The 219280-nt window shown below is 44.5% G+C and overlaps 7 protein-coding genes across 20 annotated transcripts; 4 read left to right on the top strand and 3 right to left on the bottom strand.

Annotated features, from left to right (window-relative positions):
* Nucleotides 1–12059: 12059 nt before the first annotated feature.
* Nucleotides 12060–66870, bottom strand: ELAPOR1 (endosome-lysosome associated apoptosis and autophagy regulator 1). Of its 3 annotated transcripts, none has more exons than XM_079980269.1 (23): nt 66790–66870; nt 39325–39445; nt 38049–38241; nt 31188–31335; nt 30168–30248; nt 29906–30011; nt 29618–29767; nt 27250–27338; nt 26140–26317; nt 25136–25264; nt 24696–24786; nt 24079–24184; nt 23085–23222; nt 22598–22855; nt 21643–21816; nt 20711–20891; nt 19632–19728; nt 18630–18731; nt 17077–17203; nt 16296–16474; nt 14744–14909; nt 14036–14116; nt 12060–12335 (listed from the first exon to the last, which is right to left on the bottom strand). In XM_079980269.1, exons 3-23 carry the CDS (start codon nt 38207–38209, stop codon nt 12267–12269), a joined length of 2811 nt encoding a protein of 936 aa, XP_079836395.1. In that variant the 5' UTR covers nt 38210–38241; nt 39325–39445; nt 66790–66870; the 3' UTR covers nt 12060–12266. The 3 variants fall into 3 exon arrangements, with proteins under 3 accessions (XP_079836395.1, XP_079836393.1, XP_079836394.1); XM_079980267.1 differs by lacking the exon at nt 66790–66870 and adding an exon at nt 61758–62080; XM_079980268.1 differs by lacking the exons at nt 14036–14116; nt 66790–66870 and adding an exon at nt 61758–62079.
* Nucleotides 64684–71349, top strand: CFAP276 (cilia and flagella associated protein 276). Of its 2 annotated transcripts, none has more exons than XM_079980568.1 (5): nt 64684–65000; nt 69143–69259; nt 69471–69586; nt 70135–70268; nt 71156–71349. In XM_079980568.1, the coding sequence occupies exons 1-5, from the start codon at nt 64920–64922 to the stop codon at nt 71224–71226; spliced, it is 519 nt and encodes a 172-aa protein (XP_079836694.1). In that variant the 5' UTR covers nt 64684–64919; the 3' UTR covers nt 71227–71349. The 2 variants fall into 2 exon arrangements, with proteins under 2 accessions (XP_079836694.1, XP_079836695.1); XM_079980569.1 differs by lacking the exon at nt 64684–65000 and adding an exon at nt 67353–67486.
* Nucleotides 71350–75114: 3765 nt separating this feature from the next.
* Nucleotides 75115–77788, bottom strand: TMEM167B (transmembrane protein 167B). Its single transcript, XM_079980578.1, has 3 exons — nt 77654–77788; nt 77279–77410; nt 75115–76499 (listed from the first exon to the last, which is right to left on the bottom strand). Exons 1-3 carry the CDS (start codon nt 77661–77663, stop codon nt 76417–76419), a joined length of 225 nt encoding a protein of 74 aa, XP_079836704.1. The 5' UTR covers nt 77664–77788; the 3' UTR covers nt 75115–76416.
* LOC307218312 (protein FAM107B-like) lies at nt 76506–90543 on the top strand (the record flags this gene model as incomplete). 4 transcript variants are annotated; one of them, XM_079980565.1, is made up of 6 exons in its annotated part: nt 77822–78223; nt 80410–80568; nt 84048–84084; nt 85779–85926; nt 87564–87708; nt 88922–90543. In XM_079980565.1, the coding sequence occupies 5 exons, from the start codon at nt 80545–80547 to the stop codon at nt 89036–89038; spliced, it is 471 nt and encodes a 156-aa protein (XP_079836691.1). In that variant the 3' UTR covers nt 89039–90543. The 4 variants fall into 4 exon arrangements, with proteins under 4 accessions (XP_079836689.1, XP_079836688.1, XP_079836691.1 ...); XM_079980563.1 differs by lacking the exons at nt 77822–78223; nt 80410–80568 and adding an exon at nt 76506–77110; XM_079980562.1 differs by lacking the exons at nt 77822–78223; nt 80410–80568 and adding an exon at nt 77662–77808.
* Nucleotides 90544–90558: 15 nt separating this feature from the next.
* GPR25 (G protein-coupled receptor 25) lies at nt 90559–94143 on the top strand. The gene has a single exon (XM_079980495.1). The coding sequence runs from the start codon at nt 92441–92443 to the stop codon at nt 93560–93562; it is 1122 nt and encodes a 373-aa protein (XP_079836621.1). The 5' UTR covers nt 90559–92440; the 3' UTR covers nt 93563–94143.
* A 21071-nt stretch (nt 94144–115214) lies between these two features.
* Nucleotides 115215–148548, top strand: INAVA (innate immunity activator). Of its 4 annotated transcripts, XM_079980361.1 has the most exons (11): nt 115215–115339; nt 120977–121141; nt 131604–131716; nt 133856–133980; nt 135553–135675; nt 137893–138121; nt 140193–140246; nt 141194–141428; nt 141961–142134; nt 142914–143631; nt 146822–148548. In XM_079980361.1, exons 3-11 carry the CDS (start codon nt 131662–131664, stop codon nt 146912–146914), a joined length of 1806 nt encoding a protein of 601 aa, XP_079836487.1. In that variant the 5' UTR covers nt 115215–115339; nt 120977–121141; nt 131604–131661; the 3' UTR covers nt 146915–148548. The 4 variants fall into 4 exon arrangements, with proteins under 4 accessions (XP_079836487.1, XP_079836489.1, XP_079836488.1 ...); XM_079980363.1 differs by lacking the exon at nt 115215–115339 and having other exon boundaries at nt 120873–121141; nt 141964–142134; XM_079980362.1 differs by lacking the exon at nt 115215–115339 and having other exon boundaries at nt 120876–121141; nt 131601–131716.
* Nucleotides 148549–148556: 8 nt separating this feature from the next.
* On the bottom strand, nt 148557–216322 carry KIF21B (kinesin family member 21B). Of its 5 annotated transcripts, none has more exons than XR_013839870.1 (36): nt 215958–216322; nt 190326–190548; nt 184711–184893; nt 183702–183851; nt 179870–180004; nt 179611–179778; nt 178532–178647; nt 177639–177834; nt 176663–176852; nt 176288–176351; nt 174522–174743; nt 173950–174034; nt 172687–172801; nt 172143–172331; nt 171589–171788; nt 171292–171399; nt 170717–170785; nt 169340–169569; nt 168821–168968; nt 168504–168698; nt 167423–167524; nt 166981–167146; nt 166728–166788; nt 166326–166383; nt 165167–165372; nt 164159–164233; nt 163638–163751; nt 162342–162380; nt 159078–159214; nt 158096–158276; nt 156842–157006; nt 156479–156596; nt 155724–155894; nt 153945–154144; nt 153029–153243; nt 148557–152152 (listed from the first exon to the last, which is right to left on the bottom strand). XR_013839870.1 is itself a non-coding variant. In XM_079980228.1 (35 exons), exons 1-35 carry the CDS (start codon nt 215999–216001, stop codon nt 152098–152100), a joined length of 4881 nt encoding a protein of 1626 aa, XP_079836354.1. In that variant the 5' UTR covers nt 216002–216321; the 3' UTR covers nt 148557–152097. The 5 variants fall into 5 exon arrangements, 2 of the variants coding, with proteins under 2 accessions (XP_079836354.1, XP_079836355.1); XR_013839871.1 differs by having other exon boundaries at nt 172143–172334; nt 215958–216321; XR_013839872.1 differs by lacking the exon at nt 162342–162380 and having other exon boundaries at nt 172143–172334; nt 215958–216321.
* Between the last annotated feature and the right edge of the window lie 2958 nt (nt 216323–219280).

The raw sequence follows: 219280 nt of genomic DNA, 5'->3' as shown, positions 1-219280 counted from the left end.
TTCGAGGTTTTTAAGCAGATGTTGAGTGGCCATTTGTCAGGAATGATTCTGCATTGGAGGGGATTCGACTAGATAACCCTTAGGATCACTTTCAATTCTGCAATTCTATGAAATAAATAATAATCTGATCCTATGCTTTCCAACAGGGACGCAGGTGGCGCTGTGGGTTAAAGCCTCAGCGCCTAGGACTTGCCGATCGAAAGGTCGGCGGTTCGAATCCCTGCGGCGGGGTGCGCTCCCGCTGCTCGGTCCCAGCGCCTGCCAACCTAGCAGTTCGAAAGCACCTCCGGGTGCAAGTAGATAAATAGGGACCGCTTACCAGCGGGAAGGTAAACGGCGTTTCCGTGTGCGGCTCTGGCTCGCCAGAGCAGCGATGTCACGCTGGCCACGTGACCCGGAAGTGTCTCCGGACAGTGCTGGCCCCTGGCCTCTTAAGTGAGATGGGCGCACAACCCCAGAGTCTGTCAAGACTGGCCCGTACGGGCAGGGGTACCTTTACCTTTATGCTTTCCAACACATAGCTGGCCTGGATGGACAACAATTGTTTTAATAATACTTGCACTCCCTGTTTCAGGGAGAGCATTACTAGGTTTACTGCAATCTCATGGAGCTCAGTGATCCCGCCCTTCCTTCCAAAAGGACCCAAAGTCATCAGGTTGTCACCTCCCCATTTAGGACATGTCTCAAGATGCTGCAAATGCCGACTTCCGGTCGGCGCCAGCGCTTAATGGCGGTCCGAGCCTCGAGCTCCGAGGCAGGACTGCTCCGTTAGTTCGGGTCTCACCCGCTACGGCAAGCGGGGGACCCCTAAAATCACAGGCGCGGAGCCTGTGAACAAAAGATTCGGTGGGCACCCTTTGCGCCCCCCGGTACTGTGAGGGAGCCTTTTTAAAGGCTTCTGAGCGGCATCGGGGTAAGCGCGGTGCTGAGAGTCGTCACCCAGCTAGCGGAGTGAAGCCGCGTCGCCATGAGCGGAGAGCGCCGATTCCTTCCTGCAATTGGAATTTGACTACAACACCCGTGAGTAAGATTGAAAAAGTAACGGGACATTAAAAAAAAAATTTGGCTGAAAACGGGAAAGGCAAAAATTAAGGAAGTCTGCCTCCCCGGAACTGCAGAAGAGATAAAGCAACGAAAATCAAGCTGCACTTAAAGGGAATCTTTCTAATTTTTTTAAGCTGTCAAACTGACATCGGACTTAAAACCTCCCCCCAGATTGGCAGGAGAAGGGGGGAAGGGATTGGAACGTTGTTAACCTGCTGGAAAATTAATGGAAAATTAAGACCTTCCATTGCCAAATCCCCCGGGGTCGGGCTGCCCAAACAAGACACCGGGACGTGGACTGTCAAACTTTGAGAAGTGGGGACTTGTTTGTAACAAAGTTACCGGACCTTAGACGTACTTTGTTGCATTTTGGCCACATAGAAAATAGAGACATTACAATTTGGATATTGGAAACTTCTGGCTACTGTTATACTTCCTTGCCTCTTTGTTTTCTTCTATCTTTGCCATTTGGATACAATTGAATGCTCCCTCTAGAGGGTTCTATGTGAAACTGTTGCACTTGGAAAAGTAACAGTGGGATTTTCCACTTGGGAATCAACTCTGTGAAAACGACCTTGAGGATATGAGTGCCCCTACAGAAGAGATAGTAACAAGGCAGAAAGCAAAACAATCTCACAAGAAAAGGGCCTCTATATCAGGAACTGCAGCTGTGCAGGAAAAAACACCAGCTTCTATGGATCCTATGACTCAGGCACTACTTAAAATAAATCAATCCCTGGAAGCATTGACAAAGCTATCGACAGAGAATTCTAAAAAATTAACAGAGTTGACAACAAGGTTGGATGTGAATACAGCTAGTGTTACATCGAACACAGATTCTATAAATAGATTAATTCAGGAAAGTTCAGAAACACGAAAGATTGCAGAAAGTGCAAAAACAACGGCTGAAGAGACAAGGGAAAAATTTGGGCCTATTATTAAAAAAGTGAATGAGCATGATGCAGCCCTCTCCTTACTGGAACTTCAACGTAAAGAGAAGAATTTAAAATTTAGATTGGTGCCTGAAGGGGAAGGGGACAACCTTGTGAAATTTCTTACAGAGAACATCATAACTTTTTGGCAGGAGGAATGGGAGGAAGATGAGGAACTTGAGATAATATCAGCCTTTCGACTGGGTAGAAGGCAGGATAAAAAACCAAGGGACTGTCTAATTACATTGAGATCAAAAGAAGAAAGAGATAGAATATTGAATTTGCATTATCAAAAGGCATTGGTGATCCAAAATTGTCAGATACAGATTTTCAAGGACATTCCTAAATACATTTTAGAGGTGAGAACATATTACAAAAGCTTAGTAGACCTGCTGAAGAAAAACACTATACCATTCAGATGGGAGTTTCCACAAGGATTGTCCTTTAACTTCAAAGGAAGGAAGATTAAAATAAAAACAATTCAGGACAAAGAACAATTTCTGGAGAAGTACCTGGAGGATCTGCAGAAAGGAACCGTGGAGGAGAGGGAACCACCTGATATAGCAAATTTGTCATTTGGACTTTCACTACCACCATCGGAGGAAGAGCAGAAGCTTGGAGCAGTTGGAGGAACAGCTACCTAAATACAAAATGTCTCTGCAACTCCTTAGTTGGAACTGTAACGGTCTGAACCTTCCTCGGAAAAGACGACAGGTTTTTCACATTTTGAAGAAAGAACAATTAGACATAATATGTTTGCAAGAAACCCATATTGCCAGGATACATAGGAAATTACTGATAAATAAGAGACTTGGTCAAGAATTTATCTCATCAGACAAAGTAAAGAAAAGAGGTGTGGTGATCTATGCAAAGGAAAAGTTGGCTCCAAAATTGATATTTAAAGATGAACAAGGAAGATACCTGGCAATTGAAATACAAATTCAAGGAGAAAAGATATTAATTGTGGGAGTTTATGCCCCAAATGAAGGGAAGGCCGAATTCTTTAGGAAGTTGCATGAGACATTAGTTGACTTTTTAGACTATAAAATCCTAATGATGGGAGATATGAATGGAGTTGTCTCAACAAACATGGATAAAGCACAGAGACAAGTGATTTCAAAAGAAGGGAGACTACCAAAGATCTTTTTCGAAATGACTGAAACAATGGACTTGATTGACATTTGGAGAATAAAGAATCCTCTAGAGAGAGAGGGAACCTTCTTCTCTGAAGCAAAAATGACATGGACAAGAATAGACCAAATCTGGATTTCTAGTAGTCTGGCGCCAAGAACAAAAAAAGTAGAAATATGTCCAAAAACGTGCTCCGACCATAATGCGGTGAAGATGGAGATGAAACTAACAACAACTGGATCCTTTAGATGGAGAATGAATGACACCCTATTTAAGGATGAAGAGATCCATAAGAAGGCCCTTAAAACATTAAAAGATTACTTTGAGATCAACAGGAAAACAGATGTGGAAAAAAGAATAATTTGGGACGCAAGTAAAGCCGTGATGCGAGGTTTCCTAATTCAACAAAATTCTATTAAGAGGAAGCAACAAAATGAGAAGAAGGAAAAATTTTTAGAAAAAATAAAAGAAGGAGAGAAGAAGTTGAGGTCTAAACCAAAATCCCATGAGATTTTGAGAGAAATAAAGTTCTATCAGATGCAGTACATGGAGCTTATGAACCAACAAATAGAGTGGAAGATAAGGCAAATGAGACAAAGAACTTTTGAATCAGCGGATAAATGTGGGAAACTTCTGTCATGGCAATTGAAAAAAAGGCAGAAAATGAACACTGTAACAAGTTTAGAAATGGATGGAAAAATTATCCATAAACCCAATGAGATCAACAATTGTTTTCAAAGCTTTTTTAAGAAATTGTATGCACAAGGGCCAATCAACGAGCAAGAAATAGAAGAATTCATCAGAAAATACGGTTTACCAAAAATCTCAGAACAAAGTAAAAGGATCTTAAATGAGGAAATAACAGAACAAGAAATAGAGGGTGCCATTCAAAATATGAAATTGGGAAAATCACCAGGACCAGATGGCCTGACGGCCAAATACTACAAAATGTTGAAAGAATGGCTGACACAACCATTGAAGGAAGTTTGCAATGAAATTTTGAAGGGGAAAAAGGCACCTGAATCGTGGAAAGAGGCTTTTATCTCACTTATACCGAAAACAGAGACTGAGAAGAACCAGGTTAAAAACTACCGCCCTATATCTTTACTCAATGTGGATTACAAAATTTTTGCAGACATTTTGGCAAAAAGATTGAAAAGAGTTTTAGCAGAAGAGATTCATAAGGACCAAACAGGCTTTCTCCCAGGTAGACATATGTCAGACAATGTGAGAAACATTATAGATATTTTGGAGCTGCTGGATGTTGACATTAATAGGAAAGCAGTTTTGATTTTTGTGGATGCGGAGAAAGCCTTTGACAACATTTGTTGGACTTTTATGAAAAAGAATCTCCAAGGGATGGGGGTAGGCCAAGGTTTTGAAAACGGTATAGGTGCAATATATTCTCAACAAAAGGCCAAATTAATTGTAAATAATGTGGTAACAGAAGAAATACCTATAGAAAAAGGTACACGACAGGGTTGCCCAATATCCCCTTTGCTTTTTATATCAGTCCTGGAGGTATTGTTAAACATGATTAGAAAGGACCAGTTGGTTAAAGGAGTTCAGGTCGGAGTTAGACATTATAAATTAAGAGCATTTGCAGATGATCTAGTATTGACTTTGCAACAGCCAGATAATAGTACTAAAAGAGTATTAGAATTAATTGATATATTTGGTCGAGTAGCAGGTTTTAAATTGAATAGACAAAAAACGAAAGTGTTGGAAAAAAATTTAACAATGGAAGAAAGAGAGAGTTTTCAGAATGAAACAGGCTTGGAGATAACAAAAAGGGTAAAATACCTGGGGGTAAACTTAACATCCAAGAATGTGAACTTATTTAAGGACAATTATGAAAAATGTTGGTCAGAAGTTAAAAAAGATCTGGAAATATGGTCAAGGCTGAAACTTTCCTTGCTAGGCCGAATCGCTACTATTAAGATGAATGTACTGCCTAGAATGTTGTTTTTATTCCAGACGTTGCAGATTGTGGACAAGATGGAATGCTTCAAGAAGTGGCAGAAAGATATATCAAAATTTGTCTGGCAGGGCAAAAAGCCCAGAATTAAATTTAAGATTTTAACTGACGCAAAGGATAGAGGGGGGTTTGCCCTGCCGGACTTAAGACTTTATTATGAATCAGCAGCTTTCTGCTGGTTGAAACACTGGCTACTTCTTGAGAACACTGACATTTTGGATCTGGAAGGGTACGATAATAGTTTTGGTTGGCATGCATACTTATGGTACGACAAGGTAAAGGTGTATAAAAGCTTTAAAAACCATATTGTAAGGAAAGCATTGTATAACGTTTGGATTAGATACAAAGATTTGTTGGAAAGTAAAACCCCTAGGTGGGTGGCACCAATGGAAGCTAGGGAAGTAAAAAAGCTTAATATGGATTCTAAATGGCCAAAATATCATGAGATTTTAGAATACGATGGTGAAAGGGTGAAACTTCAGAGTTATGAGAAACTAAAGCCTAAGGTCCGAGATTGGTTGCATTACCATCAAATAAATGAGACGTTTAAACAGGACAGGAAAATAGGATTTCAGAAAGAGAAGTCAAAATTAGAAACAGAATTGTTGGAACCCAATACTAAGAACTTATCAAAAATGTATAACTTGCTGCTAAAATGGAATACACAGGATGAAACGGTGAAATCAGCTATGATTAAATGGGCACAAGATATCGGTCATGATATTATGTTTGCTGACTGGGAACAGTTATGGACCACCGGTATTAAATTTACTGCATGTAATGCATTAAGAGAAAATATTATGAAAATGATCTACCGGTGGTACATGACCCCAGTCAAGCTTGCAAAAATTTATCATTTGCCTAATAATAAGTGTTGGAAATGTAATGAGACTGAAGGCACTTTCTACCACCTTTGGTGGACCTGCCCAAAGGTTAAAGCTTTCTGGGAAATGATCTATAATGAAATTAAGAAGGTCCTTAAGTGGACTTTTCCTAAGAAACCAGAGGCTTTCCTCTTGGGCATGGTGGGCCAAGCGGTGTCAAGGAAGGATAGGACTTTCTTTATGTATGCCACTACAGCAGCAAGAATTCTACTGGCAAAGTATTGGAAGACGCAAGAACTACCTACTCTGGAAGAATGGCAAACAAAGGTGATTGACTTTATGGGACTGGCCGAGATGACGGGCAGAATCCGGGACCAGGGGAAAGAGACAATGGAAGAGGACTGGAAGAACTTCAAAATATATCTTAAAAATAATTGCAAAATTGAGGAATGTTAGGATGTCAGGGGGTAAGAAGTAAAGAATTGCAGCAGTAAACAAAAAAACTTAAGAAACTTTTACGAAAGGGAACTAAGACAATGGACTTAAGGGTTGCTAAAGAATTATTAAACAAGGATGCAGGGATGGGGAGGTATGGGGAAGTCAAAGAAAGAAGGGTAAGAACCGATGAGTATGATGTGATACTGTTTTATATTGTTCTTTATTATATGTGTGGAAATTAATAAAAATTATTATAAAAAAAAAAAAACAAGATGCTGCAAATGCCTTGCAACTGTTTTGAATCTGTACAACTTGCAGCTTTGGTTGTTGCTAAAGCAAGAAGTGCTACATGTGTTTAATTTTTTTAAAAGGTTAAATGGTAGCATGCACAACATCCACAATCACAACAGCATTGAAAAAGCAGCCTTTTATGAAGCCTAATGGTTCAGGCAAACATTAATAAAAAAGAACAGTTCTAGCATTTAAGCTAATTGCTCTTGACCCTTTTTTTTATCTAGAGGACCTGACTATTTTATTGGATGTGCACAATAAAACAATTCTTTTCCATATCTCAAACCATTAGCTGTTACAAGGTCTTGTTTCCACTTGTATAAATAGAAGACCTTCCTTTAAAGCTATTTCCAAGAATGATGTTGATTATACCATATATAATAAACCAGTGGGTTAAATGTTAGTTGCCATATTTATACACCACTAGCAGAAGGGATGTAGCTCACTGGTGGAACATATGCTTGGCATGTAAACGGGGAGAGATCTCAATCCCTGGTATCTTCAGTAGGGCTGCAGAAGACTTTCTTTGGGCAGTGCTTGAGCCCACTGCCAATCCATGTAGACAGTACTGAACTCAGTTGAACACTGGCCTGACTGGGTACAATACAGCTTCTCATGTTTCTAATAAAACCAAGTTGCAAGTTCAGAGTGGGTTTCAATGAGAAGAGGCCTGTTGGCTGCTTTTGTGTGTTCTGCCAGAGTGCTCATTACCATGACCAAATTCATAATAGTATAAAAGGAGAATATTTCAAGACCCTTCAGCTTTAAGGTGCATACTAATACACAGCACACTTGTAAAAGCAATGGTTAAGCAAATTCATGCCCCATGCTTTTTTGTGTTTGTTTGTTTCACTTAAATGTTTCTTATTCTGTGAGACCAACAGAACTAACAATACAGAGAAAGGAGGCATTTAAGGACTGGCAGTATAGATGCTTTGGGTGTTATGGTGGGACCATAACACAGCGGCAGAGCATGTCGTTTATAAGAATAGTGTCCCAGCTTCAAACCACAGTACAGTATTTTCCATTAAACACAATCTCACATAGATGGGCCAGAAAAAAATTAAGATTCCACAACATGCTGCCAGTTAGCACAGCCAGAGATACTCAATAGTAGACCCATTTAAATCAATAGCAGACCCATTAATATTGAGCTAGATGGTTAATTCATCTTGATGTAAAGCAGATCCTATTTAATTTTTATGCTGTTTAATTGTTATAAATGATGCAAAAGTGAGAGTTCTGCACCTTTACTTCATCTCCCTTATATCACTCCAAGCAAGAGAGAGATCAGACGAGTTCAGAAGTGTTATTGTTTTTAACCCCAAAAATGTACATGCAATTCTTGCCTCTAGAAACTATTAAATTCTATTAAAATCATATATAAAAGGAACCCAGCCCATTTTGCATACAGAGCAAGTTAACCTGCAGTTTATCGTCACAAAGCTGAAAAAACACAGTTATATAAATATAATCCAATCAATTCTGTAACATACAGAGTTGCAAAAAATCATTGTCATCCATGTAAGAAAGGTATCATATTGTAGTCCCTGAATAGCACTTATAACCTAGTCCACACAAACAATGAAAGTCCTTGAAGATTGCTGCTAGGACAACAACATATCTGGTATGTCAATCAAATCTTACAGATATTGGTTTAATCCATAAATAGTTTCAAGCATATACAAAATATAGCAAAGACAAAAAGCCAGAATAATAAATCACAACTTCATACAAAAACAGAAGCAGTGATTCTATGAAATCGTCAAAAGTACCCTTCTGATTTCACTTGATGCTCTGAATTAAATTTAAGAGCAAGTCCAGAGAATTAGAGAAGGGCCACTGCTGTAAACTCATATAAATGGCACAGGTCAGAAAGTCTGGATACTTCCTACCCTCAATAATAAGTATAGGAGTTAAACAAATAAAAACAAGCATTACTCTTGGATTAGCCCCCTTTGGGGAGCAAGTAATACAATCTGGGGTGAGAATGGCACTGAATCTTTTAAAGGTGTTGCTGCTAAAACTCCACATCCTCGCTGCACCTCCTGCTTACTGTTCAACCATGAATTTATTCAAAAGTTGGGGTACAAAATACCCACTGCCTGACCATAAGATTATCTTCTCCACTCCCCGTTTCATCAGCCCCAGTGGTATGAAGTGGTTGAATGTGTTTGTCTAGGTGATGTTGCAGGACAGAACCAAGGAAAAGTTGCAAATGTGTTATTCTGGATGCCCAGTTGCTCTCCATGTCCCACCTCCACTGTCAGATGCTGCATGTTGCTGGGAAACAACTGTTGTTGCTGTGCTTAGGTGCTGCTTGCAGGCTTCCTGGAAGCCTATGGTTTGGCCATGACGAGAACATGAAGCTGGAGGAGATGGGCCTTTGGCTTGACCCAGCAGGACTGCTCTTATGTTTGCATGCCCAACCAAGTGAATTGTTGCCTTTACCACTCCGACAAAACATCTAATTTTCCAAACCAAAGATTTTGTGGGGGGGGTTTGCACCACTTACATTCTTAATAAAATGTTTCCTGATCTTTAAGGTCTACTTTGCACCCTATCTAGATTGTGGCTGGTGCAAGTGCCCCTCCCCCTTCTCTCTCTCTCTCCCCCCCTCCTTACACTACTGAACAAATGACAGACATACAAACATTAAGTCTATGTATTAACAAAGCCGCAGAATCACCCCAAAGGATTTGTTGCTGCTTTTGTTTCTTCTCTTTAGCATAAACAGCAGAGGGTGAAAATAAGCTTTTTCAGCTTGATGTGAGATGCTTAGGTAAGCTGACCTCTGCAATAGACTCTGGACTTGGTTTACACATCTCTTTATGGTATTCTTTCTGCCTAGTGCTAGCTCTGTGCTTCTGGTTCTGTTTGGTTCTGTTTGCATAAGAACTTATTTTGGAAACAGCCCTGAGTTTCTCTTAACCTTTCTTCCTAATTGTCGTAAGCAATGGGGAAGCTATCCATCAACACCTTCTTCACCACTGGCAATTTATCAACAGCTTATTACCCTAGCTCCTCTCCCCTCTCCTGGGTCTTGACAACAGGGTGCCACTTTCCACAGTAGTAGTTTAACTATTCCTGGCTGTCCCTGAATATATCTTTCTTGTGTAAAACGATGGAACCAGAGCCCAGAGATTTTTCAGATGTGTCAATATATTAAAAAGGGCCAGTTTCTCTTTCGTATCTCTTGAGGTCAGTTTTCTCATCCTCTGATGAGCATCTCAGGCTTCCTTAGGCCATAGCTTTGGAGTACTTTCCAGGTAAAATAAATCTATTTTCCTTCTGATTGAAAACAGGTAGCAGTGGCATTTAGCACTAGGAAAAGCTAACTGCTGGATTGGTTTCATAGTCACAGGATTCACTGGTGAAGAAATAAATTTACTCCTCTTCCAAGGAATAGCCTGAAATCTGATCGTGAAAAGCTACATGGACATATATCAAAGTTTATGGTACGGTGACATTTCACTGTTGATGTAAGCAGCATTATGCTAAGGGGAAAAACATCCACAAGCCTCCGCAGGGTAACTCACCAAGTAAAATGCAGCCCATCCACCATATATGGCAGCTCCTCAATTATTCCATTTCCCATAACCTAGAATACTGTCCACCGCCATCTTTAATTTCTTCTCCTGAAGGAACAGCAACAGAATTACAAATCCCAATAAACTAAAGTCAACCTAAGCCAAGGTTAGCCCTCCTTACCTGCAGTTGTACGAATTCCTCCCAGCTGCTCTAAAGGTAAGTTGTTGTTGTTGTTGAACACTTGTACAATATAGATAGAAAAGTAGAGTGTGTGGAAATTGAGAAAGTTACTGAAAGCAGAATTAAGAGTAATGTCATTGGAATTAAAACTGAATGGCTGAAAGGAGGAGCTGGGTTTCTGTATTTTTCTTCATTGAAGTGCTTTATACTAAAGGCTATTTTAACCTGCCAAAACAAACAGAGAGATGAAATCAGTCAACGTTGGCTTGGCAGTTGTCAGTAATGTTGACTGAATTCAGGAGCAGCCATTTGTAATGTATCCAGTGGCTGTGTTTGGATATAACACTGGCTATTAAAACCAAAACCTAATTATTTCTTCACTATTTGCCAAATAAAAAATCTGCATGCCTAGGCCTGCACAAAATTACATGAGGAAGAATTGTCAAAAAACAGCAACAGAGGGCTGTGCAGGAGTAGGAAGGGATATTTCTGGATAAAGATCAGGCAAGGAAATTGCATAAAATGATAAAACATGTTACCTATTTCCCCAGTGAAAGTTGAGGAGCTGGATTTGCTTTAAGCTGAATTCTGTAATTCATGGTCGAGAGCTTTTTTTCTAAAAGCTTTTCCACTCATCCTTGGGCCTGACAGGGAAATGATTGACTGTAATTCTCCGGCCTCTATTTGCCATGGCATACTTGATAATCACAGCCACAGATCTAGCACCTGTAATTCATATAACTTGAAAAGAAGTAAGTATTAATTCTTTTGGTGTTCATGCAGGATAATTGTGCTGGAAGATCCGCCTGATTCTTGATATTGTGTAAAGTATTATACTTTTGCTTCTCCAAAGGAAAGTGTTCTAATGGGGCATGGACAATAGGCACACATTTTCCTGGATGGTAATTCTGAAGTCACATAAAAAATAACACCCCCTGCCCCAATATCCTAGGATCAGAGTTTTCAAGTATTGGAGAAAGTCAGCACAGGGATAAATGATTCCCTTATTGTTTTAAAACTAAAGGTCAACAAACAAGATGCAAGACTGCACAGCATTTCTCCATAAGTCATCGCTATACAAACAGACGAGGAAAATCCAGCTACTCTGAGCCATAATCCTTTCAATGTTTAAGTCATACCCTTTCTAAATGATTGAAGTATACTCCTTCCAGACTGGACCACATGCAGATTATACTATCTAAAGGGAGCCTTTAATGGAATTGTCACTTGCAAAGTCATTGCAGACTGCTCTGGCGTAAGAAACAGTCAACCTATAAAAGTGAGACTGGTGGGCGGAGTGCAGAACTTTGCAATTTGAGCCCAATGCATTGTATCTCTTCTGAAGGGTTCTTAATGAGGCAGGCAAGCCTCACTACTGTTTGACAAAATACCGCTGCTGCTTTAGTACACAGAGAAAGTATTTTGAAAGTCAAGTTGGTGTTAAAATGTAACGAACATTTACAGAGCAGCTGTGTGCATATATACTTCCCCCAGGTAAGGATTGCAGCCTTAAGAGCCTGTCTCAATGGGCTGACTTAATTAATGGCAATGATATCTTGAGCTGTTTTACACATTTCTGGTGTCAGGGGAGAGAGGAAATGCAGCTATTGTCACTAGCATAGAACAACTTTTGTTGAAAGGTAAAACCCAAAAGCATTACAGAAGAGTGGGTAGGGAGCGCAGGAAAACATACAAATATATATCTACATATAATTTTAAAAGCACAGTTGTATTTGGCATGGTTTTCTTTCGGGAGGGAATGTTAAAATTTTCGGTTTTAAAAAAGTACAGTAAGAAGCTGAAGTTAAAAGTGTATCCAATAAGGCCACATGGCAAGTTCATCAAAGTGCAGGGATTAACCAAGGAGAACTCCCAAAGCATCCTGCAGGAAAGGCATGGGAGATGGGCAATCCATTCCTAAAGATCCATGTCAGTGGTGCCAGAGGAGGTCTTCAGTGGGACCGAGTCAAAGCCATCAGATGTTCTCTAAAGACAACATAAAACAAAGTGTGAGTGGGACTATATAAAATGTCATTTGCAACTCTCAAAGCCCCCACCTTTTGTTTGAAGTAAACCAGATTACCGTATTTTTCGCTCTATAAGACGCACCAGACCACAAGACGCACCTAGTTTTTGGAGGAGGAAAACAAAAAAAATATTCTGACTCTCAGAAGCCAGAACAGCAAGAGGGATCGCTGCGCAGTGAAAGCAGCAACCCCTCTTGCTGTTCTGGCTTCTGGGATAGCCTGCATTCGCTCCATAAGACGCACACAAATTTCCCCTTACTTTTTAGGAGGGAAAAAGTGAGTCTTATAGAGCAAAAAATACGGTATGTCATATCCCAGTAACTAACACGGAAAGAACACAGAGTGCAATCCTGCACCCTATGCTCATGAAAGGGCAGTAGGGTGCAAGGGCAACTCCCACAAAACTCTTATGATACCCAGCTGCCTCCATGCATGGTCTTCTGACCCTGTCAGAATGGCTATTGTAGGAGTGTTACGGGAAACACAGTGCTACCTAAGTGCTATATGGAACCACAGTTTAGTTCTACTTCCAGCCGACTGCAAAAAGCAACGTCTCTGGAGTACTTAAGGACCTTAGCATGGAAGCAACCTGTGCTGGATAGCAGTGCATTCAGAAGAGACAGTTGGTGGAGAGGTGAGGGTTGTCACTGAGCCTTGTGGGAGCCACTCAGCAACCAGTACCCAGAGAGGACTGAATTCAGAAGGATCCACCCTGTGGATAGGGTGCTGGACATGGTTCAAACTCCACTTCTGCAATAACCTCACCAGCAGCTTTGTGCAAAATAATTATTTCAGCCTCCATCTGCAAAATGGGGATAACAGTGATCGCAGCAGTTGCATCAGGCTGGTTGTGAGGATAAGGAACTATTATGTTGCAAATAGAAATATATGCTAACAGCTAAATATTCATAACCTCTTGATTAAAGACCCTAATTCAAGCAAAGCAAGCCCATACACATGAGAATTCGCCAACATTTTAACAGAATGTATTTACTGGGTGGGGGCGGGAATAACTTTTGGGTCCCAAGCAGAAAGGCCCAGTTTGCTTGTAATTTGCAGGGGAGTGGAGAAAACCCACCCACATTCTGTGTACAGTGTTCAGTTCCCATAATTTATTCCAGACATGGCATTTGAATCCCACAGGCCCAGATTTCCATGGCTCTGCCTTGGTTCTCCCCAGCTCCATCAAGTCAGAGCAGCCCTGACTCTGGCTCTCAAAAGATGAAACTGAGCAAAATATGACACAGAGCCAGTCATACATGATTCTGGACAGCACAACGAGTAGCAGCTACTTGTTCCAGAGACAAGTCAGGGCTCAAGGACCTTTCTGGGTAAGTTTAGCATCCTATACTTGCAGCCTGAATTAACACCCATTGGTGTGTCTCCAGCACACATTGGGCCTCCTTGCCTTCCTCCTCCAAAATAAAGGTTGTGGCACCGTCTCCCTTTGGGAAAGGAGAGGCTGCAGTTGTAGAAAGCTGGCAGCGTGGCTTGGATTTCCCAAGAATACCATACCATGCTGGGTCCCAGTCAGATATCACAAGGCCATATTGTCATCCCATCCAATGCCATTTGGTTACTATACACCCTCAGTCAGCTGGCTTGTTTTTAGACACAGGGGACACAAGACAATACCATCTACATTTGGTCTCTATCTACCTGGAAGACTCCTCCTCTTAGCTTATTGAGAACAGCCCTACACACAGACTCCTGCCATGCCTGACTGTACCTAAGAGAAGCCTACAGGAAAACAAATAGCCACATTAGGGGGGGGAGGGATAAAATGAAAAATAAAAGCAGCGCACCATTAACCAGAACATCAGTCAGTAGAATAGGAAACACAGCAGCATGTGAATATAGACTCTGAGGCTGGAGAAAGCTCACAGATCTAGGATGAGGACTTTACTGTAATAATGACTTTTGATTGGTCCCTAGCCTGTAGCATCCTGGAAGGTTAGCTGTGTTTGATGTATTTGTTTGGAGAGAAAATGTCCTTTTCCTTTTGCTACTCTGTCAAGATTTTTAACAGGATAGAGGAGGAGAATGAAGCTTTAATCACTCTTCTCCCTCCCCTCCCCCCAAACCCCTACTACAGCCTGGGTCTTGCAAAGTCAGCAGCCCATGCTAGAAATCATTACTTCAAAAATAAAAGGATAGTGACTACTAGAGAAAGGCACACACACACCTCAGGGATACTGTACATATTAAGTGAATTGGGAAGCTGTCTATTCAGATGTGGCCCCACAAGTTCAACATGACATGTTAGACATCTGTCAGGTTAGATAAACACTGGAGCCAAGCCCAAGGCCTCTGTTGCTTCATGCTGGCGCATTACATGTGCAGGCTGGGCCTCACAAAGCACCTTACCTTTGTGGTGAAAGCCCTTATTTTGCCAAAGAGAGAATTCTTGCTTGTGAATATCAGGTCATCCTCTGCATCTTCCCCCTCCATAATGGCACAACTGTCAGCAGCTGGCAGCTCACTGTCCTTGGCACTGGAATTCATCACCAGCTTGGAATATTTATACTCCAACCTTCAAAGATATAAGACAGACATAGAGAAAGCCAGATGGATGATGGATGAATAGAGTTTGAGTCCCAAAAATGGGACACTTGCGGGGTGGGGGGTCACTTTAAAATCTGGAGATGCTAAGCCCTGCTTCAAGCCACGTGAAAGCTGACTGTTACAGGTAGAAAAAGAAATGTTTTGTACACCCCAACAAGCATGCGCAGTCATACACATTCACAATCCAAAGGATTTATTAGCTTAATCCTATGCATGCACTGCAAAGGTGGGATATTTTCCCTCCTGGAGAAAATTCAAAAGGAGCTTGAATTTCAGTTTCTCCAAAGAGGAAACAATTCTGTTTCCCTTCTTCTCAGAATATTCAGCTGCTGATCTTTGCCAGCGAGCATTTCAGAGCCCCATCTGCTGCTTGGAAGTGGAGACCTCTTTCCTGGGTGCAGATAAGCAAGCAGCGAAGGCTTCTAATTCAAGTGGTGGTGGGACTGGTATCCTCTCTGCCGGCAGATACTTCCATATGTAAGCATCCAAAGGGGACACTTATCATAGCATAAATCCACTGGCAGTAGGTACATTCAAGCAACAGTAGACCTGATCCCCTATAGTTGTTGAGAAACTGATGGGTAAGAAACACTCTTCATTGAAGAGGTTTCATCACAACTACAGCTGGAATTGGATCACTGCTCAGCAAACTCCACTCAATATTTGCTGGTAATGCCACCAGCTTTTTCTAGTGCATGTGCTGGGAAACTAATTCACAGGATCCATCTGCAAATTTTGTAGCAATATGGTCAAGGGGTGACTCATAAAGGGCTGTGGCTTGTGAAAAGTCATAGGCAGTCCTAGCCAGTCAGCAACCCTGTAACTACACAATGCTAACCTGATGCCCTATGTCTCATATTGCCCACCAGTAAAGAGGTTTTTTTTTGGGGGGGGGGTTCTTCCCCTATATATCACTGCCCGTATGAAGATGTCTCATTTCACAAGCTGCACCCCTTTCACAAGGTGCTACTGAACAGGGCTATGGATGCACTGTTTGTGAGTGTGTTAAAAGTTGCATGCACTTAACGCTTCTGGAAAATAAAAACTGGTTTGTTTTTGGTGGGTCTTTCTTGCTTTTTAGGCATGGAAGGATAGGCAGGGTTGAGAATGGGATGATAAGAAGGCAAACTGGGGAAGGCGAGAATGCCATCACTGACATGTAACAATGTATAAAAAATTGACATATTACTGAAGAGCTTGCTACTTTGAACACAGACTCACCTATTTGCTTCTGCTGTGCTGTTCAAGGTTGCCATCTGATTTAAAGGGCAACCTTGAAAAAGGTCTTGGGCAGCTATGAAGCAAGCAAGCAAGCAAGCGAGCATAATGGGCAGGAACAGAAGCAGCTACTCACTTCTGGTTTTTCTTCCAGAAGTAGCAAGTCATTGCAGTCAGCAGGATAGCAGCACAAGTCCCCGCCGAGATGCCCACTTTGAGCCAGAAGTCCATGGCTTTGCAAATGCTGACTTTTTGATCTGGGAGTGAAATGCCTCCCGAACACAGCTTGGGCTCCCTCCATACATACGTGGTTCTCTGTGGAAGAAAAAGCAGGCATGGCCTTCTTTTAATCACATGCAGTCGCAGCTCATGTTGCATTTTTGTACTCTTTTTGATGCTGATGGTCTTACTGTACATTTCTGTTTTACCCTGTAGCACTTAGGAGAGATTTTACGCTAAGCTATATAGAAATGGTTTTCAGGGAAATAAACTGAAACCAATATAGAAATGTAGTGTTGATGCCACCTTATAGATTTGAAGCAACCATAATAGCTGTACCACCACCACCACCACTCTAGAGGGATCTTGAAGGGACATAATCCTCTTAACAAAAATAAATCGGTACATCATTGCTGAACCTGCTGCTGAAGCGGTTTATTGTGGTGAAATCAGTGGAACTGACTTCAGGTAAGCATGTTTAAGATCAGACAAGTATGGTTTTGTGACAACTCCAGGGGGAAAAATAGTGGATTTCAATTTGGTGTCTCTGCCTGTCCTAACCGGCATGTTCACTAAATGATCATTGGGCTGCCGTAGCTGTCGATGACTTGTTTTAATGTTCATATAATAGTCACAAAAATGGGCAGGTCTCAGGCCCTGAAGATAAGAACTCAAAAGAAGCCATTCTGCGTCCCTACCTGAATCCCTCCAACACAGGCACTGATGATAGCATGGTAGTCATCTGCAGAACAGAGGGGGCAGGCTTCAACAGTCTCCCACAGGAAATGGAAAGTGCATCCGTCACAGGTTCCTTCAGGGCACTTGCTGTTTGAAAAATTATAAAGTGCCATCTGAAATGGAGTCTATTCAGTGGCTCACCTCATGACCTAGCTGTTGTGGGTGTCAAGACCTGCCCTTGTCCCAGACCTGCCATGAAAGAGTCTGTCACCAGTGACTCCAGGGAACCAAAGCCATGCCTCATGTATGTAGCGCATGAACTCTGCTGCATGGAACACTTGTTCTTGCTGTAAATGCTATTTCTTTCATCGATGTCAATAGGTCTTAGGCATTTCCTGTATCTGAGTTACACAGACCCCTTGGAGACCTGTGACATTCATGAAAGAATTTAAACCCTGCAAGGTTGAGATAGGCTCCATTGTTAGACCACTTCACCACCATTCTACTTTGACTATACCCAGTAGACCTCTGCATTTTAAAGAGGTAAAGAAGTTGTGTTGGTATGTGAAGGAATGGATATGGCAAAGCTTATGCTGATAGGTTAGGTCTGTAAATGTAAATGAGACTGAGCTGGGTTCCAGAAGCGTGTCACAGTGATAAACGTCATATAAAGTTGGTGGCATATGAATGCAACTTGGTGTCTTTATGCTTTTTGCCAAAAAAATAGCTATACTTCCCAAACCAGACTGGGACTATAGTGCAGCACAATAAAATAGTTTTAGTATTCCTCCCCATATCATTTTCCCCATGAAAATAACTCCACAGCAGGAAAATCATATACACATTTCTATCATTCCCCCTGCATCAGCAACAGTAGCCTTTTATTGGGGGGGGGTGTGGAGTGCCATTGGGGAAATGGTGCAGAGTGGAAAGAGTCAATGTTAACACAACTTCATCTTGTGCTATAGGCCTGACCCAGACTGGAGTGTTATAGCTAATATTGGGCGGGGGGGGGGGAGCTTTAAGCAGTGGAGATGCTTTTATGCATCTTTTAGTTTTGCCTTTAGAAGGGTTGTGAACACAGGAAGCTACCCTATGCCATGTCTGACCTCCAACTACTCAGTATTGTTTACGTTGTCTGGAAGAGGCTTTCCAGGATTTCAGATGGGACATTCTCAGCCCTATCAGGAGATGCCAGGGAATGAACTAGAGACCTTCGGCATGCAAAGCAGATGCTCTACCACTGAGCTACAGTCTTTGCTAAATCATTATTCCTTAGTTCTCATTTAAAAAAGCAGCTATTAAAATGCATAAACAAGATGAGCAGCCAGCTTGAAACATAGGAGCGGACAAAACTGAAATATAAATTACAACTGGAATTGGAAGCAAGTACACCCAATACAAAAGTAAGTGCTGTTCTCAGTGCGACTATTTTTTACAGCATCGAAAGCATTTATTTAAATTTTTTTCTCCACCAGTTTTTCCAGTTTTTGCCCCACTGTAGAGTTTGGAGCAGAATGTAGTTTTAACAGGGCGCACCTGCTATTGAGACTGACTAAACCTTTGAACTTACCTCGGCACAGAGAGCACTCCAGAGTGGGGTTTTAGAGGATCACATCTCACTCTAATGGCAGTAGCTCTCCCAGCACTACAAGTCTGAGTCACATCACTGGATCTGCAACATATATGCATGTTATGAAATCCCTGCTAAAGCTGACGGCCCTGTCACTTACAAGGCTTCACGGTACTAGCATTTCTCACTAATACAGTTGTCACTCGGGGGCAACACAATGCTGTATCTCCCTTGTTTCTAGCATGTTTTCATAACTTTTAAAAAGTGGGAAATGCTTAAGACACATGTACTGTATCATTTTTCTTTTTCATACAAAGGACTGTTGCACAGCAGTACAAATGGCACTAAAAAAGGAAATCTGGCCCAAGGAAAAGGGAGGACAAATCACAAGGATATATTTTCCCAGGGTGTGGGAATACTAAAGATTTATTGAAAAGTTCCTTCAAATTAAGCATAGGAATGTACTGAAAAGTAGCATCCAAAAAATGATCCAACTTCTTTCTCACACATTCAAGTCCCACCTGCCAGAGGCTAGAGGAGAGCTGAGAAGAAGGCGGGGAGAAAGGATGCCAAACTGGTTCTGCAGAATCAAAGCCACTCCTGCTGGTAACAGCAGTAATACTGTGGTTGGTTCACGTGCAAATCATCACTGTGTACCTCATGAGCAAGCAAGAAGCAGCGGAACCCAAGACCTTCCAGAGAATGATTTGACACAAGAGCCCTCTCTCCTCCTCCTGTGGTTTCTAGAAACTGGTATTCAGAAGCACTACTATCTCTGATTGTGGAGGCAGAGCACAGCCATCACAACTAGTAGCCATTGATAGCTTTATCCCTTCATGAATTTGTTCAATCCTCTTTGGAAGGTTCCAGAATGCCAAAGCCCCCAAATTCCCTGTGATGCTGAAATACTAAAAATGTTCCAAGACGTAGGAATAACCCAGGGTTTTCCACAGAAGACTGCTAAAACTGCCTTCATCTATGTTTGGCAGTCTTGTAGCTTACCTGTAAAAAAATATCACATCCGGTAAGCCCACATTCTCTGCAGGGAAATAGTCAGGAAAAGAAGTGATGTTGTCCAGAGTGGTCTCCCTTGTTACTCCTACAAGTTAGAAGCCAACCAGTGAGAAGGACAGTGCACTGAGAAGACAGTGGACGTTCCCAGGACCACCCCTCTCCCAAAACTGACTGTGCTAAAGAGCTTCACAGAGGAGAATCCCATTTCAATTCTCTCTTCACTGCTTCCAGAAAACAGGCTTGTCTTGTTCATTGCTTTCCTCACAAATGCTGATCAGGGTCAGAGAAACAAGTGAGGCCTGTTGTGCCTTAGGTTAGGCTCTGTTAGTGTGTGTGTGAGTGACCCAGGTTTAGCTACTGGATTGCCAGGTCTTGGAAAAAATAAAAATAAAATGACAATATATAAAATAAAAGTAGATTGCCAATTCCTGGAAATAGAATATACTTTATTTTATGGGCCTGGAGGTGGTGCCACTGATTTGAGGTAGTACAGAACCCAGTGCAAAAAAAAAAAAAAAAGTATTTCTCTAGCTATATACTTTTTTTAAAAAAAAGAAGCAGCAAAAATTGGGAAATTGCTATGACTTTCCCTCTTTTGCTTTCCTGGGACCTGGACAGAAAGCAAAAAACACAGCTGAGGAGTGGAGAACTAAAGTTTAGTGGCACTGAGTAGTGTAGGGTTTTCATCAAAGTTGACTTTGTTTTAGATGAAGGAGCCACACTGAACTCACTACTTTTCCATTCAGTTGTTTGACAGTGGAATGGACTCCCTTGGAACATGATGGACTCTCCTTCATTGGAGGTTTTTAAACACATGTTGGATGGCCATCTGCCAGGGATTCCTTATCTGTAATTCCTGCTTTGCAGGGAGTTGAGCTAGACAACCCTTTGGGTACCTTCCAGCTCTATGATTCTATGACTTATCTAGAAGGCATATGTCCTGACAGCATAATCAGGGATGTTCCTGTCACCTGAATCAGCACATGCAACTTCCCCAAAAGCCTCTATCAAACAGCAACCAGAGTCCTCTGTTCAAAGCACAGACTTATGCTCCCTGCAATTCTCACCTACAAAGCGGTCTGCCAGGCTCACGGGTTGGGAAGACACCACTGATTTGTAAGCCATCACATCAGAGGGGACAATGATGGACTGGCATACATAGGAGGAAGTTGATTTGGAGAACTCTGTCTCTTTGCCCAGGATGTGCATGTCTGTGACGTTATCCGTGCAGGTTGCCATTTTCCTTCCCTTCAGAGAATTTCAAGGGGGGTGGGGAGAGAGAGAGAGAGAGAGAGAGAGGGAGAGAGAGAGAGAGAGAGTTAGTTGGCTGGATCCTTGTCTTTATAAAACCTGAAGTTCTTTTTAAAGGAACCATAGTAAGAGGACTCAGATGAACCCACCCTACTGCACTGAAAGCACGAGGAGGGTTTCAAAGCCTAGCACCAGCGCCTCTGATCACCGCATTTTCCATTACCCATGCATGTTGGAAGGGCGTCTATTTGTGTATCAGTGTATGTGCGTAGAGCTCCCACATATAACAGGGGTGAGGAGTCTGGGATAAACGGACCCTGCTTTGCATGGAGAAGCTCTATGTATACACAAAGAGCCTATTCCAAAGAGTTCTGTATGCATGGGTAGGGTGTGTGGTCACCAGCTGTCATTGGTGGCGGGGATAAATCAATGATACTGTGACACACACACTTTCAGTGCACAGGGATCCTTTCACAGGAGAGAAGGGCAGTTGCATCACGATAGTAAAACATTTCCCTTAAGTTACAGGTAAGAGACTTCAAGAATTTGAGCTGTTTTGTTGCAGTGGTTCAGCTAGAGTAGCCAGGAGGATGGGATTCTGCTAAGGAAACGTTCTGCGGCTCCGGGGTGAGCATGGGTGCCTAGAAACTCTCTTCACATAAGGGTGATTTGTACCATATAAGCCACTCTCACATGTTGGGGCCCTGCATAGAGGATGGGCTTCTCAGAAGCCTCGCCACGTACTTACATGATTCCCACAGAGGCTGATGTTGAAGTGGTGAAAATACTTTAGCCCTTTGGTGGTAAAACTGGGCCCCACCAAAAAGGATGTGCTATTAGACAGTGCTGAGAAGTCATACTCCAGAGTCCTGCCGTCCGCGATGACTGAGAGGTGACAGTCACTGTAACAAAGAGAATGGATCTGGGGAGCAGAACATTTTTTTACAGTCAATTTATTTCCTCATAGAGGAGCTCAGAAATTGTCAGTGTCTCCAGCACCATGTAAAACCCAAGTTTACTCTGAGATGAAGGAACCCAAATGGGGCTGATTATTCTCAATCTGGCCAGGTTTATAGTGCTCCAGAATCCCACAAGCTTCTGTTCACAGGAATCTCACTTGCCAATTTCCTCCAGGGAACCATGTGGATAATTACACAAAACAGAGTATGTGGAGATGAACCGCTTAGCTGTTCTAGTGCCATTTCCATTTTAGCAGGAAATAACTTAATATTTCTGAGGAAAGACAAGCTTGGGGTTTTTTTAAAGCAAAACTCTGGGATGATTTGGTAAGGGAAGAATCCCTTTCAGTCTACAGGTTCCACATTTTCAATAAGAAAAATGCAAAAGTTTGTTATGACAAAGTTTTCAGTTATATATCTTCTTTTTTAAGGATCTGGCCTCATGCATATCATGTCAACGGGCAGGCTTTGCTAACTGGGTGGGATCTTGCCTGCCACTTCAAGTGGAACCTTCTCCGGCCAACAGATCTGCAATTTCTTGTGCATGCAGATTCTGTCTGTAATTTTGGATGAGGGGCGGTATACTAGTACTAATATATTGATACTGCCCTACTGCTGCTTATAATGGAAAGCCCTCTGCCAACTAAATGATTTATAAACTTAATGGGGTGCTTTTATTTAGCTAACAGTGTAGATCATTGCAAATTGGCCAGAAACGATAGGCAGAAAGGAGGACAATATTACCGGGTTGTTTTTTGTGCCGGGACCACAAGGGATGCAGGCCTGGCTGCCATAGGGCTGGTGAGCTTTCAGGTACGTGTTTGCTGCACACGGGTAGCAGCCCCCAGAGCTTCTGTCGATGTAGTGGCCGTGTGGGCAGGAAGTACAGGACGAGCCCGAAGATTCCAGAGCGCACACCCGGCAGTATGACGCTACGCCTTCGATGACGTTGGTCACATTGATAGAGTACAGCTTGGCAACATCGCTGGTGTATTTTCTTCCCTAGAACGAAACACAGAAAGTGTCCATAGGGCCTTGGAGAGGTAGAAGCGTTTGATAAAGGGAAGGTGGGATGCTGCAAATGAGGATAGTGTGCCTATTCCTTGCTAGGACATCTTTGATTAGCAAGACACAGGGGTATCTCTGATTCCTGGCAAGGAACTCCCCATCAAAAGGATAACTGAGGAACTGGCTGTGAACAGAAGGTTCCCCAGGAAGTGATAGTCCCTACCGGTTCATGATATGCTGTTCTTTGGAAGGCCCACGTGAAGCTCATGGTGGCGTTCTTTTCAATGATGTAGGTGTAGGATTGCTTTCCTTTCGAGCCAATCCAGGTTTCCACAGGTGTGTTGGTTCTGGAATTGACACCCTACCAGAGATAAAGCAGGGGCCTAGTGAGTAAAGAGCAAGCAACACTTTCTACCTAAATAATTCTTTATTATTACAGATACAGATATTTCTGTAACTTGAGTATAAGCAGGGGAATCATGCCAGGCAGATTATGAGAGACTGGGAATAGCCAACTGAAAAGGAGGGGAGGGGAGGCATTAGTGGGAAGGAAGCAGTTAAGAGGAAAGACAACACTGAAATTGGGGGAGAGAGGCTACAGTGACTAGGAGAGATTTTCCTTTGCGCACATTGTAGCCCAAGAGAAGCTGGTGTGGGCTGCAGGTCATAAAGCACAGGAAATTCAGAGCATCATTTGCAAAACCCAATAATACTCATTTATTTTAACATTTTCACAAGTCTTTTTCATTTTGCTCCGTGCATGATGAGTGACCTTGCTACCTGTCCAAAGTGTATCTCTGAACAAAATATGTCTAGAATAGTTTTCCAGTTCTTACACTGTTTTTATTAATAATATTAACGTTATCAACAATGCTGATTTTTTAACATACCAACAGGTGGTATACCTATATTTATTTTTCTCGCCGCCATGGTGGCATTTTGACACAGAGTCCTCACAGAGCTGTAACTACAGGATGCAGGTGGGCTATTGTACCTTTGAAAATATCCCCATAGGAACATATAGATTTCAGTGAAAGTTTCCAGAATTGGGAAACAGCCAAGAGATTTGCCTCTTTTTCTAAAGGCATCAGCTACAGAGGAAGAAGGGGCATGTGCCTTCTACAGCCTGTTGTGCCTTGGGAGCACAAAACCCCAAGGCAAACCAAGCAAGAGAAAGTTTATCTACTTTGGAGAGAGAAGAAACTGGATCAACTTACCACCATGAAATAAAGCTCACAACTCATACTGCAGATCGTTTCAAAGACGAATGTGATTCTTGCAATCTCTTTACTTTCGGAGTCCTCCATCACCGATTGTGGGGAACTGCAAGAGAGCAAGCAAAACTCAGGGGGTATCTATTTGCTCAAGGTCTTGGTGAAAACACAGCAAGGACGGGAGATGGGAGTAGGAATGTCTGGAAACAGTCCACCTCAATTAGCAAGGCTTACTTCAGCAAGCCATGAATCTGAAAGTTTCCCTCAGCTTATGCTCTTGTTTAGAACACATTTGAAGAATCTGAGGATGGCCAGTCCAATAAAATCAGCACTCTAGTCACAGGCATACATTGAAAGCATGGCTGTTTCCAGGACATGGCAAAAATCAGGCAGCTGCTGAGAGCTCATATATGTTTCAAGGATTTGTTAAACTGAAAAGCCAAGTCAATCCCTCATTCATTATTTCTGTTATTGTTCACCAATGGTGAGTTAAGGATTGTGGAAGAAGTAATGCAAGCAGCACACTCTTAAAGGGGAGAAGGTCCCACTGCTTGGACTCAGTGCTCCTACTGCATTTTGGATGCATGGGCTTGCCATCGCCAGCTCAGCTACACACTCACCTGAACCCAGGAATCACCAGTGTCAGTATCATGAAGTCATTGTCAGAGGCTCCTGCTGCTGTGTAGATGTAGTCACCAGCTACTTCCCACCCTGAAACAGCAAACAGAACACCATCTCCATTCAGTGAAAGGGCACTACTTCAGTTGGATATCATTAAATACACAGCTCTATAAACGCTTACATACTTCTTAGAGACACGGGAAGTCCAGTTGCCTGAGGCCAGAACTAGACAATTTAGCATGATGGCCGCTGAAAGCAGGCAGCCCCGTGTCTCCCCTCTCTTTGATCTGGCAACATCTGACAGTACAAGTGGAATGAGAGTCACTGTGCTGTGAACTTTCCCACTGCTTGCAGGGGCAAGAGACCTCACAATATGACAGTGCCCACCCATGCAAGAACTGCCCCAACACCTCGGGTTAATATGTGCCCATGAAGATACCTGCCATTCCCTTATATTCAAAACTGGTTCCACTGAGGACCGTTGTCTCCATGTTTGCTGGCAGTGTGTTCCACCATTTGTATTCAAAGCCTAGAGCTGGTTCAGTCCCAACGGTGCAGTTGATGCAACCTGAGAACAGAAGGAAGCAACATTACAATGCTGGAACTTGGGAGGAGGAATGAACTCCCATGTGGAAGGCCATCACTAGGTGGCTGGTGGGCGCTAGCAGCCCTTTCTGATACAAAGAATGAGAATAACCTATATAGAGGCAGGCTTGGCAGCAACATGCTTCAGAGGTGTGCACATGTACATGCCTACTGAATATATACTGCACACATTTTTCAGGTGGAAAAATCCCCTTGGGCAGAGCTTTCCCACTTGATACTAAAGTGGCAAAATGGCCCGGTGTGGTCTAGCCACTATTTTGCGGTATCTTGAAATATGCTAGAAAAAAAGTGTTTTCCAGGACTTCTACTGCTACCACAGGATAATATTACCTTGCAGGCCTTTACCAGGAGAGTCATTGCATATTGATTCTTCCATTTGCAAAAGTGGTTGGGTAAGCAAACCCTAAGAATAGGCTGGTAACCGCCTCTGCAAATTACCAATGAATTTCCTGATAGAAGGGGAGTGCCATATCATGCATTTTTGTTGTTGCTGTTTTTAATCAAGTAAGTGACAAAGAGGAGCTTTCTGTGTAAGGACAAAGCAGCCAGTTCCATGAGCTGTATCCTACCTCACAACTCTGTTGCCATTGGCAAGAATGTGGAATTAGCAGCAACAACAAAGAATAGGAAAATGAAGAGCTCACACAAAGACTGGGCTCCGTTTTATGCCACCTCTGAATGCAGTAAGCATAAATAACATCAGCTCCAAATCAATAACTTCAGGTTCCCTGTATGCATCCCCACTGACACTGCACAGGTATTCATTGAAACATTTTAAAGAAAGTAATTCATGTGACAATTTGGCCAGCCAAGAAGGAAAGAACAGAACAGCATTACCAGACCCATTTGAATATGATCCGTATGGGCAGGGCTCGCAGGAACTGGTGTTTGTCTTGAAAAAACCAGGATTGCAAGGTGGGCATGTAGTTTTTATGCCAGAAGCAGGCAATTCTACAGAACCGGGGAGCTCCTCGCTGCAGATCTTTGGTTCAGCCCACTTATACATTAACTGAGTCTGTTGATATAAGAAAGAGATAGGAGTAAACATTTCTACACTTTAATCCGCAAAAAGCTGTGCAATGCCTAGATATCTCTTTACATGAACAACAATTACACAGGCTCTCTGCCCATCTGCAAAAAGCATTATGAGGATATTCCAGGAAAGAAGCCCTGACATATTAGCTCCTCCTCTTCTTACTCCCAGGTGTTCTGAGTTCCCTCCCCAAGTTTAGTAATATACTGTCAGTATGAAATGGTCCACATGGGGGTGCTCTTTGCACACAGCAGTGATAAGAAGAGCCTTGCTTGAACTGACCCAACTACCCCAACATTCTGCTTTCACAGTGACCAGGTGCCAGTGCCGGAGTGGTACATTTTGCCCCAGAGGGCAGGAGACCCCCAAGTCTGTCACTGCAAGCAATCCTGCACAGGCTTCCTTCTCTGAAACAGGACACAAGGGGAGAAAGTGTTTCTCCCCTTTGTGTCCCATTTAGGCTTCCTTCTCTTGGTGGTGGCGGCATTATGATGGGAAGAAGAAGTTTCTCCCCTTCGTCCCTACACACCACCACCAAGAGAAGGAAGCCTGCAGGTTCATGCCACATCCCGCTGTAGCCACTTCCCTCTTCCTGAGGTAGACAAGGAGGTGAGGCCTTTCCAAGGCCACACACCTCTTCTAATAAGGAGAAACCAGCAGCAGTGGGTTCTGCTTATTAAAAGAGGTGGGTAGGCTTAGCCAGCCATGCCATCTTCAGGGCTTGACTCCTTTATATTCCTGCATGCTCAGTGACTCCTTATGTCCCTGCTTATTAAAGCATGTACAATGCTTGGCAGTACGGTCTTTTCCGTTAAAGGTAAGCTCTATAGCCGTGTACGTCAAAAAGCTAAACAAGAAATTTTCACTATTTAAATGCCACCATCACAAACAAGGAAATCCAGAAGGTGAATTACCTCTCCATTGGTATCACAGGCTGTATGAGTATAAAAATAATCCTTATCTGTGCAAGCTGGGCGTGGCTTGCATGATGCTGAACCTGGTTCTTCATTGAAAAGAGGAAACAATGGTTAAAACCATGTGAGCATGAAAGAATCAATCTAGCAACAATTCAGCAGGAACTTCAGAAAGGTGCCATGCCCATCTCACACACATGCCCATATTTTATCTCTGTGTAGCAGGTACTAATCACGGCTCCCATAAATCTATTCAGTGTATTTAACCAGAGCAATGAGAAGGGCAGTCTGTGCATGTGTGCAGATGAACAGGTCGTTTCAGGCTTCAGTTCCAACATTTGTTCTCCTAGAAATTGTTAGAAGTCATTTGCCTCGTATTTGCTTAAGACAATTGAATCTGATGGGAACAAAGAACACATTTTTGTTCTTAAAGGAGCAGGCAGTTCCCAGCCTTTTTAGGGTAAGAAAAAGTGGCAGCAATTGATGAGAAAATTGCAGGGATTTTGCCCTGAAGATGGAGCATTTTGTCATTAAGTTGAATACTCTCTTCCCCATGGAGGAAAGGGGAAACCCAAGGTGCATTGTTTCCCCCTATAGTTTCCAGCAGTCTGGTAAAATGCTTCAAGCATAAGGTTTTGAAGCTGATCAAGTCAAAGTCTTCCTGCACGACAGCAACCAATCAAAATGCCGCAGTCTGATGTGACAACTGCTGCCACTTCTTATAGGGGAACAGACAACACTGATACTGCACTCGCCAGATATGATGCAAGCCTGAGATAGCTAAGTTGGTAGAACATGAGACTCTTAATCTCAAGAGTCATGGGTTCAAGCCCCATGATGGGCAAAAGATTGCTGCATTGCAGGGGGTTAGACTAAATGACGCTAGTGGTCCCTTCAAACGCTACAATTCTGTGATTCTAAGCAACCACAAAGAGGAATGAAACTGCTATGAGCCTGTAATTTGAAAGTAACTTTCCAAGTCTTTCTGCAAGGCAGAGTTCCACAGAACTGAGCAAATTATGCTCAAAGCATGAAGGCCCTAACAAAACCCCTCATTATGCAGAGAGCAATACATGAGAACGATGCCCCAAATCCAGCTGTGTAAAATTCCTCCAAAAACACAGAACTACGGATCAAAAATCTGCTTGAGACTTAGACCTACTTTCCATGGAGAGGATAAAAATGTGCCTACATTTAATGGGCTAGATCTTTCCAAACTTTCGTTTGGAGAATTCTCTGAAAAAGCTCAAGATTTCCCCAGTAATTTTCCAAAGCTCATATAGATCCAGCCTGGGCTAATTTCTCCACCGTTGCGAGTAATCTTGCTTGCCAGTCCCCACCCCCCCACCCCGCAACTTTCTCAAACTTATCAAATGCCCAGGGAAGAAGGAAAATGGCACCCAAGTGGGCATGGAAAAGCTGGGGGGGGGGTTCCCTATGCTTCCAGCTTGCAATAATAAATGCTTCTAAGCATGCCAACACCCTCCAATGATGAAGGGAATTTAAATAACTGCACTTTTAAATGCCTCGCTATCAATAAGGTAGGAGGAAGTTAAAACAATATGGCTTGGTGCTTGTGTTAATGGAAACTGCTTAGAAATAGCTTTTGGCAAGGATAGCTAATGGGCTGTCTCCCAGGAGCTCCCATTATCTTTGACCCACTGTCTATGCTGGTTTGGGCTGATTGAGGCTCATCTGGGTGGGCACTACACTGGCTACCCCAGGCTTCTGGTTTCATCTTCACTTACTGTTCTCCCTCCTATCCCCCTCAGTTTCACATGCTTGTGAATGTTACTGGGAGAAAGAAAATGGTGTGTGTGTGTGTGTGTGAGAGAGAGAGAGAGAGAGAGAGAGAGAGAGATCAGAGGGTTGATGCCAAATCATTACAAGCCAAAGCAAAATCAGTACCCAACACTGCAGACTTAGCCTCTTACAGAAACAGGGGAAAGAACATGGCTACATTAATTACATTTTTGAAGAGGAGAAAGGAGAGCAATTAGTTTTTCTTCGTCGGAGCAGGTGCAGTGGGTTCTAAGTTGGCAGGAAGGTTTAGGTAGCATATTCAACTGAACTTGGAAGCTGGGCAAACAGCTAGGGATATGGGATACTTTTGCTAAGTAAAGCTATGGGAATAGACCATAGCTCAGTGGTACTGCCCCTGCCTTGCATACAAAAGGTCCCAAGTTCAATCCCCAGCATCCCCAGGTAGGGCTAGGAGAGACTCCTGCCTGAAACCCTGGAGAGCCACTGCCAGTCAGTGTAGACAATATTGAGCAAGATGGACTCCATATAAAAGCAGCTTCCTATACTCCAAAGTCATAAATCAGCCTCCTTCATAAGTTTTCTAATAATTAGCTAAGGTGCTTACCTGAGTACATTGCTGGCTCGCACTGGTGGCAGGAAGTAGCTGTTTTGCTGGAGTAGGAGTTTGCTGGGCATGGCTGGCAGAAGGAAGAACCTAATTTGGCTGTGTAGGTGCCTGCCTTGCAGGGAAAGCATTCAGAAGTGAAGGCTACTCCTAGGGAAGAGGGAGGAGGAAAGGGGTGAGGTTGGATAGCAGTGCAAGAGAGGGAAAAAACCTTTTAGCCACTGCTGGGCACAACAACAGCTTGCATAGTGGCATCATACCCGAGACATGCACCAACCAAACACAAACCTGTAATCTCAATGTTCCTCACCAACACAGGCTTGGGAGTTTTGGACCACACAGAGAAGGCTGTCGTTCTCCAAAACAGAACATTGTTGCCCTGACTCAGCTCCACCTGCAAATGTTCAAAGCACAGACAGTTCAAGTCCCAGCTGATACTGAAAGGCTGTACCATTTGGGACTTCAGTACTGAGTCCCAGAATCACACACAGGTCTCCTTCTCCAAGCCCCTGCTGGCCATAAGCACAGTTAAGGAGCTCTGTGCACTTACAGTGTGCGTCTCCCACCCTTTCTCTGTGGTTCTCATCCATCGTGACTCCTCTACAGTTGGCTGGCACTGGTCATTCTGAATCTGCAACAAATGAGAACCTGGGATGAGGATGCATGGGGTAAATAAGTTGATGTGTAGCAGTCAGCTTAAGATATCACAGTAAAATTAACATTTTTGCTGCTGGAGGGCAAAACTCTTTTGTAGGACCAAGTTCTAATGCTGTAGAGAGAATGTATGCATAGCTTTAAAGGCTGGAAAGATAGGCTGCTGTAGGTTTTTCTGGGCTCCTACAAAGTACAAGATGGAGAAAGTACCCTAACTAATCCTCCAGCAGCAAACCTAGAGCACATTGTTCAGAGATTTTTAAGAAGTTAAATGGTTTTGTGTCCATTTTGGCACTCAAGGCAACCATTCCTGTATCTACCCACTTTCTTAAAGCAATGTAGAGGAAGAGCCACTTCTATGAAAGACATTGTGATAAAATGCACCTCAATACACTTCAGAGTTGTTAAGTTATCTGAAGTACACTTTAAAGAACACAGTGGTATATGTTAATGGCCCTGGAGATGGTATAAACGTTGGGAAAGTCTTCTTGGCTACTGTATTGTAGTGAATAGGTTGGAGAGGAGATGCCAAAGTAATAATGCTGTTGGTTTTAAATGAGCATCATTATCTTTGAAGTGCTAAAGAAGGGAAACCACTGTATCTTGAAAGGACTGCAAAAACAACTGCTGCCAAAATTCATTTGTCACCAGATGAAGTCCAAGAAGGAACAGTTCAGTGGGAGGCTAAATGAACTGCCAGCAACACAAAAATGAACCTCCTTCCATGTTTTCTGGTTTAAATAGCAGGAATCCTTGACCTTGACTGCAACAAGATGCAACATTCATTTTTCAGATAGGCCCAGAAAGTGAAAACTGGTGCAGAGGTGGTCATATAGGTAAAGACAGTGCCCAGAAGAAATCCTCCCTCACTTTGCATGCAATATTAGCAAGATGGATTGAGTTATAGGAAACATACAAAGAACTCAAAGACGATGCTGCTGTCTTGGTAGATATACTCAAAGGAGACGGTGCCAGATTGCTTCAGATTAACAGCATACACCAGAGTGGCTGTGCACTCATCTGTGTTGGAGGCAATGTAATCTCCCTTAAGACTCCACGTTGACCTGGAACAAAACAAAGAGAAAAGCCCAGCCGTTAAGGGAGTGCTACTGTACAGTTCCAGAGAACAGACACTCCCTAAACATTACAAGAGAGTTACATTAACAGGAGAGATGGGTAAGAAAGCTAAAAGCACAAATGCCAGATGTTATGTCTCCACTGAAATATGGGTGTAATATTTATGAAGGATTCGTTCCACCATTGTAGCTAATATACAAAATTGCCCAGAAACTGCATGATCTCCAGATAAGTCTGTGCCATGTTTGATTTTATCTGGAGATCAACAACACTTAAGCAGGCTGCACTTAGTTGAGCCGTGTTGGCATTTTATACTGACGTATTCAAGTCTACTCCACAATGGTCAGTATATTCCCTGTATATCACACTCTCATTATATGCTAGGCCACAGCATGAGGCTGCAGAATGATAGATGCAATTACAAGGGGACAAAGCACAGGTTCTGTTTTGTGCAATCATTTCTAAAGCAACTGAAGAAGAAAAAAGAAATGCACCCACCCTTATTTTACATCTGTTGTAATGTAAGGCAAAGGTGAAATAGGAATGCGGGGGTCTTAACTAAAATGGAGACCCTTTGCCAATCTGGTTGAAATTTGGCAGGTCTTATAACCTTGGGGGGGATAGCTGAATGTCCCTGTCATGCCATTCAAACAGAAAACCCAAAATTTACAAGCTGGAGATGTGCGGTTTATTCTCTCATTAAAGGGAGTGGGAAAATGAAAAGGCAGCAAGCAGAGGTAAGAACCAAAGTGGACGGGTGTTAACCCAAAACTTCCATCTATATCTTTCACATGCTCCAAGACAGGGGCAGATTGATGCATCTCTTGTGCCTCTTAGCCCAGTCCTAGTTCTCTTCCCTACCCTGTTTCTCTGCCTACTATGGAGTAAAATCAGAATCATAGCAAGAAGGGGAAAGGACGGGCAAAGCAGTCGGTGGAGGAACATGCAGGGTCTCAAACTTTAGAGGGGCAGACAGGATCTCAAGGTTGATGATACTGCCCTAAGGGAAACTTGGTTTAATTTCACACATCATCAGTTTACTTAATTCAGAAAGAAATAAAAGAAATTGTGGTGATTATCATCATGCTTGCTTCTAATGACAAACAGTGTCACTTTGGGTGATAAAACTGGATGGAGGTGGAAGCAGGAAAACATGGCCAAGGGTAGCGATGCTCATTTGCCCTGCGCTGATGTGCAGACAGTAATGGGGTGAAGGTGGCTGTAAAGACTCCCAGAAATGAAAGGTAAGAGGCGCCTTTAGCTTCTCTGACAAATGACAAGCATGAAGGAGGGGCAGAGGAGAGAAAACCATGGTGGGTGGTGGTGGTGAGAGGGAAAAGAACTATAAGTCTCTTTCTCTCTGTGTGTGTATTTGTGAGGTCCTCACTGTCATCTAGTTACACATGCCTCTCTTACCATCTGTTCTTCTTCAACCCCGTTCTCCCCCCCCCCCTCATATTATACCTGCCTGTTTTCTTCCAGACTTAAGACAACCCTCCATCCCCCCAAAATTACACTTCCTGATCAATCAGATGTGTTCCACAGCCTGTGAAGCCCATTCCTTCCCCTCAGCTCATCATTTTCAGTCTGAAAAAATATGCAAGGATCTTATTCACTTTGCAGCAGAAGAGAGATAAAAGCTAAAAATACATACTATAAACTGCATACTTTGGGATTTCATACACATTTATGAAAACAAAAAGGCCACTTGCTCCTGTTCTTTTCAGCAAGAGGAACTCAGAACCTTTCACATGCATCGTTGCCACCACTCCATGAAAGGTATCCTGGATCTAAGGCAAACTGGAGGAACCAGACAGACCTTTACTTAATGAGACGAACCAGCAATGGTAATAATCTGCCCCTCTGCTTCTACAACTGTGCTTAGAAGTTTGATGAATAATTTAAGTGATATGAGAAGTAGGTTACATTTGCAAGTTGCACAAACACTTTTCAGCACCATGGTGTTGAGCTTTTTAGCAAAAAACACTCTTTAAAGGACGTCTTCTGCCTGACGAGTCTCAGCTAGCTTATCTTCAGCATCAAAATGATTAAAGCACCAGGCAGGACCTTAAGGGATAGCTGGGTAAAATGGGGGTGGACAGCCATGTATGCCAACCTAAGCTCCTTGGGAAAAGGGTGGGGTGCAGATGCAATTAAGTAGAAAGAATTTTGGTGAGTGTAGATTTGAAGCTTTACATTCCAGCTGAAAAGCAAGTAAGGCAAAACAGCCCTCTTAAGCTTCATGTTCTGAAAGGAACAACCCAAACTCCAGGATAGTGACAAGGAATTTGAGAGGTATTATTGTTAGAGGAATATTGCATTTGAGGAGATGTGTTTCTGCAGGGAGGACACAAACACTGCTGGAGAAACTTCATTTAAGGTGGTCATGTAAGGAAAAGGAAAATCTGTACAGATTCACCAGACCTTAACAACCCTGATTCATGATTTATATGCTTAATTCCTTGATCGAATGCTTGTCTAAAGTTGATCTGTAAGTTTTTAGCATCTTAGTTCACTCTTGATTCATCCAAATAAGTTGTCTGTAGCCTCGTCCTCCAAAGCCACCTCCCATTCCTCCTGCATCCCTCACCTCCAGCAGACAATGACCCACCAACAGTGCAGTGTCCCCAAGACGAAGCCTGCTGTCACTGCTGATCACCCCTTTCCACTCCCTGCTGCTGCCCTCCAAAGACAAATCCTTAGCATTGCAGAGGGTACTGCCCCCATGATTCACCCCAACATTCCCTGGATTGGGCCTGCCCCCTCCCAAGCTGCTAGGAGTTTCATTGTTCTCTCACTCCCATATGAGGGTCATCCTCTCCTCAGTCTCCTATGGTCCAGGTCCATAGGTGGCATAAGTGCTGGTCTGGGTCTGTTGGGTGGTTGAGACAGTGGCATCTCAGGATCTTGTGCAGACCTACCCTGTTGAATGGCAGCCACAGCGCCCAGCAAGGCAGCAAGGGGGAGGCCAACCACCATGTCCATGAGGGCTACTGGGCCTCAGAGGCGCAGCATGCATGTGAGCAGAAGACAGCTCAAGTGCTGTCCATGGTGCTGATCTTTGTGCCTAGCAACTTTCTCGTGACATACTCACTGAAACCAGAGTGCAGAAAGGATGCAACTCAACCACAAAGAGAATGCACACCCACCTCTGGGATACATTGGGGAGAGGCTGAGCTGGTTGGACAGCCTCCATAGCCACAGCCACAGCCACAGCCACACCTTCCTCCACTGGTGCTGGCACTGCACCACCACCTCCCCTGCAAGATCCCTGGGAATCGAGGCCACTGATACATTACCGACATCACTCTGGCTGTTGTCCATGTCTTTGATGGGGTATGGGCAAGGATCTTCTTACCTGCCCCCAAGGCTTTGTTCAAAGCCTCCATTAATATCGCACCAGAGCAGATTAGTTCCCAGGCTCATTTCCTGATGGCACCAAAGGTGTCATTCCATTGCTTGCAGGTGGAACCTGTCATGCAATGGTGGAGGCAGAGGGAGCCAATCCTCTCAAATGCACTTACGTGCCACTTTCTCTGTAACTCCAGATAGGCAAAATTATAGGGCACACTGTACCACCCATGTGGTGATCAAATGGGTGTTCAAAAAGCTGAAGATGAGACACTGGTGCTTCCATGACTTGATCCCATAAGAAAGTCACCAAAGCAGTGCAACCCATCACAAGCTGCCCATGGTAGAAGATGTTGCTGGGCAGAAACCCCTGGCAGGGTATGGAATGGGAGGATGATGGAGGCTGCACAGGCAAGTGATTTTTCAGCCCAGAACATTAGCAAATCCTGCGGAATTCTGCAGCCTTCTGAATGCACCCCCAGCTATCAATCACTGTGGCTTTCCACCACTTCTCCTTTCTTCCTGTGGCTGGGCCCCTCCCAGCAGCTCTTCCTCCCCTCCTCCAGCTACTTGCTCCCACCACAGTTCCACATCTTCCATCCCTTTATTAGCTCCTCTGCCTGCCCCATCAGCTGCTGTTTCCTAATGCTTGGTGCCCCTCTGGCACCCACCAGAACACTTACTCCCCTGGATGTGAGCCCACTCATTACCCCCACTAACATAGAGGTTTGCTCCCTGCAGTTTGCTGTGTTGGTTTTCCTCCTTCCCATTACCTCTGGATTTGGTTTCTCTCCTAGCACTATTGAGCTTGGGTCCCTGCCTTCACCCCAGGTTGGTGTTTTTCCCCTCCCTTTCCACCACACCTCCTGTCTCCATTGCTGAGGGTAATCCTGCCCCCCATTTTGGGGTTCTCCACAAGGTTAGCTGCTGGTGGGTGCATTTTCACCTGCCCAGCAATCTGTGGGTGGGCAGATGTATTTCTGCTGGTGTGGAGTCCCCCCCCACAAGCAATATAGGCAGTTTTTCACTGGGGGAGGCCTACTTATGTCTCATCCAAACCTTTCCCAGACAGGGAGATATATAGTGGTCTGGACTGCTTGAGCAGAGATCTCAGAGCAGAAGGTAAAACAAGGCATGTCAAGAGAAATTAAAATAACTGACAACAAATCTTCTCTATACTGTATACTATTTGACTAATAGTATTCTTCATAATTAAAAAGATGCAAACTAGAAGTGACAGATGAAATTGGGGAAAAAATAATGTGCTCATTAAAATTGAATGGAGATTCATATTAAAAAACCTGCAGTAGAAGTTATTTTTCCATCTTCTTTTACTGCTAAGAAGGAAAAACTGAAATTTCAAAGATGGCCTTTAAATGAAAGAAATAATACACAGCTCCCCTGGCACACATTTGCCTTTACATAAAGGCATCTAATGTTAAAATTATTCCTTTTCCTTTAGCACTTTGTACCCATTTTGCAAAATATTGATTTCCTACCCCCTATAGTTTTGTCACTTCCAAGGGGGAGAAATTAGAATAGAAAATAAAGCTATTAAATACTGGTTTGAACTGATTTTACAAACTAACCACATTACAATACTTTAGGAAATTACTGAAAAATAATATGCTGGTACATTTCTGCAGTGAAGTCTGTTTAATTTTAAATGTTTTTAAAAACCCAATACTGCTGTGCACTATTCCTGGGGCTATAATTCATAAAGCAATAAAAATGTCAGAATCTAGTAATGTACTTTTTTATTTAGAAATTAAGTGGCTGTCTGTTTTGTAAGCAAACAAATCCCTGGACTTAAAAATGAGAAAGTCACAATATCTGTTCCCTAGGTAAAAATTAGCAGGTCAAAATAACCCAGTGGGAGCAATGACAGAATCTGCTATTGCAATTAAAACTTAATCAACTGTCTGTATCTTACCACTGTGTAACCATACCAGTCAGGAACCTGGGCTTTCCTTTTAAAAACCAAACCAAAGTGAGAGTCTAGTCTATATGGCTGCAAAATGAGTGAAATCTCAGGTGCAAAGGGGAAACAGAATTTCAGCTGGCAGGAAATGGGGATTCAATGCATTATATATCCTCTTTGTCTCTTATGATTAGGGGAAGCAAACTGAATTATGCACAGTAAGTAAATATATGCAAAATGTATTTAATTTACTTAACCCTGGTGAAGAATTCTGGTCACATTGGGAGAATTTACACACTCTCACTCACACACAGAGTGCCAAATGTCAGAAATGCTAGGGTGTTGGTGCACATGAACTTACCATTTCATCTATATACCAGGGCTGGCCCACCTATGGGGTAAGGTGAGGAAGCCACCTCAGGCAGCAAGATCCACAAATGCAGCAAATCCGGCCTCAAAAAAATGCATTGTCCATTGCTGCTGCCATGGGGGCAGCAACAGCTATGACAGGCTACTTGGATGCTGGATCTGCATCCTCCTCCTCCTCCTCCTCCTCCTCCTCCGCACCACCATGCTGCCTCCACTGCATGCTCTCAGCAAATAGGAGGTGCTGTTGGTGCCCTCCCACCCCTGGGAAGAAAATGGCAGGGACTGCCCTTTGGGGTCTCCTGGCTCTGTACTGGCCCAATGTGATTCAGAGTGGGCCTCTTTCCTCGTGCAAACCCCTCCCCCTCCCCTGCTGTAGATAATCACTCACCCCCTTGTTCCCTGGCATGGGGGAGCACCATTTTGTGGTTCACCTCCGATGCCAAAACGCCTTGGGCCAGGCCTACTATAGACACAGTGCAACAACTGATCAAACTTAGGGAAGAGAGTATTTCCCTTTTCCATCTCATCCCATCGCTATTCTCTGGGGTTGCTCTGTTCCACATCCTGCTTTGCCTGCCTTTTGGTTTGGCTTGGAGAATTCTAAAGTTAGTTTTTTACTTGGCACATTGCTCAATTTGCAGTTCATGGCTCTTCGTCCCCCCCCCCCCACTTAAAGTGACTAATGCACACCAGCACATATACATATTGATTAAATCATAGTTTAAAATTGAACCTTGATGCAATCCCATCAGGATTCCTTTTTTGCACAGAGATTTAATCCATATGCATACATGCTGATGTGAATCACCTAGCTGTGAGGAGGGAGGGGAAGCTACAATTGAGAATGGCATCAACTGAGCACGTGCAGCAGTCTGGAAATCAAAGGCAGGAGACTAGCAAGATACTGCTCCAAAAACAAGACTGGGTAATTCAGACCCTCAGGATCTGTGGAGAAATTCACAAGCACCCCCACTTAAACAACGTGTTTAGCTTTTAGAATCAGCAGTCTATGTGATAATGATGTGCTCTAGCAGAAATGAAAGCAACAAGCTCACTCACATGCTGCAGTTTCCCAAGGACTCTGAGTAGCTGTAATCAATTTCAAGGTTGGTTGCTTTGTTGTCAAAACCATGGGGCAGCTCATCCCACTCGTCGAACCTGATGCCAGTGCCCAGAGAATATGTGCCCTCTGCACACGGCATGCATGACTGGTTCTTCATGTCCAAGAATTCGCCAGCTTTGCAGGAAAATGCTGAAATGCAGAAGAGAAAAACTGATCAGGGGAAAAGGACAAATGAAAACCAAACAGAGACTTCCTTGAGTGATTCCTAGGATTTATATAACATGCTGCCCCAATGCATTTGCCCTGGCCAGACTGAACTCTAGGAATCTGTGGGTTGCCACTTAATAAGAATCACAACTTGGGAGAGTCCTACTGTGCTCATGTCCTTCTTCTGTTTCCCATACGCATCCAGTTCACCACTGGTGTAGCTTCTTATACAATTTCAAACCACAGTTCCCTACAACATCCAGACTCCAAGAATTGTGGTTTGCTTAAAATTCATTGAATGAGAACAAACCAAGATGTAACTATGGTTCCTAATCCTGGTTTGCTCATTAACTAGTCATAGGATCTGGCCCCTGTGGGAATCTGTGGGGCTTTGGATCCAACAGACTCACAGCCTCTGGTGCCCTGCAATGTCCCATTTCAAGGCTTTCTGTGGTTTACTGCCAATGGGAAAACCCACCAGCAGAAGCTTCCCACTTGTCAGAGAGAAGCTCAGGACCTCTGGCATAGCAGAGCACCATCAGCAATGGAGAGGCAATACTGCACCATCCTCCCACTCCCCCAGCCATTAACATTGGGGGGGGGGGTCCAAATTTGTATCTAAGTGCATCATTACACAATTTCAGCAACATGTCAATTTCAAGTCACGTATGCCAATGCTAACTTTGTGTGTGGGAAGTTAACATACACAAAATACAGGCAACTCTCCACCTGTGTGGGGGTTGCGTTCCAGGTCATTGCACATGTCAGCAGTCGCAAGTAAGCCCGTTCCATCCCCTCCTGGGGCCAAAAGCAACACAGGCATTGGTGGTTGCACGGCAATCAGATGCACGAAAAATGGTCACCGCCTGCATTCAAGGATATTCTAAGCATGAAATTGGTATTTCTCTCTTCTGAATGTTCAACTATTAACAGGGGTAGACCTCATTTTAACACACTGCACGATGTGACATCTCGTGCCCCACGGCTCAACGTGGCTCTGGAGCCTCCAGTTGGCTGGAATAAACCATGTAAAGGGAAGGTGTGGTGACAGCAGTCATAGCTTACAGCATTTTGTGCCTTTGATGGGGTCTGGCAAGCCGGTGCAGAGTCCTGGGTTGTGCGGCACAGCTACTCTCCATCTGGAGCCTTGGCTGTTACATGCTGTGTATTCATAATGGTATTCAGACTGAAAGAGAAAGTGCAGGGGTGAAATAACACCATGTGCATTTAGCACCAATGATAGATGCTTTCCCACTTATTATAGAAGATTGGCTCTCCACAGGACATCAGGTTATTATGCTCAGAGCTGCAGAATTTTGCACAATAGGAACATGTAAACTAGATTTGGTGGCCCCAACATTAAGGTAGTACACTAAACGTGCCATGGGCTGGTCTATCCTATAGACACATGCAATTCTATTCTCTAGAGCAGCTACTTTTAATTTATACAACTGAGAGAATAAACTGGACTTTTATAATCCTATGCATATGCCTACAAATTCCAGAATCAAGGCAGTTTTGAATAACTGTTCTGTTGATAACAAGCCAGACCTTAAAGCAGATGAGATTCCATTTACTACGCACAAGCCCATTTCCAGAGAAGGTGTTTATGCCACTAGAAAGAAACTGTGCTGGTACTGTAGTTGTGCGGAGTATGAACAAATGTTATCCAAATCCATAGTAGAGCCAGGGTACATGAGAGCTCCAGTTACCTTACTACGTGCAGCAAAATCCCATTTCCCCAACTCCTGGCACAGGTCTACATGTTAGGAGAAAAAACACAGGATTCACAACCCCATGTTTTCTTTAGAAGGGAAATGCTAGCTGGGTGGCATTTTCAAGCGAGAGAAAATAGGGAGTGCTCTTCCTATACCTATTGATTTGGCTTTGCAAAACATGAGATCACACACAAAGCCTGGTGCAGGGAAGGCATCCTTCGCTCCCTGCATCATTTCTGAGTTATGCAGAGCAAGGTGGTAGAATCCAGGGGCAGGGATTGTTGTGGTTGCTGTTGTAGTTGTGGTTGTTGTTGATTTTATGAAGCATATTTATTCACAACTGCTCTAAATTCTCAGGGCTCCTCTAGATTCTAAATATTTAGCAAACAAAACTATGTTTATCCTAGCATTATTAGGGATTAGTGTAACAAAACTGGTTGTTCATTAAACAGGTTCCTGGAGAAACCCGGATATAAAGTGTTGCCTAAAAGGCAAAACAATATTTCTTTAGTTCTCTAAACAGATGGAGTACTGGAGTATTTGACCAGAGCCAGAGAGAACGGTTCTGGAAATGAGCCAAGTCCACCAATTCTCCTATGAGTCACCTGACCAAGTAATGCGCTCTCTGTTTCTTTGCGATGGAGGCATACGGGGCTGTTCTACATATTTATTCTGAGGCTGATCTACAGGTATATATTTATTTTGGCATTTCCTACTTGCTATGATGTAGCCATTCTCATTTGAGTAGAAAATGCAAAGGTCATATGTTTAATCTGTTTAATGGACTCTGTGTTCATTCTATACGTTTCATATGTATTCAGTTCTGCTGTTAGCCACTAATATTAACTAACTTAATAAAGATTAATCAATCCTACTGGGCAACTGCTCTTCTTCCTCTCTTAACAGCGACTCTCCTTTTTGTGTCCGGCTTCAAACTGTAAATATACCTAATTTTCATTTATAAAAAGAAAAAGTTATTCCTTCGGAGGTAGTAAGATGCATTAAAATGTGTGGTATGTAGTACACAGCCTTAGCCTTGGTTTTCTGTTTGGTGCCAGGTGAGGACCTTTTTATTTGCCTAGGTCTTTTGGCTTGTTTGCGTTTCATCATGCTGGAATGTTGCCTTCTTTATTGGCAACATATTGTATACAGTTTGATATTCACAGAATGGTAGACTTGTAGAGATGGAAGGGACCCTGAGGGTCACCTTGTCCAACCCCCTGTGATGCAGGAATCTTTTGCCCAATGTGGGGCTCGAACCCACAACTCTGAGGTTAAGTCGCATGCTCTACTGGCTGAGTTATCACATTGTCATTGTATATTATTAATTTAATTCTTATGAGCTGCTCTGAGAGCCTTGGCCGAAGAGCAGCCAACATGCAAACAAATCAAATAAATCAAAAATCCTTCCCATAAAAACAATCTCGACTTTTGCTTGGGACAAAAATACAGCAACTACCTTGTTTAGGATCTATCTTGCTTCAGAATCTAGATGCCGTAAGAGAGAAGCTTGTTCTGTTCCCCGACAAGAACAAAGGCCTGCTTGCAAATGCATTGGTAACTTTCTTAGGAACAAATGTAATTAATATCATACATTTGCTTAATAGCAAATGCAATCTCCAGCTAAGTCCCCGAGTGGCTAGGTTAACATGCTTTTTATATGTTTTTCTTATAAAAACTCTTTATAATGTGTTCTATTGTCCCTGAAAGGGCTGGCCGAAGACATTTTGCTGCCTGGGATAAAGGCACTCTGGTGCTGTCCATTCGATGTAGAGAAGCCAACTGGACCGGCTGTTGAATTTTATTTCAACACTAGCAAAGATGGCGCACTCCACCACATCCCATGGGGCATGCAGGGTAGACCATGTGGTGCACACCTACCTCTATCATCCAGCTTCTCGCTGCCACACCACCACCCACACAGCATGTGCTACCTGAGGCGGCTGCCTCACTCTGCCTAACGTCAGATTCTGGTCCCCAACTAACTTCCTTGTGATCTAATGCTACTCATTTCATTTGCAGCTGCATTCTTCTAAAATCTATAGAGAGCTATCAAATCTCATTCTGGCTTGGAATTGCATTATTCGGATACAGTAATATTTATGAGCCAATGTAGTGTAGTCAAGAGAGCATTGCACTAAGACCAGGGAGACTGGGGTTCAAATACACCCCCCCCCCTCCCAGGTATGAAGCTCACTGGGTGCTGACCTTGGGGCCAGTCGCTGCCTAACCCACCTCACAGTGTTGTTGTGAGGATAAAATGAGGGAGGAGAACTATGTACAGCACCTTCAACTCCTTGGACTGTTGGGATATAAATGTAAAAAAATAATGAATAATAGGAGGGAAGACCCTTCAAAATATTAAAGTATCTTAGAACGTAGAGGACTGGAATCAGAGAATCAGGCGTGCACTCCCAATTCCCAGTTCATCCCAGAATTCCAGCATTTAATGTGGGGAAGGGAGGCTTCTTTGAAAGGGAAAAAATGCACTACACCATCCCCATACCATTCAGGGTCAGAGTTGGCTGTGCCATTTTGTGGACAAAGGTGCTTTGGTGTTAAGCATAATTCCACGCAGCGATTAGATCCAGGTTGGCAGTTTGCTCACGCATCACCTGACATGTAGATTAATCTCTTTTCTGTTTGTAATACATGAAGTAGCCCTACGTGAAACAGCGGCAACAAAAAGGCAGCTTTTTGTAAAAGTTTCCCAGATGTTAATTTTATCAGGATTGATGAAAGCCGGTTTTTTGTTTTCTGTGGACACCTCCTGCCCTGCCCTTCACTTATCTTTGACTGTGTTCCACACATCCATATGGAGGAACAGCTGCTGCATGGGTAAAGTGTTCCCTGCTAATCACCTTGAAAACCCGACACCTTCCTCTGTGCAGAGGCCAGGGAGGGATGTTTATGAAGAAGTTAAGCTAATGCTCAAGGCAAATGCAGCCGGCTGGAAGTTAGCCTAAAAGCCTGGCAAAAATCACCTTTTGTGTTAAGCTGCAAGTTGAGCACCTTATCTTCCCACTCCCCCCCCCCTTAAATAGTAAGGAAATGAATAGATTATAATCTGTTTAGAAATAAGGTTCTAAGATTTCCTCATTATTTCTTTAAAAAAAACAAACACCTAATTACTTCTAACACCCAAATCTATATGCCTGAGAAAAAGCTCTGCATTTGGACAAAGACATGTAGGGCAGCTGCATAAGAGCAATGATGTTGCTGAGAAACCCCCGCTTTTGTTCTTACAGCCTGTGTAGTGTCAAACTGCAGTCCTCTGCAGACCTTCAAAGTGCCTGCATAGTGACAAACAGGATTACCACCATCCCCTTCATGGGGCACCTGCTGGTTCCACCTGCCATCCACATGTTTGACTTAAGGCAGTGTGTGCAAAAAAGCTTGCTTGCAATGAACTTAATATGCACAGACCTCTGCACAATCTGTACATGCAAACCCAGCGCTCCCAAACTAAGAGGCTCCTATGAAAACCAAGAAGTGGTACGAGAATCAAATCTTTTAAAGATCTGATGAAGCAACCGACAGAAAGAAAGAATCTGAAGCAAATAATGGGGCCTCTGTTTGACATAAGCATAAATTAATCAGAAAGGGAGCTGTCAAATGAGGCAAAAGCACACACAAGTCAGGCAAAAGGATGCAAGATTTCTCAAAGAAGCTAACTTTAAAGGGCTGTGAGAGAGACAATAAAACAGCAGGAGAAATTCAGAGCTGATAAAGACAAGTGTGGAAGTATATCAAAAGAAAAGCTCAAAAATGGTAAGCAAACATAAATAATGAATTGCAATTTAATTAGGATGCAATCCCATACTGAAGATTTGACAGCTTTCGACTTTGGCAGAAGCCTCCACCTCTCTTCCCAGAACCTTATCTGGTACAGTATCTCACCTTGGAGCTTCAGGCCCAAATGCCAAGTTACCTTCTGCTCCCACAACTGGAGATGCAAGGACACAGCACCCCACACAGGTAAGCAAGTTAAAGAAAAACCCTTGCTGTAATGTATAACCGTTGCAGCTGCCTCCCATGTCTCCCCCACGCCTTTCATAGTACATAAATACTGTGTCTTGTTTGAACCGTCTTGCCCCAGAACTCTTGCCCTCCCCAAGATCAGTGCTCTCTACATAGAGGAGGTACTCATCCTCACACCCAGGTGAACTCTTCACTGGCAAAGGCCAGGCACTCCTTTCCAACTCTGTTGGCAAGGCTATAAACAAGCATGAGAGGGTTTTGCTCTTCTTTTATACAGAGTAAAAAGGGGGAAAAATAAGTAAATCAAAGGATTTTGCTGAACTTGTTCAAGGAAAAAGTTTAGTTCTTCAGCACCTTCATTTATAGTTCAAACATGATATATTTTTCCTTCTGCTTAACTTAAATTCAGAAGGCTTATTTAGCTTTGTTGCAGAACAAGCTTTGGAGTTTTGTGACATGTTAAACAATGTTTTGGCACTGTATTAGCATTTTCTTAAACTAATAAGAGACAAAGGGCTCATGAAAATATAGAGCCTTTCTCAAACACCATTTAAATTAAATCTAGCTAGTGTATAAAAAGTGATTTTGTTCCTAGGCTGATGAACAGCAAGTGGTTCAAAATAGCAATTGAAAACAAGCCAAGCCTTTGAAGTTTCACAGCACTTGAATATCAGGGAAGGGAAAAGGTAAGACAAGAGTTATTATATTAAGACTGTTTGACAGGGAAGGTTTTTGAAATCCCTTGATCTTTCTCAGCACATCCAGTTTTTACAGAAAGGTGCAGCCACACACATTTTCTTCTAGAACAGTATCACTTGATCACAGGAGAACAGGAGAAAATGCTACGGGTTTTGTGCTTTTAAAAAGCACCCAGTATTTTCCTCAACCAAATACAAATATGTGCACCACCAAAGACTGCAAAACTTTTGCCATGTAAAACTTCTGCAGGGAGTATGTCACTTCTCTGCTCCCTGCCCCCACAACCAAAAAGTGTTGGAGATTATGTACTTGGCTTCATTTTAGTTTCATCACGTCTACCATCACAACGTATATAACAGAAAGAGGTTAATGAATGTGTTCAAGAAGGGAGAGGGACAGAGGCTGAACCTAGAGAGTGAGCTACTCAGGAGCAGAGCCATGCAAAATCTGGTGTGTAGTCAGAAACAAAACTATGCATGACCCCGTGACAAAAACACACACACTTTTTCAGTACTTGCTCTGTCTGGTGTAAGTGGACTGTACATCTGCCCATGGAACAATGCTGAGTGGAACCCACAGTCTTCCAAATTGCAGGCATTCATCAGGGCTAAACATCACCCTCCAAATAAAGATGTGCAGAATGTCACTTAGTGGTGGCGCTTGAAACTATGGTCAGCAGTGCAAAGCTGGGGGCCAAACTTGGCGACATGTTAAATGGATGGTTGAAATTAATGTGCCTAGCTTTCTTATAATTTGTGGCCGAGGGGGGATCAGGATTTGGACCCTGTACCAAGGGGCAGTTAATGGTGCCTGTCAGCCATGTTCCTGGCAAAAACCTTTCTTGCCCCCTGCCCCAAAAGCTGCTATTTGAACCAGGAGGGAAAGTGCTACGGGCATCAATGGAAGCTTCCCTCCTTGTTATGTCTCGTGTCCCTTTCCATCCCTGTACTGATGTCTGCACGTGTACCCTGCAAACATGTGAAGAGAAATACAAGAATGCAAAAGGACAAAAACAAACTAACATGGAACAAAAGGCAATCGTTTGGGCTCAGCCCAAGAGATTTGGCCCAGATCCCTGCCCTTATCTGTATGCACAGTGGCACAGAATTCTCATTACTGGCTGAAGCAGAGAACAGGGCAGTGTATTGCTCTCTTTCAGCCTATGCAAGCAACTCCTGGTAGCCAGCTTCTAGTATTTTTAAAACATTTCACTGGGATAGTAAAATTCTTGAAGGAGGAAAAATTATGTAGTAAGTACAATTCCAGATGAAGCTCAGAAGGGCTACAAGTGCTACTTTTCTGTAATGAAAGTCAAGTCCAAGGGGTCTCAAGTGTAACAGCTACAAGTTGAGCTTCCAGGCTGGATCAACAGTCTTTTAACTGGACCTGCAGAGGCTCAGCTGCTGAGCACTTGCTTTGCAAGCATGCCGCCCCAAGACCGAGAAAGGCCTCTGTGGGAGAGCAATTCCCAGTCACAGTTAATAATGCTGGGTGAGATGCACCGCTGCATCCCAACCACCTGCACTTGTTTAATGGGTACAGTGCCTTCCCTCCCACCCTTCACTCTGTGTGCTTAATTCAAGCTATTGTCAGAATATCCTCCAGACCTATCAATTTGCCTCTTTGAATGCCAGGGGGTTTTTTTGTGAGGGGGGGTTTGGTTTAATTTTTGCTTCAGTCTTATATGCAGCTTATAGAGCAGCCTACAATGCTTTTAAAGCTAACTGTTTGTTGAATGTAAAAAAATATGTGGGAACACAAAGTCAAGCACTCAGTTTCATGCATTCTGTCACTTAAACACCCAACTGAGATTGCAACCTGTGCTTTTTCGATTGCAGAGAAATGTATGTTTTTACCTGGCAAAACACCGAAGGACAAGCCATTAGCAGCTCACATATATTCAGTCGTGTCTGGATGTTACACTAAACCACTGTTTAAAAGCAATGTGAATGAGTCTACCTTCCTTCAGGGCTCTCCCCACCTACCCACAGCTAAAAGAAGGAACATATAAGCTCTTGCTTTGCTTTCAGTAAACTATGACTTCCTGCGTTGTCAAAACTGAGAATAGTAGTTTAACACTAACTATGGTTAGGGTTTTTATATAAAATCAATACAGCTTCATAAATCACAATTTGAAGTTGACTTGTTTGAAAACTAAGTGCAGTTAGTGAGAAAACATTATCCCTGCTTCAGATAGTACACGAAGTCACAGTTTACAAAAAAGGAACAGCCTGTGGACTCATGTTCTTGGCTGTATGGGAGGAATAGAGTTGCTCAGGAAGAGAGGAGGCTGATTCATGCAGTGTTAAACCACAGTCTAATGTTACATCTGAACTTGGTCATTGCCTTCCCATTTTCTGTAAGGCATACATGATTCTGTCTGCTCACGATCCCTCTATCTGCATGTATGTGTGCACACCCATCACTCAAGAGCAATAGATTAACACAGAGTTTGACATTTCCAGGCTATTAAGGAAATTCCACTTTTAATGAGCAAGAACTTCTGTGTGATTCATGAGAATTCTCCTGGACATAAGTTTACTGTATATATCCATTTATTTTCCTTGGCAAGAGACTGACATTTGCTCCTGGCGCTTGCCTGAGCTGTTCTTTATTTGGCACATTGTAAGGATAACCTACCCGAGTGCAATGAATAGCAAGTAAGTCAGAAAAAGGGGAGAAATAAAAAGAATTCTACTGACAAACCACTTTCCCAAACAAGAACATATACTAAATATGGGGGGAACCCCCACAAATGAGGGGTATATTATGCAAAACAATTAAAAGTCATGTAGAAAAAAGATACTTTTCTTCTGTAGAAAATAGATGGTAGATAAATTTAAAACACACACACACATTTGGTCTTACACAATTGGGAAGTGCTATTGTTCGAGACTACGTTTTGCATACAAAACGTCCCAGATTCAACCCCCTATGTCAAAGCCTTTTCTTCAGTGTGCGGTTGGACAGAAATGAGGAGTTGGGGGGGAACCGTACCGTTAGAAAATTGATAATGTGAAGTTTGAAAAAAGGGGGGAAATTAGACATATGAGGCATAAGTGTTTATTAAGCAGTTAATTAACATGAAATGTCAGGGACAGCATGTACCCAAATTGTATCAGGGTAGAATGTGCTCCATTTCCATACTTAAAATAAACTGCCGAAACCAGATTAAAACATCTTCTTTTGAACGGAAACCACCTCTTCTTCACCTTCATCTTTTGGCAGGTAACACTTCGTTTTATCCTTGTAGCTACTCTTAAAATATTCCTGTTTTTGCACCTGTCACCAAACTAAGGCAGACTCATAAATGAACCAAAAAAAAATTTAAAAAAAATTCCTTCCAGTAGCACCTTAAAGACCAACTAAGTTAGTTCTTGGTATGAGCTTTCGTGTGCATGCACACTTCTTCAGATACTGAAGAAGTGTGTATCTAAAGAAGTGTGCATGCACATGAAAGCTCATACCAAGAACTAACTTAGTTGGTCTTTAAGGTGCTACTGGAAGGAAAAAAAAATTATTTTGTTTTGACTATGGCAGACCAACACGGCTACCTATCTGTATCATAAATGAACCATCACTATATAGTAGATAAGAACTAGTGGCTCCTATGGAGAAACTGCCATTGATACAGGGTGTAAAGCACGCTTTGTGTTAGTTCAGTCTTTGCTTTTTCAGTATGGTGTGTGGGGGGGGGGGGTTACAATGGGGAATTGGTGCAGTTGCTTTTTAAAAACCCTCCCAGTGTCTCCAAGCAGAGCTGGAAAAGACTTCTGTCTGAAACCCCGCTAGACAGTATCAAGCAGGTGTGGTGGTAGATTGGAAACTACTGGCAGATCTCTGGGTGATTTCCAGGAGCTTGGTAAGGGATTCCAACTGTCTAGTACAGTGGTACCTTGGGTTACAGATGCTTCAGGTTACAGACTCCGCTAACCCAGAAATAGTACCTCGGGTTAAGAACTTTGCTTCAGGATGAGAACAGAAATCACACGGCGGCACAGCAGCAGTAGGAGGCCCCATCAGCTAATGTGATGCCTCAGATTAAGAACAGTTTCAGGTTAAGAACGGACGTCCAGAACGAATTACCGTAAGTCTTAACCCGAGGTACCACTGTAATAGCAACACCAAAAATAGGTGGGGCAACCCAGCCAGATGGGTGGAGTATAAATAAATAAAATAAAATAACACACACAGAGACACAAAAATTCTAAATTAGGTTGCTGAAACAAATAAAGCCTGCAGGAAAATCTAGGCTAAACATATGTTAAAGGGAACTCTGTCCTTAATTCTTAGGGCTTGTCCACACTTTTGCTTGCCCCATGCCTAGAAAGCATGGGTCTAAGCAAGTTTCCCCTTGCCCCACTCATTTCCCAAGAAAAACCTGCTCTTTAGCATTAAATTGGAACAAACGGCAGTTCACGGAAAACCCGTGCCATTTGCTCTGACTGATAACAAAAGAGCATTTTTTCCCCAGGGGAAAGCAGTGGGACAAGAGGAAGTGGATAAGCCCTTAGCTAAATTTATTTTGCACCTGGCTCTGTTTGGGGGATCTCAAGAGTTCTAGTACAATAATATGGTAGATCCTGCAAGACTAATGACTACCCTCCCCTGGTGTACAACGTAGATGACTCTGAGCTGGATGAACAGTGGTCTGAGTTGGTTGGTATAAGGCAGCTTCCCATGTTCTCAATCCCTGCTTTCTCCCACCTGTGATGATCAATCAATAGTAAAGAGACCCTTTTAAGCAGAAAGTGCTTTCATACCAGTAAAGGTCACTTAGCTGCTGTAAGGAATGCTAAGTTTATCACAAATGTGGAAATGGGTATTTTCAGGAAACTGCAGCATTCTTCCAATGCACTCAGAATAATTCTACCTCCAGAAAGCTGGACCCAGAACCTTGTACTGAATAATAATAACTGAAGTATAGTTGAAATATTGGCCAGCCTTAAAAGCCGTCCAGCTGCCTCTGTAAGGAACAGGTTGTAAAAGCAGCTAAGGAATAACAAGGAGTTCTTATCTGGATTCACCATGTACTCCTCCTTTGGGCATTCTGAACCAGGAAGCAAACAAGGATGCAATCTGGCACTGGGAGTGTACCTGCCATTCCAACTCTACTTCCTTCTCCCCCATGCCCAAAGTATCTCTGCTGTTTGAAGTGGCTCTCAATACCATTTTACAAGCGGTTTTGTCACTGATGACCATACAAACAAGTTCTATTTCCTCAGAACATTTTGCTTTTTCAAATGAGCAATTCAATCTGACTTTAAGAGGCATGCAGACATTCTTTGAGAAGATTAGACACATGCCTATTATGAAGAAAAGTTGTCCGTTTCCTGGAACTGTGTTAGAAGCCCAATCTTGTTTGCAATCTTCTGGTTTCAGTGTACTTCTGCTGGCAACTCTCCTCATCCCTCGATTATCAGAATCAGATCTCTTCACTAACTTCCCTGTCTGAGATGGCACAATAGCAAGTTCATGGAATGCTGCTTAACAGCAAATAAAACTGCTGGTCCAAGCAAGCTGGGATTCTCTGTCCTGGCTGGCACATGTCCTTCCCAGCCCAGATGACAGGGACTAAACCTGGATACTTGTTTCACACAAAGCTTGTACTTTAGTATTAACCTGTGTTCCCTCCTCTCTTGCTTTGCTAGCGGGAAAACATTTCTGATGCAGGATTAGGACTTCCCGGGCCACATAGTACAAAACTTATCTAGGGCATCCACTATACTCATTTCTCCACATATATCCTCAGAAACCCCTGGGCAACCGTTTATGGATTAAAAGTGGCTTTTCCAACTCAGCTGAGCCTCACAATGTTAGACAGCCTAGGCCCCTGTCGGTTACAAATCCTCCAAGCTACTGGTTTTTCCAGTTTTACTTCATGTACACATAAACCACCACTCAGCCTCTGAAACCAGCGGCCTGTAAAAGGCAAAGTCAACATTTTAAGTTTCATTTATTGCATGTTCACCACCTGCTCTCCTTAGGTTGATACTTCACTTTCTCCTAGCTCTAATTTCCAGCATTTTCTTTCTGTACGTGTTTCCTCTCTAAACCACTTCTTCATTTAATTGAAGAGATTGGCTTTTCATCTCTGTAGCAACAACTTTGAAAACGTGTGCGAGCACAGTGGTGTGTGTGTGTGTGTGTGTGTGTGTGTGTGTAAAATGCATGCACTACCTTGAGATATTTGCAAACTGGATTTTACAAAGGTCAAAACCACCCTTTTCTTGTCTCTACCAGAAGAAATTAGCAAGGGGTCTGTGGTGAATAGGTGCACAAGATGCTGGTCACAGAGGCCAACTTGAAGAAAATATTGGGGTGGGGGTGTGCCTCTCCTCACTTCTCCCCTCTCTCCACACCACCTTCCTTCACCATGAGGACACAAACCTGTAAAAGAGGGTGATGTCCAGCTAGGAGGGAGGTGGCTGTCCAAGGGAGGAAGGTGCCAACTTGTGGAAAATAGGGAGGGTTCAGTTCCCCCTAAATATTCTACTGGAGGACCAAAGGGACCAGGGCCTCACAGAGTTGGCACCTATGTGCTGGGCTGTGTACACTGTACCCTCCCGCCGCCGCCGCCACTGCCCAAACAGCATGTGTTGCTCCTATCCCAATATTCACTCCCAATCTCCGCAGGTTTAGTGTCTGTTGAATATAGCTGGATCCTCCCTTCAGGCATTCACTCTAAAGAAAGGTTAGGAGAAGATGCAGTCATGCACACACTTTGGGCCCTGATGCATTCAGCTAAACATCTGAATAGGGCTTAAGGAAAAATGACTAATTTTCCACCTGCCCCACCTGTATTTTTGCTGGAATACACAGGGCAGAAACTGAAAGGAACTGAAAAGAAAAATCTAAATGTGGATACAAATGGTTCTAAATTTAACTCCATAGTGGTAGGATTACTACAATGTGTTTCAGGGTGGATAATTTTTTTTAAAGTGAGAAACGGAAGTTACAGCTCTGTGTTGTGCAACAAGGGGGCTAGGTGGGGCAGGTGTATATATCCAGAATGTATAAGTATCTACTGGTGAAGCAACAATTACCGCAGACCAAGCCAACCATTGTTGCACTTCAGCACAACATTTAAGAAACAGGCGAACTTGCACACGTTTGCCAGTTGCTAAGTTGGTCATCTGTATTGTTCATTCATTGCTATGGGGCTTCAGCTCAAACAATAAAACATTATCCTGGAAAGGACAGTGCCTCATTAATGAGGCAATAATTGCACATATCTAAAACAAAGAAGAGTGCTAATTAGGCTGTTCATGCTATTGTCCATGACACGCCACAACAGAGTGAATTCAGCAAGATCCATTCTCCGGTTTGCTATGGCTCCATACCTTTTCATACCTAAGCTCTGAGCGTGGATGCAAATGATAAGCAGACACATTACATAGAGAGCACTTTAAACTGGTGTCTCATGCAGAATGTCCAGTGTTGGCACATCAGTTATTTGTAACACTTTGCCTTACAGGCTGCTACACACCTCTATGTCTTGCAATAACGTGGTACACAATGGAGACTGCACGTGATACTCACCCACAAGGAGCAGCACTCATGTGCCTGGATTTAAAAGCAGCCACTACATGGCTGCTCTTCATTACAAAGTCAAAGACTTGCAAATTATAAAACATTGCATGTATAGCAATGGTGATTGGCAGCCTTTTCAGTTCAGCTTCTTTATGCCAAAGACTAGCTCCAGCAGCACTTAAATGTTAGGAAGGATGTGCCAGCAATACAAAATCATAAAGCATGAAAGTTACATCAGCACTACAGTACTGCTGATTGACATCTATGCAGAAAAATGATGTAAATTAGGAAATACCTGTATTATTTAAAATAAATTACCAGGGGGTTTTCAGTCCCCTGAGGCTCCAAGACTCTTACCTATTTAGAGTTTGGAAGCTGCAGTGTGGCTTGTCTAAAGAGATTCCTAAAACTTGAGTACAGCAAGCCAAATCCAGTTGTACAGGATGTTTTGGCAGCCAAAAGCAGCACACACTGCAAAACTGAGTATAGCGCCCAGGACCTCCTGCTTCTTTTATAAAAGAAGATAAGGATTTCCACAGAATAGAATGATTTTAATTGAGGTATATGGACCTGAGTCATCTCAAAAAGCAGAAGAGGGTGGCGCAGTGTAAATATACAGCGATATACATAGTTCCAAAAGGGAAGTAGCTGGGATTATGGCTTGAAAAATGGCACATTACCTAGAAAATAAATTGCTATCATTTATCTTCTGCAGGTTCCAATTGAGCAGCAAATTATGTGAAGGAAGTAAAATGTCAGTTTGTGTAGGAGAAACGTTTACACAGGGCAGAGGGGCTTCTGGAAGAGAGCTGAGAAGGAGGAAGCAGGTGGGACAAGCAGCCAATCAAAAATGATGACCAGAAAAAAACACAACTCCAACTGAAAGACAAGCCTGGCTATTAGTGGAAAGGGGTGAACAGGTAAGGGAGCTGATGAAGCATTGCGGGGGCAGAATGAGACTAATAAGCCTGATGTTTGACGACAATTTTTTACCTTGCTTTCCTCACTCTAATATATTCCTAGAACCTTGGGCCACTCAATGATGATGCACGTTGGAAATTTCAGAACAGCAAAATAAAATACTTATTCGCACAGCAGATAAATAGAGTATGGTGATGGTGATGGCTGCAACCAGCTTTAAAGGGGTGATTTGATAAATTCATGGTGGATAAGGCTATCCATGGCAAACAGCCATGAAAGCTGTATGCTACTTCCATGTCTCTGAATACCCATCACCGAGGAATATGAGTGCAGAGATTGCTCTAGTGCTCATGTCTTGCTTGTAAACTTTCCAACAGGCACCATCACTGAGATAACAGGATGTTGGAGTAGATGGAGCTTCAGCCTGATCCAGCAGGGCTCTTCCTGTGTTCTTAGCTCTACAGAAACTGACCTCATGATCAAGAATCTGAAGTAGCACTATGTAACAGATCCCCTTCCTTGTATGTGGGTACTCAACTGCCCAGTAGAGAGCCAGTTATGCCTTCTTGATTTATGGTTGCCACCACCTATTTCAGTCTGCAGCCTGACCTGCCACCCCAAACAAGGAGGGATCTGGGGATGCCCCATTAACTATTAGATCCTGGGATCCAATGCACCTTGTGCCTCCAGCCAATCCCCTGCTCCTGGTGTCTCCCAGAGGATAGATTAATGTACTAGTCTATAAGAACTCTGATCCTAAATTCCTTGTAGCATTAATTCCAAGCAGTCTGGATGCATGGGGATGGCTAGAATCCTGAGGTCAGCAAATGCACACACTTCAGTGGTCAAGTTATGAAACTCTATTAAGAATAAAAGAAAGAGGGGAGTAGGCAAATGTTCAACAGAATACTATAAACAAAACGAGAGCCCGGTGGCTCAAACCCCTAACTGATCTAACCAGTCAGCACTGTATTTCTAGTTGCTTATGAGTAAGCTGCAAGAATGGTCAGCTTCCCAGTGCATAGCAAAATGCTGTCTGGCCCTGATGCAGAAAGGTCACAGGCCCCGAGGTGGGGAAGCAAGAACAAAGGGAATGATCCTAGCGTACCTTTTCATGGGATTCCTGCCCAATGACCAATCAGACCTCAAATCACATTTTACAGATAAATGGGAGATACTTTGTCAGAGGAAGGTGAGAGGCTGAGAAGTCACGAGTAAAGTGACAGGCTGAGGAGTCGTTTAGGGTTTAAATTAAGACCCAGATTTTCCCAACTTTCCGTCAGACAGTTTTAATCTTTCTCTTGTGAGATAGCCAGTTGGGTGGGGAAGCTGCGAGGGCTTTGCTCACAGAAATAGAGAAGCAGGAGACCAGTGCTCCTCAGTCACAGTACAGTGGTACCTTGGTTTAAGAACAGTCCGGTTTAAGAACAATTTGGTTTACAAACTCCGCAAAACCGGAAACAGTGTCTTGGTTTGAGAACTTTACCTCAGTCTAAGAACAGAATCTGAAGAATTTAAGAATGGACTTCCAGAACGGATTAAGTTTGTAAACCGAGGTACATATTCAAGAGTTTACTCATACAGCATATGGTGAGGCTAATGGGGGTGGGGGTGGGGTGTGAAATGCAGGTGTTTATCTGAATATCAAATAAATCTAGTAAAGCAAGGACAGTTAGGCATCCTCAGCTAAGTCCAGGCTTCCGGTAAGAGGAAACACACAGTCATCAGTGTACGGGTGATAACTGTAGCACACAACCAATTACAGTTGCCTTACTAGACCAAGGTTATAAAAGAGTGAGGAGAAGCTGAAAACTCATTGATGCACAAGATGTACAGTGAAAAGGGCGATATTAAGACTTATAAATGCAGCATCAAATATTTCTCAATGTAATTGTCCTATACATCAGCAGGAGCTTTTACCAGTGTTTCCAATACAGACCACTTTTTGTCTCACCTCAATATTTACGATCTACAAAAGCAAGCAAAAACAACCGTTTTTGTTTCTTTAAAAGAGTCCTCTTAATTCAGAGATATAGGGATTAGTCTAAGGTTTTATCTGGCCTTAGGCCAGGGAGGGGAACCTGTGACCCTTTACATGTTGTTCGACTACAGCTCCCGTCATCCTTGACCACTGGTTACGCTGTGTGGGGTTGATGGAGTCCAATGAGATCTGAAGAGCCACAAGGGCCCCATTCCTGGTCTACAGAGGCGGCTTCAGACAAGAGAATTTCTCATCCTAACCTGGAAATGTCAGGGATTGAATCTAGGGTCTGTTGCAAGGCATGTGTTCTGCCTCCAACTGAGCTACAGGGACATATGTTTTATCCCATTTCTTGCTGCCTATAGCAAAGACATAAAAAGAGTACTTTGCAAACCTCTGTGGGACCATTGAGTAATACAAAAAGGAATTGGTTGAGGGGTTTGGAGTTCCATCATAAGCATCTGTCTAAGCATTAGCTGACAGGCCTGAATCAAACGGGGTGGTGAAAAGGAGCATATGCCCCGCGTGGCAGGTTAGCGGGAAGGAAAAACTGCTGAGTGGCTATAGAAAGTCCTTCCTCCTTGCCCACCCCAAGAAGAGGAAGCTGAGAAGCTGAAGCAGGATGGGATGCAAAGGAGAGAAAGAGGGGCCTGGTCCCAGTGGCAGACTTTGGGCTTTCGAATTTCAGCAGTGCCCTGTGCCACGCTGAAATTCAGCACATGCGCGCGCACACACAGCCTCTTGCCTTCCATTCTAAGTCATTGTTTCAACACTGTGCAGGTGAACCAGTCATGCTCGGCTAAATCCACCTCTGCTGCTACTCAAGTCCTGCTAGGGAAGCTGAACCTGAACTTGGCCAGCAGACCAGGACAAGCTCAGAGTCAGAGCTTCCCAGCTTGTGTGTGTGTGCTGAGGTTCCACCATACAAAAACAGGGAAGGTTGAGAGGAGGAAAAAGAGCCTCAAGCAAACCAGCTCCTCCATCCATTGATCACTGCCTATCAGGGTCTTTGCTCACCCCCGATCCCTGCACTCCATTTCCCATGGCAGAGCAACCCACCATTTCTCAGTGTTGCAAAGAGTTGGAGGAGGGCAAGATGCTGCCTTCAAGACTGTCTGGCTGAGGCTGGGGAAGCACTTGAGGTCCCACCTGCCTGCCAAGTTGAGGTGTAGGGGGCCCCAGGCAGGCTTCCTTTTTGCCGGGGTGGGCAGCAATACAGACGTTTGCCCCCTTTGGCAAAATTCGTAGATCCGACACTGCTAGCTAGAAGTACCGAACAGCAGCAGCAACTGATCCTAATTACTTTAGGCAAAAAACAGGTATGAGTCTCCTGGAGCCAACAGTCAGGATCTATATCAGAATAAATTAAATAAAAATACAGCTATTCTGTTCTGCAGCTATTACTGTTCCCACTGAGCAAATGCAAAGAGATGAAGGAGTTTCAGCATGCTCCATGCTCTCAAAGATCACACTGGGAGAACTGGTCATTTCTAGAAAATGATTTTCTGGTGGGTGGGGTCTGAAAGAGCAACACTTGCATATATGAAAATGCACTTCATATGTACCCCAGGGGTGGGACATGGAATTATACGTGATGACTGGAATGAAATGCCAACTCATTTTTCAATGTTATTTCACAACTTACCCAAGTCCCTAACCATGTCAGGCTTTGTCTGCTCAAAGGCCTTTCCCTTGATGCTGGGCTTTCATATTGAAAGAAGAAAAACACTAAGGATGCAGCCCTAATCTCATTTACATGGGAGTAAGTCCTACTGTATTCAATAGGACTTACTTCTAAATAGATAAGGGTAGGGTTACACTGTAAGCCTTTAGCAAGCCTTTCACTTTTAGGAGAGATAACAAATAAAACCCCACATGCGGTATTCTACCAAATTGCTCATTAAGAAGAAAAACTGCTTCCAGGCTCCTGAGCAATGAATGCAAAAGCTTTGGGGATATTTGACAAGCTCTTGGTACTTATGCTTATTAATATTAAAATGGGAATATCTTTAAAATGCTAACTGAATGAATGCTCCAATCCTATGCACGTTTACTCAAAAGTAAGCCCCACTGAGCTCAGTGGGACTTAGTCCAAAGAAAGTGTATGCAGCATTACAGCTGACATAACTTTATTTTGAAATTCTTAGACTACCTATAATTAACTACATACTATTTTGTACCTCCTCCTCTGTCCAATGGTTGGCTACAGCCTGCCCAAAACGCCTAGGGCCAAAGCAGACCAGACGAGATGCAGAAATAGAATCCCAGTTTTATTAAACTTCAGCAAATAGCAGCTGCATGGGAGCCCAATTATAATGTCTCAATAAGATGAATGGGCTGAAGGCTCCTCCCATCCTTGCTTAACACACACACAAAATAGAGGGTGGTAGTCAACTAAGTTTCACACACAGTTGAGTTCAGTCCATTATATTCAATGAGTCTTTTAGCAGGGAATTTTCCTAAGGTTGTCTGACCCCACCCCCATCAGTCACTCCCACGGCTCTGGACTCTGGTCCTGGATAAGTTGGGAGCTAACATTTAAAACCTGAAGCCACATTTAATTTCAATCATCACATATCACTCCATGTTCTACCAACCAGGGATGCATAACAGCTTCCTTTTCAGGAGTTGCTCTTTCAAAGCCTGGACAGCAAACCTGATGCCAATCTCCAGTTTGTCCGAAATGCATCTAGTCACTTCTAAGGCAGAACTAATTTTGCTGATATTCTGAAAACCTTCATCGACACTCTACCCTTGAATACATTTATTATTCCTTCCTTCTCTCTCCCCCAGAACACTGCACATTAAAACCAGAAACACTGCTCCAGTGAGGGCTGCAGGAGATTATACATTTAAATAAAACATGCGCAGAATTAATAATAAAAGTTAAAAATAGAGAAATTAGTCAGCTTGAGTTTGGCGCTTTTTGAACCTGGCACTTTCTGTTGCTATGCAGGGCAACAGAAAAGGGTGCTGGATTCAGAGAGCGCCCAATTCAAGCAGAGGCTGGGAAGCAAGAATCAGGAGCACCCATAAGAGAGCACTCCTGAGTCTTCCTTTTCAAGCTGGCATCTCAACTTTACCTGTGCAGCACCTCAAATCATATGATGCCAGGTGATTAACTGGCTGACGTGTTTTTTCCCTAAATGGCCTGGTGGGCATAATTAGGCCCATGAGCCAGAGATCTCCCACTGCTGCTGCAAACTCTTCAGCACCACGATTCCATTCTATGAGAAGGGAGGCAAAAAGCACCACCCACACTCCAGCCTCTGAATTCGTGAGTGGCAACTAACTGTCACAAGCTCCCACCTTGCTTGCTCCATCTTTACTCTGGGCACCCAGAGGTTATCTTGTTTTAGCTCACCCCTGGGTGATTTCCCCCCTCAGTCACAGGAGCTGCCTGAAACTGGACTGCAGAAAGGGTTGTGTTATATATAAGTTTAGACAAGTTTGTGAGGTTTCTTTTCATGGCTGTGCTACATATGCAATGTACTAGTGCGATAAACTGCCTTAAGTTATGATACTTTAAAATGGTCGCCGTGGGCCTCCTGGAAAGATGAGCAAATGAATAAAGTGAAATAAGCCCCACTGCATCTCGGGGAGGAGGGATGTTTTGCTACCTGCCTGGGATGGCAAAAATGTCAGGGTAGTCAAATATCTGGCTGTTGGGTTGCCTTTGGCTGAGTGGGTCATTCAGCTTACTCTTCATGTAATTGGTTGAGCAAGACTAACTTAAATCCTTTGATTTCAAAGAGTCTACTCTTGAGTATGACTAGATTCAACCTTCAGTTAAAAGGCAGTTGATTAATCAACTAAACGTGATTTAATTGGCTGACAGGCCTAAAGCAGTGTTATTGCCAGGTTCGTCTCTAACTGTTTGGCCGTGAGAATAATCCTCCTGCTGAAGCAAGTTCCACCAACACCTATGAGATTGACTTCCAGCAGGGATGGGCCACGTGGCATTTTTGAATGCATAATCAGCATTCATTCCCTGAGATTCATGCTTGTGAAGAGATGGGGAAGTGCAAAGAACACCTCAGCTTGCCTTCTATAAATATATCATTCAGCCATTTCACATAACTGAAGTCACGTGCTTCTCACTCTACCAAAATCTGAAGGAGAAAGAATTGGGGAGAACATTCATCCTCCTCACCTCCAATGACCACTTAGGAACAGAGGCCTATGCCTCCCTTGGACCCCAAGGGAACTGTTGGAGGGTAGGTTTGCTGCTCCTGGTGTTATTTGGGGGAATCAGCCACCTATGGGGTGCTCACTTTGCTAACAGATGGCTCAATAATGGTAACTTCAAATTGCCTGCTTTAGTTTCTTCTCAAGTTCCTTTTCAAGAGTTCCAAAATAATCAATTTTGTTTGTATTGTTTAAGTCTTGGGAGCTGCAGGCACAAACAATTATGCACAGCACTGCACCCCCAATAGAACACCATTGTTGCTACATTTTGGCACAGACAAAAGCTACAATTAAAACATCAAAATGGGATTTCTTGGTCATTTTGAAGAAGGGATTAGAATGAAGAAGAGCCCTACCCACAGCTACGATAGCCGAAATGGAATTCCTAAGTCCAGAGACTATATGCCACAGAATACCAGTTGCTGAGGGACTCTTGGCTTCAAGTCTTGCTGGTTAGTTTCCAGAAGGCATTTGTTTGGTCACTCAGGGAAAACAGGATGATGGCATTAGATAAATCTTTGGTTTGATCCATAAGGCCACCTTTGTTCTTAACAGAGAAAGAACTGTCAAGGGTGGAGCTCAGACATATAGTTACACCCACAGCATACATGCAGTACAAGAAGCCATACAAAAATGGAATGAAAGTGCATTCTGGCTGTTGTTCCAGCTTTTTGCAGGTGCAATTTCGAGTGTAACAAGATACCAAAAAAAAGATAAACCAGTAACAAAATTGTAAGAGAGAAAATGTACTTTTACAGACTACAAGTTAAATTCAGAAAGCCTTGACATTCCCAGATCTTTAAAAAGCACACACAACACACAAATGCAAGTATATGGCAAGCGTGGTGAACTACCTCACCCATTTCAGCCAATGGAATGTAACAATGGTCTATACAATGACCAGAGATTAAAAAGTATTAATACCCATGCACCTGGCAGCTATTTATGTGCAATTTTCCTCTGCTTTGTTTCATTGCCTTTGATTTTTGTTTCCATTGTATATACTGTTCATATCAGTTTTCATTAAAGAAAAACAGGCATGCACAGGAGAAATTAAAGTCACTCTTTGTTGACATACTAGAAAGTTACTGCGATCTGACTCGCAGGCAACCTGCCATGTTACATAGGGGGTGGGGGAAAGGAGCAAACACAGTCAGTTGCCCAAGGTAGATTCCAGTCAGCAGTCAATGGGGGTGGTTGCAAGAAAGGGAGTATACTACAGTGCCAGAAGGTTGGACAGCACTGATCCTCCAATTTAAAGACAAACACTTTTCTTCAGACTTGTGAGATGAGTCTTTATCGTTACCCCTTAAAGGTAAAAGGTAAAGGTACCCCTGCCCGTTCGGGCCAGTCTTGCCAGACTCTAGGGTTGTGCGCTCATCTCACTCTATAGGCCGGGAGCCAGCGCTGTCCGCAGACACTTCCGGGTCACGTGGCCAGCGTGACGAAGCTGCTCCAGCGAACCGGCACCAGAGCAGCACACGGAACGCCGTTTACCTTCCCGCTGGTAAGCGGTCCCTATTTATCTACTTGCACCCGGAGGTGCTTTCAAACAGCTAGGTTGGCAGGCGCTGGGACCGAACGACGGGAGCACACCCCGCCACGGGGATTCGAACCGCCGACCATGTGATCGGCAAATCCTAGGCGCTGAGGTTTTACCCACAGCGCCACCCGCGTCCCTCCTTAGTCAAAGCTAAATGAAGGTGGTGGTGATAGAAGTCCCTAAGGGACAGATTAGAACTAGTTAGAACAGATAATCTGGTTTGATAGCTACTAAAATAATAATCCTGTGGTATCTTAAAGACTAAAACTGATCAAAGTGTAAGCCTATGGCACGCCAAGTGTGTTCATTGCATAAATGTACCTTTTTTTGCTACAACAGAGGCTACCCTCTGGAATGGGTCACTAAGAGGCACCAACAACAAAAAGAGCACCATGTCCAGCATATAGGAAACATGGAGGATAATCATCCAACAATGAAAATCACTACCCGCTACAGTACTGCCCTGGCTTCAGTCTGTTCCAGGAAAACTAGAGATTTCCTCCACCTTCCCTGGTGGTGGTTTGAAGTTAGCCTCTCCAGCCCCCATTTAAACGTTCCCACAAACGGCCTGTCAGCCCTCCAAGGAGGTTTTGCTCACAGCAAGCTGTTGTTAGCATGCTGGCTAGGTAGTGTACTGGCCCCCACAAGACCCCCTGGGCGAAAGGCAGCCAAGTGCACTTCTGAGGTGTGCCTGCCTTGCTCCAACCCTTCCTGGGGCTACAGCATTAATTGATGCCGAAGAAACAATGCTCTTCTAGCGTGCCTTTTGCTCCACGAGCATCGCAGGCTACTTTGGCGTCGAGTTTTATTCTAGTCAACACAATTTGATTTGAATGAAGCCAAGTGTTTTTTTTCCAAGGCGTTTCAAATTTAGACACACACACCCCTCCTCTGCTCCAGGACATGAAAGCCCCCTGCTCTTCCCCGCCGGTACCTCTTTGCAGGCGTGCAGCTCCTCTCCCGGAGTAGCGGCGCCTGCCCAAAGCAGCAACAGCAGAGAAAGAAGCAGAAGCGGCAGGCGCCTCCGCCCGAGCTCGGCACCAGGGAGGCACCGCCAGCACCCAGCTGTATCCGGCCGAGGAGGATGGACACCGCCAGCGGCCCCAGCCATCGTGGCGCAGAAGCGGCACCGAGCAGCTTCCCCGCGCGTCTGGATGAGGCGGCCACCGACTCACAGGTGCAGCGGCGGCGGCGGCAAGAGCAAGAGCAGCAGCAGCAGCAGCAAGCAGCGCTCTCAGGCGGAGATGGGATGCGGGAGCCCCGCCCCCTGCCCGCCTCGCGCCGCCCACACCTCGCTGCCTAGCAACCGCAGCTGCCTCCGCCGCGCCGGCCTCCGGCTCCCGCGCACCTGAGGCGGCTTGAAAGATGCGCCCGGGGGACAGAGGCCGTTTGCTGCTGGCGCGCGCGTCTTTCGAAGGGCGCGCGAGCCTCTTGGCGCGCTCGCCGCGGCCGCGTGACAGGCCGCGCGACCATAACAAACAAAAGCCCGCCTAATTTTGAACAATAGGAAACGGCGTAGCCGGAGGGAAAAAGGTTCAAGGGTTAGGGTGCAAGCCTAACGTCGTTGGCCTGGGAGTCAGCCGCGTTGGATTCAGCAGGAATTGCTTCTGAGTAGGCTCGCTCTGGGAACGACTAGGCCGCACCACCTGCTCAAACCACTCCAGGGGGCGAACAACTTGAATTTGGGCGGGGGGCGATTAAGCCCCACCCCACATAATCGATCACATGGCATACACACTATTTGAATGACGACGCACATAAGCTAAATAAGATATAGCTTAGGGCCCCACTCTCTTGGGGCGGGGGGGGGCAAAATATTTGATAATAAAATAAAACAAAACCTACATACAGCAAGTGTTTCGTGTTGTGTAGGCTTCTATGATGCAAGCAATGGGCCCCCAATCATTTTAAGTTAGAGCTTAATAATTATTTCACTATTAATATACTTCTTAAATGTGTTTCAGTTCAACAATTGCTTTAATTAAATACATATTTTATGTGCAAATGGCTTTAGATACCTATTAGGTCCATAAATTACCATGTAGCATATATTCAACACAAAAAACAGCGACAATTTGTTGTTGACAAAGGACAGCTGGACATATAAAGGCCCCATTACCTTCAGGAGCTTTGGGCCTCATCAAACCTAAATCCGGCCCTGTTCAGCCCCCTCAAATATCTCATTGGAAAGGCCGAAGGAACCTCGGGGCCGCCCCGTGGGAACTATCTGCTGTGAATCACTCGCAAAACACTTCCGCTCTTTAGGCTTAAAAGGACCTTGAATATAGGTTTGTTGTGACAGCTCAGATTTTCCCTCTTCTTCTGTTCTAACGGGCCTCCCAACCACGTTTACAGAACGACTATGCCCACTGATGTGGTTGGTGCAAATGGGGTGCTTTCGGTGTGGGAAGCTTAGAACTGGGTACCGATCTATTTGCAGCGCAGATGTTTCATGATCTTTCCCTGGTTGGTGGTTTATTCGAGAGCATCACAGAAAAGCAGCAAACCACGGAAAGCCAGTTTCAAACAGCAGCGAAACTGAACATTGAAAGCCGGGGGGATTTTGTTTTAAAAATCAGTTTTTGTCTGGAAAATAGCAAGGAAGAAGACTGACCGCTCTGCACTGGAAAAGTATTTCATTTTTATTTATTTTTCATAAATCATTTTTATTGGGTTTTACAAATACAAAGTACAAATAAACACAAATTAGGGGGGGGGGAGTATCTATATTGGAAGAGTATTTTCCATGCCAGCATCTTGAGAAGTAGAGACATCACCTTGCCAACAAAGGTCCGTATGGTTAAAGCTATGGTTTTCCCAGTAGTGATGTATGGAAGTGAGAGCTGGACAATAAAGAAGGCTGATTGCCGAAGAATTGATGCTTTTGAATTATGGTGCTGGAGGAGACTCTTGAGAGTCCCATGGACTGCAAGAAGATCAAACCTCTCCATTCTGAAGGAAATCAGCCCTGAGTGCTCACTGGAAGGACAGATTGTGAAGCTGAGGCTCCAGTACTTTGGCCACCTCATGAGAAGAGAAGACTCCCTGGAGAAGACCCTGATGTTGGGAAAGATGGAGGGCACAAGGAGAAGGGGGCGACAGAGGACGAGATGGTTGGATAGTGTTTTCGAGGTTACCAGCATGAGTCTGACCAAGCTGCGGGGGGCAGTGGAGGACAGGAGTGCCTGGCGTTCTCTGGTCCATGGGGTCACGAAGAGTCGGACACGACTAAACGACTAAACAACAACAACAACAACAAATTTTCCATGCAGCTGCTATTTGCCGCCAGCGAGGAGGTCCTGTCTCTTGGGTCTCACCAAAAGCCCGTCGTTTCTAACTCTCCACGCTATTGCACAGCCGCGTACATCTGTTGCACGAGCGTGCTGCTTGGAATGGCGCGTGTCTTTGCACCAGGCCCTCCCTGATGTCTCTTCCTTTCTTTTCCCGGGAGGTAGGCGGCCGGGATGTTGTTTTAAACTTAGAAGGCAAATGTTCCTTCCCGCTTTTAGCATACCCACGCGGCTGTTATAAACCGGTTTCCCTCGCAAACGTTATTAACAGGAAACCCACTTGCAAGTCTTTAAATAGGAAAACTACATATGCAATTAAGAGCGAGATTAACTATTCGGTGCACTTGAACTACCAGCTATATAAAATCCTAAAAAAAACCCCAAACCTATTTTTGTAAATAAAATAATAATCCGCCAACGTCTTTTATTTCTGGGGATCGCGGCGTCAAGTCTGGAGCATCTCTCCTCTTCGCCCCCGCCTCTCCAGATCTCTGTGCCGACTAGTCAGCTAATTACACGTCGCTCTCTCAAGAAGACCAATAGCCTTGCGCCATTTGCACCGTCCTCCTTTCCTGCTGCTGTTTACCCCTCCGAGAAAATTCTGACGTTTCCTTCCCTGCGCCGCTTTTTGTGCTACCATTTCCAGCCATTAGAGGGCGCCTTAGAGAATGTGCTGCGGGCTCTAAAAGCCCGGGAAGATGGTCGCTTAGCAACCGCTGCCGGTTCCTAAACAAACCTGACACGCGGCGAGAGGGAACCTGCGATCTGCTTTTGCTGCCGCCACTGGATCGCCCATCCTCTGGAGCATGCCAACCACCAGGGACCCCTTTCCATTCCCACACTATGAAAATGAAGAGACCTGCACGGGCAACAACAGATGTACCCAGGTAAGAGGGCCACCTATTAAGAATGCCCTCAACCATTTAAAAACATTTTAAAATGCACCCCTTTACATTTATATTAACATGCCACTGAACCTCTTTGGCATTATTGCAACTCTTGCTTCTACCTAACCTTATTGCTCTGCCGTCAGACGGGAAATGTTAGTTGATTATATATTTTTTTATCCTGCTTTTCAGACAAATATTGCCACCTAAAGAAGCTCAGGTCTATTGTTTGTTTCATTTTTCCGTAGCTTTTAGAGGGAAAAGTCTCAAAACAGTCTGACAATAAAATAAAGCATGTATAAACTTTTTAAAAGCAGGGGGGAAAACACTAGCAGAGAAATCTGAACCTGGCAACTAACAGATTTTATTGCTTTGTTTTTTTGTAAATTGCTTTGAGGTTTTTTATGATCAAGCAGTGTACTAATTTTATGTAACAAACAAATAAATAAAAACTGACGAAGATGGTGGCAGGCATCTCTCCCTAGCAACAGCATTCCATAGACAAGAACACAATGGAAAAGGCCTTTTGTTGTGTTTGAATTTTTTTTAAAGAGACAGAAGACTCAGGCTTACAAACAAACAAACAAACAAAAAAAGGGGGGAGAGATATACAATAGTTTCAAACCAGGCATTTATACACACATTTGGGCCAGGCCATTCTCCGCTTGTGGTGTTTTTCACAGAAATGCAAAGGAAGGATGCAAAAAGAGCCCATTTATGCTGAAGTTCAACCAAACTATTAACCTGGATTAAAGGGGTTTTGAATGGGAGGAATGTTATAGTCCTGCTTAACTTTCACTGGGTAGAGGAAATGTCTTATAAAAAATAAAGATTGATAAAAAGGAAACAGAGGGAAAGCCAAAGCAAGAGGGTTAGATATCTTCAGAACACTTGGGAATGGGGGAGGAAGGGTTATCCAAAACTACAGTAATAGAAGCTGAGCTAGTACTTATACTGCAGATCAGGAAAGACATCACAAAATCCAAAATAAGGCCAGAGTGATTAGCAAATGAGGGGGGGAAAAGAAGACAATTTTTTTGCAAAACAAATGCAAGCAGACAATGCAAAAGTAAGGCACTGAGGAGTAAATCACCAAAACCATTAGGAATAACAATAATAAAATGCTTTCAATACACCAGAATCTGGAAAGCAACTAGAGAAGACCCCCGGTTTACAGATTTAACTGGCCCTTGGACCTCTCCTCAAGCCACTCCCCTCTCACGGGTCACCCCCTTACTTGGCTCCCTGAGCATTTCCCCGATTGCAGTTTGTTCTGGAACTCTGATAATGCCTCTTGCTTGCTTGTGTGCGCAAACCATCCTATTGTAGAAAGGTAAAATGTGCGTATGTTGCTTTGCCTACTTTTGTCTCTGCCTCCAGCCACCACTGGCATATGGCCTTCAGAAGGTTGCAGAGAAGGGAATGTGTCCCTTGGACTAAGAAAGAAGCTTCCCCACTTCTGCTATGGAGTATTTGTCCTGGTTTACTGGCCGCACTAAGCCAATCTTTGTCTTTGCGCAAAAATGCAGGCTCCCAGAGAGGAGCCTGCAGCCACTTTCATCCTCCACACTCTTTATTTATTTGCTGCAAAAGAAAAAAAGGGGGCTGGGAGAAGTGGCCCAATGACACAGGCAGCACTTTCCTTCTTCTCCACTGTCACTCACCAGGAAATCTATTTTCATGTGGTCATAAATCTACCTCTCTGCACCCTCAGATTAGGATGCACATTACTGGTAGTACTGGGAACATCTAAGAGAACCCCTCTGACCCACCTATCCCACAAATCTACCTTAACCTCAGTTGCGTTTGACCAGCTGGCTCCAGGTGTGAATCAGCAGTGACTTGTATATTCCTGGCCAGATTGACTGGAGGGCACATCAACATAGGTAAAGGTAAAGGGACCCCTGACCATTAGGTCCAGTCGTGACCGACTCTGGGGTTGCGGCGCTCATCTCGCTTTATTGGCCGAGGGAGCCGGCGTACAGCTTCCGGGTCATGTGGCCAGCATGACTAAGCCGCTTCTGGCGAACCAGAGCAGCACACGGAAACGCCGTTTACCTTCCCACCGGAGCGGTTCCTATTTATCTACTTGCACTTTGACGTGCTTTCGAACTGCTAGGTTGGCAGGAGATGGGACCAAGCAACGGGAGCTCACCCCGTCACAGGGATTCGAACCGCCGACCTTCTGATCGGCAAGTCCTAGGCTCTGTGGTTTAACCCACAGTGCCACCTGCGTTGTCTACATCAAAATAAGGCAGCAGCTATTTAAACTTTTGAGTGCCAGGTGGCACTTTGGAAGACAGAAGGCAATACTGGAAGATGTTGTCACAATGCACTACCCTCAGATAAGAATGCACATTATCAATACATTCCTTTTCCAGGCAAGATAAAGGACTCCATCCATTCCCTTTCAACAACTTGGGTGAGGGAGCACAGAGAAGCTCCCTACCCCACACATTATATTCTTTCCAATAATGGAAGAAAGTGTAAGTACATTGCAAGGAGGATTGTGGGAACAGAGAGAATACCAAATTCTAAAATCTCAAAGCGCCACAATATATTTTGGGACTGCTGAAGCCACTAATTTTACACAAACGCATTTTATAAAAAAGTACTTTTAAGAGTAACTTGGAGACTCTAGACGACAAGACTACTAGTCTCTACAAATAAATGTAGCCTCAGCAATATATAAGTGCTCCTCGCTTAAAACACTTCTCGCCTTTCTCTTTAAACCAGAGACTGCTTCCTGGTGGCCTGCACACAGCAGCAAATCCACAGCACGTGGTCCATCTGCTGCAACCTGTTGCCATGCCAAGGCTGTCTTGCCAGGCTTTGCTCACTCCTTTTGGGGCTCAGTGGTAGAGATTCTACTGTGATTGATTGACAGAATTTCTACACTACTTAATATATTTAAAATATTTCTACCACTTAGCATATTAAAATATATCTAAGTGGTGTACAAAGCATGGCTGGCTAGCATCCATTGCCACAGCTGTGTCCCCTTCAGCTGAATTCTCCACCCCCAGTTCCAGGTACAGTAGGTTTGTTGAGTTTCCCAGGGTGTCTAGAGAATGGGAAAAGCCCCCCCCCCCCCCGTGGTTCCTTCACCCTCTTGCTCTGTCCTACTCCTCCAGCCACTTTGCATGCAGAGGGGCCCAGGTTTAATTTCCAGACAGAGACACAGACCTCTGCCTAAAACACTGAAGACCCGCTGCCAGTCCATGTAGGCAATGCTAAGCTAAATGGATGGAGGGTCTAATTTAATATAATGTAGCTTCCTGTGTTCCCGTCTCAGAGTATAGAAGAGAAATGATGTTAAGGTGAAAGAACTCATGATGCTGCCTCTTCTGCCAATGTGCTGTCCTCTACTCTGAAAATATGAGAACCAGCAAGTTGGGAGTGTGTGTCTGTTTGTTGAAAGGAGGAAGGTCATTTTAGCTACAGGTCAGAAGACAACACATTTTAAACCTCATGTAAATCATCCCATGGACCCTAATCTAGCACAGGCAGCAGTGTCAGGCATATCAATTTTGGCTTTATAGATTTGATTTTATGTACTTAGCTTACTCACAGCCATGTTCACTCTTGCACGAAGCTTTATGAATGAGCATGGGTTACTGTTCACCCAGAAAAAATACTGATAACGAGCACTAAAATGCACCAACTGTTTCCCAAAATTTGCTGATGGCTGAAGATTAGCAAATGTGGCATCAGTTCCCCAGAACACAGACACAGCATCCATACCAAGAACTTGTGGGAAACAGAAATGTCTAAAACAGCGTAGGGCCTGGGTCCTAAAGGCAGTGGGAGAAAGGGGTAAAAGCAGCACCCAATATACAGCCTCTTCTACAGCAGCTTCTATATGCACTTAACAAGAGCTCCAGATGCACATCCCGACTACTTTTGTTGCTCACTGGGTAACTATGAGAAAGGGGCATAAGCGGAAGTGTGACTTTAGAATTTGAACAATTATACTACTGTACTCAATGAGGCACAATGCCTCATTTTGGTTTCAGATTGGTCATTCTGAAATAGCACCTCACAGGGTTGTCCCACCTAACTTGGCGGGCAGGGTCCATCTCCTCAGACTGAACAAGTTTGCAATCACTCCTTTAAGTCTCTTATACTTCTTATTGATCCAGAAAACTCCGTACTGTATTCCTACCCATCTTGCACAGCAACGAGACCCCTGGAATCGACTACATGGAACACCTACTCTAGCAAGCATCAGAAGAGAAATCTGGTATACAGAACCTGAGGTAAAAATATTCATCTGATGTTACCATCCTTTGCTTGTGTTGCAAGGCTCTTTTGCTTTGCCCTCAATCGAAATAGGTTGGCACTGTCAGATTTGCTTTTAAATGGGCTACACTTTGACCCCTCAACACCTGTAGTTGCACTGTGTACTTAAAGCAGACTTATAAAAACATCAATACTGATTTCCCCATCCCTTCTTAAACCTATGGCTAGGTTTCCAAAGACAGTCTGGATTTTAACCTTAGTGCCCTGTACAATCACCATGAAGACCTGCTTAAAGACAAGAGCAAGGTAGTTCTCCATAAGGAGACCCTATTTGATGACCATGGGTAAGTGGAATTCATTGTTCTTGTAGAATTCAGCAAACAGCATGACTCTCCACAGAATTTGCATGAGCCAAAGGTGCAACATGTGTAGCTATTAGGCAGGTTGTTTCTGTACTTGACTGAAAACGTTTCCTCATCTATGTGCAGATGAGACACACCATTCTCCTGCCACAGTATACAACACAAAAACCGTGCAAGAAGTGCTTCTGCTTTGGCTTGTACTGCATGGGTATCCCATTTCTTATCCATCTGCACTTGCAATAATAGGCACGTGCAGACAATGCTGAAGCAAGCAGCTTTGCACTGCACACTGGAAACCCAAGCCAGTGAATATTACCTTGGCAAAATATGGGTCTCTACTTACTTAGCACACTATATTGTCTTAGGGTGCTTCTCAGTGAGAGCACACCTACAGATCTTAAATCACTTTAATGCTTACAGATACAAAACAAAATCCATACTCCAATGCACAGAATATGGAAGTGATGGCCTCTGCTCGGAATATATTACTTTTTTACATGTTAACACATGTTCTCACTCTTGTTTTTGAGACAATTGAAGGGTTTAGAGCCTGTGAAGGAACGCACAGCACCTCTGATTCAGCATCCTACTTCCAAGGGTATATCTGTGAGACACTGGGTCAACCCAGTAAGAGAGTCAATCCACAACATTGAAGGAGCTATTGGTAAGCACAAGTTGTAGACATTCATTTTACCTCTCCTAAAGAATTACCCTGAATCCCCGCGACGGGGTGAGCTCCCGTTGCTCCTGCCAACCCAGCAGTTCGAAAGCACGTCAAAGTGCAAGTAGATAAATAGGTACCACTCCAGGCGGTAAGGTAAATGGTGTTTCCGTGCACTGCTCTGGTTCGCCAGAAGCGGCTTAGTCATGCTGGCCACATGACCCGGAAGCTGTACGCCGGCTCCCTTGGCCAATAAAGCGAGATGAGTGCTGCAACCCCAGAGTCGGTCACGACTGGACCTAATGGTCAGGGGTCCCTTTACCTTTAAAGGGAGTAAGAACATAAATCCATAGTGACCAGCTCGTGTTCAGCAAATCTAACTCCTACCTAGACACCCTACTCTCCCAGGTCCTTTTTAATGATTTTGAATATCAAGCTTCTTTTATTTACATTATATAATCATGTTCTTCAACCTATCCCTGTGTTAAAAACTAATGCATTCAGAGTAGATATACTTTTAAAATCAGGGCGATGAAAGCTCCTCTACGTTTATATTCTGCTTGAGAAACCACTGAAATGAATGGTGTGGATCACACTTTAAACTAGACTGGAGAAAAGTCTTCAAAAACATTGTTGGCCACTAATTGATAAGAAATTTAGAGCTAAGCAGAACACATGCAGGTTTTGTGCATTCATTGAGATCTCCATTTTTTTCGGTTATGCTGCTTAACATCATCTGGAAACTTTTGAATTGATGGTTTTCAATTTACCACAAGAAATTAAGATCTTCCTCTTAAATTGATGTGTGGTACTATTTAGAGCTCTGATTGGAAAATTTCTCAGTGTGTGGAATACTCAGAAAAAGTTGACTGTGACTTTTGTCTTTTCAGAGTCTCATCACACTGCAGCCACTAACAGTGGATATTCACGCAAAGAGAATGGTGGGATCTTCTACCACTAAGAGTTCTGCATGGCTATGATGCTGCTTCTGTCCTTTCAGCCTGTGTTTACATGTACCTGAGTTAAGTCTTCAATGTTTGCTTTCCTTTTAGGATCCTTGATTAGACCTCCCAGCTTCACTGAATTCTAGTAGCAGCACAGCTATACTGTTCCCCAGTACTGTACTTGAGAGGAATAAACTGCTTCCTGCCTATGAGCAAAGTCCAAGTTATCAGCCCTAGTAAATCCAGAGATTTTGGTAAGGAATTGAATCAGTTAATCTGAAGTGAAGTCCTAAAAGGATAGCATTTAGAAACTATCACTTTGGGCAGGCAGTGCAGTGTACTCTCACAATGAAAGATGCCAAGGTTAAACTGCTGTAAAAGCCGTTTCTCTACTAATTCAGGTGCTAGCTAGTTTCACTATTTTTAAAAAGGGCGCTGCACATATGGACAGGAATGCCCATCTTTATTACTAGTGAGTCTTTATTACTACTGAGTCTTGGCTATGCAGACAAGTCCGAGGGCTGAACCCTTAAAGAATTAAAGCCAATAGCACAGTGGTACCTCCGGTTACAAACTTAATTCATCCCAGAGGTCCGTTCTTAACCCGAAACCGTTCTTAACCTGAGGCGCGCTTTCACTAATGGGGCCTCCCACTGCCGCCGCACGACTTCAGCTCACATCTTGGGGCAAAGTTCGCAACCAGGAGCATGTACTTCCAGGTTAGCGGAGCTCATTACTAGAAGTGTTCATATGTAACCAGAGGTTCCAATGTTTAACATTCAAGAAAAAATACACTCAAATGAAATTTCTCAATTTAGCCTAGCAAGCAATCTCTCTAAGTATGTCTTCCTCCTCTCGACTCCAAAAGCACATGAAAATGCTGACAGGTAGAAGGAACTGTAGATTCCCTTTGTCATTTTGAGAACTTAAATTCTGAGTCTTAGGGGAGGCCTGCTTTCTGTAATTTTAACCACCAGAGGCCATTTTAATTGTTACTGTACTATCAGCCTCCACATGGTGGCAATAATTTGAGAAGCAGCCATGGCACAGACATGGGCACAGCTTGGGAAATATTGCACGGCTCCACAGAAGGAACCACGGAACATGCAAGCATCATGAACTCTTTGAACAGAGCCTGCAAGTATCCTTTTATAGCACAAGGAAGAGGCTTATGGCACCCTAAGGACTTAACAAAGAGCTTTCTTGGACTACAACCCATCTCACCATCAGTCCATTAGATGGAATGAAGTCGGGGCGGGGGAGGGGAGCATGCCAGAATTAATTGTTCCAAGTTGTTTTCGCACCGCGAATTTCATTAGCATTTACTGGGAAGGCCTTTTCAGGAAAGCCAGCAGCCTTGTGCGAGGGACGGGGATGGAGAGGGGGAGGCGTTGTCGCAGCAAAGGAAGACGCCTGAGGCAGGAACAAAGGAGCGGCTGAGGCGGAGCTGCTGCGGTCGAGCCGGATCAGAATCGCTCCGATACACATTGGCCAGGAGGAGGGGGAAGGGAACCCCCCCCCCCGCAGCCTCCAGCCTCGTCTATCTGATCAGTTCATCACCTCCGGCTTAAAACGGCCGCCCGCTCGCTTCACCTGCTTCACTGCACAGCGCCCGAGGGCTTCGCAGGGAGAAGGGTTCTTCTCATCTCAGGCCTGGGGAGGCGGCAGCATCCCGGCCCGATCAAATAAGATCAACGTGTAAATGAAGGAAAGAAGTGCCGTAGCGCAGGGGCTCCACACGCGCGTCACTCAACCCACGCACACGCCTCACGCAGCGCACGTACCGCCTAGCATCCCCCACACATACCTTCCGCGCCCCACCACAGCCACACACCACTCGCTCTGCCCCTGGCTACTCTCTGAAGAACCGGCTCGCGCCCCGCCTCCGGCTTTTATACCCCTGCCCCGTTGCATGATGGGAACCGCGCAGATCGCATTCTCGCGGTCCCTGCTGAGTGCCCCGCCTCTTTCGAGTCACCCTCAACTATCAAGAGAGGGGCGGGGTTTGTGGATTCGCAGACCCTGTTCGCTTGTAGGTTTCCCTGTGGAAGTACCCCCAACCCCGGAGATTCCGGGGTGCAAGTGGGGAAGTTTCCTGAAGGAAATCGGAGTGACATTCAGAATTGTGGCGTAATCTGTGGCTGGGCAGCGGCTTGTGTTCCCTCCCAGCCCCCAAAACAGCAGTAAAACTTGGAAGCGCTCGTGCTGCTTAAAGAATGATTCCCCCCCCCCCTCTTCGCCAGCTGCTGTCACCACCGAGGGCAAAACAACTGACCTTTATGGGAATAAAGGTATGGTAGACAAGCTAGCCAGCCGCAGATTCGCTGCCCTGCATTTTTACTGAAGACTCGGGGGGCAAACTTTAGAAATCTTTTTCTTCGTCCGTTGCCATGGTACCGAGAGGAAAGCCATGGTCTGGGTTATCCTTGCATCCCAAACCAGCTTGTGATTCGTCTCCCATAGAACGCACTGTTAGCCAAGAACAAATCTTGGCTATGGGCCATGGTTTGTCTGGAGCAAAGAAAGCCCTATTTTATTTCCAAGCACACACACACACTCTTGTTCACTTAGCCATTGTTTGCCTTAGCTGCAAGAACTGGGCTTGCTTTCACTATTACAAGAGATACAAACATAATCAGAACAAAAGTCCCTTTATGTTATATAAAATTGGTTTCCTAGTAAATTCTAATAACGTACTTGGGCTTGTGGCTGGAGTCTCTGTAATAACAGTAAAATATATTAGAAGCTACAGCTGTTTTCATATCCATTCCTGCAGAATATCATTTTCCAATTATCCACAAAGGGAAATGGAAAAAGATCCACTGCATAAAGAGCTGAGGGGCTGTAAGTGAACACTTAAATGGCATGCAGTGCAATATTTCATTTGCTATAACTAGAGTTACAATTCTAACTATACTCACTCTACTAAATTTAGCAGCCCTGGTTTAGTATTATATTCCAAAACTCCGAAAAGATATTCCATATCCTCTTCTTGAAATCTGCCTCTAGGAATGCTAAAACCTTCCAGAACAAATTTTGAGGGCACACAAAGGGCTGTCAGAAGGGCAAAGAAAGGTAGAGTCCATTCTGATCGTGCATAGACATCTTTAGATACAACTCATAGAATTTTGCAATGCAGTGCTAACTTTTCAATGGAAGGGCAGATAGAATAACACCAAAATAAAGAACATAAACAGATGGCCTCCAATGGTGAACTGAAGATGGTTTATTTGCCCAATATATTTCTAGCTTGTTGACCTTCTCAGAGGCAGCTTTTATATTTTGTAAAAGCAAACAAACCAGAAGATCAAAAATACGTGCTACCACCATCACAAATGCACATTTAAGGTCTCTTCTCAATATTCTTGCATTATTTTAGTTAGTTAGCTTCTGCCAACCTAGCAGTCTGAAAGCACGCCATAAGTGCAAGTAGATAAATAGGTACTGCTCCAGCGGGAAGATAAACGGTGTTTCCGTACGCTGCTCTGGTTTCGATGTTCTGTTGTGCAGAAGCAGTTTAGTCATGCTGGCCACATGACCTGGAAAAACTGTCTGCGGACAAACACCAGCTCCTTCAGCCTGTAAAGCGAGATGAGCGCCGCACCTGGACTTAACTGTCAGGGGTCCTTTACCTTTTTTAGATACAATTTTATTTGTTCTGTATTGCATTGGGTCTGTGCTTTTATACTTATTTTGAAGTTGAAAACATCTTAATTTTAGTATCAGAAAACCACTCTCAAATCAAATACCACTCTAAACAGGAATTGAACATTATGTGAGCACTAAACTTGGTTTTTGCTTTCTCAGTTCCCTGGAACATGCAGCTGGTAGAATTCATTCATATTCCTTCAGTTCCCACCCATGAAAATAAGAAATAAAATGTCAAGAGGCTATTAGATACAAAGTATGGGGAAGAAAAATAAGGCAGGTTTATTCACACACATACTTCTGAAATACCCAAAGGCCCAGTTAGGGCTCCAGTGTACTTCTTGCCAATTTATAAAAATGCGGTAAGAGACAGTTCCTGTCTGTGATGACATACAAACTTGCCTTTTCAGTTTTTTGCAAACTATGGATTTTTTAAAAATGCCCCAGTCCTGAAGTTACTTGTGAATTTCTGTCCAAGTGTTTTCAACATTGAAAACTTAAAATAAAACATGCACTTTTACTGCTTCTACTGTAGCTGCTTCTACTCTAGATGATGACTTCCTATAATGTAAGGACAAGGTTAAAACGGAGTACAATTCAAATAAGGACAGTGAAGAAGAAAAAGAACATAAAAGGGAATCATTAAAAAAAGAAAGCAAACATAAATCTTTCACCTTTAAAGTCTATACACTTTCCAAAATATACAAGTTACGATCTTTAAATGTAATTTAAACATTTTAACATCTATTAACTTATGTAACAGCATATGTCCCCATTGCTTTCTCCTACACAGCAACATCCAAAAACTGGGTATGTTTGAATTGTTGTCAATTGTTAGAACTTGCAGCATTTCAGCCATTCTTGACTGTTTGCAAGAGGTGGTAAGGCTGTTAATTATGCCAAGGTGGTGCAAATATATCACCAAACAGCATTTAATTTCCTTTGTGATTCAGATTGGTTTTTTCCTTCAAGAGTAAAAAGTGCATAAACACTTCTTTGAACTGTGCAAAGATTTTACTCTATTACTAGCTAGTTTACCATATCCAGTTACTAATTTTTATGATAGCTTTATCCTCCAATTTTAAAAGTGCATTAATAAAAGAAAAAAAGCCAATGAAAGCAAAATCCACACCTGTACTTTGCTGTTCATTATTACATTTTGGGGATTTAGAGCAATTCCCTTTAAAACACCAGGAATGCAAATCCTTCCCCCCTCTATACTGTGCCAGACTCTGGAAACATAATTATTCACTTCCATTTGCCACAAACATTTGATGGTTTTCCTTGTGCAAATTGTAGTATTGATTTTAAGAATCTGCACATAAAACAATCTTTGTTGATCATTTTCAAGCTTACTAGAAGCACAGACGATGGTTGCTGTTATAAAAGCCACTCCCTTGGTCTCAAAAAAGGCTTGGTCATAGAAGAATTTCCCCTTGACATCTGTGCAGGGTTCTGTGTCAGTTCCTCTAAGAGATATTTTGTCCTCTGAAGCAAAAGAGATATGCCTTCTTTAGCATCTTCATTCAAACAACAATGTCCATCTGAAGTGCTGAGATTCATTTTATAAAGAGGACATAAAAAGCCATTACAATGCAGGATATTGCCACTGCTGCATGGAGTCTAGTACCAATCACTGCCGCTGGAAAACAAGAGAGACATTTACAAGTTGTAACAGTATAGAGCACACATTACTTCTTAGAATTTTTGTGAGAATTCAGCATAAGCACTAGATCGTCTTTATTACCACATAAACTAAAGCAAGGGCATCAAACTCAACTATGCTTGAAATCCAAATTCCCCACCAAGTAATTGCCTAGTGACCATATTATAAATGGTTAATAGGGGTGGGGAGAGATGCAAATTCTGTCTGAATTGAACAGTAAGAAGTTCTACCTCACTGAGTACTTATTGCTTACCACTTACTAAGTTCTGTTCTACTGAAGTTAGTATTTTTTTTACAGCAGCTTTAACAATTTTGTTTGCTCTTAAGCAATTAAAAGAATGAAGCTGAGAACCAAGATTTATTATGCACTTGTCCTGTTGTAACCTAGAGATCCTAGGAACAAGTGGTTCCCCACGCTCCTTAAAAATACAGCTATCAAAACTCACCATAGAACCAGTCAACAAATCCCCACACTCTGAAGCGACCGATCGCATAAACAAGCCTGTTGTGATGCATCCCAAGTCACAATGCAGACGCTTCCTAAGCTTAACTCCATTCTACCAACTGTCAGGAACATTTCCTTGAAGGTTTGTTTGTTTGTTTGTTTAACATTTTATGGCACGAACATTTTATGGCATGAAATAGGCAAAGAACTTCTTCCTCTCCTGGCAGTTTGTGAAGGCTGCCCAGACTTGTTCCCACCCATTTCGCCTTCCCTCCCGGTTGATCCCTGGGGTTGAGAGCGAGAGGCTTACCTTTGTAGAATACCCCCCAGACGCCCCTCTTCTCCGAGAGCAGCCAGACTTTCAGCCGAGGCACCTTCCGGAAGTAGGCGCAGGTGCACACGAAGAGCAACCCGAACACCAGCAGCCCGTCCAGCGAATACACTGCAAGGGAAGAGAGAAAGAGAGGCCGCCTTGAGTCAGGGCCTCCCGGCTCTTAAGGGTGGCGGGCAGCGGGGGGGGGGGTCTAGCGAAGAAGCCCCCAGGCCAGCCTCTGGCCCTCGCCCCGAGGGCGCCGCCCCGCTCTGGAAGGTGGGGGTGGCAGTTAGTCAGGGAGGAGGAACAAGGCGCAGGGTCACTTTGCGGGGCAGCCCCCGCTGAGGCAAACCCCCACCCCACCCGTCTCACCGTTTGCCATGACGGAAACCCGCAAGGCCCAGACCAGGTCTCGTCACCGCATCGCCCAGAATGAACAAACGGCCAGCGCGGCACCGGAACTTCCAGTGCCGCCAATAGAGCTCCGGCGATGGAGCGCTCTCTATGGTTCGCCTCTTCCTAGAAAGGTGGGTGCGCGTGTCGCGGCATCAAGGCAGCACTAGCAGAAGGACGGCTGGTCGATTTGTTTCGAGGGCGCCCTGGCTTGTCAGCGGCGGGTCTCGCGACTGGATTTCCTGCTATCTTTTGTTTTCGTTTGTCTTTTGTTTGAAAAAAAAGTGCAGAAATCCGGGACTGTTTTGTTGAAGTGCTGTTTGGCAGCCACACACACAAAAAAGGGGACGGGAGTATTTTAAACTCGATCTTCTTGTGGGATGCGAACATGTGAATGGGGCGGGCTCACCTTTCTTCTAGCTATTTTTTCTTAATCGCCATGCAGATGATTCTGTAGTAGCAGAAAAATAAACTGCTCAATATTGTTATAATTTTCTCATAGCTAATGCAGGGAGCAACCCTTACAACAACCCTGCCATGTAGTCCAGTGTTACTTACCTCCATATTATAGACAGGGGAGTAGGAGTTACAGTGCATTATAATCGTTCCTCAGACAGGGACTTATACAGTACTGTACTTCCAAGAGCTGTCACCTAATCGAGCACTACTGATGAAATAATCTAACAGACTGCAATGCTGCTCAATATTCACATATAATTAAAGCAAAAACAAAAAATATATAAACCACTTACAATACAAATCTTTATTATGGTCATAAGGGACCTCTGACTGTTAGGTCCAGTCACGGACGACTCTGGGGTTGCAGCACTCCTCTCGCTTTATTGGCCAAGGGAACCGGTGTACAGCTTCTGGGTCATGTGGCCAGCATGACTAAGCTGCTTCTGGCGAACCAGAGCAGCACACGCAAACGTTGTTTACCTTCCCGCTGGAGCGGTGCCTATTTATCTACTTGCACTTTGACGTGCTTTCGAACTGCTAGGTCGGCAGGAGCAAGGACCGAGCAACAGGAGCTCACCCTGTCGCGGGGATTCAAACCACCGACCTGATCAGCAAGCCCTAGGCTCTGTGGTTTAGACCACAGTGCCACCCGCATCATAGACGTCATAGACCAGCATAAAAGGGTGGGATACTTAAAAAAATATAAAACTACTTAATTAAAAAAATTAAGCAGTGTGTAAGAATAATAAAAAGTAATTACTAATAAAAAACAAAATCAGGACACACACACAGTAATGTCTGGGTAGGCTTGCTGGAATACAAACATTTTCAGCAGGTGTCTAAAGCAATAAAGTGTGTCAGCTTAAATATCAATAGGGAGTTCCAAAGATTCAGAGCAATCTCAACCATCCAGTCAGCCCCATTCCCCAAATCCACTGCTTACTTGTATGAAGATACAGTGCATTCTTACCATTCTAAAAGAGGTCAATAGGGATCCACATCATTCCAAGATTGACTGGTTTTTTTAATGATGTTTTTAACTAGGCATGGCTGCTTTCTTATCTTCATGGGGTAGCGTAAAGGGCTCAGAACATGTGAAACCTTTTCCTCATAGAAGTTCTATGGATAGGGCAAATACTAGTGGGAGAAAGAAGAGAAGAGATAATGGACACAATAGAAATTATGCTTTCACTAGAGGGATGGGTACCGGTAATTGTGCATCTCCAATTTAAGCCATCTGGCCAAAACAGAAGGCTCATCTGGTAGGGAAATGGTAAGCAGACACCTCCCCCCGCCCCTGCCCCCGCCATACAACACTAAAAATAGTGCTGTAGCAGTAGCATTCTAATCTCTAGTCACACTGCTATGCTACCACATGCACAAAACTACTAATGGAGTGTCCAGTCTTATCAATAAGAACTCAGAAGGAAGTCCCCTTGTAACAGTAAGGTTACAGCCTTACTGTGACTTTTGAGTGGGTGTGTATAGGAATGTGCTATAAAATAAAATATGTGGGTTATACAAGCTGCTTCCCCATCCTCTCTTTATTGAGAATTTTATTTGTTGAAAAGAAACTGGAGGCAGTTCCAGAATTCAAAAGATTCTGGATTCATTTAGGAATGGCAATTTTTCATACACTGGTACAGAATCACAAAATGCAGTGTAACAGAATGCAATCTTCATAAATGGCATGAACAAAAAATTCCTGCACTGGGGTCACGTCCGTAGTGAGTTAATTGGTAGCCACTGTATGGGGGCAGCAGGTGGGCATTGGCAGCAGCACTGGTGAAGCTTCTAGAGATGCTATGGGCATGTCTGCCATGTTCCCACCAATTTGGTATTTTCTACCTGTGTGTGCGCCCCTTTCTCAGCTGAGCTATAGCAGTAATAGCAAATCATCAGACCCAGCAATGTAATAGGTGTTTAGGATTGCTCTGTTAAGATGTTAGCCCCAACAACTTTATCTGATTTGCAATAATCTAAAGGGTGCATAATTCAATAATCCATTTTCTGCTGAACCTTGTTGATACCCTAGGAAATGTTTCAGTGTTCCAGACTTGGAAAATGACATCCTCTGCTTAATCAGCCAAAGGTTCTTAAAGGAACGTGTCACATGACACCTGTCCCCCCCCTTTTTTTTTTTACATCCAACAACACACCCAGGGATTAGTCTAAGGGCTTTAATAGGTTTTGTGAAGAGCCTGCTAAAAGAAGCAGGGCCCATCCACAATCACATTACCGTCTCCGCTGCCAAGAAAATCAACAGGAGGACTTAGTTCACAGGTGTTTTTCTAGAAGAAAGTGAAGCCCAGTGCTAAACAGTTCTGGCACAGTAAGTACTTCAGAGACAACGTTCCACAGCTTTAAAGGAAAGGAGAGTGAGGAGGGAAAAGCTTCCTCCAGTCAGTGCCATGGGGGCCTCACAGTCAAAACGGGTGAGTAGCTTTCTTATTGATGGTCTGATAAGGGGATGAAGCCTGTGTCTGTCATATCCCTGACATCATGACGAGATCTTTTTGATCAGTCGGCCACATTCTGTTGCGTATACAGTCTTTGAACTAAGTCTATATGACAACAGAAGCATGGCAATACGGCAATCTAGAAAGCAATCTCTCGAGAGGCAGGTGTGTTTCTGATGGCTGACAACTGTGGAATATTCATCTGCTGGGGGCTCTTGGAAGCTTAACCCTGAGCTTTTCTTAGAAATACTATATGACCTTTTTATTTGGGCTTAATCGTTTCATCTTGACTGCTTCTAAACTGATGCGTGGATGGGCTTTGTGTAGTATGAATGATTAAGTAAGTATAATGGTTTAAATCTGAAATGAACAATATACTGTATATTAGACCTCAGGGCTGGCCCAAGTCATTTTGCTTCCTGAAGTGAAGGACAAGATGCCATCCCTTCTATTCCAGGAACAGCCACCCAGCCTGGCCACTGAATCTTCCTTGACCACTGGGGATGGAACAGGCACGGTATGGAGTACAGGGCAGGCTGTACTCCCTATAGCTGCACCATTTCACTATTAGAGCTTCATTGGGGGCTAAGTATTCCCCCCACTGGTGTCCTACAGTGTGAGAGCAAAGACATTTATTTTTTTTAATGTGAGCACCAACAAGGCTGCTTCTACCTTAGAAGCAATTTCTCTTTAAAACCTCTCCTCCTCTGTCTCCTGTTTCTCCCTCTCATGAGTACCTCACCCCATAGTCGCCTTTGACTGGACTTAACCATCCAGGGGTCCTTTACCTTTACCCTCCTCTAGCACTGAACCACACATTTCTCTTACATTTACTGAAAAGCCAAGATAGGGAATAAACGTATTGTTCAATTGTTAGGCTACTCACAGAAAGACTAAACCCTCCATTACATCTGGACTATGTAGAGGATGTGGCATCTCACACACTAGAAAACGGTGTTGTCATATTTCTCAGAAGTGCAAAAGATGGGAACTATTGTTCACCCACAGTGCAGATGGACATAGTGTCATACACATGCTTTGTGTTAATCCTCTGGTGACCTCTCTTCAACACAGGGCTGTTATGGTGCAAAAAGTAATTGTGCCAGACCTGTCCTGTTACATACAGGTGAAGGAAACAGTTCTTGCCCCCGCAAAACAACCTCCTGCAGGGATAAACTCCTAGATTATACTTAATCCTGCTTCTATGTCTAGTCATCATTTTCACTCTTACGTTGATCCACTGAACCTATCCCCTTTCCTCTCCACAGCCACCTAACCAAAATCCTAATTGAAAGGGATGAGGTAGATCTGCCAGAAAGGCTACTTTTAGAGATGGTTTGTTCACACTTCAGCTGAAGCAAGATGACACTTTTTCTTTCTTAGGGCTCACTCAAACTGTCGCTTAATTTGGTAGTAAGTTTCCTGTACCTCCATGAATTCTCCACCATCCATAGGACTATCTCCGTAGCACTTCCTTCCCACAAGTTCCCCTCCCTCAACCTGGATTTGCTCATAGGAATGCTCTGAAAAGGAGAGGGTATGAAAAAATCCAGATCGAGGGAGGGGAAAGTGTGGGAAGAATAACGTCATATGGACAATGGAGAATTAATGAGGGCACGTTATCCACATAAAGCAACAGTATGGATGAGCTTTTAATCGGCGCAGAGCAAAGCAACACTGATCAACATTTCAATAAAAGGGGAGAGATTGGGTCTAAAGGCAGAAGGAATACTGATGAAGCTGCATTTATGTTCCTGAACTTCATAGGCATGGAGATGATGGTTTTGAGGACAACTTTAAAGCAGCTGAGCTAGTTTTCCAGGGAAAGAGCCACATCAGGTGAAGGGGAGCAGCACAAGCTATTCTTTAAGCATAACTGCTAAAACTTGGCATCTAAGAAATCCCTAACAGGAATGTTTGTCTTTTCCCTGAATGATGCATTCAATCTGCTGCTACTGCAGTACATTCCTCTAGCAAATGTGTTTTCTTTGGAGATTTAAACCTGTAAGGATCAGGCAGGGCCAACCCTATGATTAGGTGGAGGGAAGCAGCTGTCTCAGGTAGTGAATGCAACTGCCCCATCCCCAATTGCTCCTGAACCCCCCCCCCCAGCCATTTCTCCCATCCTCCTGAACTGACACTCTGGCAGAGGCCAGCAGTCTCACCTAGTTATCTCCCAGTGAAGAGCCTTGACCTAGCAAACAGGAAGAGAGGCAGCCAGCCCAGGCTACACACCCCTGTAGGCACTATGTATGTGAATGCATTTCTTGGCACACATGACTGATGCTGAGGCATCCTTTGTCTGAGGAGGCAGCAAATGGTTACCAGGCAGCAAAATGTATTGGATGGGCCCTGGATATGTGTTAGGGATGTTCTGCTTTGCCCGCAGCTCCATATGATTAGGATGTAGAAGAAATAGAGGTTGGTTTTGTCTGACCTGCTGAAAGTCTATGTGCAGGTACATTAACAGAAGTACTCATTTGCTCCTCTGTAAGACCATGCAGGGGAAAAGTAATGAGGATGCCTGGGCAGAAGCTCAGAACGCTCTTGTATAATGCCCCCCCATGTGTTGTTAGTATCTTCTCAGTGTCCATTAAATGCCTGGGAACAGGCAGGGTAGGCCTGCTGGCATCTATGCCATTATAATAGTCTTGCATTGTTTACTTTGGATGAGGCGGCCACAAACCTGAGCCTGACAGATGACAGGCTAATCAGCAGTGGCTTAAAAGGGAAATCTCATTGGAGATGGAAAACCTAATCTTTCAAAGCTGCACAGAGAGACCGAGGGATCCAGAATAGCTTCATCAGGTTGAGATGATCCTGTGTGAATGATCAGAGCAAAATAGAAGAGTTGGGCAAATTAATGTCATGCAGAAAGTAACATGGGGTTAGGAAAATGCACAGGCATCAGATGTAAGGCAGCCTATTAGCACTGTGGATGACGGAAAAGCTTGATTTGCAAAGGAAGGTCTGTGAGCGGCAGCTGGGTATTCCAGAGCCAGAAGCGAACTGTAGTATCTGGACTCCTTTCCAATAGAAGGCAGGCAGGTGATTATGAGGGTTATTCTAATGATTTTGGGTTCAGCTAGAGGGTATGTTATAGTGACTGGCCCAAATATGGTCTGCATTTTATTCTGTCTGGCTCCTTTCACCTGCTAATTTCACAGCACTTTAGTAACAAAGAGCTTTATTTTTCACAGAGACTTTGGTATAAAACCTTCATGCATTGGCCAGTGAAAGAGCTGGAGATCGAGCACCAGGCACTGTTTGCCTCCACTTGTATATTTGTAAACAAACTGCAATATTATAAAATGTCATAAGCCTCCCATGATCTCCTTTCAAAGGAAACCAAACTAGGGTGAGCACTATACCCCTGGGATGCAAGTGTGGTGAAAGCAGAAGTGCAAGCATTTGTTGATCCATTGCTTTTTGAAATGCTGCCTTTTCTGTTCCAGGGTGAATACAGAACTCAGAAGAGCAGTCTGAACCCAGGTAAGAGTATTTTACAGCAGGGTGGGGGTACCCTCTTCAATCCAAGGGCTACATTCTCTTATGCGGGGAGTGCATGCCAGTGGTGGTTGTGGCCAAAGATAAAAGTGGGCAGTGCAGTGCATGTGACATTTACCTTTATACATGGGTGGGGGCCAGCTGTCTTTCCTATAATCCTAAGCAAAAAGCAGGGGAAGTGGTTATAAATATGGGGAGAAACTATGCAAGCATTACGACCTGGGGGGTGAAAAAATGGGAGTTGTGTTCCTCTTACTCACTGAATATATTAATTGGCCATAGCAGCAAAAGTCTGTTGTATGATGCATAGAAGGATGGCATCTATTCAGCCTGTGACTATTGGAACTTGCCCCAAGTACGCTTTTGGAATCTAAAGCTTTTTGCATATGATCAAAATAAGTGTGCCCCTTTATTTAGCTTCTTGTTGCTGAAAGCTCTGTGCTATTGGGGGTGGGGACTGCTTTGTTACAGGTAGGGAACGCTGGGTGATTCTCTTCCAGGTCCTTGCCAGTATTGCATGTGTTCATTCCATTCTGTCCAGCTTTTCCATCACCTTGTGAAACTTTTTTAAAACCCACATAAAATTTCTTATTTTAAATGTCATTCACACGGTCATTTTTTAATGGAGTTATAAACAGTTTATCAAGGTTTTCATGGTTAAATAATGGTATAAATGTGCCCCGGAGTGGTGAAAAAAGAGGTAGCAACCATAGATTTCAGGTACGGAAATGCTCAGTGGTGGAATTTGTGATTTCGCCACATGGGGGTGCATTTGTATAATAATAATCTGTGTGGAAGACTTAACATAACAGAAGTCTTGATGGACCATCTGTGACTGACCTGATGTGTCATTTGCATTACAATGCCAACCCTGTCTTAAAGCATCTCAGAAATGGAAGTGCATTCAAGCCCACACTTCAACTGCATGTGAATTGACTTGTTCTCAACCAAGTCATTCTGTAAGCCCCAGGTATTGAGGAAGATCTACACCATGGGTAGGCAAACTAAGGCCCGCAGGCCGGATCCGGCTCAATCGCCTTCTCAATCCGTCCTGCAGACGGTCCGGGAATCAGCACGTTTTTACATGAGTAGAATGTGTCTTTTTATTTAAAATGCATCTCTGGGTTATTTGTGGGGCATAGGAATTCGTTCATTTTTCCCCCTTCAAAATAATAGCCTGGCCCACCACATGGTCTGAGGGATGGTGGACCAGCCCACGGCTGAAAAAGGTTGCTGACCCCTGATCTACAGTATGATATGCCTATCCAAGCCATTTCATTAACATTTAGAGATCTTTCCACAGCTCACTACTGGAATAGTTAGGGGACAACATGGTTTAAGAAAACAGCAACGGGAAGACCAACCTAGCCCCACCCATGGACCAGAGAGGGAGCAGCTTCAGGGTGTTATGACGCTGGGGGTCAGACTCCCCCATCTTCAGTGGGTGAGGCAGGGATTCAGAGGGGAAGAGAGAATGACTCTCTGTGGGGAGAGTGCTGTTGACATCAGGTCCTACTTTACACCACTCTGGAACCCTTAAAGAAGAGCAGGTTAAAAATACTTTCAACAAATTGATGCTGAACAGCTTTGTAGCCAATTTACAGTATGAAAGCAGAGAGGAAAATTTGTAATGAATTTTCTGAAGGCTTCAAAACTGTTGTCATGCCATTATGTTCCAGAAGGAGACAGCAGAAGCTTTGAGCATGGCACCTACCAGGCATCTGAAAGCCACAGGAGCCTCATTGAGCCTAAGAAACTGCCAAACCCAGTGAGGGAATCCAAGCACCATCGGGAGTTGCACCGGGAACTGATTTTCACTCAAAGGAGGTGAGAGTGTCTTTAATCCAGGAATTGCAGTAGTTTAGGCACTAAAGCTTTGAACAGAGAACATACCATGCATTGGCCCCTGCGGTGTACCACAAAATGGTGCCTCCTTGGCCAGGGAAGAAAAGTTGAGTGAAGATCTGCATTGGGAACAAGGCGGGGAATCAAATCAATCTTACATGACCGTTGGCGTGAGAATCCAAGGCTGCCAGAGGGCAGGGGCTGCTCTGAATCATACCAGGGTGGTGTAGAACCTAGGAGATTCCAGAGGGTTGCCATATGTCCTCTTTTTCCAGGATGTGTCCTCTTTTTCATGGGTAGAGTTGTCATAGTTATAAGTAAAGGTAAAGGTAAAGGTACCTCTGACCGTTAGGTCCAGTTGTGGACGACTCTGAGGTTGCACGCTCATCTTGCTCTATAGGCCGAGGGAGCCGGCGTTTGTCCGCAGACAGCATCCAGGTCATGTGGCCAGCATGACTAAGCCGCTTCTAGCGAACCAGAGCAGCACACAGAAACGCCGTTTACCTTCCCGCCAGAGCAGTACCTATTTGTCTACTTGTAATTTGATGTGCTTTCGAACTTCTAGGTTGGCAGGAGCTGGGACCGAGCAACGGGAGCTCACCCCGTTGCAGGGATTCAAACTGCCGACCTTCTGATCGGCAAGCCCTAGGCTCTGTGGTTTAGACCACAGTGCCACCTGCGTCCCTATAGTTATAAGTAGAAGTCTGCAAATGTGTCCTCTTTTTTGCTCTTCAAAATATGGCAACCCTAAGAGGACAGCCCCCACCATTTCCTCCCTAGCGGTGGATGGAGACCAGTAATGCCTCCTACTTGCATTGGCTGCTGAGGAGGAGGCAGATCTAGCCTCCAAGGAGCATGCCACAGCCACAGCCATCGCTGCTACTGCAGCAGCAGGAGCAGCAGCAAGTGATGTATTCCTTGGAGGCCCAATTGGCTGTCCTTCTGGATCCTGCTGCCCAAAGTGGTGGCCGCACCTTGTCTCATGAGTGGCCAGCCCTGTGTTTAAAGCACATTTAAGGCATGTGACTTCCCCCAAAGAATCCTGGGAGCTGTAGTTTAAGAGTGCTGGGAGGTGTAGCTGTGTGATGAATAAACTACAGCTCCTATTATTCTTTTGGAGGGGGTGCTGCAAAATCAGGGGAAAGGATCCTGCAGGGATCCACAAACCAAGACACAAAACACCAGGTGTAAATAAAATAAGTAGCACAATCTCTGTTGGGTGTGGGCCCATGGGATCTCTCTCAAAAGCACCTAAATCTAGCATCCACTATGGCAACTCGGGTGTCCACTGAGCCAAATAAGAAAGGGATTTTTGCCCAATACACAGGAGAGAAACCACACTGGGACTCCCAATCGAGTTGACTGGCCACTGGAAGAGGAGGGCTTGGAATATAACAGTCCAATTCTTACAGAGCCCATATTTAGTTCTTCATAGGTCTGATAAGTTAAGCATGTGCCCAAACATAATATAGTTAACTTTTGTCAGGAGAAACCTGGGTTATCATGGAATCTGGTGAAAGTCAATGGGATGAAGTAGAAGGGAGTAGAATAACAGGCATTGTGGAAGAGAAGAAAGGCTCATCAACTTCTGCTTTTGTGCTGTGTTGTCCTTTCTGTAGGGGGATCCTTCCAGAACACAAGCCCGAGCTTCAGAGAGTTCTAGAAGCCAGAAGAATCAAGCAGCTGAAGCAGCAGGAAGAAACCCAAAAGCCCTTGACAGATCTGGAAGAAGAGCTGAGAAAACGACAGCAGAAGCTTGACCAGGTCTTTACCATCCGTTCCCCAGTTAGTTTTTCTGGATGTATCACAACATCAAGTTTGTCTTATAACCTCCTTCATCCTACTGTGATCAGTCCATATTATTAATCCCTAACACACACCCAGCTCATCAAGGCTTATTTGTCTTCCTAGCAAAAACAGCATCTAATCACAAAGAATCCATTTTACCCCCACAGAGATACAATTCCCAGCACCCTTAAACTACAGTTCCCAGGATTATTAGGGGATGTAGTATCTACATTGTATAGAACCCTTCTTCCTTGTGGCAGCCTTCCCTTCAGGTGTGACCAGCATCTCCTCTCTCAGTTCCTTCTCCATCGATCATCTTCAGAAGTAAAGATAGCCAGTTCTCCTTCCAGGCCCAAACACACACACAGTTTTGATATTACGCAGACCCTGTCCTCCAAGCACCTCTTCCCTTCTGGTAAGTAGATATTGCTGTGTTTTTACTGTTTCAAAAACATACCAAATCAGTTTTAATCAGAAGTGACAATGGGACACAAAGGTGGAAAGCAAGTATAGAACCCACTAAGGAAGAAAGGAAGTGTAAAACGTTTGAATATGCTGAACTGGCTGGTCTGACGAAAGGATAGGAAAAATGAAGATAAGGAATACAAGGAGGAATGGACAATGTTTACTGAATATGTTAAGAACCAATATAAGCAAAAACATAGCTTAGCAGGTCTCGAGTAAATCCAGCAGAGTTGAAATAGAGTATTTAATAGATAACAAATTGGATGATTAAAAAGATGCGGATTAAGCGGAGTAGTAGAAAAGCAAAGGAACCAGGAAAAGGGTGGAAGGGAAGTCATATGGTGTGTGTGTGTATACACACACACACACATGTTGTAAGTGGGACAGGGGGAGGGGAGGGAGTTAAATATGCTGTTTTTGAAAATGCAAAAAATAAAATAAAAAAGAAGTGACAATGGGACAAAAGCTGTGTGTGTGTGTGTGTGTGTGTGTGTGTGTGTGTGTGTAAACCATGGGGAGCAATGCCTCCCTCAAGCATTTTCAGTCCTATCAAAATTGCTGCTAAATCCAGTGTCAATGAAGCTCAGGTGTGAGTGTATGACTTTCATTTAATCAAACAATAGGGGCGTTGGTTTTGCAATAGGCTGCAGCCTCATGTTTGTGCAGAATTGTCTCTCTGGCTAGAACCAATGAAAAGATGTTGAACATTTCCCCTCCTTTACAGTATGAAAGGGAGCTGGTCTTGAAGGGCGAGCAAGATGGCCGGCCTGAGTTCATCCTTGTCAAAGAGAGCCTGAGGAAGATAAAGCTGTCTACAGAAACGGACATCAGGCAGACATGAGAGCCAGGTGACCGCAAGTGCAGTTTCTATCCGAATGGCTCCTTGATGGAAGATCACATGGAGGAATCCTAGGATACACCACAGCCTCCCCTTGCTGGCCTGCAGAGCCCCTGCTCAGGTTAACCTCAGGCACTGGGCAGCAGGAGAAAGTCAGAAGCAAGGACTAGCCTCGTGGTGGCTTTGGGTGGAGGCTGGCTGTCATTCAGCCATGACAGTTAAGGAAACATGGGAGATGAAAGGGCAGATTGGAATCTGCAGTGGAGGCGGTGACTTGGCATGGCTGCCTTTTTAGTTTTTTAGGGGGGGAGGGTTGTTTGTTGTTTGTTTTGCTATTCAGTAATGCATCATTACAAAGAAAATACTCTTCTTTTATTTTTTGCATTCCAAGCCTTACTAGGCTCCCACCTGATCCAGGCCTCTCTTTTCTCTTTGTAAAAAAGTTGATAATACTCTTACCTGATAGCTCCAGTGTCAAATTTTCTATGCTTAGGTTGAGATATAACCCACCATTAAAGCTAACTTTGGCATGGAGAAACATGAATGGTCTAGTGGGGAGATATATGTTTGCAGCTGTATTAGGATCATGGATGTATAATATACACCAGATAGTGTTTTCTGCTGTCCTCAATTTCCTACCTATAGAATTAAGGGAACGATTTCAAGTGTCTCACAGGTCACCATCCAGGAGAAAAGCATTAAGGATGGTGAGATACTCAAGTAGAGGCACAAATAACAGGCGGATGAACTTGGGATGGTTTGAGATGGTGGGAAAGGGTTGGGAAGCTTCCTTAGCCTGGCAAAGAGTTAAAAATGCAAGCTTAGCCTGGCAGAGATTCAAAAACACAGGTGTGGAGGCAGGACTGGTTGTTTATCTTATCTGGAAGTACTGGTAAGAACCACAACGAAATTGCTAGCAGGAGGTGAGTTACAGTTCATGATGCTACTTGACCTGTTCATCTGGAAACGCTGCCATCAGTTGGTTTCAGCAAACGTTACACTTATTGCTCTCATTATTATTCATCATTTATATAGATCTCTCTTTGAGACAGGCTGCCCATGCACCCTTTCACACTCCTCTCTTTGAAGGCATCCTCTGTTGGGTGGGCTGGCCAGTCCAAGCCCAGTTTGAAGACAAAGCAGGGAAAGAAGGGAGGAGGGTGTTGAAGTTGCCCGTCAACAGCCCCCAGGCAGCAGACTGAACAGGCACACACAGGCCACCTGGCCACAGCCTTCCTCATTATGGCGGGGTGCATTGTATTTCTATTTAAATAATAGGAATTATTTATATATTTACATAGGAAACTGCCTTATGCTGAGTCAGGCCACGAGTCTCTCTACCTAGTATTGTCTACATTTACTGGCATCAACTCTCCAAGATTTCCGACAGAGAATCTTTATCAGGCCTACCTGGAGAGATGTCAAGGATTGGACCTTGGACCTTCTGCATGCAAAGCAGATGCTCTACCACTAAGCTAAGGTCTTTCACAAAAGGGAATGCAAATTAACACATGCAAATCTATCTTTGTCCTTTTTTTGGGGGGTGACAAATTTCATCCACTTTGGCAATGTGTAAACAACCACCATACTTCTAGATGAGCTCAAAAAAAAAATCATCTGTCCAAGGATCCAGTATCTGGGGTGGGGCAAAGGGTATGCTCATGTATAGGAGGCACAGTGAACACCTATATTACACTTAAATCATGTACAGTGAGGTCACACACACACACACGGGTGGGGAGAAGAGAAATTTCCCAGCTTTAGTTGTGGAAATAACTAAAAGAAGTGCCTGTCCTGAAGCAGAGCAGATGTGTTAGCCAACCTTAGCCCCACAGAACCATAATGAGTGGTGGGCTTCAGTGCTTATCTGAATGGGCAGGAATGTGGGCCAAAGAGCTGATGTTGCCTTGTCCAGTGCTTCTTTCCTCATCTTAAGTACATTCTGCAGCTGGTATTGTTTGGTGATTTTATTGTTTTTTAAAAAAACCATGTAACGGTTTGGATATGTAGTATACATACATGAAGTATATGTAAATCCTCTTTTCTCAGTGCAGACTCAGCCTTAGGTTATTCCTTTTCTAGGGCATTAAAATACACTAACAAGCAGATTCATTGGGATTCACTTTTAATAGGGTACCTGCAGTTTATGCCGTGGCAGCTGAAACTGGAGTGCCCCTTCCTTGAAGCTGATAGCTTTCGTTTTGTTGACGCTAAATTCAAACACCACAGAAAACCAATCTGGTGAACTTAAATGCTTTTGAGTTGTTGGCTCTCCAGTACCTTAAAAGGAAAACAAACCAGCCTCTCAGAAATGTTTGCATTCGTTAAAGATGCTCTTTGAACCCTCCTATAGTACTATGGGAAGAAACCTGATGTTCCCAATGGGTAGTCAGCCTCAGACCTGTGTCCCACATCCAGTGGTGCCATCAAGGCAGGATTTGGGGACAGATGTCCAGGGCCTTATTTTAACATAATGAGCAGGAAGCAGGAGAGGAAACATGAAGGATTTGTGGGAAAACATAAGGTTTAAGAATGGCATTTTCTTCTGGTGATTTCAGGCAACACTTGTTTTCTTCTTCTTCTTCATTACATTTCTATACCGCCCGTCCTCTGAAGATCACAGGGCGGTTGACAATATAAAAACACAAAGCACATACCCTAGTAACAAAGAAAAGCAATAAATCCACCCTTACACACTTTAAAAAGCCATAAGTTGTTTAATTAGCCAAAAGCTTGGGTTTTTGCCTGGCACCTAATTTAACACTAGTAGTTTAATAGATTTGAGAACTCAGGTGGAAGCCCTATTGCAAAGAAAGCAGTAGTGTCAAAGAGCAGAGCTTGACATTATACTCTGTGTGAAGACAAACAATTTTGTATATGATGATCATTTCGTTTAAGAATCACTTGAGACATCCTGAAAACAATGCTATTTAATAAAAACATATATAAAACTATATATTCAAATCCATTATAGATACTAACATCTCCATCTAAAAGGCCTGTTTTATGCATGTTTATGGCCAGTGATTCATCGCACTTAAAAAAATAAAATCAAAATTCAGCAACGAGAAAAGCAGTTGTCATTTGAGTTTGCACATCGTGGCACACTCCACACCACTGAGTGCGTATGTGCCCCTGACCACACCCAGGAATGCCAATACCCACTTTCTGCAATCTTGGGTTTCCAAAATTAGGTTAATCTGATACCTTCTAGCTTGGCCCCACCCTTTAACTCTTCTTGAAAACAAAAGGAAGTCACCACAGATTGTTAAAAGCAACAAGAAAACAACTTCTCCATTTTTTTTAAAAAAAATAAAGACACCCAGCCTGTTACAGATCATAGTGCTTAGGCCAGCCTATGCAATAGCAGCAACTTAATACTCTTTGGTTGGTCCTTGACAAGAGATGGAACCTGCTCAGATGGTGACTGGATCATCGATGACTGAAACCTGGAGCGGAGATTTTGAGTCATCCGCTATAGACAATTATGGTGACCTGGTAAATTATGGCATTTGCCACCTGCAAGAACTGCCATTTGCCTATATCTTTATCCCCACCGTCTACTACATTACTTTCCTCATTGGTTTCTTCGGGAACCTCTTTGTGATCCTGTTGATGGCACGAAAGGAAGGCCGGAAGAGGCTCGTGGACACCTTTGTCCTCAACCTGGCCGTGGCTGACCTGGTCTTCGTATGCACCCTGCCTTTCTGGGCTGTATCAAAAGCCCTCGGTTACTGGTGCTTTGGTGAGGGGCTATGCAAGTTGAGTAGCTACGCCATCACTGTGAACCGTTGCTCTAGCATCTTGTTCCTGATGGGCATGAGTGTGGAACGCTTCCTTGTGATGACCAAGCAGTGGGATTCCAGGACCATCAGCACCAAGAAGAGCATGGCTATGAGCTGTGGTTGCATCTGGGTGTTCTCCCTTCTGCTGGGGATGCCATCTCTATTCTACAGAAAATTGAACCCGGTGGATGACAAGTATTTGTGCCATGACGAGCCCTCCCCCACCTTCAGCTTGATTATGCTCATCTTGACCTTCCTCCTGCCTTTGGGAGTAATCTTGTTCTGCTATTGCTCTATCTTCTTCAAGCTTCAAAGCCATGTCCACCTAGGCAAGAGGAGAAACAATGCCCTCAAGATCATCTTTGCCATCGTTGGAGCATTTATCTGTTCTTGGCTGCCCTTCAACGTGTTAAAGGTATTCTTCGTCTTCACAATGGCCCAGGACATCCATCCCCGCTGCTCAGCAATGATGGCTCTCACGTGGGGGCTGACCATCAGTGCTTGCCTGGCATTCGCAAACAGCTGTGTTAACCCTATCATCTATGTCTTTATGGATCAGCAATTCCGACAGCAGGCCCTGAAGCATTTCCCTGCTTTCTGCAGCAAAAGGGGAAATGTGCAAAGTTCAGCCCTGTCCTTTTCATCCACAGACACAAGCCTCCTATTTGCCAGCAGGAAGAAGCCCACACCAGCAACATCAGCTCGGGCAGGAGACCCAGAGAGCAAAGGGGTAGGTTTGTAACCCTCCAAGAGTAGTATAATGTTGGCTGGACTGCTGCGAAAAGCCAGCAAGATTTCTGGGCTATGCTAGTTGGGGAAAGGAGCGCAGGGAGATGAGTTAGAAGCCTGTACTAAGTATGCCAAAGGTATGGGTATAAAGATTCTGACCATTTGATGTAAATCACAGTAATATCAAGGAGGTAGAATTCAGTTATCCAAACATGTATATCAAATGCATAAAATCAACTCCCACTTATGTAAATTGCCTACCAATTGCTACTGCACAATAAGCAGGCAGATTTAACCTATGTAAGACTTCATAAAATGATTTCAACTGTCTAAAATGGTGGTATTATAGATTTAAATAATTGCAATTACAGTAATATATGCTGGTGAAAAGTGAATGCTTTTAGCTGTATGTACAGTTGCTTGCCATCTGCTTATATCCCCATATCTAGATTTCATGTAGCTTTTACTAGTTTGATGAACAGCTGTTGATCCTTGATTGAAAATAAGCTTAAATGAATAGAGAAGGAAGATGAAAAAAGTTGTTGTGTAATTCTATATCAAATATTCTTTGAAGCAATAATGTGAAAAACCACCTGCCAAAAAAGCAATAAACACTGTATGTTTAACTAAACAATAACTATGCATTTTATTTTATTTTGTTTTAAATGTCCTGTTGCCATGATGAAGCTGTTCTAATTTAGTTTTTCAAACAGTTTTGTTTCCCTGAAGCCTGGGTTTCTTACAGTAAGCTTTCTTAATTTTGATTAAGAAATATATAACTCTGCAAATTTGTGTGACCTTGTTCCTTAACCAAAAGCAGGAAAACTCTTCACACAACAATAAATTCAAGACTACCTTTCACATAATTCAAGTCTATGGCTGAGAGCAGCTAAGTCATGAAATGTTGAAGGTGTCAATTAAAAGGAAAATGGGGTGGGGTAGGATGGGGAGACTGGCCAGCTTGGAGCCATAACACAAGGGTGAGTGTTTTTGAGGTTGAGGACAATATTACCACAGTGGACAGCTGCTGGAGGTCACATTTCAGAGAGGGCAAGGCTAATCCCACATGCAATTACACGTTCTTCACACATAATACGCATACACCTATTTCCTATTGAAACAGAGGCACATATTTAATTCTTAAGCTATATACCTTTAATGTACATTTAAGGTATATTCAAAGCTCCCCCCGCTCCAAGAATCCTGGGAACTGTAACTAAAAGGTGCTGGAAATTGTAGCTCTGTGTGGGGTAAACTACAGTTCTCAGGATTCTTTGAGGGGATGTGCTTGAAATGTAATTAATATTCTTGTTGTTATTCATCACCATATACACAAGCATCTCAATGTGATGTACAATTAAAACAGCAAAAAGTGTTTTAAAAGCACCACAGATATATATAAGAAACAATACAGTACAAAATAGGCACGCATGCCAGAGACCCATACATCTAGCTGGGAAAGCCTATCAGACAAAAAGGTCTCCAGTTGTTTCTGGAAAGTGCAGAGAATAGGTGCCTGACATATCTCATACTATTCTGAAGAACAGAGGCAGCTGCACCAAATTTGCTGCTTCCAGTTACCGTGGAACAGACTTCTGACATCTTTTGAACCTGCAGAAGCTCTGCCGCAGACCTCACTGACTTACTGGGTATATAAGGGATAATAAGGTGGTCTCTCAGCTTGCCTGGTCCTGAGCTGTACAGGCCTTATATGAGATAACTCATGTTATGGTGTAACTCCACTCACGTTACGCTATCCCTTTTCCTTTTTGTAAATATAAGGGGGAGAAAGCTCTTCAACTCTGGCACAATTCACAGCAGCTTTAACAAACTGCAGTTCCCAGGATTCCTGGGGGGCAGATATGCTTTAAATGTACTGTGCGGCTGCAGCCAGGCTTAAAAAAACAAACAGCAAGTTTCTATTGCCAAAAAAGAAAAAGAAATGACTGGGCTGGGGTGTGGGACAAATGCCGCTTCTTAGACCTGCACTGACTAATTATGAAACACAGTTTTTTGCAGAGACTTTGATTATTTTTTTTAACAGGTTCATCATAAGGTTTGCTGAAACTTAGGTTCTTAGCATTTAGCTCTGAGGCTAAATGCACTTAAGAGAAAAGAATTAGCCCAAATCACTGCTTGTTGAATGCAATGCAACGATCTCTCGAAAATCTATTACTGTATGCAACAATCAATTTCAGCTTTGTTGTTTGCATTAAAATAAAGCTGCATTGCTAAGAATGCTTACTTGAAAGTTACGGAAACTTACTTCAGAGCAGGTATGTTCAGGATGGTAACATTAATGTAAAATATTTTCCCTTAAGAAACCTAAAGCACACCTTCCCCTACTCAAACAAACAAAAACCCACGCACTTTTCAACCTCTGTGGCTTTTCTGGCAGCGACGATCCCACTACAACATCAAAGAGAATATACGCTCGAAGACCCTCTTTTGTTTTTTCTATACCAAACACGACCACCCGCCTTAAATTTAGGAGCCGCACAGATCTTTAACGGGACGGCGAGGGGGGAAACCCAAAAAAGAATTAAAAAACACTCAAATATGGATAGGGTTGTTTTTTAAAAAAACAACAACAACGAACAATTTCGAGGAGAAAAGCCCTGGCCGCTTATCATGGTGGCACGTTTTTCTGCTCTCCGTGTCTCCTGAAGGACAAAACAGCACTTGGAGCAAAAACCTCTCTCTGTAAAACTGCGAGTCGAAAGGCCCTGCGGGGATAAAGCCGCTGCGCCTCCGCCGCCCAGCTAGCGCGCAGCAGCCTGGGCGCTTGGATATCCCGGACAGGAAACATCCTGGGGGAAAAGAATGGAGATGCTGCTTCTGCGCGGGGACATGTCCTGCCTTCAAAATCTCAAAGTCCAGGGGGGGGGGGCAGATCCACAACACCATACTTTTAGAACCAGTGTTTATTTTCTTTTTTTAAAAAATGTTTAGAGGTACTCTCATTTAGACTCGATAAAATCAGCATTTTATTGTTCAAATCGGGGAAAATAAATACAGTAAATGAACAAAAGTACAAAGATTCACAAAATGTCTAGGGTGCGTCCCCCCCAGAAAAAAGCACTGTTTAGAACACATTCAAGCCTTAGTTCACCAGCAATTTCTCAGAAAGATAATTTTTTTAAAGGAAGATATGACCAGGGCTCCTGAATAAACAAAGCTCCTGAGATACTCCCACCCTGGCTGAAGCCTAATCTATAATTTTTTGATTTTGAGCATCTGCAAGAACAGGCAGCATTATTCCATAAGATGCCAAGGTATGAATGAGCCCAGTCTCAAGTTTCAGAAGTTGCTAAAATAGTAATAATGATATTGATCTAATACTTACATCCTGCTTCCCCCCCCCCCAAGAAAAAAACAGAATTCTAAGCTTCTTGCGATAAAATAAAACCCCACAAAATACATTGACAACCATCAGAAAATATCAACATTGTAAGAACAGAAATCCAAAATTGACAAAACTAACAAACAACACCCAGAAAAAACAAAGTGAAGGCAAAGAGAAAGGAAAATAATTCTAACATATTCATAATAAGTGGACAATGTTTTTCAGCTGAAGGCCTTCCTAAAAACTCAGATTTGGGCCGAATCCCTAAACCCGAAAACCATAAAGGCTTGGTGAATTTAAATAGGAAGCAGACTCCATGGGCTGTGCCATCATAGAGAAGGCACTACAGTGGTACCTCCAGTTAAGAACTTAATTCGTTCCGGAGGTCCGTTCTTAACCTGAAACTGTTCTTAACCTGAAGCACCACTTTAGCTAATGGGGCCTCCCGCCGCCACCGCGCCACCGGAGCACAATTTCTGTTCTCATCCTGAGGTAAAGTTCTTAACTTTACTATTTCTGGGTTAGCGGAATCTGTAACCTGAAGCGTCTGTAACCCGAGGTACCACTGTATTTGTAACTGCTTGCTGGCCCTTAGACAGCCACTCTCTGCCCCCTCTGTGTTATCAGCTTTGCTGCCCTCCACACATTAGGGGTTGGACTTCTGCAGCAGGGGGCTTCTATACTCATGTTAGTAAATCAAGTAGGAATCCCACATGAGCAGAGAAAAGGTTCTGATGAAGAAGTTGGGCCCCAATGCAGGAGGTAGTGGTGATGTGACAGAGGGCCGTCTTAAGCATCTCTGGCGCCGTGGTGCAAAGATCCCTCCTGTGCCCCCCCCCCCACTGCAACTCCAAAACAACGGAGGGTGCGATGGAAAATGTCCTCTGTCTCCCCCACTGCCCAGATCCCCAGCATGGTGGTGGCGATCAAGCAGGAAAACATGTTGGTGGACATGCTCTCCGGTGTCAGGGCGCCTGAGAAGCCTGGGAAGGCTGCACGCCGTCTTTCGCCAGGAAGCAGGAGGAGGACAACAACCGGGAGCAGAGCCATCTTTAGCAGATGCAGAGGCTTGGGAGGGAAGCTGTGCACCCACCAGCCATATAGTTGGTGGGGCGTAGCTGGCGGGCATGCAGGAAAAGGGGAGGCTGTCGGCAAAGTCGCGCAGCTCCCCCACTTGCTAGAGCGCCCCTGAGAGGCCAGCGCCCTGGCGCAACAAACCACTAAGACCAATGGGAACGACAGCTCTGGGCAGGGCTGTCACAACACCTTTTCCTGCCTGAAGACAGGATGGCACCCACTTGGTGTTCTGTAAACAGAAGGTAACCAGACTGCCAGCTGAATCTTATGTCAACACTGGTGATAGGGCAGCATCTCCCACCACACCTGAGAGTAGCAGGTTAATTTAGATGAAATTAGGATTACCTTAGGAAAAAATAGGATAGGCCATGTGGCACATGCCACTCTGTCCTCCATGTCCTACCACTGCTCCTTGCCCTGCAGCACCTGAACCATCTCACCCTGCCCAATGGTAGAGCTGGCCTGTGAATAGGTCTAGTTTTGTACCTGGAGCAGGCAGAAAGAAACCAAGAAATACGTATAAAATGAATTAACACAAACCACAAAAAAATTATTTGGCAGTTATCCTGTATTTGGATAACCTTATCAGGTTTACAATTCTGCAGCTTCTCAGTTCTAAAAGCTCAACATTCATTCAGGTTAGCAATATACCAGCAGCATCAAATGACAGAAGGTCCTCCAGAGGACTTGTCTACTGGGTATTCCCCTTGATTTGCTTACACAAAGCTTATGTGGAGTTTAGATTACATCTGGTCTTTATTTGGCGTTTGTTCTGATTTGTTTGCTGGGAGGTTGTATTTGTGTGGCAGTTATACATCTTCCCATTAATCATTCATTCATCTAACATTTCTCAGTGGGTTTCCCTGTTGCTTTCCTAACTGCAAAAAACCCATTGCTGTTTTTTTAAGTGGGTTTGAGGTGCTAGGACAAGAACACCTTAACCGTACAAACCTACATTTGCACTTGATTCCCTCCCACAAAATACTGACCAATTTGGAGGTGACCAGAAAATATAAACAGCCATGGATATATAATATATAATATGTAAACACCCAGGGATGGTGCCTTGAGCTGAAACTGCTCATAACCCTGTTTTCTCAAGAGAGCATTATGTGCTGAGGTGGGATGTATTGCGGTCACAGTGAGCTGCAAATAACTGCACAGGTTCCCCCTCATCCACCACAGCTTTAGGCGGTCAGGTTGCACACCCAGCGGAAAAAACAAGCATTTGGTCTGATTGGGTGCAGCGTATTTGTGGGCTCAGAATGGTCAGAAATATGCAACCATCATCCTATGCAAGTCTGTTCAGAAGTAATTCCCACTGAACTGAAATGAACTTTCTCTTAATTCAGTGTGTTGATTGCAGCAGCCTTACAGCCCAATCCAATGTATTTTTACCCTGGAGTAACGCCTACTGTGCTACTCCTAGGTGAGCATGCAACACTTTACTAGACATGTCTCAAATTGCTGTTTTGATCGGTACTTGCTAAAGACCTCTGTGTGGTCCCTGCACCTTGCATAGTGTTTCTACAATGAAGAAGGTTTTAAACAACACACACAAAAGTGGGGCTTTCTTCTGAATTGCATTGTGTGTTTAGGGTGGTAGCTTTAAAGTCCAATGCTATGCATGTTTACTCAGAAGTAATTCTCTCTTGTTCAAACATCACAGTTTTAATATGTTGTGGGTCTGTAATGCATAACTGCTAAAATCTTAACCTGAAGTGGACTGTAAGATTTGTGTCTGACAAAACCCAGGTTTTCAGAATTATGCTGGCTGGTAACCTAGGATCTCTGTGTGTATCCTTTCAGAAAGAAGAACATGTGATGTTGAAGTAGCAGCTAACAGACAGGCACCCTGCAGTACCATAAGTATTAGGGTGTCACCTAGTGGCACCATGAGAAAGACGAAGATTCTGATGCAGTGTGCATGTGGAGAGGGAAGGGATGTGATCTGTGCCCATTGTTTTGCAATTATGTAGATCCTAGCGTTATCCCCGACTATTCTACACGGGAATCATGGAACCAATTTTGATGCCACAGGGAATCTGGCACATAATATACACAATGCAAAAACATGCCAAGTTTTTTAAAGTGTCAATGCACATGCACAGAGACTGCTGGTATGTTATAACAGCTGAAAATGCATTTACCTGCATTAGTGCAATGGCATACTGCAGACCCTTGCCTAGAGGTGTCCTGAGCAGTGTCAACTCTTTATGCACCTATGGAGGGCTCTCTTTTACTCTGATGTGGAATGAGAATGTGAAAAGGGATTTTGGATGTCAAACTGGAAGTTTCAGCAGAATCCAGAAAAAATAGTTCAGGGCTGAAATCCTAAACACACTTACGAGGGAGTAAACCCCAAGTGAACATAATAGGAACTTTATTCTGAGTAAACATATGCACAGGATTGTACTATAAATCAGATGAAACTAATCTAGATTGGAATCAAATGATTCTTCCCATTTTAACATGGAAAGTGTGGGTTGGGAGAAATTCTTCTTCACAAGAACAGTATAATTCAGGGTCATCTACTGAAACTGATTGGCACTAAGTCAGGGCAAGCAAAAGGAAGAACTTCATTGCACATAGTTTATTGCTGCATGATATATAATTCATTGCCACAGATATAACTACAGTACTGCCATTACCATAGATTAGTTTTAAGGGTTTAGAAAAATTATTTGAGAACAAGAATTTTATTTTTTACTAATAGTTATTATCAATAGCAGCAAAAAAAATGGAGCCTCCCTAATCAGACCTAGTATATCTTTGTTTGCTGCACATATCATGCATCTCCATCATGCCTTCCATATGAGCTCCTCCATATGAGCTAAAAAACTGGGTGGAGTCAGCAACCTTTGTGCTGATCCAATTTAAAATAAAATTTAATATTTCCAACCAATTCTTAATGTTCTCAGTCTGGTGCAGTTGAGTAGGGTATCATTCTTTTGATGCTTACTTCCTTTTCAGTGCTAAAACAGTAAGCCAATGCAAGATGTGGCTATGTCCTCAGTACTGAAGCATTTCAAGATTATAGCTGTTCTAAGGCAGTTAACAATATACAATTTTATCAATAATCAATTCAAATTACAGTCAATAAGGCTGGTACAATGCTATTCAACAGCGACCAACAAAAAACTCCAGCAGCAGCATATATATGGTAAAACCTTCAATTAAAAGCCACAGAAAGCAAATGAGTTTTTAAAACTTTCTTAAAAGCTTGAACTGATGGAGCCAGTCACACATGTATTGAAAGGACTCCCCCCCCCCCCGAGAATACAACCTCCACAGAGTTTGCCAGCCCAGAGATTTTATGTCCCAAGAAATGAAGAAGCATGGTGACTGCTTTTAGTGATAGGAGTGGAAAGATGAAACTAGAGTGGGCACAGTCTAGAGAACTGCACGACTAAAAGCCCAGTGGGTACATGACTCCCATTCTCTCCCCTACCCCACAACAAAGAGCAGCTCCTCACACCACTTGTGGTAACATTTCATTTGGGGATTTTTTTTTGCAGGTGAGTTTGCAGTATGCAGGCAATTAAGAGTTACACATCCCACAATGGTCTATTGATTTTATTATTATTATTATTATTGCTTTTAACCGGTTTTTAAACTTTTTGTGATTTTATTGCTTGATTTTATGTTTTTATATTGTTGTAAACTGCTGTGGTGTGTTTTTATGATACAGTGCTACATATATATGTATATGTATATATTATAAATAAACAAATAAATATGGCAAAGAAGTCTCCTGCTTCCCATAGAGATGGGAGCATTTACAGGGTGGAGTTGTCGTGGAGTGGAAAGCACTAGAGACTTATGGTGCCTATCTGCAGACGTGCAGTTTGAGCAGCCATAGGAGTGCAGAAGGCATTGCACAGCCAGGCTGTGCTAATCCTAAAGGCACAAAAGTCCCATGCCTTAAGGACTCAAACAAGTCATCCTTCTCTCTAAATAGAGTTTGCAATAAAAAATTAAAAACATTAGCAGATGCACCCAACGGGCTGCCTAGCAAAATGCTGAAAATCACCAGCTGTTTGTACTGGCTTTTTCTCATTACCACCATGTGTCAAAGTTGTTGAGAGAATGGGCCTTAACTCTATGATTCTGCAGTCCTAACTGCAATGCATAAGCTGAAGAACCAACAGCCAGAACAAGCTGTAAGAAGAAAGCCCCCAGAACTCACCATCTTGCAATGAGGATACAAGTCTCTTATTCTTCCTCCTGATGTTCCATTGCTATTGCATGAATGTTACAGGATGTTTACAAGCAAACTGGTACATAGTCTACCATTTTATATTTTATTTAAATTGTGGCTTTGCCCATACCAGCAGTGTTCGGATGGCCCGAGACAAAAATTTCCTACTGCCTACTCTGCCAACCACTCAGGATGTGGTCAGCTCAACAAAAATCTCATTTTCGGTGTCTGATTCATATCACATACCTTGTGGATACCTGCAAGAGCATTTTCTCATGGGGTACACAGACAGGGCAACCTAGATATGCCCTAAGACTTCAGCCACCTGCTCTGACTTTTGTTGGGAGAAAAAACAGCAAGCACTTCACAAGGAACGTGACCAAGTTATTCTCAGAGTGCAATTCAGCTGTGGACTTGCAGTCGCCTGATACAACTGAACTAGACCAGAACATAGTGGAATTTGGCTGATTGAGATGCCTTCAGAGGCATTGACATCAGCTGGAAACTGCTGAATTCCATTCATTTCAGCAACAGAAGCAAGGAGTGTAGAAGCTGAAACAGATTCATGTGTGTGTGTATCAGCAGCAGACTTCCAGTTTGAAGTCTGAAGCTCCAACAACTTTTCTAGAGTGTGATTTGGTTGTGCCACCCATAACTGTGTTTGACATAATTAGTGCTGATCAGCAGACAGCATTTGGGAGAGTTGGCCCAGGGGTGTTGGGATTAGTTGGGGATTCATACCAGGAGCCTCCTGGTCTGTGCCCCTTGAGCCTACAGAGTGGAGGAAGCAGCAACAGTATAGTATAGTTCTCTTGGATCCCAGCATGGTTTTACCTAGGCAGCACACTGGTTCCTTCTGACTTGACCTGGCTGTAAATGCTTCCGGGTCAGGGATGATCAATGCCAGACTTGCTAATTTGGTGGTCTAATCGGGGTTCATATTTTCAGTGCAATGGGGAGCAAAACACAGTTAGTGGGAAAAGATAAGCACACACTCAAGGTAGTAACTTAAAACGAATTCATCGCTTTGGTGATGTATAATTCTTCATCCAAAGTACAATACCCATCTGACCTGAAGATTTGGCCTCCTCCTAGCATCCTCCAGCCCATATAATTACTGAACAGAATTTGTAAGTTCCCTAGCATGACCTAACTTCTAAGTGACCTAGCATCCGAGCACTTAGAAATAAAAGACATAGTTACTTACAGTTGTGGGCCAGGATCCTGTGGCCTTCAGCTGGGTAGGAGCATGTGAAGGACAGGCAGACAGACAGACAAGGATTCTTGAAATACATTTACTGTATATTTATCAGGAACTGGACCAGGAAGATGGAACTTCCCAGTTTTTACAACTATTTCATTACTTCTGTAGGCAAACTCACATAAGATAAGGACCAGCCTACCTCAAGCTGGAACCCTCCAGGTGTTTTGGACCACAACTCCCATTAACCCTACCCAGCATGCCCAAAGCAGGTCTGGACTTGGTCAGTGTCTGGATAGGTGACTACCTGGGAACATAGCTGTCAACTGTCCCTTATTTGGCGGGAAACTCCCTTATCCCAGCGCCGTGTCCTGCTGCTGTCCCTTATTGATGATGTCCCTTAAATTCCCAGGTTTCAAAGGAAGCAGCTCCTCTCCCTCCCTCCCTGCTGGCCAGGGAGGAGGGAGGCTCCAACTGTGTTGCTTGGCTGCCCAGCCTGCCCCCCTCCAGCCTCCTCTCACCAGCCTTGGCCCCCAGGAGCCCCTCCCCGCCGGGACTGGCGGGACCCTCGGGCCCTTCCACCGCCATCCTCCTTGTGGCCGCTGAACTGAGCGTCTCTGCCTAGGGCCTCCCCTCTGCCCGCCGCTGCCACTCCCGCTAGGCCATACTGTGGCTGCGCCACCGAAGGACCCAGATGAGATGGGCAGCCTGGCGCGGCCTATGAATTGCTGAGGAGCCTTGAGAGGAGAGCGAGGGCAACCATAGAGAAAGCAGTTCAGAGAGAGGAGGAGGAGGCGGAGGCGCGGGCAGGTGTTCTAAGGGCTAACCATAGAGGGGGAAAGCGGAGGAAGGACTGAAAGCGCTTCTCCCATAGATTTGTAGTGGTAGACTAGCATAGATGGTCTGATCTGTGGGTTTACTTTGGGTGCTATTTCCCCCCCCCCCACTTCCTCCCGCCCCGCCTGATGGAACTGAGAGCTGCAGATGGAACACGAGAGAAAAGATACAGAACAGCAGCAGCATCTTCGTAGCTTGGACTTCGTTTTGCGCGAAAAGTGGTTGCTGCTTGTAGTTATTTAATTGCAGTGTTTCATCAGCTGGTGTCTTGAGCAGCAACCTCTGGAAACGATGGGCTAAAAACTGGCGCTGCTCTCCAAAATTATCAAAATACCCTTTTAACTTCATATTTCAGCTGGTTGTCTAAAATCCCTTATTTTGGCTGCTGATCCCTTATTTTCAAGGCTGCTGGTCCCTTATTTTCAAATCTGTAAGTTGACAGCTATGCCTGGGAACCACATATATGTTGCCTTGGGGCCCATGCTGGAAGGAAGGCAGGATATAATAAGCAAGTTTTTAAGACAAGCTTTGCAAGAGGTTGGTTGTCAAGATTAAAGGTTTAGAATTTACAGCCACACAGACTCAAGTTGTTAAAATAGGCATCTAATCAAAATTGTAAGTCAGTACACAGTGTGTGTAAGACAGTGGAGCATGTTTACTTGCTTTACTTTATCAGATGTTGTTAGTACCCCAAGGTGGTACTCTGGAAGGCTAGCACAGGAAGACAAGAAACAGGCAACTATTTTTTTCATTCTAGGTTAAAGTTAAACTAGATTTTTAAAGTGCCAGCTTTTCACTAGTTTTGGTCTTAGCAGTGCTGTCATCATGTTACACAAATGGAGATGTGTCTCTATGTATGGCAGGGTTGGAAACCCCCATGTCATGCATAAACACTGCAGTTGTATATGTGGTCAATGCACTCTAGACAGCTACATAAACCAGCCTAAAACACTTACACCACCAGCACAAGCTGAGTATATTTTTCAGACACCGCAAAAACCTTCTGCAGAGGTTTACTGTTTCTTTATGTGAGCTAACATCCATTCTTCTAACCATTACACAAATCCCTAGTAAATGACAGGTTGTTCTTCAAAGACATTGTGTTCCACAAATAGGATTAAGAAAGCTGAAAAGGATATGGACTAGCACCAGGCAGCAGATTAGCGGCAGAAAGAAGAACAAAAATGCTTGTAATTTTGCAGAATCAGCAGCTCCGATTATGAATTTGCTGAGCTGGGATCCATTTCAAGGCCTTTTCGTACATGGGAAAAAACCTCTCCCCATGTTTTGCTGCTGTTGTGTGGGAGACATGGCACATCTGGAAAATTTGCAGTGGCATAACAGCTTTTTAAAAAGTGGGTTAAAATTTATGTATGCATATTCCTCTTATCCCACACATCACTGAGCTTCTCCTGTTGTAAGAGTGCAAGTGCACACCTTCCATTAGACAGCCACACTAAAAATAAAAGCTATGTCAAGAACTCCCTATTTGTCCCTGCCCTGAGTAAGCATCTCTACTCTGCCGCCATGGGCATTGGTGCAGGATAAAACACAACCCTTGAAAGTGGAAAACAAACAAAATCTCTACAGAAAACCAAGATTCTCACTAAAGAATAAAAAGTCAGCAGGAAAAAAGAGTTCTAAGCTGCCTTTCTTTGTACTGGGTAGTATATTTAGGAACTAGTAGCCATACTGAACATCTGCCTTCTAGCAGAGCTCTCTGGGTAGTCATAGAATCAGAGAATTGTAGAGTTGGAAGAGACCATGAAGGTCATATAGTCCAAACCCCTGCAATGCAGAAACATTTCTTGTTTTTTATTTTGTTTTTGCATGTACCGTATTTAGTGCCATGAGTTTGAAGGAACTCTGGAAGTTAATCAGGGAAGCAGTACGATGGATAAATCCATACAGCGTGGAAAGCCTAACCAAGTGAGGTAACTGAAAGTGCTGCATTACATTTTACATATATATATATATGTATATATATATCTGCATTTAGTGCATTGGCTGCCTGTGTCTCATACAGTACACTGGTCAAGAAGCAATAATCAGTGTGGGGGGGTTTCTATTAGAGGTGGCCTTTCCATTAAGCAGAAGGAGACAACCACCTAGAAAGCAAGATGCCTCCAGCTGTTCCTTCTGAGTGTCTCAGCTATTCTCCTCTGCTGCCTCAGGTGTGGTGGAAGACACTATCCTGTCACCAGGGTTGAAGGAAGATTTGACTGCCCTTCTTGCTGGCTTCTGTGCACAGGAGGGAAGGCAGTGCCATCTTGACTTTCATCTCAGGCAGAAAAAAAAATATTGGGCCAGCCCTGATCCCTATTAAGTGTAAATAATCTTGAGATGCTTGTTTAGAAGGGGGTTAAAAACAGAGAAATAAATAATGCTGATAATAATAATAATAAACAAGTGTAAACTCAATGGCCACAGCAGCAGGTGTGTTTGTTTGCTACCATGTAATATTGAAACGGTCCTTAAATCTAGCATAGTGCTTTACTTGTGGGGTTGCTTTTAAAACAACAGCAAAAACACGCAGGCCTCCTGTGTCTTTAGTAACTGGATGAATGCAGAAATTCACTAGATAAAAGCTTTCTTATCCTGGGAATTCAGTGATGGGAAAGCTTCACCTGTTGCATTTCTGCTCACGGCTTTGCTGGTCTTCACTTGGTCCACAGACAGAGATTTCAGAAATAAAGCCCTTCCTGTAATGGGTATTCAATGACGGATAAAGCCTCACCTGTTGGATTTCTGCCTGATCACTGATCCACACCTGGTTCATGGGCCGACTCAACCCATAAAGCTTCTGACAGCTTCACCGGCTGAATTCCTGCTTGTTGCTTCCCTGGTCTACAGCTGGATCTGCAACCTTTTTCAGGCCAGACCATTTATTTAGCGACCCGTGTCAACTGGCTGCTTGGAGGGTTTAAAAAGGATTCGGTGTGGTTGTTTTTAGAGGGTTCAAAGATAGATCTCAGGTGGGTGACATCTGCCATCGCACACCAGCAGGGCTTTCCAGAGAAATGCAAACGAAAGCGCCTTGGCGCCACAGAGCAATAACATTAAATATCTCTTGCTTCGCAGGGCCTCTTCTCAGTGTCAACCTTTCCTGGCTACCTTCTCGCGGGGAGGCGCCCCCCGCCCCTGCCCACTAACTTCTTGTTAGTTTGCCATTGTGTGTTGGGCCGAGAGTGCTGCTAATCCATCACTAATGCGACATTAATAGCCAGCTGCCGCGCACACTTTCCTTCTGGGCTGCCCTGAGGGAGAAGCGCCGCTCTCTCCCCGCGGCCATTCTTTCGCACGTTCGCCCCGGGTCTCCCCGCAGAAAAGCAACCACAGGGGGGTCATTGTGTGGCTTGGAAGAAGCGCTTTGATTCAGCAAATGACTCTTTCCTCCCGCCAGGGCCGAGGCAATCCTGGCTGTGGAAAAGGGGGTCCCTGAAGGGAGGCTGGTCCCTCAAAGGGCGAAATTAATCAAAACCACCAACCTAGCAAACAAAAACTTTGTCGGGCCTGGCGTGTTGTTGTTGTTTTACGCCGCATTTCACCGAGACGCTCTCGGGGATTTCACATCCCGGTTGGAAAAGGAGAAGGGCAAGCAAGGCATTCACCCCTCTTTCCTTGGAGGGAGTGGTATGCCCCAGGGACAGATGTCTTCAGATTTTTTTAACATTTGGGATGCCGCCGATGCCGAAGTTAAATGAAATACCGCAAGGGGGGTGGAGAATTTAAGCAAGCGCACCAGAAGCATGGCAGCAGAGAAGCTCGCGCTCCCGGGGGGGGGGGGTAACGGGGAAACTCAAATAAACTGAGCAAATCATACACACACACAAGGTAAGTGGAAACAGAGCAGAACTTTTTGCAAATGTAAAATTTAGACCTTCTAGCAGCTCACACCAGGTGAGTAAGCGTGCATTCCTTGGAGCTAAAGAGAAATAAGCAAAGAGCACTGCTGAATTAGCTGGTTCCTGGAAGTAATCTGCGACTGCCCAATTGTCGTTTTCTGCCCGGTTGTAGTTTCCTGAAATTTTCTGATTGGCGCCGCAGTTAATGGAAAGAGCAGACTAAAGCTTCTGCGGAATTTCTTTGACTTCCAGAGATTCAGGACCTGAACAAATGAATGCCTTGGCTCTGCAGGAAATGTTTTCAGGTTTATGGTTGGGGAGGGGGCGGAAATAGGCACCGTGATTTCAAATTACTACTTGTAAGATACATGTTTAGGTGAGCAGCTTGTCTGAAATTGCCTCTTCATTTAGATCAGAGGTGGGTGAACTTTGGGTTTGTTGGGTCTACTTTGTTTATTGTTGGGGGTTTTCCTAGATCTCTCCAATATCAACCAACCAGAGCCAGATGCAAAAGACATACAACTTTGTATTAAAGAACAGGGTACCTCTGAGCCTTGGGATTTCATTTTTGTTGGGGTTTGAATTGCACTTACAGCTCTTTCCCACAGAAGTTCAGTCCTAGATAGCTTTTTTATTAATTTCAGCAGCCTAAATGGGGGAGGGGGGTTGTTGTTATTATTGTTAAATGATTGGGTGTCAGAGACACTTGCCAATCTCTTGTAAATCAGTTGGCGGTCTCCCAATAGATCCTGATCTATCCACTGCCTTCTCCTGATTTAAATCAGCTGCCCTGTATTTGACTGCTTCCTCCTCCTGAATAGAACTGTGGCCTAGTGGTAGCTTGCATGGTTCCTTTGTTTTAAGAAAGAAAATTATTGTTTCTGACCACAAAAAGCTTCTTAAGGGGGCAAATCTCAAGGACATATATTTCCTTGTTTGTTTTTTTTACTGTGTTCTGCTTTCCATGTGAGTTAAAAGTTCTGAGGGTTGAATCTTCTGGTGGTTGCTATAACATTTTTGGCACATAGCAACAAACACAGAAGTTAAGGACTATTACTGAGAAGCATGTGTGAGGCTTAATTTGATCCAGGGCTGAATGGCAGAACCTAACTGGATAATGGAGCAGAACCTGACTGGATAATGGGGCACAGCCTAAGTACATGTACAAAACTAACTTAAAAGTCCCTGTAAGCATGTGCAGAATGCACATCCTTACCACAATGCAATGTCAAGAAGCCCCCACACATCTGGGAGTAGGGCAGGAAATACTTCTAGGCAGTCCTGAGCTATATGATCTCTCACACTCACCACACACAGCATTTTTGTTCCTTGCATTAAGCTTACATGTTGTAAAGTTGGGCCAGAACTGTGGCATTGGATTTCTGATTTCTCACTCTGCTTATCATTCCTTGCTCTAACATCTCACCAAGTGATGGAAAGGGTTCCTTTAAACAGTGCACTTTTACTTTTTAAAATGGATTTGCACAGTAACTTTGCACAAGGTAGTTTTGGGTGTGTTTTTCTAGTGCTGTGCTTCTATGACCTGTGACCCTTGGCTGTTGCTTAGTTTGTTTGCCAGCATCAGGGGCTCAGTGCAGTTGCTACAAGGTCACATTCAGTTGGCAGAGCATGAGAATCTTAATCTCTGGATCATGGACCCCATGTTCGGCAATAGATGCCTGCATTGCAGAGGGTTGGACTAGATGACCCTTGTGGCCCCTTCCAACCCTACAATTCTATGATCATTTTTTAATGCACCTGTTTATGAAGAGGTTGAAGGACCTTAGTGATAGAGTCCTCAGCATTTTATTCAGAATTAAATCCAATGGATCTCAATGGGCTTTTACTTCCTAGTAAGCATGCTTAAGGAACGCAGGTGGCGCTGTGGGTTAAAGCCTCAGCGCCTAGGGCTTGCCGATCGAAAGGTCGGCGGTTCGAATCCCTGCAGCAGGGTGCGCTCCCGCTGCTCGGTCCCAGCGCCTGCCAACCTAGCAGTTCGAAAGCACCTCCGGGTGCAAGTAGATAAATAGGGACCGCTTACCAGCGGAAAGGTAAACGGCGTTTCCGTGTGCGGCTCTGGCTCTGGCTCTGGCCAGAGCAGCGATGTCACGCTGGCCACGTGACCCGGAAGTGTCTCCGGACAGCGCTGGCCCCTGGCCTCTTAAGTGAGATGGGCGCACAACCCCAGAGTCTGGCCCGTACGGGCAGGGGTACCTTTACCTTTACCTTTACCTTTAAGCATGCTTAAAGTTACAGCTTAGGTATACTGTGTTGCTGACTATGGCACATGCTATAGCTAATGTATGTGGAATTCACAATGAGGTGGTTTAGGCTGCAATTGGGCAGCCTAAAGTCTGCTGAGTCCCATAGACTTTGGAGGTTGGGAAACAGGTTGGCATAGCAGTTCACCCACAAAACAGTTTTGCAAGAGATGAGACTTGAAACCCAGATTTCTCAGATCAGACCACCACCTTCACTTCATAACCTTTTCACACCCTATCCCAGCTTTTCCACTCTGTATCATGCACACAGAAGCCTTTGCCTACAGAGCATTGGAGCATCGGCACTAAGGTGAAGTATGACACTCCCTTGAGATCCTTGTGCAGACTGAGGCTTCTCTCCCCACTCCCTCAGTTGCTGAAAGTCTTCAACATCAATTCTGAAGCTCCCGTTGCATGGGGGACAGCAATTCATCAAAGCCTCTGCTAGTGTGAAATCGGCTTGGTTGGTGGGTGGAATGTTGCAGGTTCCATGCAGGATGGGAAGTAGGCAACTGCAGTGGCCTTTATCTCTCTGGAGCAGAGAAGTTGGCCTCTCCTCCCGGCCTTGATGGGATGATGGATGGCTTGCATGCAGGGGGCACTAAAAGGGCATTTGTCCTTCAGTGTTCTTTATTTTCGGAGGGCACGTCTGGCAGCCAGTGGAGAGAGCGAAATGAATCCCTTCAGTGTTGTGGCGTTCCCTCCTGCGTGGCTGTCGAAGCCGACAGAGCCTGGGAGAAGGGAAGATGGGACATGGCTCTTTGGGAGGAGAGCCAAGAGGGATGATTGGAGTATTTATGATAAGCTTCCTCCTCATAGTGTGGCTGGGAAGCCTCTCCGGAAAGCGCAGTGTAACACAGGTTATTTTGTACAGTGTTTCCTTTGGCAAGGGGAAGCTTGAAAGGGAGGGAGGAATAGCTGGCTTAGAAGCCAGCCCAATTCTCAGAGACAGGCATACAAAGCTCAAAAGAAGAGGTTGCTGTTTGCAGATCAACAGATTCTTTATCCAGTGGCACCTCCGCAGAGTGTTCAAAACAGAACGTTTCACATGCATCCTCCAACGCTCAGTTGTGGTTGCTGGATAAATACATCAACAAAGAGCCAAAGGAGCAAGCAAGCGGGGCCTTCTATTTATTTTAACAGGCCCTGTAATATATGATTCCTAATTTTCATAATGACTGTTGCCCTTTCATTGAGTAAGTTAGGGAATTCCAAAAAATGGTTTCCCATTGACAGAAGTATTGGGGAAAGTTCATGGTGTTCCTTCTCCTACATCCCAGAGTCATGAAGTACACATATGTTCATGCTGACAAGGAGAAATATAATGTGTGAACTGTGGGTGGCAGATGGAGTTGGCTGGTGGCCATTTCTGTTCTTATACTGGGTGCACAGTTATGTTGTACTTTGTGAACCCCCACATTGTTAAAATAACTACAGAGTCACTTTTTTAAAGCACAAACGAAAACATCACCATTCCACTTCTCTCAGCAGCCCCTACAGTAACTCTCACAGGGCCAAACGACACATTACGTTTAATGTGTGGCACTTAAAATGAACCCAGCATCCAAAGGAGGCTCGATCACGATTGGCACCACAGCACAGAGGGAGGAGTTGTTATTATCTTTAAATTTATTACCTGCCCTTCACTAGCAGGTCCCAGGGTGGGTTATAACAATTTAATATTCAGAATTAAAAACAGTTAGAACAGATTACGCTCCCCCCTAAACATACCATGCTCCCAATTAAAATATCGCTCCCTCCCAGGGTTGCCACATTCAGTCGGGCAAAATAAGACACAGGTTGGGGGGTTGAGACACACCCACCCACCCCCATGAGGCCAGATCCTCCACCACTTTGGGATGGGGTCTCCCTGCATTGACCCTCCCACCTCCCTCACCATCCTGGCCCCGCTCTTCCCCTCAACTCACATAGATGGGCAGGGGCCAGGGGTAGCCGGCTAGCTCCCATGGGCAATTTGAGCCACAGCTTCAGCTTTTCGCCCATGCTGGCATTGGAAGAGACTTGAGCGCAGAGAAAGAGGAGAGGTCAGGTTGGGGTGGTGGAGGGGGCCAAGCAGCGGCAGACCCACACCATGCTAGACTGTCAGGTGCAGGGGGCTGAGGAGAACCAGTGAGAGGGAAGGAGGGGAAGAGGGAGGAAGAGGACGGTCACTCTTTCCCCCTTCTTCTGTTGTCACTCTCGCTGGCCTGGGCTCCTCATCAGCCGCACCAACAGTGACACAACCGCCATTTTGGGCCAGCCGAGCTTGAATATGGGGAAAAGGCTTGAAGTCCAAACAGGACAAGGACACTTTTTAAATATATATAATATTTTTTATTAAATTTTCCAAATATTTTTAAACATGACATACATCTTATATATAATACATAAAGACCAATTGACCATCTCAGCCTTAGACTTCCCTTCTCCTTGACTAATGGTTTTCTTATTTATGCTCTAATACTGCATTTTTTTGTTATTATTATTATTATTTTCATCCTTAAATCCTCTTCTTAAATAAATCAATTAAAAATCAAACTTTAAAATCTTGATGGAGGGTGCCCGGAATTGCTATTTTAGAAATACATAAAATGCAGTCACACATTTAATGTAATGTGTAGTTTGGCCTATCAGTTCACTAAGATTCTGTTCTCTTAAAAGTAAGTGGAATGAATATATTGGTCAGACCAACAGAAAAGTCTACCAAATTGCAAGGAGCAATTGCCACTCCCAGCCTCCCTCACCCTCCCACCCACTCCAAGGCCAAAACATATAGGTTATCATCACAGTAGAAGCCATTCACCACCTGTCCAGGAGTAATAAAGGGACCCCTGACCATTAGGTCCAGTCGCAGATAACTCTGGGGTTGCGGTGCTCATCTCACTTTATTGGCCGAGGGAGCCGGCGTACAACTTCCGGGTCATGTGGCCAGCATGACTAAGCCACTTCTGGCGAACCAGAGCAGCGCACGGAAACACCATTTACCTTACTACTGGAGCGGTACCTATTTATCTACTTGCACTTTGATGTGCTGGAGCTCACCCCGTCGCGGGGATTCGAACCACCAACCTTCTGATCGGCAAGCCCTAGGCCAGGGATCAGCAAACTTTTTCTGGCAGGGGCCGGTCCACTGTCCCTCAGACCTTGTGGGGGGCCGGACTATATTTTGAAGCGGGGAAAAAAGAATGAATTCCTATGCCCCACAAATAACCCAGAGATGCATTTTAAATAAAAGCACACATTCTACTCATGTAAAAACACGCTGATTCCTGGACTGTCCATGGGCCAGATTTAGAAGGCAATTGGGCCAGATGCGGCCCCCAGGCCTTAGTTTGCCTACCCATGCCCTAGGCTCTGTGGCTTAACCCACAGCACCACTCTCGCTGGAGTAATAAGCATAATCTAACTCCACATTTCTTACTTGCTGGGGACAGAGTGGGAGGAATGGAAGATGCTGCATACTAGTGACCTCTACTGGCACAAGTATAATTATTCAAATAATGCAAATACAGCAGTAGAAACAGAAAGTGCTTGAGGAATTCAGTCTGCAGATTTTTCTACCTGATCTGTATCTCTTGGCCTAATATGCAGATTGGAGCTTAGCTACCCACCAAATATTGGAATGAATATTTGTGCTGATGAGTGTTTTATTTATTAAATAGATTTCTGGACTGACATTCACCAAACATGGCCACAGGACAGTTTGCAATAAAAGAAAAGCAATAAGAAACATAATATTGTACATTATAAGCAGAAACATTAAAAATAATTATCATACAGCACATAAAAAAACATAATTAGCAGCATCACAACATAAAAAATGACATCAGCCTTTAAATACCTGTTTTTTAAAGTGAGTTTTTACCTGGTTTCTGGTGAATATAGTCTACACGTTGAGGAAGGTTGGTTTAAACATTTAAAATAATGCATTTAGAATCATATTTTGAAATAAACATACCTATACGTTTAAATCGTATTTTGAGAGAAAATACACATTTAAATTTGCATCAAAGTATGTATTTACATACCTGCTTTTGAGAGGAAGTTAAAAAGAAATTTGCAGACTGTTGCAACATGCAAAAATACACATATAAACCCATTCCTACTATATGCATAGCACCCCTGTCTGTTTATTTGCCATGGATTAAATAGAAGTTCTTTAGCTTGTTTGTTGCACAACCTTGCCTTTTTATTCTTTGAGAAGAATCAAAGAGAAGAAGCAGAGTTGGAGGTTATCTAAGTCATTTTCAGAAGACCTTGACTTGGTTTCATCAGGAGGTGGTTAGATCCCAGACATTGTTTCTAGATGCTCCTTTAAGCACTTGGGAAGTGAAAATTGCCAGGGGCGGATCAGCTTATCAGTACATATTGGACAAACAGTTTACTTCTGGGGCCCTTTCTTGCGTATGCTTGCCACCTTTTTCCTGCAGAAACTCCTTTGCCTTTAACACCTGCGTTCCCAGCAAACATTTAAGAGAGTGAAGCATTTCTAGAAATGGCTAGCTAGGTGAGGTGGAGCTGCCATTCTAAGTTCCTGGCAGGAGGGTCTCTATTATTTACCTGCACGAAGGGTGGATTGGTGCAAATGCACCTGCTGGAATGCCAAATTGGTGGCACTGATGTGTTTGCCAGGCGGAGGGCCTTCTCAGTGGTGGTGCCCGCCCTGTGGAATTCCCTCCCATCAGATGTCAAGGAAATGAACAACTATCTGACTTTTAGAAGACATCTGAAGGCAGCCTTGTTTAGGGAAGTTTTTGATGTTTGATGTTTTATTGTGTTTTTAATATTCTGTTGGGAGCTGCTCAGAGTGGCAGGGGAAACCCAGCAAGATGGGCGGGGTATTATTATTATTATTATTATTTATTAGCACTCTACTGACCTCCTCACCTTGCTTCTTCCCAGTAAGCCAAGAGCACCCCACCTGCCAGGAATCTAGCATAACCAATCCACTTCACCCAGCAAGCTGCCTTTGAGCATTTCTCATCACTACATCTTGGGGGAAAAACTTTGCCTGTGTTGCAGGTCAGTTTTATTTATTTATTATTACATCTGTATCCCGCCTTTTCTCCAAGGAAGTCATTTTATCCTCACAGCAACCCTGTGAGGTAGGCTAGGTTAAGTGATAAGGAAGGACCCAAGGTTTCACGGCTGAGTAGAGATTTGAACCCTGGTCTCCCAGGTTCAACGTTCTAACTGCTGCACCACACTGACGCTTTCATCAAAAGAAAACAATTTGCTAGTGTTTGAAAACAGTTGCTCCCTTGTTGCCCTGCCGTAACCCCCCCCCCCCCCCGCACTCAAATATTAAATATAAAGAAACAGATTAGGGCCAGAGAGCAGATCATCCTGCGCTGTGTTTGTAGGGTGCTTCTAGACATGGGGGTGTTGTCTGATAGGTGCTACACATGCATACAATTTTTTTCAAAACACTCAAACGTTGTTGGCATCAAAATGCTGGCCTGTATTTTCCCCCATTTAATCTTTCTTTATCCTTTTCAAGGGAAATCCGAGGGTGGTGGAAAACCTGTTTCCAGTGACTCATTTGTGATACCTAAACAGCCTGTTTGCAACTTAAAACTGCTCTTTTTTAAATTAAGTAGCTAAGACAGAAGGGAGAAAATAAGAAAATGAGAAATCTAAAGTAGTAAGCAAAAAAAAGGAAAAGAAAGAAAAAACTGAAGAAAGATGGAGGGTAAAATAAAAGGACTTCTGGCTCTCTGCAGCTATCTGTACATATGTATGTGCTTTAGCTTCTTTCCAATTATATGTTTCCAATTATATTTTCGAGCTAAAGCGAACCAGCACGCGCTGATTGGAGACAGCGTCCAGGAAGAGCCGACTTCACCAAGGGCTGTGCCAAGTGACCGGCACCCCCTTCTTTCGAATCCGGGGGTGCATTATGGACACCGCTGGCAAGGCTGTCTCCCCCATATCCTTGGGGGATCGGGAAGGCTGCATACTTCCCGTAGCAGCCTCTTAATTACCTTGTGTGGGTCGGAGAGATGTTATTGTCGGCCATCTTCCAATGCGCCACCTGGTGGCCCCCAAGAGGCGCTGATTTGGTAGTTCCTCATTAAAGTGCTTTTGAAAAATTACTTCTCCTCCATCCCTAGCAAACACTTATAAAAGTCTTGCTGTGCCCTCCAGACACCAGTTCCTGACTTTAGTGGTCACCCCGCTTCCCATGACGCTGTCTGAACACACATCACCCTGCTGTGTGGCAGGGCCAGTCCAGTTTTGCACCTAGACAAAACTTTCAAATTCTGTCTGGCAAAAAGATGATGATCCATCCCTGGCCATGTGCTGGGCCTTTCTTTCTCTGCTTGCTGTCTGGATCTGTCTGCGTGATCCAGGAAATCTTCACACCATCACCAGAAAAGGCAAAAGTCATGCATCAGTCACTGTCTCTAAACAGGTACACAATGGTGATTAGATTAGTCACTGACTGTTTCTTTGAAATGATGAGTTTTGTTGGCTGGTGCTTTCGGAACTTGGTTTGCACACTGACTTTAGAGCATCCGAGTGGAATAGCCTCTTCAGGTGCTATATATCAAATTGTGTGGCCTCTCTGGTAAAGAAAGAACATACTACACCTTCCGTAAAGGTTTGAAAGTTCTTAGTCACCCTGTAGCCTTGTCTGTAAATGTAAAGGGACCCCTGACCAGTAGGCCCAGTCACGGACAACTCTGAGGTTGTGGCACTCATCTCGCTTTATTGGCCAGGGAAGCCGGCGTACCGCTTCCGGGTCATGTGGCCAGCATGACTAAGCCACTTCTGGCGAACCAGAGCAGTGCACGGAAATGCCGTTTACCTTCCTGCCGGAGCGGTACCTATTTATCTACTTGCACTTTGATGTGTTTTTGAATTGCTAGGTTCACAGGAGCAGGGACCGAGCAATGGGAGCTCACCCCGTCACGGGGATTCAAACTGCCAACCTTCTGATCTGCAAGCCCTAGGCTCTGTGGTTTAACCCACAGCGCCACCTGCGTCCCTTGTCTGTATCTGCAGCCAAATACCTAGCTGGTGGCATCCACTGTTTCCCAAAAAAAGTGCAGTTAGGGGGACGTATGCATGAATTGGGGCATTTGGGGTAGAAAGATAATGGGGCTTTCTGGTCATTGACCGTATTAAAGATATTATTATTATTATTATTATTATTATTATTATTATTATGGGGCAATTGGGTGCAGCATGTTGCAAGTGAGCAAAATATATGAGATTGTAGTATGTGTTTGCTGCTTATTTCAGGCCCAGGGGCCAAATGTGGTAATCTGGGTCCCTCCATCTAACCTTAGGGCTCTTTCCAGGCAATACCACCCACTGGCTTTACCTCACACCCTCCTTGAGTGTTTTTTGGCTGGGCTGCAATGTGCCCTTGAGCTCTCAGACTGATTATCGCTTGCCTAAATGGAGGAAAGAGGGAGATGTGTGTGTCGAAACTAGCATACTGTACAAAGGTAAAAACTACATTCATTGTTCTACCCACTTTGCCAGAGCTAAGGCTCCTGCTAGTGCAATGGGGCTTCCCCCACTTTCCCCCAAATCCACTCTGGAGAGTCATGAGAACCCCCCAGAACAGAACGTAGGGAGAGGAGAAACAGAATAGTTCTGTCTGGCATTTACAAATGCTCATGCTGATCTGCCTCAGCAAGGCAGCGCCATGTAAAGTGCGTTACATTAGTCTAGTACGTGTGACTGTGGCAAAGTCTGCCTTCCTCAGGACAATTTGCAGCTAGCACATCCCCGATATTGTGGAAAAGCACCCTTGGGCACAGCTGTCACTTGTCAATTCAGAAGCCGCGGTGGACTCGGATGTGCTTCCAAGTTGCAAATTTGCTCCTTAAGAGGGGACTGCAACTCCATTCAGAATGGGCTGGATTCTGTGAAAAGATGCTCTGCCAGAACCTCCATCTTGCCTTGATTGAGCTTCAGTTTGTCTGTTACATTATACCCCTCGTGAGGCAGATTCTTCACACTTACAATGAGCAGAATTTTCAGGCTTTATAATGATATAATATGGAAAAAGCCAGCTGCCTTAACTCTACAGCTGCTCCCACAGCTCCATAGTATATAGATAGATTACTGATAAGCCTAATCAGTGGCCGTATTGTATGACGGTCAGAGTTGAAGGGAAGATTACCACAAATATACTTTGGCATTTTACCTTGAAGTGTGGTAAACAAGCCCAGAGGGTTTCTTCCTCTGAATAAACACCACACATTTCTTCATAGAGCAGAGTGAGTAAAGTTTCCAGGGTAAGATTTTTGAGCTGTTCTGCATGTTTGCCTGAACTGCAAATTAGTTGCTCAGAGCGGACTAAGAGGAAGCAGTTGTTATGACTGATAATCTTAATTAAAATAAATTAATTTATACCATGCCTAAGTGGCAATCATTTTGCAAGCACCATCTTATTCTCCCAACACTATAATACAAGTTATTCCTGCTTTGCAGATGGGGGATGGGGGCAGAGAAGCAAAATTTGCCCAAGGGAGCCCATTGGCTGAATATTTGAAGTCTTCAAAAGTTCCAAGGTTCACATTTTATCCAGTGTGGTCTTGTAAGGGCTGAGCCAAGAGCAGCAGTCTGAGGTGGGAATCAAGAACTGTAGAACTAAATCATCAGAACCAAAGGACAAACTGGGAATCAGGGTTCAGGAACAAGACGGGAAATTGGCTGGGTCAAGAAGAAGCCAGACCTTAGGGCTGAAAAGCAAGTCAGGACTGTAGAAAAAACTGGGAGGCAGAATCAACAAGCAAGCCAGAAAACAAAGAGCAACCAAGATATCAAAGCATGCAAAGACCTAGGAAGGTATTGTTTCTCAAACAAGTTTCAGCTGCAACAGAAAGCCTGCTTATATTGGAGTTTCCAATAACTAGCCTGGGTAAGCCTTTATTGAGCACCCAGGGCCTGAGAATACTTACTGTGAACCTCCCCCTGGAGTTCAGCTACCACTATGGAACATCTACCCGCAGATCCCACTAGTGGTTAAGCGTTGGGTATGAAAACAAGGAGCCCAGAATGTAATAGCAGCTTGTTTCCAAAGGGCAGTATGGGGAATCTATGCTCAAATAACTATTTGTTGTTTCTGATGTTTGGTTGGGAACAAGTGAGGAAACAGCTGCACAGAGAGCGATTGGGTTTTGGCAATATAGGAAACAACTTGATTTTCTGCGCCCTATTCTGAAGTACACTACTGGAGCAGGTGTCTGAAAAATGGTCTCCAAGCAACGTCTCTTCATCAGCGCTTCACTTTCTCCATGTCAGCACAGGCTGCAAGGCAGCTTCTGTGTAGAAGTAGTGAGGCTTTCGAGACTGACCGGGGACAGTATAACCAGTGGGTTTGAAAAATGATAGCAAATACCCTCCTCTTTTTGCCTTTGAATTAGCTGTCTCACACACTCACTCTCTCTCTCTCTCTCTCTCTTACACACACACACACACAGCTGTGCTGTGCAAAGGGAAATGCAGCTGGAGCCACACAGCTTCTGGCCTCAGTCCCACCTTGAGCAGGCTGGATCAGGCCAGTGCCCCATCTAAGTCAGCATCCCAATGGCCAGCCAGATGCTTGTGGGAAACGAGCAGGACCTGAGCACAAGAGCAGGAGCACTCCGCACCCCCCCCTCGAAGTTTGAAACAGCTGTGGGAGGAAGGGGGGCTTGACCCTTCCCCTGCCTATTTCTTTCTCACTGCAATTTCTGTCCAAAGGCTGTTTTCCTTGCTTGTGAAGGTAAACATGATCAGGAAGAAAAAACCGTGGAGAGGAAAATGTATTGCAGGGGAAGGGAAGGAGGTGCAGTGAAATAGTGGCAAATGTGTGGAGAGGAAAGCACCCCTCCTTCACTGCTGCAGATCACAATCTTCCCTAAGTTGTTTTTCCTTAATATAGCGGTACCTCGGGTTACAGGCGCTTCAGGTTACAGACACTTCAGGTTACAGACTCCGCTAACCCAGAAATAGTATCTCGAGTTAAGAACTTTGCTTCAGGATGAGAACAGAAATTTTTCTTCTGCAGCGCGGCAGCAGCAGGAAGCCCCATTAACTAAAGTGGTGCTTCAGGTTAAGAACAGTTTCAGGTTAAGAACAGACCTCCGGAACGAATTAAGTACTTAACCCGAGGTACCATGGTAGTAGCAGTAGTAGTAGCAGCAGCAGCTGTCAGGGTATTGTTAAATGTGTTTGAATGTAATGCGTAGTAGTTTTACCCTCAGTACCAAGTACAAAACAGTGTTATAAAAAGTGGCCCCTGAGCTTCCTGAAGTGTAGCAACATCTGGTATCCAAATACTAATGATCTCATTATTTATCATCGGAGGGCTCAGAGTATGTTTATATTGCAATGAGTTATAAGTGTGGAATCAAATTAATTTTGGGTATTCAATGCCTGTGTGTTGGTCTGGAGCTGGCTGCAGTGAAAGCAAACATACTGCTGCTTTCTCTTTTTCTTAAGGATCAGTTCAGGGGCGAGGGAGGGATTCCTGGGAGCCTTTTGCAAGAAAGAGGCTGTCCCTCTAGTCCCTCCCCTTTGGTGCCATGTGTTGGCTTGTCCTTCTGTGCCTGGAAGGATTTGGCTGTGCTGATTCCACTGTGGCTGAAAAGGTATTGCTCACCTGCCCCTCCCCTCTGACTCAAGTCAAAACAAGTAACACAGTTTCTTTGGCAGAGCAAGACAGTGCCTGGAAGAGGGAAGCAGCCGAGGGGTCGGAAGTGTGAACTCAACGAAAAATCCAGCAGTTTTGGAGATTGGAACACTAGGGCAGAACTGGCTTCCTCTCGCTCATTTTTCTCCTGATACCAGCTATTCTGAATCAGGGACCGAGCCCAGCAGGTAAGGGAGTTCTGTTGCTTTCTGATTCGAAAAGGGAGAGAGGGCTGTTGTTTATTGATGATCAATATTTCCAAATCATTAGAAAATGTTGTGGAGTATTTATTTTTCGGAATGTAAGTACCCAGCTTCCTGGTGTTCATGAGATAATTAGACATAGAATGGGAACTGCTACTTTATTGGGGTGAATCCATTAATACAGTGGTACCTCGGGTTAAGTACTTAATTCGTTCCAGAGGTCTGTTCTTAACCTGAAACTGTTCTTAACCTGAAGCACCACTTTAGCTAATGGGGCCTCCCACTGCCGCCGGAGCACAATTTCTGTTCTCATCCTGAAGCAAAGTTCTTAACCCGAGGTACTATTTCTGGGTTAGCGGAGTCTGTAACCTGAAGCGTATGTAACCTGAAGCGTATGTAACGTGAGGTACCACTGTACTTGGTTACATTTTTTTTAAAAAAAACAGAGCTCTGGTGAAATCAACAATTCTCTTCCTCTTCTCTATGGGTTATTTCACATGTTGCAGATTCCCTGCTTAAAGGAAGTCACAACTATAGCATTAAAATCCACAGATGGGTTGCCATGTGTTGCATGTGCAATCTTTTTGTCCTGGTCGTGGCTTCTGAGTGTATGCGTTTACATCTATGTGCTGCCTGCCTGTGATTTCTTACATGGAAGTTGCGTTTGTATTGGAAATCCATAATATGAGGTGCAGCTCTTGGTCTGCTGGGATGCTGGGCGCTGCCCTGTTGTTCTCTCTCTCAGTCCTCCCTGTTTCTGCGGGACAATGCAGAGGAAGCTCTCCTGGGCTAAAAGGTGGGAAGGCAGCCCTGTGACTAGAGGCAGAGCAGAAACAGAAAGGGCCTCAAGACAAAATCACTTTCCGTGCTGATTATCTTGCCTGGTGGGAGGAAGGAGCATTTGAGGTCTTTGGCAGGGACTGTATGCACATAGGAATGTAGGGTCCTGCAAAACTGGGGTTATTTCATGATGCTTTTATCCAGCCAGTAGTAACTGGTGAAGTGATGCATTGGGAAGTAAGAGGCTGCCACTAAGGAGGAATTACCAAAGGGCTGGCGAGCTAGATGCCTTTACCAGAGGGATGTGGCAGCAGAGATATAGGGGCTGCTAGGTCTGCAGACATGTGGCAGCTGACTAGCTGGCATCCCCCAAGTGTGGGCATGAGCTATGATACCAGCAGCTGACAATGGGTGTCAAATACAGTCGTACCTTGGATCCTGAATGCCCTGGAACTTGGAAGTTTTGGCTCCCAAACGCCGCATACCCAGAAGTGATCGTTCCACTTTTTGGAACCCGAACATCCAATGGGGCTTTTGCGGCTTCTGGTTGGCTGCAGGAAGATTTGATTTTCGAACATTTTGGAAGTCGAATGGACTTCCGGAACGGATTCTGTGCGACTTCCAAGGTATGGCTGTACCTGCAAGGTGCTGACTTGGCACCCTCACATGCCCCAGGCACTAATTTGTCAGATAGGGGCCCCTTACCCCTTGGCCACCATTCAACGTCTTCAGTGCACTGAGTGCCCCTTTTAAGCGCACTGCCTCATCTGCCAGCTGCTTCAGGCGATCTCCTAGTCCTACACATTTGCTGGCCAACTCCACATTATGGAACTGGGCTGGGGATAGTCTTGGTATGGCTGGGGTTAGTGGTGGTGTTCTTCATTTGTAGGAAGTGTTTCCTTGAGCAGTGCAAAAGGGGAACATACAGTCTTCAGTGGCAGCGGGATTGTGGGGAGGATCCCTAAACATTTGGGGGGCGTGAGGGGGTGTACATATAAGCCATTTCAAAATGGCACAGGGAGTAACTTGACAACTAGTATTGCTTCTAAAGGCATTATCCGCTTGCTATTCAGGACACCAGACTTCTTCCCTCTACTGACCGAAGTGCAGCAGCCATCTTGTTGGAGGCAGGCAGGGCCAGCCCTGCCATTGCACAGAGAAGGGCCACCACCTCAGGCAGCTGGTTGTGTATGTCATGCAAGGGCAGCAAATTCTCAAATTTTGTTTTTTCCCTTGTTATATTTTTCCTGCTATGGGGATTGCTTTTGGGATTTGCTGCCTCGGGTGTAAACATAACATTTCCAGCCTGGGATGCAGTGTGGCTTGTGGTGGGACGGGTGCCACTTGCTGCTTCACCTCGGGCAGCAAAATATATTGTGCCAACTCTGGGCTAGTGTTGCTGCTTCCCAGCAATTGGGGTTTGGTGGTTTCGTAGCTGCAACGCCACAATCCATTTTTGGTGCAATAATTTTTCTGGTTTTCTGAAGTCTGTGGTATTCTTCCAGTCAAACAGATACATTTTGAAGATATGCTTCAGTGCTGAGTATATTTTAGCCACACGTTGGCAGCTGATACAAACAGGGAGAATATAGCAAAGGAGGTATAATGGGAAGGTATTGAATTGTGGTTGCTTTGACCAGGATATGTGGAACCCTTCCTTCAGTGGAGGCAAAATAGACAGCCAAGCTTTTCAGGGTGTGGGGCATCTGGGAGGCTCCTTGGGGGAAAGGTGGTGATAATTATTGCTTAGTATTGAGATTTTAATCTCTTAATTGTTCAATTAATCAATTAAAACTGCACAGTTAATTAAAAATAATAATTCAGCCAGTTGGCAGCCCTGTTTCTGCCTTGGTGTGTAGAAGACAAACGAAAAAGAGCTCACTCAGCATGAGTTACTTTTAAAACTGCCCAGGGGGTTGTTTAAACATCTTTGCGACTATGGTGGGGGCAGGAGGAGGGATTTGACTCACAGTCTGGGATTGGGCACCTGGAGGACATTTCCGGATTATTGGTTTATTGCACGATAAACACACAGTTGTCCGTATTATGGTGGTAAATGTCTGACATGTATTTCCTGAAGTAGGGGGTCTGTTCTGGCCAGGGATGTTGTGTTTTCTGAGCACACGAATTGCTGTGATGTGAAATTGTAACACACTTGTCATAGCTTGCCCATCTATTTGTAGCGTTCAGCTCTGTCTGGACTATGACACAGTGGTACCTCAGGTTAAGTACTTAATTCGTTCCGGAGGTCTGTTCTTAACCTGAAACTGTTCTTAACCTGAAGCACCACTTTAGCTAATGAGGCCTCCTGCTGCCGCTGCGCCTCCGGAGCCCGATTTCTGTTCTTATCCTGAAGCAATGTTCTTAACCTGAAGCACTATTTCTGGGTTAGCGGAGTGTGTAACCTGAAGTGTATGTAACCTGAAGCGTATGTAACCCGAGGTACCACTGTACTGTTTTGTCTCTATTGCAGAGATGGGTAGAGAAACTCTGGCCTTCCAGGTGTTGTCATTGGACTCCCACTCCCATCATCCCCAAGCTAGTACGGCCAATAGTCAGGAATGATGGGAGCTGAAGTCCAACAAGGAGGGTCATAAGTTCACTGTCTATTGTTTTTGACATTGCTGGTGGCAAGCAGCATTCGTCATAGGGACACGGGAGGCTTCCTGAGCCCAACGACTGGTGTGCTTAGCTCATTACTGTCTACACTGACTGGCAGCAGCTCTCCAGGGTTTCAAGGCTCTCTCCCAGTCCTACCTAGAGATGTGGGATTGAATTTGGAACCTTTTACATGCCAAGTCTGTGCTATGCCACTGAGCCACAACTCTGAGATTATGTCCCAGTAACACTGCCACACATTTCCCTTCCCAGTCTTGCACAATTCTATAAACTGGTGTGTGTGTGTGTGTGTGTGTGTGTGTGGTGTGTTTTGTTGCTGCTGTACTTATTTCTCTGGAGTAGAATGTGCCCTTGCTGTATTATTCCAGTACAAGAGAGCTTCATCACACCCATGTCCCACCAGTTTGTTAATCTTACCACCACCAGTCTCTCCCCCCCCCCCCAGTTCCAAGCTGTGCACTTATTTTCTTCAGCCCTGGAACATCTTGTGTTCAAAACCAAAAGTAGTGTTCTAAGTATAGGGGGAAAGGTAGGGGGCTTTCGGTGAAACCACACCTGCCTGCATTTTAGCTAAATCACAGTTTCACTGCCACTTCTAAAAATGATAGCTATTTGGCCTCCAGGCCTGAAGCTCACCATCATCCCCTCTGGCCACCCTGAAATTTGAGCATGGAGAGCAGGGAGTAGGACTAAGGATGAATGGATCTGCCAATGTCCGTTTCCCAGAGTTTCTCATTATTCTGTGCTTCTTCCTTCAAATTCCTCAAGTCCTCATAAACGTTCATCGGTGTTTTAGTGCAAATCTCCCCTGCTAAACACATTTTTTGGGGAAGCAATTATCCCTAACATAATGCATTTTGTATGTAGTTTTCACTAATATATGCATTTCATGTACACTGTTCCCTGATGTACCCATCTTTGTACCCATTCTTTGGCTGCACAACTGCTTCGCAAAATCTGGAGAAATCCAAATTTCTAAGGATAACTGCAATTCTGTTTGCATATTGTTTTAGGAAGTGTGGAACAGGGAGTTTCCAATTAAAATGTGAACCAAACGTAATTTCTCTCAAACCCTTAGGCAGGACATTGCTCCACTGAGTCCAACTAATAACCCCTCTTATTTAAACAAGCAAACCAAACTTTATTCATTGCTGTTATCTGGAAAGCCCCTGAGTATGTGTCAGTAGGTCAAAGTTGTACTGGCTGCAAACATATCCCGGATGGAGTTTTGTCAGGCTGAGTAGTGGGCAAGAAATTCGTAGAAGGTAACTAATTTTCTTTGCAGAGCTGCAGGTGGGACACCACCAGCCCTTTGGAATTTTGGCTGCAATGCTTGATGATGAATGTACTTCCCCCAAGTAGGCATGCCCAGCATTTCTAATCTTCCAATGGGGATTCTGCAGACATAGAAGGATACGGAGGCTGATTCCCATAACCATTAGCTGCATATTGGTTACTGCAACTCCACATGAAATAGATTCATGCGCTGAGCTGGTTGTGTGCAGGCCACCAACTAGGTGGGAAAGTCACCTGCAATTAGCCTCACCCACATGGTACTTCTGGTGCCAACACCCATGTGGGACATCAAGCCAAAGGAAAGTGACTCCCACATCACACATGCATGTGAAGAGGGGCAGGCACTTAGATGTTGACTGCATGTTACGAACAAGTGAGCTCTGGTGCTATAGTCCTCTCTGTTTTTTTGGAAAAGCCACTTTCCCAGCTATTTGCAGCAGTGGAACAACAGGCAGGGAGATGTTTTGGCATGTCGCCTCCCACTACTCCTCTGAAGTGCTTTTCTTTAATGATAATGATGGTGGTGGGGCTCTAATAGATGCATTTGATTATAATGAGTTGGCATTCCCTCCGTCTAGCTGACTTCCTACCCTGAGATTTCCCTTCCTTGAGGAGGGGGAGTCATGTGATTCCATTGCAACACGGCGGAGGTTTGATTACTCAATTATAAAACATCTTGTTTTGGTTCAAGACGCCAAGGTTTATGGCATGAGCACAGTTTCTCTACAGGAGCATGCAGACACACCTTTGGGTGCTAAAGTTTGCAGAGGGCGCACAACTGCATTCCAGATTTTGCCTGGGAGATGCTTGGAGTTTGCCAGTGATTCCTGCTGGTTAGAGTGGAACTCGGGAAGAGGGTAGCCTGGACGAGAAGAGACCACCGAGACAACTTTTACAATACTTCCTATTCCAATCTTGCTCTTTTACAAGGAGCCTGGAATTCCACAGTCTGCTTCCCAGCTTGGTATATTTGATATTACGTACATGCTCAGGAGTTAAATAAAAACTGGGCTCTGTGCCCAGGGAAACTAGTTCTTCTCTGGTAGAAAGGTTTATGCATCTACTCAGCGGCTGCCTGCAGCAAACTTCCTCTTGGCTAGCAAACAGGCAGCGTGAGTCTAATCCACAGGCGAGATAAGCTTATTTGGCACAGAGGACCACACTGGAAATGTTGTTTGCCATCACATATCCACACTTTTCTCTACAACCATGAGTGTTAGAAAAGTGCTGGCGTTTTTTAAAATGAAAACTGGGAAGTCTTGGGATTCTAACAAGTCCATGCCTTAAGGACCTTGCCTTATATTTTGCACAACCCTCTTCTAGTCTTTCCCAGGCATTGAGAGCTGTTTGTGCAGCTTTAAAGAGGCCAAGTCAGCAGGGTAATAGCCCAGCGCGGGCAGAACAAAAGAGAGGGTGTAGACTTGGAATATTTGGATAGGAATTGGGCATCTGAATATATTCAGGAGGGGTGTGTGTGTGAATTGTTGGAACTAAACTTGCTTAGCTGCCTAGCATCTCTGCTTATTTTTGCAATCAAACTGGGAATAACCTACTTAAGGGCTGCATGGATTCCTGGTAACGTAATGTCTTGCATCAGAATGGATCTCTTCAGTTTTGGTGGTGCTTTAACATGCTTGGACATGTCGTTAGGATGGGACTGGAGGCAGGAAGGACCAGTTAGAACTATGTAGCCTTATCATGTAAACGGACGATCATGTCAGTCTTTGCATTCAGATACATGAACAGAAGAGAATGGAAACTGACTTGAATGAATGTTTCCTTCAGAAGCCCCTTGACTTGAAAACTTTGTTGACTGAAAAATTGCAGCCAGTTCACCCTACAGAGCAGATTTGGATTCAGGGGTTGTGGCTTTATAGCTTGGTTGGATGTTATTCCTACACGTCAGTTTATTACGCTGTGTTATGTTTTTATTTTCAGTGGACTGCAAAAGTTTCAATATGCGAAGGTTGCATCTCTTTGTTCAAGTAGAATTGCATTCTGGATTTTATGCTGATCTTTGGGGCCTCCCACAGCGCTCTTCAAGTTTGGATTATCATCCCTTTCATTGGGGCTTGCAAAACACTGTGCCTTTGCCTGTGCAGTTTGATTAAAAACCATGTGGACTAAAACAGGTCACCTGGTGTCATTGTGATGTCATAGGGATATAAGGGTCTAACCCATGGGTAGGCAAACTAAGGCCCAGGGGCCGGATCTGGCCCAATCGCCTTCTAAATCCAGCCCACGGAAGGTCCAGGAATCAGCGTGTTTTTACATGAGTAGAATGTGTCCTTTTATTTAAAATGCATCCCTGCTGAAAAAGTTTGCTGACCCCTGGACTAACCTAACAGCTGGATCCAGTTCCCCACTCTGGATTTTGGCTTGGATATTTCTCTTTATTCATGGCACTTGATCCCTTAGCAATACAGTAGAGTTTGGAATGGCTGTCCTTTTTGTTTCTTTGGAGTGTCACTCTCCAGCCATGCCTGTAATCATAGAACATAGGTGGGCTTCATCATCAGTGAATGTTGCAAATAGGAAACAGGCACAGTTCATGGTACTGCTTCAGCCACCCCTTCCTTGGTGGCTCTTGTCTTTCTGCTTGTCCACGTTAACTAACTTCTGCTTTGTTTCATGGTGATATCTGTCTGAATGTGTGAAATTGTGGATGTATGAACTGCACAACTTTGGTGAAGGAACACTTTGAAGCTTAATCAGAGTAATGGCAAAGGAGTGTTGGCACATGTTCACAGGGCAGGATCAAGTCCTTCTGGTTTGATACCTGTTTGGCCCATGTAAGGATGCTGGACTAGATGGTCTGATCCAGCAGGGCTCTTAATACATGCTCATGTGCTTATCTCATCACTAAATGCAAAGTGCAGTAAGTGATATCTGCAGAATAGATGGAGGCATCAAGGGTGTGTTCCTTGTCTGCTGTTCATCTGACCTGGCCCTGCAATTTCCCATGTCTGCCCATTTTTTTATCCTCATTGATCAGATGTGGAGATTTAGCACATGTGAGCCGTGACAAACCCCATGTGAGCATGCACACTTTAGACAATGTTTCATTTTGAAAAGAGATACGTAGCATTGTCTCTCTCCTCCCCCCCCCCCTTTTTAAAAAAGCTAGACTGAAAAGATTGACCATCTTGGCACCAGTCTTACTGTGGATCTTTGAAATATAATAGGTTTTGCTATGAAAGCCAAAGTGAAAACCCAACCTTGTTGAATTGCAAGTGCTGTGAATAGACAGCTCTGAAATGAACAATACTTTATTAGTGTTCATGGGAAGCTTATGCAGGCATTTTCACTGTAACAGGGATCCCCGGTGAGGGGCCTGCAGGCACAATTGTGCCCTTTAGGACTTTCCCTGGCACCCACAAAACCTCTGGCCCCTGCTGCCTCCTTTGTCAGTTGTAAGCAACCCCATAACAGGAACCCTGATTCACGGAACCTGACATTCAGCATGCCTCCCTAGGCAGCTTGGGTAGAAGAGGGAATTTCTGCAGGTAGAGGATGACCATGACAACCTTCTGATGGACTCTCCTCCTTGACATAATTACTGAAAGTGCAGCAGCCCTGTCCTCTTGCTTCTGGCCACCATCCCGTAGCTGCATTGGGATCAACTGCAGAGTTGTGGCATTTTGTAGTTCTGAGGGGAGTACACTCTGCCATTGCAACTGTGCCGCTTAACTCAGTTTTATGGATGGGAGTAGCATGGCAGGCAGAGGAACAAATTCACATCCACACAATCTCCTGATTGGAGCGAGGAATAATCTACAAAGGTCTGAAGCAGTGTCGCCCTATAGCAGATCTCTGCTCAGTGCTGTGAACCTTGTCCGCCCAGGCCCAGCCCCCTTTGCGTTTTGTTTATCAGGAGACTGGTAGGGCCAGGATAAGCTCCAGACAGAAACTCAGTGTGACTCTCAAATTGACTCACCCAGGTTGGGGCAGGGGAGTGGCGTGTAAACACCGGGGGTTTGCTGCAGGAGGTAGGCTTGGAGCCACCCCCAGCTGTAGGGAAAGTGAGAGACTATCCTTGCTGAATGACATGTCCCAACATCTGCAATGGGACCTTGAACAGGTCTTCTGTTACTGGAGCTTGGGTTGGAGGATGGAGGAGTATTCTTGGCATGGGGAAGCGCCTTTCATTCATTGCCAGAGCTGAGGAGCTGCTTGCTTAGCACACCCTGCCAAGATTAAGAGGAGGCTCCCCACGACTTTTCCCCTCCCAGCCTAGCAAGAAAGAGAAGAGTAGCAGGTGAACTAGTCAAGCACATGGGGAGCTGAGAATTGCCAATCAGGTTTCCTTCTGGAAGCCCTCATAAATTGCAGTTAACTGTGACAGAACACAGCATGGATATTTGCTTCAAGGACTATGTAGTGCTGGTAAGACATGGACCTGAGGCCAAAGAATAAATCTGCCCCTGCCTCCCCGCAACTTTCCCCAAACCAGAAAATCTGCTTTCCGGTGTAGATATAAAGAGCTGGTGGCGCCTAGAGGCCAAGCTACAAACCAGGATGTCCCCAGTTTGCTTCTCACTCTGCCATGAATTCACTCTGCAGCCTTAGGCAAGTCTCTTTCTCTGAGGCCAAGTCCTTTGCCTCCCTCCCATCTGCCATACAGAATAATAGTACTGACCTACTTTATATTGAAATGCTTTATTGTCACTTGTACAACTTGTACAGTATACAGTGAGATAGGGTTGCTGTGTGATGTGCAACAAAAAAATGTAAGTGAAGTGTTTTGAAAACTAAGAAAATGCTAAATCAATTCTAAATTATTATTGTGTCTGTTACAATTCATGCTCTGTGTGCTGCTACCCTTGAATTGGGTTATAATATGAATGTCCAACTTTGTATGGCTCGGATAAATATTACCTGTGCAGTAGGGTTACAGACAAAGATTGATAATTCTGCTTGTTCGTGCGCAGAAGTTTATGGGTGTTTCTGAACAGGAGCTTTCCCTGCCTTTGTTCTGCTGTGTGGGCCAATTTTGGTCTCACGTAGTGCATTGGATTGCACAACAGCCAGGCTGTAGTGGCCATGACCAGCTTTTATATTTTATCTTTGCTGAATAGATTGATAGATAACCAGCATGGAATGCTGGGTTTGGGTTTGCCAAAGGCCCAGTTTACACAGGAGCCCTAAAGTGTGGCTCTACATGGTCAGATGCTTCTAGGTGACTATTTCATGTATCACTTCTGACAGCTGCTGCAGTAATTGATATAGAGCCCTTATCTTGCCTTCTCTTAGCCCTGTTATTGTCACTTGCCTGCTCCCTTCTGCCAGGACCTGAATTTCCTCCTTGTAGTAGTCGGAACCAAGGAAATCATTACAGGAATTTCTGCAGCACTGGGCTAAGGCATTTTGTTCCCTAAGATGTAGCAATGAAAGCTCCTCCCACAGTCATGGTGTACAGTATTCAAGGATTGTGGGGTGAGGGGAACAGCCACAAGCACTTCTCTCCCCGCTTTATGGCAGTCAAAATATAATGGTCAGAAATTAAATAGCTAATAATTTGCTACCCTTTCATGACGGCCAAGTTCAGCTGCTTAAGGCAGTTGCCCCACTATACCTAAGTGTAGAGCCGGCCCTGAACTTTGGAACTGGTAAGTCCTTTAGCAACATGGAGGCTCTGACCGTGTGGAAGCTCTATAGAGGGGTCGTATGTGAACTGGAGTGAAGATGTGGCATAATTATATACATAATGTGTGTGTAGCACACCTCAGTCTTTGCCTTATTGTGTTAGCAGGAGACATCACGGCACTTTCCAGGTGTGATCCTACTGCCTCCCTCCGTAGAGCTCGGCCATGAAGAGTAAGGATGAGACCAGTGACACAGACAGTGGGATCATAGTACAGTCAGGTGAGTGACAGATGGGGAAATTCCTGCTCATTATCATGTAGTGCCAGCATCGTCTCCTGGATTTGTTCCTGTGTCAACAATGACTGCACTGTTTGAGGTGGGTGGGCGGTCTTCTTTCTGCCCCAAGCCTATAAACTTACCCTAGAAGATTAGACTAGAAGGTATCACCACAGCTGCACGTAGATCAAAGCACAGCTGTGAAAAGAACCCTCTGACTCATTAGTCATGGCTGGCTCCTTGTTGGCTCTATTTCAGTCCAGCTTCCTCCTGGCCGGGCTATGATGTAGCCCAAAGTGTTCAGCTGGGGATGCCCAGGATTCCAGAAGAGAGTGTGATCTTGCATGGACACACGGAGACAGGAGCAAGGGCTATAAAGGGTGGTCTTGGATTTTGGGGACTGGTGTTACATGGTGGAATCCTAGTGCTTTAAAAACAGGAGTGGGGAACATGTGACATGTCAAATGTTGTTGGACTCCCATTAAGTGCAGACAACTTGGCCTGTGTTAAGGGATTATGAGAATTGTAGTCCAGCAATATCTGAAAGACCACAGTTTCCCCCCTCCCCCAACCAGTTTAAAGTACCGTGCTTCTCAGCTGGTAGAGCATGAGACTCTTAATCTCAGGGTCGTGGGTTCGAGCCCCACATTGGATAAAAGATTCCTCCACTGCAGGGGGTTGGACTAGATGATCCTTGTGGTCGCTTTCCAACTCTACAATTCTATTATTCTATCTTGCAATATAACTGGTTCCTCATCATAAAAGATTTCTTTTCAAAAAACATTAGTAGCATTGAAATACAGGCAGAAGGTAGTGTTCAACTTACTCAGGGTAGACCCATTGAAATTAATGGACCTAACTTAGTCATGCTTGTTGATTTCATTGGTATTACTCTGAGTAAAACTTAGTTGAATACCATCTGGGGTGTTGCAAAGTGGACGTAATTCCTACCGATGACTCCGTAGGAGACTATTTCACTAAAATCCTTCGGCTGCCCGGTATGTGGCATACTTTCTGCATGAGTAATACCTGATCGTTGTACTTACTTAGTTATATATAAACTTTAGAAACAGCTTCCATGAACAATTAGCGTAAAAGTGCTGAACAACATACTTGTGGTAGAAGTAAATAATCAGGCCACACTTAAGATGCAATGTTGTATATACATCAAGATTCTCTCTCATGTAGGAAACTATGGCATATAATGCATCTCTTAATGGTTTTGAACTATCTGTGTGTACAGACAAGGAATGGTAATCTTTTTTTCATAGGGTGGGCTCATGCCAGTGAACAGCGCTATTTTGGGATCTATAGTGCATGGCAGCTCTAAGCAAGAGTTGCAGCGGGGGATCCAGACAAACAAAATAATAAGCAAGTTCAGCATCCACTTCTTAGTCTGATTCCTTTTGCAACCCCAAGTGCTTATTTGGTATCTCAGGGCACATCTGAATAGAAACTGCTCCCAGTTTAGCAAGTTAGTTCTAAACTGGAGACGTTTCTTCTACCATCACCACTCAGAAAGTGTTGTATGGTTTCACACAACCCTGCACCCACCCCTACACTTATGAGGGAATGGCCTCCTATTGTCCTGTATGAATGAGCTAGTGTGGGTTGAGATCTGACCTTTATGTGGCTTGTGAGGAGTCAACAATCTGGCTGAGTGCCTCTGATCTGTGGAAGAAGCAGCATGAGCTAAAATCTTCTGGAACTGCTGTCTTAAGGCTTACAAATATCAAAGACTCCTTTTTGTTCCGGTCTGTGAGCAGAGCAGCAAATCTGTTTGCTTAGTTCTGTAATATACTTAATGATCAGGAATATCAGCATGGAGTCTCCTCCTTATCTGATCTGCGATGACCTTGAGGTGCTTGCAGCTTGGAAGTAGGAGCTAATCAGTCCTGGCTGTTGTACACATTCCATACTCCACCTGATGAGCCTTCAGGACAGCCTCTCCTTTGATGTCCCATGCCATTTTTATGATAACTGCTAATGACACCGGTCTTTAAGATGCATTCGCAAGACCTGCAGCTGGCTCCAGAAAGTTGCCCAAGGGCATCTCTGTATGGGTCATTAAATATTGCTGCTTCCCTTCCCGCCCATAGCACCTAACAGGTCATCAGTCTGTGTCTGTCTCAACCCTTCCAGGACTAGACAGCCCCATGTCTCCAATGAAGGATCTGACGCAAGCTATGAGGAAGCAGCAGAAGGCGCTGGAGGAGCGACTAGAGGCCTGTGTGCAGGAGCTGCGAAGGCTGTGTTTGCGCGAAGCGGTAAGGGGCCAGGAAGTCTGCAAGGTTGCCACACACCCTTTGGGCTGCATGAGGTGTCCTGCTAAAGTAAAGAGGGCCCATCTTTAAGGGCTGTAGTTCTTTGGACTCGGACGCTCACAGAAACTGGAGAGGCTTTCCTCAGAGATCAAAGACATTCAGATACGAGGGAGGGGCAATGTAACCCAAAGGTAGTACTAGGAGAAAATATCTGGGGGCAAAGAAAGGGCAAAGACTGTATCAAGAACACTTTCCCCATTGGAGAGTTGCTGCTGCATTATTCAAGACGTTAACTTCTAAAGCAACCCATAATTAACAAGCTTAATTAAGCGAGCCTAGCCATATGCTGCAAGTGAATCTGATGAGCTAACTTTTCCCTCCTGACCTGAGATAGCGCAAATAGTTAAAAATTGAACGTGGAAGTTTCTCCCAGAGAAAATGTTCTGGGCCCCCTGGATCAGAACCAACCCATCAAACCAACCACTATTAGTTGTGGTATTTTAATGCGCCAAGGAGAAAATAATTAAAACAATAAACTACCCTTTCTAGCCTATTGCTATTACCCTCAGTTAAAAGAGTACAAAACAAATGGGTTTTTGGTTGGTTGGTTGGTTTTGCAGGACACCAGAACTGTACCTTGCTCTCTTGAATGTTTTAGGGAATATTTTCCAGAACTTTCTATTACTTCCCCAGTCTATTTCCGATCTAACACTACCTCTTCATGTGCCTTGCCATTAGTTTTCAGGGAGGCACTGGAAATAATTGGATTTGTAAATAAGTTTAGGGAAAATGTTTTTTAAAGGGAAATTTAGAGCTGCCCAGTGGTTTGCCATTTTAATTGAGCACAAAGCACACACTGCTACAACACACCTGTGCATCTTCTGTGTGTGTGTGTGTGTGTGTGTGTGTGTGTGTGCGTGTGTGTGTGCATACATACTTTCTTGCCTAGAGACACATTTCATGACATTTGGAAGCCTACAAAGAGTGGGAGAAAATCCCCAGAACTGGGAATCTGGCAGCACTAATGCAGAAGAGTGTTATAGTCAAACTTCACACAAGAGGCATCTTGAACTCCCAGCTAGCAGCGGAGTGTGGGGCATGTCTTTGGCAAAGGGAAGAGAAATGGGTATGGTTGAACAGGACCTGGTCTGCGGGAGTCTGGACTACTTAAATTACTTTTCACATTTCTATCAGTCACTTTTTTCATCACCTAACGTAATACAACTTTTGCATGATTTGAATTTTTGAACTGCCCACCTCCTCCCACCCAGTAACTGTCCATTTTGGATCTGGCTGCACTTAAAAAAAAGCAGCTTTGGTTTGGAATGAACTCAGGCCTGGTTATTTTGTGTGGCATCTATCTATGGCTGTCTTCTGTGCCTGAGGTTAACTTGATGTCATGGGACACTGAGGAAATAGAAGAAGCTGCCAAGCTAACAAAATAATGGCATGAGATCCTATTTAGAGAGAGAGATTGATAGACAGGTATTTTGTAAGCTGCTCTGAAGACCCAGGGTGTGACTGAAAATACACAGTTCTAGGAACTGAACCTTCCCTTTGCTGTTTTCTTGACAGGAACTGACAGGATTGCTTCCTTCAGAGTATCCTCTGAAACCAGGAGAAGTGGCCCCAAAGGTCCGACGTCGAATTGGTGCTGCTTTCAGATTAGATGAGAAGGCCTTTCTCTCCAGAGGAGCGGTAAGGAATCTTGCTGAGGTGTTTAGGGAATATGGGCAGAAACAACATTTCCAATTATCCAGGGCACTGCTTGGAAATCTGCTTGTGGTAGGAGTCACTATCAGCTGTCATGGCAACCCTTGCTGTGAGCACAGAAGTGTCCAAAATGAGATGGGAAGAAAAAGGTTATGCTGCTGATACTAGAGTCACTAGACCATTTTTTTTCCTGGCAGATGAAGCTGTAATTCAAAAGCAACTTTCCCTCTATACTGGCAATCGCCAGCAAACCATCTCACTCAGAATCAAACTGGTTTCTTCTGAGAGCCTTTACAGCCAGAGATAACAAAAAGCCACGCAATTTCAATTTGCACAGTAAAAGAGTTCTCTGTGTCAAGTGCAAGAGGGCAAAAAGCAAGTTTCCCCCTGGTGAGGGCATGTACATACCCATGTAATTTTCCATCTGTAATCCCTTTCACCAATTGTCTACATATACCTGCAGTTCTTAACATGCAGGCAGCCTTTATAGAAGTGGGGAATTATTTTTTTTGTTTTCACCATTTTTGAAACCAAGTTAAATTAATCCAGGAAAAAACCAAACACGTTTCTTTGTTGAGAAGGGATGCCTTGCATTAGGATTATGCTGTGAATTCCCACTGAAGCTGCCAGCTAAAAGAGGACTTTTGGGAATGATGAGGTTGTTCGGGTTTAGCATCCTGTTAGAAACTCCCGAAGGGACAGAGACGCTTCAGGCTCCAAACACACAGAGGGAGTTAGGCCTCATTTCCATCAAAGGTGTGGGATCTGTTGACTCTTCAGCTATGCAGTCTCACTCTCTCTTTCTCTCCCCTGTCGTCTGTTTTAATAATCATCTTAGTAGGAGGCGGCCTAGGTGTGGTGCTGCTTATTATTTTTTTGCTGTGTGCCCATAGTGGGTGGCACAGGGTGTGGGCTCCAAGTGCAATTGTGTGTGTGTGTTTTGTACAAGTGTTCTTGCTTACCATAGCTTCTCTCTCTCTCTCTCACACACACACGCTTAACATAACTTTGGAAAGCTTTTCCTTTCACCTTCACCTTGCCGAATGTTGCCTACTGACCTTCCTTTTTGCTCCCTTTCCCCAGCCATTAGGAAGCTCTTGCCCCAGAAACATAGAACATTTCCACTTAGTCTGCGGATAGTTTTCCTCCTTCCAGAAGCCTGGGCAGGGCAGACAGCTGGGAACTGGGCCCAGAACATCAGTCCTATGGCTCATACAGAAGAACACACCCCTGCGGATTTCTTAAATCCAGAATAATTACCATCCCTGGCTCAGGATTCGCAAATCCCTAAACTGGATTAGAATCTCCATTCTGCTCATAAGCAGGCATTGAAGGAGTGGGAAATCACCCGTCTATTGTTATTTAATTATCCTGACTGTGAGTGAGACAGGAAGATTTAGTTCAGCCTGTGATGCCTTTCTACACTAGTTGAATGCACTGGGGTGCTCAGATGCAAAAGAAGACAGTTGGGGTTGTGTACTTTTAATAGTTGAATTGCAGCTGGTGTCATGCAAGCTACATTTACTGAGGTTCCCACTTCTATGCAGCTATTAAAAGTGCAAGAACCCTGCTATCTTTTCATCCGACCATCTAGAATGCACATGGAGTGTAACTGGGAGATGCATGAACGTCATACTCAATATCTGATTTGATCTACCAAAGGAACGTAAGGAAGGAGCCTATGATTTATGAGTTGAAGCAGGGGATGGGGGGATGGTAGTAATGTCTTGGAAGCATCCAGCTGTCAAGAGTGCCCTAGAAATACAAGAAGCTGCCTAATGCCCAATCGGACCATTGGTCCATCTAGTTCAGTATTGTCTACACCCGTGTTTCTCAAAATTGGGTCTCTAGCTGTTTTTGGACTACAGTTCCCATTATCCCTGACCACTGGTCCTGCTAGCTAGGGATGATGGGAGTTGTAGTCCAAAAACAGCTGGAGACCCAAGTTTGGGAAGCCCTGGTCTATTACAAACTGGCAGGCAGCAGACTTTCCCAGCCCTAGCTGAAGATGCTGGAAATTGAACCTAGGATCTCTTGCAAGCTCTTCCACTGAGCTGTACAGCCATTCCCCGGGCTTCTCCATTGCTATGATTTTGGATTCTGCCACTTTAGTCCTTGTGTGCCCCCTTTAGAAATGCTGGGTCGCTCCATCCTTTCCGAAAAGTTTCATAGTTTGGAATCTATGTCTGTTCTCCGCCGCAGGATCCTCTGAGCATGTTGGAGAGAGACCTAGCTCTGCAGCTGCAAATTGCTGAAGCAGCGCGATGTCTGTCCCGGGAAGAGAATCTCACCAAGCAGGTTCGGAAGCGCCGCAAAAGTGCTGTGCTGAAGGAGGAAAAGAAGCTGAAGGAGCTGGAGCAGTCTGTCACAGAGTGCCTCCAGGCAGCCAGGCATTCGTCACAGCTGAGGGCCAGTGCGCCAGCCTTACAAGGTGAGCTGGAGCTTAGAGTGGCAGGTCTGAGAAATGGGTCCTTTGTGTGTGGTGATAATGACAATAAAAATATACAAAGGGAGGTACAGTGGTACCTCGGGTTACATACGCTTCAGGTTACAGACTCCGCTAACCCAGAAATAGTGCTTCAGGTTAAGAACTTTGCTTCAGGATGAGAACAGAAAGTGTGCTCTGGCGGCGCGGTGGCAGCAGCAGCAGGAGGCCCCATTAGCTAAAGTGGTGCTTCAGGTTAAGAACAGTTTCAGGTTAAGAACGGATCTCCGGAACAAATTAAGTACTTAACCTGAGGTACCACTGTATAGTAAAATTGTTCTTAGTGGCCACTGTACAGCAGGACAAAACTGGATGGTGATAAATTGAAATGAGTAAGTATAAGGAAGAGGGTTTATTAATTAAAAAAAAAACCCAACCAAAAAACCTTGAGTTGTCAGGAAATGAAGACAGAGTCTGGGATTAAATATCTGTCCCTAGAAATCAGAAGTAGGTCAGACAAGCTTCTGACAGGCGTGGTTTAGTTGGAATTCATCCCAGTTCAAGGGAGGAAACTGACCTTTTATGGCTTCTTCCTGCCCCTGTAATCTACACAAACTGCAGTTTTCTGTCAGCGGTTGCCAAAGTGAGCTCAATAAAGAACAGGGAGAGCCAGCTGGAGGAGGAAGCATGTAGAAACCTGCAGCAAATGACGCAAAGACCTGCAGTGCCAGATTAACCCTTAGGAAGGCGTAGAAAGTTAGATAGCTCTGGATCCAAATCTCTTGGTTTTATAGGGACGTGGGGAAGTTTGCCGCATGGGGTGCAGCGGGAAATAAGCATGCAGAGGATGGCATTGTAACACTCACTCCACCCCCCACCCGACCTATAGATCCTCTCTCATAACACTGGAAACTGCAGGCACTCAATGAAGCTGAATATTGGAAGATGAAGGACCATGCACTTCACTTCACACAGTGCATCGTTAAACTATGGAATTTGCTCCAACAGGAGGCAGTAATGGATGGCTTTGTTAGAGGATTGGACAAATTTGTGGAGGGCAAGGCTATCTAGCCATGGTTGCCTTTTTCTGCCTCTACTGTCAGAGGCACCATGACTCTGAATACCAGTTCCTGGGACCCACAGGTGGGCAGGCTGCTCATGTTCTGGCTTGCAGGCTTCCCTTGTGTGTCTGGTTGGCCACCGTGAGAACAGGATGCTGGACAAGGTGAGCCATTGGCCACTGGCCCGATCCAGCAGACTCGTCTTACATTCTGATGGTTCTTGCCCAGGTATTGCATTAAGGAAGCATCTATATTGATGATAACAGGTCCACTGGTTTGGGTGGGTGGTTGCTTATATTCTCTGTCCAGCGTTTTTTTTGCGCAAGACTGAAGGAAGATGCATGTTTGCACGTGAGAAATTGCTGCTTCCCTCCTCTGCCGCTTGCCTGAGGAATCCCACAGCTGCCCTGCTGATGGACGAGATGTCTAGGCAGATTGGGCAAGAGGTCTCAGCTTCTGAATGAGGCCATCTGACCCTCCCTTGGCCACAGAATCACCTGGGGGCAGGCAGTAAAAGAAACTCAGTGGCTGGCTGCTACATTTCAACACAGAGTTAAGCATGCTTAAGGCCTCCGAAAATCAATCAGCTTGAGGGCACTTAACTCTGCATTGGATTATGGCCAGTTTATAGCATCCATACTGCATTTGAAGAGTGAAAGAATTTTTAAAATATTAATTCATAATTAAGTGTTTTGCCTGTTTGGGAAGAAGATTCCCAAAATGTGACTCTAAATCTCCCCGATTACTATTAATTCACTCCATCAGGGAATATCTCTTTGAGGAGCTTAAGTGTGTGTGAATGCAGGGCTTGGAATGATGTGGTTTGAGGCTCTGGGAATTAGCTCAGAACTAAGAAGGGAGAGGGAGAGGGAGATGGAGCTTTTATTTCCCCTTTCTAGAAGCCCAGTGGGATTTATGAGCACATATTTCTAGGGAGCATCAGAGGGTTCTAATAACTGCTTGAAAATCTGATCATTGTTCCTCCTTGTCCGTGCCAATTATTGTGTCTTCACCAGGGTTCAGTGCCTCTGATGAGAACTCCTTGTTGGATGCTGTTGCGGTAGAAGAAGGTAAACTAGATAACTGTGATCTCTGCACTGTCATTGCCGTGTGCTTGTGACTTTCCTTCACCTAGCGTAAAGTGGTAGTTAAGCCTTTGAAGAGACAAACTGTATCTGATCACTGCTCTCTGACATCTTGTCGAGGTTTGGCCTTGATTCATACCACATGACTAAGAATTAGGCCACAGCAGCCAGCTGGACTTGTAAGGCAGAGAAGAGAGTTAGTGAATGGATCTCATCTAAATTTTCAAAAGATTCAAGTACAAAGGTGACCGATAAGTGGGTCTTTTATGACTGTGGATATCTGCTAAATTCAACATCCTGTTTTGGTTTAATCTAGAGGATGATAAGAGTCTGTGATAAGTGATTTGGTATATTTTGAATGATATAGCCTAAGTCAGTGGTTATTCATGCTTTTTTAAAAATCTCTTATTAGATATCTTACTTGCCTTTTACTATAAGGTGCCAGGGTAGACTACAGCAATAAAATAAACAGTTTTGAAACAAGCAAAATAGTCACAACTATAAAACAAGAAAAGTGTAAAACAGTTAAAAACAGTTCCATACATAAAACAATTACAATTACACATATGAAAACTATTAAAAGCAGTTCCAGTACAGATGCAGTTTGGGACAAAGTCCTCCATTTAAATGGCTTGTTGGAACAGGAAAGTCTTCAGCAGGTGCTGAAAACACAACAGAGGGAATTCCAAGGGGCAGATTCCAGCACACTAAAGGCCCGATTCCTGTATTGTGCAGGGTTGACCCCATTACAATATGGTATTTGCAGGAGGCCCTCACCTGCAGAGTGCAGTGATTGAGTGGGTATGTAAGGGGTGAGATGATATTTTAGGTACCCTGGTCCCAAGATGCATGGGGATTTGTACACCAGTTCCAGCACCTTGAATGTAACTCAGTAGATAATGCTGCAGTTCTTTCCTTTTCCTTTTCTGAAGAATCCCAGGTGCTGAGCGCCCATCTTCCGCCAATCCTCACAGCTTCAGCTCGCCTCCAACCCCCACCCGGTTCTTCGGCTCAGCCTCTGCGTTCTGCGTTACTAGAAGGGCAAACCCACTACCAAGCCACTGACGTGGAGTGCTCTCCCATCCAAAACAGCCCATGGAAAGAGACCAGTCTGGACAAGCCCTATGAAAAGCCAAAGAAATCCACTGAGCCCAGCAGTGTGCCAAGGTCAAGACCTTTCTTCTCTCTCTTTTCTTGCTCTTCTTCGGATATGCCTGCATGGCCTCTGTTAATGGTTATTTGCATGCAGTTAATATGGAAGCTACTGTAGTGTATGTCCATTACTTCGTTTTAAGAACAATAAGCATTGTATTGTTTTGCTGCTTTAGTGTGATTGTGCAATGTTTCCATTTTTTTATTTCCACAAATCCACCTTAAAGTTGCTTAATTTAATAACATGAAATGAAATTGCATGTGAATCCCAGCCAATGTAGGCTTCACAATTGCATTGGGGAAAGTGTCCTTTGAGAACCACTGACCTAGAAACTTAGTAGTCCAATTAACTAAGCCAGAACAGTGGGCTTTGTAGACCCACTTGAGTCTTGCTTTCTCTTTTTACTCCTGTTTTTCACTCTTAGGGAAGATGAAAGGGAGGGGGATTTGACCCCTGACCAGAGCCTCTCACTCCTTTGCACACAAAGAAAGATGACAGGACTGCAGACAGCTTCTTACTTGATGTTCTTATTGTGTTCTGTTACAGCAGTCCAGGCCTGCTGTCTCAACCGTCACCCAGCCGTACCCCTCAGACGAGTGCTGAGGCATCGCCATGCCACTTTGTTCCTCCCAGGAAGCTGGAAGTAAGGAAACAGGCTGGTTCCAGTGCCCCACAGACACCTGAGTTCCTGGGAAGGAGAGGACAACCTCAACTCATGAGGTACTCTATGGACTTAGGGTCAATTCATGTACTCAAGCAGGTGGCCCTGCCTGTTGTTACCTGATCACGCTTTGAAGTTTGAACATGTCAGACACCTTGGGGTGAGGCTATGTGTTTTGCTTCTATTATCAGGCCTCACAAATGCAAAATTTAATTTTTTTGGGAATCTCAGCTCTCAGTTATTTTTGTTATTTTTGTTGTTGTTATTTTGAAAAAAAGGGTTTTCTAGTTCTCCTAGCTATGAAAATAGGCTTGAAGGCAAATGAGCAATGTTTGGGAAAATGTTGGAAGCTAGAGGAGGGGCAAACAGGATTTCCAGCAGTTAAGGGTAGGGGCTTCAGTGCCCTGCATTGTTTCATGACCCTCCTTTTCCAACTGTGTGCAGAATAAACTATACAAAGGAAGCATATAATAATGCAAAGGAGCTCTAAGGAGATTGCTGTAGCAGTGTAAGCATTTCTCCTTTCTCCTCCCCACATCTGACATAATGTTCTTGGAGTTCTCCTGGCAATTCCTAAACTCCTCCCTTGTTCTCTTATAATGGCAATGGCGCCCACCTGAGAGGTGCCAGCACTGAGTTCCGGATGGAAAAAGTCCTGGATTTAACAATCAACCCTTCCTTGTAGGGAACTGTAGCTGTGTGAAGGGAAGGGGGCCTCCTAACGACTCTCAGTGCGCTGAACCTCCCATAATCCTTAGGAGGAAGTGCTTCAAAGGTGTTAAGGTAGCCATTGTGAGCTCCTGATAGATGGTCTTAACTCTCTCCTTCTGGCCTCCAGGGTGTGTTCATCCCGGGAAGGCTTCGAGTCCCGCGGAAGAAGCGCATTGCCAAGGCGGCGTCCCACCTACTACACTGTCACTGTCCCCGAGTACTGCTTCTCTGTGCCCAAGGCCAACCCAGCCGCCAAGCCCACCTACCACTCCGCCTCAGAAGACAGCAATTCGGATGTCTCCAGCATCTCCTATGCCACCTCTGCCGGTAGCAGCAGCCCCGACATCTCCTTCCTGAAGCCAAGCTCCTCGGTCCCCGTGGAGGAGCCCCTGCAGCCATTCCAGAACCAGACCTCCAAGGGGAACGGACCCGAATACCACTGCCAGTGTCCTCAGAAGCTGCTCTCACCCCTGGGCTACTTCTCTGCCGTAGAATATGACAGCCACCTGCTGGCTGGGCGGGAGCTCGGCCACAGCCGGCCGCCCTTCCTGTCTGTAAGCTCCGCCCATTTTGCCTACAAGGAAGAGGCGGTGCCTGTGCGGTTCCACCGGTCGGTTGTTTCCCACAGCAGGGTGGTGCGCACCCCATCTCTGAAGGACTGCTCCCCGATGGGGCCCCGAGTCCTCTCCAAGTCAGCTGTGACAGAAGAGCTGAAATCGTGGCACGAACGGACTCGGCTGCGTAATGCGCGGCCACATTCCCTGGACAGACAAGGGGCCTTTCGCATGCGCAGTGGGCCCGGCCGAGAGTTGCGCCCCTCCTGTTCCATGGGGCAGCAAATTCAGGTGAGGATCTTTGGGCAGGAAGGTGTCTTGGGGAGAGAGGAACCAGCCTCTTCTTTACTGTTTCTGCAAGAGTTTCCTCAATATTCCAGCTAGACCTGATTAAGGAGAACGTGCTAATGTGCATGTTCATAGATAAGCTCATTTTCTATAAACAAATGAGTGTAGAAGCCTCTTAACGGGTGTGGGCAATCTGGAATCTGCAGCCCCCAGATGTTAATGGGACTATTAGCCAGCAGGGCTAATAGTCGGCATGATGGGACTTGTAGCTCTCCAGATGTTGCTAGACTACAGGTTTCCATTCCTACTTTACAGGCTGTTAGTATCTGGGCACACGAGGAATTGAAAGCTCCGTGTGTGCGCCCATGTGAATAGGAAAAATGGAGGAAGGCTTTCATGAGTACCAGCAGATCTGTAGAAGTATACTATAGTGCTCCCTCCTGTAAGAGGAAGGCAGGTGCCTCTCAGGTGGGATTCACTTCACTGCTCAGGTTGTTACGCTTCTTTTCAGTTTTTTGCATCCTGCTATGGCTACCAAAATGTTGACTGTCTTACATATTCGTGGGCAAAAGTTGCTATTTTGGCACACCACCAGAATGTGTGTTGGTGGAAGCAGTATTCGTTCATGGCAACCAAGAGACATGGCCAGCTCTCCGTGAGTTGGAGAGCCATCCACGGGCTCAGGGAAAAGCAGATTCCACAGACTGCTGTCGCCTCGCAAAGGCGCACTGCACTGCTGGGCCTTTTTACAGCTCATGGGCTTGGGGGGGGGGGAGGACTGGAGAAACATACACAGCTAGTGGGTTTGGCTGCTTCTTTTGTGCTATTTTCTAGCAATGTTGTGAAAAGCTTTTTTAATATTATTTTAAAAGTGCATTTACAGGTCCACTGAAACACTATGCTTTGGAACAGACATTTGGCACAGCCCTACGACTAATTAGAAGTTAAACACAAATGCATGCAACACTACCACAAATTCAATTTAAAGTAATAAGATAGTGCTTTGGGACGGATTGGGATGGGGACTTGAGAACGGTAGATCATGGGAGGGGTGCCTAAGCCTTTTCCCAAGGGCCATTCAGCTGCTTAAAATCACCACCCCAGTTTCAGATGTTTGTTTGCTCTGAGAGCTGTTTGAGTGTTCCAAATTACTCATGAAGAGGAGTCTTCTGGCTCAGAGCCTATAAGAGTTGACTCATGTTTGTGGCAGAGGGGAAATTTCCAAGTTCTCTGCCCAGGTAATTTAAAAAAATAATAGAGTTGTATCCGGTGTTAATCCTACTCAGGAGTAGACCCATTGAAGTTACTGGACAAGACTAACAGGCTCCTTAATGGCGGTGGGTCAACTCTAAGTAGGACTAGCACTGAATACAACACATCAAGTAGTATCCACTTCCTTGAACCTCAGTAAAGTCCAGTAGTCCTTAAGCTTGTTCTAGTTCTTGGGTCTGAAAACGAGATGAGCGCTGAAACCCATAGTTGCCTTTGACTGGACTTAACTGTCCATGGGTCCTTTACTGTATTTTTTACCTGTATGCTTGTTGGGCAGTTTGTTAGATAGGAAAAGGTTATGTTGCTGCTCCTTAGTTCTGATGGTTGGTGAGAACAGCATTGCCTTTTGGCAACTCTGCACGCTGTTCCTTGAGAAACATAGTCAGTGAGAGGAATTCTGAAAGATATGAATCCTGGTGGCGGGGGGGGGGGGTTCCGCTTGGAGAATTATGTTCTTTCGATGTGCAAAACTGTTGCACAATGAAGCACAGTTCTCTCCTCCTTGGGCATCTCCCTCGCCTGCAGCACAGGGCAGAAGCCCACAACCATGCGAGCAAGAGCTTGCCCTTGGATTCCTCCCATCCTCTTCAATGCGTGCCTCCCCTCACCTGGAAACAGCTGTGAAATTTTGATCAGACAACTCTTTGCTGTGCTAGGAAGCATTCGCATGAGCAAGAGAAGACAGCGACCATAGATTGCACGTTACGTGTTTGTCTAATCTATCTTCAGCACAAGGAAACCACCCATCCATGCAGCATCAGATAAATCCCTGGCAATTCTATGCCCATCAGTTGGGGCACATGTGCATTTTCAGGTAGTTTTATTTGTGAGTCCTAGAGGCCAGTTACGCTGTTTCCAAACCTCCTTTGGCCAGTTCATTTAAATCTGTGGTCCCCATTCAAGAGATAGGGGAGCTTTACTCACCTAAAAAGAGGAGCCATGAGGACAATCTCCTTGTATAAGCATCGGTTGAAACAGACTCCAGTCCACAGAAGCTCATTACTTTATTAAGTCTTTAAGATGCCAGTTTGCTGCAACAGACTAAAATAGCCACCCCTCTGAGAGTGAGCTCACACTCTCAAGTTTGCAAGTGGGTGCTCCTCTGGACATGCCTGTGAATAATGGGTAGAAACCGTGGAAGCTTCACGTTGATTAATAGTTAGAAGCTGTTTTGGTTTTGCACCCATGCATGGCAATATAAATATAAGAAGCTGCTTTGTAGTCAGTTAGACCATCTTATGCCAATATTGCTACTTTTAAGAGCCTCTTTTAGTCCTTCATAATGCATAAAGCTATGGCAAGCTCTGTTTATTTGCCTGCAGGGGCTCAGCTTTTTCCGTGTATTCTTTAGGATGCTCTAGACACCTAGTTGTTTTACAGCAGGGATGGGGAGCTTGTGGTCTTCCATTTGTTGCTGGACTACAAGGCCCATCATCTCTGATCATTGGCCATGCCAGCTGGGGCTGCTGGGAGTCCCAGCCTCTTTGGAAGGGCCACAGGTGCCGCAGCCCTGTTGAAAAGTGCCAGAGCACCACCTTCCCATGACCCTCTATGTGGTGGGTCCTCTAGTCCAACCCCCAAAGGTGAAAGCATGAATGGTAATCATGGCTGGAAAACATCACAGCATTTTAAAGACACTTAATTTAATGGCACTGAATGGAAAGAATAGGAAAGATTGCCCTGGAAACTTTATTTTTACACTGCGCTTAATGGTGGGGGAGGAATTGATTTTATAGGCATGGAGAAACATAATGGGCCACATTTTCCTGAGGCAATCAAGATAGGAAGTGACCATTAGCTGCAACAAATGCTTTTATGTTTGATGAAGGAAATTGTATTTGGTGGTGGTCGTGTTGCTGCTACTGGGGAGATGTGCTGGTGCGGCAGTTCCATTAAGAGGCTCCTTTTTTTAACCTTCCAGGTTCCCCGTGTCCATATCCTGAAACGGTCTCCTGAGGGAGCCCCTGTGCAGGTCTACGTGCCAGAAAATGGAGAAATCATTACTCAGGTGTAGAGACTGCTGAATCACCGTGACTTCCTGCAATTCGGCAATGTCAGCAGGCTGGCTGCCTAGACCGACCTGTCTCCCCATTCCAGGTTGGAAAGACGAGGCTTGTGTCAAACTTTGGTGCGTTCTTCGACCATCTGATCCTGCTTTATTAAAGAGAACACTTTAGGGGCTATGCTGCAACCTATGTGAGACTATATAGCTCAGTCTCTTCCTTTGTTCCTGTGATGAACTGATGCAATAGACTACTGTAACAGACAGCTAGGTTTTCTGTCCTGTGCGGAATACAGAGCACAGCAAGATCCCTCACCCCTCTTAACTAGTGTTTGCTTGTCTGCCTATTTATTCACGTCTGTCTGTGGTGGAAAGATCTTGGGAGCCGGCTGTAGGTTATGAAAGCAAGAACTTGAGAACTTTTTATAGCTTTTCAGAAAAGAGCCAAGCCTGACTACATGAATTTTCTTTCCCCCACGGAAGCAGAATCCGCCTGCCCTCACATGTGCTAGATGTGGAGCCTCTGTTGTCGTCTTTATTCTTGCATAAAGTAGTGTGATGTAGCAAACAGGCAATGGAGGCAAGCAAGCTTCCCCAAGTGTAGTTTGGTGCACATGCCCTTTCCTTATTGTTTTCTCTTCACAACTGCTTTTCACAGCATTTGCCATGTTCTTGGTTCTGTATCTACATCACAACGATTCTTAAAAGGAGCCCTTTTCATGTGTGGCTCTATCTTTGTATGAAACCCATCACTTCGTGGAAGGGGTTTCTCATTATACAAGCATGTCACAAGGAACTGAAAGTGACTCTGTTTGGTCTCAGCCCAGATCCTTTTCAACTTACAAGTCATGGCAAAAAAAATGGGCATAAGCCTTCGTGCTTTTAAGGCTAGAAATGTCAGTTTTGAAAAAGAAAAGCAGATTCTCCAGATGCCAGGCTTGTACTTAATTTGTCATGCAACCCTAGACTGGACAAAAAGATATTTTGCTTAACCTCTACTACTTACTATGGGGTCTTTTCTAAGTACCCGTCTCTCTCTAATACTGGTCTTTGCTTCTGGGGTAACTTAGGGATGTTAAAGCACTAATTATGGTATCATGATGATCAAGTGTGTGTGGTATTTGCAACCAACATTGTTCTTAATATTAACTTATTTGTACAAGGTTTGCCAGTGGAGGGAGAGGGAATACCGTATGTATGATGTGCAACTATGAAAGTTACCTGGACTCAGCTCAAAACAGTGTTAAATCTACCTGAACATTTTTATATTGAATAGGATGCTTTTTCTGAGTCCTTGTGTGTTCTAATCCTTGCAAGTCATCATTTGGGAATTGCCTCTGCTTTAATTACTTCTTTAGAAACAGTCAAAAACAATGTTTTGTTGTTGCCCCAAAGTGTGCTGTTAATTAAGTACAAAAAAGGCAAAAAGCCAGGTCATGAAGATACAGTTATCAGATGACACTTAAATTCTGGCCAGGCTCGTTGCTTCTGGGTTTGTTTGTTTTTAACTTCCTAGATCAGAGCCACTTGCTCATACCTGTATCAATATCCATTTCCTCATCAGCTCAATCTTCGTACCACTGAAAGAGCCTTTTGAACTTACACTTAATGGCCTGTTTTATTTTTATTAAAAATAATTATTCTCAGATCTTGTTTTCGATGTTTATTTATTAAGAGGAGGAACAAACACATTCATTGGAAAACCATGTACAGCGGGAGCTTTAAATAACTTACACTATTTACATAGCGGTATAAAATAATTACACACCTTATCATGTACACACGCACGCACACACACATACATACGTGTGACCATTTTGCCTGATGGTACAAAACCCCCAAAGAAGCCCTGAACACACACGCCAGCCTTGAGGGGGAGAAAACACCTTTCAGGGCAAGAAAAGGCACCTGTCAATTGAAACATGATTATATATGTATACATAAACCAAGAGGTGGAGCAAATGGGCCTATGGTGTTGATGCACTTTAGGGGGCATCTTTCACCCCAGCTCCTTTCTTGGAATGCAGGGATGGTGCATGTTATCCTACCACCAGGAGCAAAGCCTTAAGAACACCAGGAGAACCTGGCAGAGATTTTCCCAGGGCTGCTGGATGAATCAAGCAGGTTGTGCAAACCCACTTTTGAATCTCGTTAATGACAGTGTCCTCTTAATGAGCATGCACATTTACTCCCAAGGGCTACTCAAAGCAGACGATGTTTTCAGCTTGCTTATTCTGACCCTTCCCACCTTGTGCTTCACGTAACTGTTCATAGGAGGTAAAATGGCTCTCCTGGTTTGCACCCAATTTCATTTGCAGGGTTTTGCACTTTGTCACGTTGCTTGGATCAGGACTATTAAAAAATAAGAGAGAAGGGGGTAGCTTCTTCAATATGAGAAAATATAATCCCATACCTAAAAAGCTAGCAATAGCACTGAGGCACATGGGACTATATGGCAATATGGTCAATAATTTAACAGTTAAGCAGAGTGCTGTCAGGTACAGTGCTTTCAGGTATATCAAGTAATACTTTACAAGACATTTCATATTTCTTGTACTAAACAGACTTCCTCCAAGGAAGAATGGAGGAAGTTTTAGGTGAACTGTGTGCAGCTAATTCACAATGTATTCCTAGAATATATTTTTTTACAGGCAATTCACAGGTGGACTACAAGCTTCTGAAAATATCGGACAAGATATCTCGTGTAGCCATGTGAAGGCGTGAGGATTGTGCTGATTTCATTACCGATGGAAGATGGTCCCTCTTCCAAGGCTTGAATCACTTGGACCTCTCTGTTATTCTCGGTTGAGAATGCTAAGTCACGAGAAGACTGCAAAGGACACAGTGATTCAATAAATATCAGTCTTAAACATTTAAGAAGAGCTTATTAAAATTGGTGCTGCTGGTGGACACAGTACAAGCTGTGAGCTTGAATGTAAATCAGTCAACAGCGAAGGCAAAGCACACTTGCTTTCACCTTGCCTTCATCTCACTTTTGGGACTTAGGGGTCAGTGGTAATGTGCGTTCCCCAGACTAATTCAAGTTTTATTAACATAAAAAAACCCCGAAGAGTAGAACTAGACACCTTGGACCATGAGGTAGGTTAACTCAAAACAAGCCCTCACCCTTTTTAAATTTCACTCATGTGCGTGCACATACACACAACCCTCTCCCTCCTGCTCCCCCAGCCCCAAATAATGCACAAGACAATACACAGAACCTTTTGAACACCCATACAGAATTACAGTACAATAACCTACTCCCAATGGAAGAATCTGCAGCTTCACTGCATGGAGTGGATGAAGTTCACACCCAAACCCAGTTTATTAGAGCAGAAGACTCCTATAAACCAGGGGGCAGAGCTGTGGAATGGTCCACCAGTGTGCTGCTTACCCCAAGTCTGCTGGTTGAGGCATGAACTTGGTCCTTGGTCAGGAGAGCACAATGCATGTCAAAAGTCCATTTATACCACATATTAACAACCAAGTGAGGAAACGAAGGTTTTGAGGAGTGCTCTGTGACTCTCCAGTGAGGGCTGGGACAGCCCTGCTGTGTTACACACAAACAGAAAGCTTCATCTCTTGCAAAGTGATGCTCACACAGGGTCCATGAGAACACTTAAGTGGGTTGAAACTCCACCAGTGAAAATTCAAGTTGATTGAAGCACAGAGAGAGAAGCTTCTCCTGCTTATTCGTTGCAGAGTCTATTATAAAGACATGAGTATTGACGTGAACGGATGCCAAGCAGGTGTAAGTAAACAGGTGATGGGGCAAGACTAAGAGGGCAAGTCTCATCATCCCACATCTGGGGAAATGTGAACTCAGGAACAAATCACCACACGCTTGTTCAAGTGTTTCTTACCCTGTTAAAAATCTAAAGAAAAAACACACATTTCTGTTCCAATACTTAAAAGGGTCCTTTCTCCACCTGAGGGGAGAGAGTCAGTTTCTGTTGCCATTATTATTTTCTCGTATTGGAACAGGACAATGTAAACAGCTTCACAGATTGAAATAATGCATGTTTTTCCCCAGGCTGCCTGTGAAGACTTTCCCAGGGAGAATCCAAAAACATATTCCAGTAGCTCACATCTTTTTTTTCTCCCTTCTGGGATATCTAGCACTATGAAAAAAGGGACCAGCATTACAATTTCAAGTCTGAAGCTGGAACACAGAAAGCAACCATTCTTCCAAACTAACAGAAATTTTGATTCCACAGTTGAAGAAAAAGTGATAATCCAAATCCCATATTATCCATCACCCATTTGACAGGCCTCACTTATACAGTAGAGATTTTTCTTTTTTATGTTCTCTTGGTAGGGCTCTAAGCATTTGAAAATGAAAACCTTTGGCGATTCTACTTTTGGAGTGAAAACTGAGAAATATCACATGTGCTTAACATTTAAAAAAAGGTGGCTAACTTTGTCACCCACCCTTCCCCCCTTCATAAAATCACACACACACATACACACAGCCCATCAGTGGTGGAAATAAGAGAAAGGAAGCCAGCGCATTAACACTCATGAAAGATCTAACTAGAACAAGAAATACCCTCTAAAACACAACAATCAGATATGCAGGAAACACATCCAGGAAGCAGCTGGCATATTTAGATTTCCTCTGGTCAGTTTCACTGTTAAGCTCTGAAGGAATGCCATAAGCAGGGCACATGCGGCCATAGGAGTCGATGGGTATGGATTGCTCAGGCGTGATGGAGTGAGGAATGAGGTTTCTTGCATCTTTCCTTGATAAACCTCCTTGGTCTATGAACACCTAAAACCACCTATTTTGCAGAGCTTCTCACATAGCCTGGGGGGGGGTGCCTGTTTGGGTGGCATGCGGATTCTGATGGGAGAAATGCTCTCAAATGCCTCAGCTTGACCATTCTCCTTGGCTGGCAATGCCATGGTGGGAGTTTCACAGTTCAGTGTCATTGCAAAATCCTACCAAGCAAAGAGACATGGAAACTGGAAAGGAAAGAAGACTCCCTCGCACCATCCAACCAACTCACTCACTGGGGCACATGGTACCAAAAAGCCAGGGTGCCATCTTTTCCTGAAGCCCTGAGTGTGTGAGATTCTGGTGGGAAGCTAAGCATGTCCTACCCTTGCAAGCCAGGCTCAACAAGAGTGCCACATCTTGTCTTCTCGTGACCTCCACCACAGTCACCATGTCCAAGTAGTTCCCCAGGTTCTATCTAGGTTGTGCTGTTCAGTAGCTTCCTTGCACTCCAGAGTTTCACTGTCCAGTCACTGGGGAATGAAGAGGAAAAGGTGGGAATATGACATTTAGAAAGTCAAGAACCAAACACTGAACAAGCTCAGATAAAGGGAAAATGGAGGTGCAAACCACAGATTACATAAATAACATGCTTGTAAAAAGTGTGCTTAGTAGATAGGTGAATATTTATTTTGAAGGAAAAGCAGCCACATGGGCTCCCAATCTGGACCACACTCCTTAATCTAGGCACTGTGCTGATTTCCCACCCAAATCCTTCCCCTCCTGCCTTTCACTCTCTTGCAATGCCCAAGGATACCATGTAGGCACATGGGCTATTCCAGAACAAATGCCCTGTTTAAAGCAAGAGGGAAAGAATTCAAACACCTTCACTTACTGCAAAACCAGAATTCAAATTGGGACCTGCCTTGGGGGTTGTACTCCCCCACCCCCTACATGAACCCCATTGACATTTACACACCCAAAACACACCCAAAACACACACACACACACAATTTTATTTGTATGCCACCTTTCCACAGTTCAAACCATGCTCAAGGTGGCTTACAACATGAAGGGAAATGCATAACTTCAACATAACAAAATTAGTCATAAACAATAAATAAAACATTAAAAAACACAATCAAACTGAACAATTTCCACATAAATCACGCCAACCCTAAACATAGTTTATTAGAGGTTAGCTTCATTGATTTCAGTGGGACAGGCTTCCAAGTGAAGCATGCAGCCTTAATAATGCAACCAAGCAGGCATGTCAAGGAGGAAAGTGAGATGGGGTTTTTTTTTTTTGCATGCCCACTTTGGAGGTGAACTGGGAAGTAATGTCTCCCTTGGAGAACACCTCCACTTACTGCCCTAAAGGGAAAGAAAAGCAAGTAAGCATTGCATACCGTTAAGAAGCAGCTGAGATCAGCTCGCAGAGAAAGGGGTTAGGGACGAGAAAGAGGGGAAGGGGGAACACAGCAAGAAAAAGTGAGCAGGAGAGTAGAGAAGACAGGAGGAGGGTCAAGGCAGACTGGTAGCACGGCCCTTGATGGCAAGGACGCGTCGTGGAAGGCAGGGGGTGAGCCCAGGCACGTAATTCCATAACTTTACCCGGCAGTCACTGTGGCACATAGAAACAGAGAGAGAGAAGAGAGACAGAGAGAGGAAGAGAGAAAAGGAAAAAAGAAACATGGTCGGAAAAGAGGAGATTAGAGACTCCAAAGGGGAAGAGAGTGAGTGGTGGGGCCTGGGTTGCCCACCCTGGGGAAGCCCTCTGGCCAAGTCTTTGGCCCTTGCTCTGCCAGAATCTCCATGGGACCGTGATGGGTTACCAAGAGTCCCTGCGGCTCAGTTCAGTTCGTGACTGCTGGGACAAACCAGCTTGTTGTGCCTCAGTTGAGGAGCTATGTCCTTAGGTGCTAATCACTGGCTACTACAGCAAGGCACCCTTTCGTAAGGGGCAGTGCCAGAAATCAACCTTAGGTACAAACAAGGAAGCACCATACAGAATCTCGCTGGAGATGTGATGAGGAAGAGGTGAACTAAAGAACCATGAAAAAGCCGTTCCTTGGTCTCAAGGATGCACAGTAAGTGACTCTGGGAGATCGGTGTTGAGATGGACACCACTGCACTATGGCTCTGTGAGCAGGGCAGACACAGAAGCAATGGCTTCCTCTGGCTCCTCCGTCAACCAGGTGCTTGGGCCAGTAACCAGCTCATCTCTGGTGGCACCTCATTTTTTTGAGCAGCTTGACTACACATGATGGGATGCAGCGGGCAAAGAGTTCATGGTAAAGAGAAGCCCTTGCCCTCAACACTCACCTGGAAGCTGTGAATATGTGCTTAGAATTGGTGCAGATGGCATTGATGGGGCTGTCGTGCCCTCTGATGTCCCCAACGGGGGTGAAGTTATCGACATTCCAGACCTTCACTGTCCCACCACGGCAGGCACTCAGCAGCATGGGCCGGCTAGGCACAAAGGCCAACGCACAAACCCAGTCTTTGTGTGCGTTTGGGATTTGCTAGAAACAGGAGTCACAATGAGCTGAGTTAGCAAGGGCCTGTTGCCACACCCCAAAAACTTTTCCACCCACGGATTTCTGAATGAGATGACTTGGGAGTTAAAACAAAGCCCAAGGGAGTGGACTAGATACTAAAGAAGAACTGGAATAACACTGCCATTCATTGTAGGTGTTGGTTGTGCCATAAAAATAATGCCACCATGCCATTAATTTGTCCTGAAGGTTATGGCACAGTGGCAGCTAAAACCCAATTGGCCCACACACCAATCTTGCAAATGCAGGGGAATTCTTTCATAGGGCTTGTTCCTAATAATGTAAACAGTCTTAAAATGAGGACACCCAGCTGACACACCTCAGAAACCTGAACAAATGTTTGCAGATCGATATCACTACCTGGAATTGAGGCTAAATTTGAAATGGGGAACTGGCTATGCAAAAGCAAGGCCACACACTTGAAAACTATGAACACTGCAGCAACAAGAGGAGAATTCTGCATGAGCAGGGCCAACCCTTTCAACAGGGATTCCAATTCTTAACTAAGCCAGGACAACTTCCTTCCTTTGGTTCTTATGTGACACATTTGGCAAAGATGGAAGTTACTGGATTGCACTCAGAATGGCTGTTGGCTTGGCCTTCCCACATTTAACTCTAAAATAGTGCACCGAAGGGCATAGATCAGCAGTGGAATATCTGTGGCTTGCTTGATGTTTTTAGACCCCCAACTCCCACTGGCACCATGGCCAATGGCTAGGGATTATGGGAGTTGCCCCAAGCTCCCCAAACTTGGCACACTTGGCCTTGGGACTAATTGTGCTTGTTACCAGTAGTAAACTAGATAACCAAGTCAAGAACCACTAAATAGCTAGAATAATAAATAATACAACACATAGGCCATAAGACCCCCAACAAGACTTTGAGGGCCAATGTTGTTTGACTGCTGGGAAAATATACAATGGAAATATTAACTTATTAAAGGAAGATAGTAGGATTCTTTTACAACTGCTTTCCCTAATCTGTTAGCCCTAAGCATCTGGAGGACACCAGGTTCTACTAGATACTGCCAGCAAGTCAGTGCTCCAAGAGATTTGGTCCTTGCTCACCCTCTCTCTAGAACAGGCATAGGCAAACTCTGGCCCTCCAGATGTTTGGGACTACAATTCCCATCATCCCTGACCACTGGTCCTGTTAGCTAGGGATGATGGGAATTGTAGTCCCAAACATCTGGAGGGCCAAAGTTTGCCTATGCCTGCTCTAGAATAACCACCCTGCTTTTTCGAAGAGGCTTACTGAGCTCAATACAATCATGGCTGGAATACATATGCAGAGGCCATACTTGCTGCAAATAAATTTAATGTGTATGGGATACGTGCACTATCTGAATTTTAGCATCTAAAATTTCCACTGGCCTCATGGTCCGCCCCCTTCAGGGATGTCAGCATGGGGCCTTCTTACCCTTGCACTACAGGAGGAATTTATGCACCAACTGTATATTGACACCCTCAGCACAATTCACACCACACAAATGGTATACCGCCTCTGTCTTTGAAAACCCAGCATCTTTCCCTATCATCCTTCTTACCTGGATGAGCTCCTGCTGGTCCAGGTCCCATTTCTTGATTCCGTTGTCCCTGGAGCCGCTGAAGAGAACATCTCCCTGAATAGCTAGGCACTCAATGCCATCATAATGTGGGGGTTCAAAGTTGTGAGTGGGGCCAATGTTCCCAACAACGCCTTCCGCAATCTCGAACATCTGCAAAATGAGAAGTGGCAAAATAAGAATCCGCAGCCCAGATTCAACCTGCAGTTAACCCTGGGCTCAGTGTCCCCCGCTTTCAGAAAAGTAGGCATTGTGCTAGATAGTCCTATAGCTTTCCCTGCTCCAGAGTAACTCTTAAAAATAAGGGAATGGATTCAACCAATGAGTCTTGCTAATGGAAGGCTGTGAGATGACTTCTACTGGTGAAACAGGGTTTTTCTGCCCCTTCTCTGCCCATGCACCCCACCCAATTGACTTGATTGGGGAGAATAGCCCCCGGAATGGCATATAGTGGGAGGAGAGGACGACTCATTTCCTCTAGCAAGCTGAAATCCTTGCAATGATGGAACAACTGACATAGTGCTACTTTGAATTCTTCCCTAAGTATGTTTGGTTATGTGGAACAAAATGTCTGGAAATGGAAGTGTGTATTAGGGGGGGAAAGGGTTTGACCTTGAGTATTTTGTAGGGCTCTGTAAAGACAGGAGACACAGATAGTTGGGCTGCCAAAGGGGGGTGGGGGACTAAGGATGCTGCTAACAGTGAACTCAGTAAAACGTAATTATTATGTCTAATACCTTGACATAGTGATCTTTAGATCCCGTGATGACTAGGTCATGGTTGCTTGCAGTCCTGTTCACCGTCAGACACATCACTGGCCCAATATGGCCTGTCAGCTTCCCAATGGGCTGCAACCTAGTCAAAAAAGTGGAAAGGGTAGTGTTGAGAAATTAACAGCAGGAACGCCCCCCCCCAAGGCTAAATGCTCCCCAAGTAATGCCCAGATACTAAATGTATTCATAAAGGGGTTGAGTTTCAAGTTCTTCAGTGTGAGTAACTGAGGAGTTTGGGCCATGGCAACAGTCTCTTGCCATTCTCTTCTGGGCATTTTTGCAGATTTCCAAACAGTTTGGAATTGTAGGCAGTTCACCCCCTCTCACCTGTTTAGCTCCCAGATGCGGACAGAATTGCCAGTGGCTGCATAGAGCATGGTGCCTGTGGGGTTAAGTGCAATCTGGTTGATCTGGTGCTCTCCTTGCACACTGGTGATGGTGCGGGTAGAGGTCCCAGCACAGGCATCCCCGGCAATCACCTGGCCTGATGAACTAATAGAGGGAGAGAAAGAGGAAAAGAGTCTCACAGAGGAAAGAGGAGGGGGAGTCTCACAGAAGCAGAAATGGAGTTCAGCTGCAGGGCAGCAAGAAAGAGACTGCAGATTTGCCTTTGCCTTTCGGAGGAGGCTACTCAGACAAAAGCAGCTCCAAAATAAAGAGCTCGGGAGGAGGAGAGGAGAGGAGGAGGAGGAGAGTTTGGATTTGATATCCCGCCTTTCACTCCCCTTCAGGAGTCTCAAAGCGGCTAACAATCTCCTTTCCCTTCCTCCCCCACAACAAACACTCTGTGAGGTGAGTGGGGCTGAGAGACTTCAAAGAAGTGTGACTGGCCCAAGGTCACCCAGCAGCTGCATGTGGAGGAGCGGAGACGCGAACCCGGTTCCCCAGATTACGTGACTACCGCTCTTAACCACTACACCACACTGGCTCCATGGTTCAACTCCATGAGGACCAGGAACAGCAATATGTTTTCAAACCCACAGATCACCTGGAAGGAATTATTCCTCAGAGGAACAGTTCTAGCAGATTGAAAGGAGAGCCTACTGAGGGTTTGTCACAGGATTAGACCTGGTGTACCATTTTTTATTCTTAAGAATAGTCAATGCAGGAGCTCCTTGACTGGGACTGTCCTGATGTGACTTTGCTATGTTCATCCTTGCACATTGCACAGTAGGACTAAGCATGTGACAAATGACATGCATAATCTGGCCTGTAGATGTTGGAGGAAGCAAGTTTGGTGGGTAGAGAGATGGCCCTGTGTCAGATGTCAAGGCTGTGCCCAGGATATAGTAGACCAGGATATAGAAGACTGCAAAACAGGATACAGTAGACCAGCAAGCAGGTGAGGAGCACCTGCAGATACAATGCTATCCAAACATCAGCAATCAGAAGCAGCTTGTGGGATCTCACAGTTCACTTTCCCCTGCCTTATGGCGCAATGGATGATTTGGCACAATGTTGTGTGACCATGGATAGCAATGGCTTATGCTCTTAAACCCCACTTTGTTAAACCTTACAAGGCCACAAATGAAGCTTCGAAAAACTCAAAAGCAGCAAAACAGAAAGCTGACAAGTACTTACGTGAGAGTACGAATACACTTTGCAGAATCCCGGATGTCCCACACTTTGATGTAAGAGGTAGAGACTGTGAACACCAGGCCAGAGTGGTTACTGTACTTTATGGAAACCACATTGTTAGGGTGGCCTTTCAAGGAGGCAATTTCCTGGCCGGTCACCAAGTTCCACATTTTGCAACTCCGATCTTTGGAAAGAAGAGAGAACTTCAGTTGTGCCAGCAGTGCCCTAGTTTCCCATCTGAGAACAGAAACCACCACTTTCTCCTAAGCGATTCTAAGATGTGACTAATATTTTAAAATGTGGACATACAGCAGATAAGATGGAAAGCAGCCGGTTTTAATTCAAATTTGAAAGGTTCAGCAGTTGCAGAAGTTTCTTTTTTTGGGGGGACAGCCATTGTCTTTATAGTCATCCTTAACTTTTTTGCCACCCACTGCATTTATTGGAAAGAGACATTACACTTGTTATGCTCATGTCTGTGAGCAGGCACATGCATGCTTGACTTACCAAGGAAAATAGTGAGAGTGCAATGTATCTAGAGGGCACTTGTCACATGATATACCATACAGACTGAGCCTGCTCAAAACTGTCTCCATGCAGTGGCTATTCCACATGTGAAGCACTTTAACGTCACTGCTTGCAGGGGCGGGGAGAATGGCTGTCCCAATTGCAGCCATGGGGGCAGCTTAGTTCCGTCAACCATGTCCCTGGGGTGAAGCAGCTCCATCATGACACAGAGTCCTTCAAACAGAGGTACTGGGGCAGGGGGAAAGGTTGCTGGGCAACTTGCTTCAGCAGCAAAACTAGGGTAAAAGGGCAGGGAAGGCAATAGTATACTTTTTCTTCCACCATCCCTGAAAATGCTTAATTTTTCACCATTTCTGAACATTGCTGGAAAAGCTCCAATCAGAACTTCTGACTCTGTTCATTCATACCAGGCTTAAGCCACCAAAAGCAGCTCCCACCCCCTCTCTCAAATACACACCTTTGGATCCAGAGAACAACAATTCATCTGTAGCATCCAGGCACAGAACAGGCTTGGTGTGTCCTTCTGCCACAGAGATGCATTGCAGCGGAGCTGTCCGGGCACTCCTGGAGCCTCCCACAGGGTTGATAATGCCCCTTGCATGGGAGAAAAAGAGAAATGCTTTGAGAGACGGTTCCTGCAGCTGCAGCAATCAGGCATCCTTAGAGTAACTGATCATGCACCTGGGAATCACACTGCTCAGGAGACACTGGCGTGCCAGAAGGACCAGACCCACATTAAGCTTAAAAGAGGGGGGGGGAAAGGTGGGGGAGTGACAGGCAGGCAAGCACATGCAGAATCAAGCTGAAGAGTATGTCACAAAGTTCTGGGCACAAACATCTTCAAGTTACAGGAAGGGTGAGATGCTCCACCATTGGTTATATACTGGTGTCAGTATTATGCTGAAAGCTGATCCACTCAAATGCTCTTCAAGTGTTTTTTCCCCAAGAGGCAACATAGGTTGCATAGCAGGGCTACAGGACACATGCTTAGGCCCCTTTCCAAGCACAATTCAAAGTGCTGGTGCTGACCATTAAAGCCTTAAACAGCATCGGCCCTGTATACCTGAAGGAGCATCTCCACCTCTAGCCTGGACACCTCAGTCCTCCTCCGAGGGTCTTCTTCTGGTTCCCTCACTGTTAGAAGTGAAGCTTTAGGGAACCAGGCAGAGGGCCTTCTTGGTAGTTGCGCCTGCCCTGTGGAATACCCTTCCATCAGATGTCAAGGAAATAAACAGTGATTTGTCTTTTGGAAGACATCTGAAGGCCGCCCTGTATCAGGAAGTTTTTAATGCTTGATGTTTAGTTGTGTTTTTATATTATGTTGGAAGCTGCCCATAGTAGGCGGGGTGTAAATAAACTATTAGTTGTTGCTATATTAAAGCCAACTAATGTTTTGTGTATTCATAGAAGTTCTTAATGGAATTGAAAACTGCAATGCACAACCCTGAGCGTCAGAATGTGTGTATTTACATGCAGCTTTGAATGGGAACACAGGAAGCTACTTTATGCTATTAATCCATCCAGCTCAGAACATTGACTGAAAGTGGTTCTCCAGGGTTTCAGGCGGGAATATTTGCCAGCCTCACCTGGAGATATCACTGAACATGGAACCTGATGCATGCAAAGCATCCATAGAGTGACAGCCCCTTCCTCATCAACAGCTCCAAGTTACTGCATTGGCTGCTTTGTTTCTGAAAGATTATTTCAAATTTCAGCCTCCAACTCTCTTTGTGCAAGATCAAGGTGCAATGTAACTAATATAGTTTTGTTACCACATGGCAAGAGAGGCACTGACCCTTTGTAAGTAACAAAAATCTCCTTTATTTTTTGCTCTGAAATGAACACATGGGTCCAAATGATTGCAATTATTTTAATAATCCACTTGGTCCCACCTAGCAGCATGTCATGTTATTCTAGACCTATAAACTTTGTAACTTTGACAACTCAAACTCCTCTTCTCTAAACTGTCTCCATCTGAGTCGGGCATGAAATCGGTGCACCACCTTGTGGTCAACATGGAGACACTTCAAACCTTCCCGGCAACAAGCTTTGTAACAGCTCTGAAAGTTGGCAGCAGTTTCTTATATGAATACATGGGATCACCAAGACACATAAAGTTTAAAAAAGGAATGGAGCCCCTTCCCCAAAAAATAAATCACATAAGAGTGAGTTAGAGGCTTGAACACATCACACAAAACTTTTCTCCAAGATCAAAGTTGAGAAGTGGTAGTGTACAATACTGTTAAAATACATATAAAATATAGAAATGTAATGCAGTGAAAAAGTAGGGCAGAATTAAAGTGATAATATACTGAGACCAAGGTCCAGCTTGGGAGTACAAGTGAGTTTTTAAAAGATGCCTGATCAGCATCGATTGGGCACTCACCTAAACTCGGAGGGAACGTGGTTCTATAATAAGGGTGCCACTACAGAAAAGGCCCTCCCGTTCTAATGGCCACTACCTGTACTTCAAAAGGTTGTAGCACAACCATGAAGGCCTCATTAGACAATTGTACTGATTATGCAGGGTAGCCTTTGCTGGGGCTGAAGGGAGTGGTAGCCCTAAGGACCAGGAGGACACTAGGTTGGCAAAGGCTGGTGGTAGGTCAATAGGGAGAAAAGGTGATTGCTCGGGTATTCTAGTCCCAAGTTGTTCACGGATTTATGAGTCAATACCAAAATCTTAAACTTGGTCCAGTAGTTTATTCCCATTTTCAAAAAGGACACACTCTTGATTATTAGGACAGAAATAAAGATAACAGATTACATTTCCCTTACACATGTGCACCCCTCCATCTTCAGTGGGGTTGGCTAATGTCTTGAAAGTTTATTTTACACCCAGAAATAAGGGAAAGGCATTGCCGCTTGCTGGAGTATCGCTTTAACACGAAATCCAGTGACCAGAATCAGCATTCAGGACCTCCCATGTATTCACAGTATGAGGCTGGATGCCATTATGCAAATTTAAAAACTACCATCCATCCATTTTAGCAACTATGGCAAAAATAACTTGCCCTGGATAAAAAGAAAACAGGAGCTGGACTTCTGGGCTGTAGTGGCAGATGGAAAAGGCATGGGGTGCTCCCATAGGCTTCATGGGAGCAGGACTGCCAAGAACTGGAAGCCTATGGGAAGTGTGGGGGAGGCAGGGAGCTGTGCTTGAAGGGCATGGAAATGTTCTCAACTCAAATGACTCCAAGACTCTGAGCCTGAAGGGAAGCTGCCTGGACGTTTTCTGATATTCTCTCCACCACGAGGCCTAGAAACTACTCAAGAGCCACATTCATGAAATCATGGTGCAATTACGACACATGCAAATGGTTAGCTCCTAACTCCTAGTTACAGACATGCACTACCTGCAGGCGTATGCTTGGTCCATTCCAAACAAAAACATGCCACAGGATGGCGTCTATTAAGTGCCGGGGGGAAAGAGACTTGAGATTTTCAGATACACGTGCGTGTTGGTGGATTAACCGCATGATGTGTCCTAGTGAAGCATGCTGAGTGGGGTGAACCCTACTGTTTCAGTTAACATAGGAAGGGGTCCCAATCGAGCACTCTAATCAGCTGGGAAGGCAAATCTACCAGCAAGGAGAAGCAGCACAAGGAAAGAAACATCACACCGGGTTCAGTTACAAGCAGGTTTCAAATGCAGGGAGGGGAAAAGAATGAGAAAAGAGGAAAGCAAGAAGAGTTATATAATAAATAGTAAGTTTTATACCTCAGCACCTCCGAGACAGAGGAGTCACTGTCATCAGACCTAGGAACAGAAAATTAGCAGGATTATGGGTAATTAAAACCAGGAGAAGGAAAAGCAGCAGCATAGTCAGAAAAGGAAGGGTTGTTATTGCATCCAAGCTAGCAGGGCGGGCAGACATAGGAGAGCAGACCACAGACAGAAGGGATCAGGAACGGGGGGGTGGGGGGTGCGTAGCAGAAACCATCATGAGTTTTTAACTAGGTGCTTCACCACACACTTGCAAGCCTGTCATCACAGCCATAAGGCTCGGAGCTTGGATTAAGAACAAAAAGGAAGTGGAGATTCTCAGGATGCTGAGTTATTGTGCATGTATGGTTCTTCTGCAAAAGAAGGGAATGTGCACAAATCTGGGAATGCCTGCCCAAGGCTCCTACATAGCTACGGGTGGGCCAGCTTCTGAGAACGTTGGCAGTGACTCCCATGCCACCTCCAAATGGGAATATGGACCCAATGGTCACAGAGGTCACTCTACTGCCAGCTTAGCCCTAAGAGGTTCCTTTATTTATTGGGCTGCTGTTCTGTGTTTTGAAAATTCAGCATCATCCCTGTGTCCTTGAAGATCAAGGCAGCCCATGTTAGAGGAATCCCATTGTGTTAACTGAAGCTCTGTCAATGCTGCCACCAGCTGTCGTTCAGGAGGCTTGTGGAACACACTCCAGAGGCGGGGTGTGGACCCAAAGCTGACATGCTGGTATTTAGAAGGCAGGACTCATATGACCTTGATTTCCAATATCTTTCCAATATGAAGAAATATCTGGAAGGCTAAACTTACACCTGTGCTGGAAAAAACATACCAATTCCTCCCCCGCACTAAAACAGAGGTGACCTGTTAATAAAGGGGCACCAGAGCAGATGGCCCCTATAGGCTGCAGACAGGATTGGAAAGAGATTCAGAACTGCTACCCATGACATATGGGGAGAATAGGGTGCTTCTGAGCTTAAAGCACCGACTCAGGTACTTGGCCGCAAAGACCAAGGACTTTGATTCACATGCCTCTACAACAGCACATAAGAGGCTCCCTGAATGATTTGGCAGGTTTCACAGTAATTGCACCTAAGTGTCTAGGTGACAGAGGCATGGTGCTAATTCCAGTGCAAATAGGGCCCAAACCTGGAAGTCAAAGAAAAACATGCCATTCTTGGTGCTGGGCAGAGTGGGACATAAGGGGAAGATATCCCTGGCACTGCCAGTTTATCCATTCTGTTGTCACCTTCTATGGGGATACAAGTTTCCCCAAGTTCCGCAGGCGGCCTTACTTGTCTAGTGCTGAGCCCTGACTCTGGTTGCTGGTGAGGCGGGAGAAAACATTCCGGTCGTTGCGTGGCCTGCTGGGAGGGGATGAAGGAGGAGTGAATCCAACATCTGGGTTCCTAGGCAAGAAAGAGAGAAGCAGTAAAGGTAAAGGTAAAGGTACCCCTGCCCGTACGGGCCAGTCTTGACAGACTCTGGGGTTGTGCGCCCATCTCACTCAAGAGGCCAGGGGCCAGCGCTGTCCGGAGACACTTCCGGGTCACGTGGCCAGCGTGACATCACTGCTCTGGCAAGCCAGAGCCGCACACAGAAACGCCGTTTACCTTCCCGCTGGTAAGCGGTCCCTATTTATCTACTTGCACCCGGAGGTGCTTTCGAACTGCTAGGTTGGCAGGTGCTGGGTGGGTTCCACTAATTATATAATCTTGCAGCACTGTTAGATCCTGCATCACACAACAATTCATTTTCTGCATTATGAGCAAAGCGTAAGAACTGCTGCCAATTGCACTCACTCACACACACTCACCTGATAGGCTGGCCCCGGTCATATGACTTCCTCCTGGTGAGGGGTGATGTGTCTGCACCACGGGACTGTCTAGGGCTAGACGAGAGGCAGCCATGGTTAGTAAATACCCTATCCAAAGTTGGGCTCCCTCAGCTTTGATGGAAACTGGGAGGAGCAAAGTCTTGACCAGCTGGTTCTCATAGCAGATTCTAATATTCTCCAGGACACACAGAACAGTCCTGCATCACATGCAGGGAATTCCTTCTTTGAAAGCTCCTCCACATCAGAATCTCCTTGCAGGTGCCAAGCAACACAACAGGGAGGCTAGGATAAAAACATTCTTACTGCACGTGCCAGCTGTGTGTGTATGCAGAGATTTTGATGTGGAAGCACATTCTGGGACACGTTTCTCTATGTGCATTACAAGATGGTACACTTCTTGGGAGGGCTGTACCAAGTGAGTTTCCATAAGGTCTTAAGTGGCCCTCATTCTGGGGACTGGGAGGACTATTTCAATTTTCAGCACTCTTGGTGTCCACAGGAGCTGCCTGCCCTGGTTCCTGCCTGGCTGATGGTGGGCTGTAAAGGCTATGCAGTTCACACCACCTAGGTTTGTCCACCCGCAGTAGCAGCATCTGGGGGAAAGAGGGGATGTCCCTGCCTTTCAAGTCTTTCTTGCTGTTCACTATAGTTTGTAAACCAGGAGTACTTGAAGCTGCCAGTTTATAGGTCTGGGGAGAAGACCTGGGGAACAGTTTCACAAGAATGAGGGATCCGATGTCGCCCGTGTCACAGCTACTCCCCATGGAAGACTGTGCCAGCGAAGAGGGAAACTGACTCTGACCCCAGAACAATGCATGACTTTCTGTTCTTACCTTGGTTGCTCTCCCTTTGCCCACCAACTCTTCACCCTCAAGTAGAGCAGAAATCATGGCAGAAATCCAACCGCCCAAAGCCAGCAGTCACCTACACCACAGTTTCCCCAACACGATCCATACACAGATCACCAAGTAGGCTACCATGGCTTACAATGTACTCCCTCGGATGGGCAGGCTGATGGTGCGGGAGACCTTCTCCTTGTAGTAAGGATCACGGATGGAGAAGCCAATCCCATCCTCTTTGATCTCCATGAGGGATGCCAACGACTTGGTGATGTTCTTGGTGGAGATGTCCAATGTGGGCCCTAGACACTCTGCAGACACAGCTTTCATCTGGCCAGACAGCTTGGGCTCCCCCTAAAACAAAGCCCCAGAAAACACAAAGCAAACTAAGGAGCAGCAGATGGCAGGGCAACGCGGGAGCTATTCCCCAGTTGCCACTGTAGCTGGTGCTCAAATTCAGCCTGGGAAGGCTAGCATTTCTTGGTCACCTCAATCTCAGAAACCCCTGCAAATATCCCAAGCAGCCTTCCAAGACCTTCCCACTTCGTTCTGAACTTAACATGGACAAAAACAGAACGCACCACCTACCACTGAGAAGCAATTGCTGGTCATTCAGAAGAGACCTAATGAAGTTCCTGTGGCCCCCACCCCCTCCATCCCACTAAAATTCAAGTAGGCCAGTCTGGGGCCAATTGTTTTCTCTGGATAAAAGGCTTATTCAACAGAGCCATGGCTAGGACAGACAGAGACATAACACACATCAGTCCAGGGCTTTGTTTTAATTTCATTGCCGATTCACTGGAGGAGGGCCAAAGCTTAAGAATCACCATCTGGATGTACAGCACCACGGCTAGCTGCCAAAATGCAGTACAAATACCATAACTTGGCCTCAGTGAAATGTAGGGAAGATGAAAAAATGGTGCATATATCCGCCGGGGGCTCCCCACTATTCGGAAAGCTACAGAATAAGAACGTGGCAAGGTCAAAGTGCCATGTTCCGCTTTAAAAACAAACATATATAAACAAATATAGCCAAACATAAATCTGACCACATGGGGCACCTTCAACAAGAAAAAGCATTTCTGTACAAAAATGTCCAGGATATCCTACAACGTTGTCAACATTTTCCTGTCACTGACCATTGTTTAGGTTGGTGAAAATCTTAAACTCCTTCCTCGCTATTTGAAGCTTTTGTTAGTTCTGGATGGATCTGCTAAGCATCTTCCCAGGAAATTTCCATAATGAAAACATATAACAACAACAAGAAGAATTGGAAGTGTTTGCCAGACTCAAACTTTGAAACTTACCCTGCACTTGAAGTCATCCTGGCTGGCAGAGCCCTTCATGGAGAAAGACTGGGAAAAGCTGCAGGGACACAGGGAGAGTTTTGTGCACACATATTTTCAGTAAGAACTACAGAGGTGCAAACTAACTAAGAGACTCTCCATCCCAGCAGAATTTCAGTCCTTAACTCAGGAGCCCACTTCATTCTTGCACCACAGGTTTTCTAGCTTAATTCCAGAATTTTACAGAAAAGAACCATGTAGGGGTTTCTTTCATACTCAAAGCTGACTTTGAATGGTGGCTACATTGGTCACCACATGGAATTTACACCCTGCCCACCTTTTAAAGCCCACCACAGCCCAAAGGGAAAACAGGTGGAAAACACTCAACCTGTGCCCTGCGGTCTCTCTGGGTCCACAACTCACCTCCCCTCTGAGGCCATGCTGAATTCAGAAACTTCTTCATCTGTGCTGGCATAGCCATTCTCTGTGCAAAAGGATAAAACAAAAACCAGGTAGAGCGCATCCACTAGCACATGGGTACTTAGCTCTGGTGTTGGACCAAAACATACCCCTGTTTCCCTCTGACCCAGGCCATGAATGAGGGTAAGCGAAAAAGAGGATTTCTAAGTGAACACGATTCTATCTCAAAGAAGCAAAAGCTACTCCAAACTCCCACCTTGCTGCACGTTGTGGATGAGCGCCTGTAGCTCAGGGTGGGATTCTGCCTTTTCCCGCAAGGCATCCAGGATGTGGTGGTTCTGAGAGGAGCCAGTCACATCTGTTTGTCTCAAGCGGCCTTCCAGCAGGCGGATCTGGGCTTCCTTCTGGGCTACCTGCAGGCTCTGTTTTGCAAAGATTGGAGGATTAGGCACAAGCTCAGCGGCAGCTTTCCCACTTGTGGAATGCCCTCCCTAGTGAAACACATCTGTCTCCCTCACTCCATTCTAAAGCAAAACTATTTGAAGAAGTTCATTAACCTTGTCCATCAGGACTGATCCGTCTACTTGGGGTCTTTGAACAGACCAACTTGCTACTGAATAGTTGCAAAGCAAGATGTGGCTATCAGATCTCTGGTCTGCATGAGAGAGAAAGGCTGCTTTTAAAAAATAATAACTTACCTTGTCTATGGATGCCTTGAGGAAATTGTCCAACAGAAGCCGTGCCTCAGCCAAGGAGCAGGAGCTGATCACCACAGAGGTGTCTGTGGAATCCAGTTCTTCCTAGAGACCCAGAGGAGGAAAACAACAGAATGAGAAAGCCTGGGAAAGGGCAGTTGCAGTTTGCTACCCATGCCAGCAGTTGGACTGGTTCCTTTGCTAAAGATTTAGCTCCACAGGCTAAGTGGCTTTGCAAGAGACCCATCCAGCAGATTTGTGCATAAAAGTAGTAGTCAGTTTCATATTATCAACTCGCTCCAGCCCCTGAACTCAAATCATATGCACTACAGAGTGGCCTTCCCCAAATGTGGTGCCTTTCAGATATTTTTGAACTATGACTCACATCATCACCCCTGACCATTGGGCATGCTGGCCCTGGCTGAAGGGCATCAGGAGTCCAAAACACCTGGAGGGCACCAGGCTGTGGAAGCTGTTATAGGCCAATCAGAAGCCTTTGTTTGAGATGTCTACAGACCAGCAAGTTCACTTAGGATGCTGAGACTTTCACACAATTGCCAAATTCTCAGAACTCTTAATAACGGATTGATACTATTTTGTTAAGAATTTAAAATGTTATAATGTTAGTATCACTGATACAAAACCATTTGTTTGGACTGCTATTTTATGCTTTTGAAAGGAACTGATACACGACCGTTTATTGTGTGTTCGGGAAAGGAACATACCAAGTAAGGGGGAGGGGGAGAGAAATAGCAGTTCCTCAGAGGAAATAGCAGAGACCCAGGACTTTCCATACTCTACAAGTTAACTTCCCAGTCTCTGCGTCTTATATTCCCCCAGCCCACCCCTTTTAAGGAAGCAGTAACAGACTGAAACAGCCCACTCAAAACTAAAGTGGCCTGGGAAAATGAAACAAGATTTTAACTCATTAAGGTAAGATCAGAAGACATAGTGCTTCCTGATCCATCCACTGTAACTGATCTACACAAGAGCTCAGCCAGCCGACCTCAGCTCATCACCGGGTCCAGGTCCAACAGCATTCTACCCTCCCAAACTGCTTGCATCATGGATAGATCAGACGCACCTTGGTCTCTTCAAGTTGCATGATGGTGGCCTGGCAGTCAGAAATGCCGTCGTTGATGTAGTCAATGTTGGCTGCCAGCACCTCAATCTCCTCATTCAGCTCCTGCAGCCCCTTCTGCTCTTCAGGGTTCTCTGTCTGCAGCTTCTCCCTCTTCCCCAGAAGCATCTCCTGCATCAGTGACAGCTCCTCACGTTTCTGAAAATGGGGAAGAGAAGGCAGAATGTTTCCTCTTTGCCAATGTTGTGCAGCCCCTTCTCTGGCTCTCTTCCCAGGCCCTTCGCCTTCTGCTCCAGTGAGAAACAGCCACTTTTCATCACCTTGATGAGTCGCTCCATATCCGACTCCAGATTGATGATGGTCATCCTCTGCATGACAATGTCAAAGACACGGCGCTCCAGAGACTGCCACTTCATGCGGGCTGTCTTACTAAAGGTCTGGTTTGCCCCTTTCTTTGCGAACTTCTTCCTGCAGATGGAAGTCATGTATGAAAAACTGAACAGCATGATCTTAGAATTATCCAAAACCAGAGATGGAAAGGCTCCCAGATGTTGCTGGGCTCCACCTTGCATCAGTCATAGCAAAATGGCAAAGTTGGAGTCCAGCAATATCTGGAAGGATCCTCATCCCCGTGCTAAATATTCTGGGTCATTCCTACCCAAGCATACTGGGTGGATGGAAATGGGAGCTGCTCTGAATGCTGCCAAGTAAAGGAAGGCACATAGAAGCCAGTGGATTAGATGTCAAGACAGGCCTCAAAGGAATCTATATCAGATGGTTTTAGACACCTAGGTCAGTCTGACTTACCTAGACAACTGCTAACTGGGCCAGTGTCTTACCTGACAGTTCGAGTCCCATTTGTGGAAGAAGGAGGGTCTCCCAGAAAGGTGTTGATTTTCCGATTCCATTGGCGCACAATGCTGGAGACAGAACGAGAACTAGATTCTGGCTCGGAGGAGGTGGTGCTGGTGGAGACCTCTACACCCGAGTCCAGCATGGTTTGCTTCTGATTCATTCTTCCAGCAACCCGATCAGACATAGGTTTTGCCAGACGGCGCAGAGCAGAGACCTAGACAACAACACAACAAAGCAGTCTAGAAGAATGGAAAATATAGAGGTGATAACAGACAGATACAGTCTTAAGCAGGGCTGCTATGTGAAAATATCTTCAAAGCGTTAGCTGCTCAGTCTCCAGCCTCAACCCTAGTCTCTATTCATGCCTAAGTGCAAAGTGTCTGCTCACAGTATCAGCTGTTTTTACAGATGTTCCCAGTAACATTGGGCATTCATGGCAGAATGAGAAAAATGCAACAAGTTACCTACATATGAGCTTAAATAAGTAACAAAACGAAGAAGAAGAAGAAGAAGAAGAAGAAGAAGAAGAAGAAGAAGAAGAAGAAGAAGAAGAGTTGTTGTTGTTTGGATTTGATATCCCGCCTTTCACTCCCCTTCAGGAGTCTCAAAGCGGCTAACATTCTCCTTTCCCTTCCTCCCCCACAACAAACACTCTGTGAGGTGAATGGGGCTGAGAGACTTCAAAGAAGTGTGACTAGCCCAAGGTCACCCAGCAGCTGCATGTGGAGGAGCAGAGACGCGAACCCGGTTCCCCAGATTACGTGACTACCGCTCTTAACCACTACACCACACTGGCTCTCAAAGAACCATTTTGGCTATCACACACTAAGCCATGTGTGATGCAGCAGGTATGATGCCCAGTTGTTCTGGATAAAAAGAGAGTGGGCATCCTAAAGGGAGAGAGAGAAATTGTGTAACCCACAATAGCTCAAAAGAATTTTGGATGCAAATTCTTTCTGTTGGATCATCCGGCTGTGTCCTATCTTTTCTGTGATATATGAGGAAAATTGTAGCTTTGCCAGGGTTTTTTTCTAGTGGAGGGATAGGTTGTTTTTGTCCAGGCAAGGTATTACATTTGCCTTTGTATTTTGGAATTATTTTTAAGAAAAGAAATAGTTCGTCCATCATACGCTGTTCCATGTAAAGAATTCCTGAGTGGGAAATATATTCCTTGTCTGGTTCATTCATGTCTCCAGTCTGAGTGAGTGCTTATGACAGGTAAAAGCACACCCACCAAAAATATCCACAATCCTTTCTGGATGACAGTGAGAGGCTTTTAATACAGCAAAAGCCAAGGTGAGTGTATTTTTAGAGGAAACTAAAGACTTGCCTTCCTTGTGAGCAAGAAGGTCACCACTCACCTCTTGGGTTTTCCTGCGAAGTACAATCTCCTGCTGCCGCTTCTGAGATTCTAGAGCTCGAATCTGAAACTGCAGGCACAGCATGATAAAAGTTATTAACAAAACCCACAAGCAGAGGATCTCAATGGGAGTGATGTCAGTCTTGACTTAAATGGAGACAAATGTGTACTGGTGTAAAAGGAATGTATGGAAGGAAGCCAACTCCTCCTAAACCACAATAGGTCTCAAGTTGCTTTGGAGCACAAGAGGGGAGAATGCTGCTGCTCTCATGTCCTGCTAGTAGACTTCCCATAGGCAACTGCGTTGGCCACTGTGAGCACAGGACGCCACACTAAATGGTCCTCTGGTCTGATCCAAGAGACCTCTTCTTATGTATTTGTAGACACACAAGTTATTTTTGTGAAGACGGCTGAAGTGAGGCAGGCATTAAATCACAGCTTCGCTTTGCATGATTGCTCTGATTATACTGAGCGTCTTCCCCTCTCCTGTCCACAAGCAGTCTATGGGTTTTTGTAAGCTCTACTAGGAAGAGGCTTCTCAAAGCTTGAGCAGCCATAAATGGTGCTCTTGCCCACCTCCTGCCTCCTCTGCTCCTTCTTCAGCTGGGCAATCTCCCGGTTCCTTTTCGTCTCTGCCAATCTGCGCCGCTGCTGCTCCTCACGCATTTGTTTCATCAGTGCCACCTGTAGGGCACAAATAGACTCAATGCCAAGCATAATAACTGAGAAGCTGGCTTGCCCCAGTGACTATCTAGGGCCACTTTCCCCAGTTGGGTGCCCAAGCTGGGTGGGCTGAGGGTGGGAATCCAAAACACCCAGAAGGTGCCCTGTTGCTTGAACAAATGAAGAATTGCAAATTCCCAGGCAAGGTACCTTGGCTTTCTTCATCTCTGCCACTTCTGCATTCAGCTTCTTCAACTCTCGCTCATATCGCGACTGGTTCTTGAGGAGGCGGGCATGCTCCTTCTGGGCTGCCTGCAACTTTTGCAGGTCCCTGTTCATCTCCCTTAGACGCTTCTCATAATCTGCTTTGATCTTGTTCGCCTTCTCTTCTGTGTAGCATTCCATGGAACCTGAGGGAAAGAACAAAGGAAGTATGTAGATCAGGAATGATGGACTACAACTCCCATCATCCATGACCAATTGGCCATGGTGCCTGGGGCTGATGGGAGTTGGAGTCCCAACAGTATCCAGGGGGCCACAGCTTCCACATCTCTGATGCAGATTTTAAGTACAGACAGACCGTTCTCGGTGCCAATGTGACTGGTTACACTTTAAGTGTATGGACAGAAATGTTGCTTAAGCAATCTTTCCACCCTTGTATCACAGCCTCAGTTGAGAATCCAAATGCAAAATCTTTCATTATCAGCAAACAGATGCTGTTTGAACTGTCAAAATCCAATTTTACCCCAGCGGCATGCCCTTACTCAAGTTTTGCAGGACCCTATCCCTCTCTTGCTGTGTGTCACGGATCTTGTTCTGCAGTAGAATCAGCTTCTCCTCATACTGGTGCTTCAGAGTTTGCAGGCGCCGCTGGCTGTTCTCCAGCTCATCTATTAGCTTCTGTTTGATCTCGATCTCACAGGTCAGGTCAGCCAGATCAGCTTGGAAATTTGCTGCTAGATAAGACACACACACAAACAAACAAAAAACAAAAAACCCTTCACCACCTTGAAGACAGTGGTATCTAAACTCATTACAACCTCCACTAAAGACTAGAATAAGTTGTATCCCTTTTATGGAATTGAATGCTAAGAGAAAAGGCCTAGCATATGTACAGGCATGTTTTTTGTGCTATTAAAAGGATTACAACAGTAGTTCCAGGTGGAAAGCATGGGGGCTGTGGATTCAACATTTTGAAGGCCATCCCCTCCATATATCCTGAAGACTGTGTGTGTTGTGTTCACCTAGATCCCTGCAGAGACTCCACTAAGAGTCATCAGCCTTTCAACACTTGCTGCAGTAGCTTACCCTTTTCTTCAACATCCGAGTCAGAATCCACCAGGCTTTCTTCACTTCCCGAATCATCTTCCTCTTCCTCCTCCTGGCCGCCTTCTTCCTCACAGCCACTCTCATCCCGTTCCTCCTGAAAACAGAAGGTACAGTGATGAGAAAAAGGGGAGTGGTGATGCAGCTTGTTCCAAGGCATTGCAGTTCCAACCCTGCCCAACTTTTCCTTGCATATGGCAATCTGCTTTCCTTGGTTCGCTAATTTGTTCCTATGGCAATCCTTAATTCAATGAATTTTGCACTGCTTAGGAACACAGGCACCATGGGGATGTTACTTCTTACAGTTCATACTTCCTTTCATGAACCCAACCTTCTGTTCTTCTAGTTGACGAATTAGCAAAACACTAGAAGATCAGTGTTTACCATTGTCCTGGACATGGATTCAGAAATCAAGCCGGATGTTGAGAAGTGAAGGCAGAGAAGATCTAACACACATCACCAACAACTCAATCAAACCATGCTGCATTTTACCTGGCCATTCATTCTACTAACTTCCAAGCCTTTGTCTTTCAACTCTGCTCTTCAAAGCAAGGACCCTAGAATGTAATCCCAGTGTACACAGTGGGCCTACTGCATTCCCAAATGTTCATCTTAAATATATCAATATAACAAACCCCTGCCCCCAAAACAAGAATCAGTGCAGAAATAATGTAATGACTGTGCACAGTCAAAATTATGCCTTTAGCAGTGCACTGTTATTTCCTCCAAAAATAAACAAGTTTGTCAGTTTTAACCAATTTATTTAACTTTATTTAAATCAAAGAATGTTTCCATTTTGTAATGTGCACAGCCCCAGGCTTTTAAGAATCCAATGGCATCCCACAGAGACATTCATGTTTTGAGACAGAAAAGCAAGACATACTTCACCTACTTAAAAAACACACCTATTTGTCAGCCTATTCTGCTCCATTTATCCAAGGGCGTTGGATTAAAGAGAAGCTTGCATTTCTCAGAGGAGATGGCAGGAGATATTTTATTGAGACTCAGGAGCCTAAGGAATTAGTATGGCAATTGCTGAGGTCAGGAAATGTTTGAAGCAGATGTTAAATCTGGCTGAAGGGAATAGCACTTGAGATGTCCTTTACGGCCAGTTTCTCATTATGCTGAAAGATTGCCACAGGACTCATCCTGATGCCACCAAAGGCTAGCAGTGAATTTCACACCCTTAATAATTGCTCAAAAGAACACAGAAGTTGTATGCAAGAGAAGGGCAAGATCTCTTACCTCTTCCACTTCGTTCTCATCTGTCTCATCCGCCTCATTTCCCTGCTGCATCCTCAACCTCTTCTTAAACCCTTCTTTCTCTGGGCTGCAGAAAAGAAGGCAGTTTTACATGAACATCTGTTTCTAAATCATTCATTTTTATTCCAGACTGCAGAGTCACAAAAACAGGCCATCAGGGCAGCTAAGAAAACAAACACCACTCCAATTACAACAAATCAAAACAAAACATTTCATCTGCATAACTAATGGGAAGGGGACATTTCCATTGGAAACACAATCATTTGCCTCTTCTGTGTTTTTTGGCTAAGCTCTTTGCCTGCAGTCACTCTCACAAAGCTTTCTGCAAGACAGCAAGTATTTACCATCCTTGCAATACAGAAGGGAAAATCAAAGCTCAACACAGAAAAGGGTGTTGTATTGTAGATCATGAGAGCTGCATTACAAGAGTCTCATAGAGTGAGAATGATGGAAAACAAATATATTTTGATACTTCTAAAAAGTTCTGAAGGCCCAGCAGCCTAATTAGAGTAGAAGGATCCTGAGCTGATGCAAGACAGAGGAACCCATTTTACCTTTTCCTTCGCAGCTTAGTCTCCTTCTTCAACCGTTCTATATCTTGCTTGGCCCACTGGATGACCTCTGAGGCCTCAGCTTGCACAGAGGAGACAGGGCTATTTGAAGCTCCCAACCCAGGAGATGAAGATAAGCTCAGGGAATAAGGAAGCCTAGAGGAAACTCGTGATAGACCACGACGCAGTGATTCATTCATAGCTTCGCTCTCCAAGAGCTTTGTCCTACAAAGAAGACAAGAGATAGCAGTCACCTCATAGTGTCCATTATATACTGAAGTGCTGACACGAAGACAGAGACAGATTCCTATGGGAACTGTGGGGAGGAGAGTATCTGCTAGCCCAGAATCACATGGATATAAGTCCATCTGATGCCCTCATTGACATGCAATTGAGTAAGGGACTCAAAAAGACCATAAGGGAGGATGCTCAGCTCTTAACTCTTGACAGCACACAGCTTCATTAACAGGAATGAGCAGGACCCAAAAGGCAGTATAATGTTTAATCTCTTGACTCAGAAGAAAAGAAAATCTGAGGGGGGAAACACTTGGGGGAGTGGGGGGGGACCTGAGAAACTTGCTAGTTAAGATAATTCTTGATGTGAGGGGGGAAAGAAGATGGAGTGCTGGGGGACACACACTCCTTCCTCATGATGTCTACAAAGCAGTTATCTCAGATAAAGGGAAGGGGCCATTGCTCTGTGGTAGAACACATGCTTTGCAATGAAGAAGACCCGAAATTCAACTCTTGGCATCTCCAGTAAAAAAAAGAAGCCCAAGTGCAAGGGGCTGGGAAGATCATGGAGTGACACTGTCAACTGGAGCCATTTGTACTTATCAAATGCAAATTTTGATATCCTAAATTCTGTTAGTCAGAACATCAGAAAATCAAGGAAGTCATGCTACTAATATGATTCTTTGACATTCTGAAGCAGAATATTCCACTACCATATCACTTGCATCTGCTTCTATTCCCCCAGCAACATGCTTGGCTCTCTGCATCCCTGTATCACTCCTATTGCATGCCTGGCCAGCAGGGGGCTCATGCTGCTGCATGCTTGTGTACTTGTGGCAGCTTCAGCTGTTTGTTCCTGCATCTGTGGCATACTGCTGCAAGTTAATGTGCATGTGGGACCTGCAACTGCTGCTCTCAACTTTATTGCCTTTGTGTGGCTGTGAAAGCCACCACTGCAGACAAAGAGGTTATTTAAGGCACCTTTGTTTACAATGCCCACACCTTGGGAGGGCACAAGTGAATTTATAAGTACCACAAGTCTTTTATATCAAAGGGTTGTTTCTTTTTTATTATTATTATTAAAAATTTCTTAGTTTACAAAAATACGTGCATTGTCTCTTTTTTAAGTTGTGTTTTCTACAGATCAGTTTCATTTGTTGTGAGACATTAGTGTTGCATGCAGTATTAGCTTGGGAAGAAAAGAGGGGAAAAGAGGAGGAGAGGGGGTGGTGAGTGGGGTGGGGTGGGCAATGCTTCTATTCTTCTCCTTAGTGTATGTGTGGGGTTTTGTGTCAGCATCACTTGTATGGGTTCTCTTATTATTCGCAAAGGGTTGTTTCTGATCCTAAAGTGCTCATAATTTGAAGATTACAGTACACAAAGGGCAAGAAGCCACAGGGGTGAAAATACTGGCTTATAGCTACTTTAATAGTCACCAGTTTAGAAGTTAGATATTTTTCTCTTTCACGAAGGTATGGCCACTTGCAAAAAGAATAAAAGTGGGTGGGGGAATCCAGAGGACCACTCCGTCTTACCTGAGCTCCTCTATTTCCCGGATGTAGTTCTGAATCAGAGCACCAATAGCCTCGTTGCCATCACCTGGGAGAACAATGACGCAAAGACACAGAAATTAAATTCCAAACAATAATGGAGAAAGCTAGGCAAGAGCAAGCAAGATCCCAAAGAAATCAGAGAAGCCCAATTCCTATGGAAAACAAAAGCAGCCAGGCTAAGCATGCTTCACTGAACATATGACTAACATCATGCACAGTTTGGTCCTTCATAAAACCAACCCTGAAATGTGTAAACTCAATTTTTCTCTTGTGACTTTAAGGAATATATAGTGCCATTTGTATGCTGTCTAATGAAATGGTCTAGAGACCCCAACCAGTTGCCCCTCTCAGCCTCACCTGCCTTGGCAAGAATCAAGTTGGCTTCTTGGCTCATCAAGTGTGTAACACGGACGTTGATGGCATCAATAGCTTCTTGCATGGCTTTCACACGCATACGCAAAGTGGTGTTCTCCTTCTGCAGCATGGCATTCTCCTGGAACAGGTCACTGTAGCCTTCAGAGCCATCCTCTCCAATGACACGCTTACCCTTTGGAGACAGAAATGAATGAAAACACCAGTAGGAAGGGCTGAAGAGCACATGGACTGGGGTGGAAGACAGTCGCCCTATGCACATCCCAATTAAGGGGCATAATCATCACAGTATACTTCAGTCATCTCAAGCCTTCTGCCTGTAATGACAGTCTTGCACATACAGGAAGGCTCTGAAGTTGGGGTACTTTTCAAGTATTTTATAATCCACCTTCCTGCAGAAATAGTTCAGTGACTGCCATGTTTTTTCAAACCAGCTCTTAAAGAGTTGCATAAAAGATTTATATTTATGTTTATATGCCAGTCTTTGATCATTGGGGCTTCTCATAGTAGAGTATTGCGTTTTAAAAGACAGTAAAATCTATCACATGAACTTTTAAAAAAGAGATTAAAAGACCACCAATAAAAGTGCACCACAAGCAACAGCTTGTGGCAAAATCATGCAGTGGTGGACTTTGGGCTCTCAAATTTCAGCGGTGCACTATATACTGGGTTTGCTCTCTACAAAGTAGGTTGCTATCATCCCTATTTTGAAGATGGAGAAACTAAAGCTTAAAGAGACCTGTCAATGTTCATCTATAGCAAATCATCTGTCAAGTTAGAACTTTTCAAATAAAAAAGGGAGTAGGCCAAATAAGGCATTCAGATATTTTCTCCAGGGGAATTTAACTGGGTGTGCAACATTCCTAAAGAGAGGGGGAGAGAGGAAACACCACTAGGGACAAGGGACTTCAAGTGCTGAAGTTGTGCCACTCAGTGCAAAATGCTCCTGACATCTCCTTACCGCCTTGTACTCCATGAGCTCCATCTGAAGGCGAGCAATTTCAGCTCGCAGGGCACTGATCTGCTGGCTCGTCTTATCTTGGTTCACCACCACTTTGTTCTTGATGTTGCGAGCTCTGTTGGCATACTTAAGGGTATTCAGGGTCTCCATAAAATCCCGATCAGAAGGGCTCACGCAGGCAATCATTATGGTTTGGCTATGAAGGTGGGAGAACAAATAAGGTCAAGCACAGGAGGGCTGCTAGTCTCCCTGCCACATCAGCTACCTCCCAGGGAGAGTAGCAGTGCAGAGGTCAAGCCATTTCTAATGCTGGCAGCCTGGTAGTTCAAACCAACCAGCTGCAGAGGCTCCAATTTGCTGAATGGTGAATCAGAGTTCACCATTTGCCATTTCACTATTTGGTAATTTGCCTTGGGCAAATTACCAAATAGTTTGCCAAACAGAAAGCAGGAGTTCCCAAATTCAAAATGCCATGATAAGACAGACAAAGAACATGAAGGAAATTGGGGGGGGGGGGGAGAGAAGGACAGCTGTAAAAGGAAACAGACTAGAAAAGAGGGGGAAAGAAGAGATTACAGTGATCCCATGTTAGGAGGTACAGTTGCCAGAATTCTGGATCAAAAACAGCTTAGGCATATTATGTAAGCATCTATTCTGCAAAAGCCAATAATCACATTTGGAACCCAGGAAGAAATGAGGCCCGGGATGTGTTTTAAAATACGTTCCTTGGCACATCTGCTGTGGCCTTGCCTTGGGACCTCTCATTAAGGGCGCCCATGGCCAGGTAGCATTAATTATAACACACAATCCGGACAGCCTCCTCACCTGCAACCCCCAATGCCAGTAACCCTGCAAAAGCTACAAACAGCTGTTCTAGTGCCTCTTTCCATTACCTGTTGCCACCAAGGGAATCTTGGAGGAGCCGAGTCAGCTTTGAATCTCGGTAGGGCACATGCAAAGCTCTCTTGCTCTGGTCCCCAAGGGCGCTGATGACGTTTCCCAGTGCTAGCTATCAAGAAAAAGGACAAGTCGGCGAATAAGAGATGGACACTTCCCCTTGTGCCTTTATTCTGGCACCATACATTCCTCATAGAAAAGTCAATGCAGTTTCAAGCAGTTATTCCCTTTTTGAGGTCACAAATAAGCCCCCCACCCCCACTTACTGGGCTGAAGCTTATACTGGTAAACACCATGACTTTTCCATTACAGGGATGAACCATATAAACCACATAAACTTTGTTGCTATATCACCATAACTGAACCTTAGTCTACAGAATCTGGCTTTCACAGAAGCATCCATCCAACCCTAGAGAATCTCAACTCATTTTTAAAAAGATACAAGCACCTATATTATACCTGTATTATACATGCTTGCAAATGTCACTGTCACTTTCAGACTATACTATAGTTCCATTTCCACAATTCCCTGTCTCTTAAATTTTCAGTGGCTTCAGGGACAGAGCCTTGCCCACCAGAAACAACATAGATTTCATTGCCTATCCCAGGGGTTGGCAACCTAAGGCCCAAGGGCCACAAGTGGCCCATGGGGGTCGTTTAACTGGCCCACAAGCCTCCCCTGAACTGAGTCACCCACTCAGCGAGTCCCTGCGCACTGTGCTAAACCAGCGCAATGTGGCGCAGGAACTCACTTCCGCAGCACCAGAAATCGCATCTGCACAGACGCAGATGCTGGAAATTGTGGGCACGCGTGCTCCAGCCCACAGAAGGATCTCCACCGGAGTGAACAGGCCCAGGCGAGGTAAACCTTGCCGCCCCCTGGTATATCCCATTCCATGAAGCCTGCATGCTACAACAAAGAGCTCTTATATGCCTAGACCAAGCCATGGCTTGTGCAAACTCCAAAACAGTAACAAAGGTGTTGGACAATACTTGGTTTGCCAGGCAAAATATTACAAGACCTGGCACTTGTTGTCATATCTATCCTGACCCATTTGTATGATAAAGGCCATACCAAACCACAGTTGATGGAGATCCCTTCCTTGGCTCTCTCGCCAGTTGCACCAGTCCGCTTCAACCTCTCTGAGCCAGCCAGGTCAACAAAGTGGAATTTGGCTGTTCGCGTCTCATATTCACTAGAAGGCTGGGATCCCTCCAGGAGACTGTTGGAGTCTCCATTCACCTGCAATCGGAACATACCCCAGAATCATTTCCTGAGGGGTAATGGATTCTGCAACTGCTCCACCCCTGTCCTCCCCTTCTCATGTCCTTACCAAGTGTACAGGGGAGCAGACGCGCATTTGGCAAAGGTAGATGGTGAAGATGGCATGGGAGCGGGAGCTCTGGACATTCATCTGGGTGCTGGCTGTGGTTCGAGAGAGAGCTCCCTGCTTCAGGCACTGAATCAGCTGCAGGGACAGAAGAGATTAGGGATGGTGGTTACGCTTTCTACCAAGATGCAAGGCAACACATGCACACACAAAAGCAAACTGAATCATTTTTCAACCTTGCTTGAACAGGCGTACAGCTTCCTGCTGGACGCTATTTCATCATTAGCTCTTGCGAAAGTCAGCCCCCTACAGGACTATAACAATCAGGATCCAGCTAGATCTGACATACGTGTGTCTCTTTCTCCTGACAGGGCCAGAAGGGAGAGTGACGAGGAGGCCAGGTTGGTAGGGTTGTTCACCTCTGTCTCCTCTGGATTTTTCTCAGCTCAAAATCGCACGCACTCATAGCTCCAAATACAATTTAGTACTTTGTTGAGGAGGTGTTAATTATTACCATTGGATCACTTTTATAAACTAAATTATACCGCGACAGAAAACCTGGCTAGACAAGATTTGCAAATTTATCTGAACTTTCAAGATTTCTTGGAATGACTGGATTTCTTTGATAAAGTAATGACTTTAATGCCTGTTTCTAATGCTTCTAGTTGCTTCTTGTTTCACTGTCAATATGTAAATGACAGAGATAGTGAGATACTGATTTTGTCTGTTTCTTCTTATAAATATGCAAGAACATACAAAGGAACATACACAACAAGGTAAATATTTTTGTATAAATAATATGTCTGACACACAAACCCCTCCACTGCTTAGGGTCACAGCCACCTCAGACATTTCAAGCACATGAACCACAGCTCTGTGGAGGGTAAACGACAGTTCCCAGTATTATCTGGGGGAATTCTTCAAATGTATTTTAAGTGTATGGTGTGGGTGCAATCCATGTGCGCATACACACACACACACACACACACACACACACCTCCTATTGAAGATTATACTTCAGGCAAATGTCCACAGATGCTTATCCCATAATAAATTTGTCTGTCTTAGTTGTTTATAATTGAAAGGAAATCCAGTCAATATTATATAAAATTAAGCTTGGCCAACAAATGCACTAGCAGTTTAAAGCACATGCCAAAGAAGACACCTAAGAACGGGGATCTGGGATTACCTATTAAATTAAACGACAACACTTGTCAGATTCAGATGACAGCACAAGAAAGCTTTGTATGTAACATACTGAACTGAGTCAAACACTTGGGTCCCTCTAGCTCAGTACTGACTGGCAGAAGATCTTCGGGATTTTAGACAGGGGTCTCTCCCAGCCCTACCCAGAGATGTAAGGGATCTTCTGAATGCAGGATGCTGTACCACTCAACAACAGACCCTCTTCTCAAAGGGGTGGGGAGATGCAGAAAGGGCAGTTTGAACAGAAATGCCTTTACACCCCTTTCAGGGGTCTTTATTAGAGACAGCTGTACTGCTTCCATGAACTAATAGAAAGATAACCGTTTTCTTAAAGGTCTGGAATGAAATACAAATGTGATCATGCCACACTCTTCTTAAAGACTTTCAGCTACCAAAATGAGGCACTTTTCAATACTGCAGAAATTGCCTTGGTGAGTTTTAAGGTATTGTGGCAGGACAGTAGTTTCACTGTACATGAAGACCAAGCGCTGAAAGGGAAAATAGAAGGAGAGTGCCAATGTTTCAGCTTCTTTGTAATTAAGACACTCTCTTATCTAAACTCTGAAACAATTGCCTAAGAGCTCTGGCAATATATGAACTGTGCATCTGAATCAAATGAAGGCCATGATATCTAGAAACTCAAGGCGAATTATGGGAAGAGATATTAATTTCTCACTGTAAGAAATAATTAAATGTTCAATTGAATTATAATGGTTAGAGTTCTGAAATGGGCTTTTTTGTCCTATTTGCATAAGCAAATTATTTCCTATATTTTTAGCCTGCTTTTCAGACAAATTATTGTGTCTGAAAACGACATGCATCAATTAAAAAAAGAAAGTGACACACAGAAAAAGCCTGCCCATCAGGTTTGCAAACTGAAAAAAGACACATACAAGAACTCAGTGAAGGAAAAAATTATGAGAGGGGCACATTCTATATGGGTTGCTAGATGGTGTATATTCCTTAGTCTTTGGGGAGGTAGAAATATTGTTCGTGCTTGGGGCTCCTGCTGGAAAAATTGTGGCTCAAGGGGAGCATTCTTACCCATGTGGTTGAATTGGCTCAAAATTAAATATTTCTGGTATAGGATATTAAATATAATGACTTTAATTACTAGTTATGTACTGCCCTTCAAGGCCAAAGGAATTCTGACTTGGAATATTAAAATTTCATATTCAAGAAAAGCATTGTCATATCTATTGATGGTTGCTAGGTTATGCATTGCAAATGTCTGGAAACATACAGAAATTCCCAGTGATTAAATGTGGTTTAAAAAGATACCAGACCCTAGCCGTTATGGAGAAAGTGACGAGTATCTTTCAAACGAGAGAAGTGAGGATTCATGCAGATAAATTCACTAGAGTAATGGCAGCTGTTCATTGCCTTCCAGAAGAATCACACTCACGAATAGATATTTGCAAATATGGATTGTGAATTATTTGATTCGTTTTATATTGTGAATGAATTTTATACGGTATTTGCAGGTTGTGTGTGATGGTGTGAGCTTCATCTTAACATTCGGGAACTATATTATTTACTATAGAAAGATCTATGCCACCATGCCACTATGAAGTATAAATTCCCAGAGTGGGAACTTCTGTGAAATAAAACCCTTTCCTGGCTGCTATTGTCTTGCAGGTAGGAAGGGGTGGCTCTATCATCCTTGCTGGTGGAAAAGAAGTTTTACGCATTACATAAAATAATAATCGTAACTGGGGAAATAGATGCAGGACCTGCATATAAATTCTAGCAGCTCTCAGACCCTGCAAAGGAACAAAGAGATTATCTACTATCCAGGATCACTGTGATAACAAATATTAGTGAAACTCGTAATGCTCCCAACCATATTCTATATTCCAGTATATAGGATATTCTATATTCCAACATATAGAATAGCAGCTAGAAGAAAGGGATCATCATTTCCACCAAGGGGGAGAAATGTGGAAAAACCACCAGAAAGTTTAAGGAGGATATTCCGCATTATTAAAAGCAAAATACTAAGAATTAGAGAGCTGACTCATGGCTGAAAAGTGGGTTATGTTATGGACTCCACCCAAATAAAGCACGCAAACAACTGAGTTCTGCCATGCAGGCTGGTAGCATCTGCAGTGAGATCAGGATACAATTAAGCAGCAGCCTGAAACACAGCTAAGGAATTCTCATCTCATAAAGTTTCCATGAGAAAACAGCCATGGCTTGTTCTCGCAGCACATACTCAAGATCACTTACAGCTTAGAACTCTTTAACCACCTCATAAGATTTGCACCACATGCACACCCACTGCAACACACCCACTCACTTACATTAGACGCATAATGATAGCTGAAGTGGAGACTGTCATCTTAAGCCCTCTCCAGGCATTCAAAAAACTCACGAGGGCATAAACAGTTGAGCGCCAGTAGGGCTGCACACACCAGCGCTGCCTCCAAGGTCTCTGCTGGCTCCACCCAACCTGCCCCCAATGTCCCTGTTCCTGTTGGTTCCATCCAATGGGCTGAACATACTTAGAATCCCACAATCAGGAATACCTAAAGAGGACTTTCATTGAACATGGAATCAAGACATTGTAGCTACTAATTAACATGAAACACAAAGCTGAGGTCTAATGTATGAGGAGTTGGTCACGTACCTCATCCTGCGAGCCAATGAGACGTGATGTGACACCTGTGGTGTAGATCCCACCACTGGTATCTTCATGGATTTTGATGTTTGACTTCCGGTGGCGGCAATCAGGGTCTCGTGAGCTATCAAAGAGGTCCAGGATCTCTTCGTTATACAGCTGAACAAAGACATGGGTGGGGAGTGGAATTGATACTAGGTTCATTGATTCATGAAGGGCTCCACAGGTACAAAATAATAGAAATGAGTATTTGGACTTGCAGTGTGCCTTTAAGATCAAGGCAGAGCTTGACATTTAGCTAAGGATTGGCCCTGTTGATTACAGAATGAGAGGTTGGTTCTGTAATCAACAGCAAATCTGCAGTTCTCTTCTAACAGGAATTCAAATCACAACAATTTTACGGGGAACAGGGCTAGTAACAGGAAGAAAAACTGGAAGAACTGGAGATTCATAATCGTCTGGAGCAATAAATGTAAAAGCTGCATGGAATTCTTCACTCCTCTCACCACTGACAAGCCTACCAGAGAGATGAAATCTTAAGTTGGCTGAGGCTGCTGCATCCCCAGACAGAACAAAGCAAGCAGATCTGCATCATTATTGCAATCTGTTGACTGATGCATGAATCAGCTGCATTTCCTCTATGAAAATGTTTAAGCATTGTCAAGGTCAAGCAACGTCTTTAATGGGCCTTCTGTGCATGATAGCATAGTGGTGGTATAAAAGGAAGCAAGTGCCAAGTTCCGCCCCTGAGTGAAGAAGCATCATGCCCCCTCATTTTCAAATGCAAATTCTAATTTAATCTCCTTCACTTACCCTTGGATTTACAGGCATGCCCCATGCTGTAATTTGTATGTTAACCCAGATCCACCACCGATGATCCAATTGTGCCCCCACACCACACTTACTGCTGCAGAAATTAAAGAAGCCCACTTCATTCAGTAGCCTCAGGCATATCTGTATGTGAACTTATGCCCTCCTTCTCACACCCCCATCTCCCTACAGACACCAAGGCACCTACCTCCAAGAACTGTGCACTGACTTTAAACTCGGGTACTGGCACACCCTGTTCCTGCGCTGCCCGCTTGCGCTCCTCGATGCCAGAGAACAGGTGGGTAATGGCCCGTGGAATTATGCCATTCTCATCTTCGGAAATGTTCACGTCAAAGCCGGTTCCCATGGTGTACGTCTTACCTGCACCTGTCTAAAAGTAAATGGAAGAGATGCTTTATGAGAGCCCAGCTTCACTGGTGAAAAAATGTAAACACCAACAACTGGAAAACACTGGCCTGACTTCCGGGTTAGCGCGATCTGGTTAATGGCGGATTCCCTCCGAGCTCCGGAGGGAATCGGCTCCGCTGGAGAAGGGTTCTACCGCGACGGCGACGCGGGGACCCTCAGAAACCGCAGGCGCGGAAGCCTGCGGACTTGGTGACTCGGCGGGCACCTAAAGCGCCCCCCGACCCACGAAGAGCCTTTTTAAAGGCTGCGGAGAGGGTACGGGGAGCGGCGTGGTGCTGTGAGTGGACCGCTACTGCAGTGGAGCGAAGCCGCGAGCCATGGCCGGAGACCGCTGACTTTCTTCCCTGAAATTTGGACTTTAATTAATCCGTGAGTAGAATGGAATTTGGACTTTAAAATTTTTATCCTTGAATTCGGTACGATCGGGGGATGTGCTAAAGGGAAGTCCGCACCCCCCTGCTTACAGAAGATTCAAAGCAAGGATCGGAGAACTAAGGTGGAGAGTTTTTTCTTTTTGGTGTTTTTTAAAAGATAATATCTTCATGAATTTGACACAAGAAGATTTGTGCTGGAGAGTAAGACTGGAATTTTAGAAGTTTTTGTTTAAACCCCCCCAGACCCGGGAGTGTCCTGTATGTGAGCTGGAGAAAAAGGAACAAGGAGTTTGACAGCTGTCAAAGGAGCTGTCAAATGGGCAGTGAAAGTTAAAAATCTTATTATTTAACACCTTTCTGGACTAAATTTGTTATATTTGAATTAAAATGGTTGGGAACAAAGCAGTGAAATAACAAAGTAACGGACTGTTGGGAAAAGACTATTAAGTAACCAGAATCCCCCTAGGGGAAACATTGAAACACTACAATGGCTGCAGATGGAAAATTACAGGCAGAGATAGAAAGAATGTTTTTTCTTGTGGGAAAGTTGCAGGAGCAGACTACGGCTATGAGTAAACAACTTATAACCTTGAACTCTAAAATAAGTGACTCTGCTGAATGCACAATGGACTTGACCGGGAAAAAATCTGCAGCTGAATTAGAAGAGATAACTTCGGAACAGGAGGAGAGAGAACAAGGGCCAGTACAGATGGAGAGTACCAACCACAAGCCTACATTGTCAGAACACAAAGAAGAAGACCTTTGGATTACAAACCTGCGAGAGATGTGAAAGAGGAGGGAGGAAGCCCCTGGAACACTTGGAATATTTGAATTTAAAAGAAATAAGAAATATGATTGGGGCTTCCTCTTTGAGCATGGATTGGCTGACCTTTCGCAGCAGCTGGTGTCAAGTACTTTGGATGGAAGAAAATCTGATGAGACTGAGCTAGAACTCCTTCGAGAACCGAGGACCAACAAAGAGGGCTACCAACAAAATCGGCAGAGAGAGACTGACAGAGATTTAAAGGCCTCAGATGTGAGGAATCCAGGCTAAAGACTGTTTTTGTGGTCATGGGGACATTGGGAAGGGACAGAAACCGGGGCGGGGGGGGGGGGAAAGAATTTTTAAAAGTATGTTTATGACCTTTGTGTTTGATTATTATGACCTATTTTTAAGATAAAAGGGAAATTCGTGGAAGGAATTCGAGTCGACCTTAGAAAAGGATTTAATGTTTATAAGGAAACTGGATAAGTAAAATTTGGCCAAGTAATAAGAATTAAGTATTTCTTTAAAAATATATATATATATAATAATAATATGTAAAGGAAGAGAGATATGAACTTGCTGAGCTAATTTAATTGAATTAGGATGTATGAAGGGGGGGTGGGGGGAGGTCAAGAACTGGGGTTAGGAAAGTAAGGATACGAAATTTTATATGTGTTGTCTTTGTCCGTGTGTGTGTGTCTGTGTTTATAAAATGTGAAAACCCAATAAAAATCTTATAAAAGAAAAGAAAAGAAAACACTGGCCTGAGAGTGCTCCAACTGGAGAAAAGCCTTTACCAAAGGTGTCATGGGCTTTGAAGATGCTCAAACTCAGGACAAAAGGGGGAAACATGCTAAGAGGAAGGTACACTTGGGAAACATGCTAAGAGGAAGGTACACTTGGCAAACCCTCACTATGATCAACTCCTGCCCAGAAAACTATGTCCCCACTGTGGAAGGATGTGTGGATCCAGAATTGGCCTCCACACTCACTTACAGACTCACTATTAAAACCGTGTTTATGCAAGACAATCTTACTTGGCTACAAGTGATCGCCAAAGAAGAAGAAGAAGATTCCCTGGGACTCTCCACTACTCAACTCTGCTGCTCCTTAAACCCACCACACCTGAGGTACCTGAGCAAGGCACTCTTCTTACACCTAATTAGTTCATTTCAAATTCTCTTCTACCCTTTCCCAAGGGGGTGGTGAAAGCCAGTGTGGTGCAATGGCTAGGGCAATGGGCTGCGACATGGGAAACCTAGCTCCAGATCCTCACATAGCTATGAAACACACTGGGTGGCCTTGAGCAAGCCAATGTTTCCCAGCCTCACCCACCTCATAGGGTTCTTGGGAAGCTAAAGTGCCACTCCTGAGGTGGTGTCTCTTGGAAGAAGGGTGCAAACCAACAAAGGCTCAGCCAATGATTGTTGTGGGGAGGGAGAGAAACAACAGTGGGATAAACACAACAACAATGTGATATGAAATGTATATGAGATATGATATGGAAGAAAAGAAAATGATCCAATAGAAAAAATGATATAAAAGAATATAATGCCCAGGCTAAAATATACTATATGTTATAGTGTTGGACTAAGACCTGGGACACTGGGGTTCTGGTCCCCACTTGACCACGAAGCTAACTAGGTGACTTTAGGGCAGTCACTGTCTCTCTGCCTAACCTACCTCACAGGGTTGTTGTGAGGATACAATAGGTGGGGAGAACCATGTACAACACCTTGAGCTCCTTGGAGGAAAGGTGGGATATATAAGCGCACAAAATAAATTAAGAAGGACAAAGAAAGAAAGAAAAAGGCTTCGACAGCAGGACATTTCATTTTCAATCTTGCATGGCTAAAGTCCTGCCAGTTGAAATTGTGCAAATTAAATGCACAAAAGGTGGAGAGTTTAAAAGCTCTTTCTGCATCAGGTTTCCCCAGTGCAGAGTTTTTAAGGTCTTTGGCTTGTTTGGAAGGGGAGTGGGGTAAAGCTTTCTCAGAAAGGTAGGGAAGCTCTGCAGGGGCAGTTCAAGAACACACATCTTTGCATGTATGTGCCATCTCTGGAACGTAACCCCCACACAATGTATGACCGTACTGTACTTCTTCATATAGCGCATAGTTTAACTATGCAAATTGCTCCCAGAAGCGGTAGTAATGTCCGTCAACTTGGAAAATAAGGATATCAATGGCTACTAGTCATGATGGCTATTTTTTTATCTGCCTCTGAACGCCAGTCGCTAGGAATCACAAGTTAGGCAGCACTGTTGCACTCAGGTCCTGCTTGTGGTTTTCCCACAGGCATCTGGTTGGCCACTGACCTGATCCAGCAGACTCTTCTTACCTTCTCAAGGTTGGCATAATTCTGATGCAAATGGTAGCCTGAACCACTGCACTAATGAATTGGGTGTGTCCACCAGCTACCAGCTAGCTTTTTGTCATCATCAGCATTGACTCCAGGTATTGCTTGGGCAAGATACCTTCAGTGTGGCAACCCCATGTGTGGGCCCTCCTCCTCCTCCTTCTCGCTGTCACCACTGCTCATTTGTTGACCATCTCCCATTGGGCTCAATCTGCTCAGCTTCCCAGAGGGATCAAGCAACACAAACACAGTATGCTTATCTATTTCCTCACTCATTACACAAGACAAAACCTCTGAGGCTGACATCTTCAAGTGATCTCCACATTTTTTAAAAAAACAAAACACAATTTTGTGAAGCAGCCCTTTGTTTGGTTATCAATGGGTCTCTGAAAGGTGATAGAAGGCACTCACTGTATGTGAATGCACCAACCTTACAGAATTAAGGTCAATTTAAAAAATTGCAGTCAGAAGATCTATTTTGCTGCTATTAATATTCATGCCTCTGGAGAAAACCTCTGTTCCAGCTGTTCAGATGCAGCATATGTCACTCTTAATAAATATCTATGACCAAGACAGCCTTCAGCAGCTAAATACTGGAGAAACTTGCGGGGTTACTGGCAAAAAAATATTGGGAAAGCCCCAGTGTGGTTATTCAAGTCATACCAATACATTGGGTTGTATTTAATTTAGCACTCTGGTTTCTCTTCAGATCATATAAATCTTTTGCCTTTTTCAATGTAGCACTAAAGAGATTTTCCCATCAGTGCAAGCATTTCTGCTTGTGCAATGGAACAGGCTCTTCTTGTCCTGCATGTTGTTCTAATGGATCTCCCCACCCCAGCAGCAGATTTGGGGAGAGAACAGAGTAACGTGCGGGAAAATCCCATTGTATCAGCTTCCACTAACCCACTGGCTTGTTCTGCTTCTCTAAGCAAGTGACTGAAGTGGGTTTCACCTTTTCTGAAGGTTTAAGAAATTAGTTTATAATGCAAAGTATCAACCCTTCCCCAAAAAACATTTCCCCACTACCACCTCCCCTCAAGCCACCACCATCTTTGAAGCAATTATTTCACAAACATAAAAACGTGGTTCCATCTTTGGGCAATTTGGCCTCAGGAAGCACCTGTAGGGTTTTGAAGAGGTTTAGATGTGCACCCACCAAATTCTAGAGTACAGTATGAAGGCACGTGATGCAGCAACTTTGCTGGTCTGTGCTTGGATGGCAGGCTACCTGGGAACCCCACCTTGAGTTTGATGTTGAAAGGAAGAAAAGATCTAAGTGCACAGAGGCTTAGTAACCACCATACAGTAAAAGCACATGGTTCCCTTCAAAGAATCATGGGAACTGTAGTTTACCCCCAGGGAGCTACCACTCCCAGTACCCTTAACAAACTTCAGCTCCCAGAATTCTTTGGGTGGAAGCTTGTTTGGTGTATACACAGCCATAATCTGACCCCCAGAATAAATTCAGCTTTTCCCTTAACTATCAGCAATGCAGACAACAGTCATGACTGGACTAATACATGTGTGATCCATTCATGGCAAGCACTGCACATGGAAATACAATCTCGCTTTCCCCCAGGTATCTGCTGTGTCCTCTTCCCACAGCCCCATTGTCACCACTGTCTCCAGCACTCCACAGATGTACTCCAATAAAATAGTCATTTTCAAAAAAAGAAGAGCAGGAAAGTAGCTTCCGGAGCCTGTCAAAGTTCTGTTTCCTAGTAACAACCACCAAAAAAGTCAACCAATCACTAATAGTGGTTGTTTCCTATTTTTCCCCTCTTTCAGACAAATACTGTTCCATGCTAAATTAAGATGATAAACCTGAAAAGGTAACAAATACTCTGAACAGCTCCTGGCAGAGGCTATGAAGACGGTAAAGGAGCCACCTACCTGGCCATATGCCAACACAGTCGCATTGTACCCCTCGAAGCAGCCCTCGATGAGTTTGCTCACACAGGTTGTGTAGATTTGTTCCTGCCACGTATCCAGGTCAAAGACAAAGTCGTAGGTAAAGGCTTTGTCCTTTCCCAGGAGCACCTGGGGTTCGCCAGGTGTCACTGATGTGCAGATGTGGCATCCTTCTATCTTTTCCTTTGGCATCTGAGGACGGATCCTGGAGAGAAAATGGAGGGGGAGGAGTGAGGACAAGTTCCCTTTATTTCGCAAGCCAGGGATGGGGAACACTTATCAGCCGAAAGTCTGATAAACCCTGGTTGTTGACACCTGAGATGTATATACTTAGGACCCATCTTCTTTCTTTGATTGGAGGTTGTTTTAAACACTGTGCTTTAATTATTGTCACCCACCTGTCAGGGTGACACTGACAGGTAAATAACAATGATAATGATAATAATAACAACTCCTTCATGGGCAACCTTCCTGAGACTGCATATCAGTGTTATGAGTAACAAAACTGGGTGTGGTCAGACACACAACTCTCTCCGTCCAGGCAACAAGAGGTATGTGCATCAACCAATTCTGCAGCTACACTAAAGAATTCATTAGGGAGGGAGATGTCACATCCAGTAGCTATTCCAGGGCACAAACACCACAGAGGATTTGGGGCATTAGCCAAGACACCAAGCTTAATATTGGTTGAATCCAAATAAACAGATTCTCATGGTGCATCCCTGGTGTACAAATTCTGAAATATATCATATTTGTAGTTTAATCTGCATGCTGCCTTTCCATAGTTAAAACCATGCTCAAGGTGGCTTACAATGTGAAATGATTTACATGATTACAAACAAAAGTAGTCATAAACAATAAGGAAAACATATGAAAAAGTACACAACCATAATTGAACAATTTCAGGATAAATCATTATAAGATCTAAAAATAGAGAATGTATTGACTAATTTCTGTGCAAAACAAAACAAACCTGAAATCGGTTAACAAAGTGCCATATATAAGCATGGCACTATGTTAGTAATGTGGACTAGCCAATTTGCTAATTTTTTTAAAAAAAACCAAAACAGAGTCCTGTGGAACCTGAAAGACTTATCAGCTTTCAGAGGCTACTAGAGACATGAAACGTTAATCTCAGTTGACATGTTATATATAGCTGCACACGAGTGTATACACAGAAGAGGTGCATGCAGAAAGGAGGATTTTTTAACAGAAGGGCTAAAGGCCTTGAAATGCAGGAGGTGCATCTGTTACACTTCTATGCAAAGATCAAAATGTAGACGAGATAGATACAGTGATTCATGTGTTATCTCAGGGAAGGGGAAATCAGTATTTTCTATCATGGACGCCAGGAAAGGGGGTGTGGGAAAGAGGGGAGAATTTAAACATCCCATCCTGTCCATGGCACTCGTGAGAGCAAAAGGAAACGAGACAACAAAAACTGCCTTGCATTCTGGTGCCCAAAAGGGAACAAAGCAGCTCCTTCCTACATCTGCTACTTGTACAGATCCTGCTCAGCTTTGACCATGCAGTGTTTGTGCTCAGAACCAAGGCTCTGGACTTTTGTTTCCTGGAACTTCAGAAGCTAGCACCACACAGAAGCCACTTACAAAATTCAGAGGAGTTTCAAAATCCATTTGTGATATGGAATGGGGTGGGTGTCAGATCGGGGTGAGGCCTACTGTGCCAAAATAAAATAATGTCAGAAAGTCCTGCTGGGGATCCAAAAGACCTTTGACAAAATGAATCTAATTCAACAGGTTGTGGTCTTTCGAGCTGTTCACTAGGAAGGCTGTAGCTGCTAGGAAATCATCTCCATGATGGGCTGTTAATCATAAAATCAATAATGGCTTAGAGTCAAAGGGCAGCAGGTTGGTGAAGGCCGGCTTAGGCTCTGAGGGTGGGGAACATATCCAGTAGGATCAGGCTGTCTCAAAAGGCTGTTTAATTCCCCCCTCTACACCAACCCACCCCGCTATCCTGGAGCATTCACCACCCTACACCACCTGCACCTAGAAGAACTGGCAGCTTTGCATTAGAGAGATGGAAGTAGCTAAGCTATTACTCCATGTAGCCCAGGCTTAACGAGTCACAAGGTGACTGGTAATAGCACTAACATGACCTGGCAGGTGTCACCCTTCTGAGCTGTTATGTCATAGCTTGGTGAACACAAGAGAACCACAGGCACAAAAAGCTTTATTCATCCAATACAAGGACCTCACAAATCCGCATTAGAAAAGACCCATTGACGGCTCATTCCACTCCAAGCCCTTTGGCCAAGCTGCTGTCCCCTTTTCCTAGCAGGAGGGGGAAATAAACTGGTATTTCACCAACTGGCTAGCTTAACCCTGCTGCATGTGGGCTGGAAGTATTAGACAAAAATGAGGGTCACGCCAGGACTTGCTTTAACACCCTTGCTGTGGAGCCATCTGCCATTACCTCTTCATTAAGAAATGGTGAGGAGATGCGGTGGGATTTAAGGGTCTTCTAAGCATTGCCCACAAGAGGGTGTTGGGGCCTCAGCCTCAGCCCAGTCTCAATCATGTACATGCAGACAGCTCTCTCAGCTTCAGGGTCTGACACAAAACCCCGAAGGGTGTCTTCCAAATACTTCAAAATCCACTTGTTAGCAGCCAATAGGAATTAGAAAAGGCCAGAATTAGAGAAGTATCTCATTGTCATAGGAAGGCGACTGACTGTGACTGACAGTGGCCCTCCAGGATTTTGGGCAGGAGCCTTTCCCAGCCCTAGTTGGAGACGCCAGGGATTGAACCTGGGACCCTCTGCATGCTAAGCAGGTGCTCTACCACTGAGCTACAACACTTTCATAAAGATCAAGTGAGGAAAGCTTTGCACTAAGCTTGTTGCCTGGCCCACAGCAACTGAAGTTATCCAAGCCCAACTTCAAAAAGCAACCTCACATTGGCAAAGGTAGGCACCTGACTGACAAATAAGCAGCTGCTTGGAGTGAGGGGGCAAATGATAATGGATAGCATCCCATCACTGGAAGTGTGTGCTACTCCATGGGGTGGAGCACCACCAATTTAGTGTCACTCTAAACTTTTGAGTCCTGCAATTATCAGCTCACCTTTCATGCAGTCTTGTAACTGTGTACAAACAAAACAAACACATAGTATATGGTTGTTAGGCAGAAGCACTGTCTGCTTCACCAGAGAAGAATTCTTGGCAATGTCATATTCCTGACCTATAAAACTAGAATGCATGAAACCAAAACCCAGATGAGCCGCACTGGCAGCAATTGCTTTTTTGACCTTTTAGCACCCGAATCATCAAGCGATGTATCATCTATCATCTCTTGAAATTGCTGATGCTAACAAGCCACTTCCTCTGTTCCGAATAGTTTTTTTTTATTTCTAAAGAAGCTTGATTTCCATTATTATTATTATATAATGGCAAATTTTCATTTTGGTATTTCCACCAACAGAGACACTCTTTGAAAACTGGGTGAGAGGCATGGAAACTTTCTTCAGTGAGATGCTATTTGTGCAAACCTGTGTTCAGCCTCCTCTCCTCAGAGCCAGGTAAGTTGCCAAGAACACCAGATCTGATGCTTTGTAGAAGAGGCATACATTGCCATCTGGGACTCTAGCCAAGCCCATGAGTGTGGTGGTATCGGGTATGTCTGACACTGACTGTCACAAGACTGCAACCTCTAGCGAGAGGTTTACCATGTGCCAGCAAGCCCACGTCCACTTTGCAAAGGATGTTCAGAAACGGTGGGGCTGCTCCCTTGGGTAGGCTACATATGAGCCTTTCTGTGCCTCCAGGATGGAAAAGCAGCAGCCCCCATGACATGATTGCCATGACAACCGAGTCTCGGCAGCAGCAGGAGGGAATGAGACAACCCAAAAAGGGAACACACACTGACACACTATACAAAACACCACTCCGGCAGTTTCTCCAGTGGCCCCGACACACACACAATGGCCTGGCTGTTTAGCTCCATCAGCAAAAGCCAACATTTATAGAGAGGGGAACCAATTGGGCTGGCATCCAAAGCACAAATGGGCTCTAGTCTTAAGAGTGAAAGCCACAGCCCTGAGGCCAAGAAGGAGCTTTCCCCCTTCCCCACCTCCTTGGCAGCCTCGCTACATAGAAATGTCTGATCCAGGAAGATTCCCCACAGAGAGGATTCTGTCCTCTTATTTCCCCGTCAGCCCAGACTCTGTCCTAATCTTGTTTTTGACAGCAAATGCATCCTAAAACTACCCCTGCTAAAAACAGAGATCAGATTCTTTCTCACATATGGCTAGTACAGCGCTGAGCCTAGCAAGTGCCCACCAGTAATGAACAGCCTGAGTTGTGAGTGAGTTTATTAATAGCTTCGGTTCACTGTTTCATGATCTACCATGGAGGACGTCTCCCTTCCTTTGCTTTCCAGTCAGATCAGAGGGTTTTCTCACATTGGTCAGAACAGATAGGATAACTTGGGGACTCTCGCTATCAGCATATGCTGCTCATTTCCCTGTTTTATTCTGCAGCTGTTGAGAACTAGAAACTTAGGAAGCAGAGAAGCACAGTCTAGAACAATTTCAAAGTTAAGTACCTAATTGACATGGATAGAAAGCCCAAGTAATTGGAGAAAAGCCTGAGCCTATCAGACTCAATCAGCAAATGCTTTTTCTTGCTACTCAGCTTGAGAGAGACCATTAGCTCTTCTGTAAGAGCATTAGTGCTATCCTGAAAGTGCCTGTAGGAAGCCATTTCTGACTTCATCAAAGAAATGGGTAGTGGAAGTACCGAGAGAGAGCCCAGACTTTCAAGCACTTTTGCTAAGAGCATACGTAATGAAGGCAGAGTCTAGAAATAAGCACAGGTTGCATCATGCCAGAGCAATGAATATGGCCCAGTAGACCATGTGCTTTTATTTCCCCTCTCCATCACACCTTCCCCTCCTCTCATCACAGAGAGAGTGAAACAGAGGGTAACCAATCCAAACTATGGAGGATAATGACACAGGGAGTTGTGCTGACCATGCTTCTCTTGATATATCTGCAATACAAAATCTAGCTAATGTTCAACTTTATGGGAACGAAAATTAGACCCTTCAGTGGCAGACATAGCTATGTACAGGGAATGCCAAAGCATACTTTTGGAGATTTTTCAGTGTGTTTGTGAATGAATTCCTTATTTGGTAAGAGTCAGCCTTATCTTTTATCACTTTTCAGGGAACCAAGCGCTTTTCAACAAGGCATTATGCTGATATAGAAGTCAGCAAGCAAGGAAGACTTTGTTAATAAACCATACAGTACTAACTTTCAGGACTGCAATTTAAACATAAATTAGAAACCTCTCTCCTCCCATGAGTTGGTACCTGGTAGGGTACTCTATATGCTCCTAGCATGTCTCCATGCAAGTAGGAGGAGGGGTTTTGATACGCTCCAGCAGCTATTACTCTGCGAAGAAAACAATCCCACATTTCCAGCTGTATCAAATAACTAGGATTGAAAGAGACAATTTCCTCCATCAAGCCACCAGGCTTAAGCAGACAATTAAGAAACATGTTTCCCATAAAAGTCAGGCGGCGATCTGTTTTAATTTTTGTGTGGTTTTTATTGCATTGTAATACATGCAGACGATACATGTAGACTGCTTTGATGTTATGAAATTGCGGTGTACAATTTTTTATTATTATAAATGGATAAATATTTTGGATTTCGCCCAAATGAGGGAAGCCTTTCCATTAGCAGCAAGAATAAAAGACATTCTCCTCATTAAAACCGGCTGTAGAAAATCGGCATCATTTTGCCATTACCGGCCTGCAGACCTCTACAACCACTACTCCAAAAGGCAGGCCCCTGGACGGAGTTGGCAGAGTAAGGCAAGACTTGATGAAGGGATTCAAATTTCAAACAGAAACAAATGTACACAGCTTGGGGGAGGGGGTGGAGCTGGATACAAAAGAAGGAAATTAGTGTTTTGTTTTGAATTACCCCTGCCAGTTTTACACTAGGGGGCTTGTTGGAGGCCTCTGTTTATGGGCGTCCTTGAAGGCCAAATAATACTAATCCTGATCGATCCTATACAGTGGTACCCTGGTTTACAAACTTAATCCGTTCTGGAAGTCCCTTCTTAAACCAAAGAGTTCTTAAACCAAGGCGTGTTTTCCTATAGCAGCTTGGGACTCACTTTACAAATGGATCACACTCAACAGGAAGCAAAACATGTTCTGCTTCCAAGGCAAAGTTCACAAACCAAAACACCTACTTCCGGGTTTGCAGCACTCTTAATCCAAGTTGTTCACTAAACTGCTCTTAAACCAAGGTACCACTGTACTGGCACTGCCTTATGGAACAGAGGGCCTCAGAAGATCTCTCTTTCAGGATATTTTCACAACCTTAGGGAAAGGCAATGATTCCTATGCATTTAGCAGTCTACTTTCCACAGGGCATTATACTCACAAATGCTTCCAATTAACACAGACTATAAAAGGCGGAGAAATTCTGCAGCAGGCACTCAGGGCAGCTTCTGCAATCTATAAAGCAGCTCTCAATCAGTGGTACAGTTAGGTAATTTGGGACTTTGGACTTAAAAGTCTTATGGGGTGTGGGGGGTGCCCCTCTTTAGATGGATTTGTGAATTACTTCACCTACTTCAAACTGTGGTAAGCCAGTCTTGCTGTATTTGGAACAGGGCCCTGGACTTTTCTGCACTGCCATCGCCAGGGCTCCCACTCCCAACTTCAAATATAGTGTCTGAGTTACCATTATCAAATGCACCAGTTGCATGCAGAACCACATTTGTATCATTTGTACGAATTGGAACAGAATTCCTCCAAAGGGGAATGTCACTCCCAGTGTCAAACTTCATGTCAAATGTAAGGACAAATTATGATATAAGGGACAGCTGGAGTCAGAACAGCTAATATTATTGAATCACTGTACATTTCCAAATCTTTGCCTGGATTAGTCAAGGCTATGAAGTACTCTCCTAAGGATACTATAATACAGGTTATACAGCAAGACAACAGATTCACTGCAACTCATAAGAGAACCATACACTTCAAGAACCAGCCGGGTCCTTTAAACAAATGCTCCATCTTCCCTGGGCACAATTCAACATGTAAGAAGATCAAGGAAGAGGCTATTTAAGCCATAATGTCCATGACCAGGGGACTATTACCATGAAATATAGATTAGACAAGGCACAAATGATGAGGCTTCAGGGTCCCATTTATCATGGGAAGAGCTATTATCATCCCAAATGTAGGCTGGAAACAGGAATGGCAGATACTAGCATAATCTGGGATGGTTGCATAAGAGGCATAGCCTGTCTTGCTTCTAGTGCTAGACTTCTGAATTTTGCTCTTCCACTGGATAGGGCTACATTAAGGGTTTTCCACACATCTGTATTGGGCTATATTTACTTTATTTGGCAACTGGACCTGAAGCATCTATGCCAGGAACCCCCAAACTTGGCCCTCCAGCTGTTTTGGGACTACAGCGCCCATCATCCCTAGCTAACAGGACCAGAGGTCAGGGATGATGGGAATTGTGGTCCCAAAACAGCTGGAGGGCCAAGTTTGGGGGTGCCTGATCTATGCTAACAATGTTTAGAAATGACTGGACAACTCAAGTGTGTCTTTACAAGGGACATTCTCTTATAAGAAAGAAAAATTTTCTTGCATGGCTATAGATAACCTAGTTAAACCCATATTCTTAAATCTGCCATGTGTCTCTCTGACTTCAGTTTTCCTCCTCCCACTCAACCCGATCCTCTTAATCCATTCTGCCTTGCACCATGAAGACAACTCTTCCAGAAAAGTCTGTTTCCAATCTTGTTTATATTATGATCTTTGGAGAGGACATGCACATTTCTCTTATTCTTCACAATGAGTTTTGATCAGTTTGCATTTTTAATGCAAACAGCTGCTGAATCATGTCACCCAAGCAATACAAATTGAGCAAAATGGCAAAAACTAGCACTGTTTGCAAATGATTTTCCTTCTTGCAACCATAAAGAAGGGAAGGAGCTATACACAGCACTGAAGCACCTTTTCCTGACCACTGAAAATTCTGCAAAGCCCCCATGTAGGTTCTTAGGCATTCACGGTGTACTGCGAAACAGTTTCAAGCCTTGAGAAAAAGGTATTTGCATTTTTTGAGCCGAGATCCTCAGGACGTTGAATTCTGTGCTCAATACAAATTTCAGAACTGACCTAGCTCTATGTCATTTCATTTTTATGTACCTAAACACACAATCTTTGCAATGGAAGCATACAAGTAGCATAAACTTCAGAAACTTAACTACATGTTGGTGCTAAAATGCTTTTCCATATATTTATATTTAAAATATTGAAATGTAGAGAAAATATGTTTCTAAAATTGCTTCCATGAAAATAGCTAGCAAGTGATAAATGCATAAGTACTTTGGTGCTGATTTAAAAATTGAGTTTAATGGATTTCTCAGGATTTATTTGTTTTTAAAGGGCCACTCAGGGGAACTGGACTTTCTCCCTCTCCACCCACGGGACTATGTCATGGTCAACAATATGGATGAAACACAGCAAGATACAGACACAAAAAAGTGTTGTATAGAAATCGATTGCCATTCCACTTGTAGCTCGCAGCAGAAGAGCAATGCTTAGTAGCTCTAGGAACTCCCAGTCTGGAAGCAACCCTGGGTTACAACATGCTTAACCTCTACACATGTCTGCGATTGCAAGGGGAAGACTGTTCCCATTTAACAGCAACAGAAATTGCACAACATTCACAGCACCACTGCCTCCTCGCTTATACCTCCCAGGAGAGGGCATCTGGGTTAGATTTGCATGTAAAACTCCTCTTTGCACACACCAAGTCCCAGGCCTGTCCTTAGTTTCATGTAACAACGCAGAATATTTTGACAGCATCTGGTACAGGATACTCCCTCAGAGCCCAGGAGGTCAGATCAACCATGAAGAAAGAGCTAGGGAATAAATAGCCAAGCTTTCCTGCTCTCTACAACCCCAAAACCTGCTGGGGAGGAAAGCTACTTCTCTTCCACAGACAACTACAAAGAAGTGTGTTAAAAATATCCTGCTCCTCCCCTTAATAGTTTTGCCCCTATACTTCTCAGGACAAAGGCACTGTTCATGGAAGGATTTATGTACTCAGTAAAATACCGCTTAGATTCTGAGTAGTGAACAGTATTCTCTAGCCTTAAGAATGTTCAAAGTATTTTACACACACACACACAGAGAGAGAGACAGAGAGAGAGAGAGAGAGACAGAGAGAGACAGACAGACAGACAATATCTCAGTCATTTTAGTACATATGTTAAACAACATGTATTACATGAATTCTCTAGGCTGAAGTTGATAATATATCTTCAGAGTGCAGTGCCACAGCTACAAGCAAGAGCAGTTAAGACTGATACCAGCAGACTCAAACTAACATTACTGAAAAACTACCACGTATTGCAAATTTGGATAACAGTAAGCAAACCATTCATTTACCCCAACAACCCTTTTTTTTTAATATGAAGCTATATAGGAATAAAGGGATGAACCTTAAATTTCATTCTTTTCCTTAAATCAGGAGCAACCTTTTAGACCTTAGGGCCACATTCACACTCTGTCAGCTCTCTCTGCGCCAACAGTAAATGTGCTTGATGTCTAAGATATTTGTCAGTTAAAACAAGATGTCTTGACAAATGTCTCAACGGCTCATAGGATGTGGAAGCCTAGCAACGTTTTCCCACTCCCTTTACGTATTCAAATATTGCTGCAACAGAGTGAAGAAGGAAATGGATTTTAATTTAGCATTTGCACTTTTTCACTCTGCAAAACACCTTAGGCATTTCCTCTATTGACCAGCTATCATAGACCATCAGAAGATGCATTGTGGACCACGCACAGTTTAAGAACTGCTACCACAGAATACAAAAAATGTCCTGTATGTCAGATTTTGCAGCTCCTAAAGGTCTAAACTACAAATATGAAGGAAATCAGAAACTGGATCCCACAATGTGTGTGCCTGCTTTTATTGAAATGCAGCTGGGAGAAATTGCCCCTTTTTTTCTGAGCCACAACTGGGATGGGGTGGGGAAAACAGGATTTTGATTTGGAAAAGCGTTAAGTATCACTTACTAGTGATCATAAAAACAAAAACAAAACCCTAACAACCCTTACCCCCAGGTGAGTAACAACCTTAAAAAAAAGAAAATGAATTGGAAGTTCTAATTATTATTGCCTTATGATGTGCTGTTTGGTCTTACAAACCTCTTATTTTTGAAATCCTGTTTTGACAGCTCTGTCTGCCTCACCTGACTATTCACAAATTGGTACAGTATATGAAAGTAGGACTTGCTGGCCCTGCAGCATCTACTGCACGTACTAAACAATATATCACCCTCCCCAGACACTGAGATCTCAACCAGAGGCCCTCTTGTGTTCACACACCCACACACCCTAGGTCTGTGAGGTGGTACCCAGAGACAAGGCCTTTTGCATGGCGGCTTTTTGAGGCTTTTGGGGAGCCCCAAAAGATTTACCGTATGTAGTTCAAGTGGTCTTCCCTCAAGTAATTTTTGTCCCATTTGCTGCTGGACTGGATTATGTTGTGGAGGATTTGAATAAGTTTTATTGTTTTGAAGTGTGCTGGTAATACTTATTTTAGTGTTGTTTTATTGTTGCAATGCACTTTGGAGGGTCTTTGTTCAGAAAAAGCAACACAGAAATGTTTTAAAAGAAATAATACCAAAAGAAATAAATAATTGAGTTTGAATCCTGACAAGACAGAAGTACTGTTTTTGGGGGACAGGAAGCGGGCGGGTATGGGGGATTCCCTGGTCCTGAATGGGGTAACTGTGCCCCTGAAGGACCAGGTGCGCAGCCTGGGAGTCATTTTGGACTCACAGCTGTCCATGGAGGCACAGGTTAATTCTGTGTCCAGGGCAGCTGTCTACCAGCTCCACCTGGTACGCAGGCTAAGACCCTACCTGCCCGCAGACTGTCTTGCCAGAGTGGTGCATGCTCTAGTTATCTCCCACTTGGACTACTGCAATGCGCTCTACGTGGGGCTACCTTTGAAGGTGACCCGGAAACTATAATTAATCCAGAATGCAGCAGCTAGACTGGTGACTGGGAGTGGCCGCCGGGACCACATAACACCAGTTCTGACAGATCTGCATTGGCTCCCAGTACGTTTCTGAGCACAATTTGAAGTGTTGGTGCTGACCTTTAAAGCCCGAAATGGCCTCGGTCCTGTATACCTGAAGGAGCGTCTCCACCCCCATCGTTCAGCCCGGACACTGAGATCCAGCGCCAAGGGCCTTCTGGCGGTTCCCTCATTGTGAGAAGTAAGGTTACAGGGAACCAGACAGAGGGCCTTCTTGGTAGTGGCGTCCGCCCCGTGGAACGCCCTCCCAGCAGATGTCAAGGCAATAAACAACTATTTTACTTTTCAAAGACAACTGAAGGCATCCCTCTTTAGGGAAGTTTTTAATGTCTGATGCTGTATTGTTTTTAATATTCAGTTGGAAGCTGCCCAGAGTGGCTGGGGAAACCCAGCCAGATGGGCGGGGTATAAATAATAATTATTATTATTATTATTATTATTATTATTATTATTATTATTATTATACCAAAATAACTAAACTGGGACAAATTGTGCACCACCATGCTGCAAAAAGCTTTTATGTCTGGGACAAATGCCCTGGTGTGTCATCACAATGCCAGGGTGAAAGGGCATTCTGTGTAGAGCAGGGGTGCCCAAACTTTTTTCAATGAGGGCCAGATTTGATGAAGTGAACAGGCGAACATTACCCCAGGACATATACTGCCACGGGGGCCAGATTAAATTGACCGGTGGGGCCCCGAAATGGACTTTGGACATGCCTGGTGTAGAGGAATTCACCGATCTTAAGTGCTTGTGCTTAAGCATGCTTTTTAAAGGTCCACTTTGTTTTTAATGGAACCCACCTTGTTCATGGAAAAGTACAAGAACTCTGTGGTGCAATCCTGTTCATGTATAGGCAGAAGTAAGCCCCACTGACTATGTCTCAAATAAGTGTGTGTAGGGCTGCAGTCTAGAAGTCTGACATAACTTCCACTGTGCAGAAAACTTGACAAGAGGAATCACCCAGAGACGAGAATGGTAACTGTCATCAATCCATTCCCTTTATTTGTATCACATGTTCAGAGCCCTCAAGGCGAGATTTAGCACAAAGAAAAGCAGAACTGTCTGAAGCTCAGCCCAGGCAGGAACTAACCTCATAACTCTCACCACTGGAACTCACACTCTTCAAACATGACAGTCCCATTTGCATAGGGGCCAGAAAAATTAGACAAAGCGGATGGGGAGGTAGCTTTGTGATTGTGATGCTAGTCAACAGCATTCTGGTTCCTACAGAAAGAAGCTTGCCAGATGGGGAAAGAGATTAGAGCCCTGCTTGAAGCATGATGCTTGAGGAGGGAATGGAAACATGAATGGGAATGAGGGGCAATGCGTGCCAGCTTCCCCCCACACCAAACACATCCTTGCATGGGGCAGCCGCACTCTCTCCACCACTGACCTTCTTGCATTGAACTGGAATGTCTGAAGTGGGGTGCTAAGCACATTTTCCATGACAAGAAGCTTCCTCACAACCAGGGTCCCAGTAACATCACTGGGCTCCAAATCACTGGGAGGCTTGAGACCTTCCCAGGCAAGGCAAGAAGGACAAGGGTGGAGTGGACAGGAATGTTGGGGTGTGGATGGCATGGACATCTCCCTGGTTCTGTTGCCATGCCCTGCTCAGGTATAAAGCCTGAAACAAGGCTTCAGTTCTCCAGGACAGAAGCTGGAGAGGCAAGAAGGAAAAGTGAGGGAGACCCGATCCAAATGTCCATATTCTACGCTGCTACGAATAGGTAATGCAGCCTGAGCCATGCAGCAATAGGCCATGCAGAAACAGAGGAATGGCAGGAAATATATACCCAACCCAGGGGCTCATGGGAATCTTTGAAGGGGGAATCAAAGTCAGACACTGAAAGGGGGAAGCAGGCTTATTTCTCTCTCACACACACAAAATATAAGAAAAGTGCTTGTTCATTTTGCCTCATATTTCAGGTTCTACAAATGCTAGAAATTGACATTAAAAAAGAAAACTGCAGAGCTAAAGTTTTAGCCATTCAGAGGGGCCATTCAGGGGGGCAACTTCTTCCCTTTGCCCTCCTTGTGGACCCCAATGACACTCCCCCCATCTTTTTGTGTTGCAAATGAGGCAGAATTATTGTTTCACAAAGCATTTGGAGGAGCTTTATTTTAGTGAATGCTGAATTTTAATGGTTTTAATTCTGTGATTCTTATTACTATTTGTTTTGCATTTTTTTGGCTCCAAAAACACCCTGCTAAGTACAGATCTGTATAACAACTTAGAAAGAAATGAAAAGCTAGAGATGTGTATCATTGTTTCAGAATGAAACATTGAACCAAACTGTTTATTTATGAACCAATGTACTTCTAGGTTGATTACAAAGTAAAAAAGCATCAAACAACAATACATGCATTAGAGCATCAGATAAACAGTTGAGAGTTTAATCTCATTTGTTATGAAATTAAAGCACAGACTGATGAACAGGTACATTTCTCACTGTTCCCATTCATTTTTCTGTGGCAGCAGACCTGATCTCTGCAGCCATTCCTGCAGCCCAGAACACGGTGCCCCAATTCCCTCTCTTGTTACATACTTTCTCACAGATCCATATTCCTACCTATTCCTAATGGCAATCCAATGGCCAATCCCACCTGCCATTCAAAAACAGCAGCATCAGCTCTGCTGGTTACTGCATGAAAGTTCCAGAGCAGAGCACACAAGCCGGCTGTCCTTTGCTAGCTCCTACTGTGTCTTTCTTGCATGGATGATGCCAAATGAAATCTTGTTGGAATGACATCAGACCTTCCAAAACCCTAGGAAGAAAGGCCCTGTTTGTGCCAAGCATTAGCCAATAGCAGCATTTGCATCCCTTCACAAGGGGTAAGTACCGTATTAGACAGCGCCATCCCCTTGGCAATGCTTACTCCAACTGACAGCTTTGTAGCCAAGGCAATAATATGCCTCCCAAGCCAGAGAAATAATGTCTCATCCAAGAAGCTACCATGATAAGACTCCTCCATTCAGGATTGCCACCCCCTCCAAACTATCCTTTGCATACCTGACAAGCATGCAAGTGTAGATCCCACATACATTATGGCACACCTGAGATGCTCCAGCAGCAGTGTGGAGAGATGTTTCTCTATGGCTTCATTCCAATGCACTGCTGTAATGTTTTAAAGGTCTGGCACCACTAGTGCCCACTGCACTCATTCTTCCCACCTTGGCAGGGAAACAATTGCATGAGAAGAACCTGCAAGGGCTGGCTCCATCCACATGGCGCTGGGCCTTTAAATGCTGCAGCAGGATCCTGGGATTAAATACTGCTGGAAAAGCAGATCTCAACCTATTGCCAGAATATCTAAAAGATGCTTTTGTTTCTCATTAGGTGGTTCCTTCAGAATCCCATGATGCTGCAGTACCAAAGTGGGTTCCAGGTGGGCAGCTCTGGCCATCCAGAGGAGGACAATTCTTTTGCTGCTCCCTCATACCATACATATGCACTGGAAGGGTCCAAATTGCCTCTCATCCAAAACATGAAGGTATTTACAGCCTCTTCCATATGACAGCTACAAAATGCTTTGCAAAGATCTGATCCCTCGGTTTCTTTGTTCCAATTCAGCTCCCATCCTGTGCAGGTTCCATCTTTACAAGCAATGTTTTAAATGTGCTTTTGAGCCTCATTCACTATTTCTGCTGCATGTTGTTAACATGGTCACAGAATCATAGAACTGCCGAGTTGGAAGGCACCCACAAGGATCATCCAGTCCAACTCTCACAATGCAGCAATCACAGCTGAAAAATCCCTGACAGGTGGCCATCCAACCTAATTTAAAAACCTTTTTAAAATCCACAACCTTCCGAGGCCAGAATATAACAGGAACATCAATGCACATTGCAAAACTGACACCAGCTACAATCAGTTTTACACACCAGTTTAACGCATGGAAACATGAAGAACCTGCTAAGCCAGTGTTTCTTAAACTGTGGGCCAGGGACCATCAAGCAAGCATTAACATCACAGCCTATCCCCTGGTCATGCTGCAGCCTTCTGATTGGATGCACCCTAGCAGCAGCTCCCCACATGTGAAGTGCATGGGCATGCCTGGGAACGGGAGTCAGGTTGAACAGCAGAGGCAAGAGTGAGAGCGTAGCATGCAAATGTGCAATGGAAGAAATCGTAGAGAGGGGGGAAATAGATAATGTGCCAGGAAAGGAACAGGAAGAAGGGAGGTAAAAGAGTCAAAGTGGCTGTGGGAGGTGAAAAGGAGAAGACCCTGGGAGCAGCTGCTGAGACTTCTGGGTCCTCTGCTTCACACACATGCCCACAAACCACAGCTGGCCTCCTACTGAGCCAGGAAGCCTTTCCCACCTCCTCTGAGGTGAAGGAGTCAAAGGGGCCACTGAAGGAAGTCAGAGAAACAAAAGTTGAATATTTTAATAAATAATAATAAACTGGGAATAGAGGTGAAGGGGATGCTCACTCTGCCAAGCTGTCAAAGAAGAGGAAGAAGTGAATGTTAAATGGAGCCAGGGAAGAGGAACAAAATAAACTGGCAGTGGGAACAGGGAGCAAGTTAGAGTGTGAAAGGAGGATAAATAACAGCAGAAAACTAAAGATACTTTTGAGAGACATGTGCTGGGGTGAAATAGAAAATAAAACAAACCCTCATACACTTAGACCCTCTGGATCAGCAATTCTGCTTAAAATGGGGAGGCTGGATCACAATACTTCCAATCCCTTGACTTAGCTTGAGAGAACTGTGGAACTCTCTGCCACAAGGAAATCACCATGGCAAAGAATTTAGAGAAGAAGGAATAGTTATCAGTAGAAAATGATGTCTGTAATTAATATTATCTGCCTCCATCTCTCCCCAGTATTTTTCCTGCATCTACTCTGCCATTTTGTTACATTAATTCTGAGCTCTCTCAAGTGGGTCCTCAGAGTAGACAGTTTGAGGACCCCTGTACTAAGTGCTTCCTGCTTCGGATCCAGCTTTTCTGGGCCTAAAGCAATCCAATATAATGGACAGCAACAGCGTCTACCTTCCCTGCGCCCTGTGGAAACAGACTACTTATACTGAGGACACTCCTATTTAGGAAGAAACCAGCATTTTCACTCCCTCTCCCCCACTTCCATCTATACCCGCCAATTACATCCTCCATGTCTTCCTGAGGCTTGAATGACATCAGAGTAAATACTGGCAGCGTGGGAGCAAGGAGCTACTGGGAGGTGGGGGGCACAATTTGTGTTCTTTCATCAAGCATAGCGCCATTAACAAGTTACAGTTAGCAAGCTATCATCTGAAACCAATTCCTATGGAATACTCCTGCTTTTTGCCCCAAAGGGGCTAGTACTGAAAACTTGCCATTTCACCCCCGCCCCTTACGAAAAGGAAAAGCCACTTGGCATATGCTGGAGTAAGACATGGGGAGGGAGGGGGCAGTGCTACCAGCAGCAGGGGGCTCCATCTCTTGGAGAGATCAAGGACATGGCATGCTTCAGCAAGAATGTTTACAGAAGTGGCTGAGGTCTGGAGATTGCAAGGGTTTAAATAAACTTGAGAAATCTACTTCCTTCCCCCAGTTTCACAAGCTCCATTTCCTGGCCCTCCTCAGCTCTGACAAGAGCTCTCAGACACTTCAGGACGTGCTCCGAGGCCAATCTAATTTTTCTAATTTTTATTTCTTGAAAGCACACATCTCTGGCAATTGGTATGCAACAGGTTTGTTTGTTCTGTTTAGCTCTTTTGCCTAGCAGTTCTAAACCAGGCCCATAGAAACCCTATGATTCTCAAACCAATGAAAAACAATGGCACACAATACGCCATCAGCGCAGAGCAACCTTAGCATCGGCCACACTAAGTGCTATCAGTCAGGTTTATTGATATCACAATCTTGCGTTTTCAGCGGAAACAACCCATTCTGGGTGACTGAGCTGGACTCTACATAGTTATTTGCTGAAACACTAAACAGCCCAGAAGAGACTAGGAGCAATCTTTGCGAAGCCAAGAGCTGAAGAATATGAGCATGCAACAATGGGCGTGGGTAATTTCTGAACTAAGGCGGGCAGAGCCTGCTAGATCATAGTGCAAGCAAGCAGGAAACCCACAAAGTACCGTAATCAGTTTATCTCCTGCAAAGCCACTTTTGACGACAGCCAGAGCCTGAGTCTTTATGCTCAAATTATTTCCACCTTCAAAACCAAACCGAGTTAGCATAATGCCAGACTTAAAACAGCCTCCATTAAATTGCTCCCAAAAGCTACGCGGACATTCAGAATGACCAGAAATTGCACTGTGGTGTCTGAGATTGGTCTGGAGTGGACATTAGGGAGACTTAAAACTTAATGAAGCACATGTAAATGAATTTAAGCAAATAAGCTTTTAAGACAATCCACAAACAAGATAAATGTGATTATTTTTTAGTCTGCCCAGGGTCTGATGGCCCTTCTTCCTGCTGCAGGTGTCATTTTAAGGTAAAGTTAAAGGTACCCCTGCCCATACGGGCCAGTCGTGTCTGACTCTGGGGTTGCGCGCCCATCTCGCTTAAGAGGCCGGGGGCCAGCGCTGTCCGGAGACACTTCCGGGTCACGTGGCCAGCATGACAAGCTGCATCTGGCGAGCCAGCGCAGCACACGGAAACGCCGTTTACCTTCCCGCTAGTAAGCGGTCCCTATTTATCTACTTGCACCCAAGGGTGCTTTCAAACTGCTAGGTTGGCAGGCGCTGGGACCGAGCAACAGGAGCGCACCCCACCGCGGGGATTCGAACCGCCGACCTGACAATTGGCAAGTCCTAGGCGCTGAGGTTTTACCCACAGCGCCACCTGCGTCCCGTGTCATTTTAGAGCAGTACAAAATGCACTTCTGTACAAAATGACAGTGTTTCAGTTTCAAGCACATTCAGATTGGGGGGTGGGGGCAAATCCTTGATCAAACTGTTCCTAAGTGCCGTATTTTTCGCTCTATAGGACACACCAGACCACAAGGCGCACCTAGTTTTTGGAGGAGGAAAACAAGAAAAAAAATATTCTGAATCTCAGAAGCCAGAACAGCAAGAGGGATTGCTGCGCAGTGAAAGCAGCAATCCCTCTTGCTGTTCGGGCTTCTGGGATAGGTGTGCAGCCTGCATTTGCTCCATAAGACGCACACACATTTCCCTTTACTTTTTAGGAGGGAAAAAGTGAGTCTTATAGAGCAAAAAATACGGTATTTAAAAAGGAAAAAAATGGCAAATAATACATGCACAAGCTCTTCACAACTGATGCACCACATATAGATTTAATTTTGCACTCTGGTCTCTGTATGCAAGAAAAGTTGCCCTCAGCTGCTTGAATTAAATTACTGTATCAAAAACCCTGATCTGCAGGAAGATTCTGTGTCATCAGTTAGCAAATGGTGTCAATGGCTTCCCAAGTCAGAAGTAGGCCTGGCCTCCTTAGGGATGTGCAGTTCTCTCAGAAAATACAAACTAAACTCCATTCAGATCCCCCCATTGTTTGTATGTGGGGCCTGATTGTTAGGAAGGCAGAACACCATTCCCTCTGTATCCTACCCCTTTTCAGTACAAAGAGCAATGACATGAGAGACTTTTCACTGGGCTTTGGTTTCTCTAGGATTTAGTTTCTCGTCCTTTGCCTCCACCGTCTCTCTAGTGTATTGCAGTTGATGCTCCCCTAACAACTCCTCCCTTAAAAAAAACACACCAATCTGTCCGTGTGCAAATCTGGCATTTCCCATATAAATCAGTTCCATTGCAAGGTACCTCTTGGACAGTTCCCCAACCCCCTCTTGTAAACCACTGAAGAAGCTGAAAGATTTGACATCACATGCTATAGCATTGCAATTAAAGTAAGAACAAAAATCCTTTCTTTCTTTCACATGTGTCAGTTCCTTGGTTTGAGATGCCATCTCCTAAGCTGCATTGAAGTCTGTAAAAAAAAATGAGAGGGCATATAAAACCTCAATCTCTACTGCAAATACAAAAAAGAGAGAGAAATATATGGAGAATGACTCAGATACAAGCCTGTTTGAAACAGTCCTCATCACACCTAAAGAACCAACAGAGGCAGAAAAGCAGATTTCTTCCACTTTCAAAGAATGTTTCTCTAAGTATTCCACACAGACCTCTCTGAGCCTGCAAGTTGGCATCATAAACTGAAAACGGTTTATTATTATTATTATTTAAATCATCATGTGAAAAAGATTAAAGAGAAATCTGGATAAACGGATCAGCTGGTAAGGCAAACGGCAACCCATTCTGTTGGAAGCTGGCAGAGAGGCAGACATTGAGAGAAGGATGATCATTACCAATTTTTCTATATATATAAAAGAAGGCCCCCACATAGAGGTATGTGGTTGCACCACTTGAAAGAAAGTGTTACTGTCCTTGCTGTTTGTTTGAGAAGCTTAAAAAGGCTTCTGCTTGCTTGCAGGACACACTCAGTGACAGACAGAAGTAGAACAAAGATAATTATTAGACGTGGAAGAAAATAACACAAGAGGCAACATGAAGTCGCTGAAGGTTAATTGTGCAGCCACTGTCTGGCACAACACCACAGTCCCAGGCTACAAGGGAAAGAACATTTATCCATCACCTGGCATGTCACAACAACACATGAATGGAGTGGCGTGTAGAGCTCTAGGGGAGGTGGGAGGAAGCGGGGGAGAGAGAGCGTTGTGCAGGCTTCTGCCAGACTAATCTGATATTCTTTTTTGAGAAGATAATTGGTTTTCTGGGCAAAGGAAATGCCGTAAAGCATTCGCTGCAGTACCACATCAGCAATTATTAATGAAACTGGAGGATATATATGTACAGTAAGATGGATAAGGAACTGGCTACAGTAAATGGAGAAAGGGTTTTGTTAAAAGGGAGACCTTCAAACCAGAGTGGAGTTAAGGGGTGGAGTTTCTCAGTGATCAATCCAGAAACCCATTTTTAACCAGTATTTTCGTTCAGTTGGCAAAGGAAACTATAAGTGAAATCTGCTGATGATGCAAATTAGAAGATGCTACCGATAAAATGGAGAATCAAGAAGCAACAAAGAATTGGCCCACTCCTTAAATATCAAAGCACTGGCATGGAGAGTCACTTTTCCATGGGTGTGTCCCATGATGGTGCTGCAACATTTAAAGGGACACCATGTCTAGGACCAACTGCATCAGAACCAGCTGTGTGACAGTGAAGACAAGGATCCACATGGCTGGCTCTGCCCACACTGTAGCAGGCCCAAAAATGTTAAAGCTGCACCAACTCGATGACCTTTTATGCACTAGTTTTATGACTGGTTCACATACACACACACTTTTATTGTGGGCTGGAGGGTGAAAATCCACTGCAGACACTATGGACAGGTTACAATGACCACAGAGAATGAAAACAACATGCCAATGGAAACTTCTCAGTGCCACAATTCTAATATGATGGCAGCCTGCTGTACAGATCCTCATCTCTGCATAAGGAGTTTCCATGGCCACTCAGGATATCTCTAGAAGTGCTTGGGAAAGGTATGGAGGTTCTCCATTCAATGATGGTTGCCCATGTGATAAGCTACTCTACATTACAGCTCCAGAATGGAGAACTCACCATGGGAATGTGGTTCTCAGCAGCATCCTTATTGGCTACTGTAATGTGTCAGTCCTTCTTTTAGATCAGGGTTGAGCAATTTGTGGCCCTCCAGATACTTCTGGAGTACAAACTCTCGTCATCCCTGACCACTGACCATGCTAGCCAGGGTGGATGGGGGCTGGAGTCCAACGTCTAGAGCACCACAGGTTTCCTACCTCTACTCTATAGATATTAAGCAGTGTTTGATTTGCTTCTCAGATGTTACTATGCAACCATCTCCCTTCTGTCTGCTCCATATTCAAGGAGCTGAGCCACATTATCAGAAAGGTCCATCTACTGACTAGTATGCTGGCTGTTTGGCTGTAATAATAAATGTTCATTCATTCAATCCACTGACAGATCTTCTCCATTCTGCATGGGTAGGTTGTACTACCCACCGAAGGCAGACTCCCTTCTGTTTTTCACCCCACTTCCCACTTACTATTATTATTTATTAATTTTTTATATCATCCTTCATTCAAAAATCAGAGGGTGGTTTAAATATTAAAAATGCAAAAGTACAAAGCCTAATAACAAACAAAAGCAGTAACCCCACACATAGTTTAAAAGGCCATAGATTATTTAATTAGCCAAAGGACTGGGAGAAGAGGAATGCTTTTTGTCCAGGTCAATTCATATGGGGAGAGGACAGCTCAAGGTATTGTGGTCCTGAAACATTTTATAGGTCAAAACCAGCACTTACTACGTATATCCTGCATCCATTGCAAATACTTGTGCATTGCTCAGATGAATAAGAGTTCCAATGAATTATCTCAGAATTCTTAGCTCATCGCTCAAGTAGATGTAGCCTTGTAGCTGTCCTAAGAGAACAGTTTTGCTTTCTGAACATGTTTCTCTAAGTAAGCTAGCACACTGTACATATCGACATCAGAGTGCTTGAATATTGTCAAGAGGAGATCTATGAGTCGATGGATGGAGATGTCAAATTCACTTTCTCAGGAAGGGAGCCCAAGACACCCCTCAAAACTGTCATCTGAACACAGGCCAGATCAGCTTCAAATACAGGGGGAAGGCAATTAAGGTTTCATACTTCCCCAAATATATTCCAAGTCATTCCCTTCTTTCACATTTTTCATAGTGTGAAGAATGAGCTCAGCTCTTGAGCACAAAGCATTTCTGATGTCTGCTTCAGTGACTGCTTAGAGCTTCTGAAAATCTATCCATCTATATGCATTGTTAGAAGATTAAGAACTGGGCTTTCCTGTGGCCAGTTCCCAATGGGAAGGAGGGAGTGGAGGGAGAAGAAGATAGGAATGGCTGCATTTTCTGTATTGTTTGGGCAGGATGCAGCCTCAATTTGCCCTTAAAATAAACTCATTCCCCTCCCATTAGTTTCTGAAACGGCCAACAGCAAAAGAAAGAAAACAGCAGTTTCTACTGGATTCAGTCAAAACAGAGAGCAGACAAAGCAGGCTACCTTCTGTTTATAAAGAGCAGAATTGCACAGGTGGAACCAGAGAGAGGGGCAGATGTCTGTCAAAGGCACAGGCAAGACCCCCACCCATCTCTTCTCTAACTGGCCTTCTCACCTCAGCTCAGTCCCCTTCTCATCTCACCATACCTGCAGTTTGACAAACACTTTCAAATGAAAGGAATGATGCCCCATGCCAGTCCTCACGGCCCCCTGCTTAAGCACATTTAACCGAAACAGCACATCTTCTTCCACTGCCTCGTTTCTTTGTTGTCTCCCCAGCGTCAAATTATAGAATGTGTTTAAAAATCTGTCGGAATTATGCAAATTAAGAAGGCTTGCATATATCTGCTTAACTAAGTGCACTTGCAGAGGAGGGGAAAGATAAGGAGCTAAGATGAAAACCGAAGAATGACTTCCTCATCACCTCAGGAAATCCTGCTGTGTCCCACTTGGCTTGAGAATGCACTCGACACAAATCTCAGGTTCTCGCCGAACCACTAGCAATCTAGGGGTCCTGTGGCACCTTGAAGAACAGCACTGTTTTTATTGAGGCGTATGTTTTTATAGACTAAAGCCCAGTTTGTTAGATGACTGAAGTGAAATCTCAGTTAGGAGGTAAATATACACACAAGGTAAGAAAAATGTAAGGTTGGAGTTGAATGGCAATGACAAGGGCTTTTTGAAACACATTGCCCTTCAACTGACACCTTACATATTTTTCTCTTTTATGCACATACCTGCCAACTGAGATTTCACTTCATGCATCTTTGGTCCATGAAAACTTCAGTCCATGAAAGCTTATGCCATGATAGATCGATAGATGATAGATAGATAGATATAGATAGAAATGTGTTAGTCTTTAACCACAGGACTATAGGTTAATTTTGCTGCTATAGACTAACCCATGGTCATCCATTTGGAAAGCTAAACCATAAGGTCTAGAAACTTGGGATTGTTGAAAATAAAAGCTGAGTTTCTTAGGAGGAAAAGAGTCTGCACCAAATAAGGAGCCCTGTGCTAGTGTGATGCAAATGTAGACACTAAATAGTCACAAAACTAATAGGTAAAGCCTGTTCCCCATAAAGAAGTACACCTGTCTGGAGCAATAATGCCAAAATCATATGTAAGATCCAGTGCCTCCCCCTACACTCTGAGCAGGGAAAAAGAAGGGTCAGTTTTCAGCACCAGGTCTGATGGACTGGAGGTCTGCCCAACTTTCTGTTTCATTATCTACACATACTCAGAGGCTCATCTGCTCAACCGAAAAATATTCTCCTGTATTCCTGCCACAGAAGAACACTAACTTGGCAAGGAGGAGGTGGTTTTGTAAACTACAATTCTCTCCTTTGACCTCCCTGCTTAAAACACCCAGATCTTGAGTATCTCAGAGATGCCCTACACACACACATACAAAGGTCTAAGGGTGGAGAGTTCACAAGCCAGGAAAGAGAGGCAGGAAAACCACCCTGTTTTCACAGTCCTCAGGCCAATAAATTAATGGTCTTTGGACAAACCTGGCCAGATGGGAAGTGCTTGTGATCACACAGCAAGAGATTTCAGGATTCCCGCCCCTCCATCCTTGCTTCTGTGTAACAATGGTATCCTGTTATGCAAGGAGCAAAACAATACAAGGCTCCATTTCTCAGGCTTTTTTAAAAAGGTGCTCTGTCACCTTAGATTCAAAATGAAGAAGCACAAACATAAACCATGCTATGTCCAGGTGAGCATCTCTGCGGTAGTGGCCTCACCCACACTTGGCATGTCTGATCTTAATACAGGGTTTTGCACACAAATGTGCCTCCCACCCTGACAGAGGCAATGAAGGGTTGCCAAAATGGCAGCTCCTGGTATCTGTGCTCAGCATACACTAGTCTGGTGTTCGGATATATTCTCCCATCACCGTTTCAATTCCATTTGACAAAGACCACTTAACGTCTCCAGATGACAGACTGCATTGGGAACTGAAGGCAATATCCTGAGACAGCCATCGCTAACCCTCCCCACTCCAAAACACAGCTCTCCCTGTGCAGAGCTCATGGACTCCACTGATCACAGTGCCTCTGTTTCTTTTATTAAAGAGCCTTCAAATGCACACACACATCCAAAGGGTATTGACTCTTCAGCGGCAAGAGTCAATACAAAGGAAGAAACCCTGGGCAGTGGGCCACTGCATTAACACCGCCCTTCTCCTGCAGTGGGGAAGCAAATTGCCTGGTTTCAGGTGAACCGAAAGGGGAATGTTGTACCTGCAATGCAATTATTACTTTCACAAGAAGCAAAACGGCTAGGGAGCGACAGCATTTGGCAAAGTGTGTGAGAGGGGGAGAGAGAGAGAGAGAGATGGGCGTGAAGCAGTCCTGCCATTCACAGAAGACACTGCATAGGCAGACTCACCCCCAACCCCACCCCAAACGAAAGGATGATGCTCAAAAGATATCAGGCACCTGCATATGGCAGATTAAAGCACAAACTCCGGTTAGAGGGAAAATGAACTGACAGCCAAACAAAACAGATTTCGTTGTTGTTGGAGGGAGATAAGAGCTTAACAAGGGGAAGGAACCAGCCAGCCCGTACGGAAACCTGACAGCAGCGGATTTATCTGAAATATCAATAACGGGGATAAATGGAGTGTGTAAAGAGAGACAGAGGCAGAGACGTGGCTGAAAGGAAAGGCAGCAAAACGCAGAGCAAATGTGCAAAATACAGGATTTCCTTGTCTCTCTTGCTTTGACTTCAGAAAAAAAGAGGGAGGGGCAGCTCTAGGTCTCTTCAGGAGACAAATACTCCAAACCTGCTTCTTGCACATTACTTATGAAAGCAGCAGAAAATTGGCTTCCATGGATAGAAACAGGATTTCATTGTAAGAAGAGACTTGGGTTTAAACTCACAGGGTAAAAGAGGAGAGGCAAAAAGGAGAAGAAAAAAGGACGGTGTGAGGTGCGGCGGCCAAAATATTGATGTGGCTAATCACATGCGCATAAACACAGAGACCGATCAGCCCAGCAATTGGACAGTGCAGTCCCCCCACTCCGGGTGACCCTCTGCAGCAGAGACAAAGAGGAACAGAACAATACGGATCGGAGTGTGTGTGTGTGTGTGTGTGTGTGTGTGTGTGTGTCACACATGCCACACACCCGGTAAAGCTCACACGCCCCTGCCTGCAGACGGAGGCGCGCGCCTCTCCCCAAGGATGCCCGTCTAACAGTCCCACAAACGCGGGTCCGTGTGCCAAGGGCAGGATCACCGCTGTAGGCAAGTCAGCCCAGCCCACGCCGCTTCCAAAAATGCCCATGTCACCTGAGGTAAGACCAATGGCACAAGCTCCCCTCTGCTGTAGGGAGGCTCCCCTTCCCACCCCCCGACAGATCGGAATGAATGGACCGGCCTGCAGCGAGCGGCGCGAGGGACACCCTTTGTCTGCGCCCACCTGCGCCGAACGTCTTTCTTTCCCAGCCCGCCCCCCCCCGCGCGCGCGCTCTTTTCCGCCGAGCTCACCTCACGGCCACCTTGACGCTGCAGCTGTCCCCCTGGGCGGCCATGCCTTCCTCCTTCTCGTTCTCCTCCTCCTCCTCCTCTGCCGCCTCCCCGCGCCGCAGCAGAGCGCTGCCCCCCAACCACCATGGGGCCGGGGCCAAGACGAGGCTGAGGCGGCGACTCGGCTAAGAAGAGCGCAAGGCGCGGAGGCCGCCTGGGGCAGGCGAGGGCATGCTGGGCGGCGGCGGCTGCTCTTCCGACGGCCAGCCGCGCTCTCTCGCTTCCTGCCTGGGAGAGGAGGCAGCGGCGGCGGCGGCGGCGGCGCGCAAAGCTACGCAGCGCCCTTCTCCCTCCTGCCCGCCCCGCGGCAGTAGCGGGACTGCTGAGGGAGCCCGCGCGGCAAGCGAGCCTCCAGCTGCCCAGCGCAGGGGGCGGGGAGGGCGGAGAGGGGGAGGGGCGCCGAGAACGTCGCCCCCCCCGCCCCTTCCGTCGAGGAAAAAGGTAGGGGAGGGATTCATTCGGATTTGGGGCGGTGGGAGGCGAAAGCCGAGGGGGGGCGCACTACCATTAGGACTCAGTTCGGAGGTAAGGAGGGACTCGAGAGCGGGCTCTCCATGCAGTCAGGGGTTTAAAAAAACAAAACACCAACGAAAAGTCCTTTAAAGGGTTTTTAGTGAGGCATAAACTTTCGTCAGCTGCAGCCCATTTCGTCTCTTAAGCATGTGCAGAGTGCCTTGATCTACCCACAGCCGCCCATGGTGCATTCAAAGAAGAGCCGGAATGAGCTCGAAAGTTGCCCCGAATTTCAAGTGTGAGCACATGGATCGTGGGACTCTCCGTCTCCCCCTGCTAATGTAATATAGATGTGTGCGAACCGGGTGCAATGCGGGCTAGGAGGAGTGAAGCTGCAGGACAGAGTTTTTGTGCTCTGAAAAGATACGATGCGAATCTCCCCTTCAGCGCTGTGGATAAACTGAGACGGCAATCGTAATTCCATGGGAATCATTGCCTTTGAACTCAATGTGACTTACTTCTGAGTAGACCCACATAGGACTGCGGTGTGGAGATGCCCAGCAGCCTTTTCTCTTGCTGATAGGTAAGAGATGTGAACTGCGTTAAATCCTAATAAGGGGGCAGGAGAGAGACACTTAAGTTTAGGGCAGTAGGAGCTTGAGAAAGAGTCTCTTCTGCCCCCTACTGGCCACAGGTGGCCAAGCTGCCCGCCTTGCATCCTAACTAAACAAAAGTCCCCTCTTGTAAATGATGCTCTAAACCAGTGTTGGTCAGCCACCTGGTGCCCTCCAGATGCTGCGTGGGGCTGATGGACATGTGCAGGAACACAGATTCCCCCATCTCTGATGCAGGTGGCCTTTCTCCATTTCTGTAAGCATGGGAGGGATGCTTGTTTGCCTGTCCAGAAAGAGGGAATGCTTGTATAGTAAACAGGAGTGCCCAGTAGTTTGTAACTGGGACTGGAAACCTGTGCCTGCACACATTTCTGCTTTTTATTTATCATATTTATTGATCACTTGGTGTCCTAATAGTTGCAGTGGGTGGGGGAAGTGGGCAGGCAACACGACCAGGGAGATAATAGATGAGGGAAGCCAAGGCTGGACAAGAAACACACATGCATGTTCTCTGGATTGGGTGCTGGCAATTCTTTTAGTGCATCTCTACCTACCATGTGTCTTCTTCATCTCACAATAGGATAAATGAGTGTGATTGACGAGTTCTTTGAAGGTTAATTAAAAGCCAGAGGCTCTGGCTAGTGTGTTTCTGTTTAAGATGTTATAAATAATTTGTTTCAAGCAGTCATATTGGCTGGGATATCCTTCTGCTTCCCTTAGCTTGTCTTCTTGTAAGGCAAGCAATGTTGAAATCCTGGTTTATGATGACCATTATAGCCAGCTGGCTAAGCTGGTTATGTTCCTTCCTCGGGAGTAATTAATAGCTCCCTTTCACATTTAAATACTGAGCCTTTGTATTGATGGATCACAGAAAGCCCTGCTGAGAAGACAGAGATGGGGTAATGGGGCCAGTATCAGTTCCTGGCATCCTTGGGCAGCTGCCAGGGCCCCAAAAGGGTCACTGCTTATAGCTGCCCTGGAAAGCTGGACCCAGGACAGGGATAGGAAACCTGTGGCACTCCAGATGTTGTTGGATTATGGCTCTCATTGGGCAGGACCACTGGCCAAATAAGGCACAGCTTTAGACTTTCCCATTACCTGAACATTTTAGATGGTATTTTAGAAGTTCTTTAGTTTTACGTCTTTAGTCTGATCTATAGGTTGTTGGGGATGCGGGTGGCACTGCAGTCTAAACCACAGAGTCTAGGGCTTGCTGATCAAAAGCGATGGGGTGAGCTCCTGTTGCTCAGTCCCAGCTCCTGCTAACCTAGCAGTTCAAAAGCACATCAAAGTGCAAGTAGATAAATACCACTCCGGTGGGAAGGTAAACAGCGTTTCCGTGCACTGTTCTGGTTCACCAGAAGTGGCTTAGTCATGCTGCCACATGACCAGAAGCTGTACGCTGGCTCCCTCGGCCAATAAAGCAAGATGAGCACCACAACCCCAGAGTTGTCCACGACTGGACCTAACGGTCAGGGGTCCCTTTACCTTTACCTATAGGTTGTTGGTGGCTGTTTGTTTCTTTGTTTAAATATAACATCAGTGCCCTGAAATCTTCAGATGAAGGGCAGTTTAAAATGTTATAAATAAAATGAATGTATTTACATAAATGTCAGGTGGTTGGTATTAACTATTAATTAGCTTGATTTATTTTTTTAACTTTTAGATAGTGATTTCTAACAGTCTTTTACTGATAATTCTACTGTTTTATTCTTTTTGAGGTTTTAGTACAATGAAGCTGTATATAAATCTTGTGATTTTCTCTGAATGTTTATACTTTTGTAGCACCCAAATGCAAACCCAGAGCTTCAAGACGTTTATCCTTTGTCAACATCCAACGGATGTATTTTATAGTTATAGCACTGCGTGTGTATAATATATATGATGAATTGGTCAGTGTTTCACAAGCACTAACTGTATGATGGGTGGATTCATCATCTTTATTGTACTAACCCCTTTTTGATTGCTTAAGGATGCTTTTTTATGGGATGCTTAATTCTGAATGCCTAATGCCAGCTGGCAAAAATACTAACCTTGAATGATGGCGCGAATGATGGAGCATTTCCATCTCTGTTTAATGATAACTGGTTGTCAACATGCATCTTTTCAATGAAGGCTAAGTGGACTATATATTGGCATCTCTAGCTTCTATCACAACGTTGATTCTGCACCAATGTGCTGCAAAGTCTTCTCAGCAAAGTGTTTTAATCAGTTGAG

This window comes from Podarcis cretensis (genome assembly GCF_951804945.1).
Source record: "Podarcis cretensis genome assembly, chromosome: 6".
Classification (NCBI taxonomy): Eukaryota; Metazoa; Chordata; class Lepidosauria; order Squamata; family Lacertidae; genus Podarcis; species Podarcis cretensis.
The sequence above is the reverse complement of the archived record's forward strand: the minus strand, read 5'-3'. Positions and strand labels throughout refer to the sequence as shown.

Coding starts and splice junctions, on each gene's coding strand:
- ELAPOR1 (XM_079980267.1), bottom strand. CDS start 61,934: ATGGCTGGGGCCGCTGGCGGTGTCCATCCTCCTCGGCCGGATACAGCT. Junction 25,265..26,139: donor ATCATATTCAAATGGGTCTG/GTAATGCTGTTC, acceptor TTCTGTTCTCAG/GTTGCATCAACTGCACCGTT. Junction 21,817..22,597: donor CCGGCACAAAAAACAACCCG/GTAATATTGTCC, acceptor TCTGCTCCCCAG/ATCCATTCTCTTTGTTACAG.
- CFAP276 (XM_079980568.1), top strand. CDS start 64,920: ATGCCAACCACCAGGGACCCCTTTCCATTCCCACACTATGAAAATGAA. Junction 69,260..69,470: donor TCTGGTATACAGAACCTGAG/GTAAAAATATTC, acceptor ACCTATGGCTAG/GTTTCCAAAGACAGTCTGGA. Junction 69,587..70,134: donor ACCCTATTTGATGACCATGG/GTAAGTGGAATT, acceptor CTTGTTTTTGAG/ACAATTGAAGGGTTTAGAGC.
- TMEM167B (XM_079980578.1), bottom strand. Junction 76,500..77,278: donor CTGGGGGGTATTCTACAAAG/GTAAGCCTCTCG, acceptor CTTGTTTTCCAG/CGGCAGTGATTGGTACTAGA.
- GPR25 (XM_079980495.1), top strand. CDS start 92,441: ATGGAACCTGCTCAGATGGTGACTGGATCATCGATGACTGAAACCTGG.
- INAVA (XM_079980361.1), top strand. CDS start 131,662: ATGAAGAGTAAGGATGAGACCAGTGACACAGACAGTGGGATCATAGTA. Junction 141,429..141,960: donor GAGCCCAGCAGTGTGCCAAG/GTCAAGACCTTT, acceptor GTTCTGTTACAG/CAGTCCAGGCCTGCTGTCTC. Junction 143,632..146,821: donor CCATGGGGCAGCAAATTCAG/GTGAGGATCTTT, acceptor TTAACCTTCCAG/GTTCCCCGTGTCCATATCCT.
- KIF21B (XM_079980228.1), bottom strand. CDS start 216,001: ATGGCCGCCCAGGGGGACAGCTGCAGCGTCAAGGTGGCCGTGAG. Junction 190,549..215,957: donor AGCGTCAAGGTGGCCGTGAG/GTGAGCTCGGCG, acceptor TTTTCTCTCCAG/GATCCGTCCTCAGATGCCAA. Junction 164,234..165,166: donor CCCATCCGAGGGAGTACATT/GTAAGCCATGGT, acceptor CCTCTCGTCTAG/CCCTAGACAGTCCCGTGGTG.